Source organism: Somniosus microcephalus, chromosome 4, assembly GCF_052327205.1.
Source record: "Somniosus microcephalus isolate GS21.2 chromosome 4, FLI_Smic_1.0, whole genome shotgun sequence".
Taxonomy (NCBI): domain Eukaryota; kingdom Metazoa; phylum Chordata; class Chondrichthyes; order Squaliformes; family Somniosidae; genus Somniosus; species Somniosus microcephalus.
Window position 1 is genome coordinate 316544718 of NC_140990.1, and position 288358 is coordinate 316833075.

General features: G+C 48.8%; 2 protein-coding genes across 7 annotated transcripts; one reads left to right on the forward strand and one right to left on the reverse strand.

The window, feature by feature from the left end:
• Positions 1–20769: 20769 nt before the first annotated feature.
• LOC147120636 (tubulin alpha chain) lies at positions 20770–95819 on the forward strand. Its single transcript, XM_085986790.1, has 4 exons — positions 20770–20925; positions 85004–85226; positions 94439–94587; positions 94674–95819. The coding sequence occupies exons 1-4, from the start codon at positions 20923–20925 to the stop codon at positions 95649–95651; spliced, it is 1353 nt and encodes a 450-aa protein (XP_085842916.1). The 5' UTR covers positions 20770–20922; the 3' UTR covers positions 95652–95819.
• On the reverse strand, positions 62199–164910 carry stk16 (serine/threonine kinase 16). Of its 6 annotated transcripts, none has more exons than XR_015078216.1 (9): positions 164830–164910; positions 159677–159787; positions 143458–143677; positions 139558–139691; positions 138564–138684; positions 136829–136924; positions 130553–130674; positions 115524–118913; positions 109916–112434 (listed from the first exon to the last, which is right to left on the reverse strand). XR_015078216.1 is itself a non-coding variant. In XM_085986791.1 (9 exons), the coding sequence occupies exons 2-9, from the start codon at positions 159760–159762 to the stop codon at positions 112455–112457; spliced, it is 933 nt and encodes a 310-aa protein (XP_085842917.1). In that variant the 5' UTR covers positions 159763–159787; positions 164830–164910; the 3' UTR covers positions 109916–112454. The 6 variants fall into 6 exon arrangements, 4 of the variants coding, with proteins under 4 accessions (XP_085842920.1, XP_085842917.1, XP_085842919.1 ...); XR_015078215.1 differs by having other exon boundaries at positions 109916–112502; XM_085986791.1 differs by having other exon boundaries at positions 109916–112502; positions 118808–118913.
• Between the last annotated feature and the right edge of the window lie 123448 nt (positions 164911–288358).

The window sequence follows — 288358 nt, forward strand, 5'->3', positions numbered from 1 at the left end:
TGTGCTCCACCCTCTCTCTCTCTCTTTTCCTCCCGACGACGCTGCACGGCCCCTTTGCAGAGCCGCTCGATCGAGCTCGAGCCCGCCGCAGTCCGGAAGGGTCAGCGCACTACCTGCTACCAGCACTATTTGCTGGAACACCTTGACTGGGGAGCCAAGCCCAGCTCTCCACAGCCTCTCCTGCAATTCTCCGAACTCCGAGGGATCCTTGGGCGGTTGCCCGCGGTCGACGCCCGTTGCTCTGACTTCGACCTCCAAGAAGCTTCTTCTCAGGGAAAGATCCCCGTGAGGTGATGCAGTACTGCAGGTGAGTTCGAACCTGTTCGTCGCCACTGTAGTGTCCGCGCCTTAATAATACACGGACTGCAGGAGAAATATAAAACAGGTATTTACTGAACAGAGGGTAACTTAAGACTGAAGTACAGAAGCCTGCTATGGCTTTATATACAGGGGTGATCACTGCCGGTACTGCAGTATAGAATCAGTTCTTCTCTTAAAGGTACATACACAACAAAGTCCAGGGGAGCAAGTCCAGGGGAACAAGTCCAAGGGAGCAAGTCCAGGGGAACAAGTCCAAGGGAGCAAGTCCAAGGGAGCAAGTCCAGGGGAGCAAGTCCAGGGGAACAAGTCCAAGGGAGCAAGTCCAGGGGAGCAAGTCCAGGGGAGCAAGTCCAAGAGGAGCAAGTCCAGGGGAGAAAGTCGAGGGGAGCAAGTCCAGGGGAGCAAGTCCAGGGGAGCAAGTCAAGGGGAGAAAGTCTAGGGGAGCAAGTCCAAGGGAGCAAGTCCAGGGGAGCAAGTCCAGGGGAACAAGTCTAGGGGTTATGCAGCAGATGGCAATTTTTCTGGAAACTCTGGTGCTCTAATCAGTCCAGACATGTGAAGACGCTGCAGCAAGATCCCAGTTGTAAGCAGGGGTGGGGTAATGTGGTGGTTATGTTACTGGATGAGTAATAATCCAGCCAATATGAATTCTAATTCCCACCACTGCAGTTTGAATGGAAATTAAAAAGTGACCATGACGCTGTCGGATTTTTGTTAAAAACCCTTCAGGGAAGGAAACCTGTGATCCTGCCCTGGTCTGGGCCTATATGTGACTCCAGTCCCACACCAGTGTGGTTGACTCTTGAGTGGCCGAGTGAGCCACTCAGTCCAGGACAATTAAGGATGGGAAATAAATGTCGGCCTTGCCAGTGACACCCACAACCTGAGAGTGAACGCGTAGTGGTAATGTCACTGGGCTAGTAATCCAGCGGCCTGGACTAATGATCCAGTAGACGTGAGTTCAAATCCCACCATGGCCTATATGTGACTCCAGACCCACAGCAATGTGGTTGACTCTTAACTGCCCTCTGAAATGTCCTAGCAAGTCACTCAGTTGTAACAAACAGCTACGAAACACAATAATAAGAATGAAACCGCACGGACCACCCGGCATCGACCTCGGCACCGGCTACGGACACGGCAATGGCGCAGCCGACCCTGCAAAGTCCTCCTCAGCAACATCTGGGGGCTTGTGCCAAAATTGGGAGAGCTGTCCCACAGACTGACATAGTCATACTCACAGAATCATACCTTTCAGCCAATGTCCCGAACTCCTCCATCACCATCCCTGGGTAGGTCCTGTCCCACTGGCAGGACAGACCCACCAGGGGTGGCGGCACAGTGGTATATAGTCAGGAAGGAGTGGCCCTGGGAGTCCTCAACATTGACTCCGGACCTCATGAAGTCTCATGGCTTCAGGTCAAGCATGGCCAAGGAAACCTCCTGTTGATTACCACCTCCCGCCCTCCCTCAGCTGATGAATCAGTACTCCTCCATGTTGAACACCACTTGGAAGAAGCACTGAGAGTAGCAAGGGCACAGAATGTACTCTAGGTGGGACTTCAATGTCCATCACCAAGAGTGGCTCGGTAGCACCACTACTGACCGAGCTGACTGAGTCCTGAAGGACATAACAGCCAGTCTGGGCCTACGACAGGTGGTGAGAGAACCAACACGAGGGAAAAACCTACTTGACCTCATCCTCACCAACCTACCTGTCGCAGATGCATCTGTCCATGCCAGTATTGGTAGCAGTGACCACCGCACAGTCCTTGTGGAGACGAAGTCCCGTCTTCACACTGAGGACACCCTCCATCGTGTTGTGTGGCACTACCACAGTGCTAAATGGGATAGATTCAGAACAGATCTAGCAGCTCAAAACTGGGCATCCATGAGGCGTTGTGGGCCATCAGCAGCAGCAGAATTGTATTCCACCACAATCTGTAACCTCATGGCCTGGCATATACCTCACTCTACCATTACCATCAAGCCAGGGGACCAACCCTGGTTCAATAGGGAGTGTAGAAGAGCATGCCAGGAGCAGCACCAGGCGTACCTAAAAATGAGGTGCCAACCTGGGGAAGCTGCAACACAGGACTACATGCATGCTAAAAAGTGGAAGCAGCATGCTATAGACAGGGCTAAGTGGTCCCACAATCAATGGATCAGATCAAAGCTCTGCAGTCCTGCCACATCCAGTCGTGAATGGTGGTGGATCATTAAACAACTAATGGGAGGAGGAGGCTCCATGAATATCCCAATCCTCAATGATGGTGAAGCCCAGCACGTGAGTGCAAAAGACAAGGCTGAAGCGTTTGCAACCATCTTCAGCCAGAAGTGCCGAGTGGATGATCCATATCGGCCTACTCCTGAGGTCCCCACCATCACAGAAGCCAGTCTTCAGCCAATTCGATTCACTCCATGTGATATCAAGAAACGGCTGAGCACACTGGATACAGCAAAGGCCCCGACAACATCCTGGCTATTGTGCTGAAGACTTGTGCTCCAGAACTAGCAGCGCCTCTAGCCAAGCTGTTCCAGTACAGCTACAACACTGGCACCTATCCAACAATGTGGAAAACTGCCCAGGTATGTCCTGTCCACAAAAAGCAGACAAATCCAACCCGGCCAATTACCGCCCCATCAGTCTAGTGATGGAAGGTGTCATCGACAGTGATGTCAAGCGGCACCTGCTCACTGATGCTCAGTTTGGATTCCACCAAGACCACTCGGCTCCCGACCTCATAACAGCCTTGATCCAAACATGGACAAAGGAGCTAAATTCCAGAGGTGAGGTGAGAGTGACTGCCCTTGACATCAAGGTAGCATTTCACCGAGTGTGGCATCAAGGAGCCCTAGTAAAACTGAAGTCAATGGGAATCGAGGGGAAAACGCTCCACTGGCTGGAGTCATACCTAGCACAAAGTAAGATAGTTGTGGTGGTTGAAGGTCAATCATCACAGCCCCAGGACATCACTGCAGGAGTTCCTCACGGCAGTGACCTAGGCCCAACCATCTTCAGCTGCTTCATCAATGACCTTCCCTCCAACATAAGGGCAGAAATGGGGATGTTCGCTGATGACTGCACAGTGTTCAGCGCCATTCACAACTCCTCAGATAACGAAGCATTCCATGCCCGCATGCAATAAGACCTGGACGATATTCAGGCTTGGGCTGATAAGTGGCAGGTAACATTTGCACCACAAAAGTGCCAGGCAATGACTATCTCCAACAAGCAAGAGTCTAACCACCTCCCCTTGACATTCAATGGCATTACCATCGCCAAATCCCCCACTATCAACATCCTGGGGGTCACCATTAACCAGAAACTTAACTGGACCAGCCACATAAACACTGTGGCAACAAGAGCAGGTCAGAGGCTAGGCATACTGTGGCAAGTGTCTCACCTCCTGACTCCCCAAAGCCTTTCCACCATTTACAAGGCACAAGTAAGAAGTGTGATGGAATACTCTCCACTTGCCTGGATGAGTGCAGCTCCAACAACACTTAAGAAGCTCGACACCATCCAGGACAAAGCAACCCACTTGATTGGCACCCCATCCACCACCTTAAACATTCACTCCCTCCACCACCGGCGCACCGTGGCTGCAGTGTGTACCATCTACAAGATGCACTGCAGCAACTCGCCAAGGCTTCTTCGGCAGCACCTCCTAAACCCACGACCTCTTCCACCTGGAAGGACAAGGGCAGCAGGCACATGGGAATACCACCACCTCCAAGTTCCCCTCCAAGTCACACACTATCCTGACTTAGAAGTATATCGCTGATCCTTCATCGTCGCTGGGTCAAAATCCTGGAACTCCCTCCCTAACAGCACTGTGGGAGTACCTTCACCACACAGACTGCGGTGGTTCAAGAAGGCGGCTCACCACCACCTTCTCAAGGGCAATTAGGGATGGGCAATAAATGCTGGCCTTGCCAGCGATGCCCACATCCCATAAATGAATTAAAAAAAATGAAAATAATTCTAAATGTAGCATGAGCTCCATTGCACCTGCTCTCTGCTTCTGCCTGTGGTCAGTGTATAAGAGTCATGAGCCATGGACTCGCTCTCCCTGTTGCCATCCCTTCACCTTCATTCTCCTTTGATTAATTAGGGCTTTAAGGTGCCCTGGGTGATTCTGTGTTGCTGGTGACATACCATCTCCACACTGATATAAACAAATCCCTTTGTAGTTTTACAAGGGACTAAATAATATCACAGTAACAGTTTTGGGCAGGAGAAGCCTTCGGCCCATCTAGCCCACCTGCCCACAGTATTCCCATGGTGCATTTCCAATAACCCTTAATCTTATGTGTTGATGGGCTGTGAGTGTCGCAGCAGCCAATTTGCGCACAGCAAGGTCCCACAAACACTAATGTGATAATGACTGTATTTTTTTTAATGTGATGTTGGTTGAGGACACCGGGGATAGCTCCCCTGCTCTTCTTCAAAATTGTGCCATGGGATCTTTTAAGTCCACCTGAGAGGGCGGTGGGGAGGGCTTCGGTTTAACGTCTCATCCGAAAGACGGGCCAATCATTCAAACTTGGCAGGGGGGTTTGGGGTGGTGGTGGGGGGTGGGGGATGGGGGGCAACAGTAGGACTCATCATAAATTCTAACAAGATTTAAAGGTGTTTTGAAACATCTCTTAAAAGCAGCTAACTTAGGGAATCTTCCTTCCGCGTTTATATTTGGCCGTATAATAGACACATGAGAATCTGAATCTACGATTGGGCCATTGGGTTAAGTCAGTGAGCTAAACATGTAGAAGCATCACATAGAAGGTAAGCGCATTAAGTTACCGTACGCACGATCACTATGATCTCTTGGACTGGTTTCGATCACCTGAGGGGGTCGGAGCGGAATGTTTCAGATTTTTTTTCCCCCTTATTGGCCCTGGGTTCTTTTCCTGTTTTTTTTCTCATCTCACCCAGGAGATGACATGGCTGCGGGAAAAGGGTGGCGCGAGCGGGGGTAGGAAGGGTCTATAGACGCTCCAGCCATCATCAGTGCGCAGTAGGCTTGATGGACCATCTGGTCTTTTTCTGACGTCGTTTTTCGTCTGTTTGTTGGCAGTGCCAGTTGTGCCATTGGCACTCTGGGTGCACTGTACAATATAGCCCAGCAACAACAACAACCTGCATTTATATAGCGCCTTCAACGTAGTAAAACGTCCCAAGGCACTTCACAGGAGCGATTATCAAACAAAATTTGCCACCGAGCCACATAAGGAGATATTAGGACAGGCGACCAGAAGCTGGGTCAAAGAGGAGCAGTCTTAAAGGAGGAGAGCGAGGTAGAGAGGCGGAGAGCTTTAGGGAGGGAATTCCAGAGCTGAGAGGGCCCAGGCAGCTGAAGGCACGGCCGCCAATGGTGGACCAAAGAAAATCGGGAGATGCGCCAGAGGCCAGAATTGGAGGAGCGCAGTGATCTCGGAGGGTTGTAGGGCTGGAGGAGATTACCGAGACAGTCTCCAGGCACAAAGTGTAAACCAGGGACAGTCACATGTGGAGGTTGCTCCTCCGAAACAGGATCAGCAAAGAGCCAGTAAGTAAAAAAATGGCCTAATTGTTTTTGATACTGATCCTATCTTTTTACACAAAGGTGGTGCCTTAGAAGGTAGGTGAACCAGCAATTCAATTTGCCTGTAATTTGTCTCCACTGATAACTCAACCATTTCCGATTAAGAAATTTAAATATGAATTGCAAACTTCAGTGCAATACTGTCGGATGAGACGTTAAACCGAGGCCCCATCTGCCCTCTCAGGTGGACGCAAAAAAATCCTGAAGGATTTTTAGACATTACACGGGTTCATTACCTGCTAAAAGGAGCAGAGTTTGATTGGAAGAACTATTGAATTGACTGTTCAAGAGGGCATGCAGACTGTCTGGAAGGCTACAGATAAGGCAGCCTCACGAGACTGTGGGTAACCGTCGTAAACACCAGCTGCTGTTTGGTAGCAACAGTCTGTGTAACCATGGGCAAGAGAGACTGGAAAAATTACCGAGAGAGGTTATGATTGTCAGCAAGAACGATATAAGAGACAGTCCATGGGACTGACCCGTGCGCAGTGCACGAGTCAGACCAGAAGAACGCAACGCAGGAAGTGGGTGGATTATTAACCCCCTACCACGCAGGATGTCGGCGGTGAAAGGGGTGATCTGATCGAAGTTTTCAAGATAGTAAAGGGAACAGATAGGGTAGATACAGAGAAACTATTTCTGCTGGTTGGGGAGTCTAAGGGGTCGATTTTCATTGACCCGTGGAGTTGGGATTGGAGACGTGCGGGGGGTTAAAGTCCCGAATTCGGGGGTCCCGACACCATCCCGCCCCCAACCTGCCTCCATGTAAGTTTCAAAGGAGGCGGGTTGGGGGCGGAATGGCCTGGCTCTGATTTTAAAGTTCTGTCCCCCTTGTCCTAGATTCCCCCACCAGCGGAAAAGGTTTCTCTGTATCTGCCCCATCAATTCCTTTCAAAATCCTAAAAACCTCAGTCAAAACACCCCTTAACAATGATGTCTATAAGCTGCGTGCAGCACTCCAGGGGTCCTGCGCAGCTGGTGATCCGGCTTTTAAATTGAAAATAAACGCACATGCGCGGACTTTTGAATGAGCGATGCAGCCCCTAAAGGGGCCGCTCGCCCCCCCTCCCTCAAAAATTACAGGGAACTTTGTCCCTTTAACCTTCTATAATCCAGGGAATACAAGCTTAGTTTGTGTAATCTCTCCTCATAATCTAACCCTTGGAGCCCTGGTAACATTCTGGTGAATCTGTAATCCTGCCAACAACAATAGATCCTTTCTAAGGTGCGGTACCCAGAACTCTACACAGTGCTCCAGATGTGGTCTAACCAGGGCTTTGTGGAGCTGTAGCAAAACTTCCTCCCCTTTATGTATCTTCTATGTATCTATGTATCTATGTATGTTCTAGCCCTCCAGATATAAAGGCTAACATCCCATTAGCCTTTTTGATCATCTCTCTCACCTGACCACTGCATTTTAGAGATCTGTGTACACGGACCCCTAAAGTTCTCTGGACCTCCACTGCTCCAAACTATTCACACTTAAAAATTATTCGGATCTATCCTTCTGTGGTCCAAAATATGTGACCTCACACTTAGCTGCGCTGAAATCCATCTGCCACAGTTTTGCCCGCTCACGTAATCTACCTTAATACAGTATGGGCTAATAAATGAAAGTCAGCACGGATTTGTTAACGGCAAATCGTGAATAACTAACTTGATCGAGTTCTTTGATGATGTAATGGAGAGGGTTGATGAGGGCAGTGTGGTTGATGTTGTGTATGTGGGCTTTCAAAAGGCGTTTGACAAAGTACCACATAATAGACTTGTTAGCAAAATTAAAGCCCATGGGATTAAATGGACAGGAGAAGCACGGATACAAAATTGGCTAAGGGACAGAAAGCAGAGAGTAGTGGAGAACGGTTGTTTTTCACACTAGAGTGAAGTTTACAGTGGTGTTCCCTAGGGGTCGGTATTAGGACCACTGCACTTTTTGATGGCCCGTAATTCGCGGTGAGCGGCGAAGCAAAGGCACTCACCGCCGGCCCCGAAGAAAGCTGCCCACAGAGATCTCGCGATCTCTGTGGCGAGAAATTTTCGACGCACAAGTGATTTGAGTTTAGTATAGTGCTGTGACGTCAACAAGCTGTCTAAGCAGCCAATCACATTGCGCAATTCTCACAGACAGGGAAGCAGGAAGGGAGAACCTGCTTTTATCCTGACTCTTTAAAAAATGCTACAGAGAGCAAAACGAAGATTGGGGCTCTCACATGGGGATAAGGTAGAACCTAAAATAATCATGAACAAACTTTAAAAACATTTTTTTTAACATAGAAACATAGAAGATAGGAGCAGGAGTAGGCCATTCGGCCCCTCGAGCCTGTTCCGCCATTCAATGAGATCATGGCTGATCATCCAAATTCAGTACCCTGTCCCTGCCTTCTCCCCATATCCCTTGATTCCTTTAGCCTTAAGAAATATATCTAACTCCTTCTTGAATATATTTACTGAATTGACCTCAACTGCCTTGTGTGGTAGAGAATTCCACAGGTTCACCACTCTCTGGGTGAAGAAATTCCTCCTCATCTCAGTCATAAATGGCTTACCCCTTATCTTTAGACTGTGACCCCTGGTTCTGGACTCCCCCACCATCAGGAACATCCTTCCTGCATCTAGTCTGTCTAGTCTTGTTAGAATTTTCTAAGTTTCAATGAGATCCCCCCTCATTCTTCTAAACTCTAGCGAATATAAGCCTAATCGACCCAATCTCTCCTCATACGTCATTCCTGCCATCCCAGGTATCAGTCTGTTGAATCTGCGCTGCACTCCTTCCATGGCAAGAACATCCTTCCTCAGATAAGGCGACCAAAACTGCGCACAATACTTAAAGTTCTTTTTAAAAGTTTCTTAAAAATTGTACTTTTTATTAAAATGGAGAAATTTGACACTCCACAAATTTAAAATGAGTTTTTCAGGGCCAGAACGTTTGTTAAGCAGTCAATGCGCTGTTAAAACCCCAGTTACACCTAATCCAACAAAGCCAAGCATTTAATGGGGTAATTAACAGCGATATTACTGCGGAAAAGCCCAAGTTTTCATCAGTTTCACTGATTTCATTGATTGCCATCTATGGAGGCGGTGGGAGGGGGGGGGGGTGGGGGGCGGCAGTGGCACAGCGCACCCAATGTCGGAGCAGTGGCTAACTGGCCGCAACGTCAGGATTTTGTGTCTAGACGCGCTCGCGCTAAATCCTGAAGTTGCGGTCAGTTTCAAAGGGGTAATAACAGCGAATGCCGATAGTTCACCATCATTACCCACTGCAAATTCTGGCCCGATATATATTAATAACCTGGACTTGGGTATATGGGGTAACAACAGAAAATGCTGGAAAAACTCAGCAGGCCAGACAATATCTCTCCATGGATGTTGCCTGGCCTGCTGAGTTTTTCCAGCATTTTCTGTTGTTATTTCGGATTTCCAGCATCTGCAGTATTTTGCTATCGTTGGGTATACGGGGCATCGTTTCAAAGTTTGCAGATGATACGAAACTCGGAAATGTAGTAAACAATGAGGAGGATAGTAACAGACTTCAGGAGGACAGAGACAGACTGGTGAAATGGGCAGACACACGGCAGATGAAATTTAAAGCAGAGAAGTGTGAAGTGAAACATTTTGGTGGGAAGAATGGGAAGAGGCGATATAAACTAAATGGTATAATTCTAAAGGGGGTGCAGGAACAGAGAGACCTGGGAGGTGTGTGTGCACAAATCGTTGAAGGTTGGCAGGACAAGTTGAGAAGGCTGTTAAAAAAGCATATGGGATCCTGGGCTTTATTAATAGAGACACACAGTACAAAAACAAGGAAGTTATACTAAACCTTTATAAAACATTGGTTTGGCCTCAGCTGGAGTATTGTGTTCAATTCTGGGCACCGCACTTTAGGAAGGACATCATAGCCTTGGAGGCGGTGCAGAGGAGATTTACTAGTATGTTACCAGGGATGAGGGACTTCAGTTATGTGGAGAGACTGAGGAAGGTAGGATTGTTCTATTTCGGAGCAGATTTGATAGAGGCGTTCAAAATCATGTATGGTTTTGATAGAGGAATTAAGGAGAAACTGTTACCCGTGGCAGAAGGGTCGGTAACCAGCAGGCACAGGTTTAAGGTGATTGCCAAAAGAACCAGAGGCGACAAGGAGAAACATTTTTTCACACAGCGAGTTGTTGTGATCGGGAATACACTGCCTGAATGGGAAGCAGATTGAATAGTAACTTTCAAAAGAAAATTGGATATATACTTGAAGGAAAAAAATTTACAGGGCTATGGGGAAAGAGCAGGGGAGATGGATTAATTGGAGAGCTCTTTCAAAGAGCCAGCAGCGGAATGATGGACTGAATGGCCTCCTTCTGTGCTGTATCATTCTAATATTCCATCAATGTTTCTTTGTAGTGTTATTCTCCTGTCTACGCTAGTTACTATAGCACCAATCTTAGTGTCATCAGCAAATTTGGATATATGACTATCTATTGTATTATCTAAGGCAATAAAAAATATTTTATTTTATTCGTATATGGGATCTGGGCGTCGCTGGCAAGGCCAGCATTTATTGCTCATCCCTAATTGCCCTTGAGAAGGTGGTGGTGAGCCGCCTTCTTGAACCGCTGCAGTCCGTGTGGTGAAGGTACTCCCACAGCGCTGTTAGGGAGGGAGTTCCAGGATTTTGACCCAGCGACGATGAAGGAACGGCCGATGTACTTCTAAGTCAGGATGGTGTGTGACTTGGAGGGGAACTTGGAGGTGGTGGTGTTCCCATGCGCCTGCTGCCCTTGTCCTTCTAGGTGGTAGAGGTCGCGGGTTTGGGAGGTGCTGCCGAAGAAGCCTTGGCGAGTTGCTGCAGTGCATCTTGTAGATGGTACACATTACAGCCACGGTATGCCGGTGGTGGAGGGAGTGAATGTTTAAGGTGGTGGATGGGGTGCCAATCAAGCGGGCTGCTTTGTCCTGGATGGAGTCTAGTTTCTTGAGTGTTGTTGGAGCTGCACTCATCCAGGCAAGTGGAGAGTATTCCATCACACTCCTGGCTTGTGCCTTGCAGATGATAGAAAGGCTTTGGGGAGTCAGGAGGTGAGACACTCGCCGCAGAATACCTAGCTTCTGACCTGCTCTTGTTGCCACAGTATTTATGTGGCAGCTCCAGTTAAGTTTCTGGTCAATGGCAACTCCCAGGATGTTGATGGTGAATATAGTGAATAGTAGAGGCCCCAACACAGATCCCTGTGGAACACCACTAGTCACTTCCTTGCAATTCAAGTACATACCCATTATCCCTACTCTCTATCTTCTCCTGCCTAACCAATCTCCTAACCAGGTCAATAATTTGCCTTAAATCCCATGAACCTTAATTTTAGCTAACAGTCTCTTATGTAAAACCTTATTGAATGCCTTCTGGAAGTCCATATAAACTGCATCAAGAGACATTCCCCTGTCTACTACTACTTTAGTTACGTCCTCAAAAAATTAAATTAGGTTCGTTAGACTTGACCTACCCTTTACAAATCCATGTTGGCTCTCTCTAATCAGCTCAAATTTCTCAGTGCTCAGTCACTCTGTTCTTAATTATAGATTCCAATAACTTCCCAACAACAGATGTTAGACTATCAGGTCTATAATTTCATGGTTTCTCTCTCACCCTTTTTAAACAATAAAGCTACAGTTGCAATTTTCCAATTTAAAGAGACAATTGCTGAAGCGAGAGAGCTTTGGAAGATTATGGCTAAAGCATTTGCAATTTCCTCACCTCCTTCATTTAAAACACTTTGGGGGGAAAATTTGGTGTCGCCCCTTTTGGGGCGCTGAAGTTAGCGCCCCGAAAAAGTTAGCGCCCCTCTGCCAGGAATTCAGTAGTAGCACCCCAATCAGGAGGAGGGGCACTACTGGAAGTACTCCACCTCCTGCTTGGGGTGCTACTACTGAAGTTCGCGGCGATACGTGCAACAGCGCCACGCACATCGGCACACAGTGCCGCGTCATTGCAGGCCTCCCTCCCCTGATTAAAGGGGAGGGGCCTAGCGCTGTGCGCACCGGGGTCCTGCCAGACCACCGGGGAGCGGGGTGCCGTGAAAACAGCCCGGCACTCGAGAGGAGCGCCGGGCTGAGCGATCGCGACCGGTACCCCGAGGAAAAAAGGGGGAAGGGGGCAGGTGCTGGCAGTCAGCCCCCCAAAAAATGGCCGCCCTACGCCTGCCCCTTTAACTAAACGCCCCCTGACCCTGTCGCACGTATTATCCAGCGATGGGTCAGGGGGCGCAAGGGAAGTTTGCGGCCGGGGTGGCAAATGGGGCGCTGCGCATGGCGATGACGTACTCGCCGGCGGCACAGCACTACCGGCTACTGCTGCTGCTAACCTCCCGCTGAATTTCGTGGGAGGTGTTAGTGACGTCGCGCCTGGGCGCTAGGGGATTTTTGCCCTGTTAGTGCCCCAGGTGGGCACTAACGAGAGGTGCAAATCAACCCAGTCTTTCCCCCTTTCAGTAGAAACCATCAGGTCCTGGGCATTTGTCAGCTTTTGGTGCTGTTATTTTTTTTTGCAATTTTGCTTTGAATTCTCCATAGCTGGGGAGTAGATCTCATTGAATTACCCCTACCTGGGGAATAGATCCCATTGAATTCTCCATAGCTGGGGAGTAGATCTCATTGAATTACCCCTACCTGGGGAATAGATCCCATTGAATTCTCCATAGCTGGGGAATAGATCTCATTGAATTACCCCTACCTGGGGAATAGATCCCATTGAATTCTCCATAGCTGGGGAGTAGATCTCATTGAATTACCCCTACCTGGGGAATAGATCCCATTGAATTCTCCATACCTGTGGAGTAGATCACCTTGAATTAACCACACCTGGGTAATGGCTCCCTTTGAATTACCCATACCCGGTGAGTAGATCTCATTGAATTACCCACACCTGGGGAATAGATCCCATTGAATTACCCATACCCGGTGAGTAGATCCCATTGAATTACCCATACCCAGTGAGTAGATCCCATTGAATTGCCCATACCTGGTGAGTAGATCCCATTGAATTCTCCAAATCTGGTGAGTAGATCCCATTGAATTACCCATACCCGGTGAATAGATCTCATTGAATTGCCCATACCCGGTGAGTAGATCCCATTGAATTACCCATACCCGGTGAGTAGATCCCATTGAATTACCCATACCCAGTGAGTAGATCCCATTGAATTGCCCATACCCGGTGAGTAGATCCCATTGAATTACCCATACCCGGTGAGTAGATCCCATTGAATTGCCCATATCTGGTGAGTAGATCCCATTGAATTCTCCAAATCTGGGGAGTAGATCTCATTGAATTGCCCATACCTGGTGAGTAGATCCCATTGAATTCTCCAAATCTGGGGAGTAGATCTAATTGAATTACCCATACCTGGGGAGTAGATCCCATTGAATTCTCCATACCTGGGGAACAGATCCCATTGAATTACCCATACCTAGGGAGTAGATCCCATTGAATTACCCAAACCTGGGGAGTAGATCTCATTGAATTACCCATATCTGGGGAGTAGATCCCATTGAATTACCCATATCCGGGGAGTAGATTTCATTCAATTACTCATACCTAGGGAGTAGATCCCATTGAATTACCCATATCCGGGGAGTAGATCTCATTCAATTACCCATACCTAGGGAGTAGATCCCATTGAATTACCCATATCAGTGGAGTAGATCTCATTCAATTACCCATACCTAGGGAGTAGATCCCATTGAATTACCCATATCCGGGGAGTAGATCTCATTCAATTACCCATATCTGGGGAGTAGATCCCATTGAATTACCCATATCCGGGGAGTAGATCTCATTCAATTACCCATACCTAGGGAGTAGATCTCATTGAATTACCCATATCTGGGGAGTAGATCCCATTGAATTACTCATACCTGGTTTAAGTGGCAGCCATGGCTCAGTGGGCAGCACACTTGCATCTGAGTCAGAAGGTTGTGGGTTCATAGACCCACTCCAGAGACTTGAGCACAAAATCTAGGCTGACACTATAGTGCAGTGCTGAGGGAGTGCTGCACTGTCGGAGGTGCCGTCTTTTGGATGTAACATTAAACCGAGGCCCCGTCTGCTCTCTCGGATGGACATAAAAGATCCCACGGCACTATTTCGAAGAAAAGCAGGGGAGATCTCCTCGGTGTCCTGGCCAATATTTATCTCTCAATCAACATCACTAAAACAGATAGGCCTAGAAATTCAGTTGTTTGCACCAGCCGCTAGCGCCTTAGGAGGAGGAGAAGTGGGGCGCTAAGCGGCTAGCGCCCGGGCGCGGCACGATCTGCGCCTCTCGCGAACTTCAGTTAAGATTTAGCGGCAGCACAAAACCTTTGCGTGCGCTCAGCTGCGCGCGCAGATCCTGACATCATTTCATGGTGCAACGCCCTTTGTGTGCCCCGAACCGGAAATTCAGTGGCGCCGGCTTATTGTGTGCCTGGCGCCCCTAGTGACTGGTAGAGAGGAACGGTTCCCAGTCACTGCGGGGTGCGCTAATTAAAGGGGACTCCTCCTGCAGTATAAATGGCAGCCATTTTGCACCACTCCTTCTTTGTGAGAGATGGCTCTTTGGAGAGAGACAAAGGTAGAGAGCTTTCTGGTTTGGCTCAACACTCGCACAGGTACTTGTGGCTTCAGGCCACAGCTTTGCACTTGTCTTTAACTTCAGTGTCATAGCATTCATTGGAAACATATATTGGGGGCTGCAATGGGTGGAAACGTTGGGCTTCTCCATTGCATTCAAAGGGCTCAGAGATGCCGTGAGAGAGTGCCAGTCATGGCCAGATGGAGAAGGGCCAATAGGCGTCGGCAAAGGAGGCCTTACCCACCCAGGGTATACCGCCAGCAGTTCTCATATCTGAACATGTCTGAGGAGCAGTGTGTTCGGAGGCTACGATTCAGAAGGGCGGTGGTCACTGAGATCTGCCACCTGCTTCGCGGAGATCTGCAGCCACAGCTGAGGAGCAGGACATCTCTGTTGGTGGCAGTGAAGGTGACGGTGGCTCTCAACTTCTATGCCACCGGCTCCTTCCAATCCGCTACTGGGGACATTTGCAACATCTCCCAGTTTGCGGTACATTGCTGCATCCGGCAGGTGACCAATGCCCTTTTCAGAAGGAGACGTCAGTTCATCTCCTTCCCCATGACCGTTGACAAGCAGCAAGAGCGTGCAATGGGCTTTGCAGCATTAGCAGGCTTCCCCATGGTGCAGGGCGCCATTGACTGCACGCATGTGGCTTTGTGGGCACCTCTAGAGAATGCCGAGGATTATCGCAACCGGAAGGACTACCATTCGCTCAACGTGCAGTTGGTGTGTGACCACAGGCAGCTCATCCTAGCTGTCAATGCCCGCTTTCCAGGCAGCAGCCACGATGCCTTCATCCTGCGCCAGACTTCTGTGGCAGACATTTTCGAGGCCCAGCCTCACCCACGAGGATGGCTTCTCGGGCACAAAGGCTATCCTTTGTGCACCTGGCTGATGACCCCGCTTCGTGCTCCCAGCACCCCTGCTGAAGAGCGATACAATGACAGCCATCAAGCAACCAGGAACATCATTGAGCAAACAATCGGCGTGCTGAAGCAACGGTTCCGCTGTCTGGATCGTTCCGGGGGAGCCCTACAGTACTCGCCTGAGCGAGTCTCCCATTTCATTGTCGTGTGCTGCATGCTGCACAACCTGGCTATCCGCAGGACTCAGCCACTGCCAGCAGACATTGGAGGACCACCAGAGGAGGAGGAGGAGGACCAGCACAGGAGGGAGGCAGAAAGGGCTGCCTGTCGGTGGCTTATTGCAAGTCGGTTCTAGGCCCCCTCTCAGGGAATGGCTTGTGCCAATGGCAGAAGATGAATGTAGCCGCTCCACAAGCCCTCAGCCGAGCAGGGCAACCAGGACTTCCAAAAGAAAGCATGGACAGTGCGATTTAAGATTTTTTTTTACTGTGATACCTCTGTGCCCTTCCCACATGACAAACTAATGGAGAGAAACCCCCCTCAAAAACACAAATACACCAGTCTCGGCCTTTACAAGTAAAACAAATATACCAGTCTCGGCCTTTAAATATGAAACAAATACAGCAGTCTCGGCCTTTATATATGAAACAAATACACCAGTCTCGGCCTTTAAATATGAAACAAATACACCAGTCTCGGCCTTTATATATAAAACAAAACATTTAGCCACACCTTCTACTTTTTCCCCTGTGAGGGTGATCCGTTTCGCTTCCGTGACTGGCCCCTACCCGCCCTGCAGCTCCTCCTCAATGGGACCCCAGTGGCTGCAGCAAGACTGGGGGAAGGCTGCTGAGGGTCAGATGGTGAGACGGCAGATGCCCTTGGGGGTCGGCCTGGACAAGCTCTGGGCCTGGAGGGGCCGGCTGCTGACTGCTCCAACTCTGCTTGGGCAGCAGCAGTCTGTCCAACAGCTGGTGGCAGCTGCAATGGAGGAGTGACAGTGTTGGCTGCAGGAATGCTGCCAACCTGACAGATCACAGGCACTCCCTGGTCGGCTGATACATTGGCACGCGCACGGGCCAGCACTGCAGCATGCGCAGCAATCTGCTGAGGCACAGACTGCTGGGATGCTGCGGCACGGCGAGTGCCCCGGCGATGCCTGGCCGATCCAGCGAGCGTGGCAGCAGTTAGTGCCCGTGTGGCCCTGGTCTGTGTCTGCATGACAGCAGCCAGTGAATGCACGGCACGACTGAGCACTTGGCTAGAAGCCGCCTGTGAAGCAGCGAAGTCCTGCTGACTCCTAGCCTGTGCTGCCGCGACGCCCTGCAGACTCCTGGCCTGTGCTGCACTGAATTGTTGCAGACTCCTGGCCTGTGCTGCACTGAATTGTTGCAGACTCCGGGCCTGTGCTGCCACGACGTCCTGCAGACTCCTGGCCTATGCTGCCCCAAATTCCTGCACACTCCTTGCCAGTGACTCTATGGAGTCAGGCATCCTTGCCACTGCAGCCATGAGCTCAGTGTGCCTGTGCTCAGCCTGGGCGCCCATTTCCGCTAGGAGCCGCACCTCTTCTGCGCTCAACGTAGCAGGACTGGAGGCCGCACTCACCCTCCGGGGAGAAGGCCGCCGAGCTTCCCCACCCCTCCCGCGTTGCTGCAGCCCGCTGGTCCCCGGAGCTTCACTATCCTCCGACCCTTCCCCCCTGCTCCCCTCCAGGGAAGACGTGTCACCATCATGGCCATGGGCTGCCTCGGCTGAGGGTGTCCCTGATGGGCTGGCTTCCTCTTCCTCCTCCTCTATGTCTGACTCGGACACAGTGCCAGCTTGAGGGGCCGCCTCCTCACCTGGCGAGTCACCATCTGAAAACAGGGAGGCACAAGAGTTGCTTTAGAGTGAGGACAGGGCGGCAGCGAGGGAGGCATGAGTGCTGCTGTGCACTGCATTGGTTCGATAGTGGCAAAGGATGCTGGTGTGAGGCGCAAGTGGAAAGGGAGAGGTCAAAAAGGTGATGACCTTACCATTGGTGCCCAGAACAGGGTCAGCATCTCTAGTGGCGACAAGGCCACTCAGCCGGCCTGCCATGATCCGCTCCACTCGCTGCTCAAGGTCGCTCAGCTGTTTCAGGTCAGGACGGCCTCCCCCGGTCTGTCGCTGCTGTCTTCTGTTATGCGCCAGCTTGGCCTGCAAGAGAAAGGACAACCTCTAAGTACAGTGTCAAGCCCGGATCTTGCCCGCACTGCCTCCCATGGTCGATTAGCCCTGACAGTGTCAAGCCCTGATCTTGCCCGCACTGCCTCCCATGGTCGAATAGCCCTAACAGTGTCTAAAGTCCTGAATGCGCAAGTGCTTTTCATGACAGTCCCATAGCTGCTGGATGAGGGCTGGCCATTAGGGCTTTCAGACCCGTTTGGCCATAAAGTGAGGTGCACATGCAGGGATGAGGAGGATACTGGAAAGGGTAATCACCCTGACAACCCGAGTGAGGTCGTTGAATTTTTTCCGGCACTGGGTTGGTGTCCTGCCAACCACGCTGTTGGACGTGACCCTGTTTGCCACATCCCTCCATCCATACGGTGGCATAGTGGTTAGCACTGTTGCCTCACAGCGCCAGGGACCCGGGTTCAAATCCGGCCTTGGGTGACTGTCTGTGTGGAGTTTGCACATTCTCCCCGTGTTTGCGTGGGTTTCCTCCGGGTGCTCCGGTTTCCTCCCACAGTCCAAAGATGTGCGGGTTAGGTTGATTGGCCATGATAAAAATTGACCCTTAGTGTTAGGGGGGATTAAATACGTGGGGTTACGGGGATAGGGCTTGGGTGGGATGGCTGTCGGTGTAGGGACCAGGTGCTAGGGTTTGGATGATCAGCCATGATCTCGTTGAATAGCGGAGCAGGCTTGAAGGGCCGAATGGCCTACTCCTGCTCCTATCTTCTATGTTTCTATGTTTCCGATATTCGGCGGGCAGCGGCCTCCTGCCACCCTCAGGGAAGAGGATATGGTGCCTGCGGTCCACTGCGCCAACCAACAGCCTCAGGTCACCCTCGCCGAAGCGCTGCGCTCTCTCCCTGGCCTTCTCCATTCTCCTGGGCGTGGAGCTGTTCCAGAAGCAGTGTTCAGGCCTTGCCTTAGGGCTGTAGTGTGCAGGGCATGGCAGCCAAGCAATTCCACCCTCCCCCTTTAAGTGCTGACTGGCGCCTGACTGTCTGCCCTCAATGAGCAACTCGCCGCACCTGCGCTGCGCCCGCCCTTGGTGTTAGCGCCCCGGATCGCCGGCTTAGCGCCTAATGATAGTCGTGCATCGCCTGCTTTAGCGCAGCAGCAACCTCTTGGGGGGATGCAACTGAATATCGGCGAAGGTGGCGCTAATTTGCGCCGGGCGCAAAAGTTAGCGAACGCCATGCTGTAGCGCCCCAAACGTGGCTATACTGAATTTCTAGGCCATTATCTGCTCAGATGTCTGTGGGAGCTTACTGTGCGCAAATTGGCTGCCGCGTTTCCTACATTACAACAGTGACTACACTTCAAAAAGTACTTCATTGGCTGTAAAGCGCGTTGGGACATCCTGAGGTCGTGAAAGGCACTATATAAAAGCAATGGTCGCCATTTTATAAAAAAAGGATATAGAGGCACTGGAGAGGGTGCAGAGAAGATTTACAAGGATGATACCAGAAATGCGAGGGTATACATATCAGGAAAGGATGAACAGGCTGGGTCTCTTTTCTCTTGAAAAGAGAAGGCTGAGGGGTGACCTAATAGAGGTCTTTAAAATCATGAAAGGTTTTGATAGAGTGGATACAGAGAGAGTGTTTCCACTTGTGGGGAAGAGCATAACTAGAGGCCATCAATAGAAGATAGTCACCAAGAAATCCAATAGGGAATTCAGAAGAAACTTCTTTACCCAGAGAGTGGTGAGAATGTGGAACTCACTACCACAACAACAACAACTTGTATTTATATAGCACCTTTAATGTAGTAAAACATTCCACGGCGCTGCACAGGAGTATTTTAAGACAAAACATTTGATACCGAGCCACATAAGGAGATATTCGGGCCGATTGGTCAAAGAGGTAGGTTTTAGGGAGTGTCTTAAAGGAGAAAACAGAGGTAGCGAGGCAGAGAGGTTTAGGGAGGGAATTCCAGAGCTTAGGGCCAAGGCAACAGAAGGCACGGCTGCCAGTGGTGGAGCGATTATAATCGGGGATGCTCAAGAGGGCAGAATTAGAGGAGCGCAGATATCTCGGGGGGTTGTGGGGCTGAAGGAGATTACAGAGATAGAGAGGGGCGAGACCATGGAGGGATTTGAAAACAAGGATGAGAATTTTGAAATTGAGGCGCTGCTTAACTGGGAGCCAATGTAGGTCAGTGAGCACAGGGGGTGAAGGGCAAACGGGACCACAGGGAGTGGTTGAAGCGAATAGTATAGATGCAGATAAGGGGAGGCTAGACAAGCATATGAGGGAAAAGGGAATAGAGGGTCCTGCTGAATGATTTAGATGAGGAAAGACGGGAGGAGGCTCGAGTGGAGCATAAACGCCGGCATGGACTGGTTGGGCTGAATGGCCTGTTTCTGTGCTGTATATCCTATGTAAGTCTTTCTTTTTCTACCTGAGGAGTAGATCTTATTGAATTGGCCATACCTGGTTGGTTATGACACTTTATTTAAACAAGAGGCTTTCTGGCTAACCCGCCATTGTTGCCCACCTCTTTATCTTCTTCTTCTTAGGCAGTCCCCTGGAACCGAGGATGACTTGCTTCCACATTAACAATGAGTTCTCAGGTGACTGATGAGTCCAATGTGGGGCCTACAGTCTCTGTCACAGGTGGGGCAGACGGTGGTTGAAGGGGCGGGTGGCTGGGGTGCTTGGGTTGACGTGCGCTCCTTGCGCTGCCTGCGCTTGGCTTCTGCTTGCTCCCGGTGAAGAGACTCGAGGTGTTCGGCACCTTCCCGGATGCTTCTCCTCCACTTTGTGCGGTCTCGGGCCAGGGATTCCCAGGTGTCGGTGGGGATGTTGCACTTTTTCAAGGAGGCTTTGAGGGTGTCCTTGAAGCATTTCCTCTGCCCACCTGGGGCTCTCTTGCCGTGCCGGAGCTCCGAGTAGAGCGCTTGTTTTGCGAGTCTCGTATCGGGCATGCGGACGAGGTGGCCCGTCCATCGGAGCTGATCGAGCGTGGTCAAAGCTTCGATGCTGGGGATGTTGGCCTGAGCGAGAACACTGACGTTGGTGTGCCTATCCTGCCACCACCTCAGCACAACCCCAGCCCTCTTTATCACAGCCAGGGCCTGAGTAGCGTTACAGCTAAGTGCTGGGTTTAGATTACATCCGATTGCGTGATCTGTACCTGGGGTGCGTGGGTGGGCGGGAGGCCGGCTCCAGCTCCTCCTCTTTCTCAAGGTTAAATAGGCGAACTGAGCAGAGGCGCGTCCAACTCGGCGCTCACAGAGATCCTTCATCGGTTCAGAGTGTGAGACCAGCGGCAGGAGGCCCCACACCCACTCCCCCCTGCAAAAAAATATATTTCAACAAAACTAAACCGAGAAAGCAGTTGATCCCGACCATGGTAAGCCAGTCTGAGCATCGCGATAAACTTTGTAAAATCTGTAATCGAGGATAATAATTTTTTTAAAAATCTCCTGCCAAATAACGCGACCCGAATGTCCATTTGTAAATCGTGCCGGTATTTTTAAGTAGTCGAGCTGGGATTGTGGTTAAATGGCGCGGGAAATTAAACCTTGTACTTTTCGATGAGTTGGTGCTTGTGGAAAATGTGACTGTCGGATTCACTTCCTTTTTAAAAAATAAAAAGATCGAATGAAGTTTCTGCACTGTGTGTGTGTGAGGTGATTGCACAGAGAGTGTCTATGTGTATATATATATTTACTATATATATATTAGAGTGGGGAGGAAATTGACAGGCTGGGTTATGAGCGAAATTGACACGTAATCAAGTTGGAGTGGAGATGTTGATATATTTACACTTGCACCGATTCGCCTGGGACACCTGCAGGCCTGTGGGTGCCGGAGGGAGGGGAGGGTTTGCACTGATCGTGGGGCGAGTCCCCAGGAGTTACAGTAATAATCATTTGTGTTGGTCATGTGGGCCCAGTCCTGTGCCAGGAGCTGGCGAACTCCGCACCTGATCTCTCGCTCTCTGTCTGTCTTTCTCTCTGTCTGTCTGTCTCTCTGTCTGTCTGTCTCCTCTCCAAAAATAGTCAGTTACCAAAAGAGGTCATCGTTTTCATCTGAGACTGAAAGCCCTCAGAGAGATTGTCATCAGACACTGACCCCCACTCTAACACACACACACTTCTTTAAATATAGACACTACATAGACTTGACCCTGCCAGTAATGGGTTGGGCTTCACCGATGACACTCCCGCCGTGGAGATAACACGGAAACTCAAGCCCAGAGTGATTTGAAAGCTGGGCAAGATTAAACCTTCCCAGGCGGGTTCGATGCTGGAGCCAAAACGGGCTCCACTTCACCCCAAATCTATTTTCTGCTGTAATTCCCCCACCCACCTGCAAGATTCCCCCTCCCCGCCCATGGAGCAAGGATTTCCTTCGGGCGCCAGTTGTGGCGGAGGAACTTTCTTCTGTAGTGGGGGCGGAATCATTGCACCGTTTCCCCGCCCCCCACTTCTTTTTAATGGCGCGTATCGGAAATGACTTCCCTCTTAGAACAGGGCGACATCCTTCCGTGAAGCACCGAACGGAGGAAATGTTCGCAATCCCCATTGACAGCGAACTACGTCCAAGAGACTCCTTACCCCCAGCGTTACTTAGACACTTCGCACTCCATTCCAGGAAATTGGGCACTTTCTGGGGGGAAATACATTGAAACAAGGGTTGTATAAAGTGTCAGTTGTTGCACCTACATTTATTTACTTACTTTAATCAAGGTTGCACTAGGCATGACGCATGTAACTTTTTTTGAACGGTATTAATAGCATCTTTAGTGTTAAATGTAGGACTTTATGTAAAAGTGGGTCCAAGGGGCTGGTTTTACAGTATAAACGGGAGCGAGGAACCAAGGAGGAAAAATTCAGTATCGCTCCGTTTGGGGCGCCATTATCGGCCGTGCGCAAAGTTTAGTGCCTGGCGCTAATTATCGCCTCCGATGGCAAACTTGGCTTTTATCGCCTCTGGAGGTCATTGGAGCGCTAAATCAGGCGCTTCACATCTGTCTTAAGGCGCAAAGGCCGAGGAGCGAGGCGCTACCTCAGAGCGCTGGCGAAGTAAGGAAGGGCAAATCAAAATAAACCTGCAAAGTGCTGCTCAGTACCCAAAACTCCTTCACACAGCGTTGAATCTCTACAGAAGTCTCTCTCTCTCTCTCTCTCAATGCGTGGTGCAAAAATGTCACTGACAAAATAAGGCAGGAAGCGGTCGTCTTTAAATAGCGCTCCCCCAGTCCCTTTCTGACAGCATAACGCTCCCCTCAACCTGTCGTTGCTAGCGGCAGGCGGTAAGGCAGGGGGCGCCACTCAATATCCGGTCCGGGGCGTTGCGCACTCGACTGACGTCACAATCTGCCGGCGCAGGAGATCGTGGCGGTAGTGTTTAGCGCCGCCGCAAAATGTCTAGTTAATTTCGCGAGCGGCGCAAACATCGCCGTGCCCGGGCGCTAGTTGCTTTGCGCCCCAATTAGCGCCCTCTTAAGGCGCTAACGGGAGACGCAAACAACTGAATTTTTCCCCCCAGATGTTTTGTGTTAACTGGGACAGTTGCAAAGCCTCTCTCCATTTGAGCTTCTATCTGGGCTCCAGTTTGGCGGGAGCGACCTTTGGGAGCCGGCCTCTCGAGCCTGGGCACCACAGTGTAATAGAGAGACCCACCCAGAGGGCAGCCTCGTGGGACCAACGCCACGCCAGTTCCCTTTACCCCCAACAGCCCAGTGTTCACAGTAGCTAAACATCTCACAAGCAGGGATCTGGGGGGGTGGGAGGCTGGTGCTGGTTTTATGTACAGAATGACATAGCACAGAAGGAGGCCGTTCGGCCCATCGTGTCTTTTGAAAGAGCTATCCCGTTCGTTCCGCTCCCCCCTGCTCTTTCCCCATAGACCTGTATTTTTTTTTCCTTTTTAAGTATTTCTCCAATTCCCTTTTTAAAAGTTGTTATTGAATCTGCTTCCACCGCCCTTTCAAGCAGTGCGTTCCAGATCACAACAACTCGATGGCATAATAAACAGTCCTCACATGGCCTCCATTTCCTTTGCCAATCACCTTAAATCTTTGTCCTCTGGTTACTGACCCTTCAGCCAGAAGATTAAGAAGTGATCTAATTGTGGTATTTAAGATGATTTAAATGAGTTGATAGGGTAGATCGAGAGAGAAACTATTTCCTCTGGTGGGGGGGGAGTCCAGAACAACCTTAAAATTAGAGCCAGGCCGTTCAGGGGTGAGAGAAACATAGAAACATAGAAGATAGGAGCAGGAGTAGGCCATTCGGCCCCTCGAGCCTGCTCCGCCATTCAATGAGATCATGGCTGATCATCCAAACTCAGTACCCTGTCCCTGCCTTCTCCCCATATCCCTCGATCCCTTTAGCCTTAAGAAATATATCTAACTCCTTATTGAATATATTTAATGAATTGACCTCCACTGTCTTCTGTGGTAGAGAATTCCACAGGTTCACCACTCTCTGGGTGAAGAAATTCCTCCTCATCTCTGTCTTAAATGGCTTACCCCTTATCCTTAGACTGTGACCCCTGGTTCTGGACTCCCCGGCCATCGGGAACATCCTTCCTGCATCTAGTCTGTCTAGTCCTGTTAGAATTTTATAAGTTTCAATGAGATCCCCTCTCATTCTTCTAAACTCCAGCGAGTGTAAGCCCGATCGACCCAATCTCTCCTCATACGTCATTCCTGTCATCCCAGGTATCAGTCTGGTGAATCTTCACTGCACTCCCTCCATGGCAAGAACATCCTTCCTCAGATAAGGCGACCAAAACTGCACACAATACTCAAGGTGTGGTCTCGCCAAGGCCCTGTACAACTGCAGCAAGACATCCTTGTTCCTCTCGCTATGAAGGCCAACATACCATACATAGAAACATAGGAGCAGGAGTAGGCCATTCGGCCCTTCGAGCCTGCTCCGCCATTCAACGAGATCATGGCTGATCATCCAAACCCTAGCACCCGGTTCCTACACCGACAGCCATCCCACCCAAGCCCTATCCCCGTAACCCTGTAACCCCACGTATTTAATCCCCCCTAACACTAAGGGCCAATTTTTTTATCATGGCCAATCAACCTAACCCGCACATCTTTGGACTGTGGGAGGCAACTGGAGCACCCGGAGGAAACCCACGCAAACACGGGGAGAATGTGCAAACTCCACACAGACAGTCACCTGAGGCCGGATTTGAACCCGGGTCCCTGGCGCTGTGAGGCAACTGTGCTAACCACTATGCCACCGTGCTGCCCATTTGCCTTCTTAACCGCCTGCTGCACCTGCATGCTTACCTTCAGCGACTGGTGCACAAGGACACCCAGGTCTCGTTGCACTTCCCTTCTCCCAATCTATTGCCGTTCAGATAATAATCTGCCTTCCTGTTTTTGCCACCAAAGTGGATAACCTCGCATTTATCCACATTATACTGCATCTGCCATGCATCTGCCCAATCACCCAACCTGTCCAAATCATACTGGAGTTTCTCGGCATCCTCCTCACAGCACACACGTCTAGATCATTAATATATATTGTGAATAGCTGGGGTCCTAGGACCGATCCCTGCGGTACCCCACTCGGAAAAAGACCAGTTTATTCCAACTCTTTGCTTCCTGTCTGCCAACCAGTTCTCTATCCAAGTCAGTACCTTGCCCCCAATCCCATGTGCCTTAACTTTACACGCTTGTCTCTTATGCTATGCGATGTCAGGAAGCACTTCTTCACACAAAGGGTGATGGAAATCTGGAACTCTCTCCCCAAAAAAGCTGTTGAGGCTGGGAGGTCAATTGAAAATGTTAAAACTGAGATTGATAGATTTTTGTTGGTAAAGGTATTAAGGATTACGGAACCAAGGCGGGTTGATGTAGTTAAAAGAAGCAGATCAGGCATGATCCATTTGAATGGCGGAACAGGTTCGAGGGGCTGAATGGCCTCCTCATGTTCCTGTGTTTGTTGCATTATCATATTTTTTTTTTGCCTTGGGATAAATGCAGACCAGACTGCTGGGCTGAAATCCTGCTCATTCTGTAGAGTCCTATGGAGAATGAGCATGGTGTAGCCTCACTGCAGTTACTACTGGGTCTGCTTTCTAACGACACATGACTACCCTCAAATGGTACTAAATCGCTGGTGTCGCTCGGGTGAACCACAAGGCATTGGAGGTGCTGCTCTGGGGTTGGAGTTGGTGCACTGAGCAGGGAGCTTCAGTCGTCATCTGTTTCTCAACGTCTGTAGTAGTGCCAGCCGTGGCTCAGTGGGTAGCACTCTCACCTCTGTGCAGGAAGGTGGTGGGTTCAAGTCCCACTCCAGGCACTTGAGCACAGAATCCAGGCTCACACTCCCAGTGCCAGTACCGAGGGAGGTGCCGCACTGTCGGAGGTGCCGTCTTTCAGATGAGACGTTAAACTAGGGCCCCGTCTGCCCTCTCAGGTGGATGTAAAAGATTCCACGGCCGCTATTGCGAAGAAGAGCAGGGGCTGGTCTCCTGGCCAATATGTATCCCTCAATCAACAACTGTATAGATTTAAAAAAATATATAGATTACCTGGTCATTATCACATTTTTGTTGCTACGTTACAACAGTGACTACACTTCAAAAAGTACTTCATTGGCTGTAAAGCATTTTGGGATGTCGTGAAAAGCACTGTAGAAATTTAAGTCTTTCCTTCTTTCCTTCTTCTTTCCTCCCAAGAATGTTAAATTCCTCACTACTGACATTCCCTCATTTCAATAAGAACAAAAATACACACATATATATTAAAATAAATGTAAAATACCCTTGTATTTATGAAGCAGCTGATCATATCACTCAGAAACATAAAGCACTTCATGGCCTGGAGTTTCCTCCTTGGGTGTAACCCAAAAGTTGGAGCTGAAAATGTGCCCAATGTCACAAACACTTTGCCAATGGCAAGTATCCTCCCAATCCCATTCGAATACACCCAAACCTAAAATAGGTATTAATCAACATAAACAATCAGGGCTCAATAGGGGTCACCAACTCTGGGTGGATGTATTCCTGGAGGTGTCATCACGTGACCTCCTGCCTCTAACCGCCCCGACCCCCCACACTCCCGCCATCGGTCGCCCAACAGGCCCAAGCTTGCAGCGCCCTGCCCTGCCTTCCCACGGCCAATCGGAAAGCGAATAGCTTCTTCATTATCCGAGTGGATGATTCTTGACTGTCTGTCAAACAGCCTTTCTTGTCCCCAAGTCCAACATTTTTATAACGGGTAAACAACACGTGTTCAAAGAAATTAAACAAAAATTACTTTATTGCCCCGATAATTTTTCTCCTGGGATTTTGCTGGCAGCAGTGCCCTGGAGATTAGTCTTACTTCCCCGGAGACTCCAAGGCAACCCTGGAGGGTTGGAAACACTAGGGCCCAAGGAAATGCCGAACCCACGCCATATATTTCTTCTTGATTTAAAATTTAAAGTTTCAACTCATTGATCCATCATTCAGGCACATAGAGTCATAATGGCACAGAAGGAGGCCATTCGGCCCATCGAGTCCATGCCGGCACTCTGTGGAGCAATCCAGTCAGTCCCATTCCCCCGCTCTATCCCCGTAGCCCTGCAAGTTTATTTCCCTCAAGTGCCTATCCAGTCTCCCCTTGAAAACATTGAGTGTCTCCGCTTCCACCACTTCCGGTGGCAGCGAATTCCAGGTCATCACCACTTGCTGCGTAAAAAAGTTTTTCCTCACTTCCCCCCTGTATCTCTTGCCCAAAACCTTAAATCTGTGTCCCCTACTCCTTGTACCATCAACTAGTGGGAAGAGCCTTTCCCCATCTAGAATATCTAAACACGTCATAATCTTGTAGACCTCTATCAAATCGCCCCTCAACCTCCTTTGCTCTAATGAAAACAAATCCAGCTTCCCCAACCTGTCCATCATGTTTAAGAACCTGCAATTGGGGATGCGTTTCAATTTTAACATGACTTATACTTGGGCCATAAAAAAAACAGAAAACAGGTCTGTGAGAATGGCTCAAAATTACAATTAAAAGACCAGAAAAATGTACTTTGTTTCCTGCTACACCTGAAAATTTGGTCGCATTATTGGAGGATATTCGCATTTGAGAGTCTGGGGGCGTGGTCAGTTTTGTGGGCAGAGATTTGTTCAGACGTAGGGTTTGATGGACAGACAAAGATTGTAGTTACTCGTGGAACTCGCGCCCAAGCCTCCGCGACCTTCTAAGCCACGAAAAATTGTTTGCGCTTGGAGGAAATTCCAGGCCCGTATATACTGAATGACTTTGAACTGCAGTGACTGTTATGTACATAATCTGGGCTGGCACTCCCAGTGCAGTACTGAGAGAGCGCTGCACTGTCGGAGGTGCCATCTTTTGGATAAGACGTTAAACCGAAGCTCCATCTGCCCTCTCGAGCGGACGTAAAAGATTCCATGACAGTATTTCGAAGAAGAGCAGGGGTGTTATTCCCCATTATCCTGGTCAATATTTATCCCTCAAACCAAATCACTTTTTTTTTAACCAAAAAAACCCAGATTATCTGGTCATTATCACGTTGCTGTTTGTGGGAGTTTGCTGTGTGCAAATTGGCTGTCAAAATTCCTACATTACAAAAGTGACTATGCATCAAAAGCACTTAATTGGCTGTAAAGCGCTTTGGGACGTCCTGAAGTTATGAAAGCAGCTATATAAATGCAAGTTCGTTCTTCATTTAGGCACATTCACTGCAGCCTACTTGCCTTCCTTTTTATAATGTAATCCCTGAAAGTTTGTATTTTGCTCCGATAAAGTGCATACTATAGGGACTATTACCTCAATCTAACTCAAATAATTAGGAAATACTTGAGCAACAAATACATTCCATTGCAGTGTTGTAACCACAAGCACCAGTCAGTTTGGATGTGTTGAAACGGATTTTTTTGGTCCTCAATCTGGTTCAGTACAAACACTGAGTCGAATACTGGTTTAGTTCAACAGTTGTTTTATTCTGTTGTCCCGGGAGACTTACTCTGATACAGCACCGTTCTGACTCCAGCAGAGTCTCGACAGGTTCCACCAGAGCAAGCAATCTTTCATACAGTGGGTCACATTATTATACTTTACTTTTGAAAAGACATTAACACATCGTACATTCTACACCAATCCCGAGCGAGGCATGTACACAGTTTAAAGTGATGTCCTGGCCTGGCAGTTTGAAATAAAGAAGTCACAGTTCACTGAATGGTTTATAATATAGAAAATATGCAGGTAATGGTTTCACGATCACCTAATCATTATGGTAATGCATGGTAATGTGTTTTCGGATCGCCTTTTGTCAGTATACCCTTTGCACTCCACCCTACATTGTTCCACCAGCAAGGTGTGACATCGTGGGTGCCAGCCATATTAGCATTTTACTTCCTGCTGCCTTCAGTTTCTTGAATTAACATGATCATCTCTCACAATATGCAAGTGACTCAGCGATGTCGACATTGCACCACCATTTTAGGCTAACAGGGTCCTCCATTTTAGGTTGGCAGGGTCCTTGGCCATGCGGAGCGAGTTGTTACCTTATTTTTGCATTCTATATTCTCATTCCCCCCTTTTATCATTCCATGATAACCATCTAAGGTACCCTGTGATTCTGGGCTTCATCCTACTGGTTCATCTCTACTTTATTGAGTCTATTATACTCCTCCTCCATTAATTCTTTCTCGACTTGCTCCTTTAACATCTCACTCGCTTCACCCTCTATACTTGGTAGTTCAATTTCCTCTGATGCTGATTTCCTTTTTTAATAGTCCATTACAGAAGTCCCATTTAGTCACGTTCCAGGATCCGAAAGCTTTAAGATTCTTGTCTTTGTACTGGAGAATATCTCTTCGGCACAGGTGGACGGTTTTTCCAGGTGTGATTTTCTTGCATTTCTTCAGTTGATTGAACGCCCCGCCCGCGAGCAGGATAACGCTCAGAAGCAGTAATAAGGTCCTCATCTTGATCCTCCATGATCAATCAATGCGACTTATTAGTTATTAATCTGGAAAACAAACTGCTTACACAAGATCCAAAGTTAAAAACTTAAAGCTAAAATTTTAAAAATTAAAAATTAGAAATCGTATAATAAGTATAATAAAAGTAGGATTTTGGCAGGCCAAAACAATCCAAACACAACACCAGACCTCGTAAAACTGCAGTCACCTTTATCAAGGCCGAGCGTGAGTTCTGTAGTCTCTTATCAATTAAAATAAAATTAATGATTGTTCGTAAAATCTACTCTATACTGTACTGAAATCTACTGATTATCTCCCCCCCTTTTGATTGGTTTCTCCAATCAATTTACAATGGTGGAAGTGCACCCATGCGCTTCTTCCCTCGACCTTAGCTGCAGTCGGGGTTGTTAGTAAGACCTGATATGGACCTTCCCACCTTGGATCTAGACTTTTACGAGTCCAGTTCTTAACCATCACATACGAACCTGGTTCAATTTTTAGAGAACCAGATAAGTCAGGAAGTTCACCATATGCAGCACGGACTTGTGAATGCAGCCCACGTAAAACCTTAGTAAGAGCCAAGACATAGGTCGTCATTTCTTCAGTCATATGGTGAAAATGCACCGTTGTAGCAGCATTTTGGTTCCAGGGAGTCTTGAGTGGTTTACCATAGATAATCTCAGCAGGGGTAAGTCGTGCTTTACCCGCGGGTGTGGTGCGGATCTGAAAGAGAGCCACAGGAAGCAATTTCAACCAGGTTAAGCCGGTTTCGGCTACCAGTTTAGCAAGTTTGTTCTTCAGAGTCTGATTGGTTCTTTCGACAAGTCCTGCAGCCTGTGGTCGATAAGCACAATGCAATTGCTGATGAATGTTCAACTGGCTACAAAGTTCCTTGTTCACTTTGGCAGTGAAGTGAGGACCGTTGTCAGAACTTAACCGAGTTGGAATACCATACCGAGGTATGATCTCTCTCAGCAATACCTTAACAACAGTAGAGGCTTTATTGTCTGTGGTTGGATATGCCTCGATCCATTTACTAAATACATCTACAATGACAAGTACGTATTTGTAACACTGACATCTTTCCAACTCAATGTAGTCCATTTGCAGGGTCTCAAAGGGACCCTCCGGTAAAGGGGTTTTTCCCCATTCGCAAGACACTCCCTTTCCAGGGTTGTGTTGTTGACAAGTCAGGCATCGATCGCTAATGTTCTGTGCTATTGCTTGAAGCCTTGGATGCCACCAAGTACTTAGAAGCACATCACTCACTGCCCTGGCACCACAATGAGTTGCAAAGTGTACACATTCAATAACCCAAACAGCTAGCTCATCAGACATGCAAGTCTGTTCCGCGGGAGTAGTCCAGAGTTTTGATAAAGGGTTATATACACATCCCAATTCTCCCCACAAATGCTTATCACTATTAGGAGCGTCCTCCTGCAACTTAATCACCTCTTGGATGGTTGGCATTAGTTTTTCCGAGGTAGACTGATTCTTGTTGGAATTTTTAGTCTGCCTCATAATTCGGGGCACAATCATTTGGTGACTCCTAGAAGCAATTTTGGCCGCCTCTATATCTACTGGGTTTTGGCCAGTGGTATGGGCAGAGCATTTAATCACAGCTATCTGTTTGGGGAGTAAAAGGGCTTGCAGGAGGTCTGAAACTAACTGACGGTGTGAGATCGGACTGCCCGAGGAGGTTAGAAATCCTCTATTTTTCCACAATTTTCCAAAGTCGTGAACTACTCTAAAGGCATATCTAGAGTTTGTATATACATTGATTCGTAATCCTTCTCCCAAAGTACAAGCTCGTATGAGTGCAAACAGTTCGGCTTGCTGGGCAGAAAAAGGGGATTCAAAGGCTGCTGATTCTAAGGTGACACCTTCCTGATTTACAATTGCATAACCAGAAATTCGTTTTCCCATGTCATCAATTGAAGAACTGCCATCCGTATACATGGTAATACCGGGATCCGTAATAGGAGTGTCAAACAAATCAGGTCGGACTGAGGTATCATCCTTAATGAGGTGTAAGCAATCATGGCTTGGTTCATCACTCTCGGAAGGCGGGTTTGCAATGAAACTGGCAGGGTTGATAATGCTACAGTGTTTAAATGTAAGCCTAGGATTGTTCAGTAAGTATATTTCATACTTATTTTGCCTGGCGGTAGTCAGGTGTTGGGTCTGCAATTGCCCCAGTAACGCAGTGACTGAGTGACAGCTATACACAGTAATATCCTGCTGAAGTGTCATGTTAGCGGCTGACTGTAGACTGTTGTAGACGGCTGTAAGGATCTGGGTGCAATAGGGATGTCCTAAAGCTACCGGATCCATTTTTGATGAATAATAAGCTACCGGTCGATGCTTATCTCCATGCTTCTGGGTCAGGACTGCTGTTGAGCAATCGTTTATTACTGTGCAGTATAACTGGAATGGTCTATCATACAGGGGTCGTCCCAGGGCTGGTGCTTGGACCAGATCCTGTTTTAATTCCTCAAATGCCTGCTGTGCCTCTAGTTCCAGCTCAAACTCTCCCTCTTTAGCCATGTAGGGAGTCAGATGTTTGGTTAATACTGCAATATTAGGTATCCACTGTCGACAATAATTAACCATTCCCAGCCACTGTCTGACTTGTTTGGCCGTTTTAGGGGCTGGTGTCTCGCATATTGGCTGTATTCTACTGGTTTCCAGACTGCGGTTCTCTGCTGATAACATAACTCCAAGAAATTTAACTGTCTTCTTAGCCACTACTACTTTAGCTGGAGATACCACATATCCCAATTCTGAGAGATAGTTCAACAACTGAATAGTGTCCTCTCTGTTACTTAGCTCATCAGGGCTGGCAATGAGAAGGTCATCCACATACTGGATCAGATTAGAGCCACGATTTAATGTCAGTGTCTGTAATTGCTGTTGAAGGCACCGCGAAAACAGGGTGGGTGAATTCACAAAGCCCTGGGGTAATCGAGTCCACGTATACTGCTGGCCATTGTACGTGAAGGCAAAAAGGTATTGGCTAGTAGCGGCCAGTGGCAGGGAGAAAAAGGCATGCTGGAGGTCGACTACCGCAAAAACTTTAGCATCAGCAGGTATCGAGGCCAAGATGTGTGCTGGATTAGGTACCAGTGCATGAAGTGGCTGAACAATTGCATTTATTGTTCGTAAATCCTGCACTAGGCGATACTGGTCAGGCTTACCAGTTTTCGGAACAGCTAGGATGGGTGTATTACAACTGGATTGGCATGTTACCAAAATCCCCTGCTCCAACAATCCCTTAATGAGTCTATCTATACTCGGAATAGCTTGCTGCTTCAAAGGGTATTGTCGTACCGTTGGCAAGGTCACATTTTCCTTCACTGGGATCTCAATGGGTTGTATGCCGGTTAGACCTACATGCGTTGGGTCTTCGGCCCATACCTGGGGATTCACATACTCCAGTATATCTTTCCCTACATGACGGTGCACCACTGTCAGGCTAGGCTCAGGGTTTTGGTAAAATTGGACCATCAGATCTCCGGGTAACTGTTGCGGCTGGTGGCATTCAGGGTTTGCCTGATCGATCGCTCGTTTTACCATGGGCCCCAAATCTTTGGCGTGGAAAGACTGGTTAACTTCCCGCGTGATATGAGGGGCCACTGTCGAAGGCTGCTTCCACAAGTGTAAGGGGACCTGCACAAACTCTGCTTTTCCCTCAGGTCCAGTTACTACAGCCTTGAGGTAGATTGTCCATTCCGTACCTTCCTGATTTTTAAAATACTCCTCAAGGGTCCTATCCTTTCCACTTCGATCATATGCCAGTGTCACATGATAGGAGGATGCATTGAGGTCGAGTGACCACCATTGAGGTGTAGTCGAAACATAACATTGCCTTTTATTTGCCCAATGTCCGATTGCTATTCCTTCATCACCACAATCAAGTTTGAGTTGGAATGCACATAGTAAGTCTCTGGCCATTAAATTGCAGTCCAAGCCGGTAGTGATTACAAATTGGTGGGTTGCAGATTGATTTTTGTAGGTCACCTGAACTGGTTCTGACATAGCATACTTGGTCCTTTGACCTTGGAAGCCTGATAATTCCTGGGTCTTGTTGGATCGGGGAAGTTTAAGGTCCGATTGGACAGAGGACATGGCGGCTCCAGTGTCTACTAAAAAGGGGTACCATTGATCCTGGATTTGCAACATTAATAAGGGTTCTTGGGCCGACTGTGAACTGCTGGTCACTAGATTAGCTAGTCAATTCTGTGGGAATGGATTATTCTGGGAGAAATTGGTATATCCTCCCCTGCCTCTAGGTCCTCCTCCGTTTCTTCTCCATCCTCCCCTGCCTCTCCTAGGTGGGTCTCCAGAGGCTAAGGATGGGCAGTCTCTGACCCAATGTCCATCCTTTCCACAGTTATAACACTGCCCTTGTCTTTGACCTTGGTATCCCCGTCCTTGTCCTCTACCCCTTCCTCCACCTCTGTAATTCTGTTGTGGAGTGGCGTAGGGTTGGCCGTATGCAGTAGCATTGAAGCCGTTTGGATGAGGGTAATATCCATAATTCTGAGAGTCTACCCCTCCAGGGTTACAGTATTGAGGTTCCATCTGATACCCTGTCTTGTCTATCGTGTGTGGTTGAATTGGGACTTCCTTCACGACATATTCTGTTTTTACTGTCTTCTGGGGTTGGTTCCCCTAACCTTTACTCTCTTTCCAATGATACTTTACGGCTCTAGCCATTTGAGTTGGAGTATTTTCTGCCCAGTTCATATTATTGGTTTTAACGGCTGTCGCCACAGCAGCCGGGAGACAGTTCATCAGAATGTCGCAGAATTGGGGTGAATTGGCTCCTGCTTGGTAATTGGTGTCCCCTGACTGTCCCTGATAAACCTCACAGAATCTTTCCAAAAATTCCTCAGGTCCCTCATCTTTCTTTGGCTTAGTATCTAGGACATTAGATATATTGATAGGTTTTTGGAGTGTAGCATTGAGTGCTGCAAACATGCGTCGCTCCCTATCAGCTGTGAGGGCGTGGACGGCCTCTAAAGCGGCATGATTAGGGTGAGTCAGGCGTTCCAAAAATCTAGTGTGTTCGGAAGGAGTTAGAACTTGTTGAATCAAAGCCCATAGATCTCGGGAGTCTGCATTGTACACCTGTATCGTGGTTCGAAGAAAGTCCACAAACCTAGCCGGCGCCTTTTTCCTGTCTGGCATACCGGTTAGGATAGCCATTATCTCATTAGGTTTCCAAGGGAAAAATACATCTATGGTGGGGTTGGCTGCGGCAGCCGCTGCATTCGGGTTTGGCATTGTTCTTACCGGCAGATTTCTGGGCGTTCATTTTGGTTTAGTAAGGCTAATTTCGGGTTCTGAGTCGGAACTGTTTAAGGGTGAAAGGTTGTCTTCAGAATCAGTAAGGTCACTACATGAGTCAGTGTCATCTGCTTTTGCTGGTTTATGTTGTACTAATTGTCTGGGTCTACGTTTCTTCTTCTGCCAATTCAGACTAGGGGTATTCCCCGGTTTCGCGTCTTTCTTGGGATTTGTTGGATCTTTCGATCGGGTTCGACAAGCAACAGGGTCTATATAAACATCAGAAATCGGCGTGATTGGGGAGTGACTTGGGACAGTAAGGGAGGGTGTCGGTGGACTGGTAACGGATGTAATAGGGATCAAGCCAGTCTGATTTGTAAGAGGTTGGTCGGGATAAATGTTATTATATTGGGGTGGCTGAGGAGGTGGCGCGGTAGGAGTTCTAATTGTCCAATTGTTTAAGTCCTCATCTGTTCCGTCTCCCTCTTTCAACCTAAGGCCAACCATTGAACTACGTAGTTCATTTTTATCCTTTTTATCTGGCGCCATTTCAGATTTTGACCTTTTCTCATGTGCACATTCTTTCTTAAGTATTTCAATGGGTTTAGGATTTCCTCCTTCGGTTAACTTTATTCCTAACTTAACAGCATTCTCTTGCCAGCTGGCTAATAGGGAACTGTCTTTAATTTCTTGGCAATACTGTCGCCAGAGTCCAATTAGTTTCTTAGTCTTACTTCCCATATTCTTTTTCCAAATCACTTCTTGAGCTTGTTTAACCGTTTCTAAGCTTTTGGGACCCCCTAGTGGCCATTGTTCGCTGCCTAACTTTTTATTTAAACCCCCTGAGAGTTGTCTCAATTGTTGGGCTTTGTCCGGGTATTTGTCACATAAGGTTTGTAAGGCACTGCCCTCATCACTTGTGGTATCTAGGTAATTACCCATGGTTCTCTTACACTAAGGGTTCTTTTTCAGGATTCGAGTTACTTTTTGCACGTGTCTTATATATTTCACGGATACCGGCACACAAAATGAAACGCAACACTACAATACTTACAATACTTAGACTTAACAAAAACACAGTACAACACTTAGACTTAACAAAAACACAGTGAGTCGTCTATAGTCAAATAGTAATTTTAGCCTCTGTCACCGCCTGGTACAGGTATTCTTAGCCTAATTATTCAAATCGTAAATTTAGCCTCTGTCACCGCCTGGTACAGGTATTCTTAGCCTCTGTCACCACCTGGTACAGGTATTCTTAGCCTAATTATTCTACTTATACGACCCTTATCTTGCACTCCCCGAGTACAAGTTGCTATAGCTCTAGAGTCCCCGACTCTCTCTTTTTACTTTCTTTCAAGTATTCCTTTTCTCTTTCTTTAAAATCACTTATCTACTTTTTAGTCCAATCGCAGCCTGAGCGGGCCAAGTGAAATACGAGGCCGGCGCTTTACCCGACTTGGATACTTATTTCCTAAGTTTACACAGTATTCGCCAGATTGACCCAGATCTTGTCGGGACACCACACAAGAATTAGCGAGTGGCAAAACTTTTATCGGACTTACGGATCAGAGGAAAACCGAAGTGGTAAATTTAAACATACTCACTCCGGGGGCCCATTTCCTCCTCTCACGTCCAAAACTAGTTCGGCTCTTAATTTCGCGAATTCTCGGTGATCGTCCGTTGAGATCCCACTTCTGACACCAAATGTTGAAACGGATTTTTTTGGTCCTCAATCTGGTTCAGTACAAACACTGAGTCGAATACTGGTTTAGTTCAACAGTTGTTTTATTCTGTTGTCCCGGGAGACTTACTCTGATACAGCACCGTTCTGACTCCAGCAGAGTCTCGACAGGTTCCACCAGAGCAAGCAATCTTTCATACAGTGGGTCACATTATTATACTTTACTTTTGAAAAGACATTAACACATCGTACATTCTACACCAATCCCGAGCGAGGCATGTACACAGTTTAAAGTGATGTCCTGGCCTGGCAGTTTGAAATAAAGAAGTCACAGTTCACTGAATGGTTTATAATATAGAAAATATGCAGGTAATGGTTTCACGATCACCTAATCATTATGGTAATGCATGGTAATGTGTTTTCGGATCGCCTTTTGTCAGTATACCCTTTGCACTCCACCCTACATTGTTCCACCAGCAAGGTGTGACATCGTGGGTGCCAGCCATATTAGCATTTTACTTCCTGCTGCCTTCAGTTTCTTGAATTAACATGATCATCTCTCACAATATGCAAGTGACTCAGCGATGTCGACATTGCACCACCATTTTAGGCTAACAGGGTCCTCCATTTTAGGTTGGCAGGGTCCTTGGCCATGCGGAGCGAGTTGTTACCTTATTTTTGCATTCTATATTCTCAGATGTACCTGGAGTCTGTTTATATCTCTGTTCAAGTGAAGGGCTTGTGTAAACCTGTATAGTTGACTTTGCTTCTGCAGTGAGATACAAGAACATTTAAGTCATTCCAGTGTGGTGTAAATTTCATTTTTTTTAGTCCATTCTCGTAATTCCAATTTTTCTGTTGAGCGCTTCCTGACTTCCATCTATCACATTCTGTCCTGTAGTAACAACAGTTTTTTGGCTATCACAATTTGTTCAGGAAAACGGGATCATGCACAAATAATTAGAAGCTAGCAAAATGAATAGTCTTTATGAGTACTCATTGAGTTACTACGCAACATATACAGACTGAGTTACAATACAGCATATTCACAGGATGTGGGCATCGCTGGCAAGGCCAGCATTTATTGCCCATCCCTAGTTGCCCTTGAGAAGGTGGTGGTGAGCCGCCTTCTTGAACCGCTGCAGTCCGTGTGGTGAAGGTACTCCCACAGTGCTGTTAGGGAGGGAGTTCCAGGATTTTGACCCAGCGACGATGAAGGATCGGCGAACATTCAAGTCAGGATGGTGTGTGACTTGGAGGTGGTGGTGTTCCCATGTGCCTGCTGCCCTTGTCCTTCTAGGTGGTGGAGGTCGCGGGTTTGGGAGGTGTTGCCGAAGAAGCCTTGGCGAGTTGCTGCAGTGCATCTTGTAGATGGTACACACTGCAGCCACGACGCGCCGGTGGTGGAGTCAGTGACTGTTTAAGGTGGTGGATGGGGTGCCAATCAAGCGGGCTGCTTTGTCCTGGATGGTGTCGAGCTTCTTGAGTGTTGTTGGAGCTGCACGCATCCAGGCAAGTGGCGAGTATTCCATCACACTCCTTACTTGTGCCTTGTAGATGGTGGAAAGGCTTTGGGGAGTCAGGAGCTGAGGCACGCGCTGCAGAATACCCAGCCTCTGACCTGCTCTTGTAGCCACAGTATTTATTTCGCTGGTCCAGTTAAGTTTCTGGTCAATGGTGACCCCCGTGGATGTTACTAGTGGGAGATTCGACTATGGTAATTGATGTAGTAAAAAGTCTCACACATCAAGGAACTTTAAAGTAAGCTTTAAGCAACTTATAATTAAACTATATACAAGAGCGGTCTTCACCATGCCTCTAGGAGAAGCCCTTTTACATACTGAGCAGTTCAGTATTTATACTAGTCCAAACACAGGAAGTGACGTATGCACAGGAAGTGAGGTATGCACAGAGTTCACAGTTCACAGGAAATGATGTGCACATAACTTCAACCGGAAGTTATTTATTATTATTACAGTAATGCCATTGAATGTCAAGGGGAGGTGGTTAGACTCTCTTATGTTGGAGATGGTCATTGCCTGGCACTTGTGTGGTGCAAATGTTACTTGCCATTTATCAGCCCAAGCTTGAATGTTGTCCAGGTCTTGCTGCATGCATTCATTATCTGATGTGTTGTTAATGGAACTGACACTGTGCAATCATCAGCGAACATTCCCACTTCTGACCTTATGATGGAAGGAAGGTCATTGATGAAGCAACTGAAGATGCCTCGGCCTAGGACACTGCCCTGAGGAACTCCTGCAGTGATGTCCTGGAGCTGAGATGATTGGCTTCCAACAACCACAACCATCTTCCTTTGTGCTAGATATGAATCTACCCAGTGGAAAGTTTTCCCCCTGATTCCCATTGACTATGTCAGGCTGTTGCTTGACTAGTCTGTGGGACAGCTCTCCCAATTTTGGCACAAGTCTCCAGATGTTAGTGAGGAGGGCTTTGCAGGGCTGGGTGTGCCTAGGTCGATGCCGGGTGTGCCGTCCGGTTTCATTCTTATACAGACTACACAGCATATATACCGATTGTGTAATTATATGGACTGCGTTATTATATAGTAATCTTTTTAAAATTTGTTCTTGGGGTGTTGAACTTACTAGCAAGGATGTGTGTATTGCCTAATCTTTAGTTGTCCTGAGAAGGTGGTTGTGGGCCTTCTCCTTGAAACCGCTGCAGTCCATGTGGTGATGGTTCTCCCATAATGGTGATGGGTGGGCAGTTCCAGGGTATTGACCCAGTGACTGAAGTAACGGTGATTATATATGTCTCTAAAGTCAGGATAGTGTGTGACTTGGAGGGGAACATGGAGTTGATGGTCTTCCCATGACATTGCTACTCTTGTCCTTCTCTGTGTTAGTGGTCGCAGGGCTGGGAGAGGCTGTGGGCCTATTGTCTGAGTACAGGGCATTCCAACTTAGTAATTATACTGATTGAGATATTATAGAGCTAGTCTATTATAATACTGTGATATTATAGAGCTAGTCTATTATAATATTGTGATATTATAGAGCTAGTCTATTATAATATTGAGATATTATAGAGCTAGTCTAATATAATATTGAGCTATTGAGTCAGAAGGTTGTGGGTTCAAGTCCCTGCTTTCTGACTCAGAGGCAATACTCTAGGCTGACACTTCAATGCAGTGCTGAGGGAGTGCTGCACTGTTGGAGGTGCCATCTTTCAGATGAGACGTTAAACCGAGGCCCCGTCTGCTCTCTCAGGTGGACGTAGAAGATCCCATGGCACTATTTTGAAGAAGAGCAGAGGGGGAGTTCTCCCCAGTGTCCTGGCTAATATTAATCCCTCAATCAACATAACAAAAACAGATTATCTGATCATTATCACATTGCTGTTTGTGGGAGCTTGCTGTGCGCAAAGTGGCTGCCACGTTTCCCACATTACAACAGTGACTACACTTCAAAAGTACTTCATTGGCTGTAATGCACTTTGAGACATCCAGTGGTCGTGAAAGGCGCCATAGAAATGCAAGACTTTCTTTCTTTCTATTATAGAGCTAGTCTATTATAATATTGAGCTATTATAGAGCTAGTCTATTGTTGTCTCCGGATTTGTTCTGAAACTGAGTATTGCTGCAGTGACACACAATGCACTGTGGTACTAGAAACCTTTGCATGAGAATATGGGAAAAGGCCATTTGTCCCATCAAAGCCCATCCCTCTGGTACATTCAGAAGGCTTTCGATAAGGTCCCACATAAGCGATTAGCGTGTAAAGTTAAGGCACATGGGATTGGGGGCAAGGTATTGACTTGGATAGAGAACTGGTTGGCAGATAGAAAGCAAAGAGTTGGAATAAACAAATCTTTTTCAGAGTGGCAGGCAGTGACTAGTGGGGTACTGCAGGGATCGGTCCTTGGACCCCAGCTATTCACAATATATATTAATGATCTAGACAAGGGAACTAGATGTAATATCTCCAAATTTGCAGATGACACAAAGCTGGGTGGGCGTGTGTGCTGTGAGGAGGATGCCGAGAAACTACAGGATGATTTGGACAGGTTGGGTGATTGGGCAGAAGCATGGCAGATGCAATATAACGTGGATAAATGTGAGGTTATCAACTTTGGTGTCAAAAACAGGAAGGCAGATTATTATCTGAATGGCAATAGATTGGGAGAAGGGGAAGTGCAACGAGACCTGGGTGTCCTTGTGCACCAATCGCTGAAGGTAAGCATGCAGGTGCAGCAGGCGGTTAAGAAGGCAAATGGTATGTTGGCCTTCATAGCGAGAGGATTCGAGTACAGGAACAAGGATGTCTTGCTGCAGTTGTACAGGGCCTTGGTGAGACCACATCTTGAGTATTGTGTGCAGTTTTGGTCACCTTATCTGAGGAAGGATATTCTTACCATGGAAGGAGTTCAGAGAAGATTCACGAGGCTGATACCTGGGATGGCAGGAATGACGTATGAGGAGAGATTGGGTCGATTGGGCTTGTACTCGCTGGAGTTTAGAAGAATGAGAGGGGATCTCATTGAAACTTACAAAATTCTGGCTGGACTGGACAGACTAGATGCAGGGAGGATGTTCCCGATGGTCGGGGAAGCCAGAACCAGGGGTCATAGTCTAAGGATAAGGGGTAGGCCTTTTAGGACAGAAATGAGGAGGAATTTCTTCACCCAGAGAGTGGTGAACCTGTGGAATTCTCTACCACAGAAGGCAGTAGAGGCCAATTCATTAAATATATTCAAGAAGGAGTTGGATATATTTCTGAAGGCTAAAGGGATCAAGGGGTATGGGGAGAAAGCAGGGACTGGTTACTGAATTTGGATGATCAGCCATGATCGCATTGAATGGCGGAGCAGGCTCGAGGGGCCGAATGGCCTACTCCTGCTCCTATCTTCTATGTTTCTATTAACTCTCCCATTGAAGCCCATCCCTCTGGTACATTAACTCTCCCGTCGAAGCCCATCCCTCTGGTACATTAACTCTCCCATCGAAGCCCATCCCTCTGGTACATTAACTCCCCATCAAAGCCCATCCCTCTGGTACATTAACTCTCCATCGAAGCCCATCCCTCTCGTACATTAACTCTCCATCGAAGCCCATCCCTCTAGTACATTAACTCTCCCATCGAAGCCCATCCCTCTGGTACATTAACGCTCCCATCGAAGCCCATCCCTCTGGTACATTAACTCTCCCATCGAAGCCCATCCCTCTGGTACATTAACTCTCCCATCGAAGCCCATCCCTCTAGTACATTAACTCTCCATCGAAGCCCATCCCTCTAGTACATTAACTCTCCATCGAAGCCCCTCCCTCTAGTATATTAACTCTCCCATCGAAGCCCATCGCTCTGGTACATTAACTCTCCCATCGAAGCCCATTCCTCTGGTACATTAACTCTCCCATCGAAGCCCATCCCTCTGGTACATTAACTCTCCCATCGAAGCCCATTCCTCTGGTACATTAACTCCCCATCGAAGCCCACCCCTTCAGTACATTAACTCTCCCATCGAAGCCCATCACTCTAGTACATTAACTCCCCCATCGAAGCCCATCCCTCTGGTACATTAACTCTCCATCAAAGCCCATCCCTCTGGTGCATTAACTCTCCATCGAAGCCCATCCCTCTAGTACATTAACTCTCCCATCGAAGCCCATCCCTCTAGTACATTAACACCCCAATCGAAGCCCATCCCTCTGGTACATTAACTCTCCCATCGAAGCCCATCCCTCTGGTACATTAACTCCCCCATCGAAACCCAGGTGTGTGGTTGCAAACACATTGAGGCTAATTTGTTGAGTATGGAGTGCCAGTGGGGGCGCATCTCCCACTGGGTGCACATTTCGTGCAATGATGGGTGTGCGCCCTACAATCTCCTGATATGATTGCCTGATGGACCAGACTCCTTGCCAGCTTTCTGTGCTTGGCAACTCGGCCTTAGTAAAGTACTTCATTGGCTGTAGAGCGCTTGGGGAGGCCCTGAGGTTGTGAAAGGTGCTATATAAATGCAAGTCTTTTCTTTTAGTATCTCTAGAATTTTATCTTTGTATTTCTCCATATTTTTTGACTTGCCTGCCCAAAATCCAGCCGCCCGTATCCTGTCCCGCACTAAGTGCCGCTCGACCCTGTCCTCATTGATCTACCCGCTAGCTCCCCATCCCCATACTCGTCAAATTAAAATTCTCAGCCCCCTTCTTTAAATCCCTCATGGTCTTGCCCCAACCTATGTCAGCAGCCATCCACCACCTTCAACATCCTTTGGCGCCTTAACTCTGGCAATTCCCCCACCCCAACCTTTTCTGTTTATTAGCTCCTGGGATGTCGGCGTCGCTGGCAAGGCCAGCATTTATTGCCCATCCCTAATTGCCCTTTGAGAAGGTGGTAGTGAGCCGCCTTCTTGAACCGCTGCAGTCCGTGTGGTGAAGGCACTCCCACAGTGCTGTAAGGGAAGGGGTTCCAGGATTTTGACCCAACCTTTGCCTCATCAGTAATGGTAGTGTCTTCATCCGCCTCGTCCCTACTCCAAGTTCCTCCCTAGACACACCGCGCTCTCGCTCTCTTTCTCATTACCTTTAAAAACCCTCCTAAAACTCATCTTTTTGACCAAGCATTCAATTTTGTCTACAATCTCTCTATGGTTGAGCATTCTTTGCCCTGGGACATTTTCTATATTAATCCTGCTACATAAATACAAGTTGTCATTGCATTAGCACATTACTCCTGCTGCTGTACAGTAATAAAATATAATATTGCAGAGTGTCCACTGTTTGGGATCGGAGAGGAATTTCCCAGACTTTTTCCTTCCCTGTTTGGCCTGGGTTTTCATCTTGTTTTTTTGCCTCTCACTTAGGACTGAGATGAGGAGAAATTTCTTCACTCGGAGGATTGTGTATCTTTGGAATTCTCTACCCCAGAGGGCTGTGGATGCTGAATCGTCGAGTGTATTCAAGGCTGAGATCGATAGATTATTGGGCCTAAAAATTCGGTTGCTTTGCGCCTCCCGTTAGCGCCCTCTTAGGGCGTCAACGGGGCACGAAGCAACTAGCGCCTGGGCGCGGTGCCGCCAACGCCTCCCGTGAAATTCAGCAGGAGTTTAGCGGCGGCGGTAACCGTTAGCGTCCCGCGGCGTTGCACCGCCAGTGATGAACTCATCGCCATGCGCGGAGTCCAGGTCGTGACTTTCGGTAGCACCCCCTGACTTACCGCCGGACGCTATGTCCGACAGGGTCAGGGGGCACTAACTGCAGCCGGGGCGGCGCTAATTAAAGGGAAAATGCCGGGCGGCCATTTTTGCGGGCCGCCTGCCAGCACCTGCCCCTGTTGCCGTCCCCGGCCTCCTGACCCGCCTCCATGCGGAGTGCTGGCTGCGCTCCGTGAGCCCGGCACTTCTCCTGAGTGCCGGGCTCTTTTGCCGGCACTCCGATCCCTGGTGGCCCAGCTGGCCCCGGGTCACGCGGCGCTAGGCCCCTCCCCTTTAATAAGGGGAGGAAGGCCTGCAGTACCATGGCGCAATGTGCCGGATCGCATGGCGCTGCGGCATGTAGCGCCGCCATATTCACTCACAGTGCCCCAAGAGGGAGGTGGGACACTTCTAGTAGCACGCCGCTTCCCTCTTGAGCTGCTACCGGTGAATTTCGGTCGTGGGGGCACTAATTTTTTCGGGACGCTAAAAGGCGCGACCAAATTTTTCCTCCTTGGACTCTAGGGGAATCAAGGGATATGGGGATTGGGCGGGAAAGTGGAGTGGAGGTGGAAGAGCAGCTATGATCTTATTGAATGGCGGAGCAGGCTCGAAGGGCCATATGGCCTACTCCTGCTCCTAATTCTTATGTTCTTATGCTCTCGCCAAGGGATTCCATGGATTCCAGGTTAGGTGAGGCAGTGTCTGTATTGCGATGCACAAGACATCATGCTTGTGTGGGGCAGGGTGGATGGACCAGTAGGTCTTTTCCCGTCCGTCTGTTTTCGTATGTTCCTTTCCCCGGGAGTGTGTCAGTATTTACAGGGGGTCCCTAGGAGTGCCTGTATTCACAGGGGGTCCCTGGGAGTGTGTCAGTATTCACATGGGGTCCCCGGGAATGTGTCAGTATTTACAGGGGTTCCCTGGGAGTGTGTCATTATTTACAGGGGATCCCCGGGAGTGTGTCAGTATTTACATGGGGTCCCCAGGAATGTGTCAGTATTTACAGGGGTTCCCTGGGAGTGTGTCATTATTTACAGGGGGTCCCCGGGAGTGTGTCAGTATTTACAGAAGGTCCCCGGGACTGTGTCAGTATTTACAGGGGGTCCCCGGGAGTGTGTCACTATTTACAGGGGGTCCCCGGGAGTGTGTCACTATTTACAGGGGGTCCCCGGGACTGTGTCAGTATTTACAGGGGGTCCCCGGGAGTGTGTCACTATTTACATGGGGTCCCCGGGACTGTGTCAGTATTTACAGGGGGTCCCCGGGAGTGTGTCACTATTTACAGGGGGTCCCCGGGAGTGTGTCAGTATTTACAGCTGATCCCCGGGAGTGTGTCAGTATTTACAGGGGGTCCCTGGGAGTGTGTCAGTATTTACAGGGGGTCCCCGGGAGTGTGTCACTATTTACAGGGGGTCCCCGGGAGTGTGTCAATATTTACAGCTGATCCCCGGGAGTGTGTCAGTATTTACAGGGGGTCCCCGGGAGTGTGTCAGTATTTACAGGGGGCCCCTGGGAGTGTGTCAGTATTTACAGGGGGTCCCCGGGAGTGTGTCAGTATTTACAGGGGGTCCCCGGGAGTGTGTCAGTATTTACAGGGGGTCCCCGGGAGTGTGTCAGTATTTACAGGGGGTCCCCGGGAGTGTGTCAGTATTTACAGGGGGTCCCCGGGAGTGTGTCAGTATTTACAGCGGGTCCCTGGGAGTGTGTCAGTATTTACAGGGGGTCCCTGGGAGTGTGTCAGTATTTACAGGGGGTCCCCGGGAGTGTGTCAGTATTTACAGGGGTTCCCCGGGAGTGTGTCAGTATTTACAGGGGTTCCCCGGGAGTGTGTCAGTATTTACAGGGGGTCCCCGGGAGTGTGTCACTATTTACAGGGGGTCCCCGGGAGTGTGTCACTATTTACAGGGGGTCTCCGGGAGTGTGTCAGTATTTACAGGTGGTCCCCGGGAGTGTGTCACTATTTACAGGGGGTCCCCGGGAGTGTGTCAGTATTTACAGCGGGTCCCCGAGAGTGTGTCAGTATTTACAGGGGGTCCCCGGGAGTGTGTCAGTATTTACAGGGGGTCCCCAGGAGTGTGTCAGTATTTACAGGGGGTCCCCGGGAGTGTGTCAGTATTTACAGGGGTTCCCCAGGAGTGTGTCAGTATTTACAGGGGGTCCCCGGGACTGTGTCAGTATTTACAGGGGGTCCCTGGGAGTGTGTCAGTATTTACAGGGGGTCCCCGGGAGTGTGTCAGTATTTACAGGGGGTCCCCGGGAGTGTGTCAGTATTTACAGGGGGTCCCCGGGAGTGTGTCAGTATTTACAGCGGGTCCCCGAGAGTGTGTCAGTATTTACAGGGCGTCCCCAGGAGTGTGTCAATATTTACAGGGGGTCCCCGAGAGTGTGTCAGTATTTACAGGGGGTCCCCAGGAGTGTGTCAGTATTTACAGGGGGTCCCTAGGAGTGCCTGTATTCACAGGGGGTCCCTGGGCGTGTGTCAGTATTCACATGGGGTCCCCGGGAATGTGTCAGTATTTACAGGGGTTCCCTGGGAGTCTGTCAGTATTTACAGGGGGTCCCTGGGGGTGTGTCAGTATTCACAGGGGGTCCTTGGGAATGTGTCAGTATTTACAGGGGTTCCCTAGGAGTGTGTCAGTATTCACAGGGGTCCCCGGGGATGTATCACCACTCTCAGGGGGGTCCCCGGGAGCATATCAGTATTTACTGTGTGTCTCTGGGAGTGTGTCAGTATTTACAGCGGGTCCCCGAGAGTGTGTCAGTATTTGCAGGGGGTCCCCGGGAATGTCAGTATTTGCAGGGGGTCCCTGGGAGTGTGTCAGTATTTACAGGGGGTCCCCGGGAGTGTCAGTATTTACAGGGGGTCCCTGGGAATGTGTCAGTAGTTACAGGGGGTGTCCGGGAGTGTCTGTATTTACAGGGGGTCCCCGGGGATGTATCACTATTCTCAGGGGGGTCCCCGGGAGTGTGTCACTATTTACAGGGGGTCACCGGGAGTGTGTCAGTATTTACAGGGGTTCCCCGGGAGTGTGTCAGTATTTACAGGGGGTCCCCGGGAGTGTGTCAGTATTTACAGGGGTTCCCCGGGAGTGTGTCAGTATTTACAGGGGGTCCCTGGGAGTGTGTCAGTATTTACAGGGGGTCCCCGGGAGTGTGTCAGTATTTACAGGGGGTCCCCGGGAGTGTGTCAGTATTTACGGGGGTTCCCCGGGAGTGTGTCAGTATTTACAGGGGGTCCCTGGGAGTGTGTCACTATTTACAGGGGGTCTCCGGGAGTGTGTCAGTATTTACAGGGGGCCCCCGGGAGTGTCACTATTTACAGGGGGTCCCCGGGAGTGTGTCAGTATTTACAGCGGGTACCCGAGAGTGTGTCAGTATTTACAGGGGGTCCCCAGGAGTGTGTCAGTATTTACAGGGGGTCCCCGGGAGTGTGTCAGTATTTACAGGCAGTCCCCGGGAGTGTGTCAATATTTACAAGGGGTCCCCGGGAGTGTGTCAGTGTTTACAGGGGGTCCCCGGGAGTGTGTCAGTATTTACAGGGGGTCCCCGGGAGTGTGTCAATATTTACAGGGGGTCCCCGGGAGTGTGTCAATATTTACAGGGGGTCCCCGGGAGTGTGTCAGTATTTACAGGGGGTCCCCGGGAGTGTGTCAATATTTACAGGGGGTCCCTGGGAGTGTGTCAGTATTTACAGGGGGTCCCCGGGAGTGTGTCAGTATTTACAGGGGGTCCCCAGGAGTGTGTCAGTATTTACAGGGGGTCCCCGGGAGTGTGTCAGTATTTACAGGGGGTCCCCGGGAGTGTGTCAATATTTACAAGAGGCCCCCGGGAGTGTGTCAGTGTTTACAGGGGGTCCCCGGGAGTGTGTCAGTATTTACAGGGGGTCCCCGGGAGTGTGTCAATATTTACAGGGGGTCCCCGGGAGTGTGTCAATATTTACAGGGGGTCCCCGGGAGTGTGTCAGTATTTACAGGGGGTCCCCGGGAGTGTGTCAATATTTACAGGGGGTCCCCGGGGGTTTGTCAATATTTACAGGGGGTCCCCGGGAGTGTGTCATTATTTACAGGGGGGTCCCCGGGAGTGTGTCAATATTTACAGGGGGTGCCCGGGAGTGTGTCAGTATTTGGAGGGGGTCCCCGGGACTGTGTCAGTATTTACAGGGGATCCCCGGGAATGGGTTTGTCGGCCTTTTAAATTGACCTTGACAGTTCGAACCGTCCCACTCCCTGGTTCTGGGCTTGGAATTATTTAGGGGATGTGATAGATGTAGGCAGACAACTGTTTGGTGCAAGAACAAATATTTTATTTAGAAATCGCACACCACACGAATTAACCAAACAACAATGTATACGCAACGGGTACAGAGGTTATGCAGTGAGAGAAAAAAAAACAAAATAAAATAAAACCACCTCCCACCACTACACTAACTAAAATAACAACAGAAAATGCTGGAAAAACTCAGCAGGTCAGGCAACATCCGTGGAGAGAAATTTGAGTTGACGTTTCGGGTTGGACCCTTCTTCAAAACTGGAAAGAAAAGAAACTAGATCGGAGGCAGGGCTGCGATCGGACAAAAGAATAAAAGAAAGAAAAGAAGTAAAAGAGATTAGAAGCTAGACGAGATGGTAATAGGCTGGGATTAGGTGTAAAGTGTACTGGCAGGGCAAAAGATAGCTGCCAGGTGTGAGAGAGAAACAAAAGGGGGGGGGGGGGGGAAAGGAGTGGAACAATTACAAGAGAAAATGAAATGGGGGCCGAGCTTATGATCTGAAATTGTTGAACTCGATATTGAGTCCGGAAGGCTGCAGACTGCCTAATCGGAAGATGAGGTGCTGTTTCCTCGAGTTTACGTTGAGCTTCCGTGGAACAATACAAGAGGCCAAGGACGGTGAGGTCCGAGTGGGAATGGAGCGGTGAATTAAAATGACAGGCGACCGGAAGCTCGGGGTCACCCTTACGGACTGAACGGAGGTGTTCCGCAAAGCGGTCACCCAATCTGCGTTTGGTCTCCCCAATGTAGAGGAGACCGCATCGTGAGCAGCGAATACCGTATACTAGATTGCGAGAAGTACAAGTAAATCGCTGTTTCACCTGGAAGGGGTGTTTGGGGCCCTGGACAGTGTAGGGGGTTTCTCTTGCTCTTTCTGGTCTCCTGCCAGGCTTCGTGCAATAATTACCCTTGAGTGGTTCGACCCACTCCCCCCTACGGTTCTAGACCTTGGACTTAGGTGCAGAGGACAGTAGTGCAGAGAAAGAACTCAATAGACCAGGTTGAATAGCACGAAATGGATGCTTTTATTTTTAAACAGTTTGAAGCATTACAAAATACATGTCATAGGCACAGATTAAAGTTACTACAATCATGCACAAATTTATGAACTTGACTCTATGGAAATGGGGAACACACGGCACATCGAAAAAGGGGAAACACATTACGATTTCCCTTAACTCCCTCCCCTATACCTAAACTAAGTTTCGACCTGGGGAACTTGGGATCATGCTCACCACTCTCGAAATCGCGAGAAAGGGGGTTCGCAGCCTTTTTGGCACCGCTTTCCGTCGTCACGTGGATTTGGAAACTTCTGGCGCAGTCGATATTCTCTCCTCCCTCGAGGCGGTGGGGTAGACCCAGCCTCGATGAGCACTCGTTAAGGTTGAGATCCACCAAGTCAATTTGGGTTCATGGAGCAGACCCAGATGCAGGCTATGCACTTGGGAGAATCTTGTGGCATCGATCGCCGGTTCTCCAGAGGGTTTCTTCTCCGTCGGCCTGGGTCGTCGATGATCTCCCGACCCCAGTACCCGGGCCACCCTCGTCGTCTTCTCGTCGTGGCCGAGCCTTGTTTGGCTGAACACCGACCACGTTGTCCTTTTACCGAAACCGTCCGTCTTAAAAAAAAAACGAAAACGTTTTCATCGATCTGCCGAAGTGGAAGAGGCGCCGATCCGGGCACCGTCCGCCCTTCGTTCGTTCCTCGTAGAAGAAAGTTCTTGAAGAAATGGAAGCCTGAAGTCGCCCAACAAGAAGCCGTGGCAGTGAAGAAGAAGTTGTTCAAGTAACCCGGAGTCCGAAGTAACTTAGATGGACTTTCAATCCATAGTTATACTTTTTTGGGACAGTCTTATCTCCCGCCAAATCATAGTCCTGTCTTTGTATTAATTTTGGCGGGCAGAAATCTCTGCAGGGGCGCTTTGTCTTGTAACGGAGCCGGTGATAACTTAAACTGGCCTTCCTGGCCGATAATGTCTTTCAATGTCTTTTGCATTGTCACCGTGGCTCGGTTCGCATATTGATCGGTCCGGACATTTTCCTTGATGGCTGCTAAACGGTTTTTCCTTTGTACGATAAATGGGTATAAGTGTTTTTACATTGTCCGCCCATATCTTGATGGGCCCCATCCTGTACTTATAATCCATTGAATATGTATGCTGTTGCTCTGAGTTTCGGTTCCCAGAGACTGGCTTTCGTGGGCTCACTGTCTTCAATCCACAAGCCTGTCTGGCTTGCAGTAACAGAAATAAAATGGTTCATAAACTGATCACGGGGCCTGGCGGCCATTTTGTATGCCCTTTTATCAAAGGTTTTTCTGTGCAAGCTTACTTTGGTCAATAAACAGTCTTAATTTTATCCAGTTTTCTTGCGTGATTTTTGCTGAAAATTGCGAATCTTACAGGCCCCCCTGTGATACTGATAGCTTGCTTAAAGTATCAATAATCCTTGATGAGCAAATTTTCCCTGATTCCCCACATCCAAACATTCCTGGCACTTAACTATCTATGCCCCTCACGACACATGCAGTTCCCATTTCCGGAGAAAATGAAAATTACCTCATGCACATTTGGAATCATAGACAGCAAAACTTAAACTATAACATCTTCACCTGTCAGATGGGCAGGGGTTGATACCCTTTTGCGCCATCTGCATGCATCTTTTATTAATCCAAAAAACTTACTAACAACTAATAACATAACCATACTTATTTCCTTATAACCCAAAACAATCAAAAAAAAAAAATTTTTTTTTTTTTTTTAATTGGAGGGACGCTTAATCTTATACTAGCAGCTTAGAGTGGGGTATCTGCTTCCCCCATCTGCACATAGCGTTCTCTCCATTCTCCTGTGTTCTCGTGCCTCTGGAGGCGTTTGCCTCTTTTGCAATGCACGAAGAGCAAAAATATCACAATCAAAACCTGACATACTACTAGGATATGGGATGCTATTCTAATCCAGGCGGGGACCTCTATGTTGGTGAACAAGTCCCACCATGGTGGGATGGTTATGTCCAATATGTCTTTTCCTATCTCTAAAGTCTTCTGCTCCAGTGTATAGAAATGTTTCTGCGAAACTATAACGGCTTTTAAAACCTTGGTGAGGTGTTCGGGAAGAGGGGGAATGACATAACCAAAATGCGCGACAAATCGTTGTAAGTCTGTGAAATTCTCTTTGATAGTGATGTGTACAGTGGAGGGCGCAGGAATGGGAACAATTCGTTGTTGTGCCACTTGAACCTCGGCCCTGGGTTTGAAACAGAAACTGCTATCACCGACCGAACACCACTCGTGTTGTCCATATCGGTACTGAGGCGCTGCAGTGGTGACGCAGTATGTCCCACCTCCGATATATGCTACCTGTGGGGGCACATGGTCCTCTGCCATTGCCTCCATGGTGCAATTCACCGGCTTCGCGCTAGCGGTTCTGAACCCGCACTGTGGTTTCAAAAAGGCATTCAAGTGCTGGGGACACAGGATGATGTGTGCTCCCCGGCTCCGACATCCCGAGAGGTCGGTGCCTGTCATCGTACGCTCCCATCTGATGACGTAAGGCGGGACCACTGCGTAACGAATGTGTGCGCCCCCCTGAATGACTCCAATGTTCTCTACTCTGTATACCGGGGCGGGCTTTGCTGCGGGACCCAACACCGGCATTCTTACTACTATTCCCATAATAGTGTGATTCGAATGTCCGCAGTCCACTGGAACTGGGTATGCTTCTGTGGCTAGTCTGAGCTGGCACGGGCTTAATGCATTCTCAAAAGGGTGGAGCGCTTGCAAGTGCTTGTTGCTGATCCAGGACGGGACCAAACCCTGTTTTAAATCCTCAAGATTACTGCGGCCCTCGCCCAATAACCACGCCCCGTACAGCACACAGGCCTCGTTTTGCGCAGCTTGATCGGGCGCATTCCGATCCTCCTTAATGAGTGCATTTACCGTTCTCGCGTGTTTCTCCAGCTCAGCAATTATGTCCTTAAAGTGTAGTGTCATGGCCTGGTCCTCATGCAACTCAGAACCCACGACCTTGTTTTCGTCTGTCAATATGTTCCTTAACTGGGCTTTTAAACCGTTGATCTGTGTCTGCAGTTCCACGTTATCTAGAGCGTTGACAACAGATGTCCCGGTATTAAAAGCAGTGAATATGTCATTTACAGTACCCCTTCTTTGCCTCCCGACTCGATCCAAAACTTCTGGCGGTGTGGTGTATAATTTGTCTCTGTCGATGTCGGCAAAGTCAAATTCGTAAAATTGTCTAAACATACTGGTTAACAGGACCTGGTATAATTGTTCAGTTTCTTTGGGACACCACTCCGGCAATCTTACCTCAGTGAGATTTAAAATCACTGAGGCCACCGCGTAGTGTACCCCTTGGTACAGCACCTGACCGGTGGGTACCAATACTAAACCGTTCCCGGGTCCCCTGGTGGTGGTTGGGCACCCTCCTTTCTGGGCTAGTGCTACCGGAAGCGTGGGCAGGGGCTTGCGTGGGCGGGTGATGAGTTCAGTGGCGTTCACCGGAATAGGGGAGTATGGGGCTCCGCACGCTCGAGTGCTAACATCCCATCTCATCCCCTTCCCTTCATCCTGCCACTGCCTCTGGAAGAAGATGGACACGCCCTTGGGGCAGACGCGTCTCGAACCCCACATACAGACATATATTCCCTCATCCGGTTCCCACCATTTGTCCCAACACACACGTAATTGTCCGTGAGTTCCCGTAATAGTCCGATGGGTATTATTACCCAGTCGCTCCCACTCGACCGTAGAGTTTCTCATGTCCTTTCCCAGCTTTCGTAGCCACCACCATCGCCTTGGTGGTACGTTCCCATTGCACACCAGACAAATCCTCTTTCCCACGGTGACGCTGACTCTGGGCGCTAGGATCCTCACTCGAGGGCACGTTAATGAAGTCTCTTGGTAGGCAAAACCGAAATTGCTGGAATATTCCGTAGAATTCGTTCCCAGCCAACCTGGCCATCTCCCTTGGTGGAAGTAGGTGGCGGTTTCCTCTACCTCTCGCTCCCCCGTCCCATCCGTTGCGATGGGGGCCGTGTCCCCGGAGCACCCGAAAATGATGACGTCCTTGGTGCGGCCTCGGTAGGCCCACCCGCACCCGATCGCCATGAACGCGACGACAATCCTTTCCATCGTATCCCAGGTTTCTGTAACCAACAAAATGATGTAGCCGGGCTCCCGATAGGTGCTGGCCTAAATTAATTGGACGCGCGGGTTCCTGGACCCCGCTCCCTAACAAACACACATACCGGGCAGACTTCAAAATTGTACTCTTAACACCATATACTTTACATTCCTTAAACTATGACCATAATTACCTATCTTAACTTATGTACAGCGCCGCCCTCCGTGGGGCGGCTTTCCGAATCCCTGTGAGGTCTGTCGTGTGCCACACCCTGCGGTGGGGCTGCATTGATCTTTGGCCTTGATCCCCCGCAGCCTGTCGCTGCTGAACGGGGATCATGTCTTCCTGGGGCTGCTTTAAACCGTGGTTGGGGAGGATGGGGAGAATCTGGCCAAAATTTTCTGGGCTGGGGCGCTCGAGCTGACCTACGAGGGGCTGCTTTGGGTTGGGCTCCCGGGGCCGATGGACCTGGGGTCGTGACTGTTACCGTCACAGCCTGTGGTTCCTCCACAGCTGCCGGCTCCAGCTCCCCTTCCTCAGGCTCCGCCCCCCCGGGGTCGGGATCTGTGGCTTCCGACTCCACCTCACCTGTCCCTACAGGTAACGAGTCTCCACCCCCACTCCCTACCTCCCCCAAGCTTGAGTCGAGGGCGGGACTGCCGTCCTCTGACTCTTCCTCCTCCGTGATTGGGTCTAAAGCGAGGTTGAGCTGTTCGGGCTCTCCCCTGCCTAAATCCCATTCAAAAGATGAGACCTCCCACTCCAATGGGATGGCCTCTCCCTTCACGCAGGCTACTGCTCCAGCCTGTGTGGTCTGTGACTCTGTTACAGGCTGAGGATCTTTGTTCTCAGACCTGGTCCCCTTTGGTGGCCCTGGTGTACCCGGTTTAAACAGTTTACACTGGTTGATGTGAAACCATTTGGTACGTCGGGGCGTCTTCACTGCATAAACCATGGGGCTGGCTTTGTCTACAATGCTGTATGGCCCCATGTACAGTGGTTCAAAACTCCCTACCCTGGCGTAGTTTCGGACCATGACCTGGTCCCCGACTACCCACTCTTGTTGTTTCCGAGGTTCCAACAACAGTTTATTTCCCTGGTGCTGTCTTCCCATGTTCCCAGCCGCCTGCCCATAAATCTGTCTCAGGCGCTCCAAGAGGGTTTGGGCGAATTTGTCCCGTTTCACCTCTCGGAGCTGGCCCTCAGTGAGCACCGGGGCTAGCACATGGGTGGGTGTTCGCATGATCCTTCCAGTCATTAACTCGTGCGGGGAATACCCCGTGCTTTTGGACTGGCTGGCTCGGATCCCCATGCGGACTAAAGGCAGGACCTCCGCCCATTTCTGGGGCGAGCCCATTGTCTCTTTCCTCAGCTTTTCCTTGAGGGTCCGATTCATACGCTCAACAATCCCGGATGACTGGGGATTGTATGCTACGTGCCACTTTCCCTCAATGCCCAAGAGCCTGAGGGCGTTCTGCATTACTTGACCGGTGAACTGACTCCCTTGGTCGGACTCTACAAAACGGGGGAGTCCCCACCGTGAGAACACTTCCCGAATCAAGATCTTAGCAGTACCCAGTGCCGTAGCTGTTCTGCACGGGAAGGCTTCTACCCATTTGGTGAACACATCTACCAGGACAAGGCAGTACTTATAGCCTCCCTGGGCGGCGGGCAGGGGCCCTATGTAGTCGACCTGAATCGACTGCCATGGTCCCTCTACCCTCCTGATGTGCCCCATGGGCACCTTCCTTTTGTGGGGGTCTGGGTTGTTAGCAGCACACACAAGACAGCTTGCGCAGAACTCGCGGACATCGTCCCGAAGTCCCGGCCACCATCCCGCCTGTTCCACCCGTTGCCAGGTGACCTCAGGTCCGGGGTGTCCCGCTCCTGGACCCTCGTGGGCCAATTGCAGGAATTCCCTTCGGTGCTGCTGCGGCACAACCCACTGCTCCTTTCGGAACAGCATACCTTCCTTGACTGTGAGGGCTGCCGTACTGTACGGACCTTCTACCTGTTTGCCCTCTGTGATGGCTTTTAGGACTGCTTTTAGGGCGGGATCCAGGGTTTGGACGGTCTTTAGGTCTGGGGGCGGTGTCACCCCTGTGTTCCCGGGAATTCCCTCCCTGCCTTGGATCGCCGCCACGGGTCCGGGTTCGTATGGGTCCCAGAGAATGCCGCTGCGGGCACCCTCCCTGGCTAGCGCATCCGCCTGCTGGTTGCCCCGACTGCGGGGTTCTGTAATGGAGTGAGCCTTCACCTTATGGATGAACACCTCTCCTTTCTCCCCCACAGCTGCTAGGATCTTCTCCAGCAAGGGCTTAACTGTTAAAGGCCGCCCGTCCGCGGAGGTGTACCCGCGTCGGGACCAGATGGCGAGGTACTCCGTACACGAATTGCACGTGAACATGCTGTCTGAGCAAATCGTGTATGGGGTTGGGAAAATCTCGGGGTGGGTAACCACGTACGCCACCGCGGACAGTTCAGCCTGCTGCGCGCTCATAGTGCTGGGGAGCTTAATTGCCAGGGCAATGTTTGCCGCAGGGTCATAAACTCCACACCCTGTGAGTCGCTTGCCGTCAGCTACAGTGCTAGAACCGTCTACGTAGATCTCGCGGCCCGTGGGATGTATCCCGGCCCGTAAACCTATGTTAACTTCCCATACCCCTTCTACGGAACATTGATGGGCTGTCCCGGGATATGCCATATTGGCTGCGAGCCTTGGCGCGCAGAGGCCTTTAACTTTGAGATCCATCTGGGAAAGGAGGAGGGTCCAGCGCGCAATCCGAGCGCTGCTTACGGTCCCATCCTTAATCCTCCCGTCCAGAAGCATCTTCGTGGGGGTGTGATGGGTGAGGAGCGTAATGGGAGAGGTCCCTGTGAAGATCACTGATCTGTTCACAGCCCAATGCGTGGCCAGGAGATGCCGTTCACAATTGGAGAAACTCCTCTCCACATCCGTGAGCACCCTGGAGGAATAAACTACTGGTCTTAGCTTGCCGTGCCGCTCTTGGAGCAGTACTGCGCTCAGGCTGTCCCCACTAGCGGCTACCTCCAGAAAGAACTCCTCTCCCCCATCTATGGCCCCTAGGGCTGGCGCGGTCTGCAGATCTCTTTTCAACTTCTCGAATGCTGCCTGGCACCCCTCGTCCCAAGACCACTCGACTCCCTTGTGTAAGAGTCGAAGTAGCGGGGCCGCTGTGGCAGCATAGTCCTCGATGAAATCTCTGCAGTACCCGGTCAATCCCAAAAAGGACCTTACACCCGTTACTGTGTTGGGAATCGGCAGATCTTGTATAGATTCCCGTCTGGCCTTATCTATGGCTCTTTCCCCAGCGCGGATGGCCAGACCCAGGAATTTAACTTCCTGCTGGCCGATCTGGGCTTTCTTTGGGTTTACTTTGAAACCCTTCCTTTCTAACAGTTCCAACAATTCGGCTAACAGTGGGCCGTGCTGCTCCCTTGTATCTGTGAACAGGAGTAAGTCGTCCACATACTGCACTATCTGGTTGGGCTGGCTGAACTCTTTCAAACTCCCCGCCATACACTGATGGAAAATGCTGGGGCTGTTGTGAAAACCCTGTGGTAAGCAGTTCCAGGTGTACTGTTGCCCTTTGAAAGTAAAGGCAAACTTGTACTGGTCCTCCCGCCGCAGCGGAATGGACCAAAAACCGTTCGAGATGTCCAGCACCGTGAATGTGGTCGCCGATGCTGGAATACTCCCTATTAAGTCTGCAACTGCTGCTACCGTGGGCGCGCAGGCTGGGATATTACTATTAAGGACTCTATAGTCCACCGTGGCTCTCCACGAATTGTCCGGTTTCTTTACCGGCCATAAAGGGGAGTTCACGTGGGTGGCTATCGTCCTCAATACGCCCTGCTGTACCAATGAAGATATTGCTGTCTCCATGTCGGGTTCTGCCTCCTTGGGGAAATTATACTGCTTTTGGGGTCGGATCATGGGGTCCCCGTCTACGCTGACTTCGAACCCAGTGACTCTCCCGCAGTCGTGCTTGTGGGTGGCGAACGCGGTCAGATTTTCTGACACACGCGCCTGCAAGTCCGTTGGGACGTTTGTTATCATGAGCTCGAGATCGTAACCTCCTGATGGCTTCATAGTGCACAGGGCCCCCTTTTCTTCCTTCCCCGGGATTACGACTACCTTACCTAAACCGCCCTCGGCTCCCCAGAGACAGTGATTTCTCAGGTCCACGAGGATCCCGTGTTCCACCAAGAAATCAGCCCCGAGGATGCCTTTCCCCCCCCCCCTCTTTCCACTTCAATAGGATGCACGTCCATGTGGTGTGGAGCGCTCCCAACTGAATGGAGAGCGGGAGGGAGTGCGCGCCAGCCTGTGCTCTACCCGTGAAACCCGCTACTAAATATGGAGCCTGGGTGGACAGAGGTGAGGCAAAAGGTTTGTCCGTGTGGATCAAGGTACACGAAGCTCCCGTATCCAACAGGTAACTACCCCTTTGTTTCTCCACCTCCATCTCCACCACAGGTCTTCTCCAAGCGTCATAGCGGAGCGGACACAAGTAGATGGGCTGCGCGGGCGTCAGTCATTTAGGTGTTTCGGCTGGGGTCTCGGGGGCGATAGGGCTGTTAGCAACCGCTACCTTCCCCTGCCAGGTCATCAGAGACCGCATAGTCTCCAAGACTGACTCGATCGCAGCGGGGTCCACAACCGCACCACCCCCTTCATTCGGGGCAAAGGCTACGGTTGGGTTCTGGACTGGTGTTGGGGCAGCGGCCTGCACTTGTGGTTGTGCTGGTGTTGGGGAAACTCTCGGGCCGTTGGCGACTCGGGCTTGGGCTCGATCTTGGGCTGCGGCGAACGCTCTCTCCCTCTTATCCTTCCAAGGATTCCTACAGTCCTTGCGCCAATGACCCTCCTTCCCACACCCGTAACAACTGCTATTTGCTTGGGGATGGCGATTTCCCTCCTGACGCCATTCCTTTTTAGCAGAGGCTGCGGGTCTCACCTCATGCACCTTTCCTTTCACAACAGGCGTTTTCTTGCCCTTGTTGTTTCTATAACTGATCGTGAGCTGATCTAGTACTACTTCCTCCGTGGAGCGGGCGTTAGTGGGGTCAAACCATGCTTTGGCCTGTTCCTTCACTACTGGCAGGCAACCTGCTACCAGGCACCGAAGCCAGTGAGCCCTTTGTTCGCCATCCAGCCCGGCCCGGGCCGGCCCGCCCGGGCAGCTGCGCCGATACACTGGCCACAACCTGTCGGCGAAAACCCGTGGGGGTTCTCCCTCTAGCTGCACTGTCTTTTCTAAACGGAGGAACGGAGTTCCGTCCCCCTCTCCCATGATCTCCAGAATCTCATCCCGTAGCAACTCATAGTCCCTGTGCCCTCTCTTGCTCTCGTCAGGGAGACACTGGAGGAGCGAACTGTCCAGGGAGAACAGCAGCATTTTAGACTGTTCAACCCCGTCGCAGTCATTGACTGCTGCGGTCTGCTCCACGTCCCTGAAATGCACGGAGGGATCTCCTGACTCGGAGAGTTTTGGGATGTGACTTATCATCTCTCTTAGCTGTCGTGCGCTATGAGGCATTATGATCTGACTCTCAAGGGGTCCGTCATCGCCATTTTCTTCATTTGGACCGATCCTCCGGTGTCTCGTTGGACACATTGGCGCCGACCCCGACTCTACTGTCTGGGGTTGCTCTACCTCAGGGCTCTCTTCCTCTACCGTCTCCGTCTCCTGTCCCGGAGTCCAAGACTCCTCATAGGCAGGAGGCGCAGAAGGTTCGGGGGTTGGTACCCCAACTGCCTCTTGTGGAATCGGTCTTTTGGATTCCTTGGCTAGCAACAGCTGACTCGCTGGTGGATTTATGAGACACACCAACCCGTTTGCCTTCGCTAGGGCCTTTCTCAGGTCCTCTAGCTCCCGGCGGCAAGTGCTGTGGTCGGTGTTCTCAGATCTATCCTCCATGGCCATTTTATATGCTGCCCTGGCTCCCAGGAGCTTTTCCTCTTGGGCATCTACTTGTTTGGCTAGACGGGAACACCTCTCTCTCATTCTACCTTCACTGGCCTTGGCCTCAACGACCTGACATTTTAAATATTCTACCCGGGTTTCGTGGCAGCGAATTACAGAGCGGCGTTCCTGGTTCAGCGCGTCAAGCGATTCAATCAGTTTTTGACCTCCCGCAACCTTTTCCTCCACGCCTTTAAGCAAGCCGTTGATCTGGACTGTCTGTGCTGCAACTACCTGGTCCAAAAGCTGGACTTGCTTCTTGTAGCACATCAGCCAGACCGCCTTTTCTACAGATTTCTTATGCTCTCTACCCGCTGTCCACTTGATGGCTGCGTCTAGCGGGCGCCTATCCCTTAGTAGATCAGATATCCATTGTTTTGTGAGGTTGACTTTTCCGAAAACATAATCTGCTATTCTTTCATCCATCACATTTCGTTTATTCAGATCTTGATCTAACACACTACTTTCCTGCTGCCAAGGTCCTGCCGCGGTCGCCATTTCTGTAGGGGGTTTCTCTTGCTCTTTCTGGTCTCCTGCCAGGCTTCGTGCAATAATTACCCTTGAGTGGTTCGACCCACTCCCCCCTACGGTTCTAGACCTTGGACTTAGGTGCAGAGAACAGTAGTGCAGAGAAAGAACTCAATAGACCAGGTTGAATAGCACGAAATGGATGCTTTTATTTTTAAACAGTTTGAAGCATTACAAAATACATGTCATAGGCACAGATTAAAGTTACTACAATCATGCACAAATTTATGAACTTGACTCTATGGAAATGGGGAACACACGGCACATCGAAAAAGGGGAAACACATTACGATTTCCCTTAACTCCCTCCCCTATACCTAAACTAAGTTTCGACCTGGGGAACTTGGGATCATGCTCACCACTCTCGAAATCGCGAGAAAGGGGGTTCGCAGCCTTTTTGGCACCGCTTTCCGTCGTCACGTGGATTTGGAAACTTCTGGCGCAGTCGATATTCTCTCCTCCCTCGAGGCGGTGGGGTAGACCCAGCCTCGATGAGCACTCGTTAAGGTTGAGATCCACCAAGTCAATTTGGGTTCATGGAGCAGACCCAGATGCAGGCTATGCACTTGGGAGAATCTTGTGGCATCGATCGCCGGTTCTCCAGAGGGTTTCTTCTCCGTCGGCCTGGGTCGTCGATGATCTCCCGACCCCAGTACCCGGGCCACCCTCGTCGTCTTCTCGTCGTGGCCGAGCCTTGTTTGGCTGAACACCGACCACGTTGTCCTTTTACCGAAACCGTCCGTCTTAAAAAAAAACGAAAACGTTTTCATCGATCTGCCGAAGTGGAAGAGGCGCCGATCCGGGCACCGTCCGCCCTTCGTTCGTTCCTCGTAGAAGAAAGTTCTTGAAGAAATGGAAGCCTGAAGTCGCCCAACAAGAAGCCGTGGCAGTGAAGAAGAAGTTGTTCAAGTAACCCGGAGTCCGAAGTAACTTAGATGGACTTTCAATCCATAGTTATACTTTTTTGGGACAGTCTTATCTCCCGCCAAATCATAGTCCTGTCTTTGTATTAATTTTGGCGGGCAGAAATCTCTGCAGGGGCGCTTTGTCTTGTAACGGAGCCGGTGATAACTTAAACTGGCCTTCCTGGCCGATAATGTCTTTCAATGTCTTTTGCATTGTCACCGTGGCTCGGTTCGCATATTGATCGGTCCGGACATTTTCCTTGATGGCTGCTAAACGGTTTTTCCTTTGTACGATAAATGGGTATAAGTGTTTTTACATTGTCCGCCCATATCTTGATGGGCCCCATCCTGTACTTATAATCCATTGAATATGTATGCTGTTGCTCTGAGTTTCGGTTCCCAGAGACTGGCTTTCGTGGGCTCACTGTCTTCAATCCACAAGCCTGTCTGGCTTGCAGTAACAGAAATAAAATGGTTCATAAACTGATCACGGGGCCTGGCGGCCATTTTGTATGCCCTTTTATCAAAGGTTTTTCTGTGCAAGCTTACTTTGGTCAATAAACAGTCTTAATTTTATCCAGTTTTCTTGCGTGATTTTTGCTGAAAATTGCGAATCTTACAACAGTGGGAAGGGGGGAGGTATAGGGGCAGGTGTTACATCTCCTCTGCTTGCACGGGAAGGTGCCAGGCGAAGAGGAAGGGCTGTTTGGGGTGATAGAGGAGTGGACTAGGGTGTCTCGGAGGGAGCGGTCCCTGCGGAATGCTGAAAGGGGAGGGGAGGGGAAGATACGTTTGGTGGTGGGATCACTTTGGAGGTAGCGGAAATGCCGGAGGATGATCCGTTGAATGTGGAGGCTGGTGGGGTGAAAGGTGAGGACAAGGGGAACCCTATCGTGGTTCCGGGAGGGAGGGGCAGGGGTGAGGGCAGAAGTGCGGGAGATAGAACTGACACGGTCGAGGGCAGTGTCAGCCACAGTAGAGGGGAATCCTCGGTTGCGGAAAAAGGAAGACATGTCTGAAGCACTGGTGTGGAAGGTGGCGTCGTCGGAGCAGATACGGCGGAGGCGGAGAAACTGGGAGAATGGAATAGAGTCCTTACAGGAAGCGGGGTGGGAGGAAGTGTAGTCCAGGTAGCTGTGGGAGTCAGTGGGCTTGTAGTAAATATTGGTCGATAACCTATCCCCAGAGATGGAGACGGAGAAGTCGAGGAAGGGAAGGGAAGAGTCCGAGATGGACCATGTGAAGGTGAGGGAAGGGTGGAAATTGGAGGCAAAGTGAATGAAATTGTCAAGTTCGGGGCGAGAGCAGGAAACGGCACCGATACAGTCATCAATGTATCGGAAAAAGAGGTGAGGGAGGGGACCCGAGTAGGACTGGAACAAAGATTGTTCCACATAGCCCACGAAAAGGCAGGCATAGCTAGGACCCATGCGGGGACCCATGGCAACACCTTTGATTTGGAGGAAATGAGTGGAGTTAAAGGAGAAGTTGTTCAATGTGAGAACAAGTTCAGCCAGGCGGAGGAGGGTCGTGGTGGGTGGGGACTGGTTGGGCCTCTGTTCAAGGAAGAAGCGGAGCGCCCTCAGGCCATCCGGGTGGGGGATGGAGGTGTAGAGGGATTGTACGTCCATGGTGAAAAGGAAGCGGTTGGGGCCAGGAAACTGTTAAAGTGGCGGAGAGCGTCCGAAGAGTCGCGGATGTAGGTGGTGATATACCTATCAATTCGTCCAATAAAAAGCGACGAGTTAGGAACGTAACTAAAGGTTTTTATTGACTAAATAACAGAGCCCACCCTCGTGGGTGATCGGGTCCAACAAGGAGGAATACCAGCCAGTCGACTACCTTTATACCTGGGCAGGTAGGTGGAGCCATGGGCGGAGTCGGAGGTGGTCAGCCCAGGTATAACAGCGCGACAAGAGGCGACCTCGTATCGTGATACAACAGTGATAACGGTGATAACAATACAACAGTGATAACTATAGTGTAACGATAAAAGTGGTTTACCACATTCACCCCTTGTTTAGATTTGAGTCCGGCGGGGTGAAGTGTACTGCCAGTTCTGGTATGTCAGTCTGTCCGGAGGCCTCGTAAGCCTCTCCGATCGTCGCAGCGGCGGTGCTGCATTATCCGGTGTTAGTGCTGGTGTCTGCGTGGTCGGCGAAGGCTCGTGGGGTTCCGGCATGCCGTCTACCTGGGCTGGAATTGGGGGGGTGGTGGGGGGGGGTAAAGGTGGTGTCTCCGGAGTGCCCGAGGGTGCGAGGTCTCGTAAGGAGACAGTGTCCTCCCGCCCGTCTGGGTAAGCCACGTAGGCGTACTGGGGGTTGGCGTGCAGGAGGTTCACCCTCTCGACCAGGGGGTCTGTTTTATGGGCCCTCACGTGCTTTCGCAGCAAGACGGGCCCCGGAGAGGTCAGTCAGGTTGGTAGAGTGGTTCCCGTAGTCGACTTCCTGGGGAAAACAAACATTCGTTCATGGGGGGTGGCGTTAACGGCAGTGCAAAGTAGTGACCGGATGGAGTGCAGCGCTGTCGGGAGGACTTCCTGCCAGCGGGAGGTTGGGAGGCCCTTAGACTTTAAGGCTAAGAGGACGGCCTTCCATACCGTCGCGTTCTCTCTTTCCACCTGGCCGTTCCCTCGGGGGTTGTAGCTGGTGGTCCTACTTGCTGCAATACCTCTCGCTAGTAGGAACTGACGGAGTTCCTCGCTCATGAAAGAGGAGCCCCGGTCACTATGTATATAGTTTGGGAACCCGAACAAGGCGAAGAGGTCGTTCAGGCATTTGATGACCGTGGTACTGGTCATGTCTGGGCAGGGGAAGGCAAAGGGGAAACGGGAGTACTCATCAACAATGTTGAGGAAGTACACATTACGGTCAGAGGACGGGAGGGGCCCCTTAAAGTCGATGCTCAGGCGCTCGAAGGGGCGGGTGGCCTTGATCAGGCTTGCTCTGTCCGGCCTAAAGAAGTGCGGTTTGCACTCGGCACAGGTCTGGCAGTTCCTGGTCATGGTCCTGACCTCCTCGATGGAGTAGGGCAGGTTGCGGGCCTTAATGAAGTGGCAAAGTCTGGTGACCCCGGGGTGGCAGAGGTCGTTGTGGAGGGTCTGAAGTCTATCACTTTGCGCGCTGGCGCATGTAATTCGTGACAGAGCATCGGGGGGTTCGTTCAGCTTACCTGGCCGGTACAAGATATCATAATCGTAGGTGGAGAGCTCGATTCTCCACCTCAACATCTTGTCATTCTTGATTTTGCCCCTCAGCTTGTTATTAAACATAAAAGCGACCGAACGTTGGTCGGTAAGGAGGGTAAATCGTTTGCCTGCCAGGTAGTGCCTCCAGCGTCGTACCGCCTCCACAATCGCCTGGGCCTCCTTCTCGACCGACGAGTGTCGGATCTCAGGGCCCTGTAGGGTCCTTGAGAAGAAGGCCACCGGTCTCCCCTCCTGGTTAAGGGTGGCGGCTAGGGCGAAGTCGGATGCATCGCTCTCGACTTGGAAGGGGATGGACTCATCCACTGCGTGCATAGTGGCCTTGGCAATGTCTCCCTTAATGAGGGAGAAGGCTGCGCACGCTTCCTCCGTAAGGGGGAAGGATGTGGACTTCATGAGGGGTCTGGCTTTGTCCGCATAATTGGGCACCCATTGGGCATAGTAGGCGAAGAGCCCCAGGGTTCTCTTAAGTGCCTTAGGGCAGTGGGGGAGGGGTAGCTCCATGAGGGGGCGCATTCTTTCGGGGTCGGGGCCGATGAGTCCGTTCTCTACTACACAGCCAAGGATGGCAAGGCGCGAGGTGTTAAACACACATTTCTCCTTATTGTAGGTGAGGTTCAGCCGTTGGGCTGTACGGAGGAATTTCTCCAGATTCACGTCGTGGTCCTGCCGGTCGCGGCCGCAGATGGTGACGTTATCTAGGTAGGGGAATGTGGCCTGCAGTCCGTTCTGGTCAACCATCCGGTCCCTCTCCCTTTGGAAGACCGAGACCCCGTTGGTGACACCGAAGGGGACCCTAAGGAAGTGGTATAGGCGCCCATTCGCCTCGAAGGCGGTGTACTGGCGGTCCTCGGGGTGGATAGGGAGTTGGTGGTAGGCCGACTTAAGGTCGATGGTCGAGAATACGCGGTATTGTGCAATCTGATTGACCATGTCAGATATGCGGGGAAGGGGGTATGCGTCCAGCTGGGTGTATCTGTTTATGGTCTGGCTGTAGTCGATGACCAGGCGATTTTTATCGCCGGTCTTAACGACCACGACCTGGGCACGCCAGGGGCTGTTGCTCCCCTCGATGATGCCCTCCTTCAGGAGACGCTGCACCTCAGAGCTAATGAAAGCTCTGTCCCCAGCGCTGTACCGCCTGCTCTTGGTAGCGACGGGTTTGCAGTCGGGGGTGAGGTTAGCGAACAGGGAAGGTGGCGGCACCTTGAGGGTGGATAGGCTGCAGGTGTTACGCGGTGGGCGGTTTAACCTTCGCTGGTTGTCGACTGTGAGTGGGGGGAGGGGTCCACCGTATGCTAGGGTTACACTTTGGAGGTGGGATTGGAAGTCCAGCCCTAGTAGGACGGCAGCGCAGAGCTGGGGGAGGACGAGGAGTTTAAAGTTGTTATACTCTGTACCCTTAACCGACAAGGTCACAGCACAGTAGCCGCTAATGTCCGTGGCGTGGGACCTCGATGCCATCGAGATTCGGTTGCGCATTGGCAGGACAGGGAGGGAGTAGTGGCTCACCGTGTCTGGGTGGATGAAGCTCTCCGTGCTTCCGCTGTCGAACAGGCAGGTCGTGGCGTGGCCGTTTACTTTGATGTCCATCATCGACTTGGACAGGTGGTGTGGGCGGGCTTGATCCAGAGTGACGGAGGCTAGTGTGTAGGTAAGCGAGTCGTTGTCGTCTGCGGGCGAGGCGGTCGTCGGGTCCGGGGGCCCGGTGGCAGTCGGGCGTGGTGGGTAAAATGGCGTCTCCCACGAGGTAGGACAAAATGGCGGAGAAGATGGCTGCCCCCATAACTCACATGAGGCACTATTGGGGTCGGTTGCCTTGATCAAAGATGGCCACCCCCATGACTCACGTGTGGGGATACTGGCCTCAGTTGCCGTGAAAGAAGATGGCCGCCGCCACAGTTCGCATGAGGCACTGCTGGCCTCTGAAGATCCGCTCCTGCAGGCCTTAGAGAAGTGGCCTTTCTTCCTGCAGGTTGCGCAGGTAGAGTTCCTGGCTGGGCAGCGCGACCTCGGGTGCTTCTCCTGGCCGCAAAAGAAGCAGCTGGCGGCCCGATCGCGGGTGCCCGATGTCGGAGCCGGTACCGGGGGTGGCGGGCCCGGTCGGGTCCGGGACGCCGACGCTGAGGTAGGTCCCGGGGGCGGCGCTGCGAAGGGTATTGCGGTAGGGGTCGGGCCCGAGTCCCAGGGTCGCGAGCAGTACCTGGAAAACGCCTCCTGGTCCTGATGGGCCACCTCCAGGGAGAGAGCGAGGGCTTCAGCTTTGTCCAGGTCGAGGTCTTTAGCTTCAAGCAGTCTTTGCCGTGAGTAGTCGGACCGTAGGCCTTTCACAAAGGCATGGCGGATATTATCTTCCGTATTTTCAACAGCCGTCACCGCTTTAAAGTCACAGTTCCTGCCGAGTGCTCTTAGCGCCCGTAAAAATTCAGCTACAGACTCTCCTGGCTGTTGCGGGCGGGATCTTAGGAGGTGCCTGGTGTACATGTAATTTACCGGGCTGCGGTACTGCTGTTTCAGTAGGTTGATAGCGGCCTCGTATGTAGTCGTATCCTGGATGAGTGCGTATACTCTCGGGCTCGCTTGGGCGTTCAGAAGTCTTAGTTTGGATCTCTGCGGGGCGCCGGATTCTTCCAGGTAGGATTCGAAGCAGTCCAGCCAGTGTTTGAAGTTGAGGGCTGAGTTTGCTGCCTGTGGGTTTAGATCCAGGTACGGTGGTTTGAGGGCTTGCAGCCAAGCCGGCTGGTGTGGCTGGTGTAGCCCGGTGTCTGAAAGCTGCTGTGGCTGTGCTTCTGGGAGGGCTTCTGGCTGGCCAGTAGTAGACATCTTTAAAATTTAGTCAATAAAATTGATATACCTATCAATTCGTCCAATAAAAAGCGACGAGTTAGGAACGTAACTAAAGGTTTTTATTGACTAAATAACAGAGCCCACCCTCGTGGGTGATCGGGTCCAACAAGGAGGAATACCAGCCAGTCGACTACCTTTATACCTGGGCAGGTAGGTGGAGCCATGGGCGGAGTCGGAGGTGGTCAGCCCAGGTATAACAGCGCGACAAGAGGCGACCTCGTATCGTGATACAACAGTGATAACGGTGATAACAATACAACAGTGATAACTATAGTGTAACGATAAAAGTGGTTTACCACAGGTGGGAAGAGACTGGACAAGGGGAGAAAAGATAGAGTCAAGATAGGAAGAGATAAGTTCTGTAGGGCAAGAACAGGCTGAAACGATGGGTCTACCGGGGCAGTCCTGTTTGTGGATCTTGGGAAGGAGGTAGAAGCGGGCTGTGCGGGGTTGGGGAACTATGAGGTTGGTGGCAGCAGGGGGAAGATCTCCAGAGGAGATGAGGTCAGTGACAGTCTTGGAAACGGTGGTTTGATGTTCGGTAGTGGGGTCATGGTCCAGGTGGAGGTAGGAGGAGGTGTCGGTCCGATTAGGCAGTCTGCAGCCTTCCGGACTCAATATCGAGTTCAACAATTTCAGATCATAAGCTCGGCCCCCATTTCATTTTCTCTTGTAATTGTTCCACTCCTTTCCCCCCCCCCCCCCCCCTTTTGTTTCTCTCTCACACCTGGCAGCTATCTTTTGCCCTGCCAGTACACTTTACACCTAATCCCAGCCTATTACCATCTCGTCTAGCTTCTAATCTCTTTTACTTCTTTTGTTTCTTTTATTCTTTTGTCCGATCGCAGCCCTGCCTCCGATCTAGTTTCTTTTCTTTCCAGTTTTGAAGAAGGGTCCAACCCGAAATGTCAACTCAAATTTCTCTCCACGGATGTTGCCTGACCTGCTGAGTTTTTCCAGCATTTTCTGTTGTTATTTCGGATTTCCAACATCTGCAGTATTTTGCTATGCTACTACACTAACTAAGTTGGGCTCTGAAATTACAGGGACTAAGCTCACCAAAGGATTTCTCCACAGTTTAGACCAGTTGCAGACTGCTTTCTCTCTCCTCAGTCTTGCGGACTCCTTGGCTGGTTGCGGTGTCTTCGGTATTAGCACTGGTCGACGTTTTGATGGTAAACAAGTTTTTCCTAGAGTCAGCGCTGGATGATAGTTGATCTTTCAGTGACTCCGAGGCTTCTTGTTAGGTTTTATTGTTGCGTTGCTGTAACCTCGTGTGGCAAGTTAGATGTTTCAAAGCCAGAGTCAAAGAGCCCAGAGTCCAAGTGCTTTTCCAGCGTGTTCTCGGGTACGTTTCTTCTGCTCCAGTGTGCTGCTGCTGCTGCCCGCCGGCACTCTCTCTCTTCAGCCCGTCTGTTGAGGTCTCTTTAGCTACTAGCAAGCCCCCAGTTATACCTGAGAAGCTGCTTAAACTTTTGTGCCAAAACTCGGGTGCACAATTGATTTTAGATGACTCCCTTTTGTGCGATTTTGGCAGGCTGATCAACTCTGATGTGATCCCTTTGTGAGAATTTTGGTGGGCTGATTGAGCATTAACATGATACGAGATGCCCAAAGGTGTTGATGGGGTTTTTGAATGGTGCTGTTAGAATGTAATCAGGTCTTGATACTGTCCATTGTGTGTTTTGCTGATGCCAGGGTTTTTCTGTATAGCCGTTTTAAGAACTATTAAAATATGTATGTATCTGGGTCCCTGGTAAGTGGGCTTTTGTTAGACTGCTAATGTCTCCCTGGGGGCCTGCCTCCCAGGTGGGTTAGCAGCCCTATAAGGATCCCATTTTCCTGTGCAGACCCAGCATACAATTTAAAATGTCCAAACTCAATCCAATAGGCCCTAGTTTAGTCCAAAGGTGCCTAATAGTGAGATATTTCGGTCCACATTTCCCCTCCAAAAGGTCCAGCACAGCCCCTTTTTAAATTCCAGACACATGTCCATTGAGTAGGGGGTCCCGGAATTTTGTGAATCCTACACAGGGGGTCCCCGGGGATGTATCACTATTCTCAGGGGGGTCCCCGGGAGTGTGTCAGTATTTACAGGGTGTCCCCAGGAGTGTGTCAGTATTTACAGGGGGTCCCCGGGAGTGTGTCAGAATTTACAGGGGTCCCCGGGAGTGTGTCAGTATTTACAGGGGGTCCCCGGGAGTGTGTCAGAATTTACAGGGGTCCCCGGGAGTGTGTCAGTATTTACAGGGGATCCCCGGGAGTGTGTCAGTATTTACAGGGGTCCCCGGGAGTGTGTCACTATTTACAGGGGGTCCCCGGGTGTGTGTCAGTGTTTACAGGGGGTCCCCGGGAGTGTGTCAGTATTTACAGTGGATCCCCGGGAGTGTGTCAATATTTACAGGGGTTCTCCGGGAGTGTGTCAGTATTTACAGGGGGTCCCCAGGAGTGTCTGTATTTACAGGGGGTCCCCGGGAGTGTGTCAGTAGTTACAGGGGGTCCCCGGGAGTGTGTCAGTATTTGCAGGGGGTCCCCGGGACTGTGTCAGTATTTACAGGGGGTCCCCGGGAGTGTCTCAGTAGTTACAGGGGTCCCCGGGAGTGTCTGTATTTACAGGGGTTCCCCGGGAATGTGTCAGTAGTTACAGGGGGTGTCCGGGAGTGTCTGTCTTTACAGGGGGTCCCCAGGGATGAATCACTATTCTCAGGGGGGTCCCCGGGAGTGTGTCAGTATTTACATGGGTTCCCCGGGAGTGTGTCAGTATTTACAGGGGTTCCCCAGGAGTATGTCAGTATTTACTATATGTCCCCAGGAGTGTGTCAGTATTTGCAGGGGGTCCCCGGGAATGTGTCAGTAGTTACAGGGGGTGTCCGGGAGTGTCTGTCTTTACAGGGGGTCCTCGGGCATGTATCACTATTCTCAGGGGGGTCCACAGGAGTGTGTCAGTATTTACAGGGGGTCCCCGGGAATGTGTCAGTAGTTACAGGGGTTCCCCGGGAGTGTGTCAGTAGTTACAGGGGGTCCCCGGGAGTGTCTGTATTTACAGGGAGTCTCTGGGGTTGTGCCAGTACCTACAGGCAGATACGAGGAGCACGTAACTCTTTGCAGGAGATCTCTGGGAGTGTGTCAGTAATTACAGGGCACCGAAACAAAGAAAAGTTTGGAAACAAATAGCCGATAAGCGTGACGCTGTACACTTGATACATACTGGGCTCTGCAGAATATAATCTCTCTACTACAGCTGTTTGTGTCATTCACTGCTTCCTCATTGCTCCCAAGGTCGTTCCTCTTTTATATTGCCATCTGCTCTGCTCCTTCACCATTGCTTACAATTAAACTCTACTGTTCGAGTAATGATTGAGATTTTGTTTTAAAAAGTGAAATCTCCTGAGGTTGCAAATTTCTGTATTCTAATCCGAGGAGAAGCTCATTGTATACCCTGCATCAATAGTCCTTTCTCTGCAGCTGAACCTCATGCGGAAAGTTTGTTTTTTTTAATTGAAAAAAAAGAAGGTATTAAGCTTGCATTTATGTAGCGCCTTTCATGGCCCCACGCCGCCCCTCTAGTACATGTGGCTGACAAGCTGGCCAATGCCGAATGGGCAATCCCGAGGCACCTCGTCCGTTCGGGAACGGGGAGCCGTGAAATCGACCGACGAGATTATGGATCTGGGAGACCGCGCAGGACCAGCAGTGGGTTCCCCGGGAGTGTGTCAGTATTTACAGGGGGTCCCCGGGAGTGTGTCAGTATTTATAGGCAGTCCACAGGAGTGTGTCAGTATTTATTGGCAGTCCCCGGGAGTGTGTCAGTATTTACAGGGGGTCCCCGGGAGTGTGTCAGTATTTACAGGGGGTCCCCGGGAGTGTGTCAGTATTTACAGGGGGTCCCCGGGAGTGTGTCAGTATTTACAGGGGGTCCCCGGGAGTGTGTCAGTATTTACAGGGGGTCCCCGGGAGTGTGTCAGTATTTACAGGGGGTCCCCGGGAGTGTGTCAGTATTTACAGGGGGTCCCCGGGAGTGTGTCAGATTTTACAGGGGGTCCCCGGGAGTGTGTCAGTATTTATAGGGGGGTCTCCGGAATTGTGTGTCAGTATTTAACTTTTGAAAGTTACTATTGAATCCTTTTCAGGCAGCTCCTTGCAAATAAGGGTCGTTCTGCTCCTCTTAATTCACCCATCCGGTAAAGACCCTCCACTCCCTCATCTAATAATTTCCTAAGTGAGTCCGGAGTTCTCGACTCTGCCACTCAAGAGCTGCGACATCATGCCTTTCTTCTTAAAGCGGCCTGACTCACCGGAAACCTTGAGGACTGACTGGTTGGCATGGAAACCAGCACGGGCTGGGCTCACGGCCTAACCATATCTCTGTGCAGAATCTTGTTTTGCAGAAGTTGCTGACATATGCAAGAGAAGGGGGCGGGAAGTGAAACCAGAGGAAATTGTTTCACTATCTCTCTCTACCCGATCAACTCCTTTTGTTAATCACCTTAAACCCCTCAGTTAGATCACCCCTTTAACCTCCTGTACTCAGAGGGAATACAAGCCCAGTCTGTGCAACCTGCCCTCGTAATTTAACCCTTTTAGCCCCGGAAATCATTCTGGTGAATCTGCGCTGCACCCCCTCCGAGGCCAACATATCCTTCCTGAGGTGAAGGGCCCAGAACTGAACGCAGTTACTCCTGTTGTGGTTTGACCAGAGCTTGACACAACCGGTGCATCACTTCCTCCCCTTTGTTTTCCAGGCCCCTCGAGATAAAGGCCAACATTCCATTAGCCTTTTTAATTATGTTTTTTTTTGTACCTGTCCACTAGCTTTTAGTGATTTCTGTACTTGGAAACCTATAGCGGGTAAATGGCACTGGCCATTATTCACCATCATCGTAGGCGGCCATTACAAAGGAGCCGCTTCAATTCAATTTCAATTTCAATTTTATTTGTCACATAACCAAATACAGCAAGTGAAATCCAGTCAGTGAAATGCTTTTTTCTTAACGAGCCGAGCGCACCAAGCAGCAAAGGACACTTAGCTGCCTGGTACGCACGGAGCCCGCAAGGACGGCAACCATCTTCATCGGCGCCATCACAATAGGGTCCGCTCTCGCCTCGCTCCGCCTTTCCTGCACTCCTGCCCGACAATCTTCAGCCGCCGTGGTACCGACGTCCCGGGGCCTGCTTCTCCCTGGCTCTCCTTCCACCCGGTCTGACCTCCGAGCCTCCCGTGGTGTCCGACCTTCCAGGGCCTGCTTTTCCCGCCCTCGGTCTGCTGGCCGCCTCCCCTCCTACCGGTTCGACCTCCGAGCCTCCCGCCGAGGAGCTGCCGGCCGCCGTGCTACAGCGGGTCGTCGTGGCCTCCATCGCTGCTTCTGCTGCCTCCCCGCCGACCTCATCAGTGCCGATGCACAGCGTCTGACTACACTTCAAAAAGTGCTTAATTAACTGTAAAGCACTTTGGAACTTTCTGAGGTCGTGAAAGTCGCTATACAGATATATATAAACCGTATTAAGCCGCCAACGGTGGAGCGAAGAAACTCGGGGATGCGCAAGAGGCCAGAGTTGGAGGAGTGCAGAGATCTCGGAGGGTTGCAAGGCTGGAGGAGGTTACAGAGATAGGGAGGGGCGGGGGGTGGGTGCGAGGCCAGGGAGGGGTTTGAACGCAAGGATGAGAATTTTAAAATCGAGGCTTTACTGGAGCCAATGTCCAGCGAGAACAGGGGTGAAGGGCGAACGTGGGCTCCACCAGGAATCATGAAACAGCTGAAACCAAAGCTGCTTGCCTCGCAGCAGGAAAGGCCTGAAGCCAAAGATCACAAGCGTGTACTCCGAGTAGTTTTTTTTTAGTGAGCGCTAACAAGGTCAACAACGTCATTTGCAGCTTTTAAATCTGAGGGAGCCAAAACTGGTCTCATTAAAAGTAAGGGTTGTGAGAAGGTACTAGTCCAACAAAGGTATGGGTGAGGCAGATACAGAAAAGTACTCAGCGCAGAAATGGGAGAACGTAAGAAATTGGAGCAGGAGTCGGCCATTCGGCCCCTCGAGCCTTCTCCGCCATTCAGTAAGATCATGGCTGATCTGATCTTGGCCTCAACTCCACTTTCCCGCCCGCTTCCCATAACCCTCGACTCCCCTGTAGCTTGATTGGCACCCCATCCACCACCTTAAACATTCACTCCCTCCACCACCGGCGCACCGTGGCTGCAGTGTGTACCATCTACAAGATGCACTGCAGCAACTCGCCAAGGCTTCTTTGGCAGCACCTCCCAAACCCGTGACCTCTTCCACCTAGAAGGACAAGGGCAGCAGGCGCATGGGAACACCACCACCTCCAAGTTCCGCTCTAAGTCACACACCATCCTGACTTGGAAGTAAATCGCCGTTCCTTCATCGTCGCTGGAAATCCTGGAACTCCCTCCCTAACAGCACTGTGGGAGCACCATCACCACACGGACTGCAGCGGTTCAAGAAGGCGGCTCACCACCACCTTCTCAAGGGCAACTAGGGATGGGCAATAAATGCTGGCCTTGCCAGCGATGCCCACATCCCAGGAACGAATTAAAAAAAAAAAAATCTGTCTATCTCCGCCTTGAATACATTCACTGATTCCGCCTCCACAGCTCTCTGGGATAGAGAATTCCAAAGATTCACGACCCTCAGAGAGAAGAAATTCCTCCTCATCTCCGTCTAAAATGGGCGACCCCTTATCCTGAAAATATGCCCCTAGTTCTACATTCACCCACGAGGGGAAACACGAGAAGAGGGGGCTTCGATTTGTAAATGTGAGTGGGCCATGAGCAAAACATGCACTAAATATTGCAATCTTACTGCTACGATCTGGAACGCGCTGCCTGAAAGGGCGGTGGAAGCAGATTCAATAGTAACTTTGAAAAGGGAATTGGATAAATACTTGAAAAGGAGAAATTCGCAGGGCTGTGGGGAAAGAGCAGTGGCGGTGGTGGGGGGGGGAAACGGGACTTATTGTATAGGCCTTTCAATGAGCAGGCGCGATGGGGTACGATTCTATGAAATAGCATACGCCTTGTTGATACTGCCTTGGGGTGTGGGTGGTTTAAATCTGGGTTTGTCCCAGGTCCACCCAAAATTAATTCTGCAGAGCACGAGTTCTGCTCAAACCTGCTTCGCCAATTGTATAGAGACTTGTCATTTGGAAACAAGGTTCCACGAACAATGGGAACCAAGTTGCTTTCCGACTGAAGAGTATAGACGAGGGGATTAGAGGTTCCAAGGTAAATACAGGTGAAGGTGACCATTCGGTCCACTCATTCAGAAGGAGAGTCCTCCCATCACAGTATCCAACTGGATCTTGATTGACGGGAGGTTCTTCCCTCCATTTTGTGTTTAACTGCCGGTGGACGGGTTTCACACAATTCGTGAAACCCGGCAGTTAAAGCGAGGTGGGGACTGTTGCATCCAGGAGGTAAGTGGCTTCATACCTACCTCCTGGATCCAGGGTCCCGGCCATAACCAGCTCCCGCGATCGTAGACTCCCTCACGAGGCCTCCAATCGCATTCCCAGGCGCCCACCCACCCCAGGCCTCCTCCCACGCCCCCCAACGATGATGATGAGGTTGGCCCCGATCCTTCGACTCCACCTACCGCTCCTGCAACCCCCACCCACACCCCCCCCGCCGATCCTCACTCTCCCCTGCCGATTGCCGACCCCTCCTCCTGATCCTCTCTCCCCACTCTGACAGCCCCTCCGCCGATCCCGACCCCTTTCCCGCCAAATCCAATCCCCCCTCGATCCCACCGCCGGACCGACCCCTCGCGACTGAGGCCTACTTGCCCGCAGCCAGCCAGGCTCTCATTCAAATTAGGCCCTGTTGGTTTCCCGCCCGCCTCGGTCTGCCCCCCCCCACCCGTCCCACCAACCCCCCCCCCACCCCAACCCACCTGCCTGAACAAAATTCCGGCCTTTGTTGATGCTTTCACAATAATGGACCAAATCCTGATTCAACAGTGGGTATGGGCTTGACACAGTGAGTTGAGAATTTATTGAGTTAGCAGTAAACAGAGGGTGTTTACAACTGGACAACTCCACAGCCTCTCCTTAATTCCACTTTATGTCTCCTTTTATGAAACCGTCCTTTGTCATCTGTTAGTACTTGAGAACGGGAGTTGGCCATTCGGCCCCTCGAGCCTGTTCCGCCATTCAGCTAGATCATGGCTGATCTGTACCTCAACTCCATCTCCCCGCCTTTGCTCCACATCCCTTCATATTCTTACCCAACAAAAATCTATCGATCATGTTCTTAAAAAGACAAATGCCAGTTGACCCTCAATATCTGCAGCTGTTTTTTGGTGGGGGTAGAAGAATTGCAGATTTCCACTACCCCTTTATGTGGAGAAAATGCTTCTTATTTCATGCTTAACTGGCCTAGCTTTAGTTTTAAGATTTAAGCCCGCTTGTTTTGGATTCCCCAGGAGGGGCAGTTACCAATTGAAGGTTAATTGGTAAGCAACAGTTGACCTAGATACTAACAGAAGACTGTTGGTGAGATGATTTCATGATCTGTGTCTTAGTCAATCTGTTGTGGACCGAGAGCATCATATATTAAATTTAGATAGTGAATCATTAGCACATGAGCTGCTGTGACCCAGTGGGACAGGGTCACTACTGAAGATTCATTGTGACCCAGTGCACTTCCCTGTCATCCTGTTCATTTCCCACTCCAAAGAAATGAGCACAAAATCTAGGCCAGTGCACTACTGAGGGAGTGTGGCACCGTCGAATGACGTCTCTTGGATGAGGCGTTTAACCGAGGCTCCGTCTGCCCACTCGGGTGGACGTAAAAAGATCCCACAGCACTCTTTCGAAGAAGAGCAGGGGAGTTCTCCCCGGTGACCTGGACCAACATTGATCCCTCAACCAGCATCACTAGCACAGATGATCTGGTCATTGTCACATTGCTGTTTGTGGGAGCTTGCTGTGCGCCGACTGGCTGCCGCGTTTCCTACATTACAACGGTGACTACACTTATAGTACCTCATTGGCTGTAAAGCGCTTTGGGACATCCTGAGGTCGTGGAAGGCGTTATAGAAATGCAAGTTATCCTCCTGTTGAGCTGTACATTTATTCTGAAGACCACGTTAAGAGGGAGGAAAGCCCTTTGTGCCGGCCAGTCGCCAGGGACTGCCCTCGTACATCTCCAGAAGCGAGCTATGCTGACAATGGCTTGGGAGTAGGTTGCCTGCCGACCTTCTTGCACGGAGAACGGAGATGTTCTTGCCATGGAGGGAGTGCAGCGAAGATTCACCAGGCTGATACCTGGGATGGCAGGAATGACGTATGAGGAGAGATTGGGTCGATTGGGCTTATATTCACTGGAGTTTAGAAGAATGAGAGGGGATCTCATTGAAACTTATAAAATTCTAACAGGACTAGACAGACTAGATGCAGGAAGGATGTTCCCGATGGCGGGGGAGTCCAGAACCAGGGGTCACAGTCTAAGGATAAGGGGTAAGCCATTTAGGACAGAGATGAGGAGGAATTTCTTCACCCAGAGAGTGGTGAACCTGTGGAATTCTCTACCACAGAAGGCAGTGGAGGCCAATTCATTAAATATATTCAAGAAGGAGTTAGATATATTTCTTAAGGCTAAAGGGATCAAGGGATATGGGGAGAAGGCAGGGACAGGGTACTGAATTTGGATGATCAGCCATGATCTCATTGAATGGCGGAGCAGGCTCGAGGGGTCGAATGGCCTACTCCTGCTCCTATCTTCTATGTATCTATGTAAATGGCACCTGAGAGAGAAAGAGATGTGGAGGCTCCCCTGATGGCCCAGTTGGCTAGAGCAGTTCAGCGCTACAGTTCAGGAAATACACAGGTTCAGTCCTTGTAAAGAAAAAGTAAGAAAAGGACTTGCATTTATATAGCGCCTTTCACAACCTCGGGATATTCTGAAGCACTTTACAACCGATAGTACTTTTTTTTTTGAAGTGCAATCACCGTTGTAATGCAGGAAATGCGGCAGCCAATTCTCGCAAAGCAAGATCCCACAAACAGCAATGTGATAAATGACCAGATCATCTGTTGTTAGTGATGATGGTGGAGGGATAAATATTGGCCCAGGACACGGGGGAGGTGGGTTGACTACCCCGCTCTTTGAAATGGTGCCGTGGGATTTTTTTACATCCACCTGAGAGGGGAGACGGGGCCTGGATTTAACATCCCATCCAAAAGACAGCACTTCCGACAGTGCAGTGCTCCCTCGGTATTGGCACTGGGATTATGTGTTCAAGATCCTGGAGTGGTGACCTCAGAAGGCGAGAGAGCTACCCGCTGAGCCACGGCCGACACCTAACGGAGCCATTGCCCTGGGTTTAGAAAAAAACAAAACAAAGAAAAAAAACGGACTTGATTTTTTTTTAAAAATCAGACATTTTGGTGGTCCGATTTCTGGGCGGCCTGCTCAAGAAATCGGAGAATCTGAGCCAGAACAAGGCTGCTGAAGACCCGCGTGCGCTGGGACAGAAAGGGGAAAGGGAGTCTCACTGTCCCAAAATAACGATTAGGAACCGGGAGAGGAGGGCAGCAAGATCATGTGAGACTCCTGTCGAGCCAGAACTTTTGTTTATTATCTCCAGCAGCAGCAGCAGCTGATGAACAGGTTTTCCAAAAGGAGTGTCCTCAGCCTGATGGTGCAGCTGCTCTGGGTCTGGTTACACCCAGTGCTGCACATTTCCCTCTGATACACTGCGATTTGAATTTTCTTTCTGGATTAGGGAAGAGGGTGAATGGGGTGGGTGAAGAATAAAAGAGTCATCAAAGTGATTATGAGGGGCTCGGGCAGGGCTTAAAGTGTTGTCACATGGTATGGTGACTGCAAACTCTTGTGGGTGGCACGTCAGATGTCAAACTGCTGCAGGAACTTTCCCGAAGCTGGTGTCTCCAGCCTGTATTTTCACTCCCTAAGGTCGTTCCTGTGAAGCTTTATCTATATATTTTTTTTTTTAAATGGCACCGTGCAGGTCCACCGACACACGCAAGCCTTGATGAGGGTTAAGTTTTGCCAAATGTTGTGAGGTGTAGCCATGGCGGTGCCAGCTCTGGCTCAGTGGGTAGTGCAGTTGTTAAAGGTCATGGGTTCAAGTCCCACTCCAGGAGACTTGAGCACATACTAGGCTAACGTTCCCATTGCCAGGACTGAGGGAGTGTTGGAAGTGCCGTCCTTTGGAGGAGATGTTAAACTGAGGCCCCCGTCTCAGGCCAATGTAAAAGATCCCACGGCACTATTTTGAAGAAAAGCTGTGACGTTCTCCCCGGTGTCCTGGCCAATATTTAGTTATCCCACAACCAACATCACTAAGATTATTTGGTCATTTAGCTCATTGCTGTTTGTGGGAGCTTGCTGTGCGCAGATTGGCTGCCGCGTTTCCTCCATTACGATGACACAAAGCTGGGTGGGAGGGTATGCTGTGAGGAGGATGTCGTGAAACTCCAGTACGATTTGGACAGGTTGGGTGATTGGGCAGAAACATGGCAAATGCACTATAATGTGGATAAATGTGAGGTTATCCACTTTGGTGGCAAAAACAGGAAGGCAGATTATTTTTTGAATGGCAATAGATTGGGAGAAGGGGAAGTGCAACGAGACCTGGGTGTTCTTGTGCACCAGTCGCTGAAGGTAAGCATGCAGGTGCAGCAGGCGGTTAAGAAGGCAAATGGTATGTTGGCCTTCGTAGCGAGAGGGTTCAAGTACAGGAACAAGGATGTCTTGCTGCAGTTGTACAGGGCCTTGGTGAGACCGCACCTTGAATATTGTGTGCAGTTTTGGTCGCCTTGTCTGAGGAAGGACGTTCTTGCCATGGAAGGAGTGCAGCGAAGATTCACCAGGCTGATACCTGGGATGGCAGGAATGACGTATGAGGAGAGATTGTGTCGATTGGGCTTATATTCACTGGAGTTTAGAAGATTGAGAGGGGATCTCATCGAAACCTATAAAATTCTGTCAGGCCTGGACAGTCTAGATGCAGGAAGGATGTTTATGATGGCCGGGGAGTCCAGAACCAGGGGTCATAGTCTAAGGATAAGGGGTAAGCCATTTAGGACTGAGATGAGGAGGAATTTCTTCACCCAGAGAGTGGTGAACCTGTGGAATTCTCTACCACAGAAGGCAGTTGAGGCCAGTTCATTAAATATATTCAAGAAGGAGTTGGATATATTTCTTAAGGCTAAAGGGATCAAGGGATATGGGGAGAAGGCAGGGACAGGGTACTGAATTTGGATGATCAGCCATGATCTCATTGAATGGCGGAGCAGGCTCGAAGGGCCGAATGGCCTGCTCCTGCTCCTATGTTTCTATTACAACACTTCAAAAAGTGCTTCATTGGCTGTGAAGCATTTTGGGACATCCTGAGTTCATGTAAGGCGCTGGAGAAATGCAAGTCTGTCCTTCATCCACTTGGATATAAGCTGTTGACTGCACGTTTCTTACCCGTGTTACACACAGTCCTTTTGACCTTTTATTTAATGTGTTTTATTTAAATTTTTTCCCCCCCCCAGCTTTCCAGTTTATTAAAGCAGGTTACCTGCAAGGGCAGTGCAAGCCCTGCGGAGCTGACAGTCCGTGAATTACTTCAGCTATTAATGTTTTTGGCTGGGTCTAGGTTGGTTAATCATTAAACTAATTGTGTTAACCAGAAGGTAAACAAAGTACTGGGCCTCGGGGAGCTGGCCTGTATCTGCTCCGTGTGACTGCGTGCTACAGTTGTCAACTCTGGTTGGGCATATCCCAGGAGGGTTCATCACACATGACCAACTGCCCCGCCCCCACACTCCCGCCATTGGTTGCTCGACCCGTCCATCCTCACATCACCCCGCCTTCCCATGTCAATGAGAGAGCTAACAGACTCTTCTTTACCTTCATGATTCTTGACTGTCAAACAACCGCCTTTCCCCCCCCACCCCCCATCTCCGATATTTGTTTTGAGGCTCCTTTGATTTTTCTCCTGCGTTTTCCTTGCAGTAATGGCCAGGAGATTAATCTTTAATTCCTGAAGACTCCAGGACAATCCTGGAGGGTTGGTGACTCTATGATGTGTGGTGTCCAGCGGGTGACTGAGCAGATAATTGGGGCTGGTGGCCTCCACCTTTTTGCCTCTCCTCTCCTGATCTCCACCCTCTGATAGCATATGATCCATATGGCAAAAAGCTTCAGTCACAATTTCAAAATCCTTGTCCTCCTCTACAAATCCCTTCTCCACCTCTGTGACATCCTTCAGTTCTACATTCCCCTATGTTGTCTTCTTCTTCCCTCTTTGCTTCATTGCAGGGTCATAAGACGTATCACCCCCCCCCCCCCCCAGTCTAGATTTGCCAATCCTCCCGGATTGGGAATATAGGAGCAGGAGGCCATTCAGCCCCTCGAGCCTGTTCCATCATTCATGTAGATCATGGCTGATTTGTATCTCAACTCCATTTATCTGCCTTGGTTCCATATTGTGAGCTGGGGGGATTGATGGCTAAATTACGGTGTCAGCCGTGGCTCAGTGGGTAGCATGCTCGCCTCTGAGTCAGAAGGTTGTGGGTTCATAGTCCCACTCCAGGGTCTTGAGTATGTAATCTAGGCTGACACTCCCAGTGCTGCACTGTCGGAGGTGCGATCTTTCGGGTGAGACGTTAAACCGAGGCACTGTCAGCCCCCTCGACTGGACGTATAAGACCCCGCGGCACTATTTTGAAGAAGAGCAGGTTAGTTCTCCCCGGTGTCCTGGCCAATATTTATCCCTCAACCAACATCGTTGGCCATTATCACATTGCTGTTTGTGGGAGCTTGCTGTGTGCAACTTAGCTGCCACATTTCCCACCTTAGAACAGTGACTGCACTTCAAGGAAGCACTTCATTGTCTTTTCTAAGCACATTGATTTACATAGAAACATAGAAGATAGGAGCAGGAGTAGGCCATTCGGCCCCTCGAGCCTGCTCCGCCATTCAATGAGATCATGGCTGATCATCCAAATTCAGTACCCTGTCCCTGCCTTCTCCCCATATCCCTTGATCCCTTTAGCCTTAAGAAATATATCTAACTCCTTCTTGAATATATTTAATGAATTGGCCTCTACTGCCTTCTGTGGCAGAGAATTCCACAGGTTCACCACTCTCTGGGTGAAGAAATTCCTCCTCATCTCTGTCCTAAATGGCTTACCCCTTATCCTTAGACTGTGACCCCTGGTTCTGGACTCCCCCGCCATCGGGAACAGCCTTCCTGCATCTAGTCTGTCTAGTCCTGTTAGAATTTTATAAGTTTCAATTAGATCCCCTCTCATTCTTCTAAACTCCAGCGAATATAACCCCAATCGACCCAATCTCTCCTCATACGTCATTCCTGCCATCCCAGGTATCAGTCTGGTGAATCTTTACTGCACTCCCTCCATGGCAAGAACATCCTTCCTCAGATAAGGCGACCAAAACTGCACACAATACTCAAGGTGTGGTCTCACCAAGGCCCTGTTCAACTGCAGCAAGACATCCTTGCTCCTGTACTCGAACCCTCTCGCTACGAAGACCAACATACCATTTGCCTTCTTAACTGCCAGCTGCACCTGCATGCTTACCTTCAGCGACTGGTGCACAAGGACACCCAGGTCTCGTTGCACTTCCCCTTCTCCCAATCTATTGCCGTTCAGATAATAATCTGCCTTCCTGTTTTTGCCACCAAAGTGGATAACCTCGGATTTATCCACATTATACTGCATCTGCCATGCTTCTGCCCAATCACCCAACCTGTCCAAATCATACTGGAGTTTCTCGGCATCCTCCTCACAGCACACACGCCCACCCAGCTTTGTGTTGTTTTGTTTCATGCTCAAAGCTGTGTGAACGATTTCATCTGCAGCTTTCCTAGCCACACTCCGGGACATCTCCTCCTTCTCTTCAGAGGCTCCTCCTAAACCTACCTCTTCAGTTTTGCTTTCAATCAGCCTTCCAGTCATCTCCCTCTGCACCCCCCCACCACCACCTCCGTCTCTCCGCCTCCAGTTATTTTTGACTTTCGTGAAGCACTTTAGAACATTTTTATTATTACGTCAAAGGTGCTGTATAAGTTGTCGTAAGGCGGCTAGTGGTGTGACAGGCCCATTTCACTACTTTGGCAGCTCGAACTGAATCACAAAAGGAGGGACTTCAGCAGAATTTTTTGGAGTGCCATGCCTGCTTCCTCCCTGAGCTGCATTGGTGCAAAGAAAAGAAAGACTTGCATTTATATAGTGCCTTTCACAATCTTGGGCCGTCCCAAAGCGCTTTACAGCCAATGAAGTACTTTCTTGAAGTGGAGTCACTGTTGTATTTTGGGAAATGTGTGCACAGCAAGCTCCCACAAACAGCAATGTGATAATGACCAGATCATCTGTTTTTTTGGTGATGTTGATTTGAGGGATAAATATTGGCCCCAGGACACCGGGGAGAACTCCCCACCTCTTCTTCAAAAGAGAACCATGGGATCTTTTACGTCCACCTGAGAGAGGGCAGACGGGGCCTCGGTTTAAATGTCTCATCTGAAAGACGGCACCTCCGACAGTGCAGCGCTTCCTCGGTACAGCACTGGGAGCGTCAGCCTGGATTACGTGCTTATGTCCCTGGAGTGGGACTTGGACCCACAACCTTCTAACCCAGAGGCGAGAGAGAGTGACACCCACTGAGCCACGGCTGACACCTGGACATAAATAAGAAGTGAAGTACAGGTTGAGCGTCCTGAATCCGGCAACCCTGGGACCGGGGCCCAGCCGGTTTTCGTGTTTTTGTCCGGACTTCGGAACGTGTTTCTGATGTCCGAAGTCCGGAAATATCGCAACCTGGGCTCGGGCGTTTCCGGACTTCGGACATCAGAAACACGTTCCGAGTCCGGAAATGCCTGGGCCGCTCCCGCGTAGCGCTGTCGTGTTTCTCCGCGCCCCCTTTCCTTCTGTTAAAAGGGGAGGGACGCTGCGAGCTCTGCAGAGCATCCGATGCCCCACACTAGGCCACCAGGGCGGCGTGGTGCCATGGCCGCAGCCTGGCGGAAACACTTAGTGGAGCTGTGCAGATTAAGGAGGATAAAACACGACACTAAAGTTTTATTGCAGCACTCGCATTTTTCATAGGATTTTTTCCAAAAAAAAGGACAACAAAAGTTAATGGCTTTTTGAAGTACAGGTTGAGCGTCCACAACCCGGAGTTCCGGATTCCGGCACATTTTACGGATTCCGGACAACCCTGCCACCAATCGTCCCGGAGTCCGGATTCCGGAACTCCGGATTTTGGCCGCTCAACCTGTATAATAATTGCAGAAATATCACAAGATATGGGTCAACGTGAAAAGAACTTGCATTTATATGTGGTGAAGGGCTTCGTGGCTAATTCATTAATTATTTTTGAAGTGCAGTCGCTGTTGTAGGGAAATGTTACAGTCAATCTGTGACCAGCAAGGTCCCACAAACATCCAAACAAGATAAATGTCCTGGGGCCTACACTCACGGGTTTAGAAGAATGAGAGGGGATCTTATTGAAACGTGTAAGATTCTGAAGGGGGCTTGACCGACCGGGTAGATGCAGAGAGGATTTTTCCCCTCGTGGGGGAATAGAAACATAGAAGATAGGAGCAGGAGTAGGCCATTCGGCCCCTCGAGCCTGCTCTGCCATTCAATGCGATCATGGCTGATCATCCAAATTCAGTACCCGGTCCCTGCTTTCTCCCCATATCCCTTGATCCCTTTAGCCTTAATATATATAAACTCCTTCTTGAATATATTTAATGAATTGGCCTCTACTGCCTTGTGTGGTAGAGAATTCCACAGGTTCACCACTCTCTGGGTGAAGAAATTCCTCCTCATTTCTGTCCTAAATGGCTTACCCCTTATCCTTAGACTGTGACCCCTGGTTCTGGACTCCCTGACCATCGGGAACATCCTTCCTGCATCTAGTCTGTCCAGTCCTGTCAGAATTTTATAAGTTTCAATGAGATCTAGAACTAGGGGGCATAGTTTCAGAATAAGGGGGCACCCTTTTAAATCAGAAATGAGGAGGAATTTCTTCTCTCAGAGGGTCATAAATCTGTGGAATTCTCTTCCCCAGAGAGCTGTGGAGACTGGGTCACTGAATATATTTAAGGTGGAGATAGACAGATTTTTGAAAGGTAAGGGAGTCAAGGGTTATGGGGAGCGGGCAGGGAAGTGGAGTTGAGGCCAAGATCAGACCAGCCATGATCTTATTGAATGGCAGAGCAGGCTTGAGCGGCCAAATGATCTCCTCCTGCTCCTACATCTTATGTTCTTATGATGGTGGTGGAGGGATAGGGGACATCAGGGAAACTCCCCTGCTCTTCAAATAGTCATGGGATCTTTTACGTCTACCTGAACCGGTTGACTCTATTTCATGTCTTGGCTAGGAGACAGCAGCTTCAATGACTGAAGTGCCGGCGTAGATTACATAACTTGTATTTACATAGCACTTTCTTAATGTGCTAAAAAGCCCAAAGGCACTTCACAGAAGCATAATCAGACAAAAATTGACACGAGCCAAAGAAGGAGATATTAGGACAGGTGACCAAACGGTCAAATTGGTAAGTTTTAAGCAGAGTCTTGAAGGGTACCCAGCTACTGGAGAGGCTTGGGGTGGGAATTCCAGAGCTCAGGCCATCTTAGACCGCACGGCTGCCAATGGTGGAGCAAAGGAAGTGGTGGATGCGAAGAGACCAGAGTCGGAGGAATGCAGAGTTGCACGGAGGGTTGTAGGGATGGGGGAAGTTACAGAGAGAGGCGGGGGGGGGGGGGGGGGGGGTGGCGGGGGGGGGGTGGGAGACGATGGAGGGATTTTAACACGAGTAAGGGAATTTTAAAATCCAGGGATTGGTGGACCGCGAGCTTAAATTGTGGAATGTGGCATGAAACTATGACCTTCTGACAACCACTGTATAAATGGGCAGCATTGGCTGGAAGGACTGTGGGTTTCCTCGGTATAAATGAACTGGGTAATAACTAGCTATCAAGCAGACAGTATTTATAATTTAGCAAAATAGCATCATTTTTTCTGTGCTCTTGTCTAGGGCTTTGTTTAGTTTACAATAGTACATTGTTCATTTAATAAATGGTTTTAAAAATCTTCTAATCAGACCCTGGATGGACACCCAAGTATTTATGGCATTCCCCTCCATAAGGGGATGCATTTCTTGATTCATCTCAGTGGGATCAGGCTGCGCTCGGTCCTGCCAACCAGTGGCCTGTGCCTGAACAGATGTACCCCCGCTACTGGCTGCACCTGTTGCTGTTTGACAATCAGAACTCTGCACTGAAGGCCAAGTGAAGGGAGGAACAGGGAGAACAGAACTTAGGGCTGCTATAGTTTGTGAGGAAAGATGTGATGGCAGTGAGTGAATAGCAGACTTAATCATTTTGAGTAAAAATGGCTGACGTAATTTCAGGGGCAAGATTGTTCTGTTCATTCTTGTTGTCCCTTTACGATCATCATTTCTAATTGGAACGTGGTGTTTCCTGTTTATTCCCAGCGTGAATGTATCTCCATCCATGTTGGCCAGGCTGGTGTCCAGATGGGCAATGCCTGCTGGGAGCTGTACTGTCTGGAGCATGGCATCCAGCCCGATGGACGGATGATGGGTGACAAGTCCCTTGGAGGAGGGGATGACTCCTACACTACGTTCTTCAGCCAGACGGGAGCTGGCAAACACGTACCCAGGGCTGTGTTTGTGGATCTGGAGCCCACTGTGATCGGTTAGTATTGAGCTGATTTTTGAGTTTTGTTGATCTTGTGTTCTTCCCAGACGTGCGACCAGCTTCTGGACCCCTGCCACTACCGTGCTTGAACCGGTCACTAGGAGAGGCCTAGTTCAGATTCAGCCTAAGCCACGGGAGAGCTCTGAGCTGAACAGGCTGGGGCTCTTTTCTCTAGAAAAGAGAAGAATTGAGGGGTGACCTGGATAGAGCTCTTTAAAATTATGAAGGGGTTCGATAGGGTAGAAGTAGAGAAGATGTTTCCACTTACGGGGGAGTCCAAAACTAGTGGCCATCAATAAAATATTGTCACTAATAAATTCAATGAGCAATTCAGGGGAAACACCTTTACTCAAGAGTGGTTGGAATGTGAAACTTGCTGCCACAGGGAATGGTTGAGGCGAATAACATAGATAGATTTAAGGAGAAGCTAGATAAGTACATGAGGGAGAAAGAAATAGAAAGGTGAGATAAAGTAAGTTGGGAGGAGGCGCGTGAGGAGCATAAACACCACATGGACCAGTTGGGCCGACTGGCCCGTTTCTATGCTGTAAACTCTCTAAGTTATTCGTAAAAAAGGGAATGACCTACAGAGCCAAATTGCCTCCTCCTGCTCCTAATTGGCCTGGTTTCCTTTACTTGCTATGGGGAAGCCCCTGGTCTTTGATTTGTGGCCTCCTCGTGATTACTAGGGGGGAGATCACTGGGTGAGGTAACATGGGCATGAACCCAGGTCCTGTTAATGCATATTGCCACGTTGTGCTACCAAAGTGTCTATATATACAAAATGTTTTTAAGATCTCAAAAGTTCATGGAAGCAAACGTAAAGAGGTTTGCATTAATTTTTAAATTGATATATTTTCCAGTCGTCGTACAATTTTGCATGGAAGTTCTGTGGTTCCTCCAGTGTTGGAATCCAGAGAACTTGCGTGACCCCGAGCTTTTGGTCGCCTGTCACTTTAATTCTCCACACCACTCCCACTCTGGCCTCTCTGTCCTTGGCCTGTTACACTGTTTCAATGTAAGCTCGAGGAGCAGCACCTCATCTTTTGATTAGGCACTTTACAGCCTTCTGGACTCAACATCGAGTTCAACAATTTCAGATCATAGCCTCTGCCCTCATTTTTTCAGATGGCAGCTGTTGATGATTCTGCCATTTCCATTTACACCTCGTTTAGACCCATCTTTTGTTTCTTTACTTGTCCCATTACCATCTCCTTTTGCCTCGCCCCATCATCCCTCTGGTCATTTAATCTCTCCTGCCTTCCAGCCTCTCAGAGACCTTCCCTTTTGTTCTTTCCTCCCCCCCCCCCCCCCCCTTTCCCTGCCCTTGCACTCGCTTAAAACCTGTTACATCTCTAACATTTTCTGTTTTTATTCCAGCGAACTGAATGTTCTTTGATTAAAAAATTATCTCTATCTAGAGACTACTATGAGGCTGAGTTTCGAGGCCACAGTCAAAGCTCCTGCGGAGGATACTCTGTGGGTCATGTTGGTTCCTGAGTTGTAGGGACGATGGATAGGAAGCATTTGGCCAAAGATGAGTTAATGTTGCTTGTAAGTTCATGTTGATAGTGTGGAGTTCTGCTTGATTTATCTTTTGTTGGGGGAGGGGAAAAAGAGGTTCAAATATCTGCAGATCACTTGCTTAGGCAGGAGTGCACCAGAAGGTGGAAAATAAAGAGTCTAAATGGGGTAGAGGCATAAAGGGATCTAGGGGTACAAATTCACACTCATTAAAAGTAGCAACGTAGGCTAACTAAAGCCATAAAAATTGCAAACAAAGCACTGGAGGTTTATTCTAGGGGAATAGAATTCAAAAGCAGAGAAGTTATGTTAAACTTGTATAGAACATTCGTTGGACCCTTGGAGTAAGTACTGTGCTAGTCTCCATATTACAAGAATTATATAGAAGTAATGGAGAAGGTGGAAAAAAGATTCACAAGGATGCTACCAGAACTATCAGAAAAGATCGAACAGGCTGGGGCTCTTTTCTCTAGAAAAGAGATGACTAAGGGGTGACCTGGTCGAGGTCTATAAGATTATGAAGGGGTTCGATAGGGTAGACGTAGAGAAAATGTTTCCACTTGTGGGGGAGACCAGAACCAGGGGCCATCAATATAAGATAGTCACTAATAAATCCAATGGGGAATTCAGGAGAAACTTCTTTACCCAGAGAGTGGTGAGAATGTGGAACTCGCTACCACAGGGAGTGGTTGAGGCGAATAGCGTAGATGCATTTAAGGGGAAGCTAGATAAACACATGAGGGAGAAAGGAATAGAAGGATATGTTGATGGGGTGAGATGAAGTAAGGTGGGAGGAGGCTCGCGTGGAGCATAAACACCGGCATGGACTTTTTGGGCCGAATGGCCTGTTTCTGTGCTGTAGACTCTTTGGGCTGGATTTTGATACTGGAGGCGTGTAGGAGGCGGGACTACAACTTTTGGGGTTGTAGTCCCGCCTCCATCGAGTTGTGGCCAACCCACGCGATTTTCACTTGATTGACCTTGTTGAGCCCGCCCAGCGGGCTCAGCAGGCCAATTAAGGGCCACCCGGTAACAGGTGACGTCACAGATTGACATTTCATCTGTCAAGTGCTCGCAGCCATTCTGCTTTCTGTGCCGGTGAGATGAGGGACTCCCGAGACCTGAAGGAAGGAAGGCTGTAAAGGTAAGTAATGGTAAGTAAAACTTCTTAACACTTTACACACACCAAACACACTTACCTCTGCACTCATGCACACATCACTCACCTGAACACCGGACATCTCGAACCCTCTAAGCCCTTCAGCCCGACGGTCCGCCTCGCTAACTTGCTGTGGTTTGGAGCCGTCGGGAATCCCACGCTTCAGGGATAAAAATAAGGATTAGGCTAAAAACTGCCTGCACAGGTCGGGTATCCGCCTCCTTTGAAACAGGCAATGGAGGCGGATTGGGGGCGGGATGGGTTTGTGCCCCCCCGATTTCACGATTTTAATCCCCCACACGCCTCCAATCCCGCCTCCACGGCCCAATGAAAATCGAGCCCTATGTAATGCTATGTTGATTCACTACTTTAAGTAACACTAAGTTCCTCCCCATGGAAGAAAAAAATCAAGCATCCATTAATCTCTCTCTAACTCGCAATTATCCTCCTCAACAGATGTCGACCCAGCACCTTTTTAAAGGTGTTAACTAACCCCATGTCAACTACTTACTCTGGGAGTCTGTGCCTCATGCCCACTGTGCTATGGGGACTGGGGACAGTGATGCGCTATCAACAATACCAAAGACTACGAAATGGACTTATATGAAGTAGGCTTTTATTGACTAAGAACTAGAGCATGCCTCTGCTAGTGAATCCACCCTACGAGCTCCCGGGGGAAGGGTGGTGAGTCACCTTTATACCCGGGCTTAGGGGTGGAGCCAGGGGCTGAGACATGCCTGGACTTGTACAGGGTTAACAGTGGTTTACCACACAGGCATGTACAGGTTAACAGTGGTTTACCACATTCACCCCTCGTTTAAAAAGAGTCCGGCGGGGTGAAGTGTTTCAAAAGTTCGTATACGGAAGTCTCTCTGGGGGTCTTGTCTGCCGTAATGATCTTCGTGGTGCCGGTTGCGGCGGTTCTTTGCCCGCGGCCGCTTCTCGCGTGGGACGGAGCACTGGCGTGTCGTCCTCTCGGGGTAGGGATGGCACCGGCATGTCGTCAGTTCGTGGTAGACACCCCGGTGGTGCGTCGTGGGTAGTGGTGGTGGGTGATCGATGGTGTTTCGGGTGGTACCTGAGGGTGCGAGGTCTCGAATTGAGACTGTGTCCTCCCGCCCATCAGGATACGCCACGTAGGCGTACTGTGGGTTGGCGTGGAGGAGGTGAACCTTTTCGACCAGGGGGTCCGTCTTATGGCTCCTCACGTGTTTCCTGAGCAGGACGGGTCCCGGAGACGTCAGCCATGGCGGTAGTGATGTCCCCGAGGTGGATTTCCTGGGGAAGACGAACATCTTCTCGTGAGGGGTGGCGTTTGTGGCAGTACAGAGCAGTATGGAGTGGAGCGCATCGGGGAGGACATCTTGCCAGCGGGAGATTGGGAGGCCCTTGGATTTTAGGGCGAGCATGGCGGTCTTCCACACCGTTGCGTTCTCCCTCTCTACCTGTCCGTTACCCCGGGGGTTGTAGCTGGTAGTCCTGCTCGTGGCTATGCCCTTCTCGAGCAGGTACTGGCGCAGCTCGTCGCTCATGAACGACGAGCCCCTGTCGCTGTGGATGTAATTGGGGAAGCCAAATATGGCGAACAGGTCGTGGAGGCACCTGATGACTGTGGCGCTGGTCATGTCCGGGCAGGGGATGGCGAAGGGGAAACGGGAGTACTCGTCAATAATATTGAGGAAGTACGTGTTGCGGTCAGAGGAGGGAAGGGGCCCCTTGAAATCGACGCTGAGATGTTCGAAGGGGCGGGTGGCTTTAATCAGGTGTGCCCTGTCTGGCCTATAAAAATGCGGTTTGCATTCGGCGCAGACCTGGCAGTTCCTGGTCATGGTCCTGACCTCCTCGATGGAGTAAGGCAGGTTGCGAGCTTTAATAAAGTGGAAGAACCTGGTGACCCCCGGGTGGCAGAGGTCATTGTGGAGGGTCCGTAGCCTATCGACTTGTGCGTTGGCACATGTCCCTGGGGGCTCATTAAGTTTCCCGGGCCGGTATAAGATATCGTAGTTGTAGGTGGATAACTCGATCCTCCACCGCAATATCTTATCATTTTTGATTTTCCCCCTTTGTCTGTTGTTAAACATAAATGCTACTGACCATTGGTCAGTGAGCAGGGTGAAACGTTTACTGGCCAGGTAATGCCTCCAGTGCCGTACAGCCTCCACTATCGCCTGGGCCTCCTTCTCGACTGAGGAGTGTCGAATTTCGGGGCCCTGGAGGGTCCGTGAAAAGAAGGCCACGGGTCTCCCCGCCTGGTTAAGGGTTGCGGCTAGGGCGAAGTCGGATGCATCGCTCTCCACTTGGAAAGGGATGGACTCATCCACTGCGTGCATTGTGGCCTTCGCAATGTCCTCTTTTATGAGGGTGAAGGCCGCACGGGCCTCTGCCGTCAGGGGGAAGGAGGTTGACTTGATGAGGGGCCGGGCTTTGTCCGCATAGTTGGGCACCCACTGGGCGTAGTAAGAGAAGAACCCTAGGCATCTCTTCAGGGCTTTTAGGCAGTGGGGGGGGGGGGGTAGTTCCAGGAGGGGGCGTATTCGGTCGGGGCCGATGACTCCGTTTTCCACCACGCAGCCAAGAATAGCGAGGCGCGCGGTGCGGAACATACATTTTTCTCTGTTGTATGTCAGATTCAGCCGTTGGGCCGTACGGAGGAATTTTTCTAGGTTGGCGTCGTGGTCCTGCCGGTCATGGCCGCAGATGGTGACGTTGTCTAGATAGGGGAAGGTGGCCTGCAGCGCGTTCTGGTCAACCATCCGGTCCATCTCCCTTTGGAAGACCGAGACCCCGTTGGTGACGCCGAAGGGGACTCGGAGAAAGTGGTAGAGGCGACCGTCAGCCTCAAAGGCCGTGTACTGGCGGTCCTCAGGCCTGATGGGGAGCTGGTGGTATGCCGACTTCAGATCAATCGTCGAGAATACCCGGTATTGTGCTATCTGGTTGACCATGTCAGATATGCGGGGAAGTGGGTATGCGTCTAATTGCGTGTATCGATTGATCGTCTGGCTGTAATCAATAACCAGGCGCTGTTTTTCGCCGGTCTTTACTACCACCACTTGGGCTCGCCATGGGCTGGTGCTGCCCTCGATAATCCCTTCCCTCAGGAGTCTTTGTACTTCTGATTTAATAAAGCTCCTATCCCCGGCACTGTACCGCCTGCTTTTAGTAGCAATTGGCTTGCAGTCTTTGGCGAGGTTCGCGAACAACGGGGGGGGGGCGTGATCTTCAGGGTGGACAGGCTGCATACTTTGCGCAGCGCCATGTTTAAATTCTGCTGGCTGCAGACTGTAAGTGGGGGCAGGGGCCCGCCATATGCCATCGTGACGCTCTCCAGATGGCACTGGAAGTCTAATCCTAGCAGTACGGGAGCGCAGAGCTGTGGCAGGACGAGGAATTTAAACTCTCTGTACTCCACGCCGTTCACTGTCAGAGTCGCTACACAGTAGCCGCCGACGTCCGCCGTATGGGACTTTGAGGCCATAAAGACCTGGTGGCGTGTGCGCATAACCGATATGGAGTAGCGTCGCACCGTGTCGGGGTGGATGAAGCTCTCCGTGCTTCCGCAGTCGAAAAGGCAATTTGTGGCATGGCCATTTACCTTTACGTTCATCATGGACCTGGCTAGTTGATGGGGCCTAGATTGGTCCAGGGTGATGGAGGCCATCGTCGAGGTCGGTGGGTCGCTGTAGTATTCGCACGCACCGAGGGCCTGGTCCCGAGATGGTGTCCAAGATGGCGGCTCCCCCTCGGCTGGTGGTGTCCAAAATGGCGGCCCGCACGTGGTTGGTGAGGTCCAAAATGGTGGCCTGTACGGTTCACACGCGGCGCTGCTGGAATTGGGGGTCGATTTCGCCTTGCACACTCTCGCGTAGTGGCCTTTCTTGCCGCATTTGGAGCAGGTCGCGTCCTTTGCTGGGCATTGCTGTCTGGGGTGCTTGGCCTGGCCGCAGAAGTAGCATTTCTGGCCTCTGGTCATTGCAGCTGTAGTTGGGCTGCTGGCGGCTTGTGGCCTTACCGGGTCCCAAGATGGCTGCTCCCGTGGCATCCACGTGGCCATCCGGTCAGGGGGGTAGGTGTCCATGTTCTGGAGGGCCACGTCTAACGAGTTAGCGAGGGCCACCGTCTTCTGCAGGTCGAGCCCCCTCTTTTCCAGCAGCCTCTGCCGAGTATAGTTGGACCTGATGCCGGCTACGTAGGCGTCTCGGATCAGGTCTTCCGTGCATTCCTTGGCCGTCACCGCTTTGCAAGTACAGTCCCGGCCGAGGACTCTCAGTGCCAGTAAATATTCAGCGCCCGATTCCCCGGGGCGCTGTTTTCGGGTAGCCAGGAGGTGTCTGGCGTAGACCTTGTTAACAGGCCTCACGTATTGTTCCTTTAGCGTCGCGATGGCGGCCGCGTAAGTAGTGGCGTCTCGGATGATCGAGTAGACTCGGTGGCTCACCCGTGAGTTCAAGACAAGCCGTTTCGCGTCATCTGTAGTGACAGTAGTGCTGGAGGCCTCCAGGAAGGCTTCGAAACAGCTCAGCCAGTGTTCAAAGTTATTGGCTGCATCTGCTGCTTGAGGATCCAGGTCTAAACGTTCCGGCTTCAAGATTTGCTCCATGTTGAAAATTAGTCAATAAAATTGATGCGCTATCAACAATACCAAAGACTACGAAATGGACTTATATGAAGTAGGCTTTTATTGACTAAGAACTAGAGCATGCCTCTGCTAGTGAATCCATCCTAAGAGCTCCCGGGGGAAGGGTGGTGAGTCACCTTTATACCTGGGCTTAGGGGTGGAGCCAGGGGCTGAGACATGCCTGGACTTGTACAGGGTTAACAGTGGTTTACCACAGACAGGAAATATTTTTATTCGAATCCCTAGCTTTGCTCAAGGCCTGTCAGAGAAACATAGAAAAATAGCAGGAGTCGGCCATTCGGCCCTTCGAGCCTGCTCTGTCATTCATTATGATCATGGCTGATCCTCTATCTCAATACCATATTCCCGCTCTCTCCCCATACCCCTTGGTGCCTTTTGTGTCTAGATGATGCCTTTTGTGTCTCGATTTTATGGATGTTTTTATTCACCCTCAGGAGTTGGGCATTTATTGCCCATCCCTAGTTGTCCTGAGAAGGTAGTGGTGGACATTTTTAAACCACTGGTAGTGGTTTGATACAACCGAGTGGATTGCTAGGCTAGGAGGGCAGTTTATGGGCTGGATTTTCTCAATGGAGACGAGTTGGAGGCGGGACTGCTGCTTGTCGTGTCCATGTCCCGCCTCCATCCTCGTCTGACCAACCAGAGGGATTTTCCCCTGATTGACCTCGTTAAGCCCGCCCTGCATGTAGCAAAAGGGCATGGAGGCGGGATGGGGGCCGGTTTGCCACCCGCCCCCACCTTCTGCTACTTTACCAGCAGGCCCGCCTCCTCGGGGCTTGGAAAATCCAGCCCTAAGAGGCAACCACGTTGGTGTGGGATTGGCGTCACATATAGGCCAGATCGGGTAAGGATGAGCAGTTTCCTTCCCTAAAGGGACATTAGTGAACCATTCTGCCAGCTTCATGGTCACTTACATAGAAACATAGAAGATAGGAGCAGGAGTAGGCCATTCGGCCCCTCGAGCCTGCTCCGCCATTCAATGCGACCATGGCTGATCATCCAAATTCAGTACCTGGTCCCTGCTTTCGCCCCATACCCCTTGATCCCTTTAGCCTTAAGAAATATATCCAACTCCTTCTTGAATATATTTAATGAATTGGCCTCTACTACCTTCTGTGGTAGAGAATTCCACAGGTTCACCACTCTCTGGGTGAAGAAATTCCTCCTAATTTCTGTCCTAAATGGCTTACCCCTTATCCTTAGACTGTGACCCCTGGTTCTGGACTCCCCAACCATCGGGAACATCCTTCCTGCATCTAGTCTGTCAGAATTTTATAAGTTTCAATGAGATCCCCTCTCATTCTTCTAAACTCCAGCGAGTACAAGCCCAATCTGTCCTCATACGTCATTCCTGCCATCCCAGGTATCAGCCTGGTGAATCTTCGCTGAACTGCTTCCATGGCAAGAACATCCTTCCTCAGATAAGGCGACCAAAACTGCACACAATACTCAAGATGTGGTCTCACCAAGGCCCTGTACAACTGCAGCAAGACATCCTTGTTCCTGTACTCAAACCCTCTCGCTACGGTCACTTTTAGTGATGCCGGTTTTTATTTCCACATTTAAAAAAAACTATTCAAATTCTCAAACTGCCATGGTAGGATTTGAACACATGTTCTACTGAGATTAATTAGTTCATGTCTCTGGGTTACTAGCCCAGTAGCATAACCACGACACTACTTTTTTTTTAAACATGTATTATCTCACTGCCCTAAGTTAAATAGTTTACTTGCTTCAACCTCATCTATACTGTTCATTACTTTTTTTGAAGACCTAGACCATCTCCCTTCAGTCCTCTTTGCACCAGTGAAAATACAGTTAGTTGTTAAAGATGAATGCCCCCTATTGGATTGTAATCTGACCTCCATCTACCATTCTGAATTCCAGATGAGGTCCGTACTGGTACCTATCGCCAGCTGTTCCACCCCGAGCAGCTCATCACCGGGAAGGAAGACGCTGCCAACAACTACGCCCGCGGGCACTACACCATCGGCAAGGAGCTGATTGACCAAGTTCTGGACAGGATCCGTAAACTGGTGAGCACTTCCTGTAGCACGTCAATAATCTGTAAATTGCAGTTCCTTGCTTTGACGGATTGAGCTATTTATGATCTCTTCCACAGTCAGACCAGTGCACAGGACTCCAGGGTTTCCTCGTGTTCCACAGCTTCGGCGGAGGCACCGGCTCTGGTTTCACTTCCCTGCTGATGGAACGTCTCTCTGTTGACTTTGGTAAGAAGTCCAAGCTGGAGTTTTCCATCTACCCGGCTCCTCAGATCTCCACCGCTGTCGTCGAACCCTACAACTCCATCCTGACCACCCACACCACCCTCGAGCACTCGGACTGTGCCTTCATGGTAGACAATGAAGCCATTTATGACATCTGTCGCAGAAACCTGGACATTGAGCGCCCATCCTACACCAACCTTAACCGGCTCATTAGTCAGATTGTGTCCTCCATCACAGCCTCCCTTCGCTTTGACGGTGCCTTGAATGTTGATCTGACAGAGTTCCAGACCAATTTGGTTCCATACCCACGTATCCACTTCCCTCTGGCTACCTACGCCCCTGTAATCTCAGCTGAGAAGGCTTGCCATGAGCAACTGTCTGTAGCCGAGATCACCAATGCCTGCTTTGAGCCAGCTAACCAGATGGTCAAGTGTGACCCCCGGCATGGCAAGTACATGGCTTGCTGTCTGCTCTATCGGGGTGACGTGGTGCCAAAAGACGTCAATGTTGCCATTGGCGCCATCAAGACCAAACGCAGCATTCAGTTTGTGGACTGGTGCCCAACTGGCTTCAAGGTTGGCATCAACTACCAGCCTCCCACTGCAGTACCCGGTGGGGACTTGGCCAAGGTGAAACGCGCAGTGTGCATGCTGAGCAACACCACGGCCATCGCCGAGGCCTGGGCTCGCCTTGATCACAAGTTTGACCTGATGTATGCCAAGCGCGCCTTTGTGCATTGGTATGTGGGTGAGGGGATGGAGGAAGGGGAGTTCTCGGAGGCCCGTGAAGACATGGCAGCCTTGGAGAAAGATTACGAAGAGGTTGGCATTGACTCCTTTGAGGGTGATGAAGAGGGGGAGGAGGAGTATTGATCGACTTCGTACTTAACCAATGATGTACAATCTTTGTAAAATGAGGCTCTGTTTTATTTTATAACATTGTAAAAGCTAGCAATATGGTATGACCACACTGTACTATTGTAATTACTGACTTCTGAAATTCTTTTATTTTGTTATTTAGTAAAACGTATTTTGAGCCAACATTTGTTGCAAATTTTCATTGTCTCATTTTGAATTATCGCTGTCCTGCTGATCTGAAGTAAGTTGGAATGGAGTGAGAGTTTATTAAAAAAAAATAGGGGCTCCTCTTAATCTAGAGTTGAGACACAGTGTTGAGGGAGCTTCACTCTGCATTTAACCCGTGCTGTGCCAAACCTGGACGTACTTGATGATTCAATTTTCCAACTACTAGCTTAGTTAGTCGCACGCTTGTCTCGAGTCAGAAGGTTGTGTGCTTAAGCCTCACCCCAGAGACTTGAGCACATAATCCAGGCCGACACTCCCAATACAGTACTGAGGGAGTGCTGCATTGTTGGAGGTGTCGTCTTTCGGAGGAGATGTTAAACCGAGGCAATGCGTGCCCCCTTTGGGTGGATTTAAAAGATCACATGGCACTATTGGAAGAAGAGCAGGGGAATTTTCCTGGTGTCCTAATAAGATTTATCCATCAACTACTACCACCTAAAACTGATTATCTGATTACTTACGTCATTGCTGTTTGTGAGATTGTGCTGCGTGTAAATTGGCTGCCAGGTTTCCCTATTTTAAAACAGTGACTACGCTTCAAAAGTGGCTAATTGGCTGTGAATCATTTTGGGATGCCATGAGATCATGAAGGTGCTATTATAAATACAAGCCCTTTCTATAATAAGCAGGAGAAATATCCATCAAAACAAAGAGAAATGTACCCTTCAGAAGCTATGCATATATTTATATTTACTCTGTTCCCTCAGCGGGTATGTCAGTCTAGTTCATTTGGTGGCGGTGGGTCAGAAGATTGTGGGTTTGAGCTCCACATCAAAACAGGAGCACATAATCCAGATTGACACGCCACTGCAGTACTGAGGGGGGAGCTGCAATGTCTGGTGTACTGCCCTTTGGATAAGACATTTCAACAAGGCTCTGTCGGCACATTCCCGTGGTTCAGTTGCATGTTTAAAAAATCCCACGGCACTATTCGATGAAGAGTAAAAGTCCTCTTAGTGGCCTGGACAAGCTTCACCCCTCGTAAAAAGATGTTAAACTGATGAGATGTCTGCCTTTTTTTTTGTTGAAAGCTTTAAATGGGAAGACAGGGTTAGAATTCCAGAAGGATGAGACCAAATGGGCCAGAGGGACTTCCCCATCCCAAACTATCTAATTAAAAGCGCAGTGCTTCCCTCTATCAATTAAACTGAAAGGGTCACTTAGTGATTCACTATACCAATATGCTGTGTGGGTAGATGGAGGTCAGGCTAGAGAGGGCAATCAATGCAGTCTCCATGGCTATTCAGCATTTTCAGTTGCAATCACAATGAGGTTTCCCTTAAAATAAACCTGTAATTCCGAGTGTGGAATGGCAATACAGTGCATTGAAGTGTCAACAGCTCTGAAGTGGGACTTGAACCCACAACCTCCTGCCCAAAAAGCATGAGTGATGCCACAGAGGCACGGCTGACAAACTATATTTGAGTATTGTGTGCAGTTTTGGTCGCCTTATCTGAGGAAGGATGTTCTTGCCATGGAAGGAGTTCAGCGGGGATTCACCGGGCTGATACCTGGGATGGCAGGAGTGGCGTGTGGGGGGAGGTTGGGTCGGTTGGACTTGTACTCGCTGGAGTTTAGGGGAATGAGAGGTGATCTCATTGAAACTTATAAAATTCTGACAGGACTGGACAGACTAGATGCAGGAAGGATGTTCCTGCTGGTCGGGGAGTCCAGAACCAGGGGACACAGTCTAAGGATAAAGGGTAGGCCGTTTTGGACAGAGATGAGGAGGAATTTCTTCACCCAGAGAGTGGTGAATCTGTGGAACTCTCTACCACAGAAAGCAGTGGAGGCCAGTTCATTAAATATATTCAAGAAGGAGTTGGATATATTTCTTAAGGCTAAAGGGATCAAGGGGTATGGGGAGAAGGCAGGGACCGGGTACTGAATTTGGATGATCAGCCATGATCGCATAGAATGGCGGAGCAGGCTCGAGGGGCCGAATGGCCTACTCCTGCTCCTACTATGTTACTAAGGCATACTGCACCATTTTGAAACCACGCATTGGGGCTCTAATGCACTCCAATGCTGTTTTACAGATGAGAAGTTAAACCACCTCAGGATGTTCCTAAAGCGCTTTACAGCCAATGAGGTACTTTTGGAGTGTAGTCACTGTTGTAATGTAGGAAACACGGCAGCCAATTTCCACACAGCAAGCTCCCACAAACAGCAATGTGATAATGATCAGATAATCTGTTTTAGTGATGTTGATTAATTGATTGATTGAGGGATAAATATTGGTTAGGACACCGGGGAGAACTTCCCTGCTCTTCTTCGAAATAGTGGCCTTGGGCTCTTTTTCGTCCACCTGAGGGCAGACGGGGCCTCTGTTTAACGTCTCATTTGAAAGACGGCACCTCCGACTGTGCAGCACTCCCTCAGTACTGCACTGGGAGTGTCAGCCTTGATTTTGTAAATGTTTTGTGTGGCAGGGTACTGAAGCATTGGGACAGGAATGTGTCATGTTCGATCTCTACTTCCCCAACTGAATTATCTAATGGATGGGCACCACAAGTTACCTCGTCCAGTCTAGATGATACCCGAGGTCATACCCGCCCTGCTGTATGCCTCAGAGACATGAATCATGTACAGCAGGCACCTCAAAGCACTGGAGAGGTACCACCAACGCTGCCTCCGCAAGATCTTGCAAATCCATTGGCAGGATAGGCGCACCAACGTCAGTGTTCTTGCTCAGGCATCGAAGCTTTGACCAGGCTCAATCGGCTCCGATGGACAGGTCACATTGTCCGCATGCCCGATACGAGACTCCCAAAACAAGTGCTCTACTCGAAGCTCCGGCACGGCAAGAGAGTCCCAGGTGGGCAGAGGAAACGCTTCAAGAACACCCTCAAAGCCCCCTTGAAAAAGTGTAACATCCCCAACACCTGGGAATCCCTGGCCCAAGACCGCACAAAGTGGAGGAGAAGCATCCGGGAAGGCGCCGAACACCTCGAGTCTATTCGCCAGGAGCAAGCGGAAGCCAAGCGCAGGCAGCGGAAGGAGCGCACGTCAACCCAAGCACCCCAGCCACCCGCCCCTTCAACCACCGTCTGCCCCACCTGTAACAGACTGTAGGTCCCGCATTGGACTCACCAGTCACCGGCGAACTCATTTTTAATGTGGAAGCAAGTCATCCTCGGTTCCGAGGGACTGAAGATGAGGAGGAGGGATGTGAATACTAACCCCTTCTTGTTCAAGTATCTCCAATATTTCTGTTGGGGACTGCCTGCTTTTGTACAAATATAAGAATCTGCACCTTTTGAAGGTAAAATTGGGAGTGAATTCACTGAAACTCAAACAGAAATTATTTACTCTCCCAAGGTTGACACTTCAACCTTTAAATTACCACAGAAACAACTCCCTCTGCTTTACTGGTTTTACGTGTTTTCAGCTCATGCACTGCCACTTTGAAACAAAAAACTACTACAGTGTAGTCTTAGACCTACCCAACTGTAAAGAGGGCTTAACTGCAGTAATATTAGCACTAAAACAAGCACTTAAATAAACCATCTGAATCCCTTAACGAGATTCCAGTCTGTTACTCACTCCCGGGTATCCATTATTATTCTATATATAAGCCATCTGAACCTCTCGATTAGATTCCAGCCTGTTACTCCCGGGTACCCTCTATCTATATATATAAACCCCCTGAACCCCTCGATTAGATTACAGCCTGTAACTCACTCCCAGGTATCCGTTATTCTATATATAAACCCCCTGAACCCCTTGATTAGATTACAGCCTGTAACTCACTCCCGGGTATCCATTATTCTATATATAAACCACCCGAACACCTCGATTAGATTCCAGTCTGTAACTCACTCCTGGGTATCTGTTATTCTATAAACCCCCTGAACCACTCGATTAGATTCCAGTCTGTAACTCACTCCTGGGTATCTGTTATTCTATAAACCCCCTGAACCACTCGATTAGATTCCAGTCTGTAACTCACTCCTGGGTATCTATTATTCTCTGGTGTGGAGATGCCGGAGTTGGACTGGGGTGGACAAATGTAAAAAGTCACACACCAGGTTATAGTCCAACAGCTCGAGCAGAAACTGATAGCCAAGTTCCGCACCCATGAGGACGGCCTCAACCGAGATCTTGGGTTCATGGCACGCTACATGTAACCCCACCTGATGCAGGGTCATCCAGACTCGAGTCGACATTGGCTTGTTCTCTCTACACAGATGCGGCCGGACCTGCTGTGATTTCCAGCCAAAAAAAATGTTTTTTGTCTTTCATACAGACCCCAGCATCTGCAATATTTGACCCCTTGTGACCCCACCTCATTGTTCTTTGATGTAATGTTTCCCTGACTGACCTGTTTGGACACCATTCACACCTTTGACTGCTGTGATTATCTCTCTGCCGAGGTGTGATAAATGGCAGTTGGAAAGGTTACCTGTAAACATCGGACATGATTCTCTGACTATATAAGCTGTGTCTTTATGCATTTCTCCACTTCACCTGAAGAAGGAGCAGCGCTCTGAAAGCTTGTGATTTCAAATAAAGCTGTTGGACTATAACCTGGTGTTGTGTGACTTTTGACATCTATTATTCTATATATAAACCCCCTGAACACCGCGATTAGATTCCAGCCTGTTACTCACTCCCGGGTACCCTCTATTTTATATATAAAGTCCCCCCAAACCCCTCGATTAGATGCCAGCCTGTAACTCACTCTAGAATCTATAAAGCTGTATTTACATATGCTGTTTTCACAGATTTGTTTGTTTAATAAAATGTAAAACAAATGTAGGGCCACAATCAGACCTGGACCTTAAACATCATGAACTTACTGGGCCTGAGTTACTCAGGAAAGTGATTGAGTTGAATAAATGCCAAATACAATAAATTATTCCAAAGCGCAGATGATGCAGGTCCTGGGCCGGGAGTGGCGTTATCTATACATATCCTGCTCCTCTCTGATTCGGCCAACTCTTTAACAAGTCCTTACTGCTTGTGGACTTTAATGTCCCACTCAAAACTGTACAACAAACAAACCTTTGGAGCCCTGATTCAATCTCTGTGGGCTTGTCTTCTCATGCCATGCTACTGCACTTGTATTCTCAGACCATTAGTAGAAAGCTTTTTAACATCAGAAACGCAGCTATTATCAAAGATTACAGCCTGTAACTCACTCCCAGGTATCCGTTATTCCATATATAAACCCCCATTTTAAAGGGAGAGAGGTAGGGAGGGAATTCCAGAGCTTAGGGCCTAGGCATAAGAACATAAAAAATGAGTAGGCCATTCGGCCCTTCGAGCCTGCTCCGCCATTCAATAAGATCACAGCTGATCTACCTCAACTCCACCTTCATGCAGTAGCCCCATATCCCTTCAGCAGCTGAAGGCACGGCCGCCAATGGTGGGGTGAAGGAAATTAGGGATGCGCAAGAGGCCAGAATTGGAGGAGCACAGAGATCTCAGAGGGTTGTAGGGCTGGAGGAGGCTTCTGAGACAGGGAGGGGGCGAAGCCATGGAGGGATTGGAACGCGAGGATGAGAATTTTAAAATCGAGGCATTGCCGGGCAGGAAGGTGGGGGGGAAATCAGAATGGAAGTGGTTTAAGACCCTCCTTAAAACTTACCTCTTCGACCAAGCTTTTAGTCACCCATCTTAGAGCAGAGAAGGTTAAGGGGAGATTTTCAAAATCATGAATGGTTTTGATAAGAGTAGATACGGAGAATGTGTTTCTACTGGCGGGAGGGTTGGTAAACAGAGGACACAGATTTAAAATAATTGGCAAAAGAACCAGGGGTTGGGATGAGGGGGCATGAGAAGAATTTTTTTAGTCAGCGAGTTGTTGTGATCTGGAACGCGCTGCCTGAAAGGGCGGTGGAAGCAGATTCAATAGTAACTTTCAAAAGGGAATTGGATAAATACTTAAAATGGAACACTTTGCAGGGCTATGGGGAAAGAGCAGGGGGAGCGGGACTAATTGGAGAGCTCTTTCAGTGACACAATAGGCCGAATGGCCTCCTTCTGTGCTGTATTATTCTATGATCCTATCTTCATATCTCCTCCTTTGGTTTGGTGTCAATTTATTGTCTGATTATGCTCCTGTGAAGCAACTTGGGGCGTTATCCTGAGTTAAAGGTGCTACATAAATGCAAGTTGTTGTTACAGTGGCATAGTGGGTAAGGAACTGTATTAGCAACCGGTGAGTTCAGATCATGGAAAATTGGAATTCAATACATTTGATACTTTGTGGGCTAGCAACATGGACAATAACTCCTCCCAAACCCGTGATCTCCATCACCTAGAAGGACAAGGGCAGCAGGCGCATGGGAACACCATCAACTCCAAGTTCCCCTCCAAGTCACACATCCTCCTGACTTGGAAATATATCAGCCGTTCCTTCATCGTCGCTGGGTCAAAATCCTGGAACTCCCTCCCTAACAGCACTGTGGGAGCACCTTCACCACACGGACTGCAGCGGTTCAAGAAGGCGGCCCACCACCACCTTCTCAAGGGCAATTAAGGATGGGCAATAAATGCTGGCCTTGCCAGCGACGCCCACATCCCGTGAATGAATAAAAATCTATGAAAGCTGCCCAGTTGTTGTAAAAACTCAACTGGCTCATTAATGGCCTGCAGGGAAGAGAAACTGTTGTGCTTACACGTCTGGCTTACTCGTATGTAACTCTAGTTCCACACGATGTGGTTGATTGTTGTGATGGTCTCTGAAGTGGCCTAGGAAGACGCTCAGTTTTTTTTAATTCGTTCCTGGGATGTGGATGTCGTTGGCAAGGCCAGCTAGGGATGGGCAATAACTGTAGCCTTGCCAGTGTCACCCACACAGAGAACAATTTTATCACTACTACTTGATTTACCTCATCTTCTCTCCTATTCTACAACACCTTTATTTTTATCCCTCGCTGGGATGTGGGCGTCGCTGGCAAAGCCAGCATTTAATGCCCATCCTTAGCTGCCCTTGAGAAGGTGGTGGTGAGCCGCCTTCTTGAACCGCTGCAGTCCGAAAATATGACACCGAGCCAAAGAAGGAGATATCAGGACAGGCGACCAAAAGCCTGGTCAGAGGTAGATTTTAAGGAACGTTTTAAAGGGAGAGAGGTAGGGAGGGAATTCCAGAGCTTAGGGCCTAGGCATAAGAACATAAAAAATGAGTAGGCCATTCGGCCCTTCGAGCCTGCTCCGCCATTCAATAAGATCACAGCTGATCTACCTCAACGCCACCTTCATGCAGTAGCCCCATATCCCTTCGGCAGCTGAAGGCACGGCCGCCAATGGTGGGGTGAAGGAAATTAGGGATGCGCAAGAGGCCAGAATTGGAGGAGCACAGAGATCTCAGAGGGTTGTAGGGCTGGAGGAGGCTTCTGAGATAGGGAGGGGGCGAAGCGCCATGGAAGGATTGGAACGCGAGGATGAGAATTTTAAAATCGAGGCATTGCCGGGCAGGAAGAAAAGCATGGCTCCAGCAAGGTATGTGAACTCGACGCAAGGCTTTTGTTAATTTAGATTTACAATGTTGGAAAACATAAAACTCAGAAAATAGACATGTAGATGCACAGCCCAATAAAATATGTTCTAGAGGCCTGTAGAACGGGTCTGTTCCTGCCTCACAACTGCAGAATGGTTTGATATGCCTGGGGGGGGGGGGGGGGGGGTGGGGGAAGGGAACGAGATGGTTACCTGGGACTGAGGTACAGGCTGGAATCTAGTTGAGCGGTTCTGGTGGCTTATTTACTTTTAAGTGCTCATTTTAGAGTAAAGCTCTCTTTACAGTTGGGTAGGTTTATAAATGTTACAGGGTCAGCTTTTTCTTTCTTTCAATGTGACAGTGCACAAATTGAAAGCGTATAAAACCAGTCGAGCAGAGGGAGTTGTTTTAATTTAAATAGGAACCAGCCCTAACAAGGGCAGAGTAATCAATTTGTACAAAGTTGGGGAAATGCAAATAAACAAACACTATTTCCCCAGTATCAGTGCAGTGACCACACTGCACCAGCTACAGTTAAGCCAGTTGCCCTGTTGTGCTTTACAAAGTATTACAAAATATTTACAGCGCAGAAACAGGCCATTCGGCCCAATAGATCCATGCTGGGTGTTTATGCTCCACACAAGCCTTCCCCCCCCTACTTCATCTCACCCCATCAACATATCCTTCTATTTCTTTCTCCCTCATGTATATCCAGGTTCCCCTTAAATGCATCTCTGCAATTCTCCTCAGCCACTCCCTGTGGTAGCGAGTTCCACATTCGCACCACGCTTTGGGTAAATAAGTTTCTCCTGAATTCCCTATTGGATTTATTAATTAGTGACTGTCTTATATTTATGGCCCCATGTTCTGGTCTTGCCCGCAAGTTTTGCAATATATTCAGGACCAACAAAAAATAGAAAGTGCATTTAGTGTGCTGCTGAGCTGTAGAGACGGGCATGATACAAGCTTCAATTTCCAACCTACGACAGAGTTGGTTTTTTTTGCTTTTGGGATGTTGAAGACACGGGCAAGGGTAGAATTTAATTACCCAATCCCTAATTGTCCCGAGGGTGTTAAGGGTCAAGCGCATGGTGGAGTCTTGTGTTGGTCAGACTGGGTAGGTAAGGGTGGCAGGTCTTTCCCTGAAGGATATTAGTGAACCTGATGAGATAATCGCACAGGAACAAGGTGAAAGATTTATTTGTTATATGGTTTTCAATTGGGTGAAGTCACAGAGGACAGCCAGCACCTCTGTGACCTCACCCAACTCAGCAAGAGCCAGTACCTTGACCAGAATGATACCGGGGCTAAAAGGGTTAGATTATGAGGACAGGTTGCACAGACTACGCTCGTGTTCCCTCGAGTATAGAAGATTAAGGGGTGATCTAATTGAGATGTTTAAGATGATTAAAGGATTTGATAGGGCAGATAAGACAGAAACTATTTCCTCTGGTGGGGCGAGTCCTGAACAAAGGGGGACATAAGCTTAAAATTAGAGCTAGGTGTTAGATCCGTGTATCTTGATGTTGTGTCCTTCAATAATTAGACAAGAGACTGCAGGGAATGATCAACAGGTGTTTACTGAATGAGGGTTACTCTGGAACTAACTATACAGATCCCTACTCAGGGTTTATATACAGGTGTGGTCACTGCCGGTACTACAGTATACAGGAGCTGTAAAAAGTAGTTCTCCCCTTAAAAGGTACATACATTACACTAGGCCGTTCAGAGATCATGGTTCTGTAATCCTTAATACCATTGGCTAACAAAAATCTAGCAATCTCAGTTTTGAAATTTTCAATTGACCCCCAGTCACCACAGCTGTTTGGGGGAAGAGAGTTTCAGATTTCCACTACCCTTTGTGTGAAGAAGTGCTTCCTGACAACACCTCTGAACGGCCTGGCTCTAATTTTAAGGTTCTGCCCCCTTGTTCTGGACTCTCCCCACCAGAGGAAATAGTTTCTCTCTCTCTACCCTATCAGTTCCTTTAAACAACTTAAACACCTCAATTAGATCACCCCTTAATCTTCTATACTCAAGGGAATACAAGCCTAATCTATGGAACATTTCCTCTTTAGCCCCTCATAATTTAACCATTTTAGAACAGTAAAATATGCTCAAAGTTTTGCCATGCTTTTACTGTATGCTGGTGATTCTCACCGGGTAATTTTCCTCTATATTGTGTCCTGGGTTTGTTTGTAATCTTTATTAAAAGTTTTGCACCTATTTAATTTTCCAAGTCCATGCAGCATATGCAGCAGTGCTCAGGTATGTACTCCCCAGTGGAGAGGTAGGGAGGGTGGAAGAAAAGCAGGCAGCTCCCAAGTTGCAACCTGCCCGATTGAAATCCACAGGACACTCAAGAGGGGGCTTCTCCCCGTCACTGACAACTACCAGAGCAGCCTGTAGGCAAGGAGGCGGTTAAATAGCAGGGCCTTTTATAAAAAAAAAATCATGGAAAAATGACCCACCAGATCTCCAGTGATGCTGTTCACAGCAAGTCCGAGGACAGGCGCAGCTCTTACCTGTTGTATGTGCGTGTGTGTTATGTTGACGATTTTCTCTCCGTCTCCTCTTCGTGTCATTTTGTTCTTCTCTCTCCTTTTGAGTGGGGATGTGGCGTGGTGGGGAATTGCTCAAGTTGGGAGGCTGCGGAGGGGAGGGGGGAAAAAGGGTGGGCTACACTTCACGCAGCCTCCTCCCTCCCTCCATTGCACGCATTGTCACTTTTGGTTCCTTGCCACCTCGCTGTTCCCATCGCTTCCCTTCCAAGTAGGCCCAGACTGTTGTCCTGGGCTCTGCTGCCACCTCTTTAGTCAGTGCGTGTTTACAGAATCGCTGCTCAACTGTGGCCCCGTGAGGCACACTTTGCTTTCTCTTCCCCCATGATCACTGCTCTCTCCGTCTGTTGATGTCTTGCTATCTGTCTCTGTCCTACATTGCTCTCTGTGTTCGCCAGTCTCTCTCTTGCTCTGTTTACAGTACCTTTTCGTTGCTAATGGATACATTCTGTGCACCTGCCAAATTAATGTTCACCTCTGACCCCCCCTAAGGTGTGCTCCATTTCTCCTGTGAACTTTATTTCTCTGCTCTTGTTCTTCATCTCTCCCTGATGCCTTACTACATCTGGTATCGCGGTTTCTTTTTCTGCCTGATCTCCGTTTCCTTTTCCCCGATGTCTCTCGCTCTCCCTCCTCCAACCCCCACCCACAATTTCTGTGTTTGGCCCATTTATCTGAACTCTGAGGCATTACTCCTATATCGTGCCCTCTTTTTCTCTCTAATCACCTCTATCTTCCCATTAGGCTGCACACACGTCAGGGCCCGGGAGCGGTTCGGGAAAGGCCACGACAGCAGGAGGGTCTGGGAGATGGCGGAGACCATGATGGTCAGAGGCTCAGGAAAAAAAATAAAGAACTTACATTTATATAGCACCTTTCATGACTAAATCACTTTACAGCCAATGAAATATTTTTGAAGTGTTGCCACTGTTGTAATGTTGGGAAACATGGCAGCCATTTTGCACACAGCAAGCTCCCATAAACAGCAATGTGATAATGATCAGATAATGTTTTTTTTATTGATGATGGTTGAGGGTTAAATATTGGCCAGGACACCGGGGGGGGGGGGGGGGGAGAACTCCTCTGCTCTTCAAAATAGTGCTGTGGGATCTTTTACATCCACCCGAGGGGGCAGACGGGGCCTCGGTTTAATGTCTCATCCGAAAGACGACATCTCAGACAGTGCTGCACTCCCTCAGTACGACACTGGGGAGTGGCAGGCTAGATTTTGTGCTTTAGTCTCTGGAGTGGGACTCGAACCCACAACCTTCTGACTCAGAGGCAAGAGTGCTAATAAATGAGCCACAGCAGAGGCCCAGGATATAGCCCAAGGCATCACAGCAGAAAGACCGGGAGTGACTGCAGGGCAGGCCACGGGGGCAGCTGAAAGTAGGGCTTATCAGGAGACCTGGGAATTACTGTGGAAAATGGGAGGGCAGGGATAAAAAGAAAACGACGTCAGGAGGCCAGGGAGATTAGCGAGGCCACAGGAGCAGTAGTGCAGGAGATGGGCTGCAGCATGAAATTGGGAGTGGCTGCAGGAGACTTGGGAAACTGAACAAATGTGGGAACGTGTGGAACTCTGGTGAGGGAGAGGGAAGGAGAAACATGGGTGGCGTCACTGGGAGAAATATTTTTTAAATAGATATAACTATTATAGAGTAGGTGGGTAAGAGAAAGGGGCAAAGACCCAGTGTCAAGAGTCTCTCCCCGCATTTCCCCTCTGCTTTGCGCCTGGGAAATAAGCTTCCCTCAGCGCAGAGGGAAAAATCAGCCTGAGTGCCACCTGCTGCCGTCAATAGATTTGAGATTCCAAAGGCAGTTTCAGGCCCCAGGAGGTGTGCATAGTGTTGACATGCGAGTGGAAGGCAACAGCTGCATTATGCTGGGTGCTGCTTTTAACGGTCCTACGTATCATCGTCAGAGAGCATTCAACAGACACACTTCTGTGCAACTGAATGCTGAGGAAATGGAGGCTATACTGCAGCCTGTGCCCCAGCCTTCGGGTTTGATGCTCCCCAGTGGCTTGAACTCGAGCACACAAGGAAACACATTGCTGGCTTCTTGTGCGACCCCCTACCTCTTTCACTTCACCATCGGCGGCCGTGCCTTCAGCTGCCGAGGCCCTAAGCTCTGGAATGCCCTCCCTAAACCTCTCCGCCTCCAAGACTCTCCTTAAAACCTACCTCTTTGACCAAGCTTTTGGTCACCTGTCCCAATATCTCATGCGGCTCGGTGTCAATTTCTGCCCGATAACGCTCCTGTGAAGCCCCTGGGGATGTGTTACTATGCTAACGGTGCTATATAACTGTTGTAACTCCAGAGGGGTACTGGCACCAATGCGCTTTTCTGCTTCAGGGCTGCACAAAAGTGGCAGTATACCTGCAGACTTTTTATCTATGTTACATGAAAGCCTGTGATTTAAATATGTATGGGGCATAGGAACAGGAGTAGGCCATCAGCCCTTCAAGCCTGTTCCGCCATTCAATTAGATCATGGCTGGTCTGTATCTTAATTCCATTCATCCGCCTTTGCTTCCGTAACCCTCAATTCCCTTACCAACCAAAATCTATCAATCTCAGTTCTGAAATTTTCAACTGACCGACCCCCCAGCCTCAATATCTTTTTTTGGGGGTGGAAAAAGAGTGTTCCAGATTTGCACTACCCTTTGGTGAAGAAGTGCTTCCTGACATCACCCCTGAGCGGCCTGGCTCTAATTTTAAGGTTATGCTCGCTTGTTCTGGACTTCCCCCCCCCCCCCCCGAGGAAATGGTTTCTCTCTATCTATCCCATCAAACTCTTTAATCACCTTAAACACCTCGATTATGCCTGCTTACCAGGTTTACTGTATAGTCTCCCACTGTGTGACAGGAAGCAGCATTCTACAAGGACGTAAACACACTGTTTCTTTCCTTAGTAATGAGACTGCTTTCAGTGGATTAAAAAAAAGACGTACAGTACTGAATAAAGTGCAAAATCAACATTTTAAAAAAATTCTCCAGATCTCTAGAATTAAATACAGGAGCAATGATTAAAATAAACTTTACAGAACTAAAACAGACTTTTGAAAAAAAAAATTGGTCACATTCCATCCTGGAACGCAATCATCGACAATACTGTGAGTTAAAGTTAAATGGTACCGATACTAAACTCACTCTGGTTGCTACTGGACGCAGAGTGCTTTCAAGGGTGCAGAGAACTGCTCGGGTTATTCCACTAATCACACACACAGCAATGGGGAAACCACAGTCTAATCCACCCGGCTCGAAAGCAATTACATAATTGGCCCGCTGTGCAGCGAGGCAGGTGTTGAGCAGGGGGCAGGGCACAAAAGGCTTTCAGGCGCGCTCCTTAACCAATGAGTTAAGGCCAACGCCTCACTTCTGGCAGCTGTTGTTGAAAATGCAACGTCCTTGTTGTAAAAAAAGAGAAAAAAGCGTCTTTGCTTGTCTGTTTTGCCACTCGGCCCACCTTGGCACGGCTGTGACCTGACCGAGATAGGATTGGGGAACGCGGGGCTCAGACCCACATCGTATCGCTTCACAGTGCTGCGCCTGCCACTGAGCCACCAACCCATTTACATGGACCATGTACAGCAGGCACTTCAAAGCACTGGAGAGGTGCCACCGACGCTGCCTCCGCAAGATCCTGCAAATCCATTGGCAGGATAGGCGCACCAACGTCAGTGTTTTCGCTCAGGCACTGAAGCTTTGACCACGCTCGATCAGCTCCGACGGACGGGTCACATTGTCCGCATGCCCGATATGAGACTCCCAAAACAAGCGCTCTACTCGGAGCTCCGGCACGGCAAGAGAGCCCCAGGTGGGCAGAGGAAACGCTTCAAGAACACCCTCAAAGCCTCCTTGAAAAAATGTAACATCCTCACCGACACCTGGGAATCCCTGACCCAAGATCGCACAAAGTGGAGGAGAAGCATCCACGAAGGCGCCGAACACCTCGAGTCTCTTCGCCGGGAGCAAGCGGAAGCCAAGCACAGGCAGCGCAAGGAGCGCACGTCAACCCAAGCACCCCACCCACCCGCCCCTTCAACCACCATCTGCCCCACCTGTGACAGAGACTGTAGGTCCCGCATTGGACTCATCAGTCACCTGAGAACACATTTTTAATGCGGAAGCAAGTCACCCTCGGCTCCGAGGGACTGCCTAAGAAGAAGAAACCCATTTCAACCACAAACACACGTTATAGCAGCAGTGACTATGTAATTGGTGAGGGAGGTTTTCCTCTGGTTGCTTAACATTTTGAAATCAGTTATTAAAAAAAAAATCTCGTAATATTAAAAGCTGGCATCAGTAAAAGTGACCTTGAAGCTCTAAGATTGTCATAAAAACACCCAAAGGGGTTCACCAACTTCCCGTCAGGGAAGGAAACCTGCTGTCCTTACCCGGTCTGCCCTGTATGTGGACTCCAGTCCCCACACCAATGTGGTTGTCTCTTAACTGCTGTTTGAACTGGCCCAGCAAGCCACTCAAGTTGTGTCAACCCACACAAAGAGGTTCAACAACTTGCATTTATGTAGCACCTCGAATGTAGTAAAACGTTCCCAAGGCGCTGCACAGGAGTGATTATCAGACAAAAATTGACACCGAGCCATATTAGGGCAGGTGACCAAAAGCTTGGTCAAAGGGGTAGGTTTTAAGGAGCGTCTGAAAGGAGAGGTAGAAATGCGGAGAGGTTTAGGGAGGGAATTCCAGAGCTTCGGGCCTAGGCAGCTGAAGGCACGGCCGCCAATGGTGGAGTGATTAAAATCGGGTCTGGGCAAGAGACCAGAATTGGAGGAGCGCAGAGATCTCGGGAGGGTTGTAGGGCTGGAGGAGGTTCCAGAGAAGAAGACCCACCACCTCCTTCTCAAGGTCAACTAGGGAGGGGCAATAAACACCTTGCCGGGAACACCCACATTCTGAGTATATGGCGACACTGTAAACAATAGCTCAGTATTACGAGCAAAATCATAAGGGTTCAATTCTTTCAGAATAGATTTTGATAATACTGAATATAGGAAATCATCCCAATAGGTTTACTAACACCATAGCAACCAGAGGAAAACTTCCCCAAAAAGGACTGACTGCTCTTGCCGTGTGTGTGGTTTCATTGGGTATGAATTAGGAGGTAACCGTGAGGTCAGCATAAAATGAAGGGGAGGTGGGGGAATGTCAGCCCTACCCTAGCCTTTATTACAAAAGGATTGGAGTAGAACAGTAAAGAAGTCTTACTGCAATTATATAGGGCCTTGGTGAGACCACACCTGGAGTACCGGGTACAATTTTGATCTCCTTACCCAAGGAAGGATATACTTGCCTTAGAGGGAGTACAACGCAGATTCACTACACTGATTCCTGGGATGGGGGGATTGTCCTATGAGCAGAAATTGAGTAGACTAGGCCTATATTCCCTAGAGTTTAGAAGAACTAAATTCTTAAGGAGCTTGACAGGGTAGATGCTGGGGGGATGTGTCCCCCGGTTGAGAAGTATAGAACGAGGGGGGTCACAGTCTCAGAATAAAGGGTTGGCCATTAAGGACTGAGATGAGGAGATATTTCTTCAAAGGGTTATGAATCTTTGGAATTCTCTACCCCAGAGGGCGGTGGAGGCTCGGTCGTTGAGTGTATTCAAGGCTGAGATCGATAAGATTTTTGGATATTAAGGGAACCAAGGGATATGGGGATAGCACAGGAAGGTGGAGTTGAGGTAGAAGATCAGCCATGATCTTACTGAATGGTGGAGCAGGCTCAAGGGGCCGAATGGCCAACTCCTGCTCCTATTTCTTACGTTCTTATGTTCTAAGATCTGGGAGGAGAAAAAACGATCACCGAATCACTTTCAAACTGCCCAGACATGAAGTGCAATTCTCAGAGCTGTGTCTCAAAAGACCCCTTGTAGTATTGATCTATCGATCACGAATGAGATATTTATAATCTCGGATCCAGAGAGGCCCCGAGGGTTGTGTGAAAATTCAAGATAGATCCATTTAAACTTTTGATACAATAGGTTAAATAATAACATCACACAGCACTTGTAACAGAAGAGGCATCCACAAATTCAAAATCTACATGCCAAACCTTGGGGTTTTTTCCCGCAACCACGCAGTCCTTGGTTTCCCAAGTTGAGGTAAAACCTAACACATAATGCTTAGTCATTCACAGTAAAGCTCAAAGGGCCACCACAAATTGTGGGATACCAGTGTACAAAATGCTCATCACGCTGGTTTTCTCTCCGCTCTTTTGTTTTAAATGAGTTAATAAAAAGTAATTCTAGACGAACGCGGCAAGTGCCCACACACCGTAACCCACCTCGTAGCTTCGGCGCCTTTCGTTCATTAAATTACACAGCAAATCTATCAAGCGTGCAAAAGGAGAAAAGACAAGTTAACGTTTCAGGAGGGGAGACCCTCGGTCAGAAAGTTCCGGCAAACGCGCCACCCGGGGGTTTCTTTCCTCCTTTTCAGGCGCCGATAGACCTGCTGCGAATGTCAAACATTTTCCCGCTTTTTATTTCGGATTTCCAGTTTCTTTTCATCACCTCGCCTCGCTTCGCCCGCAGTTACCTAATAACACGATTCACACTTCAAAAAATGTGCAAATAATTGATTGGGGGTGGGGGAATAAACCAAATCTAAAATGGGAAAGGAAGAGTGTTACACACTAAGATCGACAAACCACATGGGGGAGGGGGTCAAAACGGCACACAGGCAATTTAAAATCATTCATTGTATCTTAAAAACATGCAAATAACCCAATAGCTGGATTGCAGACAGAGTACAATGATTATATATACACACACACACAAGGATACAACATAGATGGAAATGTGAAAAACAAGTACAAGGCATCTGTGAGGTGGGTAGGGGAGCATACAAGCTGCAGAATGGGACCAAAATCCCATATTAGATACTCATCGATGTCCCATCAAGTTAGTCAGTTTATGGAAAGTCAAGGCTGCGACTATGGAATCAAATCAGATGCAAATCAACATAGGTAACTTATGATAATTAAACCTGCTGCCAGTGGATATACCTGACACTGGAGACTTTATGCTGCGTCTTATCATATCACAAGTGTTTCCCACAATGAATTAGTCAGCGTTGCATAGGCAAATGCGGTGGCCATTTTGTGCACAGCAAAATCCGACAAAGAGCAAACAAATGGGGCAAGACTGTTGGGTTGTACTTCACTTAACATATTTAAAAATATATATTCTTGATAAATCATTGCACCGCATGATGCAATATTGGACAGGCTTGCAATTTTTGGGGGTTAGGGTTTGATTCCAGCCTTCCAAAAGGAAAAGCAGAAAGTTAAAGTGGGAAAAAAAAGCGCAATTTGACAATGGACATACGCTCTCTCTCTCTCTTCACTCCTGGGATCTTTCACCGTGTGAAAATCTACCCAACTCACAGAAGATATTTTGATTCATGAAAAGGTTCAAATCCCATTGTATAATATCACTAAATAAACCATAAATGTATAACAGATCACCTTCCGCATCTAAAAGCACTTCACATAGAAGCACAGGAGGCCATTCGGCCCATCATGCCTGTGCCAGCTCTTTGAAAGAGCTATCCAATTAGTCCCACTCCCCACCCCCCCCCCGCTCTTTCCCCACAGCCCTGCAATTCTTTTCCTTTTTAATTATTTATCCAATTCCCCGTTGAAAGTTACTACTGAATCTGCTTCCACCGCCCTTTCAGGCAGCGCATTCCAGATCACAACTCGCTGTGTAAAAAAAAAAATTCTTCTCATGTCCCCAGATGTACAATGAATTACTTGGGAGATGCAATCACTGTGGCTATGCGGGCAAACACGGCAGCCATTTTGTAATGAATGTTGGCTGTGGGAACAAGTCTGGCCCCAGGAGAACATCCTGCTCTTGAAAAAATGCCATGGATCTTTAACACCCATTTAAACAAGCGGACAGGGACGCGGTTTAATGTTTAGTCTGGAAGACGAGGCACAATGCAGTGACTCCCCGGACCAGCCTAGATTATGTGCTTCAGTTTTTGGAGTGTGACCCTGAACCTACAACCTGCTGACTCAAGAGTTGCAAAGGCTGCCAACTGAGAAAAGCTGACACAAATTTAAAAAGGCATACGGGATCCTTGGCTTTATAAACAGAGGCAGAGAGTACAAATACAAGGCAGTTATTGCTAAACCTTTTATAAATCACTGGTTAGGCCTCAGCTGCAGTTTTGTGTCCAATTCTGGGCACCACACTTTAGGAAGGATGTCAAGGCCTTGGAGAGGGTGCAGAGCAGATTTACCAGAATGGTACCAGGGATGAGGGAATTCAGTTATGCGGAGAGACTGGAGAAGCTGGGGTATGTGCTCCTTGGTGCGAGAAGGTTAAGGGAAGATTTAATAAGATGGGTTTCAATAGAGTAGGCAGGGAGAAACTGTTTCCACTGGCAGGAGGGTCGGTAACCAGAGGGGACAGATTTAAGATAATTGCCAAAAGACCTAGAGGGGAGATGATTTTATGCAGCGAGCGGTTATGATCTGGAATGCACTGCTTGAAAGGGTGGAAGCAGATTCAATAGTAACTTTCATAGAATGGTTACAGCACAGGAGACGGCCATTCGGCTGGTCGAGCCCGTGCCGGTGGGCCGAATGGAATTTGGAGTTCAAAAAGGAATTGAATAAATACTTAAAGGGGAGAAAATTTGTAGGGCTGTGGGGAAAGAGCAGGGGAGTGGGACTAATTGGATAGCTCTACCAGAGACGGCACAGGCACGATGGGCCAAACGATCTCCTTCAGTGCTGCATCATTCTATGATATGAAAGATACGGAGAAGGCCCACCTGAGCTCATTCAATTGTAGAAAAAGCTACAGTTCCCATTCACTACATCCCAACTATTTTTTAAATCCCAGGGCTTTAGCCTCCTCTGCCCCACCGGAACGTCCATTCCACACGCCGAGTCTCCCTTTGTGCGAGAAACTTCCTGATATTAGTTCTAAATTTCATTTTCCCCCAGAGTGAACTTACATCATTGTCCTACGGTCAGGCCTCAAGCTGAAGTAGCGTCCCCCCTTTACCATTTGCGTTATTTTCTATACGTCTCTCAAGGTACAGGAAACTTTTTTTATCCGGCACCAACGGGACCGGCGTGGTGCCGGTTGATCAAAAAGTCCGGATTACAGAGAGGTATACTTATTAAGGTACGAGAGCCCCGTACACGGCCACAGATCCAGGCGTCCCAGGTCACAGATCCAGGCGTCCCAGGTGCAGGAACCCCGGTTACACGGCCACAGATCCAGGAACCCCGGTTACACGGCCACAGATCCAGGAACCCCAGTTACACGGCCACTAATATGAAGTAAAACTTACCTGAACCTACTCCTGAATTTTGCCGGTTAAGAGAGATTTCCGGTTATTTAGGTGTCGGTAAAAAGAGAGTTTCCTGTACTTCCTTTCGAAGGCGAAAAGCCCAAGTTTCTCCCAACAATTAAACTTGCAGCGATTCTGTTGCAGCCACTAACCCTTCGGGGAGGATGTCCTCGCACGGCAATAAATGAGAGAGAATAAAACAAAATACAAAATAAAATTTCCCCTCCCCTTCCCTACTCCACAGAATAGACTAAAAGAGAACAACAAATAAATTGAGTGGGACTCTGTCAGTTCATACCCCAAATACTGACCGTTTTTTTCATTCAGGCTCTGACAGGCTTGCTATGCACCTCCAGCATTTTCTAGCTTTGACTTCAAATTTCCAGCAATCAAGTTTTCCCTTTTTAATCTTCACAATATTCTGGGGCTGTTCTTCTAGGAGCAGAGAAGGCCAAGAGGAGATTTGATGGAGGTGTTTAAAATCATGAAGGGTTTAAGAGAGTAAATAAAGAGAAACTGTTTCCAGTGGCTGAAGGGTCGATAACCAGAGGGCACAGATTGAAGGTGATTGGCAATAGAACCAGAGGCGACACGAGGGAAAACTTTTTTACGCAACGAGTGGCTAGGATTTAGAATGCACTGCCTGATAGGGTGGTGGAAGCAGAGTCAATAGCAGCCTTCACAAAGGAATTGGGTAAATACTTGAAGGAGAAAAAATTGCAGGGCTATGGGGAAAGAGCGGGGGGAGTGAGACTAACTGGGCTGCTCTGTGAAAGAGCTGGCGCGGACTCGATGGACCGAATGGCCTCCTTCTGCGCTGTGCTGTGCTATGATTCCACGATAATACAGGTTATAAATAATATCCACCCCATCACAGTCCTTTTCCCTTTTGTTCTTTCCCTGGCCCCCATTTCTTGTCTCAAACGCTGTTCATCGCGAACACCTTCCAGTTCTGACGCAAGGTCATCGACCTGAAACGCTAACTCGGTTTCTCTCTACGCTCATTTTCCAGCAGTTTCTGGGTTTTTTATTTTATTTTAGATTGCCAGCATCTGCGGTATTTTGCTTTTGTTATAAATAATAATATTAATTAGAGAATGTAAGTGACCAACGCCTGGACAAAATTTCTACCTGGAGAACATTGCTAGTTTTTTTTTGTAGTGTTGGGGGTTAGAGGAGGATGTGGGGGGGTGGTTGAAACAAAAATTAATTATCCACGTCTTCTGCAGTTTTACGAGTCAGAAAAACTTTTTTTTTTAAATGCAAGCCCAGGAATCATTCTTTACCCCTTTTAAAATAATTTCAGACCCCATTTTCTGTAGATTCACCATGAATATCGTGGCTTAGAATTGTTACAGTTGCGAGGGGGGAGCGGGGGAGGAACAGAAGGAAGACATTCGTTATCTCGCGATGCTCATGTGCGTACAAAAGCGTGCACATTCCGACGAGGAACTGAAATGTTGCTACGACAGAAGATTTTGATTGAAGGGGTCGCGTGGTTTCACGTTTCCGCTGGCAGGAGTGACTGGGAAACTTCATGTGACGAGCTGACGATCGGACATTTTGAAATAAAAAAAAAATTGTCCATTCTGAGGAGGCAGAGTTAGGTTCTTGGAAAACAGCAGGGAAAGGTTTAAATAAGCTGGCGCGGAAAGGACTGGTCACAGGGACGGAATGGGAACCGGCAATTCCCGAAAGGGTGACGGGCAATGCTCCCTTTAATTTTTTTTTTAGGCTGCGCGATCCACTCAAAATACCGCGCATGCGCAGTCTTTCTTATTTAAAAGCCGATGAGCCGGCTGTGCAGGAGCTCCAGTGCGCTGCGCGGCTTAAAGGGAACACTGGTGACGGGGCACGGAGGAAAACATTCATTTGGTTTGGCTCGGATCTGCTGCTTTTATTTCCCGTTTGGCTGTGGGGAGGCAGAGTGAGCAAGTTTGAATCACCCTGGGCCAAGCGAACTGTTCCTCGCAATCTGCTTGGCCCAGGTTGATTCAAACCTGCTCACCTCAGCAAGCAGACTCGCTCTTCGGTGGCTTCTGTCGGTCCACACTCAGACCGCTCAACGGAAGCAAGGTCCTCTATCGTTCCTTCGTGTGGTTGGGGGGGGGGGGTGAGGAAAAGAACCAGACCCCGCCTGGAACTGCCCAATGCTCAACTGAGTGCCGCTGGACTGTGTTCCAGGAATAGCACTGGAAAAGGTGGTGGACACAGTCCTCGCCTCCCCCATGATCCCAAACAAAGCACAGGGGAATTAAATGTTTTTAATTAAAAGCGATCCCCTCCCCCAGCAAGCAGTGTTGACTGTATATTTAAAAGACATTGCAAGTGGGGGGGCTGGAGGGGAAGGGGGTGGCGAGGCTGTGGTGCATGGGAGAGGTTAAAAGGTTTTCTACATGCGCTGCTGAAACTAATAACGACTATCATCAAGGTAGTTCCCTCCGTTGCACATATGGAAATGGCAGCACAGCAGCAGGCTGCCCGGCACTTTTTCCCCGTCTAAATGCAAGGTTTTAAAATGTGCCCTTTCTGCAGTCAATGCACAGGGTTAGCAGTGCAAGGCCGCCTCTTCACCTGCGCTTTCTTGTCAACCCGGCAGCCTTATATAGCACAGCTGGAGTTGGTGCAGGAAAGATCACGTGGAGTGAATACTGACATCATCGTGTCAGCCAATGAGGCGGAGGTGGGGGTGGGACTTGAGCCTCCGACCCCATGACCGAAACTACAGCAAACAGAGTTCCCCCTGAGCACAGCAGCAAAATGCAGTGAATGGAGGACAGTTACATAATACTAATTATGTGCGTAAAATCAATCCCAGTCGCTTGCAGCAGTGATTGGCGGGGGGAATTACCCAATCATCTCCATTCTGGCCGGGACTAGTGGTGTCACTAGATGCAGCCATGCCCATTCGGGATGTCTGGTGTAAACTAAGGCAACACATGCGGCGAACCATGGCTACCCGGCGCCACCCAGCCACGGAGTTTTGGATTAGGCTTCCTTATGCAGGAAGATGATGGACAAGATATTTCCCATTGGGTCGAAGGCAGGAGACATTGTTCACTTCAGGTACTCGCTAATCTCTTCAAAATATGCTCAGTGCACTGCCCAAGGAATGATTTACCAATCCCCCACTTCACCTCAAACAAGTAAAACTATCCAGGATTTTCCAAGGTTCCTCAATAGAGTACAACACAACAACAAAAAAAGGGTACCTCTAGGTTTGGTGGGTACAGATCGATTCAAATGCAAGAACGTGAAAGCACAGGAAGTGGTAATGGAGCAAAACCAGCAGCCAATTGCCTTTGGAAAGAAGAAAAGTGTGCAATTTCCCCCCCACCGCCCCCATCCAAACTCTAAACTTTAAAAAAGGGTCGAGCCCATATGGTCCAGGAACAAAACGAACACGCGAGGTCCGGTCCTGTCCCGTTGCCAGAAATGCTGACGGTAGGATTGTATAGAGTTTTTTTTTGTGCAGTAGCGATAAAGGTCGGACGGCCGATAAACTCGAGGCCCCCCCCACCCCCAGGGGTAGATCGAGCCGCTCGTGTTTGCGCTGCCGAGATCAGATCATTTTGGTCTCCTGGACGGCTCCTACCGGCTGCAGCTGTTCGGTCTGGTTCAACACCCAGGTAATATTTGGTCTCTCTTGGGGGTTAACAACCATCATAGAGGTTAGCAGACGCTGCAGGGCCTGTGTGTACCTACAGTAAAAAGGGGCAGAGGAGAATTCAGTTCACAAAAACAGAAATGACTCACAAAAATATGCTTCACATAAAATTTACAGCGCAGAAACAGGCCGATCGAGCCAACTGACCTGTGCCGGCGTTTATGCTCCACACAAGTCTCCCCTCACTCTACCTCAACTCACCCCATCAGCATAACCTTCTACTCCTTTCTCCCTCGTGTACTTAGCGAGCTTCCCCTTAAATGCATTTATACTATTCGCCTCAACCACCCCTTGTGGCAGCGAGTTCCACATTCTCACCGCTCTCTGGGTAAAGAAGTTTCTGCTGAAAGCAAGGTGGTTATTCGATATTTCCAGTAAGAGGAGAACTGCCAGAGTGCGAAGCTGATGAGTTACTAAAAAAAGAGTGGTGCAACGCGAGAGGCCAAAGCTAATTGGAGAGGAGGCAAATCAGCAAACAGAAATTGGCCAGAGGCTACAGAGCAATGACTGGGAACAAGCCGTCGATGTGAATAAATTAATACAAATATTCTGGATGGTGATGATGAAAATCTGCAGCGGGTATTGACGCTAAGCCGCCAGCACAGGGAGACAGAAGATGAACAAGCAGTTTATTCATTAGTGACGATCTTATATTTATGACCCCTGGTTCTGGACTCCCCCATAAGTGGTAACATCTTCTCCATGTCTACCCTATCAAACGCCTTCATAATTTTAAAGATCTCTATTAGGTCACCCCCAAATGTAAAAATATTTTGCAGAAGTACAGGTGAATTTACAGGACGGCGCAACACCATCTGTCCTGCGATTTACAGCGATTTGTCCTGTACCCAAATTTAAAAAAACACACATACCGTACTATTATTCATCTTCAATCACTTCTTTCACCAAAAGCGTACCCAGCTCTCTGTCGAATACGTCTGCCCACCAATAGTGACAGATCTATTACTGCTGTATTGTTAACTACATCGTGGGTAACCATGGTCACCTGGAGTTGGCTCAATTGCCTTTGGGAGTCAGAGAGAAGTTTCCCCAGAGCTTTGCCTGAAATGATTTCCCCACCATTTTGTCTCCCCCTTCAGGAGTTAGCATTACTGGCGGATGGGGAGGGCGATGCACAGGTTTGCACCGTCTAAAGAAAGAACTTTCACAACCTCAGATGTCCCAAAGCGCTTTACAGCTAATGTAGTACTTCTTGAAGCGTAGTCACTGTTGTAATGTAGAAAACGCAGTAGCCAATTTGCGCACAGCAAGGTCCCACAACTAAGGGATAAATATTAACGATTTGGAGGAGGGGACCAGGTGCAACATATCCAAGTTTGCCGACGATTCAAAGATGGGAGGGAAAGCAGTGAGTGAGGAAGACATAAAAAACCTGCAAAAGGACATAGACAGGCTAAGTGAGTGGGCAGAAATTTGGCAGATGGAATATAATGTTGGAAAGTGTGAGGTTATGCACTTTGGCAGAAAAAATCAAAGAGCAAGTTATTATCTAAATGGAGAGAAACTGCAAAGTGCTACAGTACAAAGGGATCTGGGGGTCCTGGTACATGAAACACAGAAGGTTGGTATGCAGGTACAGCAGGTGATCAGGAAGGCCAATGGAATCTTGGCTTTTATTGCAAGGGGGATGGAGTATAAAAACAGGGAAGTCTTGCTTCAGTTATACAGGGTACTGGTGAGGCCACACCTGGAATATTGCGTACAGTTTTGGTTTCCATATTTAAGAAAAGATATACTTGCTCTCGAGGCAGTTCAGAGAAGGTTCACTCGGTTGATTCTGGAGATGAGAGGGTTGACTTATGAGGAAAGGTTGAGTAGGTTGGGCCTCTACTCATTGGAATTCAGAAGAATGAGAGGCGATCTTATCGAAACATGTAAGATTGTGAGGGGGCTTGATCAGGTGGATGCGGGGAGGATGTTTCCACTGATGGGTGAGACTAGAACTAGGGGGCATAATCTTAGAATAAGGGGCTGCCATTTCAAAACTGAGATGAGGAGAAGCTTCTTCACTCAGAGGGTAGTAAATCTATGGAATTTGCTACCCTAGAGAGCTGTGGAAGCTGCGACATTAAATAAATTTTAAAAGGAGATAGACAGTTTCCTAGCTGATAAGGGAATTAGGGGTTACGGGGAGCGGGCAGGGAAGTGGATGTGAGTCTAGGTTTGGATCAGCCATGATCCTATTGAATGGCGGAGCAGGCCCGAGGGGCCGTATGGCCTACTCCTGCTCCTACTTCTTATGTTCTTATTAGCCAGGACACTGGGGAATACTCCCCTGCTCTTCTTCGAAGTGGCGTCAAGGGTTTTTTATGTCCACCTGAGGGGGCAAACAGGGCTTCGGTTTAACGTCTCATCCGAATGACAGCCCCTCCGACAGTGCAGCGCTCCCTCAGCACTGCACTGGGACTGTCAGCCTAGATTTTGTGCTGAAGTTTCTGGAGTGGAACTCGAACCTTCTGATTCAGTGACGAGGGCGCTACCCACTGGGCCGCAGATGGATAGGGTGACCGCATATGGTCTGTTCTCGACTTTCTTTTTGTATGTTTGCTTGTGCTTGATCCTGCTATTAAGGCTCTCTCTGGACACTATCCAGGTTTGGAAGAAGAGAATTGATCACTGTTATTATTGTACAGATATCCCACACGCCTCCCATTATACTTCTACTGAAATCTGAGTGACAACACTGGAAATGGCAGCTGCAAAATGCAGTCAGACTTTGATCATGCACACTGGTGCACTGTGCCACAGTGGTAGAAGGTAGGTTTGTGTCTGTGATGCTCCAATCTTCAGCTGGGACGTTTGGTAGAAGACACCCGCCAGGACAAGAGATTAAAATAAGGTCACTCATATGCACCGCACCACAAAAACATAGGAGTAGGCCAGTCAGCCCATTGCGCCAGTTCCACCATTCAATTAGATCATAGATGATCTGTACCAGATGGGTGAACGGGACTTCACGCGAGTTAGGATAATTGGTCAAATTAATCAATCATATTCTCTGATTTAACTGGACATCAGGGAACCATTTATTTTAACTGGTGCTAAAGTAACTCCATGATGATGTGAACCTAGCTCACAAAATACTAACTTTGTGCAAAAAGGGATTCAAGAACAAAACAGAATGATTTGCATTTATACAGTGCCTTTCATGACCTCAAGATGCCCCAAAGCGCTTTACAACCAATTAAGTACTTCTTTGAAAATGTAGTCACTGATGTAATGTAGGGAAACACGGCAGCCAATTTATGCACCGCAAGGTCCCATAAAGAGCAATGCGATAATGGCCAGATCATCTATTCAGTGATGTTGGTTGAGGGATAAATATTGGCCAGGACACTGGGGAGAACTCCCCCTGCTCTTCTTCGAAATAGCGCCATGGGATCTTTTACGTCCACCTGAGGGGGCAGACGGGGCCTCGGTTTAACGTCTCATCCGAAAGATGGCAACTCCGACAGTGCAGTGCTCCCTCAGCACTGCACTGGGAGTGTCAGCCTAGATTTTGTGTTCAAGTCTCTGGAGTGGGGCTTGAACCCACAGGTTTTTGGCCCCCCACTCGTGAGCACAAAGAATGAAAAAGATCAGAAAAAAAATCTTTACACAGCGGCTGGTCAGAATTTGGAATTCTCTACCAAACAATTGTTGGAACAGGGTCCATAAGTTCTTTTAAAAAGGGAATTTGCTAGTCGCTTGAAAAGAGGAACATTAAAAAGTACGAGGACTGGGCAGGAGAGTGGGATAAGACCACGCGATTTTCAGCATGAAGCATCCAAAGCCAGCGAGCACCGAGATACCATTTTTTGACCCCCGCTGACTGAAGGTCAAGACAATCACTATTTATTCGGCTGCAGTTCCCAATCCATCATAATTGTGTCCTTGTGCACCAGTCGCTGAAGGTAAGTATGCAGGTGCAGCAGGCGGTTAAGGTGGCAAATGGTATGTTGGCCTTCGTAGCGAGAGGGTTCGAGTACAGGAACAAGGATGTCTTGCTGCAGTTGTACAGGGCCTTGGTGAGACCACACCTTGAGTATTGTGTGCAGTTTTGGTCGCCTTATCTGAGGAAGGATGTTCTTGCCATGGAGGGAGTGCAGCGAAGATTCACCAGACTGATACCTGGGATGGCAGGAATGTCGTATGAGGAGAGATTGGGTTGATTGGGCTTATACTCGCTGGAGTTTAGAAGAATGAGAGGGGGTCTCATTGAAACTTATAAAATTCTGACAGGACTGGACAGACTAGATGCAGGAAGGATGTTCCCGATGGTCAGGGAGTCCAGAACCAGGGGGTCACAGTCTAAGGGGCAAGCCATTTAGGACTGAGATGAGGAGGAATTTCTTCACCCAGAGAGTGGTGAACCTGTGGAATTCTCTACCACACAAGGCAGTAGAGGCCAATTCATTAAATATATTCAAGAAGGAGTTGGATATATTTCTTAAGGCTAAAGGGATCAAGGGGTATGGGGAGAAAGCAGGGACCGGGTACTGAATTTGGATGATCAGCCATGATCGCATTGAATGGCGGAGCAGGCTTGAGGGGCCGAATGGCCTACTCCTGCTCCTATCTTCTATGTTTCTATAAAGGGTGTGGGAATAATTGGAGCAGGGCGCACAGATGTCATTCATTCATTCATTCGTTCATTCATTCTATACTTCTACTATGATTGACTGTCAGCAGTGGTTCAGTGGGGAGCACTCCTTGCTGTGGTTCAGTGGGTAGTGTGTGCTACGTCGTTGTAGCAGAGCCTGGTCTCCAATCGTCTTGGATCCCCTTGCCATTGGACCAAGACCTCGCTCGGTCAAGCCCGTGTGGTAGCTGGTGTGCAACGGCCACCCCAGGTTAAAAGAATTCACGCACAGGCATCTTCCACCCTTTAAAATGAAGTTCGGGACCTGGAAAGTTCAGGACCCTCATGGACAACCCCAACAGCTACAGACTCCGCGGAACGCCGTACTGCTCCCAATCACCCCACCCACCCGCCCCTTCAACCACCGTCTGCCCCACCTGTGACAGAGACTGTAGGTCCCGCATTGGACTCAGCAGTCACCCGAGAACTCATTTTGAATGTGGACGCAAGTCACCCTCGGTTCCGAGGGACTGCCTAAGAAGAAGACTTGAACCCACAACCTTCTGACTCAGAGGCCAGAGTGCTATCCCCAGAAAACTAGAAAAAATACAAAATTTTAACCGGTAAAGACATCAATGGCTCAGTTTTTAAATCTCCTACTTGCGGCAGAACTCAGCCACATAGTTCAGGAAAATGAGCTGATCTTGGCTGGGATGACAGTAGGGACGACAAAGGACTTCAATCCCCGGTGGAACTGGAGGTAGGGGTGGTGGCGGGGAAGCGGGAAATTCAGCCAAGAGTCCCATTGCTGCGTGCTACCCAGTGACCCCTGCTGGAAGTGTGGTGTGCGAGCATCGGGTGAGGACAGAATCGGGCACAGCTGATGGCACGCTAGCTTAGTGATTACAGTACCCAGAGGCGGTGACTGAAAACTGAATTCAATATACCTGCCGATTTGTTGACTGACATCAGAAACGCAACCATGAAAGCGGCTGTACGGTCGTTCAAAACAAGTTCACTAATGCCCCTCAGGGAACGGAAACTGTCGTCCCCGCCCCTCCCAGCCTGCATGGTGACTCAACAGAGTGCTGCGAGTTGGGTGAGTCAGGGAGTCGTAACTGTTTGCGAAAAATAAACTTCTGTTTGTTTCATAAGAACATAAGAAATAGGAGCAGGAGTAGGCCAATCGGCCCCTCGAGCCTGCTCCGCCATTCAAGAAGATCATGGCTGATCTGATCCTAACCGCCAATCCACTATCACAGAACCATCTCCTGAATCTAACAGAATTAGACACACGAAATAGGAGCAGGATCAGGCTACACGGCCCCTGAGCCCGCTCCGCTACCCACAGGGCCATGACCGATCCGAACCTAGACTCATGTCCAAATTCCTGCCCGCTCCCCGTAACCTTTAATTCCCTTTACTTCTAGGAAACTGTCTATTTCTGTTTTAAATTTATGTAATGATGTAGCTTCTACAGCTTTTTGGGGCAGCATATTCCATGGACCTACCACCCTCTGAGTGAAGTAGTTCCTCCTCATCTCAGTCTTGAAAGAGCAGCCCCTTATTCTAAGACTATGCCCCCTAGTTCTAGTTTCACCCATCATCGGGAACATCTTCCCCGCATCCACCCGATCCAACCCCTTCACAATCTTATATGTTTCAATAAGATCGCCTCTCATTCTTCTGAACTCCAATGAGTAGAGTCCCAATCTACTCAACCTCTCCTCATATGTCCATCCCCCTCATCCCCGGGATTAACCGAGTGAACCTTCTTTGTACTATCTCGAGAGCAAGTATGTCCTTTCTTAAGTATGGACACCAAAACTGTACGGAGTATTCCAGGTGCGGTCTCACCAATACCTTGTACAACTGAAGCAATACCTCCCTATTTTTATATTCTATCCCCCTAGCAATGAAAGCCAACATTCCATTGGCCTTCTTAATCACTTGCTGCACCTGCATACTAACCTTTTGAGTTTCGTGCACCAGGACCCCCAGATCCCTTGCCATTAAGATAATAACTTGCTCTACGATTTTTCCTGCCAAAGTGCATAACCTCACACTTTCCAGTATTGTATTCCATCTGCCAAATCTCTGCCCACTTACTTAGCCTGTCTATGTCCCCTTGCAGGTTTTTTATGTCCTCCTCACTCACTACTTTCCCTCCCATCTTAGTATCATCTGCAAACTTTGATATGTTACACTCGGTCCCCTCCTCCAAATCGTTAATATAGATTGTAAAGAGTTGGGGACTCAGCACTGACCCCTGCGGAACACCACTAGTTACTGATTGCCAGTCTGAGAATGAACCATTTATCCCAACTCTCTGCCTTCTGTTAGATAGCCAATCCTCTATCCATGCCAGAATATTACCCCCAATCCCGTGATTTTTATCTTAAGCAATAATCTTTTGTGTGGCACCTTGTCAAATGCCTTTTGGAAGTCGAAATACACTACGTCCACTGGTTCCCCTTTATCCACCCTATATGTTACTTCCTCAAAGAACTCCAACATATTTGTCAAACATGACTTCCCCTTCATAAAACCATGCTGACTTTGTCCTATTAAATTATGATTATCCAAATGTCCTGTTACTGTCTCCTTAATAATGGACTCCAAAATTTTACCTACCACAGATGTTAGGCTAACCGGTCTATAGTTTCCAGCCTTCTGTCTACTGCCCTTTTTAAATAAGGGTGTTACATTAGCAGTTTTCCAGTCTGCCGGGACCTTTGCTGAGTCCAGGGAGTTTTGGAAAATTATTACTAATGCATCCACAATCCCTACCGCCACTTCCCTCAAGACCCTAGGATGTAAGCCATCAGGTCCAGGTGATTTATCCGCCTTGAGTCCCATTATTTTACCGAGTACCACTTCCTTAGTGATTTTGATCGTGTTTAGCTCCTCCCCCCCTTTAGCCCCCTGTTTGTCCAGTGTTGGGATATTCTTAGTGTCTTCTACTGTAAAGACTGATGTAAAATATTCATTCAGTGTTTTTGCCATCTCCATATTTCCCACCATTAATTTCCTGGTCTCATCCTCTAAGGGACCAACATTTACTTTAGCCACCCTTTTTCTTTTTATGTAACTATAAAAACTCTTACTATCTGTTTTTATATTTTTTGCTAATTTACTTTCATAATCTATCTTCCTTTTCTTAATCAATCTTTTTGTTATTTTTTGCTGTCTTTTAAAGTTTTCCCAATCCTCTATCCTCCCACTAGATTTGGCTACCTTATATGCCCTTGTTTTTAGTCGAATACTATCCTTAATTTCTTTACTTAGCCACGAATGGCTGTCTTTTCTTTTATACCCTTTTCTTCTCAGTGGAATATATTTTTTTGGAAGTTGTAAAATAACTCCTTAAATGTACACCACTGATCATGTATTGTCTTACCCTTTAATCTATTTTCCCAATCCACTCTACTCAATTCCACTCTCATACCTTCATAGTCTCCTTTATTCAAGCTTAGCACGCTTGTTTGAGATCCAACCTTCTCACCCTCTAATTGAATATGGAATTCAACCATGTTATGGTCACTCATTCCAAGGGGATCCTTTACTAGGACATTTTTAATTAATCCTGTCTCGTTACACAGGACCAGATCTAAGGTTGCTTGCCCCCTGGTCGGTTCAGTTACATACTGCTCAAGAAACCCATCCCTAATACACTCAATGAACTCATCCTCAAGGCAGCCCTGCCCAATTTGATTTGTCCAATTAATATGATAGTTAAAATCCCCCATAATTATAGATGTTCCCTTATTACAAGCCTCAACTATTTCCTGATTGATACTCCGTCCAACAGAGTTGCCACTGTTCGGAGGCCATAGACTACGCCCACTAGTGTTTTTTTCCCCTTATTATTCCTTACCTCCACCCAAACTGTTTCATTATCCTGATCTTTTGACCCAATATCATTTCTCTGTATTACAGTGATTCCTTCCTTTATTAACATAGCCACCCCACCTCCCCTTCCTTCCGTCACATTTACGGTTACTGTTTACTGTTTACAATCTAAATTTCCCAGCTTTAAGCAGGGTTATAAAAGGGATATACAAGACCTACAATTCAGAGCAGCTGAAGGCAGTTAATTAGGGAAACTAGATTAAACTGGTTCTCCTGCAGCTAGCTCCTTTGTTTCAAGGCCTATAAAAACAGGTTTTGCAGTGCGATTTAAACAGAGTGCTGCGAGTGGGTGAGTCAGGAAGTTAGGTGAGGAGTGGAAGGCGGAGCTCCCTTGCATTGCCTTTGTTTTTCCTAACTTTTCACCCTGTAGGAATTGGTTCTTACTTTACACCAAGGAAAGCGTCAGATTGGAAGCAGTCATACAACAACAACGAAACCGCTAAAATGACGTCACAAGCAGGGAAGGAGCTGATTGGTAAGTAGGACCTGGTGAGTATATTTCTACAATCCAGTCGTTAAAGTGAAAGTAAGGTTTCTAGTTTAGAGTAAGTAGTGTTTAAAGGGAAGTAAGGTCTCTAGTGTATTTAATATTCTTTAATGTAAAGGGAGTAAATTAAGGGTAGGACATGGCAGGACAGCTCGGCACTGTGGAGTGCTCCTCCTGTGCTATGTGGGAAGTCAGGGACACTTTCGGTGTCCAGGGCGAACACGTGCAGGAAGCGGCTGCAGCTACTCGAAATCTGCGTTTTGGAGCTGGAGCTGCGGCTGGAGTCACTGGAGCATCCGCGAAGCTGAGATCTTCGTGGCTAGCACGTTGAACGAGGTGGTCACACCGCAGGTAAAGAGTGCACAGGCAGACAGGAAATGGGTGACCGCCAGACAGAGTAAAAGAAATAGGAAGGTAGTGCAGGAGTCCCCTGGGTCCATCTCCCTCTCCGACAGATTTTCCGTTTTGGATACTGTTGGGGAGATGATTTCTCAGGGGAATGCAGCAAGAGCCAAGTCCATGGCACTACGAGTGGCTCAGCTACACAGGAGGGGAGGAAAAAGAGTGGGAGAGTGGTAGGGGATTCTATCGTAAGGGGAACAGATAGGCGTTTCTGTGGCTGCAGATATGACTCCAGGATGGTATGTTGCTTCCCTGGTGCCAGGGTCAAGGATGTCACTGAACGGCTGCAGGGTATTCTAAAGGGGAGGGCGAACACTCAAAGGTCGTGGTTCACATTGGTACCAACGACATGGGTAGAAAGAGGGATGAGATCCTGCAACAAGAATTTAGGGAGCTAGGTAGCAGATTAAAAAGCAGGACCTCAAAGGTTGTAATCTCTGGATTACTCCTGGTGCCACGCACTAGTGAGTATAGGAATAGGAGGATAGAGCAGATGAATGCGTGGCTAAAGAGTTGGTGCAGGAGGGAGGGCTTTAGTTTCCTGGATCACTGGGTCTGCTTCTGGGGAAGGTGGGACCTGTACAAGTCGGACGGGTTGCATCTGAACTGGAACGGGATCAACATTTTTTGAGGGGGTGACTAGGCGTGTGGATGAGGGTAGTGCAGTTGATGTAGTCTACATGGACTTCAGTAAGGCTTTTGACAAAGTTCCACATGGGAGACTGGTCAAGAAGGTAAGAGCCCATGGGATACAGGGCAATTTGGCACATTGGATCCAAAATTGGCTTAGTGGCAAGAGGCAGAGGGTGATGGTCGAAGGTTGTTTTTGTGACTGGAAGCCTGTGTCCAGTGGTGTACCGCAGGGATCAGTGCTGGGTCCTTTGCTGTTTGTAGTGTACATTAATGATTTAGCTATGAATGTAGGAGGTGTGATCAGTAAGTTTGCAGATGACACGAAAATTAGGCTACAGGACGATATAGACGGGTTGGTTAGATGGGCAGAACAGTGGCAAATGGAATTTAACCCTGAAAAGTGTGAGGTAATGCATTGTGGGAGGACTAACAAGGCAAGGGAATACACAATGAATGGTAGGACCCTAGGAAGGACAGAGGATCAGAGAGATCTTGGTGTGCATGTACATAGATCCTTGAAGGCAGCAGGACAGGTAGATAAGGTGGTTAAAAAGGCAAATGGGATACGTGCCTTCATTAGCCGAGGCATGGAATATAAGAGCAGGGAGGTTATGATGGAGCTGTACAAAACGCTAGTTAGGCCACAGCTGGAATACTGTGTGCAATTCTGGTCGCTACACTATAGGAAGGATGTGATTGCATTGGAGAGGGTGCAGAGGAGATTTACCAGGATGTTACCTGGGCTGGAGCGCTTCATCTATGAAGAGAGACTAGACAGGCTGGGGTTGTTTTCCTTGGAGCAGAAAAGGCTGAGGGGGGACCTGATTGAGGTGTACAAAATTATGAGGGGCATAGATAGAAAGGAACTTTCCCCCTTAGTAGAGGGGTCAATAACCAGGAGGCATCGTTTCAAGGTAAGGGGCAGGAGGTTTAGAGGGGATTTGAGGAAAAACTTTTTCACCCAGAGGGTGGTTGGAATCTGGAACTCACTGTCTGAAAGGGTGGTAGAGGAAGGAACCCTCACAACAGTCAAGCAGCATTTAGATGAGCACTTGAAACGCCATAGCATACAAGGCTACGGACCAAGTACTGGAAAATGGGATTAGAATAGATGGGGCTTGATGGCCGGCGCAGACACGATGGGCCGAAGGGCCTCTTTCTGTGCTGTATAACTCTATGACTAAGTCGCACACTAAGCGATTGACTCTTAATGCCGTCCTAAGCTGCCCAGGAAGGCACTCAGTTGTAAAACAATGGCCCAGAAATTCGGGTCTCCACGGGTGAGTATGCACGGGTACTCGCCCGTAGGCCCAATGGAAGTGCCGGTTTCCTGCATGCACGGAATCCCACGCGGGCCCACAGCTCAACGGCCGGCGCACTAGGTAAGTGCAGGTCGGAGGCTTGCACCCGCAGGAAGCCCCCGACCCGAATTTCTGGGCCATTAGCTATGAATCCATGGCGCCCATTACCCAAGGGAAGTCATTGGGCTTCAGCAGAGATGGGATGAATGCTGGAGAGGAGGGGAATTCAAAGCAGTTAAGTATTTTTACTTCAGCCTTCCAAATCTTTAAAGTGAGTGTAATAATTTCTGTCTCCATTCTCCCCACAAAAGCGAACTCTTGCCAAAAGCAAAGGAAATTTTCCAACTGGTCCTTACCTGCAGTTTTCTGGAATGGTTATTGCATTCTGTACAGCCAACGCAACAGAGTCTCCCTTGTGAAAGATGCCATCGTACGGCCCTTCCAGAAACATCATAGCATAGAGCACACAGCCTAGGGACTGAAAATAAATCAAGTTAGTCACTGCAGCACAGTCCAAGAAACCAGGAACTCAAACCAACGTGCATACGTCATGGCACACGCGCACAACTCAGCGACTGAAAACAAACCAAACCAGCCAGTCATTGACAGTAAGGAACTCGGGGACTGAAACCAACCCATATAGAATCATAGAATAACACAGCACAGGAGGAGGACGACATTCGGCCCATCAAGTCTGTGCCGGCTCTTTCGAAGCGTAATCCACTCCCTCGCTCTTTCCGCATGCAGTGGGGAAAGAGTTAAACTTACATCGCTGGCAGTTTCACTGAATGGTGTAATAAAGACCATACTTTGCAGTAGTAAGCTTTTTCTAAGTTGCTGAATTGGCAGTTGAGATAACATAGCCGGACGTGGAAAACATAAGAGGCCTAAGAGGATGCAAGTTCTGTTCTGGCAGGAAAGTAAAACAATGGCCTAGAAATTCAGTATAGCCATGTTTGGGGTGCTACAGCCGGGCGGCCGCTAAAGTTTGCGCCCAGTGCAACTTAGCGCCACCTTCGCAGATATTCAGTTGCATCGCCCCAAGAGGTTGCTGCTGCGCTAAAACAGGCGATGCACGACTATCATTAGGCGCTAAGCCGGCGGTCCGGGGCACTACCCCCGAGGGCGGGCGCAGCGCAGGTGCGGCGAGTTGCTGATTGAAGGCAGACACTCTGGCGCCGGTCAGCTCTTAAAGGGGGAGGGTGGATTTGTTTGGCTGCCACGCCCTGCACACTGCAGCCCTGAAGCAAGGCCTGACCACTGCTGCTTGAACTGTTCAACGCCCAGGACAATGGAGAAGGCCAGGGAGAGAGCGCAGTGCTTCAGCGAGGGTGACCTGAGGGTGCTGGTTGGTGCAGTGGAGCGCAGGCGCCAGGTTCTGTTCCCTGAAGGTGGCAGGAGGCCGCTGCCCAGCGCCTATCGGAAAGCCTGGAGGGAGGTGTCAAACAGGGTGACCTCCAACAGCGTGGTTGCCAGGACTCCTGTACAATGCCGAAAAAAGTTCAACGACCTCACTCGGGTTGTCAGGGTGAGTACCCTTTCCAGTGTCCTCCTCATCCCTGCATGTGCACCTCTATGGGCAAAGGGACCTGAAAGCCCTAATGCCCAGCCCTCATCCAGCAGCTATAGGACTGATGAAAATCACTTGCACATTCAGGACTTTACACACTGTCAGGGCTATTCCACCATGGGAGGCAGTGCAGACAAGATCAGGGCTTCACACTGTCAGGGCTATTCCACCATGGGAGGCAGTGCAGACAAGATCAGGGCTTCACACTGTACTTAGAGGCCGTCCTTTCTCTTGCAGGGCAAGCTGGCGCACAACCGAAGGCAGCAGCGTCAGACCGGAGGAGGCCATCCTGACCTCAAACAGCTCTGCGACCTGGAGCAGCGTGTGGAGCGCATTATGTCAGGCCGGCTGATTGGCCCCGTCGCCAGTGATGATGCCGACCCTGTTGTGGGCCCCAATGGCAAGGGCATCACCTTTTTGACCTCTCTCTTTCCACTTGCGCCTCACACCAGCATCCTTTGCCACTGTCGGACAAAGCAGTGCATAGCAGCACTCATGCCTCCCTCGCTGCCGCCCTGTCCTCACTCTAAAGCAACTCTTGTGCCTCCCTGCTTTCAGATGGTGACTCGCCAGGTGAGGAGGCAGCCCCTCAAGCTGGCACTGTGTCCGAGTCAGACATAGAGGAGGAGGAAGAGGAAGCCAGACCATCAAGGACACCCTCAGCCGAGGCAGCCCATGGCCATGATGGTGACACGTCTTCCCTGGAGGGGAGCAGGGGGGGGGGGAAGGTTCGGAGGATAGTGAAGCTCCGGGGACCAGCGGGCTGCAGCAACGTGGGAGGGGTGGGGAAGCTCGGCGGCCTTCTCCCCGGAGGGTGAGTGCGGCCTCCAGTCCTGCTACGGTGAGCGCAGAGGAGGTGCGGAAATGGGCGCCCAGGCTGAGCGCAGGCACACTGAGCTCATGGCTGCAGTGGCAAGGATGCCTGACTCCATAGAGTCACTGTCAAGGAGTGTGCAGGACTTCGCGGCAGCACAGGCTAGGAGTCAGCAGGACTTCGCTGCATCACAGGCGGCTTCTAGCCAAGTGCTCAGTCGTGCCGTGCAATCACTGGCTGGTGTCATGCAGACACAGACCAGGGCCACACGGGCACTAACTGCTGCCACCCTCGCTAGATCAGCCAGGCATCGCCAGGGCACTCGCCGCGCCACAGCAGCCCAGCAGTCTGTGCTTCAGCAGATTGCTGCGCATGCTGCAGTGCTGGCCCGTGCGAGTGCCAATGTATCAGCCAACCAGGGAGTACCTGTGATCTGTCAAGTTGGCAGCATTCCTGCAGCCAAAACTGTCACTCCTCCATTGCAGCTGCTACCAGCCGTTGGACAGACTGCTGCCGCCCAAGCAGAGTTGGAGCAGTCAGCAGCTGGCCCCTCCAGGCCCAGGCCGACCCCCAAGGGCATCTGCCATCTGACCCTCAGCAGCCTTCCCCCAGCCTTGCTGCAGCCACTGGGGTCCCATTGAGGAGGAGCTGCAGGGCGGGTAGGGGCCAGTCACGGATGCGAAACGCATCACCCTCGCAGGGGAAAAAGTAGGTGGTGTGGCCAAATGTTTTGTTTTACTTGTAAAGGCCGAGACTGGTGTATTTGCTTTACTTGTAAAGGCCGAGACTGGTGTATTTGTGTTTTTGGGGGGGGGGGGTTTCTCTCCATTAGTTTGTTATGTGGGAAGGGCACAGAGGTAACATAGTAATAAATTTTCTTAAATCGCACTGTCCATGCTTTCTTTTGGAAGTCCCGGTTGCCCTGCTCGGCTGAGGGCTTGTGGAGCAGCTACATTCATCTTCTGCCATTGGCACAAGCCATTCCCTGAGAGGGGGCCTAGAACCGACATGCAATAAGCCGCCGACGGGTGGCCCTTGCACTTTCTGCCTCCCTCCTGTGCTGGTCCTCCAATGTCTGCTGGCAGTGGCTGAGTCCTGCGGATAGCCAGGTTGTGCAGCATGCAGCACACGACAACGAAACGGGAGACTCGCTCAGGCGAGTACTGTAGGGCTCCTCCGGAACGATTCAGACAGCGGAACCGTTGCTTCAGCATGCCGATTGTTTGCTCAATGATGTTCCTGGTTGCTTGATGGCTGTCATTGTATCCCTCTTCAGCAGGGGTGCTGGGCGCACGGAGCGGGGTCATCAGCCAGGTGCACAAAGGATAGTCTTTGTCCCCGAGAAGCCATCCTCGTGGGTGAGGCTGGGCCTCGAACATGTCTGCCACAGAAGTCTGGCGCAGGATGAAGGCATCGTGGCTGCTGCCTGGAAAGCGGGCATTGACAGCTAGGATGAGCTGCCTGTGGTCAGACACCAACTGCACATTGAGCGAATGGTAGCCCTTCCGGTTGCAGTAATCCTCGGCATTCTCTAGAGGTGCCCGCAAAGCCACATGCGTGCAGTCAATGGCGCCCTGCACCATGGGGAAGCCCGCTAATGCTGCAAAGCCCATTGCACGCTGTTGCTGCTCGTCAACGGTCATGGAGAAGGAGATGAACTGACGTCTCCTTCTGAAAAGGGCATTGGTCACCTGGCGGATGCAACAATGTACCGCAAACTGGGAGATGTTGGAGATGTCCCCAGTAGCGGATTGGAAGTAGCCGGTGGCATAGAAGTTGAGCCACCGTCACCTTCACTGCCACCGACAGAGACGTCCTGCTCCTCAGCTGTGGCTGCAGATCTCCGCAAAGCAGGTGGCAGATCTCAGTGACCACCGCCCTTCTGAGTCGCAGCCTCCGAACACACACACTGCTCCTCAGATATGAGAACTGCTAGCGGTATACCCTGCGTGGGTAAGGCCTCCTTTGCCGACGCCTGTTGCCCCTTCTCCGTCTGGCCATGACTGGCACTCTCTCACGGCGTCTGAGCCCTTTGAATGCAATGGAGAAGCCCAACGTTTCCACCCATTGCAGCCCCCATTATATGTTTCCAATCAATGCTATGGCTCTGAAGTGAAAGACAAGTGCAAAGCTGTGGCCTGAAGCCACAAGTACCTGTGCGAGTGTTGAGCCAAACCAGAAAGCTCTCTACCTTTGTCTCTCGCCAAAGATCCGTCTCTCACGAAGGAGTGGTGCAAAAAGGCTGCCATTTATACTGCAGGAGGAGTGCCCTTTAATTAGCGCCCCCCGCAGTGACTGGGAACCGTTCCCCTCTACCAGTCGCTAGGGGCGCCAGGCGCACAATAGGCCGGCGCCACTGAATTTCTGGTTTGGGGCGCACAAAGGGCGTTGCACCATGAAATGACGTCAGGATCTGCGCGCGCAAAGGTTTTGCGCCGCCGCGAAGTCTTATCTGAAGTTCGCGAGAGGCGCAGATCGCGCTGCGCCCGGGCGCTAGCCGCTTAGCTCCCCACATCTCCTCCTCCTAAGGCGCTAGCGGCTGGCGCAAACCACTGAATTTCTAGGCCAATGAGTTGGAAGTAAAAGAGGCCTAGAGAGGCAGGAAAGGGGGACAATGAGTCAGAAGTACAATGTTGATGAGACACCATCTGGCATAAACAAAGGTCATAGGTGCAACAACAGCTTGGGGGATAACGGCCGATAATAAAGGCGGTACTTTAATGTAACGCGGCATAGGCAACCAATCAGTGAAGATGCATGCGGGCCAAGGTCCAATTAGGTGGCAGGAATGAATGTTGACATGTGTATTGTAATGTATAAAAATGTAGTGTTTGCTGTATCAATTTGGACAAGTCTGGCTAAGACAGAGCAGACCGTTTCCCCACCGGTGCAATAGGGACAACTTGACTATCGATCTAAAACCTTGTGTCGAGTGTTGGTTTAAAATACTCCACAATACCTCTCATCCCTGAAATTTTTTCTCCTTCAAGTATTTATCCAATTTCCTTTTGAATCTACTACTGAATCTATATCCACCACCCTATCAGGCAGTGCATTCCAAATCCTAACCACTCGATGCATAAAAATGTTTTTCCTCCTGTCGCCTCTGGTTCTTTTGCCAATCACCTTAAATCTGTGCCCTCTGGTTATCGACCCTTCAGCCACTGGAAACAGTTTCTCTTTATTTACTCTATCTAAACCCTTCACGATTTCAAACAGCTCTACCACATCTCCTCGAAGCCTGCTCTGCTCCAACATCCCCAGCTTCTCCAGTCCATCCACATAACTGTAATCCCTCATCCCTGAAATCATTTTACTATACATTGGAGAATACGGACCAGACGACCCAGCAACCATACATTACGATGACGGTTTTGGAGAAAGGTGGTAGTGCAGGTGATACATTCGCAGAGGCTTCCAGGGAGAGGGAGTGGAGACAATGCCAGGAGACCAGAGCCGCATACTTGTCATACTTCACATCAGCTGCCATCATGCACTTGCCGTTGTGGAGAGGACAGAGCTGAAAGTAACCCAGTACCTTCCTAATACTCTATGCAAACACATTTTGGCTTGGACTTTTGATCAGCTCTGGCCACCTGCACTTCAGTGTGGGTTGTATGTGTCTGTGTAAATTATTTGGGACTGCGTGCCTTCTTGGCCTTGTCCGCTATTCACTTCAGTTCTGATGTCACCATCTCTTATACCACTGTGTGTATTGACACCACTGTACCAGCCAATGAGTTGGAGGCGGGGCCGGACTTGCAGCAGTCAGAGTCTATTCAAACAGAGTCTCTACGAACTACAGCAAAAAGAACTCATGACCGAAACTACAACATTTCCCGATAAATAAAGCAGGGTGATTTCTCCAGTAAAATGCAGTGTGTGGAGAATAGTTACATAATACAAAAGATGTGCGTAAAATCAATCCCAGTCGCTTACAGCCGTGATGGGGGAATTACTCAATCATCTCCATTCTGGCCAGGAATAGTGGTGTCACTATATGCAGCCAATTAATATAGGGGCAGGCTTTCACACCACTAATTGGCTGCTTTATTGGTGCCCTCATCGATCAATTTTGGATTGCTCTATCAAAGAGCCCGCATAGACACAACAGGCCAAACAGCCTTTCTGTGCTGTAAACCCTATGGTTCTGACCCATTTTGAATTAACTCTCATGGTGACTGGGTTCTGGGGTAACAGTTACGATTAACGACATTCGAACACGAGCGTGGCAGCTTTGGTACGTACCCATATATCAGTGCGCTCGTCTATGATGCAGTGACTCTCCACGTTGAAGAGCTCAGGAGCTCGGTATGATATGGTGCAACGCTGAGCTGCCCAGTCCTGGAACAGAACAACTAAACATCAAACCACTTACAGTCAGTTACATAGAATGTACAACACAGAAACAGGCCATTCGGCCCAACAGGTCCATGCTGGTGTTTATGCGCCACACGAGCCTCCTCCCACCCTACTTCATCTCACCCCATCAGCATATCCTTCTATTCCTTTCTCCCTCATGTGTTTATCTAGCTTCCCCTTAAATACATCTATACTATTCGCCTCAACTACTCCCTGTGGTAGAGAGTTCCACATTCTAACTGCTCTCTGGGTAAAGAAGTTTCTCCTGAAATCCCGATTGGATTTATTAGTGACTGTCTTATATTTATGGCCTGTAGTTCTGGTCTCGCCCACAAGTGGAAACATCTTCTCTATGTCTACCCTATCGAACCCTTTCATAATCTTAAGACCACTATCAGGTCACCCCTCAGTCTTCTCTTTTCTAGAGCAAAGAGCCCCAGACAGTTATAACCTCTCAGTTCTGGTATCATCCTTGTAAATCATTTTTGCACCTTCTCCAGTGTCTCTATATCCTTTTTATAATATGGAGACCAGAACTGTGCACAGTACTCCAAGTGTGGTCTAACCAAGGTTCGATACCAGTTTAACATAACTTCTCTGCTTTTCAATTCTATCCCTCTAGAAATGAACCCCAGTTCTTTGATTGCTTTTTTTTTTTAATGGCCTTATTAACCTGCATTGCTACTTTTAGTAATTTGTTTATCTGTACCCACAGATCCCTCTGCTCCTCTACCGTTTAGACTATTGTCCAAGCAGTATGTGGTCTCCTTATTCTTCCTACCAAAATGCACCACCTCACACTTGCCAATTACACGCCCATTCTGCAAGTTTATTAATGTGTCCTTGTATTTTGTTGCAGTCTTCCTCAGTATTAACGATACCAGCCCAATTTGCTGTTGTCCGCAAATTTTGAGAAGACAAAGTGGCTGCTGTGTTCGGGCAATGCTTTATGCCCGTGATCCTCGAATATCCACAACAGCTCAGTTGATCAGGAGGGAGATGCTCTAGTTACGAGCACCCCGGGCTTGAATCCCGGCAATATTCATTCATCCATCTTAGATGAATAAAATGATTCCAAGTTTTAGGATGCAAGGAGACAGCAGGGACTTGTGAGCAAGTGCTTCCACTGTCACAGTGCCGACTTTGGACACGCAAGGCTGCTGGTAATAGAAAACGAGATTAGCAACGCCTTATGCTACCATTTGGTGGTGACAAGATTTCTTTCTCACAACATGCTCAGCGACCAATGCTAATTTTATGCAGCATACTTTAGAAATCCCACTAATTTTTTTTTGCTCTGAATTGTTTGACTTCAAAGTTGATAATTTTTGGCTCCAGTTTATAGAAACTGCACATATACTTAAAAAGGAAACATTTGCAGGGCAATGGGGAAAGAGCAGGGGAGTGGGACTAACTGGAGCTCTTTCAGAGAGTCTGCACAGGCACAATGGGCCGAATGGCCTCCTTCTGTGTTGTATGATTCTATGAAATCAAATAGTTAGCAATTATAAGGACTGGACTGTACAATAAAATGCAAAATAAACGGTTATCATGGGAGAGGTAGAAAAACAAACTGAAAATGAAAAAAAAAATACATTCCTTTCACCGCTGTCTCCTTTACCTGGATTGTCATGGCTTCCCGTGACCCTTTGACCTCGATCCTTGCCTTATTCATCGATCCCAGGTCCATCAGCACAGGTTGTTGATTGTCATCTAGGAGAACATTGGTGGGCTTCAAGTCCCTGAGAGAACGTAAACAATCAATCAAAGAAAGAACTTGCATTTATATAGCGCCTTTCACGACCTCAGGACGTCCCAAAGCGCTATATAGGCAATGAAGTACTTTTGAAGTGCAGTCACTGTAGGAAACGTGGCAGCCAATTTGCACACAGCAAGGTCCCACAACTGAGGGATACATATTGGCCAGGACACTGGGGAGAACCACTCCGCTCTTTGAAATAGTGACCGTGGGATATTTAAGGCCCACCCAAGAGGCGAGATGGGGCCTCGGTTTGATGTCTCACCTGAATGACGACCCCTCTGACACTGCAGCGCTCCCGCAGCACTGCACTGGGGTGTTAGCCTAGATTTTGTGCTCAAGTCTCTGGAGGGGGACTTGAACCCACAACCTTCTGACTCAGAGGCGAGTGTGTGCTGCCCACTGAGCCACAGATGGACTCTGAAGTACTTTTGAAGTATAGCAACTGCTGTAATGTAGGAAAGGCGGCAGCAAAATTGCACACAGCAAGCTCCCGCAAAGAGATAATGACCAAATCATCTGTTTTAGGTGTTGGTTGAGAGATAACTATTGGCCAGGACACCAGGAGAACTATCCTGCTCTTATTCAAAATAGTGTTGTGGGATCTTTTACATCCACCATGCGAGGGCAGATGGTGCCTCGGTTTAATGTCTCACCTGAAGATGACACCGCCGTAGGTCCAGCACTCCCTCATTATTGTACGGGAAGTTTCAGCCTGGATTATGGGCTCAATGCTCTGGAGTGGGACTTGAACCCATGACCAGAAGCGAGAGTGCTACCCACTGAGACATGGCTGACACGCACACTCGTCTCCCTGACGTGCACAAGCCACCAGCATGAAAAGGACGAGATTTACCTGTGTGCGTAGCCCTTGTCGTGGATGGCCTTCAGTCCGCCGCAGAGCCCATGGAAGATGTTCAGTATCCGTTCCTCGGACATGAAATTGTTGGCGTCCCTCAGCTTCTCCAGCTCTGCCCACAGTGAGCCGTTCTGTGAGGGGAAAATTGGAAACGGTGTTACTCCTCGTTATTAAAACAACTCCAGGACTTTGGCGTGCAATCTAAGCTGACTGTCCAATGCAATGCTGCATTGTCAGCTGTAGCTCAGTGGGTAGCACTCTTACCTTGGAGTCCGAAGGTTGAGAGTTTAAATCGCACTCCATAAACTTGAGCACATACTCTAGGCTGACACTCCCAGTGCCAGTACTGAGGGAGCACTGCACTATCAGAGGTGCCGTCTTTCAGATGAGACGTTAAGCCGAGGCCTTTTTGCCCTCTCAAGTGGACGTAAAAGATCTCATACCACCATTTCCAAGAAGAGCGGGGGAGTTCTCCCCGGTGTCCTGGCCAATATATATCCCTCAATCAACATCACTAAAAAAATGTGATTATCTGGTCATTATCACATTGCTGTTTGTGGGAGCTTGCAGTGTGCAAAATCGGTTGCTGCATTTCCTATATTACAACAGTGACAACGCTTTAAAAAGTACTTCATTGGCTGTAAAGCGCTTTGGGATGTCTGATGTTGTGAAAGGCGCTATAGAAATGCAAGGTCTTTTTTTCTTTCTTTCGTCAGAGGGAGCAGTCTTTCAGATGAGACATTAAACTGAGCCCGTCTGCCTATTCTGGTAGATGTAAAAGATCCAATGGCAGTATCCAAACCAGAGCAGGGAGTTTTCCCCAGGTCCCTCACCACTAATAATAATTAGATGCTCATTCATCCCATTTGCTGCTTCTGGGATCTTTCTGTGCACAACTGGCTCCTGTGTTTGCCTACATATTTCAAAAGTAACTCATTAGATGTGAAGTGGTTTGGGATGTACTGAGGATATGATCAGGCACTATATAAATCCAAGTCCTTTACATATTACATAGAGAATATACAGCACAGAAACAGGCCATTCAATTCATTCATGGGATGTGGGTGCCGCTGGCAATGCCAGCATTTATTACCTATCCCTAACTGCCTTTAAGGAGGTGATGGCGAGCCGCCTTCTTGAACTGCTGCAGTCCGTGTGGTGAAGGTACTCCCACAGTGCTGTTAGGGAGGGAGTTCCAGGATTTTGACCCAGCAACGACGAAGGATCGGTAATATACTTCTAAGTCAGGATGGTGTGTGACTTGGCTGGGAACTTGGAGGTGGTGGTGTTCCCATGCGCCTGCTGCCCTTGTCCTTCTAGGTGGAAGAGGTCGCGGGTTTGGGAGGTGCTACCGAAGAAGCCTTGGCGAGTTGCTGTAGTGCATCTTGTAGATGGTACACACTGCAGCCACAGTACGCCGGTGGCGGAGGGACTGAATGTTTAAGGTGGTGGATGGGGTGCCAATCAAACGGGCTGCTTTGTCCTTGATGGGGTCAAGCCTCGAGTGTTGTTGGAGCTGTGGAGAGTATTCCATCAAAGTCCTGACTTGTGCCTTGTAGACAGTGGAAACGCTCCTCCCATTCGATCTACCTTATCTCAGCCTTTCAGCATATCTTTCTGTTCAGTTTTCTCCCATGTACTCATCTAGATTCCTTTTGAAGGCATCTAAACTACTTGCCTTTCTTTATTTACTTACCCCTTTGAAGTGTTTATTTGTATTAATTTTCTCTTCCATCTCGTTACATTTTGTCACAGCTCCTGGTCTGGGCACTAGACTGTCAGCTGTGGCTCAGTGCATAACGCACTCGCCTCTGATTCAGAAGGTTGTGGGTTCAAGTTCCACTCTAGAGGCTTGAGCACAAAAATCTAGGCCGAGGTGTCGTCTTTCAGATGTGACGTTAAACTGAGGCCCCGTCTGCTCTCTCAGGTGGACGTAAGAGATCCCGCGGCACTATTTCGAGGAAGAGCAGGGGAGTTATCCCTGCTGTCCTGGCCAATATTTATCCCTGAATTAACAGAACAAAAAAAACAGATTATCTGGCCATTATCACATTGCTGTTTGTGGGAGCTTGCTGTGCGCAAATTGTCTGCCGCGTTTCCTACATTACAACAGTGACTACACTTCAAAAAACCACTTCATTGGCTGTAAAACGCTTTGGGACGTCCCGAGGTTGAGAAAGGCGCTGGATAAAGGCAAGTCTTTTTTCTAGTCACTGTTTAAGGGTATCTGCACGTCCATTTTGCTTTTGCACAGCACCACCAAGTGTTTGAAACCAGCCACTTCAGAACTGTGACGGATGGGGAGATTAAAATGAGAAACTTTTGAGTACTGGAAATCTGAAATAAATCTAAAACAAAGGCTGGCATTGTACAGCAGATCGGTCAGCATCTGGCGGTTTTTCCAGGAAGATACTCTGCTGATTCCCACCCGAGACGTTGACCTGTCTTTTCTCAGATCCTGACTGAAGTGCTGCGTAATTTCATTGTCTACATTGAAAGAACTTGCATTTATTTATACAGCACCTTTCCCGACCTCAGGTCGTCCCAAAGCGCTTCACAACCAATTAAGTGCTTTTTGAAGTGCAGTCACCGCAGGAAACGCGGCAGCCAATTTCCGCACAGCATGCTCCCACAAACAGCAACGAGATAAATAACCAGTAATGTCGGTTGAGGGATGAATATTGTCCAGGACACCGGGGAGATCTCCCCTGCTCTTCTTCGAAATAGTGCCCGTGGGATCTTTTACGCCCACTTGAGGGGGCAGACAGGGCCTCGGTTTAATGTCTCATCCGAAAGACGGCAATTCCGACAGGGCAGCGCTCCCTCAGCATATGGGCAAAAGCCAGGTATTACTGCATGCAGGTGTATTAACATGATGAAGAAAGAACTTTCATTTGCATAGCGCCGTATCAGGGTCTCAGGGCGACTAAATCACTTCACAACCAACGTGTTTCCTTTTTCCTTTGCAGTGCGGTCATTGTTGTTACACACAGTAAGGTCACAGTTATTTTGCTTTTGGTTGAGGAAGGAATGTTGACCAGGATTGGGAGAACTCCCCTGCTCTTCTTTGAATAGTGCCATGGGAGCTCTGTAATCCGCTTGAACAGGCAGAGGGGGGCCTTGGCTTTATGTCTTATCTGAATAGTAACGCAGCACCCCCTCAGCACCAACGTTCCCTCTAAGCTGCGTGCGTGCGTGCGAGCAGCAACCTTGAAGGTACTGCGCAAGCCACTCACAAGCTCTCAACTATTAAGATTGTGTACAATAGTGCCACCGAATGCAACATCACACAGGGACACCGAGCATGTACACGAAACTTAAAAGTAAGAAACAAACTTGCATTTATACAGCGCCTTTCATGATCATAGGATGTCCCAAAGTGCTTTACAGCCAGTTAATTACTTTTGAAATGTAGGGAAGTGCAGCAGCCAGTTTGTGCGCAGCAAGGTCCCACTGACAGCAATTTTCTGAGGTCAGAACTTCCCTGCTCTTCTTCGAAATAGTGCAATGCGATCTTTTTCGTCCACCCGAGAGAGCAGACGGGGCCGCGGTTTAATGTCGAATCCTAAAGGCAGCACCTCCGACAGTGCAGCACTCCCTCAGTACTGCACTGAAGCGTCAGCTGAGATTATGTGCACAGGTCTCTTGGAGTGGGACTTGAACCCACGAAATTCTGATCTGACTCGGAGACGAGAGTGCTACCCACCGAGTCAAGGCTGACATGTATATGCTCAGGGTTAATTCCACAATGTGACAGAGATCTATGCTGACAGGGGTAGTGGGTTGGAGAATTAAAGACTATATGCTTGTAGCTCTATCTGGGAGCTCCTCGCTGGGGGGTGCAGTTTCATCCTTACATAGAATTCTTTCTCTAACTTGACAGACAGCCAGACCCACCTTAATATAAGGCAGGAGCAGCCAGCCCTCGCACTTTGGACTTTTGTCCATGATGCAGTGTGCTTCTAGACGCAGGATGTTCGGGTGGCTGAACATACGATGCATCTCCACCTCGTTAAGCGCGTTCTTGCGGTCTTCTTTGTCATGGCAGATGATACGCTTCAGGGCATAGAATTGGCCGTTCTGAGCGCTCTCCACCAGGTCCACGTAGCTGAAACCCCTGAAACAGAAAGGGAGAACGGAGCTGAGAGTGCGTCGACACAGAATTCAAAGTAACCATCCTCCTCCTTCTTTAACTTCTCCCCAACAGAGCAGGCAGGTAGGGGGTTGATACCCGTGCCAAACCCAGAGAGATAACTGATCGGGGTGAATATCCCAGGGTTAGCATCCTTGTGTTCAAATCCCTCTCAACGTAGTAAAACGTCCCAAGGAGCTACACAAGAGCGTAATCAAACAACATTTGAAACTGAGCCAGATAAAGAGAGATATTAGGACAGGGACGAAAAGCTGCCCCTCTCTAACTTCCTCAAGCCCTACAACCCTCTGAGATCTCATTCGAAAGATGGCACCTCCGACAGTGCAGTGCTTCCTCAGTATTGACAATGGGAGTGTCGACCTAGTTTTTGTGCTCAAGTCTCTGTAGTGGGGCTCTGTAGTGGGGCTCGAAACCACGTGGACAGTACAGTACAATAGAAAGTTTGGGTCTTGGAGAGATTGGGAGGGGAGGAGGGGTGCGGGTGGGGAAGAGAAGAAGTTACAACCGCTGCCAGCAACAGTGGACTTTGGAAGCTCGGTAAAAGTACAGACAGCTCTCATGGTTGGGACAAGGGTGACAGACATGGTGAGGCAGGTTGGTCTCTCATCTTATACCTTCCATAGACCTGAGCTCGTCCCAAACTCTGCTGCCCATAGCCCAAACTCTGCCGCCCATAGCCCAAACTCTGCCGCCCATAGCCCAAACTCTGCCGCCCATAGCCCAAACTCTGCCGCCCATATCCTAACTTGCACAAAGTCCTGAAATTAAAAATCTCTTCCTTGTGTTCAAATCCCTCCACGGCCTCGCCCCTCCAGAGTTCTATAACCTTCTCCAGCCCTACAACCCTCCGAGATCTCTGCACACCTCCATTCCTGGCCTCTTGCGCATCCCCTATTGCCATTACTCCACCATGGGAGGCCGTGCCTTCAGCTGCCTAGGCCGTAAGCTGTGGCATTTCCTCCCTAAACCTCTCTCTCTCTTCCTACAAGGACGCTCGTATTTAACCAACCTATTTGTCCTAATTTCTCCTCACGGTTCTCATTGTCAAATTTTGTTTGATAACGCTCCAGAGAAGCGGCTTGGGACGTTTTACAGCGTTAAAGGCGCTATATAAATGCAAGTTGTTGTTACCAAGAATTTAGAGGGTGTAGATCTTCACCATATCACTAATAGCACAGTGCGCTGAGTGTCCAACTCACCGCGCTATTACACTATAAGTAATTATGCAGTACTGACAAAGGCTTCATATCATGATGCCCATCCATTACTATTGACCAGAGAATGGCAAGTGACCCAGGATGGCTTGGCACCAGCATCAGATCTGAAGCTGGACATCAGAAGATTTACAAGAGCGTCTGCCCGCGCTGACCCTCACTCTGCTTCTACCCTTCCTGTGGGAAGTATCTGATCCTCCGTCAGCATTTCCCTGGGGTAACATGGTTGAAACTGAGAACTCAACATGAGAACCGGGGGGGTGGGGGTGTGTGCGCGGGGGGTGAAAAAAGTTGGCTCGTCATCACACTCGAATCTTTGTTTGTCCCAATCTCTTCTGAATTCTCAAACACTTGCTGGCAATAGTTAGTCAGGTGCCAGCAACCATCCAGTGCCCCATTCAAGATCAGCTGTGGCTCAGTGGGCAGCACCCTCACCTCTGAGTCAGAAGGTTGTGGGTTCAAGCCCCAATCCAGAGACTTGAGCACAAAATCTAGGCTGACACTCCCACTGCAGTACTAAAGGAGTGCTGCACCGTCAGAGGCGCTGTGTTTTGGATGAGACGTTAAACCGAATCCCCTCCTGCACGGCCCATTCAAACTTTTGCGCATGCGCGCCATCTACAATGTGAAAGCCGGTGAGCGGCCTGCGCAGGGCCTCGCAGATGACTGCGCGGCTGTACAGCTTAATGGGAGCATTGCCCGCCTGCCCTCTCAGGTGGACGTAAAATATCCCATGGCACTATTTTGAAGAGGAGTCGGGGAGTTCTCCCCGGTGTCAAAGCCAATATTTATCCCTCAACCAACATCACTAAAAAAAAAGATTACTCTAACTAGTCATAATCTCAATGCTGTTTGTGGGAGCTTGCTGAGCGCAAATTGGTTGCCGTGTTTCCCAACATTAATACACTTCAAAAGTACTTCATTGACTGTAAAGCACTTTGGGATGTCCTGAGGTTGTGAAAGGCGCTATATAAATTTAAGTCATCTTTTTCTTTCATTCTTCATGTTTGAGATCAGGAGGTGGGGGTGCATCACAGCTGAATCCTACCCTCACCAGATACCCAGAATGCATACTCGCCAGTAGGCATCATTGGATAGCAGTCAGAAGATGGAACCATGGCACATGGTAATGTCCCAAATGCTGCTCTGGGTGACTCATTGCAACCCTGGGATTAAACATACCAGGTTATTTAACGATCAGGAAGGACAGGCAGGAAGGAAGGGGAGGTGGGGTGGCTATGTTAAAAAAGGAAGGAATCACTGTAATACAGAGAAATGATATTGGGTCAAAAATCAGGATAATGAAACAGTTTGGGTGGAGGTAAGGAATAGAAGATCACAGAAACCTCACAGTGCAGATAGAGGCCATTTCGGCCCATATCCCACCCTATTTAATCCCCCTAACACTAAGGGTCAATTTTTATCATAGCCAATCAACCTAACCCGCACATCTTTGGACTGTGGGAGGAAACCGGAGCACCCGGAGGAAACCCACGCAAACACGGGGAGAATGTGCAAACTCCACACAGACAGGGGAAAAAACACTAGTGGGCGTAGTCTATAGGCCTCCGAACAGTGGCAACTCTGTTGGACGGAGTATCAATCAGGAAATAGTTGAGGCTTGTAATAAGGGAACATCTATAATTATGGGGGATTTTAACTATCATATTAATTGGACAAATCAAATTGGGCAGGGCTGCCTTGAGGATGAGTTCATTGAGTGTATTAAGGATGGGTTTCTTGAGCAGTATGTAACTGAACCGACCAGGGGGCAAGCAACCTTAGATCTGGTCCTGTGTAATGAGATGGGATTAATTAAAAATGTCCTAGTAAAGGATCCCCTTGGAATGAGTGACCATAACATGGTTGAATTCCATATTCAATTAGAGGGTGAGAAGGTTGGATCTCAAACAAGCGTGCTAAGCTTGAATAAAGGAGACTATGAAGGTATGAGAGCGGAATTGAGTAGAGTGGATTGGGAAAATAGATTAAAGGGTAAGACGATACATGATCAGTGGTGTACATTTAAGGAGTTATTTTACAACTTCCAAAAAATATATATTCCACTGAGAAAAGGGTGTAAAAGAAAAGACAGCCATTCGTGGCTAAGTAAAGAAATTAAGGATAGTATTCGACTAAAAACAAGGGCATATAAGGTAGCCAAATCTAGTGGGAGGATAGAGGATTGGGAAAACTTTAAAAGACAGCAAAAAATAACAAAAAGATTGATTAAGGGTGTGGTAAACCACTTTTATCATTCACTATCGTTACACTATAGTTATCACTGTTATATTGTTCTCACTGTTGTATCACTATACGAGGTCGCCTCTTGTCACGCTGTTATACCTGGGCTGACCACCGCTGACTCCGCCCATGGCTCCACCTACCTGCCCAGGTATAAAGGTAGTCGACTGGCTGGTATTCCTCCTTGTTGGATCCGATCACCCATGAGGGTGGGCTCGGTTATTTAGTCAATAAAAACCTATAGTTACTTTCCTAACTCGTCGCTTTTCGTTGGACGAATTGATAGGTATATCAATTTTATGATGTTTGACCAGCCAGACGCCCAGCCACAACAGCCTTCAGACGCCGAGCCACAACAGTCACAGCAGCCGGCTTGGCTGCGAGCCCTCAGACCACCGTACCTGGATCTAAATCCACGGGCAGCGAACTCAGCCCTCGACTTCGATCACTGGCTGGGCTGCTTTGAAGTCTACCTGGAAGAGTCCAGCGTGCCTCAGAGATCCAAGCTAAGAGTCCTGAACGCCCAACTGAGCCCTAAAGTATTCGCGCTCATCCGGGACCTTAAAACATACGAGGACGCCATCAACCGGCTGAAAAGACAGTACCAAACCCCGGTAAACCCCATGTATACCAGGCACCTCCTAAGGTCCCGCCCGCAACTGCCAGGGGAGCCGGTGGAGGAATTTTTACGGGAGCTACAAGCACTCGGCAGAGACTGTAACTTTAAAGCAGTAACGGCGGCAGAAAATACGGAAGACAACGTCCGCGATGCCTTCGTGAAAGGCCTACGGTCCGACTACTCACGGCAGCGATTACTGGAAGCAAGGGACCTCGACCTGGACAAAGCTGCAGCCCTCGCTCTCTCCCTGGAGGTGGCCCATCGGGACCAGGAGGCGTTTTCCAGGTACTGTTCGCGACCCTGGGACTCGGGCCCGACCCCAACCACAATACCCTTCACCGCGCCGCCCCCGGGACCTACCTCAGCGTCGGCGTCCCGGACCCGATCGGGACCGCCACCCCCGGTACCGGCTCCGACATCGGACCCCCGCGGCTGCTTTTTCTGCGGCCAGGAGAAACACCCGAGGCTGCGCTGCCCAGCTAGGAACTCCACCTGCTCAACCTGCAGGAAGAAAGGCCATTTTGCTAAGGCCTGCAGGAGTGGATCTTCAGAGGCCAGCAGTGCCTCATGCGAACTGTGGGGGCGGCCATCTTCCTTCAAGGCAACAGAGGCCAGCATCCCCACACGTGAGTCATGGGGGTGGCCATCTTTGATCAAGGCAACCGACACCAATAGTGCCTCATGTGAGTTATGGGGGCAGCCATTTTGTCCAACCTCGTGGGAGACGCCATTTTACCCACCACGCTCGACTGCCACCGTGCCTCCGGACCCGACGACCGCCTCACCCGCAGACGACAACGACTCACTCAACTACACACTAGCCTCCGTCACTCTGGATCAAGCCCGCCCGCATCACCTGTCCAAGTCGATGATGGACATCAAAGTAAACGGCCACGCCACGACCTGCCTGTTCGACAGCGGAAGCACGGAGAGCTTCATCCACCCAGACACGGTGAGCCACTACTCCCTCCCTGTCCTGCCAACGCGCAACCGAATCTCGATGGCATCGAGGTCCCACGCCACGGACATCAGCGGCTACTGTGCTGTGACCCTGTCGGTTAAGGGTACGGAGTATAAAAACTTTAAACTCCTCATCCTCCCCCAGCTCTGCGCTGCCGTCCTACTAGGGCTGGACTTCCAATCCCACCTCCAAAGTGTCACCCTAGCATACGGTGGACCCCTCCCCCCACTCACAGTCGACAACCAGCAGATGTTAAACCGCCCACCGCGTAACACCTGCAGCCTATCCACCCTCAAGGTCCCGCCACCTTCCCTGTTCGCTAACCTAACCCCCGACTGCAAACCCGTCGCTACCAAGAGCAGGCGGTACAGCGCCGGGGACAGAGCCTTCATTAGCTATGAGGTGCGGCGCCTCCTGAAAGAGGGCATTATCGAGGGGAGCAGCAGCCCCTGGCGTGCCCAGGTCGTGGTCGTTAAGACCGGCGATAAAAATCGCCTGGTCATCGACTACAGCCAGACCATAAACAGGTACACCCAGCTGGACGCATACCCCCTTCCCCGCATATCTGACATGGTCAATCAGATTGCACAATACCGAGTATTCTCGACCATCGACCTTAAGTCGGCCTACCACCAACTCCCTATCCGCCCTGAGGACCGCCAGTATACAGCCTTCGAGGCGAACGGCCGCCTCTACCACTTCCTTAGGGTTCCCTTCGGCGTCACCAACGGGGTTTCGGTCTTCCAAAGGGAGATGGACCGGATGGTTGACCAGAACGGGCTGCATGCCACGTTCCCCTACCTAGATAACGTCACCATCTGCGGCCGCGACCGGCAGGACCATGACGTTAATCTGGAGAGATTCCTCCGTACGGCCCAACGGCTGAACCTCACCTACAATAAGGAGAAATGTGTGTTTAACACCTCGCGCCTTGCCATCCTCGGCTGTGTAGTAGAGAACGGAGTCATCGGCCCCGACCCCGAAAGAATGCGTCCCCTCATGGAGCTACCCCTCCCCCACTGTCCAAAGGCTCTGAAGAGAACCCTGGGGCTCTTCGCCTACTATGCCCAATGGGTGCCCAATTATGCAGACAAAGCCAGACCCCTCATGAAGTCCACATCCTTCCCCCTTACGGAGGAAGCGTGCGCAGCCTTCTCCCTCATTAAGGGAGACATCGCCAAGGCCACAATGCACGCAGTGGACGAGTCCATCCCCTTCCAAGTGGAGAGCGATGCATCCGACTTCGCCCTAGCCGCTACCCTTAACCAGGAGGGGAGACCAGTGGCCTTCTTCTCAAGGACCCTACAGGGCCCTGAGATCCGACACTCGTCGGTCGAGAAGGAGGCCCAAGCGATTGTGGAGGCGGTACGACGCTGGAGGCATTACCTGGCAGGCAAACGATTTACCCTCCTCACCGACCAGCGTTCGGTCGCTTTTATGTTTAATAACAAGCTGAGGGGCAAAATCAAGAATGACAAGATATTGAGGTGAAGAATCGAACTATCCACCTATGATTATGATATCTTGTACCGGCCAGGTAAGCTGAACGATCCCCCTGCTGCTCTGTCACGAATTACATGCGCCAGCGCGCAAAGTGATAGACTTCAGACCCTCCACAACGACCTCTGCCACCCCGGGGTCACCAGACTTTACCACTTCATTAAGGCCCGCAACCTGCCATACTCCATCGAGGAGGTCAGGACCATGACCAGGAACTGCCAGACCTGTGCCGAGTGCAAACCGCACTTCTTTAGGCCGGACAGAGCAAGCCTGATCAAGGCCACCCGCCCCTTCGAGCGCCTGAGCATCGACTTTAAGGGGCCCCTCCCGTCCTCTGACCGTAATGTGTACTTCCTCAACATCGTTGATGAGTACACCCGTTTCCCCTTTGCCTTCCCCTGCCCAGACATGACCAGTACCACGGTCATCAAATGCCTGAACGACCTCTTCGCCTTGTTTGGGTTCCCAAACTATATACATAGTGACCGGGGCTCCTCCTTCATGAGCGAGGAACTCCATCAGTTCCTGCTAGCGAGAGGTATTGCTGCAAGCAGGACCACCAGCTACAACCCCCGAGGGAACGGCCAGGTGGAAAGAGAGAACGCGACGGTATGGAAGTGTGGTAAACCACTGTAGTTCACTGTGTTCACTGTTGTCGTTGTTGTTGTTGTCGTTCACTCTTGTTTCACTGTTATGCCTGACTATGCCTCAGCTGACTCCGCCCCTGGGCTACCGAGTATAAGAGCGGCCGCATGGCAGCTCCTGGCATTCGGTCGTCCACTAGAGGCATAGTCCTGATCTGTCTGAAGTGCAATTCAGTAGTTAATAAAAGCCTGTTGTTCTGAACTCTGCCTAGCCTTTTATTAGAATTGATAGCGCATCAATTTTATTAACTACTGAAAAAAAAACGATGCTGCAGATTCTTAAGATCAAGTGCCTGGAACTCGACCCGCAAGAACCGGACTCGACTGCTAAGTTCTCGCACTGGCTGCACTGTTTTGAGTCCTTTCTGACTGCATCCGGCGAGACCGTCGCCGCCGATGCCGACAAGCTCAGGGTGCTGAACTCTAAAGTAAACCACCGAGCTTTTGCCCTTATCCGGGACGCTACGAGCTACCAGGGGGCTATCGACATCTTGAAGGAGCAATACGCACGCCCGGTCAACTATGTTTACGCAAGACATCTCCTGGGGTCTCGCAAACAACAGCCCGGCGAACCCACAGAAGCATACATGCGGGCGCTGAAGGAACTCGGCCGAGCCTGCGAATGCAAGCAAGTAACAGCCACGGAACATACGGAGGAGCTCATCCGGGGCGCCCTCGTGGCGGGCCTCAGGTCCACTCACACACGGCAGCGACTGCTGGAAAGTAGCGAGCTCGACCTGAAGAAGGCGATTTCACTCACCCTCTCGTTGGACGTAGCCCACCGGAACATGGAGGCCTACTCCCCGGACCGCGCGGCCGCCTCATGGATGCCGCAGCCGCCGCCACCTTGGGACGCGGCGCCGCCACGGGCCCTGGCCTCAACTGCTGCAGCGATGTCCCGCCCGAGCCAGAAATGTTATTTCTGTGGCCAAACCAAACACCCCAGGGCGCGCTGCCCGGCGAAAAACGCTGTCTGCTCTGCCTGCGGTAAGAAGGGACACTACGCTGGCGTCTGCAGAAGCCAGAAGACTCCTACCTCCAGCAGCGCCGCGTGCGATTCGTGGGAGCGGCCATCTTGCCTCCCTCCAGCCTCGTGGGGATCGGGATCGTCATGGGCGCCGCCATTTTGTCCTTCCTCTCCGACGCCGCCATCTTGTCTGCCATTCTGCCAACGGGCCCCCGACTCACCCACCGCCGCCTCACCGGGGTTCTACAGCGACGCTACCGACTCCACAGCGGCCTCCATCACGCTGGATCAATCCAGACCCCATCAGCTAGCCAGGTCCACGATGGACATCCAGGTAAATGGCCGCGCCACAACTTGCCTTTTTGATTCCGGGAGCACGGAGAGCTTCATACACCCTGATACAGTACGGCGCTATTCTCTCTCGGTCCGGCCAACGCGCCATCGGATCTCCATGGCCTCGAAATCCCACTCAGCAGACGTCGGCGGCTACTGCGTAGTGACCCTCTCGGTGAAGGGCTCCGTATATAAAAATGTAAAGCTCTTCGTCCTGCCACATCTCTGCGCTGCCGTTCTACTGGGGTTGGACTTTCATTGTCACTTTAAGAGTGTCACCTTGACATACGGTGGACCTTTTCCCCCACTCACTGTCTGCAACCAGCAGTTTTTAAATAGCCCACCGCGCCCCACCTGTAGCCTCTCCACCCTCAAAATCACACCCCCCCCCCCTGTTCGCCAACCTCACCCGCGACTGCAAGCCTATCGCCACAAAGAGCAGGCGATACAGCACCGGGGACAGATCCTTCATAAGATCTGAGGTGACGCGGCTCCTGAAAGAGGGGATTATTGAGGATAGTACCAGCCCCTGGCGAGCCCAGGTGGTAGTCGTTAAGACCGGCAACAAGCAGCGCCTGGTCATCGACTACAGCCAGACTATCAACAAGTACACCCAGTTGGACGCATACCCCCTCCCCCGCATAGCCGACATGGTTAATAAGATAGCGCAATACCGCGTTTTCTCGACCATTGACCTCAAGGCAGCATACCACCAAATCCCTATCCGCCCTGAGGACCGCCAGTACACAGCTTTCGAGGCAAACGGCCACCTTTTTCACTTCCTCAGGGTTCCTTTTGGCGTCACCAACGGTGTCTCCGTCTTCCAGAGGGAGATGGACCGGATGGTCGACGAGAATGCGTTACAGGCCACGTTTCCCTACCTAGACAACGTGACCATCTGCGGCCATGACCTGCAGGACCATGACGCCAATCTTGATAAGTTCCTCCGCACGGCCCAACTCCTAAACCTCACGTACAACAAGGAAAAGTGCATATTCCGCACAGCCCGCCTCGCTATCCTTGGTTGCGTGGTGAAACACGGAGTCATCAGTCCTGACCCTGACCGGATGCGCCCGTTGATGGAACTTCCCCTGCCCCACTGTCTCAAGGCCCTCAAAAGGTGCCTGGGCTTCTTTTCCTATTACGCCCAGTGGGTCCCTCATTATGCGGACAAAGCCCGTCCACTTATCAAGTCCACTTCCTTCCCCCTGACGGCGGAGGCCCACTTAGCCTTTCACCGTATAAAAGATGACATTGCCAAGGCCACCATGCACTCGGTAGACGAGTCCATCCCCTTCCAGGTGGAGAGCGATGCATCCGACTTCGCCCTGGCCGCTACCCTTAACCAGGTGGGAAGACCCGTGGCCTTCTTTTCACGAACCCTCCAGGGCTCCGAACTCAGACACTCCTCTGTGGAAAAGGAGGCCCAGGCCATTGTGGAGGCGGTGCGCCACTGGCGGCACTACCTGGCTGGAAAACGATTTACCCTGCTTACTGACCAGCGTTCAGTCGCTTTCATGTTCAACAACAAGCAGAGGGGTAAAATCAAAAATGACAAGATTTTGAGGTGGAGAATCGAACTTTCCACCTACAATTACGACATCTTGTACCGGCCAGGGAAACTCAACGAACCCTCAGACGCTCTATCGCGAGGCACATGCGCCACCGCGCAGATCGATAGACTACGGGGCCTCCACAACGACCTCTGCCACCCGGGGGTCACCAGGTTCTTCCATTTCATTAAGGGCCGCAACCTGCCTTACTCCATCGAGGAGGTCAGGACCATGACCAGGAGCTGCCCAGTCTGTGCAGAGTGCAAGCCGCGCTTCTATACGCCGGACAGAGCAAACCTGATCAAGGCCACCCGCCCTTTTGAGCGCCTGAGTATCGACTTTAAAGGGCCCCTCCCCTCCTCTGACCGTAATGTGTACTTCCTCAACATAGTTGATGAGTACTCCCGTTTCCCATCCCCTGCCCGGACACGACCACCGCTACGGTCATTAAATGCCTGCACAACCTCTTTGCTCTGTTCGGTTTTCCCAGCTATATTCATAGCGACCGGGGCTCGTCCTTCATGAGCGACGAACTCCGTCAGTACCTGCTCATGAGAGGTATTGCCTCAAGCCGGACCACCAGCTACAACCCCCGGGGGAACGGACAGGTTGAAAGAGAGAACGCGACGGTCTGGAAGGCGGCCCTCCTAGCCTTAAAATCTAGGGGCCTTCCGACCTCCCGTTGGCAGGATGTCCTACCCGATGCGCTCCACTCCATCCGGTCACTGCTGTGTACAGCCACCAACGCAACCCCCCATGAGCGAATGTTTGTTTTTCCCCGGAGGTCCACATCCGGTAACTCACTACCACACTGGCTGACGTCCCCAGGGCCCGTCCTGCTGAGGAAGCATGTAAGGTCCCACAAAACGGCTCCCCTGGTAGAGAAGGTTCACCTCCTCCATGCCAACCCCCAGTACGCCTACGTGGCATACCCGGACGGGCGGGAGGACACAGTCTCCATTAGAGATCTGGCACCCTCGGGGTCCACTGACCCGCCACCATTGCCCCCCACCACGACCCCCTCCGACACGGCCCAAAATTCAGTAGACCCAATTCTCACCCCTGTCCATTCCACCCCAGTAGACGGCATGCCGCGCCCCCAGGACCAGCCGGAGCCCACTCGCCCACCCAACACCAAAGGGGACGATACGCCGGTGCTGGACCCCGCTCAAGACGCGTCGTGGGAAGCTGTACCATCGCAACCGTCGCCACGAAGATCTCGACGGCAAACGAGGCCGCCCGACAGACTCGCCTACTCGAACTTTTGATACACTTCACCCCGCCGGACTTAATTTTAAACGAGGGGTGAATGTGGTAAACCACTGTAGTTCACTGTGTTCACTGTTGTCGTTGTTGTTGTTGTCGTTCACTCTTGTTTCACTGTTATGCCTGACTATGCCTCAGCTGACTCCGCCCCTGGGCTACCGAGTATAAGAGCGGCCGCATGGCAGCTCCTGGCATTCGGTCGTCCACTAGAGGCATAGTCCTGATCTGTCTGAAGTGCAATTCAGTAGTTAATAAAAGCCTGTTGTTCTGAACTCTGCCTAGCCTTTTATTAGAATTGATAGCGCATCAGGAAGGCCGTCCTCTTAGCCCTAAAGTCTAAGGGCCTCCCAACCTCCCGCTGGCAGGAAGTCCTCCCGACAGCGCTGCATTCCATCCGGTCACTACTTTGCACTACCATTAACGCCACCCCCCATGAACGAATGTTTGTTTTCCCCAGGAAGTCGACTACAGGAACCACGCTACCAACCTGGCTGACCTCTCCGGGGCCCGTCCTGCTGCGAAAGCACGTGAGGGCCCATAAAACGGACCCCCTGGTAGAGAGGGTGAACCTCCTGCACGCCATCCCCCAGTACGCCTACGTGGCCTACCCAGACGGGCGGGAGGATACTGTCTCCTTACGAGACCTCGCACCCTCGGGCACTCCGGAGGCACCACCTTTACCCCCCCCCACCACCCCCCCAATCCCAGCCCAGGTAGACGGCATGCCGGACCCCACGAGCCTTCGCCGGAACCCCACGAGCCTTCGCCGACCACGCAGACACCAGCATTAACACCGGATAATGCAACACTGCCGCTGCGACGATCGGAGAGGCTTACGAGGCCTCCGGACAGACTGACATACCAGAACTGGTAGTACACTTCACCCCGCCGGACTCAAATCTAAAGAAGGGGTGAATGTGGTAAACCACTTTTATCGTTCACTATCGTTACACTATAGTTATCACTGTTATATTGTTCTCACTGTTCTCACTGTTGTATCACTATACGAGGTCGCCTCTTGTCACGCTGTTATACCTGGGCTGACCACCGCTGACTCCGCCCATGGCTCCACCTACCTGCCCAGGTATAAAGGTAGTCGACTGGCTGGTATTCCTCCTTGTTGGATCCGATCACCCATGAGGGTGGGCTCGGTTATTTAGTCAATAAAAACCTATAGTTACTTTCCTAACTCGTCGCTTTTCATTGGACGAATTGGTAGGTATATCAAAGGGAAGATAGATTATGAAAGTAAATTAGCAAAAAATATAAAAACAGATAGTAAGAGTTTTTATAGTTATATAAAAAGAAAAAGGGTGGCTAAAGTAAATGTTGGTCCCTTAGAGGATGAGACCGGGAAATTAATGGTGGGAAATATGGAGATGGCAAAAACACTGAATGAATATTTTGTATCAGTCTTTACAATAGAAGACACTAAGAATATCCCAACACTGGACAAACAGGGGGCTATAGGGGGGGGGGGGGGGGGGGGAGGAGCTAAACACGATCAAAATCACTAAGGAAGTGGTACTCGGTAAAATAATGGGACTCAAGGCGGATAAATCACCTGGACCTGATGGCTTACATCCTAGGGTCTTGAGGGAAGTGGCGGTAGGGATTGTGGATGCATTGGTAATAATTTTCCAAAACTCCCTTGACTCAGCAAACGTCCCGGCAGACTGGAAAACTGCTAATGTAACGCCCTTATTTAAAAAGGGCAGTAGACAGAAGGCTGGAAACTATAGACCGGTTAGCCTAACATCTGTGGTAGGTAAAATATTGGAGTCCATTATTAAGGAGACAGTAACAGGACATTTGGAGAATCATAATTTAATAGGACAAAGTCAGCATGGTTTTATGAAGGGGAAGTCATGTTTGACAAATTTGTTGGAGTTCTTTGAGGAAGTAACATATAGGGTGGATAAAGGGGAACCAGTGGACGTAGTGTATTTAGACTTCCAAAAGGCATTTGACAAGGTGCCACACAGAAGATTATTGCTTAAGATAAAAAATCACGGGATTGGGGGTAATATTCTGGCATAGATAGAGGATTGGCTATCTAACAGAAGGCAGAGAGTTGGGATAAATGGTTCATTCTCAGACTGGCAATCAGTAACTAGTGGTGTTCCGCAGGGGTCAGTGCTGGGTCCCCAACTCTTTACAATCTATATTAACGATTTGGAGGAGGGGACCGAGTGTAACATATCAAAGTTTGCAGATGATACTAAGATGGGAGGGAAAGTAGTGAGTGAGGAGGACATAAAAAACCTGCAAGGGGACATAGACAGGCTAAGTAAGTGGGCAGAGATTTGGCAGATGGAATACAATACTGGAAAGTGTGAGGTTATGCACTTCGGCAGGAAAAATCGTAGAGCAAGTTATTATCTTAATGGCAAGAAACTGGAAAGTACTGAAGTACAAAGGGATCTGGGGGTCCTGGTGCACGAAACTCAAAAGGTTAGTATGCAGGTGCAGCAAGTGATTAAGAAGGCCAATGGAATGTTGGCTTTCATTGCTAGGGGGATAGAATATAAAAATAGGGAGGTATTGCTTCAGTTGTACAAGGTATTGGTGACACCGCACCTGGAATACTGCACAGTTTTGGTGTCCATACTTAAGAAAGGACATACTTGCTGTCGAGTCAGTACAAAGAAGGTTCACTTGGTTAATCCCGGGGATGGACATATGAGCAGAGGTTGAGTAGATTGGGACTCTACTCATTGGAGTTCAGAAGAATGAGAGGCGATCTTATTGAAACATATAAGATTGTGAAGGGGTTGGATCGGGTGGATGCGGGGAGGATGTTCCCGATGATGGGTGAAACTAGGACTAGGGGGCATAGTCTTAGAATAAGGGGGGGCTGCTCTTTCAAGACTGAGATGAGGAGGAACTACTTCACTCAGAGGGTGGTAGGTCCATGGAATATGCTGCCCCAAAAAGCTGTAGAAGCTACATCATTACATAAATTTAAAACAGAAATAGACAGTTTCCTAGAAGTAAAGGGAATTAAGGGTTATGGGGAGCGGGCAGGAATTTGGACACGAGTCTAGGTTCGGATCGGTCATGGCCCTGTGGGTAGCGGAGCGGGCCCAGGGGCCGTGTAGCCTGATCCTGCTCCTATTTCATGTGTCTAATTCTGTTAGATTCAGGAGATGGTTCTGTGATAGTGGATTGGCGGTTAGGATCAGATCAGCCATGATCTTATTGAATGGCGGAGCAGGCTCGAGGGGCCGATTGGCCTACTCCTGCTCCTATTTCTTATGTTCTTAAACCGTGGAACCTGCAGGTCTGTATGGCCGAAATAATTCCATGTTTCAAATAATCTTGGGGGTGGCGGTAGGGCAAGTTGATAAGCCGGTGAAGAAAGCAGACGCAGTCCGTGGTTTTGTAAATAGGGGCATTGAATACAAAAACAAGGAAGTCATGCTAAACCATTACAAATCAGTGGTTACGCCTCAGTTGAAGTATTGTGTACAATTCTGGGCACCGCACTTTAGGAAGCATGAAGCTTGGAGAAGTTAGAGGAGGGGGGGGGGGGGTTTACCAGGATGCTGGGGTTGTTCTCCTTAGAGCAGAAAAAGTTAAGGGGAGACCTAATACAGGTGTTCAAAATGATGTGGGGATTTGATAGAGCAAGTAGGGAGAAACTGTTTCCTCTGGCAAGTGGGTTGGTAACCTAAGGTCATAAGATGTACAGGAAACTCTTTTTTATCCGGCACCGATGGGACCGGCGTGGTGCCGGTTGATCAAAAAGTCTGGATTAGAGAGGTATACTTACCAAGGTACGAGAGCCCCGTACATGGCCACAGGTGCAGGAGCCCTGGTTACACGTCCACAGATGCAGGAGTCCCTGTTGCACGGCCACAGGTGCAGGAACCCTGGTTACACGGCCACTAATATATAGTAAAACTTACCTGAACCTACTCCTGAATTTTGCCGGTTAAGACAGATTTCCGGATATTTAGGTGCCGGTTAAAAGAGAGTTTCCTGTAAAATAATTAGCAAAAGAGCTAGAGGGGAAATGAGGATAAAATGTATTCACAGAGGGTTGTTGAGATCTGGAACGCACTTCCTGAAAGGGTGGTGGAATCAGATTCCAGAGGAACTTTCAAAAGACAATTGGACATGTATTTGAGGAGGACTAAACTGCAGGGTTATGGGGGAAAAGCTGGGGTGTGGGGCAAAACGTGATAGCTCTTTCAAAGAGCCGGCACAGGCATGACGGTCTGAATGGCCTCCTTCTGTGCTGTAAGATTCTATGATTCTACAGGAAATTCTTTTTTTATCCGGCACTGACGGGACCGGCGTGGTGCCGGTTCATCAAAAAGTCCGGATTACAGAGAGGTAAAGTTAAAAGGTACAAGAGCTCCGTACACAGCAACAAATCCAGGCTTCCCTGTTGCTTAGCAACAGGTGCAAGAAGCCCGGCCACAGACCAAGCGTCCCTGTTAAGTGCAGGGACCCCGATTACACAGCCACAGATCCAGGAACGGCAACTAATATGAAGTAAAACTTACCTGAACCTACTCCTGAATTTTGCCGGTTAACAGAGATTTCTGGTTATTTAGGTGCCGGTAAATCGAAAGTTTCCTGTAATCTTTTAGCGCAGAGCAAGCCATAACCCCTACACAAGGAATCAAGACAATAGCGGCAGTGATCACCTACCCTTCATCCAGCTTCTGGATAAAGAAATAACGCTTATTATCGATGGTGATTATCCCACGAGAGCAGATGCAGATAGTTTGGCCCATGGTCCAAGGGACATCCTTTACGCTGCTGAAGAAATGACAAAAAAAAAAATCATTTTCAAAACGTACAGAAATCTAAAGGTTGGCAGATCACATTTCCCCCCTCCCCACCTGGGAGGATCCCGAATCACCTCAGTGAGCTCCCAATGTTGCAGGCAAACCTCCTGACTGGGGAATCTGGAGGATTGCCTGCAGCAGCATAAGGAATTTGCGCAGGTGATCCACATCTTCCTGGACAAATCAAGTGTAACATAGGAGGAGGAGGCGGCGGCCATTCAGCTCCTCGAGCTTGTTCCGCCATTCAACGAGATCGTGGCTAATCTGTACCGTAACTCCATTTACCCGCCTTTGCTCCATATCCCTCGATACCCTTACCCAGCAAAAATCTATCCACCTCAGCCTTGAAAATTTCAAGTGACCCCCCAGCATCCACAGCCTTTTGGGGGGGGCAAGAAAGTTCCAGATTTGTGTGAAGAAGCGCTCCCTGATTTCACTCCTGAACGGCCTGGCTCTAATTTTAAGGTTATGCCCCCTTGTTCGGGATTTCCCCACCAGAGGTAATAGTTTTTCTCTCTCTCTCTACCCTACCGAACCCCTTTACCATTTTTTCAACCTCAATTAGGTCACCCCTCAACCTTCTAAACTCAAGGGAATTCAAACCAAGTTTGTGCAACCTGTCCTCATAATTTAGACCTGGCTTTAGTGTTATAAATCAGGCGTCTCCAAGGTCTTTGTTTTCATTGACTGTAGAAGTGAGTACCACAGAGCTTTGGGCATCACATATAGGCCCGGAATTTGCGGTCAGCGGCGAAGCAAAGGCGTTCGCTCCTGGCCTTGAAGAAAGCTGCCGAGAAAGATCTCGCAATCTCTGTGGCGAGAAGTTTGACTTTCTCGAAGTGCAGCTGAGATCAGTGTAATGTAGTGGGAATTCCCTGAGGCGAGCTGCTGTGACGTCAACAAGCTGTCTAAGCAGCCAATCACAATGCAGAATTCTCACAGACCGAGAACCAGGCAGTGAAGAAGTTGCTTTTAAATATTTGAAATAAATATGAACAAACTTAAAAAAAAATACAATTTTTTTTAAAGTTTCTTAAAAATTGAATTTATCAAAATGGAGAAATTTGACACTCCACAAAATTAAAATTAGTTTTTCAGGGCCAGAGCATTTGCACCTATTCCAACAAGGCCCAACATTGAATGGGGTATTTAACAGCGATATTACCACAGAAAAGCCCAAGTTTATATCAGTTTCACTGATTTCACTGATTGCTGGCTATGCGGTGGGGGGGGGGGGGGGGCAGAGTGCACTCAGTGTCGGAGCAGCGATCGACTGATCGCAACTTCAGGATTTCCACTTTTAGACATGCATGCACTACATCCTGATGTTGCGGTCAGTTTCAAGGGGTAATGACAGCGAATGCCGTTACTTCGCCATTGTTACCCAGTGCAAATTCCGGGCCGTTGAGTTTGAATCAGGTTGCAATAATTTTCACGTACCTCAGGTTGGTGATACGAACAGATCTCGGTGGTTTGATTTAGGACTTACCCACCAGGGAGCCAGCGTCACTAAAAATAGCCCTTTCCAAACCCCCAGGGCTCACGCAATTCAAATACGGCACACCAGCAAATAATAAGTAGGACTGAATTAACCTCGGAACCACAGTCTGCAAACCCCACTATAAAAGTCACTTCAGCCTTCAGTTGTTAGTTTTAAACTGAAGCTTTATAACGTTGTGCCAGGGAATAGGATCTCATTTTATGCTCGTGTTCCCTCAGGTCATAAGGTTCTGACCTCAACTGTGTCAGATGTGGTGAAGCGGGCACCTCCCTAATGCAACGGAGCAGGTCAGAGTCACTCTAGGATTGCATCATTGGAACCAGTTTGACAATGGCACTAGCAGAGGAAGGTATGGATGTAGATTAACTTTTCAGTAACAAATAATGCATAGAAAGAATGAATTTGCATTTCTATAGCACCTTTCACGACCTCAGGACGTCCCAAAGTGCTTTACAACCAATGAAGTACTTTTGAAATGTAGTCACTGTTGTAATGTAGGAAACACGGCAGCCAATTGGTGCACAGCAAGCTCCCACAACCAGCAATGTGATAATGACCAGATCATCTGTTTTAGTGATGTTGGTTGCAGGATACATATTGGCCAGGACACCGGGGATAACTTAAAAATAGTGCAGTGAGATCTTTTACGCCCACCGAAAGACGACACCTCCGACAGTGCAGCCCTCGAGACGAAGACCGGGGCGAGAATACCAAACAGGTTACCCTCAAACATCTTCCAAAACAGAGGCAACATTGGGAAAATGTTAGGAGTGAGCTATGTTAAAAGGTTACACAGACTGCCTACATAACAACAGTTACACTTTTTAATTCTGTAAACCACTATGAGAAGCAGTAAAGCACAAAATAAATGACATTATTACAATCCAACAAGACTTTGCATAGATATATATATCTATGAATGATTCTATGATATATAGCACATTTAATGTAGAAAAATGTCCCAAGGCACTTCAAAAAGTGTGTATTCAGAAAATAGGGCACTGGGCCAAAGATAAAAACAGAAAATGCTGGAAATACTCAGCAGGTCAGGCAGCATCTGTGGAGAGAGAAACAGAGTTAACGTTTCAGGTTGATGACCTTTCATCAGAGTTCTGACATTTTCCAGCATTTTCTGTTTTTAGTTCAGATCTCCAGCATCCGCAGTATTTTGCTTTTGTACTGGACCAAAGATGTTAGAAAGGGTGTCCAAAAAAATTGATCAAATAGGTCTGTGCTGCTGGAACCCTCATCCATGCCTTGGTTACCTCTAGGCTTGACTATTCCAACACACTCCTGGCCGGCTTCCTGTGTTCTACCCTCCGTAAACTTGAGGTCATCCAAAACTCGGCTGCCCATGTCCTAACTTGCACCAAGTCCCATTCACCCAGCACCCCTGTTTCGCTGACCTACATTGGCTCCTGGTTAAGCAACACTTTGATTTTAAAATTCTCATCTTCATTATCAAATTCCCTCCATGGCCTCACCCCATCCCATCTCGAACATCCTCCAGCCCCACAACCTCCACCCACACCTCAGAGAGATCTGCGCTCCTCCAACTCTGCCCTCTTGAGCATCCCGGATTATAATCCGCTCAACCATTGGCAGCCGTGCCTTCAGCTACCTAGAGCCCCAAGCTCTGGCATTACCTCCCTAAACCTCTCTGTCTCTCTTTCCTCCTTTAAGACACTCCTTAAAACCTACTTCTTTGCCCAAGCTTTTGGTCACCTGTCCTACTTTCTCCTTCTGTGGCGCTTCTGTCAAACTTTTGTTCGATAATCACTTCTGTGAAGCGCCTTGGGATGTTTTACTACGTTAAAAGGTGCTATATAAATACAAGTTGTTGTTGTGTTTTAAGAAGGGCCTTAAAACCAGATGACCATATGGATCTGGGTTAAAATCCTGGAACTCCCTCCCTAACAGCACTGTGGGAGCACCTTCACCACACGGACTGCAGCGGTTCACGAAGGCGGCTCACCACCACCTTCTCAAGAGCAATTAGGGGCGAGCAATAAATGCCAGCCTTGCTAGCGATGTCTACATCCAGAGAATGACAAACAAAAATCTGTATTTAACTGTGTGTGTAAAAGTATAAATTAGATCACAACTTGTAAGCCTGAATGAGAGTGACAGAGGATTTTGTTTCCCTTCCCTGATGAATATATATTAATGATCTAGACGAGGGAACTAGATGTAATATCTCCAAGTCTGCAGATGACACAAAGCTGGGTGGGCGTGTGTGCTGTGAGGAGGATGCCGAGAAACTCCAGGATGATTTGGACAGGTTGGGTGATTATACTGCATCTGCCATGCATCTGCCCAATGTGGATAAAGGCGAGTTTGTCCACTTTGGTGGCAAAAACAGGAAGGCAGATTATTATCTGAATGGCAATAGATTGGGAGAAGGGGAAGTGCAACGAGACCTGGGTGTCCTTGTGCGCCAGTCTCTGAAGGTAAGCATGCAGGTGCAGCAGGCGGTTAAGAAGGCAAATGGTATGTTGGCCTTCATAGCGAGAGGATTCGAGTACAGGAACAAGGATGTCTTGCTGCAGTTGTACAGGGCCTTGGTGAGACCACACCTTGAGTATTGTGTGCTGTTTTGGTCACCTTATCTGAGGAAGGATGTTCTTGCCATGGAGGGAGTGCAGCGAAGATTCACCAGGCTGATACCTGGGATGGCAGGAATGACGTATGAGGAGAGATTGGGACGATTGGGCTTGTACTCGCTGGAGTTTAGAAGAATGAGAGGGGATCTCATTGAAACTTATAAAATTCTAACAGGACTAGACAGACTAGATGCAGGAAGGGTGCTCCCGATGGCAGGGGAGTCCAGAACCAGGGGTCACAGTCTAAGGATAAGGGGTAAGCCATTTAGGACTGAGGTGAGGAGGAATTTCTCCACCCAGAGAGTGGTGAACCTGTGGAATTCTCTACCACAGAAGGCAGCTGAGGCCAATTCATTAAATATATTCAAGAAGGAGTTGGATATATTTCTTAAGGCTAAGGGGATCAAGGGATATGGGGAGAAAGCAGGGACAGGGTACTGAATTTGGATGATCAGCCATGATCTCATTGAATGGCGGAGCAGGTTCGAGGGGCCGAATGGCCGATTCCTGCTCCTATCTTCTATGTTTCTATGAAGGGCAGCAGGCAGTGAAGCTCGCCACAGCAGCGCATGCGCCAACTCGCTGGACGTTTGCGTGGCGAAGATGCATGTCTAGATACGCATGCGCAACCGACTTGCCGTGCGATATGCGTATGCGCAGTCGATATGCCTCGCCAGATACGCATGCGCCCCACACCCAGTGTCTGCTGGGAGTTGTAGTTCCTCCTTCCCCCTTTTAACCAAACTCTTGTCAGGAGAGCGGCGCATCTCGGGCCCTCACTCAGGAAGAACCGACCCAACTTCGGCTGCGGTTAAACATTTATTTCCCTTCACCCCAACCTTATCCTTCCTTCTCCTCTCTTAGCTGTCAGTATATTCCCCGAGCCACTGCCGGTAAATGTCAACGTACCTGAAGAACGCCACCAGCTGTTGCTGAGGGTGAGATCGCTCCGGCTCAACTGTCAGGTCACGCGAGAGCAGAAACAGGACTTCATCCGACCGCACACTAAAGATCTCGCGAGAGGTGGGACCCGGGAAACCCCGCCCCCGGAGAGCGAGCGGGTGGGCACGTGGTCTGCTTCCCCCCCCCCCCCGTCTGCAGCAGCTGGGTAATGGGACACCTGGGCAATGGGACATCCTGGGCAAAGACACATATCCCACCCGATCCCCGTAACCCCTACACCAACACATATCCCACTCTATCCCCGTAACCCCACGTATTTAATCCCCCTAACACTAAGGGTCAATTTATCATAGCCAATCAACCTAACCCGCACATCTTTGGACTGTGGGAGGAAACCGGAGCACTCGGAGGAAACCCACGCAAACACGGGGAGAATGTGCAAACTCCACACAGTCACCCGAGGCCAGATTCGAACCCGGGTCCCTGGCGCTGTGAGGCAACAGTGCTAACCACTATGCCACCGTGCATCCTGGGCAAAGGGACAACCTGGGCAATGGGACATCCTGGGCAATGGGACACCCTGGGCAATGGGACATCCTGGGCAATGGGACATCCTGGGCAAAGGGACAACCTGGGCAATGGGACATCCTGGGCAATGGGACATCCTGGGCAAAGGGACATCCTGGGCAATAGGACATCATGGGCAATGGGACACCCTGGGCAATGGGACATCCTGGGCAATGGGACACCCTGGGCAATGGGACACCCTGGGCAATGGGACACCCTGGGCAAAGGGACACCTGGGCAATGGGACATCCTGGGCAATGGACACCCTGGGCAATGGGACATCTGAGCAATGGGACATCCTGGGCAAAGGGACATCCTGGGCAAAGGGACACCTGGGCAAAGTGACACCCTGGGCAAAGGGACATCCTGGGCAATGGACAGCTTGGGCAAAGGGACATCCTGGGCAATGGACAACTTGGGAAAAGGGACATCCTGGGCAAAGGGACACTCTGGGCAATGGGACATCCTGGGCAATGGACACCCTGGGCAATGGGACATCCTGGGCAAAGGGACAACCTGGGCAATGGACAGCTTGGGCAAAGGGACATCCTGGGCAAAGGGACACCTGGGCAAAGTGACACCCTGGGCAAAGGGACATCCTGGGCAATGGACAGCTTGGGCAAAGGGACACCCTGGGCAAAGGGACACCCTGGGCAAAGGGACACCCTGGGCAATGGGACACCCTGGGCAATGGGACATCCTGGGCAAAGGGACAACCTGGGCAATGGGCAGCTTGGGCAAAGGGACAACCTGGGCAAAGGGACATCCTGTGGGCAATGGACATCCTGGGCAAAGGGACTTCCTGGGCAATGGACATCCTGGGCAAAGGGACACACTGGGCAAAGCGACATCCTGGGCAAAGGGACATCCTGGGCAATGGGACACCTGGGCAAAGGGACATCCTGGGCAAAGGGACATCCTGGGCAATGGGACACCTGGGCAATGGGACATCCTGGGCAAAGGGACATCCTGGGCAATGGGACACCCTGGGCAAAGGGACATCCTGGGCAATGGGACATCCTGGGCAATGGGACATCCTGGGCAAAGGGACACCCTGGGCAATGGGACATCCTGGGCAATGGGACACCCTGGGCAATGGGACATCCTGGGCAATGGGACATCCTGGGCAAAGGGACAACCTGGGCAATGGGACATCCTGGGCAATGGGACATCCTGGGCAAAGGGACATCCTGGGCAATAGGACATCATGGGCAATGGGACACCCTGGGCAATGGGACATCCTGGGCAATGGGACACCCTGGGCAATGGGACACCCTGGGCAAAGGGACACCTGGGCAATGGGACATCCTGGGCAATGGACACCCTGGGCAATGGGACATCTGAGCAATGGGACATCCTGGGCAAAGGGACATCCTGGGCAAAGGGACACCTGGGCAAAGTGACACCCTGGGCAAAGGGACATCCTGGGCAATGGACAGCTTGGGCAAAGGGACATCCTGGGCAATGGACAACTTGGGAAAAGGGACATCCTGGGCAAAGGGACACTCTGGGCAATGGGACATCCTGGGCAATGGACACCCTGGGCAATGGGACATCCTGGGCAAAGGGACAACCTGGGCAATGGACAGCTTGGGCAAAGGGACATCCTGGGCAAAGGGACACCTGGGCAAAGTGACACCCTGGGCAAAGGGACATCCTGGGCAATGGACAGCTTGGGCAAAGGGACACCCTGGGCAAAGGGACACCCTGGGCAAAGGGACACCCTGGGCAATGGGACACCCTGGGCAATGGGACATCCTGGGCAAAGGGACAACCTGGGCAATGGGCAGCTTGGGCAAAGGGACAACCTGGGCAAAGGGACATCCTGTGGGCAATGGACATCCTGGGCAAAGGGACTTCCTGGGCAATGGACATCCTGGGCAAAGGGACACACTGGGCAAAGCGACATCCTGGGCAAAGGGACATCCTGGGCAATGGGACACCTGGGCAAAGGGACATCCTGGGCAAAGGGACATCCTGGGCAATGGGACACCTGGGCAATGGGACATCCTGGGCAAAGGGACATCCTGGGCAATGGGACACCCTGGGCAAAGGGACATCCTGGGCAATGGGACATCCTGGGCAATGGGACATCCTGGGCAAAGGGACACCCTGGGCAATGGGACATCCTGGGCAAAGGGACATCCTGGGCAATGGGACACCTGGGCAAAGGGACATCCTGGGCAATGGGACACCTGGGCAATGGGACATCCTGGGCAAAGGGACATCCTGGGCATTGGGACACCTGGGCAAAGGGACATCCTGGGCAAACGGACTTCCTGGGCATTGGGACATCCTGGGCAATGGGACATCCTGGGCAAAGGGACATCTTGGGCAAAGGGACAACCTGGGCAAAGGGACATCCTGAGCAAAGGGACATCTTGGGCAAAGGGACATCCTGGGCAAAGGGACATCCTGGGCAATGGGACAACCTGGGCAATGGACAGCTTGGGCAAAGGGACATCCTGGGCAAAGGACAGCTTGGGCAAAGGGACACCTGGGCAAAAGGACATCCTGGGCAAAGGGACATCCTGGGCAATGGACAGCTTGGGCAAAGGGACATCCTGGGCAAAGAACAGCTTGGGCAAAGGGACACCTGGGCAAAGGGATACCCTGGGCAAGGGGACATCCTGGGCAAAGGGACATCCTGGACAATGGACCCCCTGGGCAAAGGGACACCCTGGGCAAAGGGACATCCTGGACAATGGACACCCTGGGCAAAGGGACACCCTGGGCAAAGGGACATCCTGGACAATGGACACCCTGGGCAAAGGGACACCCTGGACAAAGGGACATCCTGGGCAATGGGACATCCTGGACAAGGGACACCCTGGGCAAAGGGACATCCTGGACAATGGACACCCTGGGCAAAGGGACACCCTGGGCAAAGGACAGCTTGGGCAAAGGAACATCCTGAGCAAAGGGACATTGTAGGCAAAGGGACATCTTGGGCAATGGACAGCTTGGGCAAAGGGACAGCTTGGGCAAAGGGACATAGAGTCATAGAGTCATAACGGCACAGAAGGAGGCCATTCAGCCCATCGAGTCTGTGCCGGCTCTCTGTAGAGCAATCCAGTCAGTCCCATTCCCCCGCTCTATCCCCCTAGCCCTGCAAGTTTATTTCCGTCAAGTGCCTAATCAGTCTCCCCCTGAAAACATTGAGTGTCGCCGCTTCCCCCACTTCCATTGGCAGCGAATTCCAGGTCCTCACCACTCGCTGCGTAAAAAAGTTTTTCCTCACATCATCCCTGTATCTTTTGCCCAACACCTTAAATCTGTTTCCCGTAGTCGTGGGAAAAGGGACATCCTGAGCAAAGGGAAATCTTGGGCAGAGGGACAGCTTGGGTTTACAAAGTGACAGCTTGGGCAAAGGGACATCTTGAGAAAAGGGACATCTTGAGTTGAGAAAAGGGAGATCTTGAGTTGAGAAAAGGGACATCTTGTGCAAAGTGACATCTTGGGCAAAGAGACAGTTTGGGCAAAGGGACAGTTTGGGCAAAGGGACAGTTTGGGCAAAGGGACAACTTGAGCAATGAGACCCAGAACTCAGGCTGCTTCTTGACAGATGGGAATGATTTTAAAAATGCATTAAAGCTACCCTTTGTTAGATAAAATTTGAAAGGAAAAAGAAATTAAAAATGAGCTAGTATTTAAGAAAAGAAAGAAGAATTGCATTTTTATAGTGGCTTTCATAGCCTCAAGATGTCCCCAAGCACTTTACAGTAAATTAAATACATCTGAAGTTGTTGTAATGTGGGAAACGCGGCAGCCAATCTGCGCACAGCAAGCCCCCACAAACTGCAATGTGATAATGACCAGATAATCTGTTTTTAGTGATGTTGGTTATTGCCAACCTGCACTGAAGCTCGCTGGCTGTATAGATCCAGCTATATAGATTTTCCAACAGCTTGGTTTGGAGATGTTTGTGGACTGATTCGATCTTTATTATTTTAAGCATTGTACTTTCCGTAACTTTCTGTGCATCACTGCTTTTGTGTATTATTCTAGCTGTAAATAAATCTGACTGCTAGTTTTAGCCTGAACACCTTGGTCTGGAGAAGACGGAAGAAGGTGGTGGGCATCCAAATAATCTCCAGTCCTTAAGAGGTTAAAATACTCTTCTTTGAATTCGTTCTTGTGCTTTGAGCCGAAGATCAGCCATGATCTTATTGAATGGCGGAGCAGGCTCGAGGGGCCAAGTGGCCTATTCCTGCTCCTATTTCTTATTATGTTCTTATTATGTTTCTTGCACAGTGTAGAAGGCTTTCGATAAGGTCCCGCATAAGAGATTAGCGTGTAAAGTTAAAGCACATGGGATTGGGGGTAAGGTACTGACTTGGATAGAGAACTGGTTGGCAGACAGGAAGCAAAGAGTTGGAATAAATGGGTCTTTTTCCGAGTGGCAGGCAGTGACTAGTGGGATACCGCAGGGATCGGTGCTAGGACTCCAGCTATTCACAATATATATTAATCATCTAGACGAGGGAACTAGATGTAATATCTCCAAGTTTGCAGACGACACAAAGCTGGGTGGGCGTGTGTGCTGTGAGGAGGATGCCGAGAAACTCCAGTATGATTTGGATAGGTTGGGTGATTGGGCAGATGCATGGCAGATGCAGTATAATGTGGATAAATGTGAGGTTATCCACTTTGGTGGCAAAAACCGGAAGGCAGATTATTATCTCAATGGCAATAGATTGGGAGAAGGGGAAGTGCAACGAGACCTGGGTGTCCTTGTGCACCAGTTGCTGAAGGTAAGCATGCGGGTGCAGCAGGTGGTTAAGAAGGCAAATGGTATGTTGGCCTTCATAGCGAGAGGATTCGAGTACAGGAGCAAGGATGTCTTGCTGCAGTTGTACAGGGCCTTGGTGAGACCACACCTTGAGTATTGTGTGCAGTTTTGGTCGCCTTATCTGAGGAAGGATGTTCTTGCCATGGAGGGAGTGCAGCGAAGATTCACCAGACTGATACCTGGGATGGCAGGAATGACATATGAAGAGAGATTGGGTCGATTAGGCTTATATTCGCTGGAGTTTAGAAGAATGAGAGGGGATCTCATTGAAACTTATAAAATTCTAACAGGACTGGACAGACTAGATGCAGGAAGGATGTTCCTGATGGCAGGGGAGTCCAGAACCAGGGGTCACAGTCTAAGGATAAGGGGTAAGCCATTTAGGACAGAGATGAGGAGGAATTTCTTCACCCAGAGAGTGGTGAACCTGTGGAATTCTCTACCACAGAAGGCAGTTGAGGCCAATTCATTAAATATATTCAAGAAGGAGTTAGATATATTTCTTAAGGCTAAAGGGATCAAGGGATATGGGGAGAAGGCAGGGACAGGGTACTGAGTTTGGATGATCAGCCATGATCGCATTGAATGGCGGAGCAGGCTCGAGGGGCCGAATGGCCTACACCTGCTCCTATCTTCTATGTTTCTATGTTTCTATATAATAAAGACAGGTCACAGGTGGGGTTGTGGAGGGGGGAGAGGTGGTGGGGGGGCAGGTAGGGGAAGGGACACACAATATCAGGGAAAAGAAAAAGAATAAATTGTAAAGTGCGGTAGGTGGAGAACAGGAGATGTTAATTGGCGTGAGAGAAAAGTAGGCAGAGAATCATAGAATGTTTACAGCATGGAAGAAGGCTATTTGGCCCATCGAGCCTGTGCCGGCTCTCTGCAAGAGCATTTCAGCTAGTCCCACTCTCCTGCCCTTTCCCCATAGCCCTGCAATTTAGTTCCTTCAGATACTTATCCAGCTCCCTTTTGAAAGCCATGATTGAATCTTCCTCCGCCGTCCTTTCAGGCAGCGCATTCCAGATCCTAACCACTCGCTGCGTAAAAAAGTTTTTTCTTACGTTGCCTTTGGTCCTTTTGCCAATCACCTTAAATCTGTGTCCTCTGGTTCTCGACCCTTCCGCCAATGGGAACAGTTTCTCTCTATCTACTCTGTCCAGACCCCTCATGATTTTGAACACCTCAATCAAATCTCAGCTTCTCCAGTCCATCTACATAACTCAAGTCCCTAATTCCTGGAATCATTCTTGTTAATCTTTTCTGCACCCTCTCTAAGACCTTCACATCCTTCCTAAAGTGCGGTGCCCAGAATGGACACAATACTCCAGTTGGGGCCGAACCAATGTTTTATAAAGGTTCATCATAATTTCCACACTTTTGTATTCTATGCCTCTATTCATGAAGCCCAGAATCCCGTAAGCCTTTTTAACCACTTTCTCAACCTGCCCTGCCACCTTCAACGATTTGTGCACATATACCCCCAGGTCTCTCTGTTCATGCACCCACTTCAGGATTGTACCATTTAGTTTATATTTCCTCTCCTCATTCTTTCTACCAAAATGTATCACTTCACACTTTTCTGTGTTAACTTTCATCTGTCACGTGTCCACCCATTTCACCATCCTATCTATGTCTCCCTGAAGTCTATCACTCTCCTCCTCACTGTTCACTATACTTTTAAGTTTTGTGTCATCTGCAAATTTTGAAATTGTGCCCTGTACACCTACGTCCAAGTCAATAATATCTATCAAAAAAAGCAGTGGTCCTAGAACCGACCCCCAAGGAACACCACTGTGTACCTTCCTCCAGTCTGAGAAACAACCGTTCACCACTACTCTCTGTTTCCTGTCACTTAGCCAGTTCTGTATCCATGCTGCCACTGTCCCTTTTATTCCATGGGCTTCAACTTTGCTGGCAAGCCTATTATGTGGCACTTTCTCGAACGCCTTTTGGAAATCCGTGTACACTACGTCAACTGCATTACCCTCATCAACCCTCTGTGTTACCTCATCAAAAAACTCAATCAAGTTAGTTAAACACGATTTTCCTGGCATGGTGAGAGAAATAAAAGGCATGTAGGAGAAAGAACTTGAATTTATACAGCACCTTTCACAACTTCAGGATGTCCCAAAGCGCTTTACAGCCAATGAAGTATTTTTGAAACTGTAGTCAGTGTTGTAATGTAGGAAATGCAATTTGCAAAGTCCCACAAATAGCAATGAGATAAATGACCAGATCATTTGTTTTAGTGAAATAACAACAGAACATGCTGGAAAAACTCAGCAGGCCAGGCAACATCCGTGGAGAGAAATTAGAGTCGACGTTTCGGGTCAAACCCTTTGTCAAGACTAAAGAGGCACAGGGAATGAAATAGATTAAGAGGCAGGCTGGGAGAGAACAAAAGAGAAGAGACATTAATTTCTCTCCACGGATGTTGCCTGGACTGCTGAGTTTTTTCAGCATTTTCTGTTGTTATTTCGGATTTCCAGCATCCGCAGTATTTTGCTATCGTACTAGTATTTGTTTTAGTGATGTTGGTTGAGGGATAAATATTGATCCAGGGCAAACTCCTCTGCTCCTCTTCACAATGGCGTCCATGGGATCTTTGACGTCCATCTGAGAGCAGACAGGGCCTCAGTTTAACATCTCATCTGAAAGACGGCACCTCTGACAATGCAGCATTCCCTCAGTAATGCACTGGGAGTCTCGGCCTAGATTTTTGTGTTGAAAGTCTCATGGAGTGGGAGCTTGAACCCACGACCTATCTGACTCAAGAGGTGAGGGTGCTACCCACTGAGCCACGGCTGACACCAGCCACAGAGAGTGTGTGACCTGCTGAAGGTAAGTAGAATGGGGGAGCATGAAAGACTGGCAGAGCGGAGCAGGCTCCAGAGGGCCCAGGAGTCTGGTGAAAGAAACAAATTCAGGTCCCCATCCCACGCATCAACCTTCTGCCCGCCTCCATGGCAATAGATTGGGAGAAGGGGAAGTGCGACAAGACCTGGGTGTCCTTGTGCACCAGTCGCTGAAGCTAAGCATGCAGGTGCAGCAGGCGGTTAAGAAGGCAAATGGTATTTTGGCCTTCGTAGCGAGAGGGTTTGAGTACAGGAACAAGGATGTCTTGCTCCAGTTGTACAGGGCCTTGGTGAGACCACACCTTGAGTATTGTGTGCAGTTTTGGTTGCCTTATCTGAGGAAGGATGTTCTTGCCATGGAAGGAGTTCAGTGAAGATTCACCAGGCTGATACCTGGGACGGCAGGAATGACGTATGAGGAGAGATTGGGTCGATTGGGCTTATACTCGCTGGAGTTTAGAAGAATGAGAGGGGATCTCATTGAAACTTATAAAATTCTGACAGGACTGGACAGACTAGATGCAGGAAGGATGTTCCTGATGGTCGGGGAGTCCAGAACCAGGGGTCACAGTCTAAGGATAAGGGGTAAGCCATTTATGACAGAAACAAGGAGGAATTTCTTCACCCAGAGAGTGGTGAACCTGTGGAATTCTCTACCACAGAAGGCAGTAGAGGCCAATACATTAAATATATTCAAGAAGGAGTTGGATATATTTCTTAAGGCTAAAGGGATCAAGGGGTATGGGGGGAAAGCAGGGACCGGGTACTGAATTTGGATGATCAGCCATGATCGCATTGAATGGCGGAGCAGGCTCGAGGGGCCGAATGGCCTACTCCTGCTCCTATCTTCTATGTTTCTATCCCCAGAACTGCTGCCACACACGTTCCACATAGCCAGCACCTGCTGCCGGAGCGAAGTTGGGAGTTATAGTTCGGTCTGAAGTCAGTCTTAGGATCAGAGGTCCGTAAAGAGTTTGCGTTAAGCAGTGTAGAAGGCCAAGGGTGGAGAGGTCTGAGTGGGAGTGGGGCGGGGAATTGAAGCGGGAGGGAGCAAGCGGGGTGGCGGTCACAATGCCGGAGACGAGCCGCTCGGCAAAGTGTCCACTTAATCTGCGTTTGGTCCACCGCTCGATCAAAATCCCAACCAGTTGGTGCCGTGAAACTGCACTGCAGAGATTGACCACAAGATGGAGCAAGCGCACTGATTTCTGACCACCTTTAAAAATTGTTTAATGAAACGGCTGCTTTTAAGCAGGTGGAGAATATGTGAAAAAGTAAAGCAGGACTTGCATTTATATAGCGCCTTTCATAACCTCAGGACATCCCAAAGAGCTATACAATGAAGTCTTTTGAAGTGTAGTCACTGTTGTAATGTAGGAAATGCGGCAGCCAATTTGCACACAGCAAGCTCCCACAAACAGCAATGTAAGATATCACACAACACCAGGTTATAGTCCAACAGCTTTATTTGAAATCACAAGCTTTCGGAGCGCTGCTCCTTCGTCAGGTGAAGTGGAGAAATGCATAAAGACACAGCCTCCGATCTTCGGGTAAGCATTCTCCAAGGCGGCCTTCGAGACACACGACAACGCAAAATCGTCGAGCAGAAACTGATAGCCAAGTTCCGCACCCATGAGAACGGCCTCAACCGAGATCTTGGGTTCATGTCATGCTACATGTAACCCCACCTGACGCAGGGTCATCCAGACTCGAGTCGACATTGGCTTGTTCTCTCTACACAGATGCGGCCGGACCTGCTGTGATTTCCAGCAAAAAAAATGTTTTCTGTCTGTTTTTTTGTTTTTCATACAGACCCCAGCATCTGCATGTTCTTTGATGTAATGTTTTCCTGACTGACCTGTTTGGACACCATTCACACCTTTGACTGCTGTGATTATCTCTCTGCCGAGGTGCGATAAATGGCAGTTGGAAAGATTACCTGTAAACATCTGACATTATTCTCTGACTATATAAGCTGTGTCTTTATGCATCTCTCCACTTCACCTGATGAAGGAGCAGCGCTCCGAAAGCTTGTGATTTCAAATAAAGCTGTTGGACTATAACCTGGTGTTGTGTGATATCTTACATTTGTCCACCCCAGTCCAACACCGGCATCTCCACACCAAACAGCAATGTGATAGTGACCAGATAATCTGTTTTAGTGATGATGATTGAGGGATAAATATTGGATTGGTCAGGATATTGGGGATAACTCCCCTGCTCTTCTTTGAAATAGTGCCGTGGGATTATTTCTGTCCACCTGAGCGAGCAGACGGGGCCTCGGTTTAACGTCTCATCCAAATGATGGCACCTCCGACAGTACAGCACTCCCTCAGCACTGCACTGGGAGTGTCAGCCTAGATTTTTGTGCCCAAGTCTCTGGAGTGGGACTTGAACCCACAACCTTCTGCCTCAGAGGTGAGAGCGCTGGCCACTGAGCCACTGCACTTGCTTTTGAAGTTTCAGGGTATGCGGTCAGGTCGAGGCAAGATCGGCACGGGCAGAAAGCCGAGGAGAGAGAGAGACAGCGTAGTTGTACGTATGATGCATTCGCAACTCTGCATCAGATCCTGCTGTCACTGTGAGGGGAGCCGATGGAAGCCCAGAGGGCGAGAGGTGGAGAGGGGGACGCCTAAACACTGGGACGCAGATCAACAATTAAGAAGGAGGACACAATCGAAGAAGGAACATGCGCATTAAAGGGACGGTACTGTCATGAAAACAGGAAGGCTCTGCATTTGTTTCATCAGTGTGACATCTAGTGACACAATGATACTGTACGAGAAACTGTTTCCACTGGCTGGAGGGTTGGTCACCATAGGATGCAAACTTCAGATAATTGACAAAAGAACCAGGGAGGAGATGAGGATAATTTTTTCTTACACAGCGAGTTGTTGTGATCTGGAATGCGCTGTCTGAAAGGGCGGTGGAAGCAGATTCAATAGTAACTTTCAAATGGGAATTGAATACATTTTTAAAACTTATTTTAATTCATTTATGGGATGTGGGTGTCGCTGGCAAGGCCAGCATTTATTGCTCATCCCTAATTGCCCTTGAGAAGGTGGTGGTGAGCCGCCTTCTTGAACCGCTGCAGTCCGTGTGGTGAAGGTACTTCCACAGTTCTGTTAGGGAGGGAGTTCCAGGATTTTGACCCAGCGATGATGAAGGATCGTCGGTATACTTCTAAGTCAGGATGGTGTGTGACTTGGAGGGAACTTGGAGGTGGTGGTGTTCCCATGTGCCTGCTGCCCTTGTCCTTCTAGGGGGAAGAGGTCGTGGGTTTGGGAGGGAGGTGTTGCCGAAGAAGCCATGGCAAGTTGCTGCAGTGCATCTTGTAGATGGTACACACTGCAGCCACAGTACGCTGGTGGTGGAGGGAGTGAATGTTGAAGGTGGTGGATGGGGTGCCAATCAAGCGGGGTACTTTGTCCTGGATGGTGTCGAGCTTCTTGAGTGTTGTTGGAGCTGCACTCATCCAGGCAAGTGGAGAGTATTCCATCACACTCCTGACTTGTGCCTTGTAGATGGTGGAAAGGCTTTGGGGAGTCAGGCGGTGAGACACTCGCTGCAGAATACCCAGCCTCTGACCTCTTGTTGCCACAGTATTTATGTGTTTCTGTTCAATGGTGACCCCCAGGATGTTGATGGTGGGCGATTCGGCGATGGTAATGCCATTGAATGTCAAGGGGAGGTGGTTAGACTCTTGCTTGTTGGAGATAGTCATTGCCTGGCACTTCTGTGGCGCGAATGTTACCTGCCACTTATCAGCCCAAACCTGAACATTGTCCAGATCTGTTGCATGCGGGCATAGACTGCTTCATTATCTGAGGAGTTGTGAATGGCACTGAACACTGTGCAGTCATCAGTGAACATCCCCATTTCTGACCTTATGTTGGAGGGATGGTCATTGACGAAGCAGCTGAAGATGGTTGGGCCGAGGACACTGCCCTGAGGAACTCCTGCAGCGATGTCCTGGGGCTGTGATGATTGACCTTCAACCACCACAACCATCTTCCTTTGTGCTAGGTATGACTCCAGCCAGTGGCGCGTTTTACCCCCGATTCCCATGGACTTCAGTTTTACTAGGGCTCCTTGATGCCACACTTGGTCAAACGCTGCCTTGATGTCAAGGGCAGTCACTCTCACCTCAACTCTGGAATACTTGAAAAGAAAAAATTTGCAGGGCTTTGGGGAAAGAGCGGGGGAGTGGGACTAATTGGACAGCTCGTTCAAAGAGCTGGCACAGGCACGATGGGCCATTCAGCACCTCGAGCCTGTTCCGCCATTCAATTAGATCATGGCTGATCTGTATCTTAACCCCATCTACCCACCTTGGGTCCCTAACCCTTAATATCCTTGCCTAACAATAGTCTAGCAATCTCAGTTTTGAAATTTTTAATTGACCCCCTCAGCCTCAACGGCTTTTTGGGGGGAGAGAGATCCAGGTTTCCACCACCCTTTGTGTGAAGAAGTGCTTCCTGACATCACCCCTGAACGGCCTGGCTCTAATTTTAAGGTGATGCCCCCTTGCTCTGGACTCCCCCCCACCAGAGGAAATAGTTTCTCTCTATCAACTCCTTCAATCATCCTAAACACACAAACCCACAATAATGTAATAATTGAGAGGGGATCTTGTTGAAACGTATAAAAGTCTGACAGGGCTAGGCAGACTGGATGCAGGGAGGATGTTTCCCTTGGCTGGGGGGTCTAGAACGAGGGGCCATAGTCTCAGGATACGGGGTAGGACATTTAGGACTGAGATGAGGAGAAATTTCTTCACTCAGAGGGTGGTGAACCTGTGGAGTTCTTTACCACAGAAGGCTGTGGAGGCCAAGTCACTGAATATATTTAAGAAGGAGATAGATTGATTTCTAGACACAAAAGGCATCAAGGGGTATGGGGAGAGAGCGGGAATATGGTATTGAGATAGAGGATCAGCCATGATCTCATTGAATGGCGGAGCAGGCTCGAAGGGCCGAATGGCCGACTCCTGCTCCTATGTTTCTATGTTTCGAATAACCCACAACTTGGGCCTTTCCTGGAAATGTTCCAGATTGGGAGCAGAATTGTTTCGTTTTTTAAAAAAAAGTGAATTTGATTCTTATCAAAGTGGGGGGAACATTTACAGGCTCCCAGAGTCAACATCAAGCTCTCCCAGGTCACACATCAGGCAATTAGATTCAACATACTGCTCTGTCCAATAATGTGCCTGAACTCAAAAGAGTGCCCCACTGCACCATAGAATCATAAAACCATACAGTGCAGAAGGAGGCCATTTGGCCCATCGTGCCTCATAGAGTCATAGAGTCATAGAGTTTTACAGCACAGAAAGAGGCCCTTCGGCCCATCGTGTCTGCGCCGCCCATCCATCCCTGTCCAGTCTAATCCCATTTTCCAGCATTTGGTCCATAGCCTTGTATGCAATGGCATTTCAAGTGCTCATCCAAATGCTTCTTGAACGTTGTGAGGGTTCCTGCCTCTACCACCCTTTTAGGCATTGAGTTCCACATTCCAACCACCCTCTGGGTGAAAAAGTTCCTCCTCAAATCCCCTCTAAATCTCCTGCCCCTTACCCTGAATCTATGCCCCCTTGTTATTGACCCCCCTACTAAGGGGAAAAGTTCCTCTTTGTCTACCCTATCTATGCCCCTCATCATTTTGTACACCTCAATCAGGTCCCCCCTCAGCCTTCTTTGCTCCAAGGAAAACAACCCCAGCCTGTTTAGTCTTTCTTCATAGCTGAGGCGCTCCAGCCCAGGTAACATCCTGGTGAATCTTCTCTGCACCCTCTCCAAAGCAATCACATCCTTCCTATAGTGAGGTGACCAGAACTGCACACAGTACTCCAGCTGTGGCCTCACCAGCGTTTTGTACAGCTCCATCATAACCTCCCTGCTCTTATATTCTATGCCTCGGCTAATGAAGGCAAGTATCCCATATGCCTTTTTAACCACCTTATCTACCTGTTCCGCTGCCTTCAGGGATCTATGTACATGTACACCAAGGTCCCTCTGACCCTCTGTACTTCCTAGGGTCCTGCCACTCATTGTGTATTCCCTTGCCTTATTTGTCCGTCCAAAATGCATCACCTCGCACTTTTCAGGGTTAAATTCCATTTGCCACTTTTCCGCCCATCTGACCAACCCGTTTATATCGTCCTGTAGCCTGAGGCTTTCCTCCTCGCAATTTACCACCCCACCAATTTTCGTGTCATCTGCGAACTTACTGATCATACCTTTTACATTCTCATCCAAATCATTTATGTAGATCACAAACAACAAGGGACCCAGCACCGATCCCTGAGGTACCCCACTGGACACAGGCTTCCAGTCACAAAAGCAACCTTCGACCATCACCCTCTGCCTCCTGCCACTCAGCCAGTTTAGGATCCAACGCGCCAAGGCACCCTGGATCCCATGGGCTCTTACCTTCTTGACCAGTCTCCTATGCGGGACTTTGTCAAAAGCTTTACTGAAGTCCATGTAAACCACATCCACAGCATTTCCCTCATCCACCCCCCTAGTCACCTCCTCGAAAAATTCAATCCGATTTGTCAGACATGATTTACCCTTGACAAAGCCATGCTGACTATCCCCGATTAATACTTGCCTCTCCAAGTGGAGACTAATTTTGTCCCTCAGAATTTTTTCCAATAATTTCCCTACCACAGATGTTAGGCTCACTGGCCTGTAATTCCCTGGTTTATCCCTGCTACCCTTCTTGTATAATGGTACTACATTAGCTGTTCTCCAGTCCTCTGGTACATCCCCTGTGGCCAGAGAGGTTCTGAAAATTTGTGTCAGAGCCCCTGCAATCTCCTCCTTTGCCTCCCACAGCAGCCTGGGATACATCTTGTCCGGGCCTGGGGATTTATCCACTTTTTGGCCTGCTAAAACCGCTAGCACCTCCTCCCTCTCGATGCTAATATGTTTAAGTATGTCACAGTCCCCTTGCCCGATTTCTATGTCCGCATCGTCTTTCTCCATAGTGAACACAGATGCAAAAAATTCATTTAAAACCCCACCTACATCATCTGGCTCTACACACAGATTGCCACTTTGGTCCCTAATGGGCCCTACCCTTTCCCTGGTTATCCTCTTGCCCTTAATATACTTATAAAACATCTTAGGATTTTCCTTTATTTTGCTCGCCAGTGTTATTTCATGGCCCCTCCTCGCCCTCCTAATTTCTTTTTTAAGTATGCCCCTGCACTTTTTATACTCCTCTAGGGCTTCTTCCGTCTTTAGTCTTTTGTAACTGCCAAAAGCCCCCCTTTTATTTCTAATGCATTTTTGTATATCCCTTGTCATCCAAGGTTCCCTTTGCTTGTTGGTCCCACCCTTGACCTTTACAGGAACATGTTGGCGTTGTACTCTCTCTATTTCCCTTCTGAAAGTCTCCCACTGTTTTGATGTGGATTTTCCTATAAGTAGCTGCTCCCAGTCCACTTTGGCCAGATCCTGCCTTATCATATTAAAATCGGCCTTCCCCCAATTTAGAACCCTTATTTCCGGGCCGTCTTTGTCTTTTTCCATGACCACCTTAAATCTCACCGAATTATGGTCACTGTCGCCAAAATGCTCTCCTACTGATACTTCCACCACTTGCCCGGCTACATTCCCCAGAATTAGGTCCAGTACCGCCCCCTCTCTTGTAGGGCTTTCTACATGTTGGCTCAAAAAGCTCTCCTGGATGCACTTTAAGAATTCTGCACCCTCTAAGCCTTTCACACTCTAACTATCCCAATTTATATTGGGGAAGTTGAAATCCCCCACTATTATTACCCTATTATTTTCACACTTCTCTGAGATTTGCCTACATATCTGTTCCTCTATCTCCCCCTGACTGTTTGGGGGCCTATAGTACACTCCCAGCAAAGTGCTTGCCCCCTTTTTGTTTTTAAGTTCTACCCATAAGGCCTCATTAGAGGAACCCGCTGATATATCATCCCTCCTTACAGCAGTAATTGACTCCTTAATTAATATTGCAACACCCCCTCCCCTTTTACACCCCCCTCTGTCTCGCCTGAAGATTCTATACCCCGGAATATTGAGCTGCCAGTCCTGACCCTCCCTCAACCATGTCTCCGTGATAGCAACAATATCGTACTCCCATGTGCTCAACAACAACTTCAGTTCATCCACCTTATTTGCAAGACTCCTTGCATTAAAATAAATGCCTTCCAGCCCTGCCATATTCCCTTTTGCCTTCACATATTTGCTCTGCCTTCCCAGCTGACTTGTTTTGTCCTCTGTATTTGGCTGTAAATCACCCCCTACTATAGCTCCACTCTGTACCCCATCCCCCTGCCAAGTTAGTTTAAACCCCCCCCCCAGCAGTGCTAGCGAACCTCCCCGCAAGGGTATTGGTTCCCCTCTGGTTCAGGTGTAAACCGTCCGACTTGTACAAGTCCCACCTTTCCCAGAAGCAGACCCAGTGATCCAGGAAACTAAAGCCCTCCCCCCTGCACCATCCCTTTAGCCACGCATTCATCTGTTCTATCTTCCTATTCCTATACCCACTAGCACGTGGCACCGGGAGTAATCCAGAGATTACAACCTTTGAGGTCCTGCTCTTTAATCCTTCACCTAGCTCCCTAAATTCTTGCTGCAGGACCTCATCCCTCTTTTTACCTATGTCGTTGGTACCAATGTGGACCACGGCCTCTGGCTGTTCACCCTCCCCCTCCAGAATGCCCTGCAGCCGCTCAGTGATATCCTTGACCCTGGCACCAGGGAGGCAACAAACCATCCTGGATTCACGTCTACGGCCACAGAAACGCCTATCTGTTCCCCTTACTATAGAATCCCCTACCACTATTGCTCTCCCACTCTTTTTCCCCCCTTCCTGGGCAGCAGGAGCACCCCCAGTGCCAAGAAGTTGGCTGCTGCTGCCTTCCCCTGGTGAGTCATCCCATGCCTGTGCCGGCTCTTTGAAAGAGCTCTCCAATCAGTCTCACTCCGCCCCTGCTCTTTCCCCAGAGCCCTGCAAATTTTTCCCCTTCAAGTATTTACCCAGTTCGTGCTGATGTTCTCCTGATCTCCACCTCAGCTCTTTATTTTAATTCTGAGTGTTCTCTGGTTACCGACCCTCATGCCAGTGGATCAAAACCCCTCATACTGAGGTAGTAACGCTGCATGTCATTGCCACCTTGCCTTTTGTGTTCTGTCTGTAGAATTGTTAGAATTAAAATCGGCACAGAATCATAGAAATTTCAGTGTAGAACGAGGTCATCGGTCCAAATTATATATCCCCACAGAGGCAAATTACAATCGAAGAATTACACCTGCACGTGACTGCAAATGATTTCCCCCCCACTCGCCCCCTCCTCCTATCTCCCAGGCCCCTCCCCTGAATACACCTGACCCCTGAGATTCGGTTCCACAATTGCCAGTCACTCTTCTCCACTGTGTCCAAATGTCTGCTCTTCATGAAAGATTGAACAGGTTGGGGCTTTTTCCTAAAGAAATAGCGCCTTTCACAACCTCAGGATGTCCCAAAGTGCTTTACCACCAATGAAATACTTTTTGAAGTGTAGTTACTGTTGTAATGTAGGAAACATGGCAGCAAATTTGTGCACAGCAAGCTCCCACAAACAGCAATGTGATAATGACCAGATAATGGCCCAGAAATTCGGGTCGGGGGCTTCCCGCGGGTGCAAGCCACCGACCTGTACTTACCTAGCGCGCCGGCCGTTGTGCTGTGGGCCCGCGTGGGATTCCGATCCTGGGCCTGCTCCAACTGCCGGCGCGCAGTGCTTGCGTATCCCAGGGGCGCAGTTAGTTCGAAGCGTCCCCTGGGATCACGTGGGCCACGGAGAGCCAATGGTAGCAGGGAATGCTTCATTCATAAGTTTGACAGGAAGAGCTGTCAAACCTATAAATACTATAAGCCCCAAAACATAACTGAAACTTCAAATAATTTTTTTTTTAAATCACTTTTTAAAATAACTATAAATTACATGAAATAACTATTTTAAACAATAATTTAAATTTTTGAAAAAAAAATTATATTTTCTAACAGGGCTAAAAATAAACTTACCTTTCTTTAAAGTATTTAAAAATAATAAACCTGTGGAAAAAATGTTTTAATTTTAATTAATTCACCACTTACCTTGTTAAAAGCAGGCCTTGCGCCTGCTTTTTAAAAGTGTAACTGTTGGAGACTTACCCTCCCGGAAAAACCTGGAAAAAAACCCGAAGTTCCAGGCACACGCGCTGCCTCTCCGGCGCACGCGTTCCACCTCTGAACCCCTTCCTTTAAGGGAATGGAAGTGCCGGTTTCCCGTGCATGCGCAGTGCATGTATGAAACCGGCACTTCCATTGGGCCTACGGGTGAGTACCCCCTGCGTACTCACCCGTGGAGACCCGAATTTCTGGGCCAATCTGTTTTTTAGTGATATTGATTGCAGGATAAATATTGGCCCAGGACACCTGGGATAGCTCCCCTGCTCTTCTTCGAAATAGTGCCCTGGGATCTTTTACCTTCCTCCTGAGAGAGCAGACGGGGCCTCGGTTTTAACGTCTCATCTGAAGGACGGCACCTCTGACAGTGCAGCACTCCCTCAGTTCTGTACTGGGAACGTCAGTGCTCAAGTCTCATGGAGTAGGGCTTAGAACCCACAACCTTCTGACTCAGAGGAGATAGTGAGACCCACTGAGCTAAGGCTGACAAGGCCAAGACTTAGAGGAGACCTGATAGAGGTCTTTAAAATTACGAATGGGTTGGACAGGGTAGATGTGGAGAGAATCTTTCCACTTGTGGGAGAACCCAATAACTAGGGCCCATAAATACAAGATAGTCACTAATAAATCCAAAAGAAGAAGATACATCTAATAGGGAAATTTGGAGACATTTCTTTACTCAGGGAGTGGTTAGAATGTGGAACTCGCTACCACAGGAAGTGGTTGAGGCAAATGGCTTAGATGCTTTCAAAAGGAAACTAGACAAGTACATGAGAGAAAAGGGAATAGAAAGATATGCTGAAAGGCTGAGATGAGGCAGATGGAATGGGAGGAGACTCGTGTGGAGGAGTATAAACACCAGCACAAACTAGTTGGGCCGAATGGCCTGTGTAATTGATTGTGTAAGGTGAGACCAAGTGCTGTTTTGGTCGCCTTGCCATGGAGGGAGTGCAGCGAAGATTCACCAGGCTGATACCTGGGATGGCAGGAATGACGTATGAGGAGAGATTGGGTTGATTGGGCTTATACTCGCTGGAGTTTAGAAGAATGAGAGGGGATCTCATTGAAACTTATAAAATTCTAACAGGATTAGACAGACTAGATGCAGGAAGGATGTTCCCGATGGCCAGGGAGTCCAGAACCAGGCGTCACAGTCTAAGGATAAGGGGTAAGCCATTTCGGACAGAGATGAGGAGGAATTTCTTCACCCAGAGAGTGGTGAACCTGTGGAATTCTCTACCACAGTGGGCGGTGGAGGCCAATTCATTTAATATATTCAAGAAGGAGTTAGATATATTTCTTAAGGCTAAAGGGATCAAGAGATATGGAGAGAAGGCAGGGACAGGGTACTGAATTTGGATGATCAGCCATGATCTCATTGAATGGCGGAGCAGGCTCGAGGGGCCGAATGGCCTACTCCTGCTCCTATCTTCTATGTTTCTATGTGCGCCACCTGAATAGTAAACCATGGAGGCCATCACATCTGAGTTGGGCAGTGATCAGGAGGGGAAGTGCTGGCCAATTTCTTTAAGCCCCCCCCCACCAGCCCCCGCTGTAAATCAGTGGGCATTGAACCCAACACGAACTCACCCATCACCAACCTGGCACCCCCGGCTCACCGAGAGCCTGGCGATTAAACTCGCACCCCTTACCGCATAAACTCACATGGGGCATTGCAGAAGCTGAGAGCAGGCTCCAATAACTGGCAGGGTTCCTAATGAATCCCATCTGTAATTAAGGAGAGTGCATTCTCGCGTCGCGTGTCACTGTAACAGATGGATTAAACAGCCACCAGGTGTCCTATAAACGCTTTTCAGTAATTGGATATCAGATTCTCGCTGTTCGAAAGAGGTTAGACAGACTTAAAAAACACTTTCACACAATCAGGCTGGTTTTAGTACTCTTGCTTATGGAAAAAACTTCCCGTTGATGTTAACATAGGCAGGTTGCGCGAAAGGCTCTATCGAAATGGTCGGCCTCCCATCTTCCACCCTCCATCAACTTGAGCCCATCAAAACTCTGCTGCCCGTGTCCTCACTCGCACCAAGTCCCGCTAAAGGCACGGCCACCAGTGGTGGAGCGATTAAAATCGGGGGATGCGCACGAGGCCAGAAAGGAAGGAGTGCAGAGATCTCGGAGGGTTGTAGGGCTGGAGGAGGTTACAGAGAGATAGGGAGGGGGGCGAGGAGGCCATGGAAGATTTTGAACGCAAGGATGAGAGTTTAAAATTCGAGGTGTTGCCGGACCGGGAGCCAATGTAGGACAGCGAGCACAGGGGGTGATGGGTGAACGGGATTTGGTGCGAGTTAGGAGACGGGCAGCAGAGTTTTGGATGCGCTCCAGTTTATGCAGGGTGGAAGATGGAAGGCCGGCCTGGAGAGTGTTGGAATAGTCGAGTCTGGAGGTAGCGAAGGCATGGATGAGGGTTTCAGCAGCAGATAAGCCGAGGCAGGGGCTGGGTCGGGCAATGTTACAGAGGCAAATACTTAGCAAGTTCCCTTTTAAATGGTATTCTAGTCTCTGTCTAAACACCCAGTTGTGGTGAATCTTCCCATCTAATAACCCTTTGTGTGAAAGAAATAGTACAAGAAAAGGAAGACTGTGGGAGGTGAGAAGATTCACAATTTTTCAGGTACTTGGAGAGCTTAAGTTCGAACTTTTTCCTTCTACTTGCCCCTACGCTGAAAGACTGAGAATGAGGTGACTACCCATCATTCCTTGTACTTACCCCAACATTGAAGAACTTGCATTGTGGTTGTAATGTCCGTGTGTAATTGAGACACGGACTGCAGAAGTTGGTTATAACAGGTGTTTACTGAATGGAGACAAAACTGGAACTACTATACAAAGTTACTTCACAGGCTTATATACAGGGGTGGTCACTACTGGTACTGCAGTATACAGGAGCTGCAGAATATAGTTCCTTCTTCAAGGTACATACACTACAATTCCTCCCCTTTTAGCTAAACAGTACATAACATTCGATTAATAATTAAATAACATATTTACAATTACAGTTGCTATATACATTAGCTGAAGTTAATCAATTATAAATTCAGTCTTTGAGGAGGCTTCCTGATTCTGTCCGGATAACGCCTCTTTGGGGTATCAGGTTCTTCTGGCAAAGTTGATTCGGGATCAATGTCGTTGTTTGGTTCGTCTGCTTCCAATATCACCGATTCTGAGGTAGATGCAATTGGTACTTCGGTTTCATCACCAGTTGTATAGGATCGTGGTGTAGATTTGACGTTTTCCAGTGACTCTAGAATCTGGTCAGCATGGCGTCTTACAATGCTCTCTCCAACGTCCACGGTATACATTAGAGGTCCTTGCCATGTGCAGATCGTTCCTGGCTGCCATTTCTCTGTGCGGTAGTCCCAGGCCAAAACTGGTTGACCTATCTTGAAACTCCTGGTTGGCCTTTCATTCATATTCTGAAACTGCCTGTTCTCCACATCTCTTCTGATGTTTGGCTTAACCAAATCCAAGTGGCATCTTAGTCTTCGATTGAAGAACATCATGGCTGGAGTTTGGTTGGTAACCGCATGTGTCGCATTCCGGTAGGCAAACAAAAAGTTATCCACCTTGTGTTGTCGGGGTATGTCTTCATTACACATTGCCTTGATAGCCTTCTTGAATGTTTGAACGAACCTCTCAGCCAATCCATTGGTGGCTGGATGATATGGGGCGGATGTGTAATGCTTAACACCATTGTTCTTTAAGAACCTCCGGAACTCTTCAGACACAAACTGTGGTCCATTGTCGGAGCAAATCTGTTCAGGCAGCCCATTTCTGGTGAATATGGTTCGTAAGACTGTGATAGTTTTTTCTGTAGTGGTTGAGGACATTTTTATTACCTCTGGCCACTTTGAATGTGCATCCACCGCAATTAAAAACATCGAGTCCATAAATGGACCAGCAAAATCAATGTGTACCCTTTGCCATGGGGATGAGGGCCACTCCCATGGATGTAGAGGGGCTTGTGGTGGGGCGTTTTGGACCTTCTGGCATCCTGTACAGCTCTTGGTCATCTCTTCGATTTCTCTATCGATTCCCGGCCACCACACAAACGCTCTGGCTAAGTTCTTCATTTTTACCCCTCCCAGATGACCCTCATGAAGCTCATTGAGCACTCTATCCTTCAATTTGGGTGGAATTACTACTCTGGATCCACACATCAAGGTTCCTCGGCACACTGACAGCTGTTCTCTTCTTGGCGAGAATGCTGGCAACAGTGGTTCGCCATGTGCTGGCCATCCCTTCACCATTAAATCATAGACCCTGGAGAGTGTCGGGTCATTTCATGTTTCCTTTTCTATGTTTGCATTCGTCACAGGTAGACATTCGACTATGGTCGAGTGGAATATCTCCACAGGATCCACTGCAGGTGCTTCTTCCACCGTCGGCAACGGTAGGCGCGACAATCCATCAGCATTCCCATGCTGTTTAGTTCCTTTGTACTCGATGTCATATTGGTGTGCACCTAGGAAAAGGGACCACCTCTGTAGCCGTTGTGCTGTCATTATCGGGACGCCCTTCTTAGGGTTGAAAATGGAGACAAGAGGTTGATGATCAGTTAGTAGAGTAAATTTCTGTCCGTGCAGGTAGTGATTGAACTTCTTCACCCCCCACACCAGGCTGAGGGCCTCTCTGTCAATCTGGGCGTAGTTACGCTCGGCTGCAGTTAACGAGCGTGACGCAAAAGCTATCGGCCTCTCTGAACCATCAAGGGATTTATGTGACAGTACCGCTCCAATGCCGTAGGGAGACGCATCACACGCCAGTCTTATCGGTAGTGATGGGTTGTAGTGAGCCAATACTTCTCTTGAAGTGATCAGGCCTTTACACTTCTGAAAGGCCTGCTTACATTCATCGCTCCATTTCCATGCTACTCCAGTTTGTAGCAGGGCGTTCAGTGGGTGCAGAATTGTGGACAAATTCGGCAAAAACTTGTGGTAGTAATTCACCAATCTGAGGAATGACCTCAGTTGCGACACATTTTCAGGCGCTGGAGCCTTAACTACCGCTTCAATTTTGTCAGGGGACTTATGTAACCCCTCTTCATCAATCACGTGGCCACAATACGATATTTGTTTCTTAAAAAACTCGCACTTGGGACGATTGGCTCGTAGCCCATGTTCTCTTAGTCTAGTGAGCACCTGCTCTAGGTTGGCAAGGTGTTCACTGTCATTTTCACCTGTCACTAGGATGTCGTCCAAGTAACACTGAGTCCCCAGAATCCCTTGCAGGACTTGTTCCATCGCTCTTTGCCATATAGCCGGAGCTGATGCTACTCCGAATACCAGTCGATTATACTGGTAAAGACCTTTGTGAGTGTTTATCGTGAGATATTTCCTAGAGGATTCTTCAACCTCCATCTGCAAATATGCTTGCGCTAGGTCAATTTTTGTAAAACGTTTCCCTCCAGATAGTGAGGCGAAAATATCTTCTATCCTCGGAAATGGATACTGTACTGTGTGAAGGACTGGGTTCACAGCCACCTTGAAGTCCCCACAAATGCGAACCTTCCTTGGCCCCTCAGACTTATTGTTTAACGTTTTCTTCATGACAGGAACGATGGGTGTCGCCCACTCGCTCCAGTCTACCTTAGATAACACGCCTGCATTCTTCAGATTCTCCAGCTCTGCCTCGACGGCTGGGCGAATTGCATACGGTACCGGTCTTGCTTTGAAAAACTTGGGAATTGCATTCTCTTCTATTTTTATCGAGGCGGTTACGCCTTTAAGAGTTCCCAGTCCTTGTTGAAATACCTCTTTAGCGTTAGCTAAGATTTTTGACAATCGTCCAGGTGTGACGTCGTCATCCTTTTTACCAGCCACAGTCAGTGCCTGAATGGAGTGCCAGTCTAAACTTATCTTTCTGATCCATTCACATCCCAATAACGGTGGTCCACCATCTTGCAGTATGTACAGATAGAATTTCTGTATTTCCTTGCCGTTGTATTCGACAGGCACCCTTATTTTCCCTCGGGGTATACTTTCTGCCCCGTATATGTCTTCAAGACAATGGATGTGTCTTTCAAGGGTATGTGTGAAAATAGCCGCTCGTAGTCTCGTCAATTCATGACGGTCAGGGCTGATCCTGTATCCAATTCCATTTTGACTTGGGACCCTGCAATCGTGAGGGTGACCCAAATGGTTCAGTGATCCTCTTTTGTGATTACGTTGTGTAGTTTGAGACAGCTTAGTCTCTTGTTCCCAGATTCACTATCGCTCTTCTGGTCTTCGGATCTACTGTCCGTCATCTTTTGTACTTTCCTGTACTGTTCCTTAGTAGTCTTTTTGTTGTCGTTAGTCTTCTTCCCGGACCTGCAAACTCGTGCAATGTGTCCCATCTTTCCGCATTGCCTGCATGTTTTGTCCTTGGACCAGCAGTCCTTCTGGTCATGGGTTGTTCTGCCGCAGCGATAACATTTTTCAAATCCCCGTGTCATTTCATGGGTGCTGTATTCCTGTGGCTTTTGCTGTATTTCCGCAGCTCCCCTTGCTGCTGCTTCGTACGATACTGCCACGCTGAAAGCCTTATCTAGCATCAGCTCTTTCTCTGAGAGTAACCTCTTCTGGGTTCCTTCACTCAGGAGTCCACAGACAAATTTGTCCCGTAGGGTATCTGCCAGTCCTGCTCCGAACTGGCAGTGCATTGATAGCTTGCGTAGTTCCGTAAGGTAATCAGCATTGCTCTCACCTTTATGCTGATTTCTCTTGTGGAATTTAAATCTTTCTGCTATCAGCAGTGGTGTAGGATTTAGGTGTTCCTGTAGGATATCAACAATTTCGTTAAAACTCTTCGCCATTGGTTTGACTGGAGTGATCAGGTTCCGCAATAGGCCGTACGTTCTTGCGCCCATTAAATTTTGTAGTACCGATGCCTTTTTCTCATCGGCTACTTCATTTGCCTTGCAATATACTTCGACTCTTTCCACATACGTGGTCCAGTCTTCTATTGCATTATCGAAGGCAGTGATATTGCCAGTCTTCGGCATCTTGGAGATCTAAGATGGCGCCTCCCGCGCTTTGCCTTCTTCCCCGATTGAACAAAATGGCGCCTCCCGCGCTTTGCCTTCTTCCCCGCTGGATTAAGATGGCGCCTCCCGCGCTTTCTGCCTTTTCCGCTGCTGTCAGCGCTGTTGCTGGCGTTTTTATGCCTTGATGGCGATGCCCTATGGTCTTTGCGCGCTTCCCCCTGCGCTGCTGCCAACGCCGCTCTCCGCGGTCCCCGTGGCAAACTGCAGCTCCTCGCGGCTTTCTGCGCTTCTAATTTCTTTTTCTTTTATTTTAATTACTGTTCCCGTCGTCAGAGCAGACCCAATGGGACACTTCCCTCCCTCTTCTCGGGTCTGTACGCTGCCCGGCTTCGTAGCACCGGCCGCGCCCTGTGTGCTCCACCCTCTCTCTCTCTCTCCTCTTCCCGACAACGCTGCTCGGCCCCGTTGAAAGGCCACCCGATCGAGCTGTAGCCCGCCGCAGCCCAGGAAGGATCAGTGTACTACCTGCCACCAGCCCGATTAGCTGGAACACCATAGACTGGATAACCAAGCCCAGCTCTCGACAGCCTCTCCTGCAAATCTTCGAATTCGATGAATCAGAGGGCGGTTGCCCATGGTCGACGCCCGTTTCTTCTGTTTGTTTTTTTTCCTTCTGGCTTCGACCTCTAATAACTTCGCTTCAGGGATGGATCCCCGTGAGGTGGTGCAGAACTGTAGGTAAGTTCGGATCTGTAAGTCGCCAATGTAATGTCCGTGTGTAATTGAGACACGGACTGCAGAAGTTGGTTATAACAGGTGTTTACTGAATGGAGACAAAACTGGAACTACTATACAAAGTTACTACACAGGCTTATATACAGGGGTGGTCACTACTGGTACTGCAGTATACAGGGGCTGCAGAATATAGTTCCTTCTTCAAGGTACATACACTACAGTGGTGACCCAGCATTCCTTGTACTTACTGTAGGACTGAGAATGGGGTGAATACTCATCATTAACACTTGAGTCAGAAGGTTGTGGGTTCAAGCCCCACTCCAGAGACTTGAGCACAAAAATCTAGGCTGACACTCCCAGTGCAGTACTGAGGGAGCGCTGCACTGTCGGAGGAGCCGTCTTTTGGATGAGACGTTCAACCGAGGTCCCGTCTGCTCTCTCAGGTGGATGTAAAAGATCCCACGGCATTATTTCCTGGCCAATGTTTATCCCTCAATCAACATAACAAAAGCAGACTATCTGGTCATTGTCACATTGCTGTTTTTTGGGAGCTTGCTGTGCGCAAATTGGCTGCCGCATTTCCTACATCGCAACAGTGACTACGCTTCAAAAAAAGTACTTCATTGGCTGTGAAGCGCTTTGGGACGTCCTGTGGTCGTGAAAGGTGCTATAGAAATGCATGTCTTTCTTTTTTTTAAATTATTCTTGTACTTGCCCTGCGTTGAATGACTGAGACTGGGCTGACTGCCCATCATGCCTTGTACTTGCCCCGTACACTGAAGAGCTGATACTGAATGGACTTCCTATCATTCACTGCTCTGACTTAATGGAAATCAATTGTGCCAAGCCGGGTAGAATTGTTTTAAAATTTATTCATTTTAAGTTTTTTTTGGGATGCACGTCTTTTTTTTTTAACCTCTGCCCTCTGATATGCTGCCACTACTAACCACCCCCCCCCACCCCCAACCCAGGCTTCAGTCTCACTGCTACGATAGCAAAACACTGCAGATGCTGGAAATCCGAAATAACAACAGAAAACGTTGGAAAAACTCAGCAGGCCAGGCAACATCTGTGGAGAGAGAAATAGAGTCAATGTTTCGGGTCGAAACCCTTCGTCAGGACTGAGAGAAAACACAGGCGAAGAGAAGAGCAGAACTTCTTCAAGGTAGGCATTCCTAGAAGAGGTGTGGCAGTGAACCAAACACTAGTACGATAGCAAAATACTGCGGATGCTGGAAATCCGAAATAAAGGGTGACCCCAAGCTTCCGGTCGCCTGTTATTTTATTTCACCGCCCCATTCCCACTCAGACCTCACCGTCCTCGGGCTCTTGCAGTGTTCCACGGAAACCCAGTGTAAGCTCGAGGAACAGCACCTCATCTTCCGATTAGGCACTTTACAGCCTTCCGGACTCAATATCGAGTTCAACAATTTCAGATCATAACCTCGGCCCCTATTATATTTTTGTATATTTTTTATCCACACCTTTGTTTTGGCCCTTCCCCCTTTTTTTCTCTCCCACATGGCAGCTGTCTCTCATTCTGCCAGCGCATTTCACACTTCACACTGCATCCATTTAATAAACATCTAGAGCTGTCTTTTGTCTCCACTAGTCCTATCACCATCTCGTCTCGTCTTGAATACCTCTTAATGTCTCTTCACTTCTCTTTTGTTCTTTCATCCCCATTTCCCAGCCCCCAAACTGGCCTTTTAATCTGTTTCATTTCCTGCCTTTTCTCTCAGTCCTGACGAAGGGTTTCGACCTGAAACGTTGGGGTCGATTTTATCAAACCTGTCGGGAAGAAGAGTGTCTCACAGCTGTTTGAAGCTGTCAAATACTGACAATCTGATTTCTAAGCTGAGTCCTTCTACGCAGACTCAGTTAGAAATCTCAGCAGCACTAAAAGCTGAAGGCTGTCACTTTTGACAGATTGCAGCCGTTCAGCTTTAAGTGCCGGCTGAGTGATGGGCTCCCGATGCCTAGAGGAAGAAAGGCTGTGAAGGTAAGTAAAGGTAAGTAAAAGTTCTTTACACACTTTAGACACACCAAACACACTTACCTTTGCACTCATACACCCATCACTCACCTGAGCGCCGACATCGCGACCCCTCCAACTCATTCAACTGACGGCCCGCCGCTCCAACCTGGCGTGGTTTGGAGCCGTCGGGAAACCCACACAAAACCCCTCAAAATAGGGATTAGGCTAAAAACTGCCTGTTAACTACCTGTTAACAGGCAGTTAATTGGCACTAATCCCTTCCCGCCTGGTTTCGGCGGGTCCCAGTGCGGGGCGGGTACCTGCCACCCCTGAAACTTACGTGGGGCGGGGTTTTGGGCGGGATGGTGGCGGGACCCCCAAATTCGGGATTTTCATCCCCCACACACCTGAAACCCCGCCTGACGGCTCCAGGAAAATCTAGCCCGCTAACACTGTTTCTCTCTCCATGGCCTGGCCTGCTGAGTTTTTCCAGCATTTTCTGTTGTTATTTTGGTCTCACTGAGCCTGCTCGGCGGTGAGCCTTGCAGGGCCCATCCTCAGCGGTGGCGCAGGCCAGTGAATATAATACTGCTGCTGGGTCCTGCCAGAACAGGCATCTCCAGATTAATTCAATCTGTCGAGATTTGTTGTTAATTGAAACCTGGTTGGGGAGTGACTGGGTATAAATTATCTCCGCCTCTCACCTCTCCAGTCAGGATGAAGAATTAGTTTCAATTTCTGAGCTCGGTTTAATTTGCGAAGCGGCTCCCGGCTAATTTGGGAGCCCAGGAGACTGGGAGCAGCAATAACCCTTGTACTAAACCTGACACAACTTCAATCCTTATAAATTTCACTTTAATTAACAGTTTACAAATCAAAACAGCCAATGATTAAACCGTGGAAATCAGCTTCCCACCCCCCCGCTCCCTCCAGCCACCCAGTTCGGTTGGAGAGAGGCCTGCACTTAAATAACCTTACAGTTTGTAATTTGTCATCCAAAACTCTGATGCCTGTATCCTGACTCAAAGCAAGTTCCGTTCGCCCATCATCTCTTGTGCTCGCTGACCTACATTGGCTCCCGGTCCACACACAGTTTGAATTTAAAATTCTCATCCCTCTGTGGCCTTCTCGCCACCACCCCCCTCACTATCTCTGTAACCCCCTGCAGCCCTACAACCCTCCAAGATCTCTGCGTTCCTCCAATTCTGGCCTCTTGCGTGTCCCCCATTTTCATCGCTCCACCATTGCCGTCTGTGCCTTCAGCTGCCTGGGGCCCTAAGCTATGCCTAAATCTTTCCGCCTCTCTGTCTTCTCCTTTGAGATGCACGCTGACGTAAGAAAACTACTAAGCACTTGGTTTGAGTATAAAACAAGGTTTTAATCAACTGTTTCACAACCATGAGTTCTAGTTACATCACTAGTTCCTGGTTACAAAAATGTCCTGAGCAAGCTGGGCCCACGCCCGAGTATTTATACTTTCCTTGGATGGCGCCACCAGCTGGCCGCCCAGTGTTATCTCATGAGTCATTTCTACAGGAATGGTAAGATTCATGACACACCCTACCTCTTTGTCCAGGCTTTCGGTCACCTGTCCTAATATCTCCTTGTGTGGCTCAGTGTCGGATTTTGTTTGATAAACCGCTCCTGTGAAGCGGCCTTGGGACGTTTTGTAAGTTGTTGTTGTACACTTGCAAACAAGTTCTTTTAATTCACACAACGAGAAGCTCCTTTTGTTCCTTTTCTTTCCGATGTTTCCGCTCCCTCCCTTCCTTCCCCCGAGACCGGCGACTCACGCCATGCTGCGGTTTCACGGGCTCGCCTGAGCGGCCATGTCTTGGATGGTGAAAGGACGGCGGCTATTCCATCACTAGGGGGCGCCGTGCCAGATTCCCCACTGCCACATCCTCCTGTGAAAACCGAGGCAACATGTCGGCAGTCTCCACTAGCTAACCCCACAGCAGCAACGTCAGCCGTGGCTCACTGGGTAACACTGCTGCTTCTGAGGTTCGAAGGTTGTGGGTTCAAATCCCACTCCAGAGACTTGACCACAAAATCCAGACTGACTACTCCCAGTGCAGTGCTGAGGGAGTGCTGCACTGCCAGAGGTGCCGTCTTTCGGATGAGGTGTTAAAACGAGGGTCTCTCGGTTGGACGTAAAAGATCTCACTATTTTGAAGAAGAGCAGGGGAGTTATCCCTGGTGTCCTGGGCTAATATTTATCCCTCAACCAACATCACTAAAACAGAATATAATTTATTTCATTGCTGTTGTGGGGGCTTGCTGTGCGCAAATTGGCTGGCACGTTTCCTGTCATGAATCTTATCATTCATGAAGAAATAACTCATGAAGTAACACTGGGCGGCCAGCTGGTGGCGCTGTCCAAGGAGTTATAAATACTCGGGCGTGGGCCCAGCTTGCTCAGGATGTTTCTGTAACCAGGAACTAGTGATGTAACTAGAACTCATGGTTGTGAAACAGTTGATTAAAGCCTTCTTTTATACTCAAACCAAGTGCTCAGTAGTCTTTTTACATCATTTCCTACATTACAACAGTGGCTCCACTTCATTGGCTGTAAAGTGCCTTAGGATGTCCTGAGGTTGTGACAATTTCTTTCCCCTTTCTTTCTCAATTTATTTCCAAGATGCCGGAGTTTTGCCCACAATGGGGAACCCTATCTCGTCGTAACGAGGGGTGAAAATAGGCTCAAATAGGAAAATGAGAAAGTCAGTAAGAGTAACCGAGGAGGTGGCCCGATTGCAAGCCGGTCCTGTAATGAGGGGTGACCTAATGCTGCACAACAACAAGCTTTCAATCACAGACAGCCCATGGTCGGCAACTGGGCCTCAGCAAGAGGTGATTTATGGGTGGGATTTTTCAATCAGCCGTCCCTTTAAATTCTCCGCCTCTGTTTTTCCTCATTAAGCTGTGATGGGTTAATAGATTTCGGTAATGAAGTGGTGATGTTATCGGCCCTCCCCAGGGGTGCGACCCCGCGGAACAGGGAGAACCGACCGATTCCCCGCACCTCCCCTCTGCCCCCACCCTCCACCACCACCGCACACCCCGCCGCCACCCCCCCGCAGCTCCATTTTATTTACACAGCAGGGTGGCACTAATCCATCCAGCCTCGTAAAACCAGAGGTGAATGTGCCGAGTGCAGTCAAAGATAAACACACATCGTACATTCAGGGATAAACCGGGCATGAGGAGGCACCAGCAACAAAATAAAGGACGCTCGGAGGGAGAGATTGGAGCTACATTGAGCAGCTGACGTGTTTCTGACAGTGCACTGGTTAACGTTTCTCTCTGTCTACCACTTAACATGACTCCTCTGTGCGCTGGCTAACTGATTTACATCTACATACCGCATAACATGTACACCTCTGCGCACCAGTTAACATCTTCCCCTCTCGCCACCAGTTAATATCTTCCCCTCTCCCCGCCGGTTAACATCTTCCCCTCTCCCCGCCGGTTAACATCTTCCCCTCTCCCCGCCGGTTAACATCTTCCCCTCTCCCCGCCGGTTAACATCTTCCCCTCTTCCCACCGGTTCAACATCTTCCCCTCTGTGCACCGGTTAATGTCTTTCCCACTGCGCACCAGATAATGCCTGGAATTCTACTCTAAACCTCTCCTCCTTTCTTTCCTCCTTTTAAGTCGCTCCTTAAAACCTACCTCTTTGACCAAGCTTTTGGTCACCTGTCCTAATTTCTCCTTCTGTGGCTCAGTGTCAAATTTTGTTTGATAATCGCTCCTGTGAAGCACCGTGGGACATTTTACTATGTTAAAGGTGCCATATAAATGCAAGTTGTTGTTAATGTTCCCATCTGTGCTCTGGTTAAGGTTATGCCACTTGGGCGCTGGTTGACACATTCCCCTCTGTGCTATTTCAGTGGTTAACTGTTTGCGGGACCTTGCTGTGCAGAGATCAGCTACGAAGTTTCCCTACATTACAACAGTGACTACACTTCAAAATGACTTCTTTAGCTGTGAAGCACTTTGAGACGTCCTGAGGTCGTGAAAGGGGCTATAGGAATGTCGGTTTTATTTTTTCTCTCTCTAACATCCTCCAGCCCTACAACCTTCGCCCACTGAACTCTCCGTTCCTCTGACTCTGGACTCTTGTGGTCCCCACCCCCCATTTGTCCCACCATTGACAGTGCCTTCAACTGCCGAGGTCCCTTACTCTGGAATCCCCTCTCTAAACCGTGCTCTCCCTGCCTCTCCGCTTCCCTCTCCCCCTTTGAGACACTTCTTAAAATTCTCCTCTTTGACCAAGCTTCGTTTCCCTACATTACATAGAAACATAGAAACATAGAAGATAGGAGCAGGAGTAGGCCATTTGACCCCTCGAGCCTGCTCCGCCATTCAATGAGATCATGGCTGATCATCCAAATTCAGTACTCTGTCCCTGCTTTCTCCCCATATCCCTTGATCCCTTTAGTCTTAAGAAATATATCCAACTCTTTCTTGAATATATTTAATGAATTGGCCTTCACTGCATTCTCTGGTAGAGAATTCCACAGATTCACCACTCTCTGGGTGAAGAAATTCCTCCTCATCTCTGTCTTAAATGGCTTACCACTTATCCTTAGACTGTGACCCCTGGTTCTGGACTCCCCGGCCATTGGGAACATCCTTCCTGCATCCAGTCTGTCCAGTCCTGTTAGAATGTTATAAGTTTCAATGAGATCCCCTCTCATTCTTCTAAACTCCAGCGAGTATAAGCCCAATCGACCCAATCTCTCCTCATATGTCATTCCTGCCATCTCGGTTATCAGCCTGGTGAATCTTCGCTGCACTCCCTCCATGGCAAGAACATCCTTCCTCAGATAAGACGACCAAAACTGCACACAATACTCAAGGTGTGGTCTCACCAAGGCCCTGTACAACTGCAGCAAGACATCCTTGTTCTTGTACTCGAACCCTCTCGCTACGAAGGCCAACATACCAACAGGTCATCCCTCCCAACCTTTACTTCTTTGACTCAGCCTCCCAAAACCCGTGTCCTCCAGCACCTAGAAGGACAAGGTCATCGGGTGCATGGGGACAACATCACTTGAAAGCTCCCCTCCAAGTCACACACCATCCCGATTTGGACATATATTGGCCGTTCCTTCATCGTCACTGGGTCAAAATCCTGAAACTCCCTCCCTAACAGCACCATGTGGGAGCGCCATCACCGCACGGGACTGCAGCGATTTAAGAAGAAGGCCCATCACCACCTTCTCAAGGGCAATTAGGGATGGACAATAAATGCTGGCCTCACATCCTGAGAATGAATAAAGAAAACAAATAGCAGTTTTCCTTACGCCTCTATGAGGAGCCTTGCTGTAACATTTGCATATTGAATTATCATTGGCCCGCAGGCATCTGTAAGGAATACCTATTAGATACACATGTGATCACATGCTGAGTTGTCATTGGCCTGCAGGCATCTGTAAGGACTACTATTGTTTTGAAGACCCAGGCTAGGGGTCCTAATGCCAGGCTTTTCCCCATGGTGCTGTATGAATAAGATCACAGACCTAATGCTTATTAAAAGAGTTAAACTGTAATACTCCGTTGTCCTGCAATTTATTAGTTTTATACAAAGTGTGTAAAACAAGACACTTGCGACATTTTTTTTACTTTAAATTCTCTATGGGCCGTATTTTCCGCCCCCTACGGATGCGTACGAGATGCGCACGCGCCCCTAGGGAACGCACAAGTTCCGGGTTTAGGCATGCGCTAAAACCCGGAACTGGCGATCTGTCAAGAATCCTCTGCATCCCCAGGAGATGGACCCCTGCGGGTGGAGAGTTGCGCTATTTGCCCAACTTCCGCCCGCTGAATGCCTGTGAAACTCTTACGCCTGATAAAAGCAGGTGTACAGCCAGCTTTTACCAGCAAAGGAGTTTTAAAAACTAGAAAAATAACATTTTATCAATCATTTATACATTAAAAACCCTGTCCAATAAGGTAAGTTTATTTTTAGCCCCGTTAAAACATATAATAGGCCAGAACTTCGGGTCCCCACGGGTGAGTACGCGCTGGGTACTTACGCGTAGGCCCAACGGAAGTGCCGGTTTTGTGCATGCACTGCGCATGAGCGGGAAACCGGAACTTCTGTTCCCTTAAAGGAAGGGGTTCAGAGGTCGAACGCGTGCGCCGGAGAGGCAGCGCGTACGCCTGGAACTTATGTTTTTTTTCCAGGTTTCTCCGGGAGGGTAAGTCTCCAGGAGCTATGCTTTTAAAAAGCAGTCGCAAGGCCTGCTTTTACATAGAAATATAGAAACATAGAAGATAGGAGCAGGAGTAGGCCATTCGGCCCTTCGAGCCTGCTCCGCATTCAATGAGATCATGGCTGATCATCCAAATTCAGTACCCTGTCCCTGCCTCCTCCCCATATCCCTTGATCCCTTTAGCCTTAAGAAATATATCCAACTCTTTCTTGAATATATTTAATGAACTGGCCTCCACCGCCCTCTGTGGCAGAGAATTCCACAGGTTCACCACTCTCTGGGTGAAGAAATTCCTCCTCATTTCAGTCCTAAATGGCTTACCACTTATCCTTAGATAAGGTAAGTGGTGAATTAATTAAAATAAAAACATTTTTTCCACAGGTTTATTATTTTTAAATACTTTAAAGAAAGGTAAGTTTATTTTTAGACCCATTAGAAACTGTAATTAATTTTTTCAAAAATTTAAATTATTGTTTAAAATAGTTATTTTATGTAATTTATATTTATTTTAAAAATGTGACTTTTTGTTAAAATTTATTTGAAGTTTTAGTTATGTTTTGGGGCTGAATTGTATTCATAGATTTGACAGCTCTTCCTATCAAATCTATGAATACAGATTCCCTGCTACCATTGGCTCTCCATGGCCCACGTGAACCCAGGGGACGCTTCGAACTAACTGCGCCCCTGGGATACATAAGCACTGCGCGCCGGCAGTTGGAGCAGGCCCAGGATCGGAATACCACGCGGGCCCACAGCATAACGGCCGGCGCGCTAGGTAAGTGCAGGTCGGAGGCTTGCACCCGTGGGAAGCCCCCGACCCAAATTTCTGGGCCAATATTTTTTTTCAAAAAATAAAATTTTCGTTTAAAATATTTAATTAAGTGGCATTTTAATTAATTTTAAATATGTAATTAAAAAAAATTGTTTCCTGTGTTCGTGTATTTTTTAAGTGATCCCCATTCATACTTATTGGAGTTCTGTACGTACAGAACTCCCATAAGTATGAATGGGGATTCCCTTCTTTTATTGGTTGGGCCGGCCCACATGATCCCAGGGGTGCTTGCAAACCGCTTGCGCCCCTGGGCTACGTGGGGCCTCTGCCCGCGCGTACCCGGAGAGGCCCAGGATCGCAAGCCTCCATACCTCCCGGGCCACCGGGTACATTCATAGAGAAGCCACCGATTGCACATTTTGGGCCTATGTAAATGCAAGTTGTTGTTGCACATGGACCTCTTTATTGTGCTGAAGTTAGTGATCAGTGGAAAACATTGAGGGGGCCGCTGCACTGCCATCTTTCGGATGAGACGTTAAACCGAGTCTGCCCTATCGGGTGGACGTAAAAGATCCCACGGCCACTATTCGAAGAAGAGCAGGGGGAGTTGTCATTATTTATCCATCAACCAACATCACTAAACCAGATTAGCTGGTCATTATCACATTTTTTGTATGCGGGACCAACCAACATAATTGCTTTAAAAAGAACAGATGATCTGTTCATTTATTTCATTGCTGTTTTTGGGAGCTTGCTGTGCACAATTTGGCTGCCGCGTTTTCTACATTACATCAGTAACTACACTTAAGTACTTCATTGGCTGTAAAGCGCTTTGGGACGTCCTGATGTCGTGAAAGGCGGTTATGTAATTCCAAAGTCTTTCCTTTCTCATATTAGTAAATTGCATTTATGTATCATTTGCGCACAGCTATCTAAGATGGATCAACTACACTGACGTGTGCTGGAATAATGCTTCCGCTCCCCTTCAGTGAGAAGGACAACACCGAGAAATGCTTTGGTCAGATTGATCTCCGAGGTTAGTTGGCGAAGGCCTCTGCTAATGAGAGCACTCAGAAACCTTGTTTGTTAAATTAGGTTTATTTTTTATTACGCGGTGATGCTAATGGGATAAATTGAGACACGACCGGTCCCAGGTGCCTCCCTGCCTTGCTCTCTCCCGGGGATCGCAGACTGACAGATAGAATGGACTTGGGCTGATCAGTCCAGCCCAGCTCCTAATGAATCCATTGTCGTGAATTGACAGGCAGTAAAGGTGCAGTCAGTCACCGAGAGAGGCTGCAACACAGAGACCGATTCTCAACGCGTTGTGAAAAGCAACCCAACATTCACATTCTCTTCCAGCAAAAAAAAACAACCTTCTTTCTCTATTTTTTAAGAAGAATTTTGGCGTTCCATTCTTTCCAAATTCCTCCTTAGAATCATACAGCACAGAAGGAGGCCATTCGGCCTATCGTGCCTGTGCCGGCTCTTTGAAAGAGCTCTCCAATTAGTCCCACTCCCCCTGCTCTTTCCCCGTAGCCCTGCAAATTTTTGCCTTTTCAAGTATTTATCCAATTCCCTTTTGAAAGTTACTACTGAATCTGCTTCCACCGCCCTTTCAGGCAACGCGTTCCAGATCACAGTAACGCGCTGCGTAAAAATTTTTTTCCTCATCTCCCCATTGGTTCTTTTGTCAATTATCTTAAAACTGTGACCTCTGGTTATCAGCCCTCCTGCCAGTGGAAACAGTTTCTCTTTATTTACTCTATCAAAACCCCTCATGATTTTGAATATCTCTATTAAATCTCCCTTTAACCTTCTCTGCTCTAAGGAGAACAACCCCAGCCTCTCCAATCTCTCCACTTCCTATTTTTTATTGTTGGCTTTTGGGATGTGATTGACACAGCCAAGCCAGTATTCATTGCCTGCCCCTGGTTGTGCTGGGGACAGTAAGTGGGTCATTTTAACCCCAAAAAACGGGTGGGTTTGAGTCGGGTGGGATGTTAAAATTTTAAAATCTCGAACCCGATTCCAACCCGCCTGCTTCCAGTTTTAACGGAGGTGGGATGGGGGCGGGCAACCAACCCGCTCCCAGGTTTAACCCTGGCCGGCCAGGATCCCCGAGTCTCTGGAAACCCAGTAGCTAAAGTGAGGCTTCGTAGAAGGGGTAAGTGCCCTTACAGCACTGCTTGTGGGCCAGGAGGAGCAGGAGTGCTTGGACTGGAGTCTCGTGTAGGCCAGACCAGGCAGGGGGAGGCAGAGTCCCTTCCCTGAAGGCCATTGGTGAGCCAATTGGGTTTTTACAACAGTCCAGCAGCTTTCATGGCCATTTTCTGGTCCCAGTCCACAATTGACCAGATTTACTGATAGGAATTCATTTTCATAACTTGTCATGATGGGATTTGAATTCACGACCATAACCATTAGCCTGCTGTGCCCAGGTACTAGCCTATCCTGAATGCAGTGACTTATGTTCGATTACCACCAGCAGTTGTCTGGCCTCATCCGTGAGTGACAACAGGCCCTTTGTCCGTGGGGACTTCTCATTCCAAACCTGATTCTGCCCTCACCCGATGTGCAGGTAACATGCCATCTCTCCGTTCTTTTCTTTCTTTCTTTCTTTCTTTCTTCTTTCCCTCTTTCCTTTTTTCGTTCCTGCCTTCCTTCCTTCCGTCCTTCCTTCCTCATTTCCTTCTTTTCCTTCTTTCTTTCTTTTTTTTCTTTCTTTCCCACTATCCCTCTTTCTTTTCTTCTTTCCTTCCTTCATTCCTACCTTCCTTCCTTCCTTATTTCCTTCTTTCTTTCTTTTTCTTCTTTCTTTCTTTCCTTCTTTCTTTCTTTCTTTTCCTTCTTTCTTTTCTTTCTATGATCAGATGTCTTGTTTTAACGATGTTGGTAGAGGGATAAATATTGGCCCCAGGACACTGGGGATAACTCCCCTACTTTTCTCAAAATAGCGCCATGGGATCTTTTACATCCACCCGAGAGGGCAGACGGGGCATCGGTTTAACGTCTCATCCGAAAGACGGCATCTCCGACAGTGCAGCACTCCCTCAGTACTGCCCCTCCGAAAGTGCGGCGCTCCCTCAGTACTGCCCCTCCGACAGTGCAGCACTCCCTCAGTACTGCTCCTCCGACAGTGCAGCGCTCCCTCGGTACTGTGCCTCCGACAATGCAGCGCTCCCTCAGTACTGACCCTCTGACAGTGCAGCGCTCCCTCAGTACTGCCCCTCCGACAGTGCGGCGCTCCCTCAGTACTGCCCCTCCGACAGTGCAGCACTCCCTCAGTACTGCCCCTCTGACAGTGCAGCACTCCCTCAGTACTGCCCCTCCGACAGTGCGGCGCTCCCTCAGTACTACCCCTCTGACAGTGCAGCACTCCCTCAGTACTGCCCCTCCGACAGTGCAGCACTCCCTCAGTACTGCCCCTCCAACAGTGCAACACTCGCTCAGTACTGACCCTCTGACAGTGCAGCGCTCCCTCAGTATTGCCCCTCCGACAGTGCAGTGCTCCTTCAGTACTGACCCTCAGACAGTGCAGCGCTCCCTCAGTACTGCACTGGAGTGCCAGCCTCGATTTTGTGCTCAAGTCTCTGGAGTGGGGCTACACCTATCGTCTATAGTCATTTCTACCCTTTTACGATTACAAAAAATTTACGCAGCATCTACAGCACAGAGCCAGGCCATTCGGCCGAGCTGGTCCATGCCGGTGTTTATATGTCACACAGGCCTCCTCCCACTCTAACTACCTCTCCCCGTCCTGCCCCCGATCCCGCTGTTCCCTTGCACCTCATGTATGCATCAAGTCTCCCCTTAAATCATAGAATCATAAAATGATACAGCAGAGAAGGAGGCCATTCAGCCCATCCAGTCTGTGCTGGCTTTTTGAAACAGCTGACCAATTAGTTCCACTCCCCGTAGCCCTGCAAATTTTTCCCCTTCAAGTATTTATCCAATTCTCTTTTGAAAGTTACTATTGAATCTGTTTCCAACACCCTTTCAGGCAGCGCACTCCAGATCATAAATGCGTCAATCGCTTCAACCACTCTGCGTGGCAGCGAGTTCCACATTCTCGCCACGCCCTGTGCAAAGAAATCCCCCCTAAATTTTTATTCAATCTATTACTGGCTATCTTATATTAATGCCCCCCCCCCGCCGGCTTGTTCTGAACTCACCCATACGAGTGATCATCATCGGCACTGTTAGTCGTGGCTCAGAGGGTGGCACTTTCACCTCTGAGTCAGAAGGTTGTGAGTTCAAGTCCCACTCCAGAGGTCGAGCACAATAATCCAGGCTGACACTCCCAGTGGAGTGCTGCGCTGTCGGAGGTGCCGTCTTTCGGATGAGATGTTAAACCGAGGACTCGTCTGCCCTCTTGGGTAGACCTAAAAGATCCCACGACACTATTTCGAAGAAAAGCAGGGGAGTTATCCCAATCTTGGAACGTACAATACATGTGCTGCCCATATTCCCTCCCCTAAGATACAACACCAACATAAATGTCAAAGGATGTCCTTAATAGACTATGTACAGCATTGGCAATTTTTGTTTAGAATACAATAATTTTGTGCTTACGTGATACTGAAAAATCACCCACCCGAAACACGAGGAATACCCAATCATAGCAATGTGGTGATAACAGGTAGAATTTTTAAAAGAGTTTTTTGTAAAGTATTTTCAGAGGCAGTAATATAGTTTTTGTAAAGAGCTCTGACCTGTCAGAGATTAAATAAAGCCACTAATGAGGTTTATAAATGAACTGTCAATGTTTCTATATATGGGGAGAAGGCAGGGACCGGGTACTGAATTTGGATGATCAGCCATGATCTCATTAAATGGCGGAGCAGGTTCGAGGGGCCGAATGGCCTACTCCTGCTCCTATCTTCTATGTTTCTATGTCTTGGGCTAATATTTATCCCTCAATCAACATCACTAAACAAACAGATTATCTGGTCTTTATCCCATTGCTGTTTGTGGGAGCTTGCTATGCGCAAATTGACTGCTGCGTTTCCCACATTACAACAGTGACTACATTGGCTGTGAAGCGCTTTGGGACGTCCTGGAGGTCGTGAAAGGCACTGGAGAAACGCAAGTCTGATTTTTTTTTTCTTTCATTCCGAATATGAAAGTGCCTCATGCCCGGTTTCTGAGGTAGATTGAGATATTTTTATTTAAACCGTTTCTCTTGCCTCTGCTCTCACGCAGCTCCCTGCGACACCATTAAACCGGCTTGTACTCCACAAAACTGGGCATTTATTTTTCATCTGCGCTTCAATTTGCTCTTAAATATCCTTTAATAAACAGACCTGCCTCTTTGACAGTTCAGTCCGCCTGTACTCCTGTAATAAAAAAAACCCCAAGCTGTAAAGTGGACATAATGAATCAATTAGTTAATTGATTAAATGAGCGAATGGCTGCACGGTTGATGGATGGGCCAGCTCCTGGGTGGCGGGCATTAGCTTGTTGCATTCTGCGTGTGACACACAAGAAGTCTTCATCAATTTGTTCCGATTTGCATCTGAATGGAGGTGCACAAAGAGAACATCTGTACTGACACGACCAGCACCCACCACCCGCCCTCCCCCCACCATCACCTCCCTTCTGTCTTATCTCGGTTCACATCTGCAGCCCTATCTGGGAGGGATTGCAAACTCCCTTGATTGTTATGTACATTTACGTCTCCATTAGAGTTTAAAGCCTGCAGGAAGAAAATTGACCGGCATCTCCCCCATTCCCCTCCCCAGCTTGGGTAAGAAAAAAAAACAGGTGTAGGAATATTTGAGGACAAAAAATGGATTCTCCCTCCCCCACCCCCATAAGTCTATCCAAACTGAATTAGAATGATACAGCACAGAAGGAGGCCATTCGGCCCATTGTGCCTGTGCCGGCTCTTTGAAAGAGCTCTCCAATTAGTCCCACTCCCATTCACAGAATCACAGAAACCCCACAGTGCAGATAGAGGCCATTTCGGCCCATCGAGCCTGCACCGACACATATCCCACCCGATCCCCGTAACCCCTACACCAACACATATCCCACCCTATCCCCGTAACCCCACGTATTTAATCCCCCTAACACTAAGGGTCAATTTATCATAGCCAATCAACCTAACCTGCACATCTTTGGACTGTGGGAGGAAACCGGAGCACCCGGAGTAAACCCACGCAAACACGGGGAGAATGTGCAAACTCCACACAGACAGTTGCCCGAGGCCGGATTCGAACCCGGGTCCCTGGCGCTGTGAGGCAACAGTGCTAACCACTATGCCACCCCATTCTTTTGCATTTATTCCTGATTGTTTATCTTTAAATATTCTTTGATTAAAATACATTTTAAAAATTTTTTTATTTGTTCATGGGTTGTGGGCGTCACCGGCAAAGCCAACATTTATTGCCCATCCCTAACTGCCCTTGAGAAGGTGGCGATGAGCAACGTTCCCGTTAAGCTGTGCGGCCGCGCGGCGGTCTGGAGGTCTTGCGCAGACCGCTTGTCGGCTTCACGGTGAGGAAAAACTGCGCCTGCGCGGAAATCTGAATGGGCAGCGCAGACCGTTAAAGGGCCTGCGCACCCAAGAACAAAATTACAGGGAACATTGGCGGTGAGCCTTCTTCTTGAACCGCTGCGGTCTGTGTGGTGAAGGTACTCCCACACGGTGCTGTTAGGGAGGGAGTTCCAGGATTCTGACCCAGCGACGATGAAGGAACGGCCGATATATTTCCAAGTCGGGATGGTGTGTGACTGGAAGGTGGTTGTGTTCCCATGCGCCTGCTGCCCTTGTCCTTCTAGGTTGCAAAGGTCGCAGGTTTGGGAGGTGCTGTCGAAGGAGCCTTGGCTTCATATGACAGGACTTATGTGCATTTCAGCAAACTGTGCAATTCCTTCCCTTCCTCCTACAATCCACAGATTTCCATTGGTATTGTGCCTTGCCACCTCTCTCAGAAATGCGTCACAGTGCTGCAGGCAAGTGTGAGGGCCATTTTGCACACAGCATGAACCCACTCAACTGGCCAGGCAGTCAGTGCTGATGATGTCTCTTGAGGGAAGGACATTGGTCAGGGACATCGGGAGTGATCCCTGCTCTCGTTCGAGTACTGGCGCGAGATCTTTAGTGTCTACCTGGACCACTTGAAGAGGCAGGGCGGGGCCACGGTTTGATGTCTCACCGTGTCACGGTGTCACCGAACTGCTTCTCTTGTATTTTCTTCTACATTTTCCAACCCCTGCTGCCAACCTACACTTAAGACCCTCACCCTTTCTCAACGATTCAAAAATACAAAGTACAGTTTGATAAATTTCAAGACTGGGGCTCTTTTCTCTAGCAGAGAGAAGACTGAGGGGTGACCTGATAGAGGTCTTTAAGGTTATGGAAGGGTTCAATAGGGTAGAGAAGATGTTTCCACTTGTGGGAGAGACCAAAACTAGGGGCCGTTAATATAAGATAGTCACTAGTAAATCCAATAGGGAACTCAAGAAAAACGTCTTTACCCAGAGAGCGGTGAGAATGTGGAACTTGCTGCCACAGGGAGTGGTTGAAGCGAATAGTATAGATGCATTCAAAGGGAGGCTAGACGAAACCCAGGCAGAGAGGACTTGTGGGAAGGAGGGAGGAAGACAGTAGGAGTATGTTTGTGTGTGTGTGTGTGCGTGTGTGTGTGTGTGTGCTAGGCCGTTGTAGCAGAGCCTGGTCTCCAATCATCTTGGATCCCCTTGCCATTGGACCAAGACCTTGCTCTGTCAAGCCCGTGTGGTAGCTGGTGTGCAACGGCCACCCCACGTTAAAAGAATTCACGCACAGGCATCTTCCACCCTTTAAAATGAAGTTCGGGACCTGGAACGTCAGGAACCTCATGGACAACCCCACCCACCCGCCCCTTCAACCACCATCTGCCCCACCTGTGACAGAGACTGTAGGTCCCGCATTGGACTCATCAGCCACCTGAGAACACATTTTTAATGTGGACGCAAGTCATCCTCGGTTCCAGGGGACTGCCTAAGAAGAAGAAGAAGAGATAATCACATGAGGGGAGAAAGGAACAGAAGGTTATGGTGATAGGGTGAGGCGAAGTAGAGAGGGAGGAGGCTCGAGTGGAGCAGAAACACCGGCACGGACCAGTTGGGCCGAATGGCCTGTTTCTGTGTTGTAAATACTGTGTAATTCTGTGTAATGTCAACCTTACAGTGCAGCCTAGCCCTGGGGACAGGTTGTGGAGAGTGGTTGCAGTGTTGTCCCCGACTGATTCAGTGGAGCTGAAATCGGTCTTCGTTGATAGCGAGGAACGGGCGACAGCGAATCGGAAGCCCCGGTTTTTTTTTTACAGCCCGTCCGATTCTCTTTCCCGTTGTTTTTTCTTTTCCATTTGCCATTTTCCGGGGAAATAATCAGCACAGTTTTCCCAATTCATGTTGGCTCTCCGGTGTGGATGTTGAGCGAGGAAAAGGGTGGGCTGGGCTGTGATGCCTGCTGCGGCCAAATAGCTTGCCGAACATTGCAGGCCGTGCCGCACCTCCCACGGAGTGGTACGTTTAAGAAAGGAAGACAGGGCCTTCTCTTCCCTCTGAGAAACATCCCACAGTCGTTCCCATACACTGAACTACTTTGGGGTGCAGTCACTCTCGCGTGGACAAATGCAGCAGCCATTTTATTTTGCACAGCGCAATCCCACAAACAGCATAGAGAAGAATGACCATGTAGTCGTTGGAGTTGGGTTGAGGGATGAATGTTGATCATGAGAGTGGGAGCACTCCTTGTTCTTCTTCAAATAGAGCCACGAAAAGGAAGGCTTGCATTGATGTAGCGCCTCTCACAACCCAGGACGTCCCAAAGCGCTTTACAGCCAATGAAGTACTTTCCAAGTGTAGTCACTGTTGAAATGTAGGAAACGCAGCAGCCAATTTGTGCACAGGAAGCTCCCACAAACAGCAATGTGATAATGAGCAGATCATCTGTGTTTTAGTGATGTCGGTTGAGTGATAAATATTGACCCCAGGACACCGGGGAGAACTCCCCTGCTCGTCTTCGAAATAGTGCCGTGGGATCTTTTATGTCAGCCTGAGAGGGCAAGCGGGACCTCGGTTTAAAGTCTCATTCGAAAGGCGGCACCTCCGACAGTGCAGCGCTCCCTCAGTACTGGCACCGGGAGTGTCGACCTAGTTTTTGTGCTCAAGTCTCTGTAGTGGGACTTGAAACCACAGACCACTGAGCCACAGCTGACTGCTGAGATCTTTAATATCCACCAGAACAGACAGGCAGAGTTTTTGAATAATGTCTGATCCCGAGGACGGTGAGTCCAACAGTGTAGCACCCCCACAGTACTGCATCAGACTGCTGCATTACATTCTCCCACTGAATGATGTATTCACCTTTGAGTCAGCAAGAATAGCTCCAAGCAAGGCGGATTTATTGATCCAGAAATAATAATATTTCTGTTTTGTTTCCAAAATCTGGGCGGGGGATCTGTTGTTTTTTAAATTAAATTCAATTAATTTCTTTCTGCAGGGTTCATTTGCATACACATATTTAAAGTAGGATTTTGTGCGTTTTGTAATCATCCACTTTGTAAGTGGCCAGCAGATGTCTTAGCTTTCTGGAGTGTGTCAAGTATCTGAATATTCACAGGGCTCCCCCTCCTCTTACTGTTGTTCTGGGTCTTTATGACAATGCACATGACATTCAGCGAGAGGCCAGCATCCCCTGTTCCCCCGCCTCCTGAGCCACAGATGGAGCCTTCTGAATGAATGGACTGTGCTGATTATTATACCCTATCCAGCAGAACCCTAAGGTTGGAGACATGCATGTGTGCGTATTCACGAGGACAGTACAGTACAATAGAAAGTTTGGGTCTTGGAGAGATCGGGAGGGGAGGAGGGGTGCGGGTGGGGAAGAGAAGCGGTTACAACCATTGCCAGCAACAGTGGACTTTGGAAGCTCGGTAAAAGTACAGACAGCTCTCATGGTTGGGACAAGGGTGACAGACATGGTGAGGCAGGTTGGTCTCTCATCTTACAGGAACAAGGATGTCTTGCTGCAGTTGTACAGGGCCTTGGTGAGACCACACCTTGAGTATTGTGTGCAGTTTTGGTCGCCTTATCTGAGGAAGGATGTTCTTGCCATGGAGGGAGTGCAGCAAAGATTCACCAGGCTGATACCTGGGATGGCAGGAATGACGTATGAGGAGAGATTGGGTCGATTGGGCTTATATTCACTGGAGTTTAGAAGAATGAGAGGGGATCTCATTGAAACTTATAAAATTCTAACAGGACTAGACAGACTAGATGCAGGAAGGATGTTCCCGATCGCCGGGGAGCCCAGAACCAGGGATCACAGTCTAAGGATAAGGGGTAAGCCATTTAGGACAGAGATGAGGAGGAATTTCTGCACCCAGAGAGTGGTGAACCTGTGGAATTCTCTACCACAGAAGGCAGTAGAGGCCAATTCATTAAATATATTCAAGAAGGAGTTAGATATATTCCTTAAGGCTAAAGGGATCAAGGCATATGGGGAGAAGGCAGGGACAGGGTACTGAATTTGAATGATCAGCCATGATCGCATTAAATGGTGGAGCAGGCTCGAGGGGCCGAATGGCCTACTCCTGCTCCTATCTTCTATGTTTCTTCCACCTTCCATCGACCTGAGCTCGTCCAAAACTCTGCTGCCTGTATCCTAACTCGCGCCAAGTCCCTTTCGCCCATCGTGCCTGTGCTGGCTGATCTACCCTCCATGGCCTCGCCCCTCCCTGCCTCTGTAACCTTCTCCAGTCCGACAACCAACGTTCCTTTTAACTTACGCTGCAGCCCACCGCTCTTCATGTCCCCCACAGCCGGTGAGCTGACTTTTAAATAAAATATCTGCGCATGCGGGGAATTTTGAATGGCATGCGCAGCCTGTTAAAGGGGTCACAAATTCGAGGGAACATTGCCTACAACACTCCGAGATCTCTGCGCTTCTCCAATTCTGGCCTCTTGCGCATTCCCGATTTCCATCGCTCCACCATTGGCAGCCGTGCCTTCAGCTACCAAGGCCCTAAGCCCTGGAATTCCCTGCCTAAACCTCGCTACCTCCCTTTCCTCCTTTAAGACGCTCCTTAAAACCTACTTCTCTGACCAAGCTTTTGGTCACCTGCCCTAATATCTCCTTATCTGGGCTCAGTGCCAAATTTTGATGGAGAATCGCTCCTGTGAAGCGTCGTGGGACGTTTTACGACATTAAAGGCGCTGCATAAATGCAATTTGTTGTTGTTGACAAGGTGTTGTATAAATGCAAGTATCTCTAAGCAAAAAGAAAAATGCTGATTTTTCTGAATGGGTGTAAATCTGCTCAGAATTTTCTTTGCAGATGAATTTGCCCTCAGATACTTATACAGTCCTCTTGTGGTTAATATACTTTCCATCCTCTGATTGTAGCAGGAAGGGTCATCCCCATCCATTAACCGAGCAATAATTGTGATTGGGAAGATCCTTAAATATTTGTATGAGTTAATTGGCAGTGTAAATCATTTTGTCACTAATAGAGTGAGGGAATGAAAGGGTTTTATCTCCGGCAGGCTAATTACTCTCTGCATTGTGAGCATGTACGAGTGTTGGATCAGGTGTGGTTTATGGGCCGAGAGGGAGGGTGGCATTTTCTAAACACAGCTGGGGAATTAGTAACAGGCTGGAGGGGAGAGGGGCGATCATACTTGGGCTAGAGTAGGGGTACATCCTCGACCCAGGTTAGAATGCCGATTCAGAAACTAAGGGAATAAGGTCGCCTGTCTGTGAGTTTCTGAATCCTGCCACCCCGCACTGCTCAAAGGAGAAACGCCATTCAGTCTAGTTTGGACACGGAAATAGTGAACCCCTTTGGCATTCCATAAAGTTAAGTCCATGGATTTGTCACCTCTTGTTCAATAAAAATTAAAGGACTTTTGTAAAAACTATTATTTTAGAAGCATAGAATCGTACCGCACAGAAGGAGGCCATTTGGCCCATCGTGCCTGTGCCGGCTCTCCGAAAGAGTGATCCAATTAGCCCCACTCCCCCCCCCTTGCTCTTTCCCCATAGCCCTGCAAATTTTTTCTTATCAATAATATATTCCAATTCCCTTTTGAAAGTTATTATTGAATCTGCTTCCACCACCCCGTCAGGCAGCGCATTCCAGATCACAACAACTCGCTACGTAAGAAAAGGTCTCCTCATCTCCCTCTCTGGTTCTTTTGTCAATTATCTTAAATCTGTGTCCTCCGGTTACCGACCCTCCTGCCAGTGGAAACAGTTTCTCCCTATCTATCCTATCAAAACCCTTCATAATTTGGAACACCTCTATTAAATCTCCCCTTAACCTTCTCTGTTCTAAGTAGAATCCCATCTTCTCCAGTCTCTCCCCGTAACTGAAGTCCCTCATTCCACTGGTAGCACTCTAGTACATCTCCCCTGTACCCTCTCAAAGCCTTCATGTCCTTCCTAAAGTGTGGTACCCAGAATTGGACACAATACTCCAGCTAAGACCTAACCAGTGATTTATAAATGTTTAGCATAATTACCTTGCTTTTGACTCTATGATGGTCATAGTTGTCAGAGCCCCAGGATATCGCTGCAGGAGTTCCTCAGAGCAGCGTACATCAGGACATTGCCGGTTTCTGCACAGAAGTCGGATAGAATCATGGAAATTTCCGCACAGAAGGAGGCCATTCGGCCCCACTTCCTGTGCCAGCTCTACATCAGAGCGGACTACTCCAGTCCCATTACCCTGCTCTTTCCCCATTCCCTTCAATGTTTTTGTGGTGTATGTAACCTGTTCCACCTTAAGAGAACTTAAGCCTGGTCCACCTTAAGAAAGGTACTACTTTCTTTGGCTGCTGTATACGTAATACCGGTGGTGACCACACCGGTATATAAGCACAGTGTAATAATATTTTATTCAGTATAGTCCGACCTCCAACCAGTAAAGACCTGTTGAATTTACTCTTGTGGTCTGTGTAGTAATTCTCACTATAACACACAGACTTAACAGTGGCGACGAGTCCGATTCTTACCCTGCTGCAGTAATTTCCACGGCGACTTCGTCCACAGACAGGACGTCGAAGAGAGGTTTCCACCCTCATCACCTACGGGAAGACACGTCGAGCGGTAGGCATCGAGCAACCGGAGTGCAGAAGACATCCTGACCTCGAAGCCTCCATCAGCGACTGTCAGCTTCTTCTTCTACCTCGTGGTGGGTAAGCCGGGCAGCGACGCGACAGAAAGTCAACCGCGTTGGCTGTACAGACGGGGCTGGGAAGACGGAGGAATAAGGGCGGTGAGGTTGATCGCGACCAGAGATAAGGGCCGGGCCGCTTTCGAGCGAGAGGCGCAGCGCGGGACATCGATCGCGACCGGAGATAAGGGCCGCATTCGGGCTAAAGGCGCAGCGTCTGGGGAAACTGAAGGCGCGAGAGCCGCGGTGAAGCGGAGACAGCGTCGGGGGACGGGTGAAGACCGCCAAGCGCGGGAAAACCGCCATTTTGTGGGCGGTGGACGACGGCAAGAGCGGGAAGCCGCCATCTTAGATAACATTAAAAATATGATAAATTGCTACGATGCCTAAACATGGGAACATTAATGCCTTCGACAGTGATATAGAAGACTGGGCTATGTATGTAGAACGCATACAAAACTATTGTAAGGCAAATAAAATTCCTGAGACAGATAAAGCACTAACATTACTAAACTTAATTGTGGCGAAGACATACGGGCAATTGAAACACCTGTTATCACCAGATGAACCGGCGGATAAGACGTTCGAACAGATTGTTACTGTCCTAAAAAATCATCTTAGCCCCACGCCGCTGATGCTAGCGGAACGATTTAAATTTTATGATAGAAGACAGCTGCAACATGAAAGCAATGCTGAATATTTGATGGAATTACGTAAGCTAGCAAAATATTGTCAGTTTGGAACGGGACTGACAGAGGCACTTCGAGATAGATTTGTGTGTGGTTTATTTAAACAGGATACACAAAGGCGACTGCTCGAGGAGAATGAGCTGTCTCTCGAGAAGGCGGTCACTATGGCAGCAGCACACGAGGCCGCAGCGAGAGGCACAGCAGTAATGCAGCTACGGCCACCGGAACTAGGTACAAACAAATTGGGTTTGAGTTCTGTCAAATGTTATCGTTGTGGAAAGACAACGCACGATCAGAACCAGTGTTGGTTTAAAAACCAAGAATGCAGAACGTGTGGCAGGTTTGGCCACATAGCTAAAGTATGCCGGTCAGGAAAGAAGACCAGCAATAAAAAGTCACCGCAAGGAAAATATGCAAAGGTACACAAGGTGACAAAGAACAGTTTGACTGAACAGAAGTCAGATTCAGACGCTAGCAGTAATGAACTGGATAGCTTAAGAATACACAATGTTGGTAAGGATACAGACCTCCAGACAATTTGGGTCACTCTTAAGATAGCAGGAGTCCAAGTAAAAATGGAATTGGACACTGGATCGGCATTGACGGTCATGAATAAGAAAGATTACAGAAGGTTATTCCAACATATTCCCTTACAGGATACGGAGATTATATTGAAAACGTACACGGGGCAAAGAGTGTACCCCATCGGAAAAATAGAGGTAGAAGTGGTCCACAAGGGCGAAGGAAGCCAAGTAATGGACTTATATGTGCTACCTGAAGGAGGTCCACCACTACTAGGACGGGAGTGGATTAGGAAAATGAATATGGACTGGCACTCCTTGAAAGCACTAACGGTAGATTCCGGGGAAACAGCTGTCAAACCTAAACGATTGTCCAGAATATTGGATGAGGCTAAAGAGGTGTTCCAGCCGGGACTGGGAACACTGAGAGGAATTACGGCAAACATCAAGATTGATGAACATGCACAACCAAAATTTTTTAAAGCCAGACCGGTACCCTATGCAATACGACCTGCGGTTGAAGCGGAGCTGGAAGCACTAGAACGTTCAGGGGTACTGTCTAAAGTAGATTGGAGTGAGTGGGCTACGCCCATTGTTCCCGTTATGAAACGTCCTGCGAACAATAAGCCAGGAGATCCAGGGAAGGTTCGCATCTGTGGAGATTTCAAGATCACCGTTAATCCGGTGCTTCACACGGTGCAGTATCCGCTTCCACGGATTGAGGATATTTTCACTTCACTGTCTGGCGGGAAACACTTCACCAAGATAGACCTGGCGCAGGCGTACTTGCAGATGGAGGTTGAAGAAGAGTCACGCCAATACCTCACGATCAACACGCATCGAGGGTTGTACCGGTACAATAGGCTGGTTTTTGGTGTGGCATCGGCTCCAGCAATTTGGCAGAGGGCCATGGAGCAGGTATTACAGGGATTTCCAGGCACACAATGTTACCTGGACGACATTCTGAACACAGGTGATGGTGATGAACAGCATCTCGCTAACTTGGAACTGGTGCTCAACAGACTGAAAGAGTATGGACTTAGGGTAAATCGGCAGAAATGTGAGTTCTTCCAGAAGCGGATCTCGTACTGTGGTCATGTCATTGACCGGGAGGGGCTTCATAAGTCTCCTGACAAGATAGCGGCAGTTGTAAAGGCTCCCGCTCCGGAGAATGTCTCTCAGTTGAGGTCGTTTCTAGGATTAATTAACTACTACCATCAATTTCTGCCAAATCTATCCACGGTGCTGCATCCATTGAACGCTCTTTTACAGAAAGGGGTACCATGGGACTGGGGCGAAAACTGTAAGAAGGCATTTCGCAAAAGCAAAGAATTGATCACCTCAGAGGAAGTGTTGGCTCACTTCAACCCGACACTGCCTATTCAGTTGGCTTGTGATGCTTCTCCATATGGTATTGGGGCAGTACTCTCACATAAATTGCCAAATGGCACGGAAAGGCCAGTCGTGTTTGCATCCAGATCATTGACCTCCGCTGAGCGCAACTATGCGCAGATCGATAGGGAGGCCCTTAGCCTTGTATGGGGAGTGAAGAAGTTTAATCATTACCTACAGGGCCAAAAATTCACACTTCTGACGGACCATCAACCGTTGGTGTCCATTTTTAACCCTAAGAAGGGTGTTTCGGTGATGACAGCACAGCGTCTCCAGAGATGGTCTCTTTTCTTAGGGGCACATCAATATCAGATAGAATTCAAAGGTACGAAACAGCATGGCAATGCTGATGGCCTGTCGCGCCTGCCACTACCTGAAGATGAAGACACGACGGAAGTTGACCCTGTTGAGTTATTTCATTCGACCATTATCGAGTGTTTACCTGTCACCAACGCAAGTATTGAAAGAGAAACCAGGAACAACCCGACACTGTCCAGAGTCTACGAGGTGACAGTGAAAGGATGGCCAACACGGGGTGATCCTCTGTTACCGGCATTCTCGGCAAGGTGAGACCAGCTGTCCGTCTGCCATGGTACTTTGATGTACGGGACAAGAGTGATTATTCCTCCCAAGTTAAGGGAAAGAGTTTTAAAAGAACTACATGAAGGTCATCTGGGGGGAGTTAAAATGAAAAGTCTTGCTAGGGCTTACGTATGGTGGCCGGGTATTGACCAACAGATTGAGGAGTTAACGAAAAGCTATGCTGGGTGTCAAAAAGTGCAAAATGCACCTCCGATAGCACCGCTACACCCATGGGAATGGCCTTCAGCCCCATGGCAACGCGTACACATTGACTTTGCTGGTCCATTCATGGACTCCATGTTCCTAATCGCGGTGGACGCACATTCCAAATGGCCAGAAGTCATCAAGATGAATACCACTACTTCAGAAAAGACAATTGCGGTGTTAAGAACAATATTCGCAAGGAACGGATTGCCAGAACAGATCTGTTCGGACAACGGACCACAGTTTGTATCGGAAGAATTCCAACAATTCTTAAAGAAGAATGGAGTTAAACATTATACCTCTGCCCCATATCATCCGGCGACAAACGGGTTGGCTGAAAGATTTGTCCAGACATTCAAAAAGGCTATTAAGGCCATGAATGATGATCAGATTCCGCTGCAACACAAGGTCGATAAGTTCCTGATGTCATATAGAAACGCCGATCATGCCGTGACTAACCAAAGTCCTGCTATGATGTTTTATAACAGGAGGTTGCGGTCCAAGTTGGACTTGTTAAAACCAAATGTGCGGAGGGAAGTGGAAAACAAACAGTTTCGGCATATTAACAGCAAGACCACTCGAACTTTCGACGTAGGACAACCAGTGATGGCAAGGGGCTATGGAAACGACAAATGGCAGTCCGGAACAATCCGGGCCAGACAAGGACCTCTGATGTACACCGTAGATATTGGTCATAATGTGATAAGGCGTCATGCGGATCAACTGGTAGAGTCGAGAGCAAGGGTCGAACCCATGGTTGTGACAGAGACAGCTGTGGAAGACGTTCATGAACCTGAAGCATCTACCTCGGCCGAGAATGTATTTGATGATGATGACACCCAATACATTGGCAACCAACTAGAGGAGGCACCTCAACAACAAGAATCAGAGACCACTGAAAGGCGTTATCCAAGCCGAATCAGAAAGCCTCCTGAGAGACTGAACCTTTGAACTGTTATACCTGAAGTTATATATGTATATATGTTATGTTTATTTGGGGATATGACTGTTAAGCTAAAAAGGGAGGATTGTGGTGTATGTAACCTGTTCCACCTTAAGAGAACTTAAGCCTGGCCCACCTTAAGAAAGGTACTACTTTCTTTGGCTGCTGTATACGTAGTACCGGTGGTGACCACACCGGTATATAAGCACAGTGTAATAATATTGTATTCAGTATAGTCCGACCTCCAACCAGTAAAGACCTGTTGAATTTACTCTTGTGGCCTGTGTAGTAATTCTCACTATAACACACAGACTTAACAGTTTTGTTCTTCTTTGAGTTTCTATCTAATTCCTTCTTAAGTGTAATTGACTCAGTTCCAGTCACTTGTGTGATCTGTTCCGGTAACACTCTGTATAAAATAAATTGTTCCAACCACCCACTTTGGGCTTCTAAAATTTATATACTGTAATCGCTGCTCACGATGCGGTCTCCTCTACCTTGGGGAGACCAAACGCAGATTGGGTGACCACTTTGCTGAACACCTCCGGTCAGTCTGCAAGTGTGACTCCTGAGCTTCCGGTTGCTTGCCATTTTAATTCTCCGCTCCACTCTCACTCTGACCTCTCCATCCTCGGCCTCCTACACCGTTCCAATGAAGCTCAACGATAGCTCGAGGAACAGCACCTCATCTTTCGCTGAGGCACTTTACAGCCTTCCGGACCCAACATCGAGTTCAACAATTTCAGATCATACCCAGTGCTCTCATTTTTTCAGACGGCAGCTGTTGATGACTCTGCTGTTGCCATTTACACCTCCTCTAGACCCAGCTTTTGTTTCTTTACTTGTCCCATTACCATCCCCTTTTGCCTCGCCCCATCGTCCCTCTGGTCATAGTTGTCAGAGGCCGATTATTGCAGCCCCAGGATATCGCTGCAGGAGTTCCTCAGGGCAGTGTACTTGGTCCAGCCATCTTCAGCTGCTTCATCAAGACCTTCCTTCGGTTATAAGATCAGGCTGTTACTGACGATTCCACAGTGTTTACCTCCTGGGGATGGTGCCTCTGACAGTGCGACGTTCCCTCAGTACTGCACTGGAGTGTTGGCCTAGATTTTATGCTCAAGGCTCTGGAATTGGGACTTAGAGTCATAGTCATAGAGCCATAGAGTTATACAGCACAGAAAGAGGCCCTTCGGCCCATCGTGTCCGCGCCGGCCATCAAGCCCTGTCTATTCTAATCCCATTTTCCAGCACTTGGTCCATAGCCTTGTATGCTATGGCGTTTCAAGTGCTCATCTAAATGCTTCTTGAATGTTGTGCGGGTTCCTGCCTCTACCACCCTTTCAGGTAGTGAGTTCCAGATTCCAACCACCCTCTGGGTGAAAAAGTTTCTCCTCAAATCCCCTCTAAACCTCCTGCCCCTTATCTTGAAACTATGCCCCCTGGTTATTGACCCCTCTACTAAGGGGAAAAGTTCCTTTCTATCTACCCTATCTATGCCCCTCATAACTTTGTACACCTCAATCAGGTCCCCCCTCAGCCTTCTCTGCTCTAAGGAAAACAACCCCAGCCTGTCCAGTCTCTCTTCATAGCTGAAACGCTCCAGCCCAGGTAACATCCTGGTGAACCTCCTCTGCACCCTCTCCAATGCAATCACATCCCTCCTATAGTGTGGTGACCAGAACTGCACACAGTATTCCAGCTGTGGCCTAACTAGCGTTTTGTACAGCTCCATCATTACCTCCCTGCTCTTATATTCTATGCCTCGGGTAATGAAGGCAAGTATCCCATATGCCTTTTTAACCACCTTATCTACCTGTCCTGCTGCCTTCAGGGATCTATGTACATGCACACCAAGGTCCCTCTGATCCTCTGTCCTACCATTCATTGTGTATTCCCTTGCCTTGTTAGTCCTCCCAAAATGCAACACCTCACACTTTTCAGGGTTAAATTCCATTTGCCACTGTTCTGCCCATCTAACCAACCCGTCTATATCGTCCTGTAGTCTGAGGCTTCCCTCCTCGCTATTTACCACTCCGCCAATTTTCGCGTCATCTGCGAACTTACTGATCATACCTCCTACATTCATATCTAAATCATTAATGTACACTACAAACAGCAAAGGACTTGAATCCACGACCTTCTGACTCAGAGGCGAGAGTGTTACCTCTGAAGAATGTATAGAAAGACTTGCATTTATATAGCACCTTTCACAACCTCAGGAGGTCCCAAAGTGCTTTACAGCCAATTACTTTTGAAGTGTAGTCACTGTTGTAATGTCGGAAACATGGCAGCCAACTTGCATCCTCCCACAAACAGCAACGTGATAATGACCAGATAATCTGTTTTCGTGTTATTGATTGAGGGATAAATATTGGCCACAGGGCACCCGGGAAAACTCCACTGATGGTCTACGAAATAGTGCCATGGGACCTTTTATTTCCACCTGAGATTCAAATCAAATCAAATCAACTTTTATTGTAAACAGGACCTCGATTTAACATCTCAGCTGAAAGACGGCACCTCCGACAATGCAGCACTCCCTCGGTACTGGCACTGGGAGTGTCAGCCTGGATTTGTGCTCAAGGCTCTGGAGACTCGCTCCCCAAACACCTCAATTCACTTTCACCCTGCCCACCTTTAAAAGCCTTCTCAAAACACATCTGTTTGACTCAGTTTTCAGTCACTTCTCCTAACCCTCTCACAAACATCCGGCCCCTATCCTTTACCGCTCTGTGCAGAGCCTTGGTAGGTTATTCTAAGTTAAAGACAATATAACTTCAAGGCGCTGCATTGGATCGAATGGGCTTTTCTGGTCCTCGTCATTCTTTTTTAAAATTCATTCTCAGGATATGTTGGCAAGGCCAGCATTTACTACCTATCCCTAATTGCCCTTGAGAAGGTGGTGGTGAGCCGCCTTCTTGAATCGCTGCAGTCCGTGTGGTGAAGGTACTCCCACAGTGCTTTTAGGGAGGGAGTTCCAGGATTTTGACCCAGCCACGATGAAGCAACGGCCGATATACTTCCAAGTCGGGATGGTGTGTGACTTGGAGGGGAACTTGGAGGCATTGATGTTTCCATGCACCTGCTGCCCTTGTCCTTCTAGGTGGAAGAGGTCGCGGGTTTGGGAGGTGCTGCCAAAGAAGCCTTGGCGAGTTGCTGCAGTGCATCTTGTAGATGGTACACACTGCAGCCACGGTGCGCCGGTGGTGGAGGGAGTGAATGTTTAAGCCCCTGCCTCAACTCTCATCTGCTACTGAAACCCACATCCATGACTTTTTTACCTCTAGACTTGACTATTCCAACGCACTCCTGGCCGGCCTTCCATCTTCCACCCTCCAAAAGCTCAAGCTCATCCAAAACTCTGCTGCCCGTGTCCTGACTCGCACCGAGTCCCGTTCACCCATCACCCCCTGTGCTCACTGCCCTGTGTCCTGACTCGCACCAAGTCCCGTTCACCCATCACCCCCTGTGCTCGCTGCCCCGTGTCCTGACTCGCACCGAGTCCCGTTCACCCATCACCCGCTGTGCTCACTGCCCCGTGTCCTGGCTCGCACCAAGTCCCGTTCACCCATCACCCGCTGTGCTCACTGCCCCGTGTCCTGACTCGCACCGAGTCCCGTTCACCCATCACCCGCTGTGCTCACTGCCCCGTGTCCTGACTCGCACCAAGTCCCGTTCACCCATCACCCGCTGTGCTCAATGCCCCGTGTCCTGACTCGCACCAAGTCCCGTTCACCCATCACCCCCCTGTGCTCACTGCCCCGTGTCCTGACTCGCACAAAGTCCCGTTCACCCATCACCCGCTGTGCTCACTGCCCCGTGTCCTGACTCGCACCAAGTCCCGTTCACCCATCACCCCCTGTGCTCACTGCCCCGTGTCCTGACTCGCACCGAGTCCCGTTCACCCATCACCCCCTGTGCTCACTGCCCCGTGTCCTGACTCGCACCAAGTCCCGTTCACCCATCACCCCCTGTGCTCGCTGACTTACATTGGCTCCTGGTCCGGCAACGCCTCAATCTTAAAATTCTCATCCTTGTTTTCAAATCCATCCATGGCCTCGCCCCCCCCTCCCTAGCTCTGTAACCTCCTCCAGCCCCACAACCCTCCGAGATATCTGTGCACCTCCAATTCTGGCCTCTTGCCCATTCCCGATTTTCATTGCTCCACCATTGGCGGCCGTGCCTTCAGCTGCCTGGGCCCCTCAGCTATGGCACTCCTTCCCTAAACCTATCCGCCTCGCTACCTCTCTTTCCTCCTTTAAGATGCTACTTACAACATACCTCTTTGACCAGTCATCTACCCTAATATCTCCTTTTGTGGCTCGGTGTCAAATCTTATTTGATAATGCTGCTGCGAAATGCCTGGGGACGTTAAAGGCACTATATAAATGCAAGTTGCTGTTGTTCTGGTTAGGGTGCCTGATGTCTTCTGATATTCTGTCGATTCTTGAAAGATTTTACTCATTTGATTATCTCAGCATTAATTATAATAGTTTAAATATTATTGGCATTTTTGATGACAGGTATGACAGATGTAGTTTAATGGCATCCTTGTTCCCGATGATGGAGTCATTCATTACGAAGCATGAAGGATTGGATATTCCGAGTTTGAGGAATTTGTTCAATGCTGTTATCATTTGGCGTTTTGTAATTCAGCTAATTGCAGGCCCTGAGGTGTGTTGTACAGCGACAATCAATACTGGAGAAATGCAAACGTACTTTGTGTTATTAGTTTAATGCGCCTGGACCTTCACTCAAAAGATGTGAAATTAAGCTTTATTGCCCCTCGTCAGCCTATCAGAATTCAGAGGACTTTGAATCCTGTTGACGTTGGCATTGAATGGAGGACATTGCCAGTTTCTGCACAGAAGTCGGATAGAATCAGGGAAATTTCCGCACAGAAGGAGGCCATTTGGCCCCACTTCCTGTGCCAGCTCTACATCAGAGCGGACTACTCTAGTCCCATTACCCTGCTCTTTCCCTGTTCCCTTCAATGTTTTTTTTTCTTTAAGTTTCTATCTAATTCCTTCTAAAGTGCATTTGACTCAGTTCCAGTCACTTGTGTGATCTATTCCAGTAGCACTCTGTATAAAATAAATTGTTCTAACCACCCACTTTTAGGCATCTAAAATGTATATACTGTATTCGCGGCTCACGATGCGGTCTCCTCTACCTTGGGGAGACCAAACGCAGATTGGGTGACCACTTTGCTGAACACCTCTGGTCAGTCTGCAAGTGTGACTCCTGAGCTTCCGGTTGCTTGCTATTTTAATTCTCCGCTCCACTCTCACTCTGACCTCCCTGTACTCGGCCTCCTACACTGTTCCAATGAAGCTCAACGATAGCTCGCTGAGGCACTTTACAGCCTTCCGGACCCAACATCGAGTTCAATAATTTCAGATCATACCCACCGCTCTCATTTTTTCAGATGGCAGCTGCTGATGATTCTGCTGTTGCCATTTACAGCTCCTCTAGACCCAGCTTTTGTTTCTTAACTTGTCCCATTACCACCCCCTTGTGCCTTACACCATCATACCTTTTGTCATTTAATCTCTCCTGCCTTCCACCCTATCACAGACCTTCCCTTTTGTTCTTTCCTCCCCTCTCTCTTTCCCTGCCTCTGCACTTGCTTAAAACCTGTTACATCTCTAACATTTTCCAGTTCTGACGAAGGGTCACAGACCTGAAACATTAGCTCTGTTTCTCTCTCCACAGATGCTGCCCGACCTGCTGAGTATTTCCAGCATTTTCTGTTTATATTTCAGATTTCCAGTATTTTGCCCGTTGTAAAATTTATAGCCCTTTGTTACTGTTCTATCAACCATTGGAAATAATCTTGCACTGTTGCCTCACAGCGCCAGGGACCCGGGTTCAAATCCGGCCTCGGGTGACTGTCTGTGTGGAGTTTGCACATTCTCCCCGTGTTTGCGTGGGTTTCCTCCGGGTGCTCCGGTTTCCTCCCACAGTCCAAAGATGTGCGGGTTAGGTTGATTTGGCTTTGATAAATTGACCCTTAGTGTTAGGGGATTAAATACGTGGGGTTACGGGGATAGGGTGGGATATGTGTCGGTGCAGGCTCGATGGGCCGAAATGGCCTCTATCTGCACTGTGGGGATTCTGTGTGATTCTGTGATTTCAACTAGATTCTCCTTTAACCTTCTCTACCCCAGTGAATTCAGCGCTAGTTTTTTAAGTTTCTCATCACAACTACATTAAGGTGTCAGCCATGCCTCAGTGGGTAGCATTCTCTCACCTCTGAGTCAGAAGGTTGTGGGTTCAAGTCCCCCTCCAGGGACTTGAGCACATAAAGCTAGGCTGACACTCCCAGTGCAGTGCTGAGGGAGCGCTGCACTGTCAGAGGTGCCGTCTTTCGGATGAGGCGTTAAAAGTTAAACCCTGTTCACTCGGGTGGAACTAAAAGATCCCACAGCATTATTTCTTAAGGCTAAAGGGATCCAGGGGTATGGGGAGAAAGCAGGGAACGGGTACTGAAATTGGACGATCAGCCACGATCGCATTGAATGGCGGAGCAGGCTCGAGGGGCCGAATGGCCTACTCCTGCTCCTATCTTCTATGTTTCTATGTTTCTATATTTCGAAGAGTTCTCCCCTGGTGTCCCGGGCCAATATTTATCCCTTAACCAACATCACTAAAACCGTTGATGTGGTCATTATCTCATTGCAGTTTGTGGGGGCTTGCTGTGCGCAAATTGGCTGTTGCATTTCCTACATTACAGCAGTGACTACACTTCAAAATTACTTCATTGGCTACACAGTGCTTCAGGACGTCCTGAGGTTGTGAAAGGTGCTATATGAATGCAAGTCTTTCTTTGCATAACTTGCATGACATACAGTGTTCTCCCCTGCTGTGTGTGCAGATTCTACACTAGCCCTGTGTTCTGTGTCGTTCCTACCTGACTCTGTTATGATAGTTCAAAAGCTGGGTCCTAATCTAAAAGCCATAAACTTATCAGCCCCTTTTCATGAGTTTCTGATAAGTTTATGGAACTAATGACCATTGAGAGGATGTTTGTTTCGACATATCGGGCCGTCCTTCCATAGTCAAAAACGATCAGGAATACAATCAGCTATCTTCTTCATTATGGTCTAATCTTCATTATACACTAGGGTTGGAAAGGTAATGAGTACTGGCAATTAAAAGCAAACAAGCAGATAAGAACTCTAAATTACAGCATAAGCTTCTATAGAACTGTAATTACTTGGTAATCCGGTGATACAGTAGGTCGTCAAAGCAAGCTGTATAAACACGGCAACCAAGGGTCAAAAGTACAGTGGAGTGTGGGGGTATGTTTCGATGGGAAAAAAAGGCGCTATTCATCTCGATTGCATCTGTTATCTGTTACGGCAGAGAGTTTGATATAGGCTGACTGCCCCGATTGTTTACCTCTCGTTTTTCCCGCTTCTGGTGGGAATGGGAAGGCTCCTTGGTTTCTGGGGCAATTGTTCTGTTGACTGGGTGCCGTCTCCTGCTCTCGCACTGAACTAGAAAACTTCATTCACTTTGCTTCCAATTTCCACCCTTCCCTCACCTTCACATGGTCCATCTCCGACTCTTCCCTTCCCTTCCTCGACTTCTCCGTCTCCATCTCTGGGGATAGGTTATTGACCAATATTCACTACAAGCCCACTGACTCCCACAGCTACCTGGACTACACTTCCTCCCACCCTGCCTCCTGTAAGGACTCCATTCCATTCTCCCAGTATCTCCGTCTCCGCCGCATCTGTCCCGACGATGCCACCTTCCATACCAGTGCTTCCGACATGTCTTCCTTTTTCCTCAACCGAGGATTCCCCTCTACTGTGGTTGACACGGCCCTCGACCGTGTCCGTTCTATCTCCTGTACTTCTGCCATCACCCCTGCCCCTCCCTCCCAGAACCACGATAGAGTTCCCCTTGTCCTCACCTTTCACCCCACCAGTCTCCACATTCAACGGATCATCCTCCGCAATTTCCGCTACCTCCAGCGTGATCCCACCACCAAACGCATCTTCCCCTCCCCTCCCCTTTCAGCATTCCGTAGGGACCGCTCCCTCCACGACACCCTAGTCCACTCCTCTACCACCCCCAGCACCCCTTCCCCTTTGCCCGGCACCTTCCCGTGCAATCGCAGGAGATGCAACACATACCCTTATACCTCCCCCCTTCCCACTGTCCAGGGCCCCAAACACCCCTTCCAGGTGAAACAGCGATGTACTTGTACTTCTTGCAATTTAGTATACTGTATTCGCTGCTCACGATGTGGTCTCCTCTACATTGGGGAGACCAAACACAGATTGGGTGACCACTTTGTGGAACACCTCCGTTCAGTCCGTAAGGGGGAGCCCGAGCTCCCGGTGGCCTGTCACTTTAATTCACCGCCCCATTCCCACACAGACCTCACCGTCCTTGGCCTCTTGCATTGTTCCACGGAAGCTCAGCATAAGCTCGAGGAACAGCACCTCATCTTTCGATTAGGCACTTTACAGCCTTCTGGACTCAACATGGAGTTCAACAATTTCAGATCATAACCTCGGCCCCTATCATATATATATATTTTCTTCTTTTTTTTATCCACACTTTTTGTTTGGCCCCCCCTTTTTCTTCTTCCCCCCCACATGACAGCCGTCCTTCATTCTGCCAGTGCAATTCACACCTCATCTAGGGCCAACCTTTGTTCCTTAACCTGTCCCATTACCAGCTCCTCTTGCCTTGAGTATCTCGTAATGTCTCTCAATGTCTCTTAATCTATCCTATCACTGACCTTCCCTTTTGTTCTTTCATCCCCTCCCCCTTTTCCCAGCTCCCAAACTTGCTTTCCATTTCCTGCTTTTTTCCAGTCCTGACGAAAGTTCATCGACCTGAAATGTTAACTCTATTTCTCTCTCCATGGATGCTGCCTGGCCTGCTGAGTTTTTCCAGCGTTTTCTGTTGTTATTTCGGATTTCCAGCATCCGCAGTATTTTGCTATCACATTATGCTCTAGTTGGTTTCCTTGTGCATTTAGTTCAGAGGTTGTTCTGGCTACTCCAGTGCCTTGGTTGGAAGGGGGGAGGGGGATGTGGGGTGGGGGGGTTAGTATTTGATGGGGTGTGGATAAAGGGGTGGAGGGAGCTTTCACCTGTAGCCTCCAACCTCTCGTACTCTCCATCACGATCTTCTTTGTCTTTCATAGAAACAGAAAAATAGGAGCAGGAGTCGGCCATTCAGCCCTTCAAGCCTGCTCCGCCATTCAATATGATCATGGCTGATCCTCTATCTCAATACCATATTCCCACTCTCTCCCCATACCCCTTGATGCCTTTTGTGTCTAGAAATCTATCTATCTCCTTCTTAAATATATTCAGTGACTTGGCCTCCACAGCCTTCTGTGGTAGAGAATTCCACAGGTTCACCACCCCCTGAGTGAAGAAATTTCTCCTCATCTCAGCCCTAAATGTCCTACCCCGTATCCTGAGACTGTGACCCCTCGTTCTAGACCCCCCAGCCAGGGGAAACATCCTCCCTGCATCCAGTTTGTCTAGCCCTGTCAGACTTTTATATGTTTCCACGAGATCCCCTCTCATTCTTCTGAAGTGGAATATTTGAAATAAACACTCGACACCAGGTCTGCGTCCGAAGATTCAAGCAATCTTTATTCGCACCGGTGGGGAGACAACCTGCTATCGGTCTAGCCAGGCTTCTCTCCGATGATACAAAGTTTTAAGCAGTCTTTTATACAAAATTTTGGTACATAATTAGCCTCGTGCATGATCCATCTTAATAATTTGATTGGGTTTCGCCCCGGTGCACATTCACTGATTGGTTGCCTATGCGGCGTTACATTAAAGTACCGCCTTTATTACCGGAAAAGTATATGTCCGTTATCACCGCAAGCTGTTGTTGCAACTATGACCTTTGTTTATGCCAACTGGGGTCTCACCAACATTGTCATTGTCCTACTTTCCTGCCTCTCTAGGCCTTTTTACTTCCAACTCATTGTTCTACTTTCCTGCCAGAGCAGAACTTACATCCTCTGAGGCCTCTTATGGTTCAACATCTGGCTATTTGCAATTGTCTCCAAGTTATACAGCTTGCAGTCGTTAATCATTCTAACACTACTGCAAAATCAACATGTCATTCTTAGGTTATCTCAACTGCCAGTTCAGCAACTTCGAAAAAGCTTACTACTGCAAAAGCCTTTTAGCTCATTCGATTCCCATACTTAACCCTTTAATTATAGTAGAGCTCGAAAGCCCCACTTCACTTCTAAACTCTAGTGAATACAGGCCTAGTCGACCCAATCTCTCCTCATATGACAGTCCTGCCATCCCAGGAACCAGTCTGGTGAACCTTCGCTGCTCACCCTCTATGGCAAGTATATCCTTTCTTAGATAAGGAGACCAAAACTGCATACAGTACTCCAGGTGTGGTCTCACCAAGGCCCTGTATAACTGTAGTAAGACATCCTTGCTCCTGTACTCTGTCCTACTGTAGTTGTTGCTCCTCTGAACTTTCATCCCTTGTACCTCCTAATATCCACAAGTGGTTTTGGACATGCTCTATCTCCACCTTTCATCCTCACTTGTTAAAACCAGGAATCAAAACATGGGGAAAGAAATTCAGTTGTCAGCACCACCCGTTAGCGCCTTAAAAGGGCGATAAGTGGGGCGCGATGCGGCTAGCACCCGGGCGCGGCGAGACCTGCGCCTCTCGTGAAATTGAGCGGACATTTAGCGGCGGCACAAAACCGCAACGCCCGCTCAGCTGCGCGCGCAGATCCTGACGTCATTTTCTGCTGCAACGCCCTTGGGGCGCCCCGAACCGGAACTTCAGTGGCAGCCCCCTCCTTTCCGCCTGGCGCTCCCAGCGACTGGTTGACTGGAACGGTTCCCAGTCGTTGTGGGGCTGGGGGGGTGCTATTTAAAGGGGGCTCTTCCTTGCTTCTTTGTGGTAGCCATTTTTGGACCGCTCCTTCTGTGAGAGAGAGAGAGAGATTTGCAGAGAGACAAAGGGAGAGAGCTTTCTGCATTGAGTCAGCGCTCGCAGAGGTACTTCTGGCTTCAGCCCAGAACTTCGTAGTTGGTTTGATTTTTCACTGGCATAACCTTGAGTGGCCACATACTATGGGGGCTACAATGAGTGGAAACGTTGGGTTTCTCCATTGCATTGAGAGGGCTCAGAGACGCCAAGAGAGAGTGCCAATCATGGCCAGACGGAGGAGGGCCAACAGGCGTCGGCACACGAGGCCTTACCCTCCCAGGGTATTCCGCCAACAGTTCTCAAACCTCAACATGTCTGAGGAGCAGTGTTTTCAGAGGCTTCGATTCAGCAGGGAGGTGGTCACTGAGCTCTGCCACCTGCTTCAGTCAGATCTGCAGCCTCAACTGAGGAGCAGGACGTCTCTGTCGGTGGCAGTGAAAGTGACAGTGGCTCTCAACTTCTATGCCACCGGCTCCTTCCAATTCGCTACTGGGGACATTGCCAATGTCTCCCAGTTCGCGGTGCATTGCTGCATCCGCCAAGTCACGAATGCCCTCTTTAAAAGGAGACGTCAGTACATTTCCTTCCCCATGACCCTGGACAAGCAGCAAGAGCGCGCAATGGGATTTGCAAGAATAGCGGGCTTCCCCATGGTCCAGGACGCCATTGACTGCACGCATGTGGCTTTGTGGGCACCTCTAGAGAATGCCGAGGATTACTGCAACCGGAAGGGGTTCCATTTGTTGAACGTCCAGTTGGTGTGTGACCACAGACAGCTGATACTAGCTGTCAATGCCCGCTTTCCAGGCAGCAGCCACGACGCCACGACGCCTTCATCCTGCGCCAGACTTCTGTGGCAGACCTTTTCGAAGCCCTGGCTCACCCAGGAGGCTGGCTTCTCGGGGACAAGGGCTATCCTCTGTGCACCTGGCTGATGACCCTGCTCCGTGCGCCCAGCACCCCTGCTGAAGAACGATACAATGACAGCCATCAAGCGATCAGGCACATCATTGAGCACACAATTGGCGTGCTAAAGCAATGGTTCCACTGTCTGGACCATTCCAGGGGAGCCCTTCAGTACTCACCTGAGCAAGTTTTCCATTTCGTTGTAGTGTGCTGCATACTGCATAACCTGGCAATCCTCAGGACTCAGCCACTGCCACCAGACATTGGAGCACCAGCAGAGGAGGAGGAGGCGGAGGAGGAAGAGGAGGAGGATGAGGAGCACCAGGACAGGAAGGAGGCGCAAAGTGCAAGGGCCGTCCGTCAGCGGCTTATTGCAAGTTGGTTCTAGGCCCCCTCTGAGGGAATGGCTTGTGCCATTGAAAGAACATGAATGGAACCGTTCCGCAACCCCTGAGCCGGTCAAGGCAACAAATAGTTCAAAGCGCAAACATGCACAATCTGAATAAAGACACTTCTTTATTTAACAAACTGTGTGCCCTTCCCGCATGACAAAGTAATAGAGAGAAACCCCCCAAAAAGCAGTCAGACACATAACTGTCTCTCACAACCTGGAGACAATGAACAAAAGAGTAAACAAAAAATGACCATGATCCTCGGCCTTCACTAAAAAAATTAACATCATTTTGCCACACCTCCTACTTTTTGCCTTTCGAGGGTGATCTGCTTCGCTTGCGAGATTGGCCCCTTCCCACCCTGCAGCTCCTCCACAATGGGACCCCAGTGGCTGCAGCAAGGCTGGGGGAAGGCTGCTGAGTGTCAGAAACAGAGTCGGCAGATGCCCTTGAGGTACGGCCTGGACCAGCTCTGGGCCTGGAGGGCCCGGCTGCTGACTGCTCCAACTCTGCATGGGCGGCAGCAGTCTGTCCTACAGGTGGTGGCAGCTGCAGTGGAGAAGTGACAGTGTTGGCAGCAGGAATGCTGCCATCCTGACAGAGGACAGCCACTCCCTGGTCGGATGACACACTGGCACTCCCATGGGGCAGCACTGCAGCATGCGGAGCAATCTGCTGAAGCACAGACTGCTGGCCTGCTGCGGCGCGGCGAGGGCCCCGGCGATTTGTGCCCAATTCAGCGAGGGTGGCAGCAGTCAGTGCTCGTGTGGCCTCAATCTGCGTCTGCATCAGACCAGCCACTGACTGCCTTGCACCTCTAAGCACTTGCGTGGAAGCCGCCTGTGCTGCCTGTGCTGCACCGAAGTCCTGCAGACTCCTTGCCTGTGCTGCACCAAAGTCCTGCAGACTCCTTGCCAGAGCTGCGCCAAAGTCCTGGACACTCCTTGCCCGTGACTCAATGGATTCGGGCATCCTTGCCACTGCAGCCATGAGCTCAGTGTGCCTCTGCTCCGCCTGGGCGCCCATTTCAGCGAGGAGCCACACCTCTTCTGTGCTCACTGTAGCAGGACTGGAGGCCAGACTCTCCCTCCGGGGAGAAGGCCGCCGAGCTTCCCTACCCCCCCGTGCGTTGCTGCAGCCCGCTGGGCTCCGGAGCTTCACCCTCCTCAGACCCTTCCCCCCTGCTCCCCCTCCAGGGAAGACGTGTCCCCATTATGGCCATGGGCTGCCTCAGTTGAGGGTGGCACTGATGGTCCAGCTTCCTCTTCCTCCTCACCTTCAGAATCACTCACAGTGGCACCTCCTCACCTGGCGAATCAGCATCTGAAAGCAGGGAGGTACAAGAGTTGCTTTAGCGTGAGAACAGGGCAGCAGCGAGGGAGGCATGAGTGCTGCAATGCAATGTATTGGTTCGAAAGTGGCAAAGGATGCTGGTGTGAGGCACAAGTGGAAGGAGAGAGGTCAAAAAGGTGATGACCTTACCATTGCTGTCCAGAACGGGGTCGGCATCTCCAGTGGCAACGGGGCCAATCATCCGGCCTGCCATAATCCGCTGGACTCGCTGCTCCAGATCGCTGAGGTCTTGAAGGTGAGGCCGGCCACCCCTGGTCCATTGCTGCTGCCTCCTGTTATGGGCCAGCTTGCCCTGCAAGAGAAAGGACGGGCTCTGAGTACAGTGTGAAGCCCTGATCTTGCCTGCACTGCCTCCCATGGTCGAATAACCCTTACAGTGTGAAACCCTGATCTTGGCTGCACTGCCTCCCATGGTGGAATAGCCCTTACTGTGTGAAGCCCTGATCTTGGCTGCACTGCCTCCCATGGTCGAATAGCCTTTACAGTGTGAAGCCCTAATCTTGGCTGCACTGCCTCCCATGGTCGAATAGCCCTTACAGTGTGTAAAGTGCTGAATGTGCGTGTGAGTTTCATGAAAGGCCCATAGGTGTTGGATGAGGGCTGGGCATTGGGGCTTTCAGGACCCTTTGGCCATAAAGTGAGGTGCACATGCAGGGATGAAGAGGATACTGAAAAGGGTACTCACCCTGACGACCTGAGTGAGGTCGTTGAACTTCTTCCTGCATTGCACAGAGGTCCTAGGCACCATGCTGCTGGAGGTCACTCTGTGAGCCACCTCCCTCCAAGCTTTGCGATAGTTGTTGGGCAGTGGCCTCCTGCCACTGTCCGGAAACAGGATAGATCACCTGCGCTCCACTGCGCCAACCAGAACCTGCAGGGCCCCCTTACTGAACCGCTGCGCTCGCTCCCTGGCCCTCTCCATGGTCCTAGGCATCAGCATGTGGCAGCAGGTCTGTCCAGGCCGAGAATCAGGGCTCCGATGTGCAGGGTGTGGCTGCAATCCAAGATCGAACCTCCCCTTTAAGAGCTGACCGGCGCCAGCGTGTCTGCGTGCAATCGCTAACTGGCAGCACCTGCGCTGCGCCCGCCCTCGGTGGTAGCGCCTCGCTTCTCCGGCTTAGCGCCTTAGGACAGTCGTGCAGCGCCTGTTTTAGCGCTCCAAGCACCTCCTGGGGCGAAGCAGGTCAATTTAACAGTAGGTGGCGATAATTTGCACCGGGCGCTAAATTTTGTGCCCGCTCGAGTATAACGCCCCAAACGTGGCGATACTGAATTTCTCCCCCGTGGAGTTTTGTGTCCAACACTTTAGGAAGGATGTAAAGACTTTGGAGAGGGTAGAGAAGAGATTTACTAGAATGCTTCCGGGGATGAGGGAATACAGTTACGTGGGTAGATTAGAGAAGCTGGGGTTGCTCTCCTTGGAGCAGAGAAGGCTAAGAGGAGATTTGAAAGAGGTGTTTAAAATCATGAGTTTAGATAGAGTAAATAAGGAGAAACTGTTTCCAATGGCTGAAGGGTTGATAACCAGAGGGCACAGGTTTAAGGTGATTGGCAAAAGAAGGAGAAAAAATTGACTGGATGTGGGGAAAGGGCGGGGGAGTGGGACTAACTGGATTGCTCCTCGTAAGGCTTGATGGGCCGAATGGCCTCCTTCTGTGCTGTACTATTCTATGATTCAGCATACTGCTGAAATTCTACTGAAATTTAAAAAAAAATTCTTACTTTTCCTTTCTGTCCCTCCTTTTTAAGCAACCTTTCTTTCCCTCTCTTTCTTTCTCTTCCTGTATCTGGTTTGACTCTAATTCACCCTGTTCCCTGCTCCGGCATTCCTCTGTTTCTTTCTCAATCCTTAAACCTCATTGGTTGAGGAGATAGACTGTTGATCCCGCCATCCACCAAGGTCCCAGGTGCCCCGTCGCCCTCGCCGCCCCAGTTGTCAGCTCACACTTCCAGCAAGCCACGGCGCAAAACATTTCCGAACTGAAGGGTGAGAGGGAAAGAAGATCTAACGAATGGGGCAGGCCGCGAGACGCCCAACTCCAGCAAAACCCGGGCCGGTCTTTCTACTCCCTCAAGTGAAGGCAACCGAGTTACAGACCTCCAGTGGAACCACGACAAAGAAAGTTTTGTATTTATGTAATACCTCATCAACTCTTGCAGAAATGTCTGAAAGCGCTTCCTGGGCAGTAAATTATTCACGAGGAAGACACTCAGCCCTCACCGCCAGCAAGAGGATGAGCTGCATTTTATGATTTCTTTTTGTGAGTCATCCTGTAAAAATGTCCGCAAATACAAACCAGTAAATAGCGAATAAACTTTTTTATGAATTTGATATTTAACCTCGGCGGGCACACCAGCACGACATGCAAACAACGCGGTCGTGAGGGGTGCTGTAATCTCGGGCCCGCCCACTGGGTAAATACGAGATGTGCCCCACCGTCCCTTCTGATGGTATCACAGTAACGAAGATACGAGCACCTGTTGTATTGGATCGGTGCTACCGTCAATAAACGTGGCAGGAACTGCGTGTGAGGTCTTTAGGGTGCGTGCTCCACACCCTGATACAGTTACTGCCTGGTTTTCCATTTGCCTTTTACCTGCTGCTCATTGGGCCCATTCTGGGTGGGGTGAGGGTTGCAGTGACCTGCTTTCCCATTGGCGCTCATGGCGGTTGTAACGGGTTTTTTTTCACGGAGGAAGATCTCAGGCTATTGGGCCAGGCATCGCTCAGGCTGAAAAGCGGAGGTGAGGCCAATCACAATGTAATGGTCAGTCGATGGCAGGCTTGGGTTGTAAAAGCCTGGACACTGTAAGAGGAAGGGAAGGCTGAGGGAAGTACACTCTTTCATTAGTAACAGGAGGAGGCCATTCAGCCCCTTTAGCCTGTTCCGCCATTCTGTTAGATCATGGCTGATCTGCATCTTAACTCCATCTACCCGCCTTGATTCCGTAACCCTTAATACCCTTGCCTAACAAAAATCTATCACTCTCAGTTTTGAAATTATCAATTGACCCCCAGCCTCAATAGCTTTTTGGGGGAGAGAGTTCCAGATTTCCACTACCCTTTGGTGAAGAAGTGCTTCCTGACATCACCCTGAACGGCCTGGCTCTAATTTTAAGGTTATGTCCCCTTGTTCTGGACTCTGCCACCAGAGTGAATAGTTTCTCTCTCTCCACCAGATCAAATCGATTAATCATTTTAAACAGCTCAATTAGATCACCCCTTAATCTGCTGTATTCAACACGATTAGCCTATGCAACTCATAATTTAACCCTGTATCACACTGGTGAATCTACACTGCACCTCCTCCAAGGTCAATATATCCTTCCTGAGGTGCGGTGCCCAGAGCTGAACACAGTGCTCCAGATGGGGTCTGACCAGAGCTTTATACAACTACAACATAAATTCCTCCTATACGCTCTGGAGTTTAGAAGAATGAGAGGTGATCTCATTGAAACATATAAGATTCAGAGGGGGATTGACAGGGTAGATGCTGAGAGGCTGTTCCCCCTGGCTGGAGAATTTAGAACTAGGAGGCATAGTCTCAGGATAAGGGGTCGGCCATTTAGGACTGAGATGAGGAGGAATTTCTTCACTCAGAGGGTTGTGAATCTTTGGAATTCTCTGCCCCAGAGGGCTGTGGATGCTGAGTCGTTGAGTATATTCAAGGCTGAGATCGATAGATTTTTGGACTCTAGGGGAATCGAGGGATATGGAGATCGGGCGGGAAAGTGGAGTTGAGGTCGATGATCAGCCATGATCCCATTGAATGGCGGAGTAGGCTCGAGGGGCCGCGTGGCGGAGCAGGCTCGAGGGGCCGCGTGGCGGAGCAGGCTCGAGGGGCCGCGTGGCGGAGCAGGCTCGAGGGGCCGCGTGGCGGAGCAGGCTCGAGGGGCCGCGTGGCGGAGCAGGCTCGAGAGGCCGTGTGGCGGAGCAGGCTCGAGGGGCCGTGTGGCGGAGCAGGCTCGAGGGGCCGTGTGGCGGAGCAGGCTCGAGGGGCCGTGTGGCGGAGCAGGCTCGAGGGGCCGTATGTTCCCTTTGTATTCCAGCCTCCTTGAGATAAACCATCCTGTGCCGAGCTGGACTTTGCGCCTTCACCCTCCGCTGACCACCGCTTGTTGTGAAAGTGCCAGAAGGTTTTCGTACGTTTCCGATTCAAAAGACAGAGAAGAACCGGCTTTAATAAAAAAAAGGTAAACTCAGCGCGATGGTTAAACCAATAGATGGGAGCAATGGATTGGCCTCATAAATTGGGATTTTATGAGTGGTGTTCTTTTGATGCTGGTGGTATAATCCATTTATAATAAATATATAAATAAATAAATGGTTCAAATTAATGGTTTACCGTCGGTATTAAAATAATATTGATCGGCAAATCCGGACTGTGCTGTCATAAAAAGTGAATTAATCATTGCAACCTCAGCTAGTTAATTGATACCAAATCTGCTTGTATCATTCTAATAAATCAAGGATCAAACAGGTTGCCTGGCAGAATGCCCTATAAAGGCAGCAATTCAGAGTCCCTTAATGGTGCAGTTGGTAAATGCTTTGTCTTATGTGGAACTGAGCCTCTAGATGGAGTGCTGGGCTTGGGTGGGAGGGAGGGAGGGACAGGCCCCCAGGTTTGATCCCTGGTCTTTGCTGAGTCAGTTGACCTCAGCTGGAATGGTAGCTGGGATGCAACAAATGTCTTCAAGTGCAAAAATAAAGATTGGCATTTCTACAGCGTCTTTCACGACCTCAGGACGTCCCAGAGCGCTTTACAGCCAATTAAGTACTTTTGAAGTGTAGTCGCTGTTGTAGTGTAGCAAACAGCAAAGTCACACAAACAGTAATGAGATAAATAACCAAATCATCTGTTTTTAGTGATGATGATAGAGGAATAAATATTGGCCAGGGCAGCGGAGAGAACTCCCCTGCTCTTCTTGGTAATAGTGACCACGGGATCTTTTACATCCACCTGAGAGGGCAGACAGGGAGGGGGGTCTCGGTTTCATGTCTCATCCACTCCAGAGACTTGAGCAGAAAATCTAGGCTGCCACCCCGGAGCCAGTGCTGAGGGAGTGCGGCACTGTCGGAGGTGCTGTCTTTCGGATGAGTCGTCAAACCGAGGCCCCGTCTGCTCCCTCCGTACGGATGTAAAGGAGCCCAAGGCACTATTTCGAAGAAGACCAGGGGAGTTTCCCCCATGTCCTGGGCCAATATTTATCCCTCAACCAACACCTAAAAACAGATTAGCTGGCCGTTATCGCATTGCTGTGTGTGGGATCTTGCTGTGCGCTATTTTGGCTGCTACGCTTCCTACATTACAACAGTGACTACCCTTCAAAAAAGTACCTCATCAGCTGTAAAGCGCTTTGGGACATCTCGAGGTCCTGCCTTTATTTTTCACCGGCTGGTCCCAGGGAACATTGGGGAAGGACGATCGGGATCTGTCTTTTTTTCCAAAGAGAGTCCCTGGTGGAGATTCCCTCGTTCAGAACAACATTCAGTCAACATCGATAAGGCAATCGCAAATAGAGTGCGCCACCTGTTACGCCTCCTGGCCCCCTGCTTCGCTGGTGTGGAGCACCCTTCGGAAATGAAAAACGTGCGACCCAGGGCGCAAAAAAAAAACAGCAGATGGAAACTGATTTTTATCTGCTCTGTCAATAAGTGGATCATCTCCGATAATCTCGATGGACTCTGCTCGGGGCATTTTATGGAGCTGTCAGCTCATATTACAGGTCTAGTTGACCCGATCGTTGTGTAATTTAAGCATTAAAGCAGATCGTTCATTAGATTGCTGGAAGCCATTGGGGTGAGATTTTCAACTTGTCGAAACATAGAAACATAGACATAGAAACATAGAAGGTGGGAGCAGGAGTAGGCCATTCGGCCCCTCGAGCCTGCTCCGCCATTCTATGCGATCATGGCTGATCATCCAAATTCAGTACCCTGTCCCTGCTTTCTCCCCATATCCCTTGATCCCTCCCTTTAGCCTTAAGAAATATATCTAACTCCTTCTTGAATATATTTAATGAATTGGCCTCTACTGCCTTCTGTGGTAGAGAATTCCACAGGTTCACCACTCTCTGGGTGAAGAAATTCCTCCTCATTTCTGTCCTAAATGGCTTACCCCTTATCCTTAGACTGTGACCCCTGGTTCTGGACTCCCCGACCATCGGGAACATCCTTCCTGCATCTAGTCTGTCCAGTCCTGTCAGAATTTTATAAGTTTCAATGAGATCCCCTCTCATTCTTCTAAACTCCAGCGAGTACAAGCCCAATCAACCCAATCTCTCCTCATACGTCATTCCTGCCATCCCAGGTATCAGGCTGGTGAATCTTCGCTGAACTCCTTCCATGGCAAGAATCTTCGCTGAACTTCCATGGCAAGAAATCTGGGCGTAACGGATTGATCATCCATTATAGAAACCGCACGATTTTCATTTCCATGTGAACTCAATTAAGCATCAGCCGAGGCTCAGTGGGTGGCACTCTCTCCCCGGAGTCAGAAGGTTGTGGGGTTCAAATCCCACCCTAGAGACTTGAGCACAAAAATCCAGGCTGACACTACTGAGGGAGTACCGCACTGTCGGAGGTGCTGTCTTTCGGATGAGACATTGGCACAGAAATTTGGGTCTCCACAGGTGAGTACGCACGGGTACTCACTCGTGGGCCCGATGGAAGTGCTGGTTTCCTGCATGCACTGCGCATGCACGGGAAACCGGCACTTCCGTTCCTCTGAACGAGTCATCAAAGAGTGCTGTGAGTTTGGGTAAGTGTGAGAGTTCTCTAATTGTTATTTCTCTTTAAATCATTCTTGATAAGATTACTTAAGCAATTTAAGTAAAGGGGAAAAGTTAAATATTTGGGATTCTGTTGGTTTAAGAAGAGTAAAACAAGGTTACACTGCAGTAGGAGTAAATTGGCACAGCAGGCAGTGGAAACCAGTTTTCTAACCAATCAGCAGGGGTGACTCATTTGGCTGTAAACAAACAAACAGTATAAAAAGACCAGTCCTAGTGCGAGCAAGCACTGAGTGCGAGTCATCAAAGAGTGCTGTGAGTTTGGGTAAGTGGGGTGTTAGGTGCTCTTTTCAAACTTTAACTCTGTGGGTTGTAGTTAATAAGGCCTTTCTGGTGCAGAGTGACTGTTGGAAAACCATTTAACTGGTGTAACTAGAGGGATTGATTTAATTTAAATCCAATTAATTAAAGGGGATACTAGCATCTAAAATCGGGCAGAGGGTGTCCCATAACTAACAATAAAAATTTTAATTAATTACATAGAATGGAGCAGGTGATGTGTTACTGTTGCGGGATGTGGGAGCCGGTGAACCCCATTGAGGCTCACGGTGATTACGTCTGTGACAAGTGTCTGCTGCTACAGGAACTCCAGCTCTGTGTTGATGAGCTGGAGTCTGAGCTTCAGACACTGCGACACATCAGGGAGGGGGAGAAGTATCAGGAGGTGGTCACACCTATGAAGTTAATTAGTTCAGATGTAGCCCATGGTCAGGGACAGGACGGTGTGACTACGAGTGAGGCAGGTACGGGGATCCAGGAAGTAGAGCTGGAGGAGCCGCAGCCCTTGCTCTTGTCCAACAGGTTCGAGGTTCTTACTCCCTGTGGGAACAGGAGCAGGGACTGCAGGGAGGATGAGCAACCTGGCCACAGCACCGTGGAATGGGGGGCCATTCAAGAGGGGGGAGTAAATAGAAATGTTGTAGTGGTAGGGGATAGTATTATTAGGGGGATAGATAGAATTCTCTGCAGCCGAGAGCAAGAGTCCCGAAGGCTGTGTTGCCTACCCGGTGCCAGGGTTAAGGACATCTCCTCTGGGCTGGAAAGAAACTTGCAGTGGGAGGGGGTGGATCCAGTTGTCATGATCCATGTTGGTACAAACGACATAGATAGGACTAGAAAGCTGGTTCTGTTAAAGGAGTATGAGCAGCTAGGGGTCAAATTAAAAAACAGAACCTCAAGGGATTATTACCTGAGCCACGAGCGAATTTGGCTAGGACAAATAAAATTAGAGAGTTAAATGCGTGGCTCAAAGACTGATGTGTGAGAGAAATGGGTTTTGCTTCCTGGGACACTGGCACCAGTACTGGGGCAGGAGGGAGCTGTTCCGTTGGGACGGGCTTCACTTGGCCAGTGCTGGGACTAGAGTCCTGGCGGATCATATAACTAGGGCTGTAGAGAGGGCTTTAAACTAACTAGTGGGGGGGAGGTTCCTAGAGAGCAAATAATAAAAATGACAACAGAGAAGGTCATAGACTTAGGTAGCAGTGGGGAAATTAAAAACCAGAGCGTGTCAGGAAGGGGCAGAAGGTATGGAGTAAAAGGTAAAGTAATAAAAAGGGCAAAAGCAGGAACTAAGTGTCACAAAACATATTTGAAAGTTCTCTATCTGAATGCACGTAGCATTCGTAACAAAATAGACGAGTTAATGGCACAAATAACTACACATGGGTATGATCTTGTGGCCATTACAGAAATATGGCTGCAGGGTGACAATGCCTGGGAATTAAACATACCAGGTTATTTAACGATCAGGAAGGACAGGCAGGAAAGAAGGGGAGGTGGGGTGGCTATGTTAGTAAAGGAAGGAATCACTGTAATACAGAGAAATGATATTGGGTCAAAAGATCAGGATAATGAAACAGTTTGGGTGGAGGTAAGGAATAATAAGGGGAAAAAAACACTAGTGGGCGTAGTCTATAGGCCTCCGAACAGTTGCAACTCTGTTGGACGGAGTATCAATCAGGAAATAGTTGAGGCTTGTAATAAGGGAACATCTATAATTATGGGGGATTTTAACTATCATATTAATTGGACAAATCAAATTGGGCAGGGCTGCCTTGAGGATGAGTTCATTGAGTGTATTAGGGATGGGTTTCTTGAGCAGTATGTAACTGAACCGACCAGGGGGCAAGCAACCTTAGATCTGGTCCTGTGTAACGAGACAGGATTAATTAAAAATGTCCTAGTAAAGGATCCCCTTGGAATGAGTGACCATAACATGGTTGAATTCCATATTCAATTAGAGGGTGAGAAGGTTGGATCTCAAACAAGTGTGCTAAGCTTGAATAAAGGAGACTATGAAGGTATGAGAGTGGAATTGAGTAGAGTGGATTGGGAAAATAGATTAAAGGGTAAGACAATACATGATCAGTGGTGTACATTTAAGGAGTTATTTTACAACTTCCAAAAAAATATATTCCACTGAGAAGAAAAGGGTATAAAAGAAAAGACAGCCATCCGTGGCTAAGTAAAGAAATTAAGGATAGTATTCGACTAAAAACAAGGGCATATAAGGTAGCCAAATCTAGTGGGAGGATAGAGGATTGGGAAAACTTTAAAAGACAGCAAAAAATAACAAAAAGATTGATTAAGAAAGGGAAGATAGATTATGAAAGTAAATTAGCAAAAAATATAAAAACAGATAGTAAGAGTTTTTATAGTTATATAAAAAGAAAAAGGGTGGCTAAAGTAAATGTTAGTCCCTTAGAGGATGAGACCAGGAAATTAATGGTGGGAAATATGGAGATGGCAAAAACACTGAATGAATATTTTGTATCAGTCTTTACATTAGAGGACACTAAGAATATCCCAACACTGGACAAACAGGGGGCTATAGGGGAGGAGGAGCTAAACACGATCAAAATCACTAAGGAAGTGGTACTCGGTAAAATAATGGGACTCAAGGCGGAAAAATCACCTGGACCTGATGGCTTACATCCTAGGGTCTTGAGGGAAGTGGCGGTAGGGATTGTGGATGCATTGGTCATAATTTTCCAAAACTCCCTGGACTCAGCAAAGGTCCCAGCAGACTGGAAAACTGCTAATGTAACACCCTTATTTAAAAAGGGCAGTAGACAGAAGGCTGGAAACTATAGACCGGTTAGCCTAACATCTGTGGTAGGTAAAATTTTGGAGTCCATTATTAAGGAGACAGTAACAGGACATTTGGATAATCATAATTTAATAGGACAAAGTCAGCATGGTTTTATGAAGGGGAAGTCATGTTTGACAAATTTGCAGGAGTTCTTTGAGGAAGTAACATATAGGGTGGATAAAGGGGAACCAGTGGACGTAGTGTATTTAGACTTCCAAAAGGCATTTGACAAGGTGCCACACAAAAGATTATTGCTTAAGATAAAAAATCACGGGATTGGGGGTAATATTCTGGCATGGATAGAGGATTGGCTATCTAACCGAAGGCAGAGAGTTGGGATAAATGGTTCATTCTCAGACTGGGAATCAGTAACTAGTGGTGTTCCGCAGGGGTCAGTGCTGGGTCCCCAACTCTTTACAATCTATATTAACGATTTGGAGGAGGGGACCGAGTGTAACATATCATAGTTTGCAGATGATACTAAGATGGGAGGGAAAGTAGTGAGTGAGGAGGACATAAAAAACCTGCAAGGGGACATAGACAGGCTAAGTAAGTGGGCAGAGATTTGGCAGATGGAATACAATACTGGAAAGTGTGAGGTTATGCACTTTGGCAGGAAAAATCGTAGAGCAAGTTATTATCTTAATGGCAAGAAACTGGAAAGTACTGAAGTACAAAGGGATCTGGGGGTCCTGGTGCACAAAACTCAAAAGGTTAGTATGCAGGTGCAGCAAGTGATTAAGAAGGCCAATGGAATGTTGGCTTTCATTGCTAGGGGGATAGAATATAAAAATAGGGAGGTATTGCTTCAGTTGTACAAGGTATTGGTGAGACCGCACCTGGAATACTGCATACAGTTTTGGTGTCCATACTTAAGAAAAGACATACTTGCTCTTGAGTCAGTACAAGGAAGGTTCACTTGGTTAATCCCGGGGATGAGGGGATGGACATATGAGGAGAGGTTGCGTAGATTGGGACTCTACTCATTGGAGTTTAGAAGAATGAGAGGCGATCTTATTGAAACATATAAGATTGTGAAGGGGTTGGATCGGGTGGATGCGGGGAGGATGTTCCCGATGATGGGTGAAACTAGAACTAGGGGGCATAGTCTTAGAATAAAGGGCTGCTCTTTCAAAACTGAGATGAGGAGGAACTACTTCACTCAGAGGGTGGTAGGTCCATGGAATATGCTGCCCCAAAAAGCTGTAGAAGCTACATCATTACATAAATTTAAAACAGAAATAGACAGTTTCCTAGAGGTAAAGGGAATTAAGGGTTACGGGGAGCGGGCAGGAATTTGGACATGAGTCTAGGTTCGGATCGGACATGGCCCTGTGGGTAGCGGAGCGGGCCCAGGGGCCGTGTAGCCTGATCCTGCTCCTATTTCGTGTGTCTAATTCTGTTAGATTCAGGAGATGGTTCTGTGATAGTAGATTGGCGGTTAGGATCAGATCAGCCATGATCTTGTTGAGTGGCGGAGCAGGCTCGAGGGGCCGATTGGCCTACTCCTGCTCCTATTTCTTATGTTCTTATGTTCTTATGAAGAGGTTCAGAGGTCGAACGCGCGCGCAGGGGAGGGTGCGCATCAAACTTAGTTTTTTTTTACAGGTTTTCCCGGGAGGGTAAGTCTCCAGGAGTTAGAAATTTAAAAAGCAGGCGTAAGGCCTGCTTTTTACAAGGTAAGTGGTGAATTAATTAAAATTAAAACATTTTTTCCACAGGTTTATTATTTTTAAATACTTTAAAGCAAGGTAAGTTTATTTTTAGCCCGTTAGAATATACATTTTTTTTTCAAAAATTTAAATTATTGTTTAAAATAGTTAATTAATGTAATTTATAGTTTATTTAAAAAATGTGATGTTTTTAAAAAATTTATTTGAAGGTTTACTGCTATTTTGGGGCCGTAGTATTTATAAGTCTTGACAGCACTTCCTGTCAAAACTTATGAATGGAGCATTCCCTGCTCCGATTGGCTGCCCATGGCCCACGTGATCCCAGGGGACACATCGAGCTAACTGCGCCCCTGGGAGACACAAGCACTGCGTGCCGGCAGTTGGACCAGGCCCCGGATCGGAATTCCACGGGGCCCTACAGCTCAACTGCCGGCGCGCAATGTAAGTGCAGGTCGGGGGCTTGCACCCGCGGGAAGCCCCTGACCCGAATTTCTGGGCCGTTAAATCGAAGCCGCTGACTGCCCTCTCAGGTGGACGTAAACGATCCCACGGCATTATTTTGAAGAAGAGCAGGGGAGTTCTCCCCGGTGCCCCAGCCACCTTTTATCCTCAATGAGCACCACTAAAAACAGATTGGCCCAGAAATTAGGGTCGGGGGCTTGCTGCGTGTGCAAGCCCCCGATGTGCACTTACCAGGCGCGCCGGCCGTTCTGCTCTCGGGGCGCGTGGAATTCCGGTTTTCTGAGGATTACTCCCGGGCAGCATCTGACGTCACGCCGCCCAGGAGTGCAGCCAGCGCGAAGCCTCGAGCGTGGAGTGTAAGTGAGACACGCCCTGTGAGGTCGCATTAGCATAGGACATGCCCCTAATCTTTCTCAGCAGCTGGAAACGCTTGGTACATGCAGAGCAGCATTGTAAGTAGGTTCTTTGTATTTTTATGAATGTTTTGGTAACTTTTTTAAACTTTTAAATACTTTTACATGATTTTGAAGAATCTGAAGTAGTTTTAAACAGAATTTAATCAATTTAAAGAGTTTTAAAAGCCCTGAAAGCATTTATTTCATTCAATTTATTTAATTAGCAACGTGAAATGGCTGGAATGAGCACAATTCACGTCATTAAAAGAACTCAAAATTTCACTGACGATGACCTCAGCAATCTCCTCAACGAGGTGCAGGCGCAGCGCCTGCGCATCATTGGGAATGATGATAGCTTGGTCTTTCAAGTGGCAGCATAGGGCTCCAGGCACGGGGAGGGAAAAGGCGCAGGAAACGTTAGGGTGTCACCTTTTGCGCGGAGTGGGCCTTTGGCGTAGCGGTAAGCATCCCCGCCGCTGGGCCAGAAGGAGTAAGGTTTCGATCCCCGCTCCACACAGTCCCGGCAAGTGGAGTCGGAGCTCCGACTCTACATTCTGGGTTGACATCCAGCGGAACACTTGCGTCCGTGGGTGTGGGTGGCCCCCCCTTGTATGGGTTGTGGGAGCCCGTAAAACCCTCCCGCCATAGGACTAACCACCCTAATGGCTGGTATGAAGATGGTTACGGTCACGGAAGGAGCGTTAACGCGGCCAGAAATCCTTCCACCACTTCATACAGTTCCCCAAAGGGAACAGTGCGAAGAAACGTACGACGACGACCTTTTGTGCAATGCACCTCCTTGGACCCTCAGTCACAGATGCGAGGGGGCAAATTGTTAAATTGTTAAATTTTTCATTTTATTGACATGTTAAATGTTGTCTTTGCTTTTTTCATTGAAATGTACATTTGTGACTGAAAGGATATGTAACCTTTTTGTTTAAACAGTACAGCATGTAGTCACTTTGATAAAAATTTCAACTTTTATTGGAGCAAAATTATTTTTACAACAACTGTTTGAAAATTAGAAAATAGCTAGTTTCCACCTTGAATGTCTTTATTGCACTAAGAAACCAGAAAAAGTCACGTTAAACTGTTTACAAATTTTTTTCTGAACTATTCATGTTTACAAATGTTTGAAAAGTACAAAATAGCTAGTTATCATTTAAAAGTTATAAACTATCTACATCAAAACTGAACCTGAAAACTGTTTGATGATGCAATAAAAGTTCACTGCTTCACTTTAAATTGTGTCTGCTCCTTTCTTTGCCTTGCGGGGGGAGGGGGAGGTACAAGGCGACACTACCTCGTGAAGGTGTTGGCTACTAGCAGTTCCCGAGCAGCCTTACTTTCGGAAGCACTTGGCTCCTCCCCATGAGGCCTGGCCACAGTCACATTGGCATCGCTTAAGTCCTCCATTTCAGCAGGGAGCTCTTCTGCAGTGTTAAGGGTCAATCCTTCCTGCAGGTCAAAGTTATGCAAAGCACAGCAGGCCATCACAATCCTTGTCACTTTCTGGTGAGAATACTGCAGGGTCCCCCCTGACCTATCCAGACACCGGAAGCGTGATTTCAGAACTCCGATTGTCCTCTCCACCACTTGACGTGTGGACACGTGTGCCTGGTTGTATCTCTCCTGAGCCTCATTATTGGTCTTGCGGTAGGGAGTCATCAGCCATGGTCTTAGCGGGTAGCCCTTGTCTCCCAATATCCATGTGGATCCTTGAGGCAATTTGCTGAGGGCAGCATATAAGTTAGAGTTACGGAGGACGAAGGAGTCATGATTACTTCCCCGGTGCGCTGCATTCACGTTTAGGACCCTGAGGTGCGCATCACATACTATTGTAACATTCAATGAATGATAGCCCTTCCTGTTGATGTACGTCACAGGTGCATCCAGTGGTGCCTTCAATACAATATGGGTTCCATTGACAGCCCCAATCACTTTGGGGAATCCAGCAATGCGATGAAATGCAAGGGCCATCTCCTTTTGATGTCGAGTGGACAAGTCATACTTAATGAACTCTGAAAGCCTACGAATAATGGCATCTCTGACCTGGTGAATGCAGACCCTCGCATCATTCTTAGAGATGCTGCTTATGTCACCGGTGCCTACTTGAAATGACCCACTTGCAAAGAAGTTCAATGCTGCGGTTACCTTCATGTTCACTGACAAGGCAGTGCGGGTCTTCGAGTGTGGTTGAAGGTCCTCCTTCAACATGTCACACAGTCGGCCGATTGCCTCTTTACTGAAGCGCAGCCTCCTCACACACAACTCCTCCGACAGCATCTCAAATGACCGCCTCTCCCTGTACACTCTGTGGGGTGGGTAGTTGTTCCTTCTGATCAGGAGACAGTTATGGTTCCTCACTCTTCTACGTTGTTCCCTGGTGTTCCGAATTCTTTGAAGCAAAACCACACAGAGCATCAGGGCAACATTTCTATAAGAGGGCATGTTTCTCGCTCACAGGACTCCTCTTTACACAGACGTACTTGTAAGGAAAAAATGGAAATAGTTGTTAAAGTTATTTTAATAAACTGAGTGGCTAGAAAATCACCTCGGCCTATGGCAGGAAACATGCTTTAACGGCTTGGGAACACGTCATAGCCGCCTGATGAATATCACAGGCCGAGATGATTTTCCAATAACTAACATTTTCTGAAAGTCATAATTACATACATACATTCATCCACATACTGAAAGGAATATATACATAAATACACATACTTCAAGGAATATATACAGACATACATACATTCATACATACATACTTACTTAAAAGAAGATATATTACTGATGAAAAGTTTATTTTTTAAACATTTTATTCATTTTTAAACAGTCATTTCACATTTAATAAACAAATCAAATTCAATTAGGCCTTGCACACAGCTAGAGTTGATCCTTATACCTACACTACTCAAAACCCGTTTAAAAAAAAAACAATAACGTTGGAAACTTACCTCAGACTTTCTTACAATAAATTCCCTCCCTTTCGCAACTAAAAATGTGCCGTTTAGAAGCACCACTGCTGAAAGAATTCTTCCTCCTTAGCGTTACGGAGCTTCTGGGCGGCTTTACTCCTCCTTTTTAAATGTGTAAATGGCGGGGACTTACCCTCACTCCACCAATTCATAAAAACGCCGAATTTCAATGCGCACGCGCTGCCTGAAACGTCGCACGCGTTCCACCTCTTAACCCCTCCTTTCAGGGGACCGGAAGTGCCGTTTTCCCGCGCATGCGCTGTGCATGCAAGAAACCGGCACTTCCATCGGGTCCACGCGTGGGTACCCCGTGCATACTCACGCGTTGGGACCCGAATTACTGGGCCAATATCTGGTGATTATCACATTGCTGTTTGTGGGAGCTTGTTGTGCGCAAATTGGCTGCTGCGTTTCCTACATTACAACAGTGACTACACTTCAAAAAGTATGTCATTGGCGTTTTTGAATTTACTGAGGTCATGAAAGACGCTATATACAGTAAATGCAAATTCTTTCTATCAATAATAATGAAAATTGGCAGTTTCTATAGAATCACTTGACTTCGTACAATAGTGTAGATTCTATGAGGTAGACATTGACTTTGTGCGATTAGTGTACAACAGGTGCTAGCGAGCCCGTTTGACATCTCTCCCCATTTTTACATCCGTTGAGTTGCCCCTTTGCTAAACGTTCATTACAGGGGATATGGAAACACTCTGAAAACATTGCATTTCTCGGGGGAAACGCTGACATTTTAAAATAAAATCGAGGCGCTCTGATTCTGGATCTTCCTGCCTCTCCTCATCGAAGACAGAGCCTCTTCGACTGATCGATGTGATCTCTCTATCCAGCGTGGCAATTATATGTTAGGCTGGGAAAAACCCCTGGATAGAAACTGTGCCTCCGAGACCCAATCCAGCAAGGCCCACAGAGCAATAACGGGCTCTGTGCACATTGCCCTGCCAAAGGGAGGAGAGCCTCCTAGATTAATTGGATTGCTCTTCATTCTCCTACCTCAGTCCCCCAGTCTATCCTCCATTTGGCAGCGGAGCCCACACAAAGTCCATTATTGCTATTCAATCACGCTTTAAAAGCGGTTCTGGACTCCCCCGCCATCGGGAACATCCTTCCTGCATCTAGTTTGTCTAATCCTGTTAGAATTTTCTAAGTTTCAATGAGATCCCTTCTCAGTCTTCGAAACTCCAGCGAGTATAAGCCCAATCGACCCAATCTCTCCTCATACTTCATTCCTGCCATCCCAGGTATCAGCCTGGTGAATCTTTGCTGCACTCCCTCCATGGCAAGAATATCCTTCCTCAGATAAGGCGACCAAAACTGCACACAATACTCAAGATCTTTTTCTTCCAAATTTTCCTCTCTTGCTCCCCCTAAACTCCAAACACATAATTCTGCTGTCCCCGATATCCTCGCATCGTCTCCCATTCCTTCCCAGCACCTCAAAACTGTCGAGCATTCTTCTATCACCGCGATATGGCTCAGTGGGTAGCACTCTCACCTCCGAAGGTTGCAAGTTTAATGTCCCACTTCAGAGGCTTGAGCACAGGATCTAGGCTGACACCTCAGTGCAGTACTGCGGGAGCACTGCACTCTCGGAGATGCTATATTTTTGAGGGAGCTTAAGTCGAGGCCCCATCTGCCCTCTCAGGTAGACATAAAAGATCCCGCGGCATTATTTCGAAGAAGAGCAGGGAAGTTTTCCCCGGTGTCCTGGCCAAGATTTATCCCTCAACCAACATCAGATGATCTGGTTATTTATCGCATTGCTGTTTGTGGGAGCTTGCTGTGCGCAAATTGGCTGCAGTGTTTCCTACATTACAACAGTGACGACACCTCAAAAGTACTTAATTGGTTCTAAAGCACTTTGGGACGTCCTGAGGTCATGAAAGGCACTATAGAAATGTAAATCTTTCTTTGCCCCTTCACCTTGATTCCTCAGGCATGGGGTTCCGCAGCTGTGAGGGCTCGTGAAAGGTTGAGATGGAGTAAAAGCTGGTTCAGTGAATTTTGATTTCATCTGGGTGAAAATGCCGGGAGGAGGAAGAGCAAGTAAGATGGAGTATTTGGACTTGCTAAATTAAACTGTGTAACATTTACACAGTGTTTGTTTTGAATGATATGCTCCATTGATGCTACATTCATATCCTTTTCAATGTGTGCCTTTCTTTTATTAGTTTTGATTGTTTTCTATCTGCCATGTTATCTAAGCAAACAGCTTTAAAAAAAATCAAATAGTGGCCCCACCGATAGTGCATCGGGCAATTTATCCGGTGACTAGCTGAGCCGGAACCGGCCTCAAGATGCCGGCTTCGATCTCCTGGTGAGTTGGCTGCTTCTGCTGGGCAATTGGTCCCAATTGGTGCTGCAATTGGTGCCCAGCGGGTCTCGGGTTAAGGTGGGCCAGCCTCTCAGTCCGCATTGTGGTCTGGCAACCCCTGCTGGATGGGGAGGAAAGGATGAGACTCAGATGTCTGCGCTTGCCTGGATGAGTGCAGCTCCAACAACACTCACAAAGCTCGACACCATCCAAGACAAAGCAGCCCATCCACCACCTTAAACATTCACTCCCTCCACCACCAGTGTACCGTGGCTGCAGTGTGTACCATCTACAAGATGCACTGCAGCAACTCGCCAAGGCTTCTTCGGCAGCACCTCCCAAACCCGCGACCTCTTCCACCTAGAAGGACAAGGGCAGCAGGCACATGGGAACGCCACCACCTCCAAGTTCCCCTCCAAGTCACACACCATCCTGACTTAGAAATATACCGGCCGTTCCTTCATCGTTGCTGGGTCAAAATCCTGGAACTCCCTCCCAAACAGCACTGTGGGAGTACCTTCACCACACAGACTGCAGCGGTTCAAGAAGGCGGCTCACCACCACCTTTTCTAGGGCAACTAGGGATGGGCAATAAATGCTGGCCTTGCCAGAGGCGCCCACATCCCATGAACAAATTTAAAAAAAAGTAATGCCTTGCATTGTGAGCTAGAGGTTGTAGTGATCAATAGCATGTCATTCTATAGTGGACACTAGGTGGAGCCGTAGAGCTGTATATAGCTGTATGTATAAGACTACACTACCCATGAGGCTAGGCTACCCACAAGGCAGCAGTCAAGATGGAAGCCTCTACAAGATGCTGTACAAGTCCACATGTGCTCAATAAAGTAACTAGCAAAAGCTAGCTGTGTTCATAATAAGAATGTCTATTTATTAATGAACATAACAGAGGTGATGCTTTAAATCATAGTTAAATGCCGTTGACAATCTGACGCGATTGAACAATCGTCACAAATCTGCTGCCTATAAGGGCAGGATTTCCTTTTAGTTGCTCATGGGTGTAAAGGATCACCGGCTGCAGCGCACAGGAGGGGATTGGGTAGGTAGGTTTCCACAGCCATAATGCAGCCCACCCGTTTTTTCTCTGTGCACTGCGACCAAACAATCATGTGATCAAAATGAGCCGTGACTCAGTTGGCAGCCCCCTCGCCTCTGAGTCAGAAGGTCGTGGGTTGGAAGTCCCACTCCAGAGACTTGAGCACATAATCCAGGCTACTGAGGGAGTGCTGTCTTTTGAATGAGATGTTAAACGTCTGCCCTCTCAGGTGGACGTAAAAGATCCCATGGCACAGTTTTGAGGAAGAGCAAGGGGAGTTATCCCCGGTGTCCTGGGACAATATTTACCCCTTCAACCAACATCACTGAAAAAAACAGATGATCTGGTCATTTTCACATTGCTCTTCTTGGGAGCTTGCTGTGCGCAATTTGTCTGTCGCATTTCAGACATTACAACAGTGACTACACTTCAAAACTATTTCATTGGCTGTAAAGCGCTTTATGACATCCTGAGGCCGTGAAAGGCGCTATAGAAATGCAAGTTCTTTCTTATTTCTTTCTTTACACACAAGTGCAGCAGCATTCAAATGTGTTTCACCCTCCTCCGCCTGGCTGAACTTATTCTCACATTGAACAACTTCTCCTCTGACTCCACTCACTTCCTCCAAATTAAAGATGTTGCTATGGGAACCTGCATGGGCCCTAGCTATGCCTGCCTGTTCATGGGATATGTGGAACACTCTTTGTTCCAGTCCTACTCAGGTCCCCTCCCTCACCTCTTTTTCCGGTACATCGATGACTGTATCGGTGCCGTTTCCTGCTCTCGCCCTGAACTAGATAAGTTCATTCACTTAACTTCCAATTTCCACCCTTCCCTCACCTTCACATGGTCCATCTCCGACTCTTCCCTTCCCTTCCTTGACTTCTCCGTCTCCATTTCTGGCGATCGGCTTTTGACAAACATCCACCACAAGCCCACCGACTCCCACAGCTACCTGGACGACACTTCCTCCCACCCCGCTTCCTGTAAGGATTCTATTCCATTCTCCCAGTTTCTCCATCTCCGCCGCGTCTGTTCTGACGATGCCACCTTCCATACCAGTGCTTCTGACATGTCTTCCTTTTTCCTCAACCGAGGATTCCCCTCTACTGTGTTGGACACGGCCCTTGACCTTGTCCGTTCCATTTCCTGCACTTCTGCTCTCACCCCTTCCCCTCCCTCCCGGAACCACGATAGGGTTCCCCTTGTCCTCACCTTTCACCCCACCAGCCTCTACATTCAACGGATTATCCTCCGCCATTTCCGCCACCTCCAACGTGATCCCACCACCAAACACATCTTCCCCTCACCTCCCCTTTCAGCATTCCGAAGGGACCGCTCCCTCCGCGACACCCTGGTCCACTCCTCAATCACCCCTAACAGCCCTTCCCCTTCACCTGGCACCTTCCCGTGCAAGCGCAGGAGATGCAACACATGCCCTTTTACCTCCTCCCTTCCCACTGTCCAGGGCCCCAGGCGCCCCTTCCAGGTGAAACAGTGATTTACTTGTACTTCTTGCAATTTAATATACTGTATTCGCTGCTCACGATGCGGTCTCCTCTACATTGGGGAGACCAAACGCAGATTGGGCAACCGCTTTGCGGAACACCTCCATTCAGTCTGTGGGGGTGACCCTGAGCTTCCGGTCGCCTGTCACTTTGGTTCTCCGCTTCACTCCCACTCTGATCTCTCTGTCCTCGGCCTATTACATTGTTCCAATGAAGCTCAACGTAAGCTCGAGGAACAGCACCTCACCTTTCGATTGGGCACTTTGCAGCCTTCCGGACCCAATATCGAGTTCAACAATTTCAGACAATAGCCCCTGCCCCCATTTTTCATGCTGTATGATTTTGCCATTCCCATTTGCAACATTTTCACAGTATGTTCTTTCAATTCCTTCCTCCCCTCCTCCCCTCCCCCCCTCTGTCTCTGCACCTGCTTAATATCTGTTACATCTCCAGCTTTTTCCAGTTCTGATGAAGGGTCCCAGACCTGAAACGTTAACTCTGTTTCTCTCTCCACGGATGCTGCCTGGCCTGCTGAGTATTTCCAGCATTTTCTGTTGTTATTTCAGATTTCCAGCATCTGCAGTATTTTGCTATTATATTAGTGTTTCAACAGGTATCATGCATAGTGCATGATGCAATCCAGTTTTGCAAAGTGGGCCCTCAAACAGGCTTCAGGCCCTCTATTTGCAGATGCAAAAGTCCCAATGCCTGTTTCAGTCATGGACTCGGGATGCCTCTATGGCGGGCGGGGCACTTCCGGTGTGGAATGAGGCACGCACGACACCCACCATAGGGGAAAGAATCAAAGAACTTGCATTTCCACAGCGCCTTTCACGACCTCAGGATGTCCCAAAGCGCTTTACAGCCAATGAAATAGAAACATAGAAACATAGAAGATAGGAGCAGGAGTAGGCCATTCGGCCCTTCGAGCCTGCTCCGCCATTCAATGAGATTGTGGTGTATGTAACCTGTTCCACCTTAAGAGAACTTAAGCCTGTTCCACCTTAAGAGATGTACTACTTTCTCTGGCTGCTGTATACGTAATACCGGTGGTGACCACACCGGTATATAAGCACTGTGTAGTAATATTGTATTTTAGTATAGTCCTGACCTCCAACCAGTAAAGACCTTTTGAACTTTAATCTTGTAGTCTGTGTTAGTAATTACAACTAGAACACACAGACGTAACAGTGGCGACGAGTCCGATTCTTACCCTGCGGCAGTTTATATCCACGGCGGCTTCGTCCACAGAACGGACGTCGAAGAGAGGCTTCCACCCTCATCACCCTGCTGGAAGACACGTCGCGCGGCAGACATCGAGAAACCAGAGTGCAGAAGACATCCTGAACTCGAAGCCTCCATCAGCGGCTGTCAACTATCTTCTTTCTACCTCGGTGGTGGGTAAGCCAGGCAGCGACGCGACCAGAAAGTCGGCCGCGTTGGCTGTACAGACGGGGAGGGAAGACGGAGGAATAAGGGCGGTGAGATCGATCGCGACCGGAGATAAGGGCCGGGCCGCATTCAGGCCGAAAGGCGCAGCGCGGGGACATCGATCGCGGCTGGTGATAAGGGCCGGGCCGCATTCGGGCTAAAAAGGCGCAGCGTCTGGGGCAACTGAAGGCGCGAGAGCCACGGTGAAGTGGAGACAGCGTCGGGGGATGGGTGAAGACCGCCAAGCGCGGGAAAACCGCCATTTTGTAGGCGGAGGACGAAGACAAGTGCGGGAAGCCGCCATCTTGGATAAAAATAAAAATAAATTAAATTGCAACGATGCCTAAACATGGGAACATTAATACCTTTGATAATGACATCGAAGATTGGGCCATGTATGTAGAACGCATACAAAATTATTGTAAAGCAAATAAAATCCCAGATGAAGAGAAAGCACTAACATTATTAAACTTAATGTGTGCGAAGACATACGGGCAATTGAAACACCTTTTATCACCAGATGAACCGGCGAATAAGACGTTCGAGGAGATTGTTACTGTCCTGAAAAATCATCTAAACCCCACGCCGCTGATGCTAGCGGAACGATTTAAATTTTACAGCAGAAGGCAGCTGACGGATGAAAGCAATGCTGAATATTTAATGGAATTGCGTAAACTAGCAAAGTACTGTCAGTTTGGAACGAGACTGACAGAGGCGCTACGAGATAAATTTGTGTGTGGTTTATTAAAAGAAGATACACAAAAGCGACTGCTCGAGGAGAATGAGCTGACGCTTGAGAAAGTGGTCACTATGGCAGCAGCACACGAAGCTGCAGCGAGAGGCACGGCAGTAATGCAGCTACGGTCACCGGAACTCAGTACAAATAAATTGGGTTTGAGTACTGTAAAATGTTATCGTTGTGGAAAGACAACGCACGATCAGAACCAGTGTTGGTTTAAAAACCAAGAATGCAGAACGTGTGGCAGGCTTGGCCACATAGCTAAAGTATGCTGGTCAGGAAAGAAGACCAGCAACAAAAAGTCACCGCAAGGAAAATACATAAAGGTACACAAGGTGACAAAGAACAGTTCGACCGAACAGAAGTCAGATTCAGACGCTAGCAGTAATGAACTGGGTAGCTTAAGAGTACACAACGTTGGTAAGGATGCAGATCTCCAGACAATTTGGGTCACCCTTCAGATAGCAGGAGTCCAAGTAAAGATGGAATTGGACACTGGATCGGCATTGACGGTCATGAATAAGAAAGATTACAAAAGGTTATTCCAACATATTCCCCTACGGGATACGGAGATTATATTGAAAACATGCACGGGGCAAAGAGTGTACCCCATCGGAAAGATAGAGGTAAAAGTGGTCCACAAGGGTGAAGAAAGCCAAGTAATGGACTTATATGTGCTACCTGAAGGAGGTCCACCACTACTGGGACGGGAGTGGATTAGGAAAATGAATATGGACTGGCACTCCTTGAAGGCACTAACGGTAGATTCCGGGGAAACAGATGTCAAACCTAAACGATTGTCCAAAATATTGGATGATGCTAAAGAGGTGTTCCAGCAGGGACTGGGAACACTGAGAGGAATTACGGCAAACATCAAGATTGATGAACATGCACACCCAAAATTTTTTAAAGCCAGACCCTATGCAATACGACCTACTGTAGAAGCGGAACTGGAAGCGCTAGAACGTTCAGGTGTACTGTCTAAGGTAGATTGGAGTGAGTGGGCTACGCCCATTGTTCCCGTTATGAAACGTCCTTCGAGCAACAAGCCAGGAGAACCAGGGAAGGTTCGCATCCGTGGAGATTTCAAAATCACCGTTAATCCGGTGCTTCACACGGTGCAGTATCCGCTTCCGCGGATTGAGGATATTTTTGCTTCGTTGTCTGGCGGGAAACACTTCACCAAGATAAACCTGACGCAGGCGTACTTGCAGATGGAGGTTGAAGAAGAGTCACGCCAATACCTCACGATCAACACGCATCGAGGTTTGTACCGGTACAATAGGCTGGTTTTTGGAGTGGCATCGGCTCCAGCAATTTGGCAGAGGGCCATGGAGCAGGTATTACAGGGAATTCCAGGCACACAATGTTACCTGGACGATATTCTGATTACAGGTGATGGTGATGAAGAACACCTCGCAAACTTGGAACTGGTGCTCAACAGACTGAAAGAGTATGGACTTAGAGTTAATCGGCAGAAATGTGAGTTCTTCCAGAAGCGGATCTCGTACTGTGGTCATGTCATTGACCGGGAGGGGCTTCATAAGTCTCCTGACAAGATAGAGGCAGTTGTAAAGGCTCCCGCTCCGGATAATGTCTTTCAGTTGAGGTCGTTTCTAGGATTGATTAACTATTACCATAAATTTCTACCAAATCTATCCACGGTACTGCACCCGCTAAACGCTCTTTTACAGAAGGGGGTACCATGGGAATGGAGCGAAAACTGTAAGAAGGCATTTCGCAAAAGCAAAGAATTGATCACCTCAGAGGAAGTGTTGGCTCACTTCACCCCGACACTGCCTATTCGGTTGGCTTGTGATGCTTCTCCATATGGTATTGGGGCAGTACTCTCACACAAGTTGCCAAATGGCACAGAAAGGCCAGTCGCGTTTGCATCCAGATCATTGACCTCCGCTGAGCGCAACTATGCGCAGATCGATAGGGAGGCTCTCAGCCTTGTATGGGGAGTGAAGAAGTTTAATCATTACCTGCAGGGCCAAAAATTCACACTTCTGACAGACCATCAGCCGTTGGTATCCATTTTTAACCCTAAGAAGGGTGTTTCAGTGATGACAGCACAGCATCTCCAGAGATGGTCCCTTTTCCTAGGGGCACATCAATATCAAATAGAATTCAAAGGTACGAAGCAGCATGGCAATGCTGATGGGCTGTCGCGCCTGCCACTACCTGAAGAAGAAGAAACGACGAAAGTTGACCCTGTTGAGTTATTTCATTCGACCATCATCGAGTGTTTACCAGTCACCAATGCAAGTATTGAAAGAGAAACCAGGAATGACCCGACACTGTCCAGAGTCTACGAGGTGACAGTGAAAGGATGGCCAACACGTGGTGATCCTCTGTTACCGGCATTCTCGGCAAGGCGAGACCAGCTGTCCGTCTGCCATGGTACTTTGATGTACGGGACAAGAGTGATTATTCCTCCCAAGTTAAGGGAAAGAGTTCTAAAAGAACTGCATGAAGGTCATCTGGGGGGAGTTAAGATGAAAAGTCTTGCTAGGGCTTATGTATGGTGGCCGGGTATTGACCAACAGATAGAGGAGTTGACGAAAAGCTGCGCTGGGTGCCAAAAAGTGCAAAATGCACCTCCGATCGCACCACTACACCCATGGGAATGGCCTTCAGCCCCATGGCAACGCGTACATATTGACTTTGCTGGTCCATTCATGGACTCCATGTTCCTAATTGCGGTGGACGCACATTCCAAATGGCCAGAAGTGATCAAGATGAATACCATTACTTCAGAAAAGACAATTGCGGTGTTAAGAACAATATTCGCAAGGAACGGATTGCCAGAACAGATCTGTTCGGACAACGGACCACAGTTCGTGTCGGAAGAATTCCAAAAATTCTTAAAGAAGAATGGGGTGAAACATTATACCTCTGCCCCATATCATCCGGCGACAAACGGGTTGGCCGAGAGATTTGTCCAAACATTCAAAAAGGCAATAAAGGCCATGAACGATGATCAGATTCCGCTACAGCACAAGGTGGACAATTTCCTAATGGCATATCGAAACGCCGCTCATGCAGTGACTAACCAAAGTCCTGCCATGATGTTTTATAACAGGAGGTTGCGGTTCAGGTTGGACTTGTTAAAACCAAATGTGCGGAGGGAAGTGGAAAACAAACAGTTCTGGCATATTAATAACAAGACCACTCGAAGTTTTGACGTAGGACAACCAGTGTTGGCAAGGGGCAATGGAAACGAAAAATGGCAGTCCGGAACAATTCGGGCCAGACAAGGACCTCTGATGTACACAGTAGATATTGGTAACAAAGTGATAAGGCGTCATGCGGATCAACTGGTAGAATCGAGAGCAAGGGTCGAACCCATGGTTGCGACAGAGACAACTGTGGAAGAAGTTAATGAACCTGAAGCATCTACCTCGGCAGGGAATGTACCTGATGATGATAACACCCAATGCATGGGAGACCAACTAGAGTAGTCACCTCAGCAACAGGAATCAGAGACCACTGAAAGGCGTTATCCAAACCGAATCAGAAGGCCTCCTGAGAGACTGAACCTTTGAACTGTTTATACCTGAAGTTATATATGTTATTATGTTATGTTAAATGGGGATATGACTGTTAAGCTAAAAAGGGAGGATTGTGGTGTATGTAACCTGTTCCACCTTAAGAGAACTTAAGCCTGTTCCACCTTAAGAGATGTACTACTTTCTCTGGCTGCTGTATACGTAATACCGGTGGTGACCACACCGGTATATAAGCACTGTGTAGTAATATTGTATTCAGTATAGTCCCTACCTCCAACCAGTAAAGACCTGTTGAATTTACTCTTGTAGTCTGTGTAGTAATTATCACTATAACACACAGACTTAACAGAGATCATGGCTGATCATTCAAATTCAGTACCCTGTCCCTGCCTTCTCCCCATATCCCTTGATCCCTTTAGCCTTAAGAAATATATCCAACTCTTTCTTGAATATATTTAATGAACTGGCCTCCACCGCCCTCTGTGGCAGAGAATTTCACAGGTTCACCACTCTCTGGGTGAAGAAATTCCTCCTCATTTCAGACCTAAATGGCTTACCCCTTATCCTTAGACTATGACCCCTGGCTCTGAACTCCCCGGCCATCAGAAACATCCTTCCTGCATCTAGTCTGCCCAGGCCTGACAGAATTTTATAGGTTTCGATGAAATCCCCTCTCAATCTTCTAAACTCCAGTGAGTATAAGCCCAGTCGACACAATCTCTCCTCATACGTCATTCCTGCCATCCCAGGTATCAGCCTGGTGAATCTTCGCTGCACTCCTTCCATGGCAAGAACGTCCTTCCTCAGGTAAGGCGACCAAAACTGCACACAATATTCAAGGTGCGGTCTCACCAAGGCCCTGTACAACTGCAGCAAGACATCCTTGTTCCTGTACTCGAACCCTCTTGCTACGAAGGCCAACATACCATTTGCCTTCTTAACCGCCTGCTGCACCTGCATGCTTACCTTCAGCGACTGGTGCACAAGAACACCCAGGTCTCTTTGCACTTCCCCTTCTCCCAACCTATTGCCATTCAAATAATAATCTGCCTTCCTGTTTTTGCCACCAAAGTGGATAACCTCACATTTATCCACATTATAGTGCATTTGCCATGTTTCTGTCCAATCCCCCAACCTGTCCAAATCGTACTGGAGTTTCACGACATCCTCCTCACAGCATACCCTCCCACCCAGCTTTGTGTCGTCTGCAAATTTGGAGATATTACATCCAATTCCCTCGTCCAGATCATTAATATATATTGTGAACAGCTGGGGTCCTAGGACCGATCCTTGCGGTACCCCACTAGTTACTGCCTGCCACTCGGAAAACGACCCGTTTATTCCAACTCTTTGCTTTCTGTCCGCCAACCAGTTCTCTATCCAAGTTAATACCTTGCTCCCAATCCCATGTGCCTTTACTTTGCACGCTAATCTCTTATGTGGGACCTTATCGAAAGCCTTCTGAAAGTCCAAATACACCACATCCACTGGTTCTCCCTTATCTATTTTACCAGTTACATCCTCAAAAAATTCCGGTAGATTAGTCAAGCATGATTTACCTTTTGTAAATCCATGTTGACTTTGTCCGATCCTGTCACTGCTTTCCAAGTGCTCTGCTATTACATCTTTTATAATGGACTCTAGCATTTTCCCCACTGCCGATGTCAGGCTTACCAGTCTATAATTCCCGCTTTTTCTCTACCACCCTTTTTGAATAGTGGGGTAACATTAGCTACCCTCCAATCCATGGGTACTGTTCCAGAGTCTATCGAGTTCTGGAAGATGACCAGCAACGCATCTACTATTTCTAGGGCCACTTCCTTAAGTACCCTGGGATGTAGATTATCAGGCCCTGGGGATTTATCGGCCTTCAGTCCCATCAATTTTCCTAACACCATTTCCCTACAAATACTGATTTCTTTCAGTTCCACCCTTTCATCAGACCCTATGTTCCCCGGCATCTCTGGGAGGTTATTTGTGTCCTCCTTTGTGAAGACAGAACCAAAATATGTATTTAGTTGGTCTGCCATTTCTTTGAAGTACTTTTGAAGTGTAGTCACTGTTGTAATGTAGGAAATGCGGCAGCCAATTTGCGCACAGCAAGCTCCCACAAACAGCAATGTGATACATGACCGGATCATCTGTTTTTTAGTGATATTGGCCCAGGACACTGGAAGGAGAACTACCCCCCTGCTCCACTTTGAAATACTGGCTGCAGGACCTTTTACGTCCACCTGAGAGGGCAGACGGGGCGGGGCCTCAGTTTAACGTCTCGTCCGAAAGACTACACCTCTGCCAGTGCAGTGTGAGCCTGGATTATGTACTCAGGTCTCTGTAGCTGGATTTGAACCACAGCCTTCTGACTCAGTGGCGAGATTGCTACCCGCGGCCGACACATTGGCGCCTTAGGTGCCCATTTTGCGCCTGTAAAACGGGTGCTGCGCGATCGGATTTCTCGCCCAATGTACGGGGGGCCACGGAAATTTCTGGAAGTCAGTTGGTGAGTAGTTGGTGATTGTTTTTATTCGTCTTTAATTTGTTACTAAGTCGCAGTCATGCCATCAAGGGATATGGAGATCAGGCGGGAAAGTGGAGTTGAGGTCGATGATCAGCCATGATCTTATTGAATGGCGGAGCAGGCTTGAGGGGCCGTATGGTCTACTTCTGCTCTTATTTCTTATGTTCTTAACCCAACACCGAACAAGATCGGGAAACAAATTCATTCGGAAGAGGGCCAATGGCTGTCTTCAAAACCCTTTACACAAAGGATCAGAAATTATGTGACACACTTGTCATTAAGTCAGAAGGCTGTGGGTTCAAAGCCACTCCGCACAATCTAGGCCGATACTCCCAGGGCAGCACTGAGGGAGTGCTGCACTGTCGGAGGTGCCAGCTTTTCGGAAGAGACGTTAAACAGAGGCCCTGTCTGCCCTCTCAGTGGACGTAAAAGATTCCTTGGCCACTATTTCGCAGAAGAGCAGAGGAGTTCTCCCCGGTGTCTTGGCCAATATTTATCCCTCAACCCAACATCAATAAAACAGTTTAATTGGTTATTTATCGCGTTGCTGTTTGTGGGATCTTGCTGTGCTAAAAGTTGGCTGCCGTGTTTCCTACATTACAACAGTGACTACACTTCAAAAGTACATTACGTTCAGTCCGTAAGGGTGACCCCAAGCTTCCGGTCGCCTGCCATTTTAATTCACCGCTCATTCCCACTCAGGCCTCACTGTACTCGGGCTCTTGCATTGTTCCATGGAAGCTCAGCGTAAGCTCGAGGAACAGCGCCTCATCTTCCGATTAGGCACTTTACAGCCTTCCGGACTCAATATCAAGTTCAACAATTTCAGATTATAACCTCGGCCCTTATTACATTTTTACTTATATTTTTTATCCACACCTTTGTTTTGGCCTTCCCCCCCCGCCCTTCCCCCTTTTTTTCTCTCCCACATGGCAGCTGTCTCTCATTCTGCCAGCCCATTTCACACCTAATCTAGAGCCGTCTTTTGTCTCCACTAGTCCGATCACCATCTCGTCTCGTTTTGAACACCTCTTAATGTCTCTTCACTTCTCTTTTGTTCTCTCCCTGCCTGGCCTCTTAATCTATTTCATTTTCTGTGCTTTTCCAGTCTTGACAAAGGGTTTGCCCCGAAAAGTTGACTCTATTTTCTCTCCACGGATGTTGCCTGGCCTGCTGAGTTTTTCCAGCATTTTCTGTTGTTATTTCGGATTTCCAGCATCCGCAGTATTTTGCTATCGCATCAAAAGTACATTGTTGGCTGTAAAGCACTTTGGGACATTGTGAGCTCGTGTGTTTCTCTAATTCTGGCCTCTTGAGCATCCCCGATTTTAATCGCTCCACCATTGGCGGCCGTGCCTTCAGCTGCCGAGGCCCTAAACTCTGGAAATCCCTGCCTAAACCTCTCCACCTCTCTTTCCTCCTTTAAGACGCTCCTTAAAACATACCTCTTTGACCAAGCTTTTGTTCATCTGCTCTAATTTCTCCTTGTGTGACTCGGTGTCAAATTTTGTCTTTTAATACTCCTGTGAAGCGCCTTGGGACGTTTTACTATGTTAAAGGCGCGATATAAATACAACTTGTTGTTGTTTGTTGCTGTTGAAAGGTGCTATATAAATGTAGGTTCTTTTTCTTTCTTTCTCTCCTCAGTTTGGAAATATCACCGTAATTGATATCGTGTCAGGTCGAATCTAGGAACCCATGTTTTACATGGAACAATAATAAAATACCGCAGATGCTGGATGACATGAATCAACTGAGTGGCCTGTGGGTGGCGCTGTCCAGGGAGAGTATAAATACTTGGGCACGAGCCCAGCTTGCACAGGACATTCTGAACAGGAACTAGTGAAGGACACAACTAGACCTCCATGTTGTAAAACAGTTGATTAAAGCTTTGCTTAACGCTTAGACCAAGTGCCTAGTAGTTTTCTTACGTCACTGGATATCTGAAATAACAACAGTAAAATGTTGGAAACACTCAGCAGGCCATGCAGCATCCTTGGAGAGAGAAACAGAGTTACCGTTTCAGGTCGATGACCCTTCGTCAGACGAACTTGCATTTATATATCGCCTTTAATGTATTAAAACATCCCAAGGCGCTTCACAGGAGCGATTATCAAACAAAATTTGACACCGAGCCACATAAGGGAGCTATTAGGACGGGCTTGTTCACAGAGGTAAGTTTTAAGGAGCGTCTGAAAGGAGGAGAGAGAGGTAGAGAGGCGGAGAGGCTTGGGGAGGGAATTCCAGAGCTTGGAGCCTAGGCAGCTGAAGGCATGGCCTTCAATGGTGGAGCGATGGAAATCGGGGATGCGCAAGAGGCTGGAATTAGAGGAGCGCAGAGATCTCGGAGGGTTGTAGGGCTGGAGGAGATTACAGAGATAGGGAGAGGCGGGGCCATGGGGTTGGGGGGGGGGGATTTGAAAACAAGGAGGAAAGTTTTTAAATCGAGACGTCACCAGACCAGGAGCCTATGGAGGTCAGCGAACAGAGGGGCTGATGGGTGAATGGGACTTGGTGCGAGTTAGGATTGGGGCAGCAGAGTTTAGGATGAGCTCAAGTTTATGGAGGGTGCAACGAGAGTGGCCGGCCAGAAGGAAGGGTCAGTACGAAAAACGAGTAGGAGGAATATAACTTTAAATCAGGGAACTGACTCTGGAGAATGTAGAGGAGTTATTAGGTGGCAAAGTCCTCCTTTGTTTTTGTACTTTCTCCAACCTTTGATAGATGTGCATTGATCCTCTGCTTTATCAGCTCAGGTCAGAGGGCATGAATGGCATTAACCTTTAAATGGCCACCTTCTTGCCATCACTTAAAGTGCAGAAACCCCTTTTCTGACAACCAACTCATCAGACAAGGATCACAAGCCACACTCACTCAACCCCTGATCCCTGAGAACTCACGCTGATTTAGGAGCAGTCCCTTCACTACATGGGTTGCTGCAAAGAACAAGGGATGAGGGGGGAGAAATTCAGTTGGTTTGCGCCTCCCGTTAGCACCTGTGGGGGGGGGGGTGGTACCGGGGTGCTAAGGGGGTTACCGACCGGGCGCGGAGAATTCAGCGACGCCTGCCAACTTCCCTGGCGGTTTTGCGCTGGCACTAACACTTACTGCCTCGGTCTCTCGCGCCCCGTAGATCGTGATGTCATCAAGTGCGCAGCGCCCCGTTACCGCCCCCGGATGTGAAATTTACTTTCGCCCCCTGCAATTATCGCCTCGCGGTGACAACGCGAGCAAGAGGAGGCGCTCGGAAGTCGGATGGCCGCTTCGGGAGCGGTAATTAAAGGGAATGCTTTACAGATCGCTGAACCATTATTATTTGCACCAGTCCGGTGCCTGCATAAAGCTTTCACTCTTTCATTGTTGCGGGATGTCCAAGCCCTCCACTTGGTGACAGTGCTTGGGGCTGTATTGGCAGTCGCCTTGCAAGACTGCAGTGCCGACAAATAGCATCAGGTGCAGTATTGTCCCTCCCCTTTAAGCGAGGGAAGCAGCCTCTGTGATTGAAGAGCGCCGGCTGGAATGCGCTGCAAATTGTCTCACGCTCTGCCGGTACCGCCCCGCTCTCCGACTTTAGCGCCCTAAGAGAAGTGGTTAGCGCTTGATTTAGCGTCTCTTGGAGCGTGGCAACTGAATTTCGCGGGAGCCCCATCATCATTAACGCCTGGCGTTAATGTTTCAGCTTTCGAAGTTTTAGCGCCCCAAACAGGGCTAGAACAAATTTCTCCCCCTATGTGTTTGAGTTAAACAAATTTGAATTAAAAGGAGTAGACTGCCATTCACTGTGTGTGAAGTCCTTTGGGGTGTTTCAGGGAGATGTGATAAACACATTTCTAGCCCGTTGTGCAATCCAGACTTAAACAGGGCAAGCCCGTAAACGCAATGAAAATGTAATCAAATAAAAATTACAGATAATGATGCTTTAATTCGCCAGTAAAGGGAGTCGACCTGTTGGTTAATGACATTTTCTTGGTATACATTGGTGTGCGACAGTTATATATTGTTCCCATTGCCTATGGGACAAAGCAGCCCGTTTGATTGGCACTCCATCTACCACCTTAAACATTCGCTCCCTCCACCACCGGCACACCATGGCTGCAGTGTGTACCATCTACAAATGCACTGCAGCAACTCGCCAAGGCTTCTTCGGCAGCACCTCCCAGACCCGTGACCTCCACCACCTAGAAGGACAAGGGCAGCAGGCGCATGGGAACACCACCATCTCCAAGTTCCCCTTCAAGTCACACACCATCCTGACTTAGAAATATATCGTAGATCTTACATCGTCGCTGGGTCAAAATCCTGGAACTCCCTCCCTAACAGCAATGTGGGAGCACCTTCACCACATGGACTGCAGCGGTTCAAGAAGGCGGCTCACCACCATCTTCTCAAGGGCAATTAGGGATGGGCAATAAATGCTGACCTTGCCAGCGACGCCCACATCCCATAAACGAATAATAAAAAAAAAAATTCTAACTTATTTGCACTGACATTGTACATGAGGTGGAAGACAATCAGGCCTATGATGCTGCAGATTCCTGGCAGAACATTCCCTGGGACTTCCTCAGAAATACATCGATTTGCAAAAACAGTTCAGGCTCAGTTAACATCTTAATAGACTCCAACTGCAACTTGGGCACGGTGCCTCCAGAGTCCGTTTGCCGCTGTAATACCCTAATACAGTCTTGCCTGTACGCCTCCTGATATTCCAGCCTGGTGCCAGCGATTGGCTTGTACATCAAATGGTTCCAGTTTCGATCCATGAAACTGACTGGTACTTAAATCACACTGCCGCTTCTGTTCTCAGGCTAGTAACTCCGGTGCAGTCACACACGGGAATTTATTTCTAACATTCGTTTTTCATTCTGGAACCTCGCTGCTTCTCTGCTTCTTTACTATCTACTCAGTTCTCTGCTGGCTCTCTGCCATCTCTAGTTCATTTCATTCATTCTTTCTAGTTTCTTTGCCTTATCAACTCCTTATATCCTCTCCAGTTTCATGCATCCTCTCTAGATTCTCTTCTTCTCTCTAGTTTCCCTCCTTCTCTCCAGTTTCTCTCCTTCTCTCAAGATTCTCATCTTCTGCCTAGTTTCTCTCCATCTCTTTAGTTTCTCTCTGTCTATCTAGTTTCTCTCCTTCGCTCTAGTTTCTCTCCTCCTCTCTAGATTCTCTCCTCTCTAGTTTCTCTCCTTCTCTCTAGTTTCTCACCTCTCTAGTTTCTCTCCTTCACTCTAGTTTCTCTCCTTCTCTCTAGTGTCTCTCCTTTTCTCTAGTTTCTCTCCTTCTCTCTAGTTTCTCTCCTTCACTCTAGTTTCTCTCCTTCTCTCTAGTTTCTCACCTCTCTAGTTTCTCTCCTTCACTCTAGTTCCTCTCCTTCTCTCTAGTGTCTCTCCTTTTCTCTAGTTTCTCTCCTTCTCTCTAGTTTCTCTCCTTCACTCTAGTTTCTCTCCTTCTCTCTAGTTTCTCACCTCTCTAGTTTCTCTCCTTCACTCTAGTTCCTCTCCTTCTCTCTAGTGTCTCTCCTTTTCTCTAGTTTCTCTCCTTCTCTCTAGTTCCGCTCCTTATCTCTAGATTCTCTCCTTCTTTCTAGTTTCTCTCCTTCTCTCTAGTTTCACTCCTTCTCTCTAGATTCTCTCCTCTCTAGTTTCTCTCCTTCACTCTAGTTTCTCTCCTTCTCTCTAGTTTCTCTCCTTTCCAGTTTCTCTCAGTCTCGCTAGATTCTCTCTTTCTCTCTAGATTCTCTCCTTCTCTCTAGTTCCTCTCCTTTTCTCTAGTTTTTCTCCTTCACTCTAGTTTCTCACCTTCTCTCTTGTTCCGCTCCTTCTCTCCAGTATCTCTCCTTCTCTCTAGTTCCGCTGCTTCTCTCTAGTGTCGTTGCTTTTCTCTAGTTTTTCTTCTCTCTAGTTTCCCTCCTTCTCTCTAGTTTCTCTCTTTCGGTTTATATTCTCTTCTTCTTTCTAGTTTAAACATAGAAGATAGGAGATAGGAGCAGGAGTAGGCCATTCGGCCCCTCGAGCCTGCTCCGCCATTCAATGCGATCATGGCTGATCATCCAAATTCACTACCCTGTCCCTGCTTTCTCCCCATACCCTTGATCCCTTTAGCCTTAAGAAATATATCCAACTCCTTCTTGAATATATTTAATGAATTGGGCTCTACTGCCTTCTGTGGTAGAGTATCCCACAGTTTCACCACTTTCTGGGTGAAGAAATTCCTCCTCATTTCTGTCCTAAATGGCTTATCCTTATCCTTAGACTGTGACCCCTGGTTCTGGACTCCCCAACCATCGGGAACATCCTTCCTGCATCTAGTCTGTCCAGTCCTGTCAGAATTTTATACATTTCAATGAGATCCCCTCTCATTCTTCTAAACTCCAGCGAGTATAAGCCCAATCGAACCAATCTCTCCTCATACGTCATTCCTGCCATCCCAGGTATCAGCCTGGTGAACCTTCGCTGAACTCCTTCCATGGCAAGAACATCCTTCCTCAGATAAGGTGACCAAAACTGCACACAATACTCAAGATGTGGTCTCACCAAGGCCCTGTACAACTGCAGCAAGACATCCTTGTTCCTGTATTCAAACCCTCTCGCTGTGAAGGCCAACATACCATTTGCATTCTTAACCTCTTGCTGCACCTGCATACTTACCTTCAGCGACTGGTGCACAAGGACACCCAGGTCTCGTTGCACTTCCCCTTCTCCCAATCTATTGCCATTCAAATAATCTGCCTTCCTGTTTTTGCCACCAAAGTGGATAACCTCGCATTTATCCACGTTATATTGCATCTGCCATGCTTCTGCCCAATCACCGAACCTGTCCAAATCATCCTGGAGCTTCTCGGCATCCTCCTCACAGCACACACGCCCACCCAGCTTTGTGTCGTCTGCAAATTTGGAGATATTATATCTACTTCCCTTGTCTAGGTCATCATTAATAGATATTGTGAATAGCTGGGGTCCAAGGACCGATCCCTGCGGTAGCCTATTAGTCACTGCCTGCCACTCGGAAAAAGACCCGTTTATTCCAACTCTTTGCTTTCTGTCTGCCAACCAGTTCTCTATCCAAGTCAATACCTTGCCCCCAATCCCATGTGCCTTAAATTTACACGCTAATCTCTTATGCGGGACCAGTAGATTAGTCAAGCAGGATTTACCTTTTGTAAATCCATGTTGACTTTGCCCGATCCTGTCACTGTTTTCCAAGTGCTCTGCTATTACATCTTTTATAATGGACTCTAGCATTTTCCCCACTACTGATGTCAGGCTAACCGATATTTAATTCCACGTTTTCTTTCTACTACCTTTTTTGAATAGTGGGGTAACATTAGCTACCCTCCAATCCATGGGTACTGTTCCAGATTGCATCGAATGTTGGAAGTTGATCAGCAATGCATCTACTATTTCTAGGGCCACTTCCTTAAGTACCCTAGGATGTAGATTATCAGGCCCTGGGGATTTATCGGCCTTCAATTCTGTCAATTTCCCAAACACCATTTCCCGACAAATACTGATTTCTTTCAGTTCCTCCCTTTCATCAGACCCTATGTTCCCCAACATCCCTGGGAGGTTATGTGTGTGCTGATTTGTGAAGACAGAACCAAAATATGTGTTTAATTGGTCTGCCATTTCTTTGTTCCCCATTATAAATTCCCCTGATTCTGTTTCTCTCCTTCGCTCCATATTCTCTCCTTCTCCCACATTTCTCTCCTTCTCCCTAGTTTCTCTCTTTCACTCTAGTTTCCCTCGTTCTCTCCAGTCTCTCTCCTTCACTCTAGTTTCTCTCCTTCTTTAGTTTCACTCCTTCTCTCTACTTTCCCTCCTTCTCTCTAGTTTCTCTCCTTCTCTCCAGTTTCTCTCCTTCTCTCCAGTTTCTCTCCTTCTCTCTAGTTTCTCTCCTTCTCTCTAGTTTCTCTCCTTCTCTCTAGTTTCTCTCCTTCTTTAGTTTCTCTCCTTTTCTCTAGTTTATCTCCTTCTCTCTAGTTTCTCTCCTTCTCTCTAGTTTCTCTCCTTCTCTCTAGATACTCTCCTTCTCTCCAGCTTCTCTCCTTCTCTCTAGATTCTCTCCTTCTCATAGAGTCATAGAGTTTTACAGCACAGAAAGAGGCCCTTCGGCCCATCGTGTCCGCGCCGCCCATCCATCCCTGTCCAGTCTAATCCCATTTTCCAGCATTTGGTCCATAGCCTTGTATGCAATGGCATTTCAAGTGCTCATCCAAATGCTTCTTGAACGTTGTGAGGGTTCCTGCCTCTACCACCCTTTCAGGCATTGAGTTCCACATTCCAACCACCCTCTGGGTGAAAAAGTTCCTCCTCAAATCCCCTCTAAATCTCCTGCCCCTTACCCTGAATCTATGCCCCCTTGTTATTGACCCCCCTACTAAGGGGAAAAGTTCCTCTTTATCTACCCTATCTATGCCCCTCATCATTTTGTACACTTCAATCAGGTCCCCCCTCAGCCTTCTTTGCTCCAAGGAAAACAACCCCAGCCTGTCCAGCCTCTCTTCATAGCTGAGGCGCTCCATCCCAGGTAACATCCTGGTGAATCTTCTCTGCACCCTCTCCAAAGCAATCACATCCTTCCTATAGTGAGGCGACCAGAACTGCACACAGTACTCCAGCTGTGGCCTCACCAGCATTTTGTACAGCTCCATCATAACCTCCCTGCTCTTATATTCCATGCCTCGGCTAATGAAGGCAAGTATCCCATATGCCTTTTTAACCACCCTATCTACCTGTTCCGCTGCCTTCAGGGATCTATGTACATGTACACCAAGGTCCCTCTGACCCTCTGTACTTCCTAGGGTCCTACCACTCATTGTGTATTCCCTTACCTTATTTGTCCGTCCAAAATGCATCACCTCGCACTTTTCAGGGTTAAATTCCATTTGCCACTTTTCCGCCCATCTGACCAACCCGTTTATATCGTCCTGTAGCCTGAGGCTTTCCTCCTCGCAATTTACCACCCCACCAATTTTCGTGTCATCTGCGAACTTACTGATCATACCTTTTACATTCTGATCCAAGTCATTTATGTAGATCACAAACAACAAGGGACCCAGCACCGATCCCTGAGGTACCCCACTGGACACAGGCTTCCAGTCACAAAAGCAACCTTCGACCATCACCCTCTGCCTCCTGCCACTCAGCCAGTTTAGGATCCAATGCGCCAAGGCACCCTGGATCCCATGGGCTCTTACCTTCTTGACCAGTCTCCTATGCGGGACTTTGTCAAAAGCTTTACTGAAGTCCATGTAAACCACATCCACAGCATTTCCCTCATCCACCCCCCTAGTCACCCCCTCGAAAAATTCAATCAGATTGGTCAGACATGATTTACCCTTGACAAAGCCATGCTGACTATTCCCGATTAATCCTTGCCTCTCCAAGTGGAGACTAATTTTGTCCCTCAGAATTTTTTCCAATAATTTCCCTACCACAGATGTTAGGCTCACTGGCCTGTAATTCCCTGGTTTATCCCTGCTACCCTTCTTGAATAATGGTACTACGTTAGCTGTTCTCCAGTCCTCTGGTACATCCCCTGTGGCCAGAGAGGTTCTGAAAATTTGTGTCAGAGCCCCTGCAATCTCCTCCTTTGCCTCCCACAGCAGCCTGGGATACATCTCGTCCGGGCCTGGGGATTTATCCACTTTTTGGCCTGCTAAAACCGCTAGCACCTCCTCCCTCTCGATGCTAATATGTTCAAGTATGTCACAGTCCCCTTGCCCGATTTCTATGTCTGCATCGTCTTTCTCCAGAGTGAACACAGATGCAAAAAATTCATTTAAAACCCCGCCTACATCATCTGACTCTACACACAGATTGCCACTTTGGTCCCTAATGGGCCCTACCCTTTCCCTGGTTATCCTCTTGCCCTTAATATACTTATAAAACATCTTAGGATTTTCCTTTATTTTGCTCGCCAGTGTTATTTCATGGCTCCTCCTCGCCCTCCTAATTTCCTTTTTAATTATGCCCCTGCACTTTTTATACTCCTCTAGGGCTTCTTCCGTCTTTAGTCTTTTGTAACTGCCAAAAGCCCCCCTTTTATTTCTAATGCATTTTTGTATATCCCTTGTCATCCAAGGTTCCCTTTGCTTGTTGGTCCCACCCTTGACCTTTACAGGAACATGTTGGCGTTGTACTCTCTCTATTTCCCTTCTGAAAGTCTCCCACTGTTTTGATGTGCATTTTCCTATAAGTAGCTGCTCCCAGTCCACTTTGGCCAGATCCTGCCTTATCATATTAAAATCGGCCCTCCCCCAATTTAGAACCCTTATTTCAGGGCCGTCTTTGTCTTTTTCCATGACCAACTTAAATCTCACCGAATTATGGTCACTGTCGCCAAAATGCTCTCCTACTGACACTTCCACCACTTGCCCGGCTACATTCCCCAGAATTAGGTCCAGTACCGCCCCCTCTCTTGTAGGACTTTCTACATGTTGGCTCAAAAAGCTCTCCTGGATGCACTTTAAGAATTCTGCACCCTCTAAGCCTTTCACACTCTGACCATCCCAATTTATATTGGGGAAGTTGAAATCCCCCACTATTATTACCCTATTATTTTCGCACTTTTCTGAGATTTCCCTACATATCTGTTCCTCTATCTCCCCCTGACTGTTTGGGGGCCTATAGTACACTCCCAGCAAAGTGCTTGCCCCCTTTTTGTTTTTAAGTTCTACCCATATGGCCTCATTAGAGGAACCCGCTAATATATCATCCCTCCTTACAGCAGTAATTGACTCCTTAATTAATATTGCAACACCCCCTCCCCTTTTACACCCCCCTCTGTCTCGCCTGAAGATTCTATACCCCAGAATATTGAGCTGCCAGTCCTGACCCTCCCTCAACCATGTCTCCGTGATAGCAACAATATCGTACTCCCATGTGTTCAACAACAACTTCAGTTCATCCACCTTACTTGCAGAGACTCCTTGCATTAAGATAAATGCCTTCCAGCCCTGCCATATTCTCTTTTGCCTTCACATATTTGCTCTGCCTTCCCAGCTGACTTGTTTTTCCCTCTGTATTTGGCTGTAAATCACCCCCTACTATAGCACCACTCTGTACCCCATCCCCCTGCCAAGTTAGTTTAAACCCCCCCCAGCAGTGCTAGCAAACCTCCCCGCAAGGATATTGGTTCCCCTCTGGTTCAGGTGTAAACCGTCCGACTTGTACAAGTCCCACCTTTCCCAGAAGCAGACCCAGTGATCCAGGAAACTAAAGCCCTCCCCCCTGCACCATCCCTTTAGCCACGCATTCATCTGTTCTATCTTCCTATTCCTATACTCACTAGCACGTGGCACCGGGAGTAATCCAGAGATTACAACCCTTGAGGTCCTGCTCTTTAATCCTTCACCTCTCTAGTTTCTCTTCTTCTTTAGTTTCTCTCCATTTCGCTAGTTTATCTCCTTCTCTCTAGTTTCTCTCCTTCTCTACAGTTTCTCTCTTTCACTCTAGTTTCTCTCCTTCACTCTAGTTTCACTCCTTCTCTCCAGTTTCTCTCCTTCTCTCTAGTTTCTCTCCTTCTCTCCAGTGTCTCATTCACTCTAGTTTCTCTCCTTCTCTCTAGAGTCTCTCCTTCTCTCTAGTTTCCCTCGTTCTCTCCAGTCTCTCTCCTTCTCTCTAGTTTCTCTTCTTTAGTTTCTCTCCTTTTCTCTAGTTTATCTCCTTCTCTCGAGTTTCTCTCCTTCTCTCCAGTTTCTCTCCTTCTCTCGTTTCTCTCCTTCTCTCCAGTTTCTCTCCTTCACTCGTTTCTCATTCTCTCTAGTTTCTCTCCTTCTATTTAGTTTCTCTCCTCTCTAGTTTCACTCCTTCTCTCCAGTTTCTCTCTTTCACTATAGTTTCTCTCCTTCTCTCTAGTTTCTCTCCTTCTCTCCAGTTTCTCTCTTTCTCTCCAGTTTCTCACCTTCTCTCTAGTTTCTCTCCTTCTCTCTAGTTTCTCTCCTTCTCTCCAGTTTCTCTCTTTCACTCCAGTTTCACATTCTCTCTAGTTTCTCTCCTTCTCTTTAGTTTCTCTCCTCTCTAGATTCACTCCTCTCCAGTTTCTCTCTTTCACTCTAGTTTCTCTCCTTCTCTCTAGTTTCTCTCCTTCACTCTAGTTTCTCTCTTTCTCTCCAGTTTCTCACCTTCTCTCTAGTTTCTCTCCTTCTCTCTAGTTTCTCTCCATCTCTCCAGTTTCTCTCCTTCTCTCTAGTTTCTCTCCTTCTCTCCAGTTTCTCTCCTTCTCTCTAGTTTCTCTCCTTCTCTCCAGGTTCTCTCCTTCTCTCTAGTTTGTCTCCTTCTCTTAAGTTTCTCTCCTTCTCTCTAGTTTCTCTCCTTCTCTCCAGTTTCTCTCCTTCTCTCCAGTTTCTCTCCTTCTCTCCAGTTTCTCTCCTTCTCTCTAGTTTCTCTCCTCACTAGTTTCTCTCCTTCTCTCTAGTTTCTCTCCTTCTCTCCAGTTTCTCTCCTTCTCTCTAGTTTCTCTCCTTCTCTCTAGTTTCTCTGCTTCTCTCCAGTTTCTCTCCTTCTCTCTAGTTTCTCTCCTTCTCTCCAGTTTCTCTCCTTCTCTCCAGTTTCTCTCCTTCTCCCTAGTTTCTCTCCTTCTCTCTAGTTTCTCTCCTTCTCTCCAGTTTCTCTCCTTCTCTCCAGTTTCTCTCCTTCTCTCCAGTTTCTCTCCTTCTCTCTAGTTTCTCTCCTTCTCTCCAGTTTCTCTCCTTCTCTCCAGTTTCTCTCCTTCTCCCCAGTTTCTCTCCTTCCCTCTAGTTTCTCTCCTTCTCTCCAGTTTCTCTCCTTCTCTCTAGTTTCTCTCCTTCTCTCCAGCTTCTCTCCTTCTCTCCAGTTTCTCTCCTTCTCTCTAGTTTCTCTCCTTCTCTCTAGTTTCTCTCCTTCCCTCCAGTTTCTCTCCTTCTCTCTAGTTTCTCTCCGTCTCTCCAGTTTCTCTCCTTCTCTCTAGTTTCTGTCCTTCTCTCTAGTTTCTCTCCTTCTCTCCAGTTTCTCTCCTTCACTCTAGTTTCTCTCCTTCTCTCCAGTTTCTCTCCTTCTCTCCAGTTTCTATCCTTCTCTCCAGTTTCTCTCCTTCTCTCTAGTTTCTCTCCTTCACTCTAGTTTCTCTCTTTCTCTCCAGTTTCTCTCCTTCTCTCCAGTTTCTCTCCTTCGCTCTAGTTTCTCTCCTTCTCTCCAGTTTTTCTCCTTCTCTCCAGTTTCTCTCCTTCTCTCTAGTTTCTCTCCTTCTCTCCAGTTTTTCTCCTTCTCTCCAGTTTCTCTCCTTCTCTCCAGTTTCTCTCCTTCTCTCTAGTTTCTCTCCGTTTCTCCTGTTTCTCTCCTTCGCTCTAGTTTCTCTCCTTCTCTCCAGTTTCTCTCCTTCTCTCTAGTTTCTCTCCTTCTCTCTAGTTTCTCTCCTTCTCTCCAGTTTCTCTCCTTCTCTCCAGTTTCTCTCCTTCTCTCTAGTTTCTCTCCTTCTCTCCAGTTTCTCTCCTTCTGTCCAGTTTCTCTCCTTCTCTCTAGTTTCTCTCCTTCTCTCTAGTTTCTCTCCTTCACTCTAGTTTCTCTCCTTCTCTCTAGTTTCTCTCCGTCTCTCCAGTTTCTCTCCTTCTCTCTAGTTTCTCTCCTTCTCTCTAGTTCCTCTCCTTCTCTCCAGTTTCTCTCCTTCTCTCTAGTTTCTCTCCTTCTCTCCAGTTTCTCTCCTTCTCTCCAGTTTCTCTCCTTCTCTCTAGTTTCTCACCTTCTCTCTAGTTTCTCTCCTTTACTCTAGTTTCTCTCCTTCTCTCCAGTTTCTCACCTTCTCTCCAGTTTCTCTCCTTCTCTCTAGTTTCTCTCCTTCTCTCTAGTTTCTCTCCTTTTCCCTAGTTTCTCTCCTTCTCTCCAGTTTCTCTCCTTCTCTCTAGTTTCTCTCCTTCTCTCTAGTTTCGCTCCTTCTCTCCAGTTTCTCTCCTTCACTCTAGTTTCTCTCCTTCTCTCCAGTTTCTCTCCTTCTCTCTAGTTTCTCACCTTCTCTCCAGTTTCTCTCCTTCTCTCTAGTTTCTCTCCTTCTCTCCAGTTTCTCTCCTTCTCTCCAGTTTCTCTCCTTCTATCTAGTTTCTCTCCTTCTCTCCAGTTTCTCTCCTTCACTCTAGTTTCTCTCCTTCTCTCCAGTTTCTCTCCTTCACTCTAGTTTCTCTCCTTCACTCTAGTTTCTCTCCTTCTCTCTAGTTCCTCTCCTTCTCTCCAGTTTCTCTCCTTCTCTCTAGTTTCTCTCCTTCACTCTAGTTTCTCTCCTTCTCTCCAGTTTCGCTCCTTCTCTCCAGTTTCTGTCCTTCTCTCCAGTTTCTCTCCTTCTCTCCAGTTTCTCTCCTTCACTCTAGTTTCTCTCCTTCTCTCTAGTTTCTCTCCTTCTCTCTAGTTTCGCTCCTTCTCTCCAGTTTCTCACCTTCTCTCTAGTTTCTCTCCTTCTCTCTAGTTTCTCTCCTTCGCTCTAGTTTCTCTCCTTCTCTCTAGTTTCTCTCCTTCTCTCTAGTTTCACTCCTTCTCTCCAGTTTCTGTCCTCCTCTCTAGTTTCTCTCCTTCTCTCCAGTTTCTCTCCTTCTCTCCAGTTTCTCTCCTTCTCTCTAGTTTCTCTCCTTCACTCTAGTTTCTCTCCTTCTCTCTAGTTTCTCTCCTTCTCTCTAGTTTCGCTCCTTCTCTCCAGTTTCTGTCCTTCTCTCTAGTTTCTCTCCTTCTCTCTAGTTTCTCTCCTTCACTCTAGTTTCGCTCCTTCTCTCCAGTTTCTGTCCTTCTCTCCAGTTTCTCTCCTTCTCTCCAGTTTCTCTCCTTCTCTCCAGTTTCTCTCCTTCTCTCTAGTTTCTCTCCTTCACTCTAGTTTCTCTCCTTCTCTCTAGTTTCTCTCCTTCTCTCCAGTTTCTCTCCTTCTCTCCAGTTTCTCTCCTTCTATCTAGTTTCTCTCCTTCTCTCCAGTTTCTCTCCTTTTCCCTAGTTTCTCTCCTTCTCTCCAGTTTCTCTCCTTCTCTCTAGTTTCTCTCCTTCTCTCTAGTTTCTCTCCTTCTCTCCAGTTTCTCTCCTTCTCTCCAGTTTCTCTCCTTCTCTCCAGTTTCTCTCCTTCTATCTAGTTTCTCTCCTTCTCTCCAGTTTCTCTCCTTCACTCTAGTTTCTCTCCTTCACTCCAGTTTCTCTCCTTCTCTCTAGTTTCTCTCCTGCCCTCTAGTTTCTCTCCTTCTCTCTAGTTTCTCTCCTTCTCTCTAGTTTCTCTCCTTCTCTCCAGTTTCTGTCCTTCTCTCCAGTTTCTCTCTTTCTCTACAGTTTCTCTCCTTCTCTCGTTTCTCTCCTTCTCTCCAGTTTCTCTCCTTCTCTCCAGTTTCTTTCCTTCTCTACAGTTTCTCTCCTTCTCTCCAGTTTCTCTCCTTCTCTACAGTTTCTCTCCTTCTCTCTAGTTTCTCTCCTTCTCTCCAGTTTCTGTCCTTCTCTCCAGTTTCTCTCCTTCTCTCTAGTTTCTCTCCTTCTCTCTAGTTTCTCTCCTTCTCTCTAGTTTCTCTCCTTCTCTCTAGTTTCCCTCCTTCACTCTAGTTTCTATCCTTCTCTCTAGTTTCTCTCCTTCTCTCTAGTTTCTCTCCTTCACTCTAGTTTCTCTCCTTCACTCTAGTTTCTATCCTTCTCTCCAGTTTCTCTCCTTCACTCCAGTTTCTCTCCTTTGCTGTAGTTTCTCTCCTTCGCTCTAGTTTCTCTCCTTCGCTCTAGTTTCTCTCCTTCGCTCTAGTTTCTTGCCTCCTTCGCTCTAGTTTCTTGCCTCCTTCGCTCTAGTTTCTTGCCTCCTTCGCTGTAGTTTCTTGCCTCCTTCGCTCTAGTTTCTTGCCTCCTTCGCTGTAGTTTCTTGCCTCCTTCGCTCTAGTTTCTTGCCTCCTTCGCTCTAGTTTCTTGCCTCCTTCGCTCTAGTTTCTTGTCTCCTTCGCTCTAGTTTCTTGCCTCCTTCGCTCTAGTTTCTTGCCTCCTCTCTGTTTTCTTTCCCTCACTGTTATCTCTCTGGTCGTCTGCTGCTCATTTTTAACTAGAACCTTCAATACAGAAACAGACCATTGAGCCTAACTTCTGTGGCAGTGTTTACGCTGCGCATGAGCCTTCTCCCACTCTACTTCTTCATACTCCTGAAATTACGTATTGGCTGTCAAGCACATTGGACGGCCTGAGTTCATGGAAAGCGCGATGTAAATGCAATTTTTCTCTCTCGTTAATCCTATCAGCATAACCGTTTCCCTCATATGTTTATCCACTTAAATTCATCTATGTTATTCACCTCAACTACTGCTTGTACTGGCGATTTCCACATTCTCTCCACTCTCTGGATTTATTGGTGACGATCATATTTATGGTCTCCAATTTTGGTCTTCCTCACAACTGGAAACATCTTCTCCTCATCTACCCTGGAAAACCCTTTCATTATCTTAAAGACCTCTATCAGGCCACCTCTCAGCCTTTTCTTTTCTAGAGAATAGAGCCCCAGCCTGGTTCATCTTTCCTGATAAGTATAACCTATCACTTCTGGTATCATCCTAGTCAATCTCTTTTGCATATTCTCCAGTGCCTCTAGATCCTTTTTATAATATGGAGACCAGAACTGTGCACAGTAACTCCAAGTGTGGTCTAACCAAGGTTCGATACAAGTTTTACATATCTTCCCTGCTTTTCAATTCTATCCCCCTATAAATGAAGCCCAGTGCTTGGTTTGCTTTTTTATGGCCTTATTAACCTGCGTCGCTACTTTTAGTGATCTGTGTATCTGTAACCCCAGAGCCCTTTGCTCCTTTACCCCATTTAGACTCGTATTATCCAAGCAGTATGTGGCCTCCTTATTCCTCCTGCCAAAATGCACCACCTCACACTTATCTATGTTGAAATTCATTTGCCAATTACATGCCCATTCTGCAAGTTTATTAATGTATTTTGTCGCAATCTTCCTAATCATTATCTAAACCCAACTATTTGATGTCATCCACAAATTTGGCAATTGTACTTCCAATCCGAGTCAAAATCTTATAGTAAGTGATGAATAACAGTGGTCCCAGCACCATTCCCTGTGGATAAACAGAGCTAAGCAATCTCACAATCAATTGATCAGATCAAAGTTCTGCAGTCCTGCCACATCCAGTCGTGAATGGTGGTGGACCATTAAACAACTAACGGGAGGAGGAGGCTGCATGAATATCCCCATCCTCAATGATGGTGGAGCCCAGCACGTGAGTGCAAAAGACAAGGCTGAAGCATTTGCAACCATCTTCAGGCAGAAGTGCCGAGTGGATGATCCATAATCGGCCTCCTCCTGAGGTCCCCACCACCACAGAAGCCAGTCTTCAGCCAATTCAATTCACTCCACGTGATATCAAGAAACGGCTGAATGTACTGGATACAGCAAAGGCTGTGGGCCCTGACAACATCCCGTCTGTCATGCTGAAGGTTTGTGCTCCAGTACTAGCTGCGCTTCAAGCCAAGCTATTCCAGTACAGCTACAACACTGGCATCTACCTGACAATGTGGAAAACTGCCCAATTGTGTCCTGTCCACAAAAAGCAGGGCAAATCTAATCCGGCCAATTACTGCCCCATCAGTCTACTCTCAATTATCAGCAAAGTTATGGAAGGTGTCATCGACAGTGCTACCAAGCGGCACTTACTCACCAATAACCTGCTCACTGATGCCCAGTTTGGGTTCCGCCAAGACCACTCAGCTCCAGACCTCATTACAGCCTTGGTCCAAACATGGACAAAGGAGCTGAATTCCAGAGGTGAGAAGAGAGTGGTTGCGCTTGAAATCAAGGGAGCATTTGACCGAATGTGGCAGCAAGGAGCCCTAGTAAAACTGAAGTCAATGGGAATCGGGGGGAAACGCTCCACTGGCTGGAGTCATGCCCAGTACAAAGGAAGATGGTTGTGGTGTTTGGAGGTCAATCATCACAGCCCCAGGACATCGCTGCAGGAGTTCCTCAGGGCAGTGTCCTAGGCTCAACCATCTTCAGCTGCTTCATCAATGACCTTCCCTCCAACATAAAGTCAGAAATGGGGATGTTCGCTGATGACTGCACAGTGTTCAGTGACATTTGCAACCCCTCAGATAATGAAGCAGTCCATGCCCACATGCAGCAAGATCTGGACGACATTCAGACTTGGGCTGATAAGTGGCAAGTAACATTTGCACCACACAATTGCCAGGCAATGACTATCTCCAACAAGTGAGCGTCTAACCACCGCCCTATGACATTCAATGGCATTACCATCACCGAATCCCCCACCATCAATATCCTGTGGGGTCACTATTGACCAGAAACTTAACTTGACCAGCCACATAAATCTCTTTTCTCTCTCTCTCTCTCTCTCTCTCTCTTAGGCAGTCCCTTGGAACCGAGGATGACTTGCTTCCATGCTAAAAATGAGTTCTCAGGTGACTGATGAGTCCAATGTGGGACCTACAGTCTCTGTCACAGGTGGGGCAGATGGTGGTTGAAGGGGCGGGTGGGTGGGGTGCTTGGGTTGACATGCGCTACTTCTGCTGTTTGCGCTTGGCTTCTGCTTGCTCCCAGCGAAGAGACTCGAGGTGTTCGACACCTTCCCGGATGCTTCTTCTCCACTTTGTGTGGTCTTGGACCAGGGATTCCCAGGTGTCAGTGGGGATGTTGCACTTTTTCAAGGAGGCTTTGAGGATGTCCTTGAAGCGTTTCCTCTGCCCACCTGGGGCTCTCTTGCTGCGTCGGAGCTCCAAGTAGAGCGCTTGTTTTGCGAGTCTCGTATCGGGCATGCGGACGATGTGGCCCGTCCATCGGAGCTGATCGAGCGTGGTCAAAGCTTTGATGCTGGGGATGTTGGCCTGAGTGAGAACACTGATGTTGGTGCGCCTATCCTGCCAATGGATTTGCAGGATCTTGCGGAGGCAGCGTTGGTGGTACCTCTCCAGTGGTTTGAGGTGCCTGCTGTACATGGTCCATGTCTCTGAGGCATACAGGAGGACGGGTATCACTACTGCTCTGTAGACCATGAGCTTGGTGCTGGGTTTGAAGTCCTGGTCTTCAAACACTCTCTTCCTCAGGTGACCGAAGGCTGCACTGGCACACTGAAGGCGGTGTTGGACTTCGTCATCACCGTCTGCCCTTGTTGACAGTAGACTCCCGAGGTATGGAAAGTGGTCCACGTTGTCCAAGGCCTTGTTGTGGATTTTGATAATCGGGGGGCAGTACTGTGTGTTGGGGGCAGGTTGGTAGTGGAATTTTGTCTTACGGATGTTTAGTGTAAGGCCCATGCTCTCATACGCTTCGGTGAAGGTGTTGACGATGGTTTGGAGTGCAACCTCAGTGTGCGCAGACACAAGCGTCGTCTGCGTACTGTAATTCGATGACAGAGGGTGGGACAACATTGGATCTGGACTGGAGGTGATGGAGGTTGAACAGTTTCCCGTTTGTTCTGTAGATTAGCTCCACTTCAGCGGGGAGCTTACTGAGGATGAGATGGAGCATTGCAGCCATGAAGGTCGAGAAGAGCGTTGGTGCGATGACACAGCCTTGCTTGACCCTGGTCCATACTTGAATTGGGTCTGTGGTGGATCCATTGGTCAGGATCACGGCTTGCATGTCGTCATGAAGCAGACGGAGGATAGTGACAAACTTTTGAGGGCAGCTGAATTTGAGGAGGACACTCCATAATCCCTCGCGGTTGACGGTGTCGAAGGCCTTTGTGAGATCAAAGAGGGCCATGTACAGCAGTTGGTGATGTTCCCTGCATTTCTCTTGTAGTTGACACGTGGTGAAGATCATGTCCATTGTGCCCCTTAGTGGGCGGATAATACTTTGGCAACATAAATACTGTGGCAACAAGAGCAGGTCAGAGGCTAGGTATTCTGTGGCGAGTGTCTCACCTCCTGATTCCCCAAAACCTTTCCACCATCTACAAGCACAAGTCAGGAGTGTGATGGAATACGCTCCACTTGCCTGGATGAGTGCAGCTCCAACACTCAAGAAGCTCAACAACATCCAGGACAAAGCAGCCCGCTTGATCGGCTTCCCATCCACCATCTTAAACATTCACTCCCTCCACCACCGGCGTACCGTGTCTGCAGTGTGTACCATCTACAAGATGCACTGCAGCAACTTGCCAAGGCTTCTTCGACAGCACCTCCCAAACCCGCGATCTCTACCACCTAGAAGCACAAGCGCAGCAGGTGCATGGGAACACCACCTCCAAGTTCCCCTCCAAGTCACACACCATCCTGACTTGGAAATATATCGGACGATCCTTCATCGTCGCTGGGTCAAAATCCTGGAACCCCCTCCCTAACAGCACTGTGGGAGTACCTTCACCACACGGACTGCAGCGGTTCAAGAAGGCGGCTCACCACCACCTTCTCGAGGGCAATTAGGGATGGGCAATAAATGCTGGCCATGCCAGCGACACCCAGATCCCATGAACGAATATAAAATAAACACCACTTCCCACCTTTTGCCAATCTGGGTAACTACCCTTAACGCCTACTCTCTGTTTTATGTTTTGTAGCCAGCTTGCTATCCATTCTGCGACCAATCCCCGACTCCACATGCTCTGACCTTATTCATGAGTCTACTGTGCAATGGCTTATTGAAGGCTTTTTGACAATCCAAATACATTGCATCTACTACATTATCCTTGTCTACTCTTTCTGTTACTTCTTCAAAGAATTCAATATGTTTGTTCAAGCACGATCTTCCCTTTTGAAATCTGTCTCTTTCTCTGTCTCTCTGCTATCTCTCTGGGTCTCTGCTGTCCCTCAGTCCCTCTGTTGTCTCTCTGGTTCTCTCTGCTGCCTCTGGCTCTCACCTGTCTGCCTGTTCTTTTACGATCTGCCTGGTTCTTTGATTTCCGTGTTGTCTCACTGGCTCTTTGCCGTCTCTTTTTACAAAATTGTTCTAAATGTTTGAGTGACATGTTGTGCTCAAGGTGAGAGATGCTAATACTAGGCGACATTTTAGTTTTATGGTGTGGTGTCAGCATTAACACTCGCAGGTTGTTATAGTTAGGTACATGGTAAAGCTTTCTACAAAATGATTCAATGATGTGCTTCAATCACTGAAGGCTCCCTTCACTACATTGATTTGACATTTCCATTTCCAACACCAGTCTTCATCATGACCTCTCTTCGTTAGGTTGTCAATTCAGTGCCAATCTGAAGTGAATTATAGGCAGCTTTGTCTGTCATCTCCGACCAGGAATGATTTGAAATGATGCCAAGCTCGCTTCATGTTCAACCATTCAGCCAACAGAAAAAGCAGATCGATCATCTGTCTGGTTCGGTTTTCAAACCCAAGTCTCGAGTGGCAGGGCAGTGATCCAACCCGTTGGATCATGGTTCAAGAAGACGGCTCACCACCACCTTCTCAAGGGCAATTAGGGATGGACAATAAATGCCGGCCTTGCTGGCAACGCCCACATCCCCTGAATAAATAAAAAAAATTCCAAGTCAGTCAGTTCTATATAAAGACAGTCACAATCTAAGCACACTTCCGATCCAAGTGTCCAATTCCACTCGGATTTATATCGCGCCTTTCACGACCTCCAGACGTCCCAATGTGCTTTGCGGCCAATGAAGCACTTTTAAAGCGTAGTTACTGTTGGAATGTGGGAAACACAGCAGCCAGTTTGCACACAGCAAGCTCCCACAAACAGCAATGTGGTCATGACCAGATAATCTGTTTTTGTTATGTTGGTTGAGGGATAAATATTGGCCCCAGGACACCAGGGATAACTCCCCTGCTCTTCTTCAAAATAGTGGCTATGGGATCTTTTACATCCACCTGAGTGAGCAGACAGGGCCTCGGTTTAACATCTGAAAGACGGCACCTCCGACAGTGCAGCACTCCCTCAGCACTGCACTGGAGTGTCAGCCTAGCTTTAAGTGCTCAAGTCCTTGGGGTGCGACTTTGAGCCCACAACCTTCTGACTCGGAGGCGAGTGTGCTACCCACTGAGCCACAACTGACAATGTGATAATGGCCCAGAAATTCGGGTCTCCACAGGTGAGTACGCATGGGGTACTCACGCGTAGGCCCAACGAAAGTGCCGGTTTCGTGCATGCACTGCGCATGTGCGGGAAACCGGCACTTCTGTTTCCCTGAAAGAAGGGGTTGACAGGTGGAACGCGTGCGCCAGAGAGGCAGCGCGTGCACATCGAACTTACGTTTTTTTTGCAGGTTTCTCCGGGAGGGTAAGTCTTCAACAGTTACACTTTTAAAAAGCAGGCGCAAGGCCTGCTTTTAACAAGGTAAGTGGTGAATTAATTAAAATTAAAACATTTTTTCCGCAGGTTTATTATTTTTTAAATACTTTAAAGAAAGGTAAGTTTATTTTTAGCCCCGTTAGAAAATATAATTAATTTTTTCAAAAATTTAAATTATTGTTTCAAATAGTTATTTCATGTAATTTATAGTTATTTTAAAAATGTGATTTTTAAAAAATTTATTTGAAGATTTAGTGATGTTTTGGGGCTTATAGTATTTATTGGTTTGACAGCTCTTCCTGTCAAACTTATGAAGGAAGCATTCCCTGCTCCGATTGGCTCTCCATGGCCCACGTGATCCCAGGGGACGCATCGAACTAACTGCGCCCCTGGGATACACAAGCACAGTGCGCCGGCAGTTGGAGGAGGTCCAGGATCGGAATCCCACGTGGGCCCACAGCTCAACGGCCGGCGCGCTAGGTAAGTGCAGGTCGGAGGCTTGCACCCGCGGGAAGTCTCTGGCCCGAATTTCTGGGCCATTGTGTCAGTGTTTGAGAGATGACTCAGAGTTGAGAGTGCTAGCACTGAGATAAGGCTGACCCTTTCCCACTCGCTCCTGTAGTGTCGAATTCCATGGCACCAACTTCTCCTATCGTTACCATGCCGATGGAACAAACCACTCCCTATTCACTCTATTCAGGCCCCGTCTGCCTGTCCCGGTGAATCAGGTGGATCCACGGCACGATTTGATGAAGGCCAGGGATTTCTCAATGTCCTGGCCAACATTCCTCCCACAGCTAATACCACCAAAACCAGATAAATTGCCGTGTGTGGGATCTTGCTGTGTGCAAAATAACTGCCAAGTTTGCCTACATAAAGAATGGGGAAAAAAAAGAACTTGCATTTATACAGTTTTTTTCACAACCTCAGGACGCCCTGGAGCGCTTCAGCTATGAAGAGAGACTGGACAGGCTGGGGTTGTTTTCCTTAGAGCAGAGCAGGCTGAGGGGGGACCTGATTGAGGTGTACAAAATTATGAGGGATATAGATAGGGTAGATAAAAAGGAACTTTTCCCCTTAGTAGAGGGGTCAGTAACCAGGGGGCATAGTTTCAAGGTAAGGGGCAGGAGGTTTAGAGGAGATTTGAGGGAAAACTTTTTCACCCAGAGGGTGGTTGGAATCTGGAACTCACTGCCTGAAAGGGTGGTAAAAGCAGGAACCCTCACAACATTGAAGAAGCATTTAGATGAGCACTTGAAATGCCATAGCATACAAGGCTACGGGCCAAGTGCTGGAAAATGGGATTAGAATAGACGGGGCTTGATGGCCGGTGCGGACACGATGGGCCGAAGGGCCTCTTTCTGTGCTGTATAACTCTATGACTCCATGGCCTCGATTTTCATTGAGCCGTGGAAGCGTGCTTGGAGGCATGCGGGGGGTTAAAATCGCAAAAACTGGCGGGCGGGACACCCCCCCCCCCCGGCCTGGTTCCCAACTCCGAGCAATTTTAACTCAGTTGTGTCTAATGGTCCCGACTCCGTCCCGTATCTAACAGGCGGGACTGGTCGTTAAGGCCCTTAACAAGCACTAAATGGCCTCTATAATCCTGTTTTGAAAGGCCATTGCGAATTTAACCCTTTTCCCACATGAAACACGCCTGGTGGGAAACACGAATGTGAAACCTGGCGGGAGCACTATTGGATTGCTGACTATCAACTGCAGGTCAACCATTAAAAAGGAGATTTGATCAGCCATGATTTGCAGGTGGCAGGACTTAGCGGTCTCAGGTCTTGGGGCAACTTTTAGAAGGCTTAACCACACCTGTGGAAGGTTGGAGCCTCACACCCATCTCCAGTGTGACCTCCTGGGAAACCCCTCTCGCCAGCTTCACTCAACGCTTCCTCAACAGAGACATATACCAGAAGCATGGGAGCCATTTATTTCCTTCCCATCTGGGCATTAGAGGAGCTCGAGCACCAGCCGCGGCAGCAGCAGAACCAGGAACAACAGCAGCACCAACAGCAGCAGCAGCAGGAGCGCCAGGCAGCTGCTCACCCACCTGAAGCTGCACAGGCCAGAAGGGACCAGCGCCTGGAAGCCCGTCGGCGCAGCAGATACCCCCCAAACAGGGTCTACAGACACAGGGTCAGCTATCTCAACATGTCTGAGCAGCAGTGACAAAGGCGGCTCCGACTTTCGCGAGAGGTAGTGACTGACATCTGCACAATGCTACAGCAAGTCCTGCTGCCCAGAGGACCAGGTGGACAACCATTACCAGTGGCCATCAAAGTCACCACCGCACTCAACCTTTTTGCCTCAGGCTCATTCCAGGGATCAGCAGCAGACATCAGCGGCATCTCCCAGGCGGCCGCACACACTTGCATCACGCAGGTAACCGATGCCCTCGTTGCCCTCCCGCACAATCGCATCCATTTCACCAAGGATCGAGCAAGTGTCACGGCGCGAGCGGTTGGATTAGCTAATCTGGCAGGCTTTGCAAGGATGCAGGGCGTCGTTGACTGCACACATGTGGCCCTTAGGGCACCCCATCGCAATCCAGGTATTTTTGCCAACCGTAAGGGCTTCCACTCACTCAACGTTCAGCTGGTGTGTGACCACAAGAAGGAAATTTTGCATGTTTGTGCCATGTACCCTGACAGTTGCCATGACTCCTTCATACTGCGCCAGTCTAGTGTGCCTCCGCTATTCAGTCCGCCAGACCAACTTAACGGATGGCTACTTGAAGACAAGGGCTATCCCCTGAGGACGTGACTAATGACGCCATTGAGGAGGCCAGCCAATGAAGCTGATGAGCGCTACAACTCCAGCCACATTTCTACCAGATCCATTATCGAGCAAACCATCGGTTTGTTGAAGATGCGGTTCAGATGCCTGGCTAGATCAGGTGGAGCCCTGCAGTACTCAGCAGCCAGGGTCTCCAGAATCGTCATGGTTTGTTGTGCACTTCACAACATGGCACAGCGTCGTGGCTTGCAGATTCCTGAGGACCAAGTGGCTCCTCACATACCCTCCTCAGATGAGGAGGAGGAGGAGTGGGAAAACGAACATCCTGCAGAGGCCCATCAACCAGCAGCAGCATTATGCGAGAACATTGCTGCCCGGGATGCAAGGAATGCACTCATCCTGGCCAGATTTGCTTAGCCTAGTCAATCAAACACTTTTGCCTCGCTGCTTCTTACCAGAGCATTGACAATGGCCAAGAACCAGAGGATTCCTAGCACTCTGACCACCATACCGACAATTGCAAGTATTCCTAAGGCCTCAATGTGGAAGTCCCAATAGCGAAATGACAGACACCACAACTGCAACATTTGCCATCAGAATTTTTATGTTCAATAACGACGTGATGGCATTTTTACAATAAACACAAAATTGCACCCAAGTGACTACCCTTGTGACTATTTGTGCAGCACTTTCCTCTTACGCGTGTTCCTACATGGTGCTTCCCCTGTGGCTTCAGCAGATGTGGAGGCCCCTTGCTCACTTTCCTGCTGCTCCTGTCTCGACACCTTTGGCGGGCATCCTCTGGGGTTGCGAGCCTGTGAGAGCTCGTCAACAGTCTGCTGCTCCTACGGCTGTGCAGGGGTTGAGACATCTATCTCCATTGGGTGTGGACTCTGGTGTGGCTCTGACCGAGGGCTCTGCAGTGGCATGGAAGTGTGAGCGCTTGAAGAGGAGCCCCCACTTCGTTGAGGTCTGCCACCAACCTCCCTCTCATGGGTCAGGTCCCCCTCAGCGCCTGCAAGTGGCTGGAGAGCACCTTGCTGCACATCGGGGGGGCCAGGGGACCCGTATCTGCAATGGCAGTCCTACTCAGAAGGACTTCTATTATTTCCGTGTATAATTGAGACACGGACTGCAGGAGTTGATTATAACAAGTCTTTACTGAATGGAGACAACCTGGAAACTGAAACTACAGAAGCCTGCTAGGGCCTTTTATACAGGGGTGGTCACTGCCGGTACTGCAGTCTGAGACCAGTTATTCCCTTAAAGGTACATACACAACAATTCCTCCCCTTTAAGATAAACAGTACATAACATTCATTTAACAACTAAATAATAACTAATTACAATTACAATTACGGTTGCTAGATACATTGGTTGAAGTTAAGCAATTATAAGTTCAGTCTTTGAGGAGGCTTCCTGATTCTGTCTGGATAACGCCTCTTTGGGATATCAGGTTCTTCTGGCAATGTTGAGTCGGGATCAATGTCGTTGTTTGGTTCGTCTGCTTCCAATATCACCGATTCTGAGGTAGATGCAATTGGTACTTCGGTTTCATCGCCAGGTGTATCAGATCGTGGTGTGGAGTTGACGTTTTCCAGTGACTCTAGAATCTGGTCAGCATGGCGTCTTACAATACTCTCTCCAACGTCCACGGTATACATTAGAGGTCCTTGCCGTGTACAGATCATTCCTGGCTGCCATTTATCTGTGCGGTAGTCCCGGGCCAAAACTGGTTGACCTATCTTAAAACTCCTGGTCGGCCTTTCATTCATATTCTGAAACTGCCTGTTCTCCACATCTCTTCTGACGTTTGGCTTAACCAAATCCAAGCGGCATCGTAGTCTTCGATTGAAGAACATGATGGCTGGAGTTTGGTTGGTAACCGCATGTGTCGCATTCCGGTAGGCAAACAAGAAGTTATCCACCTTGTGTTGTAGGGGTATATCTTCATTACACATTGCCTTGATAGCCTTCTTGAATGTTTGGACAAACCTCTCGGCCAATCCATTAGTGGCTGGATGATATGGGGCGGATGTGTAATGCTTAACACCATTGTTCTTTAAGAACCTCCGGAACTCTTCAGACACAAACTGTGATCCATTGTCAGAGCAAATCTGTTCAGGCAGCCCATTCCTGGCGAATATGGTTCGTAAGACTGTGATAGATTTTTCTGTGGTGGTTGAGGACATTTTTATTACCTCTGGCCACTTTGAATGTGCATCCACCGCAATTAAAAACATCGAGTCCATAAAGGGACCAGCAAAATCAATGTGCACCCTTTGCCATGGAGATGAGGGCCACTCCCATGGGTGTAGAGGGGCTTGTGGTAGGGCGTTTTGGACATTCTGGCATCCTGTACAGCTCTTGGTCATCTCTTCGATTTCTCTATCGATTCCCGGCCACCACACAAACGCTCTGGCTAAGTTCTTCATTTTTACCCCTCCCAGATGACCCTCATGAAGCTCATTGAGCAATCTATCCTTCAATTTGGGTGGAATTACTACTCTGGATCCACACATCAAGGTTCCTCTGCACACTGACAGCTGTTCTCTTCTCGGCAAGAATGCTGGCAGCAGTGGTTCGCCATGTGCTGGCCATCCCTTCACTGTTAAATCATAGACCCAGGAGAGTGTCGGGTCATATTGTGTTTCCTTTTCTATGTTTGCATTCGTCACAGGGAGACATTCGACTATAGTCGAGTGGAATAACTCCACTGGATCCACTGCCAGTACTTCTTCCACCGTCGGCAACGGTAGGCGCGACAATCCATCAGCATTCCCATGCTGTTTAGTTCCTTTGTACTCGATGTCATATTGGTGTGCCCCTAGGAAAAGGGACCACCTCTGTAGCCGTTGTGCCGTCATTATCGGTACGCCCTTCTGAGGGTTGAAAATGGAGACGAGAGGTTGATGATCAGTTAGTAGAGTAAATTTCTGACCGTGCAGGTAGTGATTGAACTTCTTCACCCCCCACACCAGGCTGAGGGCCTCTCTGTCAATCTGGGCGTAGTTACGCTCGGCTGAAGTTAACGAGCGTGACGCAAAAGCTATCGGCCTCTCTGAACCATCAAGGAATTTATGTGACAGTACCGCCCCAATGCCGTAGGGAGACGCATCACACGCCAGTCTTATCGGTAGTGAAGGGTTTTAGTGAGCCAATACTTCTCTTGAAGTGATTAGGTCCTTACTCTTCTGAAAGGCCCGCTTACATTCATTGCTCCATTTCCATGCTACTCCCGTTCGTAGTAGGGCGTTTAGTGGGTGCAGAATTGTGGACAAATTCGGCAAAAACTTATGGTAGTAATTCACCAATCCGAGGAATGACCTCAGTTGTGACACATTTTCAGGCGCTGGAGCCTTAACCACCGCTTCAATTTTGTCAGGGGACTTATGCAACCCCTCTTCATCAATCACGTGGCCACAATACGATATCTGTTTCTTAAACAACTCGCACTTGGGGTGATTGGCTCGTAGCCCATGTTCACGTAGTCTAGTGAGCACCTGCTCTAGGTTGGCAAGGTGTTCACTGTCATCTTCACCTGTCACTAGGATGTCGTCCAAGTAACACTGAGTCCCCGGAATCCCTTGCAGGACTTGTTCCATCGCTCTTTGCCATATCGCCGGAGTTGATGCTACTCCGAATACCAGTCGATTATACTGGTAAAGACCTTTGTGAGTGTTTATCGTGAGATACTTCCTAGAGGTTTCTTCAACCTCCATCTGCACATATGCTTGTGCTAGGTCAATTTTTGTAAAACGCTTCCCTCCAGATAGTGAGGCGAAGATATCTTCTATCCTTGGAAGAGTATATTGTACTGTGTGAAGGACTGGGTTCACCGTCACCTTGAAGTCCCAACAGATGCGAACCTTCCTTGGCTCCTCAGACTTATTGTTTAACGTTTTCTTCATGACAGGAAT

Bases quoted from the DNA above. Each gene is read 5' to 3' on its own strand.
- LOC147120636 (XM_085986790.1), top strand. The intron at 85,227-94,438 runs GTTAGTATTGAG...TCTGAATTCCAG, and splicing joins TCTGGAGCCCACTGTGATCG to ATGAGGTCCGTACTGGTACC. The intron at 94,588-94,673 runs GTGAGCACTTCC...TCTCTTCCACAG, and splicing joins TGGACAGGATCCGTAAACTG to TCAGACCAGTGCACAGGACT.
- stk16 (XM_085986791.1), bottom strand. From the start codon at position 159,762: ATGGGCCAAACTATCTGCATCTGCTCTCGTGGGATAATCACCATCGAT. The intron at 136,925-138,563 runs GTAAAGGAGACA...GTTCTGTTCCAG, and splicing joins GGGAAGCCATGACAATCCAG to GACTGGGCAGCTCAGCGTTG. The intron at 118,914-130,552 runs GTAAGGACCAGT...TTTTTACTGTAG, and splicing joins ACCATTCCAGAAAACTGCAG to GTACACACAGGCCCTGCAGC.